Source organism: Eulemur rufifrons, chromosome 7 (genome assembly GCF_041146395.1).
Source record: "Eulemur rufifrons isolate Redbay chromosome 7, OSU_ERuf_1, whole genome shotgun sequence".
In the NCBI taxonomy this organism is placed as follows: Eukaryota; Metazoa; Chordata; class Mammalia; order Primates; family Lemuridae; genus Eulemur; species Eulemur rufifrons.
In genome coordinates this window covers 282,145,838-282,434,195 of record NC_090989.1, presented here as the reverse complement: position 1 = coordinate 282,434,195, position 288,358 = coordinate 282,145,838, and the positions used below count along the sequence as shown (strand labels likewise).

Sequence of the window (288,358 nt, the reverse complement as noted above, 5' to 3'; positions counted from 1 at the left end):
TGTGTCACATCTGTCTGGGAGACCGGAGAGGCAGGTGGACCTCATGGTTTCCTCCCTGTTCTAGAAGGTGAGGAGGCATCTGTCCACCCTATGGACAGCCCAGAACCATTCCAGACACAAACAGGTGCTTGGGAAATGCTTTTAAAGTGAGCCAAGCAACCTGTGCTTATTGAGCACATACTATGTGCAATTACTCGGATGGTAAAGTGAGGAGAGGAGCTGGTAGCAACATTTCTGGAAAAATTGAGGGCTAGTTTATTTCCAGCCACCTAGTCCCTCCACAGTTATTTGCTGAGTGCCTACTGTATGCCAAGCTCTGTGTTAGGGCCTGGAGATACAGACCAGCGTCTGCTCCAAGGAGCTTGCAGGGAGCTCCCCTGTGTGGGAGGTGGAGCAGGTGGGTCCGGATGGAGTGTGAGCTGCCACCCGCAGTGGGGGTGGTGTAGCCCTGCTGTTCCCCTGCCTGCTGGAGTGGCCCTCCCAGGACCAGCTGGGGTTATTAATGTCCTGCTGAGTCAGGGGGCTCTTGGGTTTCAGCATCACAAGACCGGACTGAGCATGGCGGATGTTCTTCACTCCCGGCTGCCCTCCCCTCCCCAGCCTCCCCCTGCCCTCCCCTCCCCAGCCTCCCCCTGCCCTCCCCTCCCCAGCTTCCACCTGCCTCCAGCTGTTGAGAAAGCAGCGGGGGCTGATGGAAGGAGGTCTGGCTTTGGAAGAAAGGGGCATGGAGGGACATGACCTTGGCAGAGAACCGGCTCCAGTCCCCGCTCTGCCAGTCGTTCCCTGCTCGGCCTGATGTGGGCAATTGCAGCTCTCTGAGCCCCTGTCTACGACAGGAGACGGGAATAGCAATTACACAGCGTTAAGTGGGCTGTCAGTGCCAGGGCCACTCCCAGTGGGTGTTTGAAAGTGATGGCTGTTCATGCCCACTGGGGCTGTCCTATGTATTGTCCCCAGGGGGAATGACAGGGAGCAAGACTGGTGCAGTTCTACTCCCATAAAGCTCAGACGGGTGGGCGATGCAGAGAGTCAGATGGGGCCACGCCCGCCTGGGGACCCAGCGCTCTGCAGCTCCCGCCCTCGCCCAGAGCCCTGCCTGCACCGGGTTGCGCTTTCCTGGTTGCTGGCGTCCCTGCCCCACAGCCCGTGGGCCGTAAGCCCCATGTGGGACGGCTTCGCCTGGCTGGTTCATAGAGACGTCCTGCCTCACCCCTCGTAGGTGCCCGACAGACGCTTGCTGGCCCAGCACACGGACAAGCCGCGGTAGGGAGGGCACTGCTGTTGACTTTAATGGTGCCTGTGTACCCAGGTGAAGCTGAGTAATCAGTGGATTAATTGGATCAGCATAGATGCTAATTGGAATATTTAAAATCAAATTTGCCTTCTAGTTCTCACTGTCACACACCCTCATGTGGCTGTGTGTCTCTCTCACCTGAATAGAATTGTCTCAGCTGTCAGCTTCCGCACGTGCACACGTAGAGTCTGACAGTCACTACTGGGAAATGCATTCTCGGTGTCCCCATGAGGAATGGCGAGGTCTCTGTGTTGCTCGGTGTCGCTGCTGAGCACAACAGTCCGTCTGAGCTCCCACCCTGCCTGGGGTTCCCACAGCGGACCGAGGGCACCAAACCTCCGGCCACGGAGCAGGCAAAGCGCTGTCCGGCACGGCCCACGGCGCTGCCCACCTGCACGCCCTGGGCTTTCTCTCATCCCACTTCCAGGTGTTCTTGGGATTTTGCCTGCCCGAGAGGAGGAGGAAGAGGAAGAGACAACAGGTGAGATTAGAGACAAGAGGGCCAGGTGATGGGGAGCAGGCGCTGTTGACACCACCAAGGGGCACCTACTCCCTGAACATGCGTGACCCAATGGCCGTGAGCACCCAGGAAATATGCTCCTCTACTCAGCGAGCTTGTATTTCAGTTGGGAGAACGTAACAGTTCAAGGACGCATCAGACGAGTGGACGTCTGGCCCACACGCGGAGCTTCAGCACAGTCAGTTCCTGACTTCCGTCTCCGATTCCGTCACCTGGTCCCCATACCCTTCTCCCCTTTTATTCCATTCCCTGGCTACGCTCAGCTTCTCATTGTCCAGAAAATGAGATTTACCAGTTACACTTAACCGACACTAGCCCAGCTCACCCCATGGTCCTTCCTAGTCCTCCCACCTGCCCCCAAGCTGCAGTCAGGGGACCAGGCTGTTTCCCAAACGTGCTTGGGATGTCCCCCGGCCAGATCTTTCTTCTTTGGGAGCAAAATAGCAGGGCCCTTAAAGGGTGGATTCCGGCCCCAAGCCCAGGCCTGCTGCCTCCATAGATCTCCAGGAAATCCTACGGGCCTCAGGGGCTGGCACCGATGCCCTCCCCTCTGAGAAGCTGTCCTCGGCCCTCCCGCCTAGAAGAACTAATGCCAGCCCTGACCCGAGGCCCCCGGATCAGTCCTTGCAGGAAGGTGGTGCAGCCTGGTGATGAAGTCATGGCTCCGCAGACGGCCTGCTTGGAATCCCAGCCCCACCCCCAGCAGGTGTGGGACTCCCTCCGAACCTCAGTCTCTGCATCTGCAAAGTGGGAATAAGAGTAGCCCCTCTCCCAAGGGATTGTTCTGAGGACCAGAGAAGATCACACACAAAGCGCTCTTGGGAGCCGTGTGCATCAGGAGTGCTCAGGACACACGAGCCGTGAGCACGTCGCGTGACACGCACTGCAGCTATCGGGACGCCTGTCTCGTGTCCTCCACTAGCCTGCAAAGCACTTGAAGGACAGGACCACTTGTGACTCATTTAGTCTTTCCCCACCTACCCCTGGATTCCTCCCCCTCACGCCCCACCCCCTTTGTCCAGGAAGAAGGAAGAAGGGGAGGAAGGAAGTGGGCAGCAGTTACAGGAAGAGCAGGGGATGCTGTCACCAACTCCCACGAGGAGCAGTGAGCCTGTGCCACGCACTGCACTCCACAGCCGTTTCCTTCATCTCCTCTCCCCTTGCCATCAGCATTTGTTCCCCTTGCTTACAAATGGGAAATTGAGGCCCAGAGTAGTTAAGTCACTGGCCCAAGGTCACCCAGCTAGTTGGAAGCTGACCCCAGGCCCACTGGCCCGGAAGGCAGGGCTCACGACCCCCGTGCACAGCGTGGCCAGAGAGGGCCATTTGTGTACGCACCACACCAAACACTGCTGGGGGTCCCAAACGCCTCTTTTTAGTAAAAGACTTTTTAAGCCAAGTTTTAGCAGGAGCCAAGGTGTCTGAGGAGCAGTTTGGGGACCCCCATCCTGTTGAAAGGGGCTGATGTGTGGCACGTTGGACCGATGCTCTTCCACTCTCCACTTGGCTGCTATTTTCACACACGGTGGGAAAATAGCTCTTCCATGCCCCTCCCTTCCCAGAAGGGCGTATAAACATATGGGGGGCGCGGAGACAAAGCACCAGCGCCTCGGCTCAAACTGTCATTCGTGCGCCAGTTTTCCGTGCAGACTGAAAAGAAAATTAGTGGCGAAACGCACGGAGGGAAATGAGCCTGGGATAAAGGAAAAAGCACAGCCAGAGCGGGTTCTCCTCTCGCAACTCCTGCTCCCTGGGTATAAGGCTGCATTCCATGGCAACAGCATTCACACCTCGCTAAAATAAAAGCTCCTACCAGCTGGACCCGCTATTAAAGCGGAGCCCCAGGATTAGCATGTTCCATGCGAGTGACAAAGTGGCACCCGCTGCCCCATATCAGCTGAACCGGCTGCCTGAGGCCCAGGGGCCCCGGCACAGAATAATGAGCAGCCTCCGGCCGACCCCAGAGCCTCTCTGGCCACTCCACCCAGCGTCTGGACAAGAATGAACAAGGACAGTGGGGCCTTTACTCCAGGATCGAGTTGAGCCTAGTGGTTAGGGACAGTGCAAGGGGGACGAAAAGAGCTGAGTTCAAATCCCAGCTCAGCTAATAACTGGCTGTTCCACCTAAATGGGTCAGTTCGCTCTGTGACTCAATTTTCACATCTATAAAATGGGTATGAAAATACATCCCACCGAAGTTTGTATACTGATCAAATGAAGAAACATACACACAGTACTTAGCACACAGTGAGCGATCGATACAGGGCTACTTTCTAGAGAATTCTTCAAGAGAACTACAGATAACTCTTGAGGAATATACCTGGTGGGTATGGCCGTAGGGAGGGATTCTTTTAACATTCAGTGTTTTGTTAAAAGTTTTTATATTGGCCGATTACTAAATATGATGAAGGAGTGCAAGCTTTGGAGCCCTAGCTCAGGGCCTGAGTCCTGCTTCTTCCACTCGGGAGCGGTGTGACCTTGGGGGAGTCACTTTGCCACCTCTTCTCTCAGTCCCCCCCCCCTTTAGAATGGGGCTGACCCTCCTTCCTCACGGGGTTGCTGAGGAAATGAAAGTGACACGTGCATTTAAAGAACCTGACGTGGCCACTGTCCTGGAAGATGAACAGCTGCAGCTCAATGCAAATTGAGGCCCCGGAACGTTAAAGGGCATCAGTGGGAAACAGACGAAATCCAACGTGTGGCATTTGGTCACTGGTGCCGGCCCAATGCTAACTTCTTAGTTTTGACAAGTGTCCCGCGTCACGCCGGGTGATAACATCAGGGGACACTGGGTGAAGGGCACAGGGACGCCTTCGAGCTGACTTTGCGACTCTGCTGTAAACCTGACCGTTCTCCCACCTGTGTGTGTGCACGGGCTAAGCAACTGGGCTGGACTGAGGGGCCTAAAGCGGCACAGCTCAGTGCAGGGTGGGGTCTCGGACTGGATCCCGGGTCAAAGGGAAAGGTAAACTTCCCAAAAGAACAGTACCAGGAATGGCAGCAAAACGTGCAGACGGACTGGAGCCCACGCAGGGTGGCGGCAGTCCGCCAGCGCTGACTCTCCGGAACCTGACCGTCGTCCCGAGGCTGCGAACCCACGTCTCGTTCCTTAGGGGCTACGAGCTGCAGGTAATTCGCGGTGCAGGGGCACGAGGCCTGCTACTTACCCTCAAAGGATTCATCGGGACAACAACGATGTAGATTATGTACGGAGACAGAAAGCCACGTGGCAAAATGTTAACAAGCGGTGAATCTAGGTGACGGGTATACAGGAATTAATTTTGTAATTCTTGTATAGGCTTGAAATTTTTCAAAATGAAAAGTAAAAAATGGCTGGGCATAGTGGCTCACACCTGTCATCCCAGCACTTTGGGAGGCCAAGGTGGGAGGATCACTTGAGGCCAGGAGTTCAAGACTAGCCTGGGCAACATAGAGAGACCCTGTTTCTACCAAAAGAAAATAATTTAAAAAATTAGCTGGGCATGGTGGCACACGCCTGTAGTCCCAGCAACTTGGGAGGCTGAGGCAGAAGGATCCCTTAAGCCCAGGCTGTGACCATGCCACTATGAGCTGTGACCATGCCTCTGTGAGCTATGACTATGCTACTGCACTCCAGCCTGGGTGACAGAGCAAGACCCTGTCTCAAAAAAAAAAAGAAACAATTACATTTAAAAGACTGTAGTGCTTGCTACATAGGAAGCGCACCCAATAAATGGAATCATTATCATATATGCACACAATATTAGAATTTTTATCTTAACAGTTATTTTTACGAATATGCCTTGAACCCTTCTCAGAGAGGGGTTCTGAGCTAGGCCCCAGAAGAGGCAGGGGTGAGGCAGCCGGTCCTCACTCCTAGTCAGGGTGGAGACCGCGTCCCGGGACTGTGGCCAGGTGACAGCGAGACTTCATCTTCCATGCCCAGCTCTTGGCAGTGTGCCCACGAGAGAGCTGCAGGATGAATACACAAAACAAATCAGCAGTTCCTGGAGCCAAACATCATAGGTGCCCCAGAGTGGCCCAGGGGCCCAGCGGGGGCAGAGGGGACTCCGGATGGGTGACCCCACCCCCCCATTCTTCGAAGCCACTCAGGAGAGCGTAAGGGCCACTGGGGGCCCAGCCTGCAGCAGCCCTAGGGTTCTGGGCTGTTCATTATTTAGGACAATGCCTGAGGTTGGATGGGGCGGGAGAGAGGGGTGGCTTGGGGGGTCACTGCCGGTTCCCATTGAGCCCTTCAGCACCTGCCAAGTCTCCAGTGTTAACGACAGCAATCAGGTTAGGAGGGCATAATTGGATAATTCAATTGCTTTCCTCGGAGAGTTGCTGTTTAATTAAAGGGGACTGAAGACAGAGCTAGACTCTGGGGAAGACTGACTGGATGGTCTAGAGAGCTTGGAGCAATCTGGCAAGATGGGGGTGCAGAGCCGCGCCACGCCAAGCTGCGGCTGCCCCCGGTGTAGACAGTACCAGCTTCCACAGCAGGGCGTGGCGCCGGTCACCTGACAGCGAATCGGAAGGAGGTCCTGTTCATTGGCCGGAGAAGATCACAGGATCCCTTGAGAGAACTTCTGGCCTCAGAATCCAAAGGTTTCGTATCAATTTGCCTTTATACAAGCCCCTATCCTGTAGTCTGCCAGTTTCTAGCTGTGTGACGCCAGGAAGTGACTTAACATCTCTGAGCCTCCGTTTCCTCGTCAAGGTCACAAGGAGAGGAATGTACCTTTGGCGAGGGATTCTTTCTAATATTTGATGCTTTGTAAAAACGTTTTATATTGGCCAGTTACTAGATACGTGTGCACATGGGTGTGCAGGCAGGAGCGTGTGCCAGGGAGGGGGTGATGGGCTCCCTGTGCTCTGCCCCCCGGAACAGGCCCGTTGCATGTCCAGCACGCAGTGAATGTCAGTTAAATTCAAAGAAAAAAGGCAATTAACACAGGTGGACCTGGAGAAGAACTGTCCTGCAAAATACCTGACATAATTACATTTATTATGAAATATAAGCTCAAGAAACCCACTCCCAAGACTAATACAGATGTTTAAATGTTCTCTTCCCCTTCTCCCGGTCATTTTTAACAACAGCTGAGAGGGGCTTATAATTAATTAGCGATAAGTAACCCAATTATCATTCAGCGAGTATTTTTTGAGCACCTGCTGTGTGCTGGGCACCCGTGAGCAAGGCGGACACCCCGGCTCTGCCTTAATGGAGCTTTCGGTCGGGTCTGTCGCGTCGCCACGGACCCCGCAGGTAGGGGACCCTTCCGATGGTGGATGGGCAGTGATGAGGCCACAGGACAGGCCAAACAATGAGCCAGACTCTCCACCTCCTCCCTCCAAACGGCCTCAAAGCACAGAGTGGCTGCTCCCGCCGTGACCAGCCCCTGGGTCTAGATCCCTGGCGTCAGGGTTAATATTTTTAATTGGAGCCTTCTCAGGGTGCGGTTGGAGGGTTCCCCAGCTGGGGCTGCCGCTGAGCTGACGGCTCCTGGGGAGCCTGCCCCGCGGGCTTTTCACTCTGCCTTCCCTCGAATGGCTTCCTTTCAGCTGCCTATTGAAGGTCCCTTCATTCTATCTGTGTCATCTCTCTGCTGCCATCTTATTAGGGAAAGCTTAGCCCTCTCCCCCGGGGTCAGACATTGTCCTCCTCTTCCCAGAAACCGCCATGGCGTCTAGCTACAAAATAAAACCATGAAAAGGCACATCCTGCTGTCTTCCTGGCTGGAAGGGAGGGGAGAGCTCTTTCCGAGCTGCCCAGCACATGTGCCCGCAAGCGGGTAAACAATGGTGACAGTCCTTGAGCACGTGAGTGTCAGAAACACTGGCCTGGTGCCCTCCAGAGGGAACAATTTTGGGGAAGAATCCAAGCTTTGGTGAGATTAAGAGCAAGGGGTGAGACCATGCTGTAGCACGTACAAGAATGAAGAGTAAGTGTCTACATGCAAAGTATTTTTAAGGGTCATTAATATTAATAGTGTTGTTCCAAGCACAACGATAAGCAGGACTCTAGTTAATCATCTTTAATGGCAGCTTTGCTCCCATTTCCATACTGCGTTTTTCATCAGGACTCCCAAGGGCCTCTGGCCACCGGGGATAATAACTGGAGGTGGCTGTTCGCAGCCCCCAGAGGAACCCCACTCCAGCCTGCAGTCTGGTGAGCGCTCCCAGGTCAGAACACCCATGAGGCTGTCGTCACAAAGCCCCAGAAACTGTCAATTCAGTCAATAAACATTTTAAAGTGCCTACTATGCACCTCGTGTTTATTGTGCTGGGCTCTGAGGATACCTTGGTGGCGGGACTGGTCACAGCCCCAATCTCCTCAGGGACAGACGCAGGAGCAATGACAAGCATGGTGGAAGGGCTTGCGTGGAGCTGGCCAGTGCTAGGGGGCCCCTCAGGAAGGGAGCACCAGCTCGTCCACGCACAGCAGAGAGGCCTCCTGGAGGCGGTGGCGCGAAGCTAAGTCCTGAAGCACGAGTAGGAGTCAATCAAGGGGGTGGCCAGGCATGTGCAGACGCCCCGAGCCAGAGGAGACGTGGCAGGCCTGAGACCTGCAAGTCTGACTGCCGTGCAAGCGCGTGCGAGTTGCACACCCGTGTTCGTAGCCACACTTTTCACGGAAGACAAAAAGGTGAAAGCAACTCCCGTCTGTCCATGGGTGGTAGATGAAATGTGGTCTGTTCATACAACAGAATATTGTTCAGCCCTAACAAGGAATGAGGTAACATTTCTGAACCTTGAGAACATTATGCCACGAGAAAGAAGCCAGGCACAAAAGGGCACGTATTGTATAATCCCATTCATATGGCGCATCCAGGAGAGGTAAATCCGCGGAGACAGAGGCAGACCGGGGCTTGCCGGGGGCTGGGGGAGGAGGGAAGCAGGGAACGACTGACTGACGCGGGTTTTACTTTGGGGGGATGGAAATATTTTGGAAGTAGAGAAAGGTGGTGGCACAACATTGTGAACGTACTAGAGCACGCTGTGCTCACCTTCGAGGGGCTCACTTTAAATTATGTAAATTTCACCTTAAGGGGAAAAAAAAGAGAAGAAAAGGAGGGAGCAAGAAGCTGGACAAGAAGACACGGCCGCATGTGGCCACGTCCTTCAGGCGCCCCCAGCAGGGAGTCCTCGACACTCACAAGGTTTGGTCACCTGCCCTGGCATTTCAAATTGTGACCCCATGGTCACCCTCTAAGGGAAATGCCTCTAAACTGGGAATGGAAATGAGCCAAATTCTCAGATCTGCAAGGAATTTTCTAGAAACTGTTGTGATGACTGGCCAGCTATCTCATTATTGAGGATTCAGTGAGCTAAGGTACAGAAAGGTGCTTAAACTGAGCCCGGCATTGAGGGAGGGCCAGGCATTGTGCACAGGAAAACAGCACGAGTTAGAAAGGATTGAGTGCCTTCTCTGGGCCAGATGCCTGGGCCAGACTCTTCCCCTGCAGCGTCCCATCCGACCTCCCACCAGCCCTCCCCACAGTCAGCCACCACTGTTACCCCCAGTCTAGGGATAAGGAAACCATGGCTCAGAAATGCCAAGTCAGCCGGGCACGGTGGTTCACACCTGTAATCCCATCACTCTGGGAGGCCGAGGCGGGTGGATCGTTTGAGCTCAGGAGTTCGAGTTCAGCCTGAGCAAGAGCGAGACCCCGTCTCTACTAAAAATAGAAAGAAATTAGCTGGACAACTAAAAATATATAGAAAAAATTAGCTGGGCATGGTGGCACATGCCTGTAGTCCCAGCTACTCGGGAGGCTGAGGCAGGGGGATTACTTGAGCCCAGGAGTTTGAGGTTGCTGTGAGCTAGGCTGACACCACGGCACTCTAGCCCGGGCAACAGAGTGAGACACTGTCTCAAAAAAAAAAAAAAAGAAAAAAGAAAAGAAAAGAAATGCTAAGTCATTTGCCAAAATCACACAGCTAAGAAGCAGAGCACAGGGGCTGCAGTTCAGGTCTATGCAGCTCCAAGCCCCCTGCTCACTAGGTTCTATTGCTTCCTAAGTTATTGAGAACAACACTGACTCCCTCCCTGACGCAGCTTCGAAAGCCTGGGCCGTCGTCCTCCTCATCCCTGTCGCAGCACCATCCTGCAGCGGGTCAGGAGGAAACGGACACAGGCTCTCAGTCTGCGAGTCTCACGTTTACGGCCGTCCCGGGTGCTGTGTGATGCGTAAGCCCAGCCTGCAGACAGTTCGCAGGGAGACGACCATCTTTACTACCGTATCGATGGCCGCAGGAGGAGCCACTGGAACATGTAACCTGGAGGGCCGTTGACACCGTAACGAGTGTATCGATTGGCCATCAAGTGTACGATGCGTCCCCGCCACAAGCACGCTGTCCTCCCAGACGGCCAGGAACAGGTGCTTCCAGCTTCCTTTGTGTGCTGTGAGTTCGCCTCTTTTTCAAAAGTGTCCCCTCGGGGCGGTCACAGAAAATGCTAGGCATGGTCCCTATTCTTTAGGGCCAGTCTCCCAGCAAAGGCTGGAGGCTGCCGTGGTGTGCCTGTGACAACAGGAGCCACTTATCAGGACACGGAGCACCAGGGCGTGGAAGCCAGTCCCCGACATCACAGGAAAGGGAGTAACAGACGCCGCGATCCTAGGAGTAAAAGATGTCGCTGTGTGTGAACAAGACTTGACTCACGTGACCAGCAACTTCCCCGGATCCACCTCAGAACCAGCCCTTTGTAGGACTGCACTTTTTTGCAACTCATCGGAGGGTAATCAGCGGGCTTCGGGACTCACATTGATCTGAAATATAAATACTAAAAAGACGAGGGTGAGGTGACACTTTTATTGACTCAACTGTAAAGGAAGTCAGAGAACCAAAGGCAGGCGGCCAGTGCAATGGTACAAAGTTGCCATGAATTTGAATTCCATAGCAACAGACCGGCCTGAATGCCACCAGGTCCCAAAGACCAGGAAACCCAGGAATGAGGCAGAACCTCCACAAGTGACATTTTGGGGGGTTCTTGGGCAACAACAAGGAGAGGGAGGCTCCGGTGCCGGGGCACGGCCACCCCCACAGAGGGGCCCACGCTTGCCTGCACCCACAGGGGAAGGGGGCCGGGCTGTAGGGCCTTCCCTCAGGGGCCGAGGCTCAGCCCAGCTTAAGAGAAGGCCCAGGGCTTGACCCCGGTGTGGACAGACGCCAAACACCCAACAGCCTCTCGGGCAGGGCGCCCAGCACTCCGCCGCCTCTGTGCCGGGCCGCGGCTCAGGCTGCCCGGCCCTCCAGGCCAGAGCAGTGGCTTGTCCGTCTCCCAGAGAGGAGGGTCGCTCTCCGCTCTTCCACTCCTCAGTGTGGTCCAGAGTCGAGGGGGCAGGCCAGAAGCAGAGGCCGGGGAGCGGGGCCTGCGGGAGAGGAGGCGGGAGGCGGCAGAGAGCACAGAAGCATCCCATTAAGGAACAAAGCCGATCAATACTCGCAGCAACCAGGAAGCTTTAAAAGCCTCTCCACAAAGCCCGCTGCCCGGGCAGGGAGGAGGGCCCGGCCTTCGGGGTGGGCTGAGGAGCTGGGTCTGGGGACGCCAGCCAGGCCAGGGAGCCTGTCCCAGGATCTTCACAGTGCAGCGCTGAAGGGCTGGAGGGCCTCGGAACCCAGGTCTCCCCTCTCACTTTACAGATGGGACACTGTGCCCGGGAGGGCAAAGGCCTGGCCTGAGGCCTAGGTCTCTGCTTGCTGGCACAGGTGACATTCCACTGCAAGGCCTTTGAACACGACTGTCCCTCTCTTTTCTTTATTGTCACTAGTGGTGCCAGTAATCTTAAAACCTACAACCGACTGATGAAAACCTACATTAACTGGTGCTTGGCCAGGCCGGGCCGTGCACCCAGTTTCATGTGAATTAATGTGAATCTCGTGAGTTGAAGTCTCAACGGAGACTGGACTGGTGACACATGACGCTGGTCCTTTCGTCCCACTTTGGGGAGGAGGAAATGGAGACTCCGAGGTTTCATGACCTGCCCAAGGTCACGCTGCCTTGGGTTCAATTCCATCCCTCACGCTGCCGTGCTCAGACGTCAGCATCCGGTTGAGACGCGGTCTGGCGGGAGGGCCAGGCCCCTCCCTGATCCTACTTGTGGCCTCAGGTTTGCTGGGTCGGTTAATTCAGCCACCCGCTAGGTGCCGGTGCCCAGGCAGCCTGCTCACCCCGAATGGGGTCCTGGAGTCGGCAGAGGAGGGGGGCCTTGCCAGCACCACCAGGTCCTACCGGGCGAAATCCCTCTGGGGACAGGGCCACAAGGAAGAGGAGGCCAGTAAGGCCTGTTGAGCAGCTGACACACAGGGCCACCTTCGCCAGGCCTTTGTGTCCCTATTGGACGAGACAGTCTCCAAAGCTCCCCCAGCTCTGTCACTCTGTTTCGGCCAGTCATCGTCATTGTCATCTGAATACCATGACTATTTAGGAAGGGCTCACCGTGGGCCTGGACTAAGACGTTGATGCGTATCCTGTCATCTCACCGAACACTCCCCACCTCCCTAAGCGGAAGTCCCACCCTTATTCCCATTTCACAGAGGAGCAGACTGAGGCTCAGAGGAGTGAAAAGAAGAGCCCAGGGTTTCACACCAGTAAGTGGCAGGACCCGGATCTGTGTGATTCCAGCCACCCACGGAATTTTCTCCTCTTCGTGTCACCAGGCAAGAACAGGTGTGCTTTGTTGCTGTTCAGGTCCTGAGAGTGGGGTGGGGCAGTGAAGCGTTGAAGGTTTAAATGAGCAGACTGAGGGAGCCAGGCCTTGGGGGGCCGTTCGACTGCACCTCTTTTCTGTTCCTCCACCTCCCAGACGTGGCTCGGTGAGGACCCCAGAGCATCCCCCGTGGGCGAGGAGGGGCCATGAACAGAAGGCGCAGGCCTGCAGCCCAGACGGTTCACCCGCCCGGAGGAACCAGTTATTACCTGTAAACAAAATGGGGAGGCGGGGCCGCCGCGGGGACGCCACGGGCCTTGGCGAGAGCAGCGTGCGCGTTCCCGCTGCCCAACGGACGCGGCACGAGTCTGGCTGGCTGTCAGCGTGGCCCCCGCCCAAGCCCGTCTCAACATCGCTCCCCCAAAATCAAAGTGGTGTGTTGGTAACGGTTTTACAACCTGCTCTCGAAAGCAAAGAAGAAGCTCTGGTTTGCAGTGCTGGCCATGTCCCACGGTGTAAATGTCCCCACCTTGGCTGGTCCCCGCCTGTGAACGTGATGTCACCGAAGGTGGGGCCGGGAAGAGCGGCAGCGGCCACCAGCATTTCCCCCACAGGGACGCGATCGATGGAAACAACGTCAAGGGCATAGGTAACAGTAAAATGTAGTAAGATAATAAGGAAGGAATGAGTTTTGATTATGAGTATTTATTACCTTTGCTTTTAATGTAATTTATGTAATCGTAAGTATATATAATTTAATTTTTAATAATGGCTGTGTTTAATAACTGTATTAGTCAGGGTTCTCCAGCGAGACAGAACCAATAAAGACATGAAACACGAGAGGGGACTATTAGGGGAACTGGCTCAGGTGATTATGGAGGCTGAGAAGGCCCACAGTGTGCCATCTGCAAGCTGGAGACCCGGGGAAGCTGGTGGCATGGCTCAGGCCAAGTCCGCAGGCCTCAGAACCAGGGGAGCCAATAGTGTAGCTTCCAGTTCAAAGCCAAAGGCTGGAGGACCCTGGCAGCGGGCCACACGTGCAAGTCCTGGAGTCCGAAGGCCAGAGAACCCGGAGTTCTGATGTCCAAGTGTCCAAGGACAAGGGAAGAGTGTGTCCCAGCTCCAAGAGAGAGTGAGAGAGTGTGAGAGTGTGCGAGAGAGTGTCTCGTGAATTCATCTTTCCTGTGTCTTTTTGTTCTCCCCAGGCCTGGTGCCCACATTGGTGAGGGCAGATCTTCCTTACTCAGTCTGCAATTCAAATGCCAGTCTCTTCTGGAAACACCACACAGACATACCTGGTAGTAATGCTCTGCCAGCTATCTGGGCATCCCTTAATCCAGTCAAGTTGGCACCTAAAATTAACCATTACAACAACTATCTCACCAAATTCTTAAAAATTTGGCAATCGGCTCTCTCAGGCCCATAGGAGCCAGCTCCAGTACGGTGCTGATCCACCCTCATCCTCTGAAATCCCTCCTCCCTGCCTGGGTACTGATGTCTCCAATCCCTTTGATGTGGAGTGAAATCTTGCCTTTCTCAGGAAGAGCCCAGCTTTAAGGCCTCAATGGCCCTGGAAGGAAAAACACACCGATTCAATGCAGATTGTGCCTCCAAGGTAGCCTTGAAGGATGAGGGGGCAAGAGCAGGACACATGGGGAGGCGGGGCTGGCGTATCAGGGAGGGAAGGAGCAGAGTGAAGATAGAGAGCTCCCAGGACGAAAATTCTCCTCTTCGCAATCCCATCTCCAGTTAGCAGTACCAGCGGAAAACCTGGAACCAAAATACCTGCCAACATACCTCTGATTTTCTTGCCAAATTTCCACTTGGAACTACCATTTTTATCCTTGACTCCAATTATCTAATGCTGCGTAACAAACTGCCCCACAGCCCCGTGAGCTAACCAGCATCCAGATTTTATTGTGAGCTCTCACAGTGCAGAGCCTGACTGGGCTCAGCTGGGTGGTTCTTGCTTGGGTTTGAGAAGGATTGTTGTAGTCCTTAAGCATCTCACAAAGTCGCTGAGTCTTCACCCAACATAGCCCTTTCTAAGACCACCTGAGGGCTGGTGATGGAGGGACTCCCAGCACCTTTGCTGCCAGATGCTTCCAAATTGCCAAACCTGAGAGCTTTGCTTAGCATTTGATCACCCCTCTTGGAAGTTCGGAGCCCAACACTACATTCCCAGACTCTGCCAGCCTCACCGGCCACTCCTCTCTCTCCTCCTCACAACACCTGGGGAGCCTCTCCGCTGCTTCCTGGCTCTGTTCCCTCCTCTGGCTCCATCCCCAACCCTTCTCTTCCACCCCTCACCTCCATCTCGGGGTCCTCTCACACCACTCTGTGCTGGAACCTCAGAGCCGTCTCCAGCCGGGCCCCTCCCTGGGGACATAGTTTCCAGCTGGTCCCTTCCATCTGGCCCCGAGCACAGCCAGCAGTCCCCCACCAAGCCCCACCCTCAACCTCACCTCCCTGCTTCCCTCGTCAGCTCCATTAGGTCTCCATCGCCGAGGTCTCCATGCTCAGACTCCGATCTGACTACTGATTCTCCCCTACAGCCTCCAGAAGGAACTCGGCCTTGCCCACAGAGACTGGTTTGGGACTTCTGACCTCAAAATTGTGAGATAGTAACTTTGTGCTGTTTTAAGCCACTAAGTGTGTGGTAGTTACAGCAGCAACAGGAAACTAGGCCCAGAGTGGTTGCTTAGTAGGAGCTGGTTTCCTTTTGCCACTCCTTCCAGAATGACCCGCCTGGAGTTCCACCTGGTTCTTGTCACTTCTTGTCTTGGCTCACTTGCCACCCCCCCGGACCCCTCCATTGGCTTCAGAATGAAGAGCAAACCCCATAGCCTAGGGCCATCTCATGCCGCTCCAGCCTGGTCCTATGGGACGAGCTTTATTGGAACACACAACCCTGCAGCGCCCTGTCTGTGCACTGGCTCCTGCTGTTCCCCACAGTGTCCCCTCCTTCCTCCTCTCCATGTGCCCCAGTTCTACCTGGAGTCACATGCCACCGCCTTCAGGAAGCCCTCTGTGCCCCTCCTGCAGCTGGGACTGTAGAGCGGCTCTATCTGTGCCTTCCTCACAACCCATCGCAGTCGGCCCAGGTAGACCTCCCAGGTGCCCTCACCTCCACGTTGAGGACTGCCTTGTGTTTGGATTCCTCAGGGTGCCAACTCAGAGCCCAGAGGGAGTGTTCAGGAAACGCCGTGGAATTGGACCGAAGTGGGGAGGTGGCAGCAGTCCCCGGGGGCGGCGTCCACTGTCATGGTGGTCACTGTTCTGCCCAGCTACTCATCTTCCCAGGAAGGAGCAGAGCCAGGAAGCGGAGAGAGGCCTCTGCCAGCGCCGAGCCCTGTGAATACTGCATAACGCAGAATTTACACAAATCAGCGGAATCCCGGGCTAACGGGAGGAGACGGAGTCCATTTGTCAGGGGAAAGGAGATCTGCTAAGTGCAGGACAGAAAATTCCAGAAGGGCTGAGGGAGCGCCAGACATGATATTTCCATGCAGAAAGTAACTGGATATCTGAGCAAACGACAAAAAAGGAGGAGCCAGCCGGCAGCCCCACGTGGCCCAGCCCTGCTCAAGAACGTGCGGCCAGAAGGGATCTAGAGAGAGCCTCTGCCGTGTCCTCAGCGTTCACCTACCACGTGCGCCTGTCATTACCGCAAGCCGGCGAAACAGCTGAGGAGGGAGGCCAGGCGTGTCGTGCGCACGGAGACCTCCCTCCCTCCCTCACCACCTGTGCCCTGGGAGAGCCCCGCCCTCCCTCTGCTGCGGTCCCAGCGCTGCCCACCCTGAGACCCCACCAACTCTCACGGCCCCCGCAGCTCAGGGCTGCAGGCCACCCTCCCCCGCTCCCCTCCCGGACCCGCGTCCCGTCCCCGAATGGCCTGTGGGTGGGGAGGCAACCCAACCCCCACCCATCCTGCTTTCCTGCTTAATTCTCCGTCCTGCGCACCAAACACCTGACACAGCGCATTTCCCTTACCCATCGTGGCTGTCCCCGAGATGAGGGTATTCTAGAGGGGTTTTTGTCTGAGATCTTCGCGGCTGTGTCCCGGGGCCTGGAACTGGGCTTAGCATATAAACACTTGCAGTGAGAGACAGAGAAGACAGGGTGGCTGCTGACCACTGAAGCACGTGCCAGAGATGTGCCGCGTCTCACATCCGTCGTGCCCGTTGACCCTCGTGGTAATCCTGCATCTCTCCCCTTCCAGGTGAGGAAACGGAGGGACTCACCTGAGGCCACCAGCTGGTGAGTGGTCCTGGTGGGACTGAAACCCAGGCAGATCACAGTCACCCAAGTGGGGGAGGATGGGGTCGGGGCTGCCCAGGTGCATCCTGGCGGCAGAGCGGGGAGCAGAGGTTCCCTCCCGCAGCCCGCGGCATCGCACCATGGGCCAGGCCAGTATCGGTCCGCCTGGGCCACCCTGACAAAGACCACGGGCCGCGGCTTCAACACCAGAAACCGATGGTCTCACGGTTCTGAGGCTGGAGTCTGAGATCAGGGTGGCGGCAGGTTGGTTCCCCCAGGCCTCTCCCCCTGGCTTGCGGGTGGCCGTCTTCCCCTGTGTGGCAGTGTCCTGATCTCTTCTTTTAAGGACATCAGTCATATTGGACTGAGGCCCACCCTAAAGACCTCATTTTAACTTAATCCCCTCTTTAAAGATCCTATCTCCAAATCCAGTCACATTTTGAGGTGCTGGGACTTAGGACTTCAACATATGAATTCAGGGGGACACAATTCAACCCCTAACAAGGCCAAGGGGCTCCTTCCACTCCTTGAAGCCTCTAGCAGGCTCTGAGGCCCCAAAGTAGGAGCTGCTGCGGGAGGGGAGTGTCCCCATCCAGGCGCAGGGCAATGCCCCCTGTGGGGTAGTCTGTGTTAGTGTCTCAGAAGTGACCAGTGTTTGCAGTTACCCCTCAAGGGCCTCCGAGCGTCCCCCACGTGACGCTTCTCTGCACGCTCCGCGGGGTGGGCCCTGGCAGGATGCTGAGCGCGTTTGAGTAGATCGCAGTGCCCTACCTGGCCTGCAATCTCCAGGTGTGGGTTGCGCTTCGCAGAGCTGTAGTGCCTGCAACACGCCTTCCCGGCAGCACTCACTTCCTTCTGGAGTGGCGGGGGCACTTTAAGGAGCTGTGCGGTGGGCACCGCAGCCTGCCCGCCTCCAGCCCTCCCTCCTCTCTCTCTGACCTTCATCCAGCTCCAGCCACAACAGTGGACACCCTGACTTCCTATAAAAGGATGGCCAGAACTAGGTCACATCAAGGTCACAGGTGGGGCAAGCACACGCTCCAATTAGCACCAGCCCGTCACATGCAGATGCCATCTGCACCCCCACGCCCAGCAGCCCCCTCAGAAATATGGGCACTTCTGGGTGAAGTTGAGAATGATTCACTAGAAACCCATCCTCACTACGCGGAAACGGAAAGAGGAGATCAGCTTCGTGCGTGGGACCGCAGGCTCGGAACTCAGAACCAGGGCGAGCTGTGCTGGCCCCAGAGCTTTGCAGAACCGCCGAGGCAGATTGCCGTCTCCTCATTGCCACTTAAAGGGCGAGTTAGCTCCCAGGGCAGGGTGTCACAACGGCCATCTGGCTCCAGGCTGAGTGAGAGAGGACCTGGAGTGGCCGAGTGTTTTCATTATGTAGGACGTCAGCAGGGCAGAGTGGGGTGGCTTAGCTGCGGCACCTAGCAGGGGGTTCCCAAGCTTCTTTTAATTCTGTGTCTCAGTTTCATCACCTATAAAATGGGGGGAATACCCACTTCGTGATCACTATAAGGATTCAATGAGGTCAGGCACATATGTACGTGTCAGACACAGAGCCTGGAACATTATAAGGGATCAAGAGATATTAGCTACTAGTTGTCATTATTATTATTTAATGAGACAGCTAGTCTATTTTTCCAAAAGCTGTTTTTTACCAGGTCGGCCACGTCAGCCTACGTGTTGACATTATGCGGGTACAGGCGGAGGGACGATCACTCCTGCTCCCTCACGTGGACACACACGGATGGTAGGTGACCACGTGAAATTCCAGTCCTGGTAGGAGTTAGGTGTAGGCCCCGGAGAGGTGAATGGTCAGTGAGTCTTCACTGGGGACTCTCACGAGATAAGTACCGCGGAGCTCAAAGGAAAAGTAGCTCCTTGACCTTGGAGAGCGTCTCCTTCCCCCCCCCCCCCCGCCCCCACAGACCCCTCACCCCAAATGCAACCACTTATTATTTCTGGTATGTGAGCTCCAAGTCCCCACCTCTGCCTTTGCCAGTGCTGTTCCCTTGCCTAGAATGCCCTTCCTTCCCTTCCTCTTTATCTGTAGATCTTTAAATTCTATGCAAAATTAAATACCTGGGTCAAAAAGATAATAGCCACCAGGTCCTATCGCCTGTAACCATGGCCTCTGGGATCCTGGAGTAACCTCCATTAAGCCAGGGACCAACAGCTGGCAGGGCCAAAGGAGATGCTCCTGCCAGCCTTGGGAGTCCGGCAATGCCCGGGACAGAGCCTAACCCAGACAAGAGCACTCACATGGATTTAATAGCTCCAAAATTATACTATTCTCCCAAACCTTCTTTTCAAACAGCACTACAACATTAATAACCATTCTATTAGTCAGGGCTCTTTTTTTTAAGAGACAGGCTCTCACTATGTTGCCCAGGCGGGTCTCCAACTTCTGGCCTCAAGCAATGCTCCCAGCTCAGCCTTCCAAGTAGCTGGGACCCCAGGTGCTCACCACCACACTTGGCTTGAGGCCCTTTTTTAAAGCAGCTTTATTGAGATATAAGTCACATACTTTACAATTCATCCATTTAAATTGTACCATTCAATGTCTTTTTGTATATTTGCAGAGCTACCTAGGAGTGGAATTGCTGGATCAAATCGCCTTCTGGGGAACCACCAGATGGCTTTCCAAAGAAGATGCCCATTGCACACTCCCACTAACAGTGTGTGAGGGCTCCAGTTTCTCTACGTCCCTGTCAACACTTGTTATTCTCTGCCTTTTTGATTCTAGCCATCCTAGTGGGTTGAAGTGGTATTTCATTGGGGTTTTGATTTACATTTCCCTGATGAGCAATAATGTTGAGCATCTTTTGATGTGCTTATTTAATCTGGGCTCTTTTATATGCCTGCGACAGAAACCTACCTCAAACCAGCCTGAGCACCAAGGGGATGTATCATTCTAGGTGGGCAGGCCACAGTAAGGGAGAGGTTGGTGGAATGGTTCCCTGGATCCAGGGACTTGAAGGGGATTAGGAATTTCTCGTCCTGCCTCTCCTTCTCTTGTCTCAACTCTTCTCTGTGTGTGGGCCCCGTTCTCTGGGCCTGAACAGCTATGGGTCCAGCCACAACCTTACACTTTCTTACCAAGGAGACAAAGAAAGCTTCCTCCTACCTTCAGTATGAAAACTCCCAGGGAAGGATTTCTACTGGCCAGGCTTGGGTCACATGCCCACTTATGGACCAATCATTACTGTTCCCTGAAGGAGAGTGCGTTTTTGATAACAAGAAATGTATACACCACATGTCCAGTGCGACCACCTGTGCCTGCGGTGAGAGGTGCGGGGAGGGGGAGGAAATAACAGCAGGAGAGAAGGGGCACGTGAGCTTGTGAGCTTCAGTTTCCCTGCATGTCCCTGACCCCCACCCCCATTCCTTCTCCTCCTGGCACCACCGCTGCGGGGGGTGGGGGCATGGCAGTTTTAGGGGCTTCGTCTCCCATGACAACTCAAACAGACTCAGGATTTCTGAGCTCCCAGCATCCGCATGTCACCTCCATATCCATTGCTCTATCCACGTACCACCCAGACTCTTCTTTAATATTTTTATTTCAAATTACCTGATGTTTAGCTTAAATATATGTGCTTTAAATAGAAACTACATCACCATAATAAATGAAAAATCAGTACAACTTGCTACCAACATCAGGTAAGTATAAAAATAAATATAATGGAAATCAAATAATGCTGTCAATGTCTAGAGAGACGTTCAGTTAGAGGCCGGGAGCCTGAGGACAGCTCTCGCTCCTTGTTAAGGAGAGATTAGCAGGCACTGGGGAGGCGTTAAAGACTCAGGAGCACCTGAAATTTCCCTTTAAGCAATGGGAAGGTTGAAAGAGAATTGGAAAAGGGAGTAAATCTGGCTGTGCGGTTTAACGTTGTTCAACACCATGCCCGCTACCACTAAAGCCCTTGCACGTACGCCGGGGCCACGCCTCCCATATGTTGGCAGATGGTGGCATAATCCATAAGGAGACTCCGCTGGGGGTCTCTGTGCCAGATTTCAAACATCCAAATCACCGGGTTTGCCGCAACTTCCATCCCCCTTTCGCCCTTGATCCCTGGAGGGTCTAACTGACTCCAAGGTCTGAGCCGCAGTCCCCTCTTCAGGGTCCCAGGACAGCCGGGCGGAGGACAAGCCAGCCTATGTTTCTTCCCGCAGAGATTCCCGTCGGCCAACATCTCCCCTGCTATTGCAGGTCCGCCTCCCCTGCAACTACCAGAAGCTTCTGACACTGCATCAGCGAGGGCTGATAAATCAGTAGCATCAGTGTGTTGATAACTTGAGGCCCCGAAGCCACTCACCAGCAGAGACAACCCCACCTGGGGCTAAATTATTAATAAAATAACAGAGTGATCAGAGAAGCTAGAATGAGTTCTCCGTGGGCCTTGCTTCAAGAAAAGAGCTTGTATACTTGCAGCTCTTCATCGAGGCCGTGGGCCAGGTTGGCTGTCACTGTTTTTTATTCACCACAAAGACATTGCTTTGTGTTACTGTTTTCTATTCTATCTTTCAGCAATGGGGGTCGCTAGCAGGGGCGGAGGAAATCCCCACGTTAAAAAAGAAACTCAAGTCAGCATCGCAAATCTCAAACGAGAAGGGGGGCTCTTAATGACCGGCTCGGTTTATTTTGGGGGCTGTGTAGAGGAGGGCGGAATGTGAGGCTGTTATTGAGGAGAAAGTATTGATCGCTGGAAATCGATGGTAGCAAAGAGCTCTGTCTGAATCGCTGGCTTTGAAGGACTCCGAGATCGCTCCGCTTCCCTCTTTCTTTCCCTGCCAGGACTTGGAGAGCTCTGTTGGCCGACAGGTGAGTTTGGAGTGGAGACAGGGCCTTGTGCAAGCAGCGATTTTGCTCTCCTGCGTCCAAACAGGAAGGCCTGGCTCTGAGGATGGCACTCGGAGTCGTTTTCTGGATACAGATGGGTTTTTTTCCCCTCAGGAAACCAAACACTGAGTTTCCTGATAAGGGAGCTTCGTGGTTGGGGTGAGGGATCTGGAAGGAAGTGGGGGCGACCACACAAACAGTGGGTTTCTAATGGACTTGGAAGAGCTTTGTTGTGTCTCTGGAAACCAAACCATGGGCAGGGGGTTGGCCGTGCAGAAGGGAAGACAGGAGGGGCCGGGATCCTGCTAATGACCAGGAGGGAGAGGAGACCCGCCCAGAGGCAGAGACAGCTGCTGCACCCACTCAGGAGACGAGCTGAACAAGAACCGAAGACTCTTGGGAGTTCGGAAAGACTTGATAAAAATGAGGAGTTAAGCAGTTATAAGCTCTGATCAATACTGAGATGATGCCAGAAACAGCTCATGTTTCTCTTGCTGTTCTCTTGCGATAGGCCCACATTGACATGTGAGCTTCGAACTTTGCCCTGGAGGTCCCCTGGGGGGGCCAAGGGGCAGGAGGGCAGGCTGAGGTCCTTCTCCCCGGAGTGAGCCCTGCTTCCGGCGGTGCCAGGAGGCAGGAGGGGGCTGAGCAGGGCCCGTGGCTCTCCCCTCACCTGGATCCCTCTGGGTAAACAAATGCACCATCAGCACATCAGGGCCATGAGCATCCAGGAGCCCTGGAGGAATCGTTTAACCTACTTAGTATTTTGGGAAAATTATAAAGGATAAAGCTGAGACCGGAAATGCAAAATGATCTGAATGTGGTACATATATCTCAGAAAAGAGAGAAGAATTGTTCTCAAATTCACTCACCCAAACTTGGAATGCCAGCAGTAAGGCCAGCTCCCTGCAGAGCGAACGGATTGACCTGCTCCTTTTCTTCTGCTTAAGTTGAATGTTTTATTCCCCCCATCAACCTGTTACGAGGGCCAATCAATGGGGTGGATTCCCCAACGCCACGACCTGCTGTTGGGCAGAGCAAACGCGCTGTCTGCCTGGCTCGTCACAGACGGCACCGAGCCCCACCACGTCCGGCAGGCGCTCTCCCGGCATTGAGCCCTGGCTGTGTGCCAGACACCGGGTGGCCTGCCCTCTCCCCATGTCATTTGGCTTCATGCACACAGTGGCCCTGGCGATAACGGTTATCATCCCAGGTCACTGAGAAGGAGACGTGGCCTTAGAAAGTTAAAGCTTTTGCTCAGAGGCAGGATCCCGCCCGGTGAGCCAATACTGAGCCGTCTGTCGTGAGCGGGTGTTACACACCTGGCCTGTTACACACCTGGCCGTGCTCCCTTCCTCCCTCGGTGAGCCATTGTGTCTGGTGAAAAGGAGCGGAAGGTGGTAGTGTCATGTTCTTGTCCAACAAACCTCAGTCGCCTTTCGCTTTTAGCCTCTACCCACCTTTGGTCTCCTAAACGTCTCTGACCCTGGCTGGAATTTTCTGGGTCTCTGGCCCTTCTTTGTTTCAGTTTTGCCTTTCCTTTCCTTTTTCTGTTTCCTCTCCTTTCTCTCCTCTTCCTTTCCTTCTCTTTCTCTCTCTAATTCCAGGGCTCTTCCCAGGTCTAGCACATTCGGGGCAATAGGTGTTTACTACAGATCTGTATGAATATATTTTGTAAATGTTGCCAAGCTGAGTAGTATTTTTTATCTGCACAGGAAAGATTTGTTACATGAAAGCGTCCCAAAGTGAGTTCCTCTGCAAAGTGACGAGGATGTACATCTGTCAGGTTATTGCTGACGAGGCTTTTGTGTTTGGGGTGAGGGTGGGAGGGGCTGGCGCTGGATTTGAGTGAAGAGCTTCAAGGCTTCCTGCCGACTCTAAGGGTCCACGTGTCAAATGTTTTGGCATTGTTAGTTTGTCTTACTTTATCTCCTAGTTAATCTTTCCACGTTTATATTTTATATAACAAACATCCTTCACAATGAACTGCATTTAGAATTCTACAGGACAAATGACTGAGTGTGTTCAACAGACAAATGGCATTCTAAAATTGTTATAGGTTAAGGGACTTAAAAAGCATGCCCACCAAATACAATACGTGGCCTTTGTTTGGGTCCTGATTCAAATGAACCAAGTGTAAAAACACATTTTTGGGCAATCAGGAAAAGTTGAACAAAGACCAGTTAATAGATGATATGTCATAAGGAATTAAATTGTGGTAGATATATTAATGGCATTGTGGTTATATTAAAAAAAGTCTGTGTCTGTTAAAGGTGCATATCTGTGATAGGTGAATTACTGGTGTAATGATATGATGTCTAGGGTTTGCGTTAAAGTCTTCCTACGACAACAAAAAAAGGAAAAGTGGGGGAGATGGATGTTGCAACTGTTCAAACTGATAATGGAGGTGTGGGGACCCATTTCATTTCGTGTATGCTTGAAATTTTCCATAATAAAAAGTTAAAGTTTCAAAACACATGCCACATTTATATATTTTATTTTATTTTATTTTATTTTATTTTATTTATTTGAGACAAGGTCTTGCTCTGTCACTCTGGATAGAGTGCTGTGGCATCACTGTAGCTCACTGCAACCTCAAACTCCTGGGCTCAAGCAACTTTTTTCTTTTTTCCTTTGTTACCTCATGAGTCACTTTAAAAATAACATTTTAAATTATCAAAGTAACAAATTTATTATGGAAATTTTGGAGACTATAGCAAAGATGAGGAAGAAGGTAACCCTACCAACTGACACTCTTAACCTCAGTGTGTCTGAGTCCTGTTTCCCCTCAGGGTTTGTCAGCAGCGGGTAGTCACACGAGAAGACAGTCTCCGTCAAGTGATCCTCCTGCCTCAGTCTCCCGAGTAGCTGGGACTACAGATGTGAGCCACTGTGCCTGGCCTTATATATTTTAAAATGTAGCCTTTACCTGATCTCATGTTGTATTTCTCGGAATCCTAATCTGCTCACCTCTCTGGCGTGGTGGGTCTGTGGGTGGGAATGTTCTCTCTGGTCAGTTGGACTATAATATGCTTGAGGACAAGGGCCAGGTTTCCCATTTTGGCATCTCTTCCCAGCACAGGTAGAAGCCTGAATCCAGTAGGTATTTAATATATGTTGTTGGCTGGCTGATCAAGGGACACAGGGATAGTCAAGAAACTCAACTGGCATCCTGAAGACTGTGGCCTCCCCAGCAATAAAAGTTTCTACTGAAAGCAAGCAGGCAGCCTAACCTCATTCATCCTTCTGCTGGGACCACACAAGCAGGGGTACTGTGGGGAGCTATAAGATTAGATTTTATTAAAACATTGGCCATGATATATTATGAAACTTTCCTTATGAAATGAATTCAAATGAGGGTGGAAAAGAACTTACTTTGCAAATGGAATGGTGCACACACACAAACCCAGGACAAATGACAGAGCAGGGCCTCCGTGAAGGTGTGTGGAACCAGTATTTGTTCTGCTCTTATTTAACATCTTTAATAATGATCTGGAAGACGAGTCAACAGCACACTAATGAAATTTGCATAAAATCCTTAATTGGAAGGTGTTGATGTCGCCAAGCAGGGCAGAGAGGTAATGCAGATGCCTCCAAGGGGGTTATAGATATCAATGGAAAATAACAAAATAAGATTTGGCTCAGAGGGAGAAAGACAAATTCAATTGGGAGGAAAGTCTAAAACAGGATATTCCCTGGAGAGAAGAACAATGCAAAAATAATGCCGAAAGAGGTTCAGGCAGAGAGCAATCTTGCTGGAGGTGTGATGTGGGGAAAACGGCCGGCATTAGGAAGGTCATTCAAAAGGAGATACCGTTCCAGTGGTGGGGTCCCTGCCCCCACGCCCCAACCCCTTGTAAACTCCAGAGACTCCATCTTGGGCCATGCAGGTCATTAGGGCCCCAGATCCTCTGCCAGGAAAAGTGTCCTTGAAGGGAATTTCCTTTGTGAGGTCATCCTGGCCCCTTGGCGGCTGGATGTCCAATGCCCAGAACCTTATCCTCCTGGAGGACATCGGACCCAGACCAGCCAGGCTGACCCAATAGGTGGACTCTTTGCAGTTTTCTGGACCAGAGAAAGAGAACTAGCAACTTCTGGAAAGACTTCCCTGAGCCTAGGAAATCAGGGATGTTTGCTGCTCTGCATAAAAAAGGCACCTTTCATTGCATGGAGATGCCAATACTGTTTCTGCTCAACAGAGATATAAAATTCATTTGCTAACAGATATTTTGTGAGCACCCACTACAGTGCTGACAGGTCCCTGTCCTCCTGGAATTTACACTCCAGTGAGCTGTGATGGCCCTCGGTGGCCACCTGCCACTGCAGGAATTGAAAACAAGATGGCGATGAGATTATAATTCTTTCTAGGAAGATAACAGCCTCCAGATGATCACACAAATCCAAACCATTGGACCCAGAAAAACAAACAAACGGAAGGTCAGCAGGGGACAGGCAGTGACAAAAGAAGTTGGGAGAGGGATCTAGAACAATGAAGATACATAACAAGAACAAGAAAGTAAGATGTGGGTCATTGTCATGTTCTAATACTCTGATGCTAGAACAACATTGTCTAAGTGGTGGCTCCCAGGCTGATGGCTGTTGGAGTCCCAAGTCCACAATTCAAGGAGAAGGACAACCAGCCAATAGCTTTGAGTTAATGGACCTTTGGAGTTAGCGGACTAGCTGTGTGACCTTGAGCAAGTCACTTAACCTCTCTGAGACTCAGTTTTCTCCTCTGCAAAATGGGAATATCAGCAGCACCTACCTCTTGGGAGTTGGCATGAGGCTTAAATGAATGATGCAGTTGGAGTATTTAGTGCTGTATCTGACCTTTGGGAAGCATTCAGTAAATGGTGACTCTTATGACCTTATTACCGTACACAAAACAATTGGCAACACCAGCATTTTCTGAATATCTTGGGGTAGAATCTCAGCCAGTCGTTAATACTTTCTTTCCACCTGGGGTGATGCCAACACATCTCATTCTCCCAGGTGTGCAACACTGGAGAGGCGTGGACCATGCTTTGCTTTCTGTGTGGTACACTTTCCCCCGGGACTTCCCTTTGGTAAGGTCATGTCCATACTCTTCATTTGTTATTTGCCAAGCATTTATTGAGCACCTTCTCCAAGCCAGGTGCTGTGGCTACAAAGATAAATAAGCCCCCTCCCTGCCCCCAGGATGCTTCCAGGGCAGAAGAAACAACAAACTGCCCCGCCCTTTATCTTCTCAGCCCGGGCTTGGTTCCTAAAGATAGCAAGTTACGTCTTCTTGCCCATCTTTGGCATTTGAGCCTCTTCACACTTTATTGCTGCTTTCCTGACTTCTGATCTCGAATGTTGTCAGGAGAGAGTGATGGTCTTTCAGTCAGGAAGACCTGGATTTGAAACCCACCTGTGCCTCTAGCTTGCTGCGTGACCACGGAGAAGTCACTTAACCCTTCCGAGCCTCAGTCTTCTCGGCTGGGAAATGGGGATGATGTGCCAACCCCCAGGACTGCTGCGAGGACTGAATGAGATAAACCACCTGCCTTGGGAAGCCCTTTTCAGACGGGTGGGGAAGTGTTCAGTAAATAGTATTAAGCTATGACTAAGCTAATAGCTCTACTCAAATGACCTTAACCATGACAATAACATGCATGATTTTAACCAATAAAATCTTGAACTTATTTCATCTTGTTAAATTTTATATTTATTTCCAAAAGGCCAAACTATCTTGAAATTGTTGACATTGTGACCATGTCGAGGTCACTCCCTCTCAGGGCCTCAGTTTCCCCACCTGTAAAATAAGAGGGCGGGATGTCACTAATCTCGAAGGTCCCCTACATCTCCAAAAGTCTGGGTGTCCATGGCTGGGCCAGGGCAGAGAATGAGAACCTTGCTTTCTGATTGTCTTTGAAGCACCAAAATAGGCGTCAGGTGGAAAAAGTAGACCACTATTAAAAAGTGTAGCACCGTGGGGAGGAGGGAAGAATGATTTAGCTGGGCCTGAGAAGGCATGATTGATGAAATCTAGGAATAGTCAGTGTAGACTAAATATCAAGGAACAGCTCTCCGACAGTGAGAGATTGGCCTTCTTAGAAATTCTCAGCGTTTTACAACCAGGGTGACCAGCCACCCTTAAGTGGGGCTCGAATGGGCCTTTGCTGGATGGGGCTCTGGCTTCTATGGGATCCAAGGTGTTGAAAGCCCTTGACGGCTTTCGGTGAGGGCAGTGTGCAGGAGGAGCCTGCGGGAGCCCTATTTCCACCAGCAGGCTCTGGGCACGGTGGGCAGAGAGCCGAGACCTTGAACATGCACCGAAAGTCATTTGCGTAACTCTGGTATGGCTGTGCTTCCAGCATCCATCCTGCTGGGCCAGGCACCCCCGAGAATCTTTACATAAGTGCTCTTTCCATACCCGCCTCTGAGGCAGGAGCAGCCGTCTCCACAGTACGGATGTGGAGACTGAGAGCAAGAGAGGTTATAACTTGCCCAGGAGGCCGGGCGCGGTGGCTCACGCCTGTAATCCTAGCACTCTGGGAGGCCGAGGCGGGTGGATCGCTCAAGGTCAGGAGTTCGAGATCAGCCTGAGCAAAAGCGAGACCCCCATCTCTACTAAAAAAAAAAAAATAGAAAGAAATTATCTGGCCAACTAAAATATATATAGAAAAAATTAGCCGGGCATGGTGGCGCATGCCTGTAATCCCAGCTACCTGGGAGGCTGAGGCAGTAGGATCGCTTAAGCCCAGGAGTTTGAGGTTGCTGTGAGCTAGACTGATGCCACGGCACTCACTCTAGCCCGGGCAACAAAGCGAGACTCTGCCTCAAAAAATAAATAAATAAATAAATAAATAAATAAAAATAACTTGCCCAGGAACACACAGTGAGCCCGGTGGTGTAGCAGGATTCAAACCCAGGTCTCTGACTCTGAAGCCAAGAACATTCCACTGCCCTCGAAGACGTCTTCATGCAGCACAGAACTGAGTGGGTGCCCTGACCTTAATCCTGTCTTGACAAATGTTTATTACATGAATTAACTAGGAATACCTCTGGATGCTATTATCTCGATATGCTTTCCTTTAACCCATTTTACAGGTGAGGAACTGAGGTCTACGGAAGTTAAGTAGCAAGGTCATCAGATAGGCTAATGGCGGAGGCAGGACTAGAATTCTATTTTCCTATTTCCTAACTTAAATGCTTTTCTTTCTTTTGGTTTTTTTCTTCTTTGATTATACTCTATGGTCATTTATTTTTTTTAATGGGAGTTTGAGGTCTGATGAGAACCACTCCGCGATAGGCAGACCGTGTGGGGTTTAGAGCTGGCTTTGCAGGAAAGGAGCCCAGGAAGTGGTTACCAGTGGGGATAAGATGGAAGGAGATGATGAGTGAAAGACAAGAGCTTTGGGGGCGAGGCCTTTACCTTCCTAAAGCTCAGCCTTGTCCTCTGTGAAATGCTGAAATACTCCGGATCATGACCTGACTCCGGCAGCCTCCCTTCTCGCCCCCAGGTTGCTGTTTGCAGGAGAGCGTGGCAGACAGAACGCAGCCCCGTTACTGTGAAGAAGAGGGTGTTGTTCTGGGGAGCTGCTGGCCCGTCCACTTTTAGGTAACAGAGACCAACTTCAAAGAAGGCTGAAGCTCCAGCTCTGCACCTTAACAATCGGCCTCAGGACACAAATGATTCTGAGCCTTTCCTGCCTCACACCTCAGGGGCTTTGCACGATGACTAAAAGCAAGTCACTCCCAGGAATGTAATGGTCACGTACTCTGGGACTCCTGGTCCAGGACTCCCTTGCAGAGCAAGGACTAGAGGAGGGGTCCCTGCCAGGGCCCCTCTCTTTGCCCACCGGCTCCTGCCCCCGCCCCTCACAGTGCCCCTCGTAGCTAGAGCCAGGTATTTGCAAACAGCCTCGGCGCACATGCACACAATCGATATCACAAAAGATAAATCTGCTGCAATTGACTCCAGGCTGTACTGTCACTAAGTGACGATGAAAAATGATCAGCACTTGAATACATTGCATTTTTATCTTTAAATCTTTCTACAGAAGCGGTGTCGATATCAGAGCACTAAATAATCTCTAGATAGCAGGAAGATGCAGAACATTTTTTTTTCTTCATGGAAGATGGATGTAGCTTTTTTGAAGGCCTTAAATACTGAAGCAAGGAATTAGCTCTCTAAATGCCCTGCAGTGACTGGCCGCCTGTCAGTCCTCGGAGGACGATTTGAGTACCTAACTCCACTCTTCCATCAGCGTTCTTTAAATAACAGTGCTTGGCTCTGAGGACTGGGGGCCCTTTCCAAGCCCTAATGAATCCATCCATCAAGGCGTACTGCATCGTCTTCCTCAGGCCAAGCTCAGGGAGCCAACGGGGGAAATCGAGGCAGGAGGAAGTTAAGCGTCTCGTCTAACCGAAGTCACATAGGAGCTCGGTTTTCTGCCAGAGTCAACACCTATCGTCCTTGAGAAGGGGACGGGGCCAGTTTCACTTGGGGCTGTAAGAAGAAAGTTACATGAGCAATCAGATAACTGGTTACCTTCATCAAATGCTTACTGTAGGCATCAGAAATGTAGAGAAATCAGCCTTTCTCTTTCGAGCTTACAAGGCATCAGGTGGAAGAACGTTCGCTTAGCCATGATAACCACCGCACACTGAGAGGGAACAGCAGCCGGCGCGGGGCTAAGAGCTCTCCATGCAGCCTCCCAGCTGAGTGGGGCTCACAGTGGTCCCACAAGGTGGACATCGTTGACCCATTTTACAAAGGCGGCAACATCACCAGTGACAGGGCCAGGGAAGAGCCGAAGACCTGGGCTCAAGTCTCAGCTCTGTGTGTCCTCAGGCAAGCTGTGACCTTCTTTGGGCAGCTTCCTCTTAAGCAAGAGAGGGAAGTCAGACTCCATGACCCCTGAGGACCCCCAGCCTTTATGGTCATCGGTCCTGTGAACGTTCACACCGCTGGGCAGCCCTGCGCCGCCCCCCCCAGCACTTGCTGAGCGCCTGCTGTGTGCCAGGGCACGTAGAGCCGGGGGGGGGCAGGTGCAGAGCCAACCCCTCCCCACCTGTGCATACACTGGTTTGCAGAGCTGCTGTGGAGCAAGACACCTTTTTTTTTTTTTTTTTTTTTTTGCTCAACAAGTGGAGAGAGAGATTATAGGTACCCCTCCTTCCCAAACAGTTATTTCAAAAACAATTAATCAGTTCTAGTGTGCCTGGCGCTGTGGGGGGTTGATAAAGAGCATGCAAAGAAGAAGAAAAACAAAGTTTCCGACTTGAAAGATTTTGCAGTTATGCTGGAGAGAGGCGACTGGTGCCCGATATGATGTCCTACACAACCGGGTGTGGGAACAGGGGCTGAGGAGGCTGCGGGGCGGGAGGGAGAGTGCTGGAGGTGGAGTCCAAAGCCCCTGGTCTATAGTGGGTCATTAGGGGGCTGGGATAGGGTGTTCCTGTTCCGACTGTGGAGCAGAAGCCCCGTTTACAGTGTGGGTCTAGTGGAAATCAGCATAGAATACGTAAACTCAGACATTTGCTCACTCTGGGTAGAGCCCATGGATGCCTTGCTCACTTGGGGGAACATTCAGATCTAATCAAGGTGGAGCAGGGTACAGCATCAGGACTAAGAAAGTGGTAACCTAGTTGTGCTCTAACCTGTCTGGAGAGGAACTATTAGCAGAAAAGTACCGGTCAGCACCAAGCACAAAGACAGGTGGGAGTTGGCCAGCAGGAACCGGTCAGTCCTTACCGAGTCCTGCCCACGGGAGAGAAGCTCGGTCGGAAGCACTTTCCCACATCTTCCACAGCACAGCACCCCTTTTCCCTGAGACGCCTGGGGAAAGGCTCCAGGGACCAACACAGGTGGGACAGGTGACAGCCCACGTGAGCGCCGGGACATGAAGTCCCTGGCAGTCCAGAGAAGTTCTGCAGTAGAGAGACCTGCTGAACCTTGTTTAACTTAACCTGGCACTTCTCAATCTTATGGGGGGCGGGGCGGGGAGAGAAATGTCTGTGAGTATAAAACACAGTTTAAAAAAGAATGGCCTAGAGATTTAGACCAAAGGCAAGAATTGGCTTCACAGAAAAAAGGAAATAAGGGGAGACCATTTTGGACAGATGAAATGCCTTAAATGCCAGACTAAGTCATACAGCCGACGTGGAAGATCCCCTCGATACGTCGCGTTAGATTATAAAAAAGCTAGGTACAGAAGAGTGTGTAAAGTAGGTATTCATTATATTTAACAAAAGCGGTAGAAAATACATAAAATATATATTACTTATAAATATATATATACACATATACACATTTGCTTACATAGCCACAAGACATCCCTGGACATCTAAATATGAAATTAATAACATTGGTTGATGATCCAGGGAAAAACAGAGGGGAAAGATACACTTTTCACTGAATCCTTTCAAATTCTAAATCATGTAAAAGCATTACGTATTAAAAAGTAAATGAAAAATATCCTATGGTCTATTGATATCATTAAATATGGATGAGCTTAAAAAGCGACTATTACCAAGAGTCACCGGTCCTCTTAAATACCTCAGTGGCTTTCCAGGTCCCGTGGGATGAAGTCCACACCCCCATAAGGCCCTGCCTGATCGGCCCCATTCCTTGCCACGTTGCCACTCGGCTTCCCACCGTAGCCACAGTGGTGTTTTCACAGGCCTTCCAACAAGCCACCGTCCCTCTCTTTTCAGAATTTGTACAAAGCTAGGTTTCACACTCGGAACATTCTCTTCCCCAGTGTTCATCTGGGAAACCTGTGCTTATGCATTAGGTTACATATGAGACGTTTGTGGCCCCACTGAGTCAGCTACTTCCTGCTGGGGGGTGGGGGGTCACCCTACATCCCTGTGCCGTTGTTGGGCGCTGTCCGTGGTGCTGACAACATCGTGGCCGGCTGGGCAAAGTCGGCCCTGGTGGGGCTTGGATGCTATAGTTAGTGACGGAAACTGAACACACGCAGGGAAGCAAATACATACACAATATTTATTAATATTCCCTTTCACTCTCACAGTGTCATTTGGATTATAAGTTACATAGTCACTCCAGTTATGAAAAAATAAGCCATGCCAAAAAAAGGATATTGTCACTGTCTTCTGTGTCAAGGTTTTTCATGACCCTTGAGTTGAATGTGTGTGAAAAACAAACAACCAGAAAAGGAAAAACAAAACCAAGAAAAGAGGTTGCTTTAAAACCACTAGAAAGAAAGAGACCTCTGAAAGCAGGGTCTTGTTCCTCTTGAGGATTACTTCTGTTCCTGGTACCTTTTCATAGATGATCTCTCTTATCTTTAATCTTTGAACAGCCACAGAAGTACTGAACTGTGATGCAGTGAAATCTTGATCCAAGCAAAGAGGAAGGGAGGTTTCCTGTGTTGGGGGTCTAGGTGCCTCACACACACATTATGTTTGTGTGTCTTTCTAAGCAACCTATTGGGGAGTGTTGCATTGGGAACCAGGACACAAAGGCAGAATTAGGGAGCTAACAGGGTGCACTGCCCTGGTGCCCCTTCCCCTCCCCACAGAGTGTCCTAGAGCAGAAGCAGTTTATTTACGAAGATGCTATAACTTGGAAATGGACGTTGTAAACCTGGATGCATAATTTTTCACCGCCCATCATTAATCCATTTGTTCTTGTTGATTGCTACTTTCTGAGTCCTGGTCTGGTTACTTCTTTAAATTTTGGGGGTGTTGCCTCAGTAGGCCAGGAAACATGCACTTTGGGGATTATAGCCGGAAGATTCAATCTTGATCAATGGAGAGATTTTATTTGTGTAGCTGAAGATCTTAATTGGAATTAGGATCCAATCCTCCAGGCATATCATTATCAACCACGTTCTTCAGGAGTATGTGCCTTCTTCATAAATACATATGGTTCCTGATCTGATGCAAGAAGAGCATTTTTGGACAGTCTTTTCTCTTCTTGTCTGTACCCAGAATCTGAATTGCCAGGCTCTATTTGAGAAGCGAGCTCAGATGCAGATTTCTAGGCTGTGTTTTGCTGCAGTCAGCTCTCATCCCAACCCCTGGCTCAACTGCCTGCAGGAAGTAAAGTTAGAATGTTTGCATCAACCTGAGTGTTGCTGACCAACATCTTTAAAGATCCCATTTGCATTACTATTGTGACTGTTTGTGTGGGGTTTAGTTTTTTTTGGTTTTGATGTATTTGTTTGTTGTTTCTCATAGTTATTCATTAAACACAGTACAGCATAGGGGTTTTTGAAACTTTTTGGGTGGCATGAAACCCCTGTTTTTTAAAAAATATATATACTCAGGTCTCAATATTAATAAGCTAAAACTGGAACTGTTTTGGTTAAAGAAGCCCTGAGGATTTACTCTCTGACCATCCCTTCCTCACCCCTACCCCCAGGGCAGAATCTTCGTGATACTTCTGAGGAACCTTGGTGCCTCAGAGAATCCAGTTTGAAAACCACCGGTACAGAAGCATTGCTCTGCTCCATGTTGGGAGATCTAGTTCTGTCTTCCTCTGTCCTGAAATGATGGACCTTGGGAAAGTCATATAACCCCCCAGGCCCAGTTTTTCCATCTATACAGTGAAGCTCTTATGCTGGTTTCTGAAATCCCCCATGACTATAAAACTTGAATTTCAAAATTTTGTGATTCTCAGATTCTGGAAGTCTGTGGTTTAAGATTGTCTGAGAATGATTGCGTACTTTAACGATAATTTCATAATAATTTCTGTGTTTAAAAAAAGCAATGAAACCAGGCTTGGGGAGTTAGCTTTTTAAAATAGGGTAGTTAGAGGACACCTATATGGAGAAAAGCCTTGAGCTATGCAAAGACTTGTGGAAAAGCATTCCTAGGAGATGGATCAGCATATGCAAAGGCCCTGTGGTGAGGAGTGAGCTTGGTGTTCTCCAGGCACAGCAAGCAGGCCAGCAGGGCCGGGTGGCATGGGCAAGGGGGAAAGTGGTAAGAGGTGAGGTGGAGGGAGGGCTGGGGGGCTGACGGGCAGAGCATAGACTTTGAATTTTACTCTAAATGCAATGAGAAGCCACAGGAGTATTTTAAGCAGGGGGATGACAACCTGATGTATGGTTTTAAAAGAGCCCTTTGGCTTTTTTGAGAAGAATGTATCACAAGGAGGCAAGAGCAGGAAGTGAGGAGACCGGAGAGAAAGCTGCAGCAGCATTCCAGATGGGAGATGAGCCTGGCACGGACCAGACAGGTGTCAGAGGAGGTGGCGAGAGGTGGTCAGATACGAAATACATTTTGATGGTGGCACAACCAGGACTGATGACTGATTGCACAACACGCCACACATACTAAGATGCAGCCAATGTGGAAAGCAAAGAGCACATTCTAATTCAAGCCTTAAAGGTCACGAGGGTGATGTTCAGAATGTAGATGTTGGTCCGCAATCGGGCTGCTTCTCACGTGGGCGACTTCCAAGAGCTTGCTCTGGTGAAGAACAGCAGGGATGTGCCTATTTCACCATTGCTCAAGATTCTTCTGAACCACGCAAGACAGACCAGCTACTACAGATGCAGATAGAAATCAACATGGGATATACAAATAGTGTATGCCGCCAAAAGTGCAATTGTGAACAATTTTCTTTTTTCTCCATGTACTTCTGTATTTTCTAAGTTGTCTTTGCTAGGTAAATAGAATTCTTATAATCAGAAAAAACCTGTTTAAGGTGAAAAATAAACTCAACCCAGTCCCAGTGAAGAGGGATGTCCGATGGATTTAGGGAGATCCCGTGTTTGTTTCTCTTGCTAACCTTTGCCGTCTTTCAGATTCCCAGTTCCTTGACTCTTAACTCCAGCTTTCGGTAATTTACCTGCTGGTCACCTGACATGTGTCCTGCCTTGGCTACCCACCCCATCCTTCCTCATAGCTCCCACTTGGGTTTGGGCTTCACTCGCCCCTGGGCCACGTCAGGCAGGTCGCGGCTTTGGCACGCTGTACTACATGTGCACGGAGCTAGGCGCATTCTGCTCAGGCAATAACTGTGACTTGGCTGCCTGATCGGTTCATTAGTCTAATGGTAACACATTGCTGGGATGCTACGTTTTCTCTATTTCCCTAAAATGTTTTGAGGTTTTTCTCCTGACAACTGTGCTCATTGCAGTCATGGTGAAAACAACAAAATGAAAAGGAACCTCATGGGCCGCACAATTCTAAACGATGTAGGGAAACATTTGGTTTCTCGTGGCTGTCAACACAATTATACCCACAGAGAAAGAAAATGAAAGGCAAGGCTGAGACAGCTCAATTTGGCTTGGAGAGTGGGGCAAAGACTTGGAAGCTTCACTCCTGGGCGGAAGGATGCCAAGACTTCCCTGGCTGGGCAGGGGCAGAGTGGCCACGAGGTGCAACCGTAGCAGCAGGTCGCAATGTTGACGACGTGCAAGTCCTTAGCCAAAGACCTGCCAACTCTACAAAGAGTGCAGCGCTAAGGCCCAGGGAAGGGTGGAAGGCTCTGTGGGACTCCCGGGCTGGGGGCCCAGAGAGGGTGACCCTTCCTCCCGGCACAGCTGACAATGGCTCCCTGGCCGCCCTTGCAGTTCTTTTCCTCTCTAGGGGCTCACATGAAACAAGAAAACTGAAGAATGTATGATTTTAGAAGAGGTAAAATTAAGTTTTCTGGAAGTTCCTTTGGACTATTGATTCCTAAATGGGAAGAAGGGATGCCCCCTCGGGGGAGGTATCAGAGTCTTAGAGAGAGCTTTTCTCATCTCTTTCTTTCTCCACCTCCCACACATTCTAATTTTGCTGCCTTAGGGAGAAGTGGGCCCCACTGCCAGCTACAGCTACTATTATTGGCGGAAGTGCATTAGTCATTCATTCAGCAACCATTTACTGAGCGCTAACCACGTGCCAGGCATAGTCACAGCCTCAGGTGGATGGGGATTAGACACAAAATGCCGTGAGCCCCTGTGGCTTAGACTCTGTGGCAAAGACCAGGTACATGTTACAACTGAGGTTTTGTTTAACTAAGTTTTCTTCTTTTTTCCGATATCTCTTTTTTTTTTTTTTTTTTTTTTGAGACAGAGTCTCACTTTGTTGCCCAGGCTAGAGTGAGTGCCGTGGCGTCAGCCCAGCTCACAGCAACCTCAAACTCCTGAGCTCAAGGGATCCTCCTGTCTCAGCCTCCCGAGTAGTTGGGACTACAGGCATGCACCACCATGCCCGGCTAATTTTTTTGATATATATATTTTTAGCTGTCCATATGATTTCTTTCTATTTTTAGTAGAGATGGGGTCTCGCTCTTGCTCAGGCTGGTCTTGAACTCCTGAGCTCAAACGATCCGCCCACCTCGGCCTCCCAGAGTGCTAGGATTACAGGCGTGAGCCACCGCGCCCGGCCCGATATCTCTTTTTTAAAAGGCAGATGAAAAATATTAATGCCCACCGCTGACTGAGCGCCTCCAATGTGCCAGAAGTCATCCTGCTTCTGGAATTGTAACAAGAATGCTCAGAGGTGGGCATTCACTTCTCTGTTTTACAGAGGCGAAAGCTAAGGTTCGAGAAAGGTCAACAACTCACTCAAGGTCACACAGTGCGTAAATGGCAGACGCGGGATCGGAACCCAGCGGTGTCTGGCTCGGAGGCATGGCGCCGGGGCTTCGCAGCGTTCAGTGGGCTGGCTACATCGACAGCACTTGGCCGTTTGCTAGAAAGGCACCTGCTGAATAGTGAACTGCATGTTAATAAGTACGGAGGTGATTCATTTACACATTAAAATTTGAGCAGCACTGAGCCAGGGAACCCACACACGATCTTACTCTCAAACACAGGACACACCTTGGAAATAAAAAGGATTCATTACATTTCTCCGTTTGTCTTCAAGGAGTTTCTCAGATGTAGACGATTCCCCCGCCCAGAGTGAGGAAGCGCTGGAGTGAAGTGGCAAGCATGAAAAAGGCCAGGTCGCCTTGATGCGATGCTGCTGTGCCCTGCGGTGCCCTGTGTGCTATTCGGGGTGGATGAGAGATTTGGGAGGGAGTCTACAGGGGGAAGCAGAAAGTTTTATTTACGAAGCTGGGTGGCGAAAGCAGAACGCTCCCTTCCGCAGAGGAAGGCTGGAGGCGATGGGCCTCAGTTTCAGGAAGAATGTGGCGGCAGTTCTAACATCATTGGCCAAACTTCACTGTCCCTTCCTCGCTCCCCAGAGGAGCTAGTGCTGACCTGCTGGCCTCCATGTGGGTCTCACAACCCCTCCGCTCTCCTTTGGGGTTCAAAGACCCCAGTAATAAACCCAGAAATCATTGACACAAGGCTACTCCCAGGTTAAGGTCCATGAGGTCCCTAAACCCTACAAATTTACAGGAACTCAGAGCCGCTGCTCACCCACGCAGCAGCACCTTGGTGCAAATCAGAAAAAGGTGCTCCCCCCCCCCCCCCCCCCCCCGGTAGATGCAGCACCAATTCGTGTTGCTTGATTTAGTGTATAGTTTAAATGTGTCCCCTCCAAAATTCAGGCATTGCCAACGTGATAGGATTAAAAAGTGAGGCCTGCAGGAGGTAATTAGGCCATGAGGGCTCCTCCCTTGTAAATGGGACTGAGACCCTTATAAAAGAGGCTTCACGCGGCGGTCAGCACCCGTGCTCTCGTGTCCTCGCCGTGCGAGAACGCAGCACTCCTCCTCCCCAGAGGATGCAGCAGTAAGGGGTCATCTTGGATGCAGAGACCAGCTCACCAGACAAGCAAACCTGCCAGCACCTCAGTCTTGGACTTCCCAGCCTCCAGAACTGTGAGAAAATACATTTCTGTTGTTTATAAATTACCCAGTCTCAGGTATTTTGTTATAGCAGCACTAACGGACTAAGACAATTGGCGAATGGACTGACTGCAGGGTGGATTTCAGTCCCTCTTGCCCCCTTGGCCTGGAGCCCTTGTGCAGTGAGTGTCCTGCACAACCACACATGGCAGCCCTGCAGGAAGCAGTCATTTAAGATCAGTTATGAAGTTGGATCGGCAGCTCCACCAGGGCAGAGGTGACATCTGTCTTGCTCACCACTGCATCTAAGCATCTAGCGCAGTGTCTCACTCAGAGTGGGCGCCTAATTAAACGTGCTGGACAGATGGATGAAGAAACGAAGATGGGTCAATGACTCGCCAGGCTCAGGCCAGAGGACGCTCATGAGATCACTTTTGTCACCTGCAACTTTCGACGCCCTTGAGGGTGCCCATACTGCATGAGAAGCCCCTGTTGCACAGGTAAAAGCCCCTTTTTGAAACTGTTGCTCTTCTTATTAAATACATAAATCACTTAAGGCGTGACGAATGGCTCTCAGAACTAAGGCACGGGCACAACTCTGATTCTCAGGATGGTGTGGCCTTAACATTCTCATAACAATGTTTTCGGGGGGTGGGGTTGAAGAGAAATCCAAGGAACCAAGAAAGAATCAGAAAAATTGGGTCACCTAAGATCCCACTTTCCAAGGCTCTTCTCTGTCTAAGAAAATCAAATAAAGAGAAAGATGCCTTGTGCAAAACCCAGAAACCACGTGACTGGCACGTGACAAAAAGCTGGGGTCTCTCCTGCAAACTCGTCAGGGCCACCTGGCTGGGTGGGGATTGGGGAACAAGGAATATCACCGTGTGTGTCCTCGCCAAGCACACTGCACACAGGTGCTAGGGACACCCGAGCCCCCGGGTGTTTCCCAAAGAGTGTTCCACAGAACTCTAATGCCAACCCCTGCTTCTTGAAAACTGTCAAAAGGTGTAAACTTCTTTGGGATATTTGCAATGAACATTAAAGCCCTGAGCATTCCTGCCCACTTCCTCTGTTTAATCCAGCATTCGCCGAGCTCATTGACCGTGGACACTTCTCCCACACGCCCACGTGTTAACAGGCACCAAGGCTAGTAGTCGCCTGGACAGCGGGTTTGGTTCTGCAGAGAATGTGGGGACAACCCTATTCCTTCTCGGGTTCAGGGCTCCACACTGATTCCCGTCTTCCTCTGAGAACGCTTGTCCCTCAAAGCCTGAACTTCTAGTGTTTTGATAGCACACCTCAAATGGATTTTTACCTGAGAGAGGCCAGGATAATTTCGTAATGACCATGACATTTTAAAAGAGGGATAGAGGAAACCACCTAGTGTCACCTGCTATTCTCCTGTCCCCAGAGCAGAAGTGACCATGTCCTCCAAACTCTTCTCCACTTTTCCTCGTGACAGCTGAGCTCCCGGGGGGTCAGAGCTGTGCAGCCAGAGTTCTGCCTGGGGTCTTGCTCAAATCCCTCCTGGCTCTAGGGACCCAGAACCCCATCTGGGGTGACCCAACCTGACTTTGGGGTGGTGGTAGGACAGGAGTCCTCTTAGGAGTCATGCATCCTGCTGTGATGGGAGGCAACATTTCCTTTTGTCGCCCAAGTCCCTCAGCCAGGGACTTGAGGTCCCCCTCTCTTGAGGTCTTCTCTGAGTTGGAGCCTGGAGCAGAGAGTTGAGGACATCAAAGGACAGGGGGTATCTCCGGCTGCTCGAGCAAGCCGAGCGGTACTAACATTCCCACTGAGTGTCACAAGGGAAGAGTACACTCGGGGCCATAAGCAAGGAAGTGTCCCCACCACCCCCCAGTCCCTGTCTCCCTCCAGCTCTCCCTCTCCCCATCTCCTGCCCAGGTCTATCCCAGGAAGCTTTATCTCACCTGAGCTGACCCCTTCACCGGGGCCAGCTGGGAGGACTCTCTCCGGCAGTGACAGGTCCCCGCAGCTCGCAGGCCCCATCCGCCGCCCCACTTGCTCTTGCTGCAGCAGCCACTGTGATGGCTGCGGAGGGCAGAGGGCAAGTGGCCTCATAGTACCTCCCACAGGTTTGATGTCCTTTGCTGAGGTCATCTCCCTCCTGTGATTTAATGAGGCTGAAGTCAGAGAAAACATGAAGAAGCCAGGGGGCTGCCTCTTTCCCCAACCCACCCACCTGCCTCTTTTTCAGGGAGCCTTAACATCCTTCCCTTCTCTCCCGTTTAAAATTTTAAAAAATTAATTAAAGTAATACATATGCAAGCTTACAAAGTCAAATAGACCTATAAGGCTGATATTTCAAAATAGCCCTGGCCAGGTGCAGTGGCTCACGCCTGTAATCCTAGCACTCTGGGAGGCCAAGGCGGGAGGATCGCTTGAGCTCAGGAGTTCGAGACCAGCCTGAGCAAAAGTGAGACCCTGTCTCTATCAAAAATAGAAAAGATTAGCCAGGCGTGATGGCACGCACCTGTAGGCCCAGCTACTCAGGAGGCTGAGGAAGGAGGATAGCTTGAGTCCAGGAGTTTGAGGTTGCTGTGAGCTAGGCTGACACCACAGCATTCTAACCTAAGCAAGAGAGCGAGACTCTGTCTCCAAAGAATAATTAATTGATTAATTTAAGTAAATAAAAATATCCCCACTCACCAACCCTGCCCCTTGTCCCGGAGGCAGCTGCTTTCAGCTCTCTTAGTTTTATCTTGATTTTTCAGCTGCGGGAGACAAGGACTTAGCTCCCTTACCCAGGCGCGTGCACACTCATCTTCCACGCTACGCATCCTCCCAGCAGCACGGACGCCAGTTAAACCAGTGTTCAGTGTTCACTGTCCTCAGACTTGGGTAAATATTGTTTGCCACTGACCACCAAGGCACTATGCTTACATTTCTCCGTCCAATTGTATTTTGCTCAGACTTAGTAATTTTGGTGGGTTCTTTAGTTTTCTGTGTAGCTATCCATCATTTTTCTCCAAACTCTGTCACAACTCTGAAGTTCTTGTTAATATAATAGAAACCTCAGGAATCTCTCAGTCCCAAGTTTTGCTTTGAGTCCCCCACCCACAGCCCAGTCAGGGCTGGCTCCTGTGTGGTGCCCAGGGCACACCTGCGGTCTGGGTCTCCTAAGATAATGTTTGCGTCTCTCTCCTTTTGCATCTCCTGTTTCCTGAATTCTCTGCTTTCCATTTTCTTGGTTTACTCTCTCATTCTGATGGAGCACATCCTCTAGTAGTTTGTTGAGAAAGGTTGCATGGAAGGAAAATTTGGTGAGACCTGGCACGTCTGAAATGTATTTAGTCCACACTTGTGCTTGATTGATAGAATTATTAAGTTTTAATTTGGAACTATTTTTCCTCAGGATTATAAAGGCCCTGTGCTGTATCTTCCAATTTCCAGTGATGATGTTTAAAAGTCCAGTCCTTAATCCCCGATCTTCTGTGGATGACATTCTGAAAGCTTTTGACATGTTTCTGTGCAGGGCACGCTGAGGGGTCTTTAAATCTGGAAACGTATGCCCTACAGTTTTGGGAAATTGCCATGTATTATTTCTTTGATAATTTCCTTCCGTTTTCTCAGTTCTTTTTGCCTGAAACTCCTCTTTTTGGATATTGAACTTCCTGGACTGTTGTAGACTGACTAATGGTCGCCTGCAGATGTCTACGACCTTAGCCCTGAAACCTGTGAGTATGTTACCCGACATAGCAGAAGGAACTTGGCGGAGGTGATTATGTTAAGGATCCTGAGATGGGGAGATCATCATGGATTATTCAGGTGGGCGTAATAAAATCACAAAGAAAGAGGAAGGCAGGAGGTAGGACAGAAAGTCAGAAAAAGGAGGTTGGCAATGGAGGCAGAGGTTGGAGTGATGTGCTTTGAAGATGAAGGAAGGGGCCACAAGCCAAGGAATGTAGGTGGCTTCTAGAAGCACGTAAAGGCAAGGAAATGGGGTCTCACTTTGAGCTTCCAAAAGGAACACAGCCCCGCCGACACCCTGCTCTTGGCCCACCGAGGCTCCCTTCAGACTTACCACCTCCAGAACTCTAAGGTAATAGAATAAATGCGTGTTTTCTTAAGTCACTAACTTTGCAGTACTTTGTGACATCAGCCGTAGGAAGTGCATACAGAAACTGACAAGCACCTCTATGTGCCAGGCACTGGTCAGCAGTTCACATCCGTTAACTTCTCTGCAGACGCTTTCCGGAGCCTGCGGGTAGGATGGGTCCCTCTGCGCAAACCCTTCCTTCATCGCACTCATCACAATTCTGATGAAACCGTCATGGTTGTGATGATTCATTCGTGTCTCTCTGCCCACTAGACCACAGGCTCCATGAGGGCTGGGATTCCAGGTCTGTTCATTTTATTCACCACTTTTTCCTGCAGATGTTAATAAATATGTTCAGGGTGAATGACTCAGTGAATCGAATGAATTATCCCCGGTGGTCCTCACAGCAACCCCGGGAAGTGGGAAGCACTGTCCGTTTCACAGGCGAGGAAATGAGACACAAATGAGGCGCGATCACTGTTCCAAGGATGCACGGATTGGAAGGGGCGGAGCCAGGATCTGCACCCACGAGCTTAGCGACTAAGCTAAAGATGTCCCTGCATGGTCTGCCTCTGCGCCAGACCCGCCCCTCCTCCTTGCTGACTTCTGCCCAGAGACCTGCTGCCCTGGAGGAAGGAGCATCTTAATTAGGCCACCCTGCAGCTGCGAAGGGAGCTGACTGGTCCCCCTTGGAGGCGGAGGTTTCCCTGACAAATCCTGCACGTAGCTGGGCTGGGGGACTCGGAGCGACAGGATTTGTCAAGTCGCTCTGGGATCCTTGGGAACGGGCCGTGTTCCAGAACCACGGTGTCATCGTTGTTATTATTGTTTTATCTAATCTGTTCTGGAGAACAACCATTTTGAAATTGGGCAAAAATATAGCCTAATATATTTAAACATATATATTTTTATTTTTATATAATTTAAAAATAAATGCATTGATGTACATTTTCCAAGTGCCTGCCTGCTGAATTCCTAATGTAATACAACATGACTCAGAGCTAAATTTAAAGAGAGAAGCACATATGTTTAAAGCAGGCACCAACTTTCAATCTGAGGAGAAACAGAGTCAAAAGTATTTTTTTTAGCGTGTGAGTGGACTGAGTGCAAAGTGAATTATCTCCAAGCCATCTGGGAAGTCTGGTGTTTTCAATGCCTTCACAACTCTAATTTTAAGCCGTTATTTGGCCTTTAAATAACAATATCTTTTCTTTCCATTGGAATTTGCACCAGCTCCGCATTTATTGCGCTATCGACTCCAAAAAGAGACCTATCTTTGGGAGCAAAAAGAGCAAAAGTTATTGAACGTATTACTCTGCAGATTGGCTCTGGAAAAAAAAACAGAAGTCTGATATTTTGCAAATGGAGTTTGACATATTCTGGGATGGCATATTGCACTCACCAAAAACAAGCTGGCTGTGCCCAGAGGGGAAAGCTTAATTAAAGCCCCCTTAACAGCACACAACTCGAGGAAAAAGACTGAGGGTGTACTGTAAATGACCTTCAAATGGTTCCATGGGGCTCTCATTCAAAAATGAGATTCACAAATTCACAAAAATGGTCTTGATTTTTACCCAGAGGAAAGACAGTACAATGATCATGGAATCTTAGCTCCGAGGGTGTTCTGGTCCAACCGACCAATCAAGCCAGGGGTCTCCTGCATAGAATCCCAGATAAATGTTCATTTAATTTCTACCTGGATACCTTCAGTGATGAAGAACTCACTGACTTCCCAGCTGTAGGAACTCCTTTGCAATATTAGGCTGAAATCGTCCTCCCTACAGCTTCCCTGCCACTGGTTCTTGTTACTGCCGCTAGATAACCCGGAGGGACTCTTCTCTCGCATTGACATGGAGGTGAGTTGAAGGTCACCATTGTGACCCACCTCCTGCTCTCATCTTCTTTGTTCCAAGCCAAGGACACCCAGCTCCTCCAAGGAGAAACCATGAGGACTTTGGCAAGTTCCCTTCCATGATGAAGATAATAAACTTTCAGAAACCTGTGCATAGTGGATGGGACAGAGAGACAAAGAAGAAAATGTCTCGGACCTCCATAAAACCATATTTGATCAATATTTTATTAGTTTGGTCTGAATCCTAAGCCTTCGCTTCCTTCCACAACCTCTATGTATCTTCTTTCAGATTCTGATTAGTAGAGAGGTTCTGATGGAATGGTCTAAGACCACACCAGCTAGTCAAATGATCCCTTGGGCCTTCTGCTCCTTCCTGTTCCTGCTCTTCTGCCAGGAGAACAGGACCAGCCAGCAAACTCGTGAGACACGGTATGAGCTGACTCCAGTGAAGACACTATAGAATGCGCAGGTGGATTATCCATGTGTGGCCCAAGGGCTGTTCTGCTCCGCAGTGGATGCTCTTGTGAAAGGCCCCAGTCTTCTCTCTTCCCTCCTGTCTTTGATCGCAGCTCCCATCTGCCTTCCTCCTTCCCTTGTGTGTCGCAGCCGCTCTGGTCTCCTTGCATTCGTCACGCACTTCTCCCTTGGGACTTTGCACTTGCTGTTCCTTCTGCCTGGAATGCCCTCGGCACAGATACCCTCGAAGCTCGCTTGATCTCCGACTTCACACAGTGACTACTCAAGTATCTCCTTATCAGAACAATCTATTAAAACGGCAGCTCCCATCACTCTGCCCATTCATCCTGCTTCATTCTCTTCTTAACATGTCTCACTACGTGACATATCATAGATACATCCATTCTTTCCTATCTCTGCTTTTCCTCACTGAAATGTCAGTTCTGTAAAGCAGGGACTTTATCTAACCATGTACCCTGCTGTGTTCCCTGGGCCTACATCGTGCCTGGCATAGAGTATTCAATCAATCAATATTTATTTTATTTGTTATGTTTGAGGATCAGTCTGCGGATCCTCAGAGTGTCCTGCAGACAGACCTGAGAATGACTGGGTTAGCTTTCATGCTGTGTCCTTCATGAGCCCTTTCTAACCCTTAGATAAAGTGGCTCTCCCATCTATATGTTCTCTTTGGACCCAGTCGTCACTTTTCAGATGGCCTTGATATTGCAGCTGCTTGAGTTTTAGTCGCTTTGCACCACATCGCTCCTGTTAGGAACAGTTCCCGGAGAGCAATTGCTCAGCCAGATGCCAGCAGGTGCTCACAAAACACAAGGTATAAAAAGGAATGACGTCCTCCTCTTCCCTCTGTTCTCTTTAATGGAAAGGTTTTGGAGATATTTAGGTTGAAATATCTTTTTTTCATGATGAAAACCTGTTATATCTAGTGTAATTTGGAGTGTGGGTTAGCAGTTGGGCTGAGGTTCAGTATGATTAATATCTCAAAGAACTTTTACTATCTGTTCAATTATGTTCACTATAATGTCAGGTGTCATTTAGAACTCATAAAAGAAGTACTCTTACAACTCAACAATAAAAAGACAAATACTCCAATTTAAAAATGGACAAAGCATTTGAACAGACGTTTCTCCAAAGAAGACAAACAAATGACCAATAAGCATGAGGAAACAGGCTCAGCATCATTAGTCATTAGGGAAATGCAAATCAAAACCACAATGAGATTCTAGTTCACACTCAGTAGGATGACTATAATCAAAAAGTCAGACAAGAAAAAGCGTTGGTGAGGATGTGGAGCGATTATAGCCCTCATACATGGCTGGTGGGAATGTGAAATGGTGCAGCCACTGTGAAAAAGAGTTTGGCAGTTTCTCAGAGATTTAAACAGTGTTAGCACATGACCTAACAATTCCATTCCTAGATAAACATCCAAGAAAGTTGAAAACATATGTCCACACAATAACTTGTACACAAATGTTCATAGCAGCATTAGTCATAGTAGCCAAAAAATTGGAAACAACTCAAATGTCCATCAACTGTTGAAGTGAAAAACAAAATGTGGTATATCCACTCCTTTTGGCCATAAAAGGAACGAAGGACTGATACATGTTAGAACGTGGCTGAAACTTAAAAACGTTATGCTAAGTAAAAGAAGCGAGACACAGAAGACCACATATTGTATGATTCCATTTATATGAAATTTGCAGAATAGGCAAATCCATAGAGACAGAAAGTAGATTAGTGGTTTCCAGGGACTGAGAGGGGCAGAAAATGTTCTGGAATTAGATGGTCATGATGGTTGCACAACTTTGTGAACATACAAAGGGTGTATAATTTAAAGGAGTGAATTTTATGGTATGTGAATTCTATCTTTATGTAGTTGTTATTTTTTAAAAAAACATTTCTCACCTTTGAGTAATTAAAGACTTAATAACAGTGATTCCCATAGTTACCTTTTACATATTTAAATCCATAATGAAAACACACACACACAAACCAGGCAGTTGAATAGAGTCACTTCCTGTTTTGACAGCTTTCAATCTCCTTCCAGTGCAAATAGCATCAACGTTTTGGGCAGAGGTAAAACAGAAGTCATTTTCTTGGGGATGTTACATAAAGAAGGTGATTGTTGGTAATACCATGCTATCTGCTTCCTTTCCATCGCAGACTGTCACGGTGGGCAGTGCGCTGGCTGCTTCTGGCGCCCAAGAGTCCACTTGGACCGTTTATTTCTACCAGGCAGACACCAGAACCAACAAATTCCCAAAATAACAACCTAGAATCTGAAAAACTTAAGGCATGTTGAATACCTACATAATATCCTCAAAAATAAAAATAAAAAGCAAAAAACCCCTAAACTTTTCATTATGGAAACTATTAAACATATAAAAGGAGAGTGAACAGTATAATGAACCCCGTTTCAACGATCATCAGCTGACAGCCAATCTCGTTTCACCTTCCCCCATCTACCTCTGCTCCTCCTATATTATTTTGAGCCCAAATGCCCATATCATATAACCTTACCTGTAGATATCTCAGGATGTACCTCTGAACGATGACTCTTTTAAAACACAACACATACAAAACATATTCAAATTTCCCCTATTGTCTTACAAACTTTTTTTTTTAAGTTTCTGTCACGTCCTTTTAAAATTATTATCTCTATTCTCCATGGAAACATGAATAGCAATTGCAACTATTTACAAAAGTAGCTACTGTGTGCCAGGCAGTTTACTGTGGGCTCCATGTATTTTCCAATATAATCCTTGCGTCAACCACAAGGAGTTGGCTCTTACGGCCCACCCATCCACCATCCCCAGCTCAGGGAGGTTGAGTGGCCCAGCCAAGATGTGACAGACAGGTCAGGCTGGCTGACCCAACCTCTGTTTCCCACTCCTGTTTGTCCCTTGCCTGCCTTTATTCCAGGGCCTCACTGTCCGATAGTGCAGCCCCTAGCCGCGTGTGGCCAGTGGGCACAGTAGCTAACAGGTAGCAAAAGTGGCTAGCCCAACAGGAGATGTGCTGTAAGATCCACAAAGAATTTCAAGGACTTAGTATTAAAAAAAGGAATGTAAACTATCTCATTAGTAATCTATATATTGATTACATATTTTGGATGTATTGGGTTAAATAAGATATATTGTTAAAATTAATTCCTTTTTCCATTTATCTTTTGAAGAGATTGTAGTAAAATGCACAAAACATAAAATTGACCACTTTTCAGCGTCCGGTTCAGCGGCATCAAGTACATGCAAACTGCTGTGCAGACATCACCACCGCCCATCTCCAGAACCCTTTTCATCTTGCAAAACTGAAACTCTGTACCTATTAAACAAAAACTCCCCATTCCTCTCTCCCCACAGCTCCTGGCCACCACCATTCTACTTTCTGTCTCTGTGAATTTGACTCCTCTAGGTACCTCTTGAACCTCTATAAAGTCAGATTTAGCCAATGTTTTGTTGGTTTTGTTTAAATCTCAAAACTTCCCTTCCTTCTACAACCTCTACGCTATGTTTGTTCTCTTTAGAGGTAGAGACTTTGCTGAAAACGAGCCCCTGGCAGTCACTATTCTATAATACCTTCTGTCTCCATGAATTTGACTTCTTTAGGTACTTCCTATAAGTGGAATCATACAGTATTTGTCCTTTTGTGACTGGCTTATTTCACTGAGCATAATGTCTTCAAGGTTCATCCATGTTGTAGCATGTGTCAGAATTTCCTTTATCCTTAAGGCTGAATACTATTCCGTTGTATGCATAGACCACATTTTGTTTGTTCACTCATTGGACACTTGAGCTGCTTCCACCTTTTGGTTGCTGGGAGTGATGCTGCTATGGACATGGGTGTACACATATCTCCTCAAGACCTTGCTTTCAATTCTTTGGGTATATATCCAGAAGTGGAATTGCTGGATCATATGGTAATTCTATTTTTAAGCTTCTGAAGAACTGCCATGCTGTTTTCCACAGCGGCGGCACCATTTTACATTCCTACCAACAGTGCACAAGCTTTCCAATTTCTCCACATTCTTGCCAACACTTGTTATCTCCTTTTGGTTTTTGTTTTTGATAGTAACCAGCCTAAGGGGTGCAAGCCTCTTTAACTTTTTAAACATGACTACTAGAAAATATGTAGCTCACATTATATTTCTTTTGGATGGTGGTGCTAATAGAGGCTGGAAAACAAAGATAAAACTCCATTTCCCAGCCTGACTTGCTGATAGAAGTAGCCATGTGACATTGTTTTGGCCAATGAGTGTGAGCAGAAGTCAGCTGGTGCCACCTCTCTGCTTCCTCCTTCCTGTCTGTACTGCAGAGTTGGGGCCCTGCCATCCTGTAGCCATGGAATGGCAGCAGTGAGGATGAGGTTAAGGGTGCTGGGGCAGACTGATGAAAGAGTTTGGTTCCCTGACAAGCCATTGCATTAGCCCTGCATTAGGTATCCCCAGACCATCTATCCTGTGAAACCAATGAGCCCTTCTCCCTTCAAACTACCTTAAGCTTTTTATCTGTTTTAGTTGTAGCCACACACTTCTATAGCGGGATCACTGCCAAAGTGGCAGAGCTGGGATCTGGGCACATGTCTGTCTGTCTCCTAACACCTGGGCTTTCTCCACCTCAACTAGACACTGCCTCCTAAGGATGAACTGGTGACACCACTAAGGTGGAAATCAGGCTCCTGGCTATCATCTGCACTGTTCTCCCACACAGGGAAAGCATTCAATAGCTAAATGGTGCACAGACATCACTTGCAGGGGATGTGTCTACTTTATACACAAAGATTTACAAGTTAGAATGTCCACAGCTGTATTGTTTAAGGTGGCATCACATCTCAGCCTTTTGGCTAAGATCAAGGGGTTTAAGATGGGAAAATCTAAGCAGTCAACAATAGGGGATTCAAGAAATTACGTAAAGCCATGGAATCTCTGATGGTCATTAAAATGATGTTTTAGAAGACTATTTTATGACAGGGAAAGCTATTTAAACTGTATTATGAAAGATGCAGGTCATTAAATAGTATGATTCCAATTTTGTAAAAGTATGTATATGTGTGAATAACCCAAATGTTGAGTGGTGGAATTATGCATAACTTAATTTTTTTATGTAGGCTTTTTCTACAGTTTCCCAGATTTCAAAATAAGCATGTATTTTGTAATTTGGAAAACACAAAGCAACACATTAAAAAAAATAAGACTCCAGCTTCAAGGTGAGTGGATTGTTTCTTTGTCAGAAATCTCATTGCTTTCTTTTGTTGTCTCACCAAGGGTTGGAGGAGGGGAAGCTGGAGGGGTGCTGGGAGGAGTAGTGGGAGCTACATGGAAGCTTCTGAGATCCTAGAGCCACTGCTGCCCCACGTGCCTTGGCCTCCCCTGGGATCCCAGAAGCCAAGCCTCTGCCTCTGCTTCCGGGTTCTGGGTGAGGGTTCCAGGTTTAGTAGCTTCTGATGCTGGCAGTCCATGGTCCCTCTTGATTAAAATGCACCACCCACATAACTCAGTAATAGAATTAGGAGGCAATTCCTCCCTCAAATGCTCTGCGGTTGAGGCTGGACAAACAACTTGCATTTTGTTCCACTTAGATTTGGCCTAATGTGTTGGTAAAAGGGTCCGTTCCTGAGATGTTTTGTACTTAATTACGCATGAACATGGCAGATAGTGGAAGCCCCTAACAACACGCTCAGTGGTTGATTAAGTGAACATCTAAATGGGCAATCAATAATTTACTAAAATATTTAAAATACCTCCTGGCTTCCTGTGCTGGGAAGAGTATGGCTCGCATGCGGTCCTTTGTCAGCTGCTCTGCAGGTAGAGGTCTCCCCTGCTTTTCTGGTCTCTCTGCTTCTAAGCTTGGACACTTCTGCCCATTTTCTCCATAGCCAGAGAGTGGACTTTCAAGAACACAGATCTGGTCACATGACACCCCCACTTAAAGCCATCTATTGCATGAGCCCCACCCCTGCCTATAGAAGAAAGCCCAGGCCATATGACAGTTGTCACATTTACTTAGGAAATGCCATCCAAGGCCTCTCTGGCTTCTTCCTGGTAGTCTCCACCAGCCCACGCAGCATGCTGCTCTCACTTTGGAGACTTTGCTCTGGCCCGCGGGTTTCACCAAACCTCTACCCCCACTGCACCTGGGTAGCCCCTATTTAGCGTGGCAGGGTTAGCTCAGGCCTCCCCTCATCAGGAGGACGCTCCGATCTTCCACTTGAGCGACTCCACAATTCTCTATGCATGTCTCTTACCTTACACTTGCACCTCATTGTGTTTCGGGTTCCATTTATGTCTGCCGCCCCTACTAAGCTGTAGACAGGTGCCATGAAAACAGGAACGTGTTCTATTTGGATCTTCTTTAATCCTTTTATAGGTGGATGTTGTTGAATAAATGAATGAACCCGAGAGTGCAGGCATCCTGGCAAGGTGGCTGTGATCAGTGTTGATGGTTAAGGAATCTCTCTTCCCTCCTCGAATTAATGAGAAGTTCCTCTTAAGCTTATCCCCTTCTGGATTGTTAGCTCCAGAAAGGAGTCACTTCCTTACTCTCTAGCAGCGAGGTTCAGAGGGTTAATTCATTTGCATAAGAGATACCTGTCAGGGGCAGAGGCCTCAGTCTAGGCTGCTTTGCTGATTTCCAGGATCCTCTTTGTCTTCAGGGGTCACACTGGTCATTGTCCTCACAGTGATCATCTTGGCATCAGCATCAGATCATGTCAAAATTTTGACAGGCAGGAAATAGCAGGAAAAGATTCAGAAGAGACAAAAAGAGGATTATTTACCACACTTGCTTTAGATTAATTATAATAAACCCAATTCTAAGCAATTTAAAAATGATTGATGCTCTGACTCTTAACCAGTTAAACACGGAGGAACAAATAATCCCCTTCAGATACTTTCAGTCATATTTATTGGGCTAGACTGGGCCTGGCTGTACCATGGGCTCCCCAGCTGTTCAGCAAAATGTCGGGCTCATTCAATATGTATTTGTCAAATGACTAACATGAATGCCGACTATGTCCCCGGAACTGAATGCTGCCTTAATTTAATCCTCAGAGCAACCTGCAAGGTCTTAAGCATTATACCACGCTGATTACGACAGGTGGCTCAGTTACGTTGTGGTTTATCCGAGGAAGATTTGGTTTTAAATCTGTCTGGTGACATTCTGCCCAACCACCCAATGCATTGTTCTGCGTCCAGTGAATCTTTAATAATTATTAATTGATGAGGGTGCTTTCTCAGTCTGAATGCTTAAACCACATGCTCTATGAATATGATGGGAGTTGCACCATATTTTAATTAAATACTGACAACTTTAATTCTGATTGCTCATTCTAATACTCCTGAGCTAATAGCACCAAGCTAATGGCTTGTTCATTTTGGAAGATATTAGCAGCAGGGTGCTGCCTTTTACCCAAACATAAGATCATAATAATTAAAATCTGATATTGCTTGAAATGAAGTCCTTTAAAGTAATTTATATCCCACAAACACACACAGATGCAGGCATGTAAGTGCCAACATTCTCAAGAATTTACAACACCTTAGAGAAACTCTGTCCATTCCTTTCCAAAATGAAAAGTTTTCTGTTGACGTGATAAAAGACTCCTTACTAGGTTCAGGGGAAATGTGTGTTTCCACTGATCAATTTCTGAGTTTCCCAGAAGAGGGGAGCCACAGAGAAATCCTGAAAACTAATGGCTGGGGGAGCAAAGTCTATTTGTACTTTATTGCGCCAATCAGAGTCTAAACCACTGAATCAGAGAATGAGACAAAGGAAAATCTCCTTGTGAGGGGAGGAGGGAGGGGAAGAGGGACTGAGCATGAGGGAGAGATGAGATCTGAATATACAAAGAGATAGAATAATTTGGAGAGAGGATCCAAGAAAGCAGATATGACATAATTCACGAACTCATTGCTTTCACAAACTTACAGTGTGCATCGATTGAGCCCCGGGCATTGGAGCCCTGATGATGTTTATGATCAAGCATGATCCTATCCAGAGGTCCATGTTTGGGCTTTAAGGGGGCTATGAACCCCCTGAAATTGTATGTAAAATCTTGTGTTTATGAGTACATATGGTTCAGGGCAGAAATAGACTGATACATTTTTCCCCCTGGTGACAAGGTACACAACATGGGTCACATGTTCTAATTCTTTAAGGACCCCCAGAAGGTGCATAAACATGATAACAGAATGTGCTGTCTCTAGTCTTTCCCTAGGAACAATGGACAAACCAAAGCCTAAACCAATGAAGACAGATATTTCCTCTACTTTTACTTTCTTCACTTTGTTAGGTTAAAAAATATTTTCTACAAAAAACTTTAAAAGACTCATATATTCCAAAAGTGATAAAAAAAAAAAGGCCACCCAAAATCATGAATTATAGGATACAGTTCATTGGCAAGCTATTAGCAACAGAGTCCTGTCATTAGAGATATTTGAACGGATAGACCCAGTGCTAATCCCTGCTCGATTCTGTGTAAAGAATCCTCAGTGCGGACAGAAGCACAAGTCACAGACACCTTCTTACAGCTGTGATTTTCTGAGTGGTGATTATATACCAAGCATTATTTCAAAAGCTTTACCTGTAAGGTGTTACTAAACCTCACAGATATTTCATGAAAGTCGGTAGGATTCCTGGTCCTGTTTTACAGATAAGGAAATAGGTTCAGGGAGGTTCAATAACTTGTTAAAAGTTCCACAGCTAGAAGTTTCCTGTTATCCTCACCCCTCCCCTTAAGAAAAGCTATAAATGGCAACACAGTAAAAGTGAGGTAGATGTCAGGAAATGCAAGCAACTATATAAACTCAAGATAACAAAACAGCTTTCTTACGCAAGATGATTTATTAATTTAAATAGTGTTTAAGAGTTGTTTGTCAGGGCCTGGTTTTAAAGTTTTATGTTAATGGATTTAGGGGGTATAAGTTGGATTCCGTTTTATTAATATGTATATATTGTGTAGTGGGGGGGTCTGGGCTTTGGGTGTATCCATCACCCGAGTAGTGTACATTGTACCCCACAGGTCATTTTTCACAGAGCGCAGATTTTGAGCAGAATTTATCTTTACGTTTGCAGAACTAGAGGACTTGAATTAAGGTGGTGCAGTCAGATGGGGGAGTGGGGAATCATTAAGGAAGTAGGATGAGGTGAACTGCACAATTTCAAAGGCCTCGTCAGCGCAGCCTGGCGTTACTGATTTTTTTTCTCACCATATACACTGTGTTGATACTTTCCCTGCCCCTTATGAATGACCGTTTTAAAACAATTTATTTCGACATAATTTCAAACTTACAGTTGCAAGAACAGTACAAAGAATTCCTGTACACTCTCCACCCAGATTCTGTGACTGGTAACATTTTGCCACATTTGCTTCACCCGTCTCTCTCTAAATAAATGTATCCATATTATTTTCTTTTTCATGCAGACATTATGATGCTCTTTGCTCCCTTCAGGGTATATTTCTCCAAAGCAAGGACATCTTCTTCCGTAACCACAATACAATAAACAAGATCATGAAATTATCACTGATAAGATACTCTTAAGTAATCCACAGACTTCACTCACATTTCACCAACTGTCCCAATCAAGTCAGCAAAAGACAATCTTAGATCACACAGTGCCTTTGGTTGTCACATCGCTTTGGTATCCTTTAATAGGGAATAGTTCCTCAGCCTTTTTTGTCTTTCACAACACATTGTTTTTAAAAAGTATGACCCAGTTATTTTGTCATATGTCTTTCAATTTGAGTCCGACTGATGTCCTGATTAGATTCAGGTTATGTGTTTTTGGCAGGAATATCACAGAAGTCATGTTGTCCTCTCTCTAGTGGATCGTATCAGGAGGCACAACTGTGTCCCATCACTGGTGATGTTTACCTTGACTTCTTGGTTAAGCTGGTGTTTGCCAGATTTCTCTACTGTTAAGTCACTATTAAGTGACTATCCACCTTCCCTTATTTTTACATTACTTAATTTTTTTAAAAAATTGTGGTAAAATAAATATAACATAAAATTTACCATTTTAATCATTTTTAAGTTTCCAGTCCTGTGGCACTAGGTACATTCACATTGTTGTGTAACCATCACCACCATCTATCCACAAAACTTTTCCAACTCTGTACCCATTAAAGTCCTTTGCAATATTAGGCTAAAATTTTACTTCCTACAGCTTCCCTGCAACTGGTTCTTGTTATTGCCACTAGATAACCCAGAAGGACTCTTCTCCCAGGTTGGCATAAGGTAAGTTGAAGGTCACCATCATGAGCCACCTCCTGCTCTCATCTTCTCTGCTCCAAGCTAAGCACACCTGGCTCCTCCAAGGAAAAACCATGAGGACTTGGGTAGGTTCCCTTCTGTAATGAAGATAATAAACCTTCAGAAACCTGTCCATAGTGGACAGGACATAGAGACAAAGGAGATGTCTCAGAACTTCCATTAAGCCAAATTTGTCCAGTATTTTGTTGGTTTTGTTTAAATCCCAAACCTGCTTTTCCTTCTACAACCTCTTTGCTATATTTGTTCTCTTTAGAGGTGTGGACTTCACTGAAAACCAGCCTCTGGCAGTCGCCATTCTATCAGGTTGGTGCAAAAGTAACTGCAGTTTTAGCATTGTTGAAATTTGCCCTTTGATAATGGAATACATTCTTAAACAAATATGGTTATGTTAACATCATTTTAATGTGCATTTCTCGCTTTATGTTTTTTGCTAATGACTTATTACTCACTGTTTATTTTATGTGTTTTAGACTATGGAAATGATTTTAGACAAAAACCAAATTCAAGCAATTTTCTTATTCGAGTTCAAAATGGGTCATAAAGCAGCAGAGACAACTCAAAACATCAACAACGCATTTGGCCCAGGAACTGCTAACGAACATAGAGTGTAGTGGTGGTTCAAGAAGTTTTGCAAAGGAGAGGAGAACCTTGAAGATGAGGAGCACAGTGGCTGGCCATTGGAAGTTGACAACTACCAATTGAGCACAATCATCGAACCTGATCCTCTTACAAGTACAGGAGAAGTTGCCGAAGAACTCAACGTGGACCATTCTACGGTCGTTCAGCATTTGAAGCAAATTGGAAAGGTGAAAAAGCTCGATGAGTGGGTGCTTCGTGAGGTGACCGAAAATCAAATAAAAAAAAATTGTCATTTTGAAGTATTATCTTCTCTTACTGTACTCAACAATGAACCATTTCTTGATTGGATTGTGACATGTAACAAAAAGTGGATTTCATAGGACAACCAATGATGACCAGCTCAGTGGTAGGACCAAGGAGAAGCCCCAAAGCACTTCCCAAAGCCAAACTTGCACCAACAAAAGGTCATGATCATGGCCACTGTTTGGTGGTCTGCTGCCAGACTGATCCACTACAGCTTTCTGAATCCCTGGGAAACCATTACATCTGAGAAGTACCCTCAGCAAATTGATGACCTGCACCAAAAACTGCAATGCCTGCAGCCAGCCCTTGGTCAACAGAAAGGGCCCAATTCTTCTCCAGGACAATGCCCGACTGCACCTCCCACAGCCAACGCTTCAAAAGTTGAACAAATTGGGCTATGAAGTTTTGCCTCATCTGCCATATTCACCTGATCTCTCCCCAACCGACTACCACTTCATCATGCATCTGGACAACTTTTTGCAGGGAAAACGCTTCCACAACCAGCAGGATGCAGAAAATGCTTTCCAAGAGTTTGTCCAATCCTGAAGCATGGATTTTTATGCTACAGGAATAAACAAACATTTCTTGTTGGCAACAATGTGTTGATTGTAATGGAAGCCCTTCTTCAGACGTGACCACACAAGCTAGCCGGGCAGCCCCGCCCTGCGTAAACTACATTTCCCAGAGGCCTTCGGGGGGCACGTCATCAGGGAGCGCGGCTTTTTGCTCGGGAAGCCGGCTGTGGAGAGCTCGCTGTGGCGGCGGCAACATGGCGGACGTGTTAAGTGTCGGAGTGAACCTGGAGGCCTTTGCCCAGGCCATCAGTGCCATCCAGGCGCTACGCTCCAGCGTGAGCAGGGTGTTCGACTGCCTGAAGGATGGCATGCGGAACAAGGAGACGCTGGAGGGCCGGGAGAAGGCCTTCATTGCGCACTTCCAGGACAACTTGCATTCGGTCAACCGGGACCTCAAGTAGGTACCGGCTGAAGGGGCCGGGGTCGTGGACCTGCCCCGCTCCGACCCTGCCCGACCCCGCTCGAGTCTTCCCATTCGGGAGCTGTTCCTTGCTCCCCGTTCGCTTTCCGTCCTCTCCAAGCTTCTGCCTGCCCCTCAGGGACACCTCATCCCCATCCCCGCTTTCTCGTCTCCCTTTCTCTTGGCCTCCTAGCCTTGGCGGTCTCCCGCCGTCCTCGACCCGCCGTGTGGTCGTCCCATTCTTGATGAGGGGGCTGGCTCTTCCCATGAACTTCCACTTCTCCTCTGAGCTTGTCAGGTTCCTCACCTGTAAGCACTCTGTGCCCCATCATGTCTGATCAGAATGTGCCGGTAGTCCGAACAGGAGCTTATCAGCGCTGCCCCAAACCCAAATAAGTGCATCCGATCAGTTTAGTTACAGTTCCTTGCCCCTTAACCTGGACTTCCATCAGTTCCACTCCCACCCACCTACACGCACGACAGAACAGGCCTCGATCTATTTTTCCCTCTTCCCCTACCCTCTCCAAAGCCACCTGATGGGTATCCGCACTCCTGCTCTCACTGCTCCGGTTCAGTTCCTTCCCCACTAGAGACCTAATCTCTGTTCTCTTAAACAGTTTAAGCACCTATGCTTAACTCCCCAGCCCACATTCTTAATTTGTGGTCCTTTAGGGTTAAGGATTGTACATTTCCTTCTCTTTCTGACAAGTTACCTTGCCTTCTTTACTTATACTTTGTGTTGTAAGAAGTAAATGAGAGGATGTTTGTAAAACGCCAGGCACATAGTAGGCACTTCTTGATTGCTTAGGTCCTGAACTTGCCTTCCCCTTCCTTCCCAGGAATGTTAGAATTTCAGGATTTTTGCCTTTTACTTCTTAGAACTGACCTTAGCAGAGGAAAGCATCTGGTGAGCTAGTCATCCTGTGATTTCTGGACTCATTTGATTTTCTTTTTTCTTTTTTTTTTAACTTGGTCTCCTTAGTAACCAGATGGAAAGAGGAGGTAGGATGGAGGAGGAAGTGGTGGCCAAACCGTGGGTGCATTTTTGTTTTTCCCCTAGTAGTTGCCATAAATCACACACCCCTCAACTCCCACATCCACTTGCTGTTCTCTGGCACAGCGCCGAGCACCAGTTAATACTTTCCCTGTTTGAGGGAATGCACTGGTGGTTCTTTCCTCGCTTCCATTTCCTCTCTAATTTGCTTCCCTTTGTAATGTTCAGGATGTTATAACCCTTCACTATTTTAGAAACTTTAAGAATCTTGACATTACTCCTTTGCCTTCTTAAATCTTTGCACAGAAGTGCCAAGAAGAGGTGGCTGAAGATTCCAAAATGAATGTGGCATGAGAAGCTGTTCCTAGATAGTCTTTTGTCGGCAGTTTAGGACTGGCCTCTCAGAACGTGCTCCTGGAATGTGTTTTTGTTGTTGGCTCACTTTCCCCAGCTTCTCCAGGGTTTTCCTGCTAGACTGAAGTGCGTTTGTTTGACACAGCCCCCTCGGTTGTGTCTTCCCATTCCATTTGTTTATTTTATCTCTTTGTTTTGTTAAGTTTTACCATCTGTGAAGCATCGTGTACAAATCTATCCCTATGTGAATGATAAATAGTCATCATTTATTCAGGTACTTGCTGTTCTGCCAAATGTAATGATCTACACGTGGGTCTGAAAACCCTTAGTGAGAGGCAGTATTACACTACAGTTCAAAATTCCAGAAAGTTCCCCTGCTCCACCTGATTCAAGTTGTTAAATTCTGATTTAAGGAGTCTTATTGATGGTAGTGCCCTTAACTTTTTTCCTCCTTTGTAGTGGTACCGCGGAGCTCTGTTTTAAATTAAGATAAGCTTCCCTTAAGGTTTTATTTTTGTGTGTGTGTGTTTTTTTAACGTCCCTAATCTTTTTTACCTTTCAAAAAGTATTTCTGCTTAAGGGACTTCGGATGGATAGTTTGAAGAGCAGCCTTTGACCATTGTGGCTGGCTTCATCATGGAGGCTAAGTGGACTCAGGTTTATTTGCTTTATCTATTTATTTTTCAGTGAGCTGGAGCGTCTGAGCAATTTGGTAGGCAAGCCATCTGAGAACCATCCTCTCCATAACAGTGGGCTCTTAAGCCTGGATCCTGTGCAGGACAAAACTCCCCTCTATAGTCAACTCCTCCAAGCGTATAAATGGTCAAATAAGGTAAGGGAGATGTCATAAATGGAGCTAATCTATGAAACGCCAAGTTTTCTTATGTTCCATAAATGCAGAAAGTGAGGATAAGTTTTTATTTCTTTTTTGTTCTTGATTCAGCATGGGGTTTTAGAGTTGGAAATTTTAGAATTTTCCTACAAGCTGTTTTTTAATCCTTTGAAGTCTTTGGGGATCAATAATGATGCTCAGGTAATTAAAAAAATTCCAAGTCAGACGTATTTAACTTGGAGACTGGGTGTAGAGAGCAACTTTTATGAACCCCTTGAAATTATATGCAATGTGTGGTATGTGCGTTTTTGTCTGGGGAAGGCTTCCTGGCTTTCATCAGATTCTCAGAGGAGTCCATAACCCCCAGAAGGTTAAGGACTGGTGGTCTGAATGTTTAGCCATTCACATTGTTCTTGTATTATCTTTTCCCCTGTCACTGATGGAAGAGTATCACTAGAATACTGTTTTGTTAGATTACTCTCTAATTACTTTAGACCCCATCTAAGGGAGGTTCTTAACCTCCATAGAATGAACCTCCATAGAATTTGATATTCATGGTTTCCTTCAGCAGACAGGCCCAAGGCATAGACCCTAGGGCAGCTGTAAAAGGAAAACTAAACTGTAGTCTAAAAATAGTAGGAACAATTAGGCTCATAAGTCTGGAAACAGTTTGTTTACCAAAGAGTTCCTTTTGTTTGGGTACTGTGTGTTGTTGTGTGTGTATATACATATATATATATTTTTAATGTTGATAGGGAACTAGAATATACTTTAGGGACAATTTTGGAAGCTTTTTTCATTATACTGTGCTATCTCGGAGATAATTGTTTGTACAGTTACTGGTCACGTAACTGTATACGGGGCTCTGCCCCCTCCAGTTATCCGTTGTTGTTTTCTTCTTTTCTGTGGCCTTTTCTCCTAGGTCTTCGATGACAGATGAGCCTTGACAGTTTTTCTGGTGTGAAGAATTTTTGTTTTTAAATTTCTGTGGGGCGGGAGTGGTATTTTAGTATTCTTTGGTTTTAAGTGGAACCCTGAAAGATGAGTCTGAAATTCAGAGCCAAGGTGATTTATCATGGGGTACTAAAGAAAGAACTTGAACCTTGAGTGCATACATTTAGCCTTTCTCCCAAACTCTGGGTTGCCACTGAAAGAAACCCAATTTGGTCTAGATTTAGCAAAAAAAAAAAAAAAAAAAAAAAAAAAAAGCATGGGGGACTTCATTGGTTTAAGGAACTAAAATGTTCAGGGGGTTTCTTGTAATGAGGCTGAGCTCATGAAGCTCAGGGTGCTCTGGTGGTGTGGCTGAAGTTTGTCACTCCCTTGCCCCCGCTAGGCCTGCTTTCCTTTGCTGGCCTGATGCTCTCCAAGTGGTAGAAAAGATGGCTCAGCAATTATAGGTGTGCATAGTTCACATACCTGGTGATCTCCTAGTGTCCATGTCGGGCCCTGAAAAAGGATCCTGGCCCTGCCTGGTAGGTATTCTCTGAGACAGTTCATTGAGTCCATGGGTCGGACTCTCAGTTTGGATCACCTGAAACGGGACTCCTTGGAGTTGGAGAGAAGCTGTTCCCAAAAAGGGGATGCAGGGAAGATATGAAAAAATTACAGATATCTGTTGCAGTTGCAAGGCCAGACATGGGACTGTCCCAGCCCTACACAGACAGCACTGCCCTCTCAGGCTGTCTTATTTAAGCTTCCTTGTTTCCCTAGGGGTGGGTACTCTTGGTCCTCTAAACCTGAGTTTTCCTGGTGATTGGATAGCATCTGATCAGTAGTGCATGGTGTGACTTAATTTCTCGTTGGACACCTTGTGGAAAGTCTTGCTTTTTGGTGTCTAGACAAGGAAGCAATGCCAATGTATTCTGTGGGTAAAGTTGTTCTAGAAATAGGCTACAGTGATGAGGACTTTTCATTGGTGGGAAGATTTAGGCTGATCCTAAGACCCTAGTGACTGGGGCTCTCCATGGGAGTGACTTGTTTTACGCTGAAGTGATGACACGTAACTTTTGAATGAAGGAAGTTTAATTATTCATTGAATTTAGTTGTTCAACTATTAAAAAAACTCCTGCCCCAACCTCCATCCTTGCCCCAAGGAAAAGAGGCTAAATGAAGGAAAAGAAATATGTATATGGAACTTCTTCCTCTGGAGATGCTATAGATTAAAAGTATATGTATAAATTTATCACAGATTATAAATCCCATATGAGCAATATGAAGAGATACAGAGGTTGTAGCCATGTCCCTGGCCTCATGAGGTTAAGCTCCTACAAAGGAACTATGTTCTTTAACTAGCTCCCTAGTGCCACCAGCACAAGTGAACAGCTAAGAGAGTTTAGCCCCTTATTTTACTACTCAGCAGACTGAGGCCCATTGAACAGACCTGTTTATAGCTCCCCAGCTAGACTGGAATTTGGGCTTCCTGACTTACTCAGTGTTCCTTCCTCTAAATCTTGATGCTTTAGTCCAGTTTTGCTTAAGGTTTTCAACTATAGAATAAACATTTTTTTCCCATTTGCCTAGTAATAATTTGTTATATTTTATTCATGAATCTGTATGCATTTTCCTAATTTTTAATGGTTTATCAAAGGGTGGAGATGACAAACTCATGGTGCATAAGTCCTTAACCTATTGCTCTTTCTAGGGCAGACATCACTAATCAACCATTGCGTTCTTTGCTGCTCAGGCTGTGTGTGTATTGGCTCAGAATCCTTGCGACTCTCTGTTCTGGGGCTAGGCAGCCACTGCCAGTTATTGAGAGCTGTAGGGAAAACATGTTTTTTATTTCTGTTATAGCAGATGATGTTCTATGTGACTATTAGTTATTTATGACTTACTTGCCTCTAGAAAGGATTTAAGGTAGATTATAAGAATATGTATAATCCTAAAAGAAAAGAGGCAGACAAGGATAAGTATGCTTATGTACATTTCTTTAATAAACTCAAGAAGTAGCCTCAAGAAATAAGCCAGTATTCTAATTTCCAGCTGGCGACATGGAAGAAGCAAACAATTAATTGTGTGTTTATCTTGCCTCTCCTACAAATGAAAAGAGCTTTTTAATTGCTAAAGCTTTCATCATTCATCATTTTACCCTCAAAAGAGTTTAAACCAGTAAGTGCATTAATATGTTAAGTGAAGTTTGGGGTAACTTGCCAATGTCAGCTTTATATACTATTGGCTAAGAATTGAAGGACGTATGGGAAAGGCTTTGATACCACCTATTACAGATGAACTTTCGGTTTTATGTGCTGTTGGCTTTAGAAAAGTCTCATTCATGCCCAATGACTAATTATTTTCTCTAGGGGATTTTGTAATTTTTGTAAAGTCAGTTGGAATATTAATTACATGGTAGCTGGCATAACTGTTAGAATAACACATTTAAAAATTAATCTAATCTAATGGAATGATGTCAAATTGCTGTGAGCAGCACTTTTCCCATGCTGAATTGGGGAAAGAATTGAGCTTTTAACTATTATGCACCTATAGATAATTGTTCTGTAGGAGGATGACAGGCTCTCTTGACTAGGGCAAAAAATAATTGGCATCAATGCTGTCCTTGTAAAATAGTCAATGTAGACTCGATATCGTTTATTATATTCGGAGATGCTGAGAGTTAGACTGAGTTTGTTCTGAAAGTCCCTTTCTGAAAGTTTCCTGGATCCTGTCAGCAGGCTTTGACTTATTCATTTCTTTGTGGCAGAAGGCTACTTGTATATTTTCCCAGAAAAGCAGGCTAAGACTTTAGCCTTTTCCTGGTGATATCTGAAGCAGCAAAGACCCCAGAAGTATCACTTTCTACTGGGCTCAGGAAATAGGCCCAGAGCAAAGTGCTGCCATCTATCTATCTATCTATCTATCTTTTTTTTTTTTTTTTTGAGTCAAAGTCTCACTCTGTTGCCCAGGCTTTCTATCTATCTGTTTATCTATCTAGCTATCTATCTATTTATTTATTTAGAGACAGGGTCTTGCTCTGTTGCCCAGGCTGAAGTGCTGAAGTGCAGTCATAGCTTACTGCAGCCTCCGAACTCCTGGGCTCTAAAGATCGTAGCTGGGACTATAGGTGCACACCACCATGACTGACTAGTTTTTAAAAAATTTTTTGTAGAGATGGAATCTTGCTATGTTGCCCAGGCTGGTCTTGAACTCCTGGCCTAAAGCCATCTTCCTGCCTCAGCCTCCCAAAGTACTGGTATTAGAGGCACTAGCCACCATGTCTGGCCTGCTTTTTACTTTTTTTAAACGTTCTTAATTTTTTATTAAAGAGCAACTTTCTATTCCAAGAATATTCCATTGGAAAGTCTAAAGACATTTATTCTACCCTACTGAATTGTTCTATCAGAATTTAATTACTTAATGGCTTTAAGTTATTGTAATGTTCATCTCTCACATTTATCTTGTAAAGGTGCTCTTTTGGTTTTCCCATCATGAAGCTAACAGGGTTGGAATTGTTTTACATTGCAACACAGAGACCCCTTTAGGGAATCTTTCCTCTTTTGAGGGTGCACTCTAAGCCCCAGAGGAGAGATGCCACATCCATCTTGTTCCTTGCTGGAAGTTCCCAGCACCTAGCAAGGCACCTGATACGTAGTAAGCGTTCAGTTGAGATTCACTGAGTGAATGAAAGAGTAAATGAATAAAAGCTTTTTCTGCTGAATTTTTAATTTACGGCCCCTTTTATGGTTCTCTTGCTTGTATTTTTGATGAAGTGTGATAAGGGCATTTCTGTTTTCAAGCATTCCAGAGAAATCTAGTTGTGCTGCTTGTAGATGAGAGGAAATTCAGAGATCTTATGAAGTCCAGGCTGGATTCCAAAAGGGTAACTTGGAAGGACAGGGTGAGGTCAGTTGGTGAACTGATGACAAGCTCTTTTAGGGCTGAGGTTAGCAGTTTCATCCACATTGTTTGTCACTTACTGTGCCTTTCTGAGGGAGCCACATTGGTAGCCAATGCTTAGGAGGGGATGAGATGTGGTAGAAGTTTTTTGGAGTTGACTGAGTCAAGCTAACCTGAGTTATTGCATCTGATGTCAGGTTTTAGGCGGCATTGTGAAAACTGTCGGGGAAGAAGAGAATCAACACCACCAGCTTCTTAGGGATAATCCCATGTTGTATATTATCTAGAACTAATTTCTATTCCCGGTGTTTTCCTCACCACCTGACCCACCCCTGATTCATTCTTCTCTCTAGCTGACTTATGTTCAGGAAATACAGATTCATTCAGAATATGATAGGAAAGAAAATCACTTAAATACTCCCCAAAGCTTAACCATCGTGACTTTAGCATTGAGCATTGTTTTGAATTGTCTTTATTATTGTTATTAGCAAAGTTACCAGGTACTGTTCTTACAGGTGTTCTTTCACCTAAAGCTAATCATAGCATCCCATCATTCAAAATGAGCTTGCTAGCCTAGTGGATTTGGCTATAGTATAGACTACCCTTGTTAGCCTTGAACGCTATACCCTTCTCCTCCCTTCCCACATCCAAACCCTGGGTACCACGGGAGCCATTGTGAAAAGAACAAAGAGTAACACAACCAAACAGAAAACAATGAAATAATACCAACCTACTGGACTTCTAGATACTGTAGAATTCAGAAGTAAAGGAAGGTATAACCAGACATGTAAAGGCTTAGATATAAGTTTTAGAGTCAGACCACCTGAGTTCTGATCCACCTCTGAACTTATACTATATGTTGAACAGTTTCCTCATTTGTAAAATGGGTATAATACTAGTATTTGTATCATAAGTATCATAGGGTTGTAGTGAAGATTAAGTGAGATAATGCATGTAAATAGGATAACTCACACATAGTAAGTGGTAGTTATAATTACCAGCATAGATAATAACAGTACATGCATGTATATTCATTTATGGAGTGACAGTGTCACTCAGTGGTTAAGAACGTAGGCTCCAGAGCTCAGCCACCTTGGTTCATATTCCAGCTCTGCTATCTAACAGCTGTGAGGCTAACCTCTTTGAGCCTCCGTTTTCTATTCTCTAAAATGGGGATGATAATTGTACTCACTTCAGGAAGATATTAGCAATAAATGAGGTGATAACAAATAAAGCACTTGCCTGGCAGAGTAAATATGCTCTGCTTATATGTATATAAGTATTATATATATATGTAAAATATATATATATAATATATACATATAATTTTAAACAATGATGAGGACAGACTCCAGGCAGTGCTGGCCTCTCTTCCAGTAACTTCCCTCCATCAGCAGGCCTCCCACACTTGACTTTTGTATATTCTTTTGAAGTTCTTCAAATCAGAGATTCCATTAGGTAATCAGCTCCTTTTCTACCTGAGGAAACCTAAGCATTGATCTCAAAAATTCACACGTTAGGCCGGGCACGGTGGCTCACGCCTGTAATCCTAGCACTCTGGGAGGCCGAGGCGAGTGGATCGCTCGAGGTCAGGAGTTTGAGACCAGCCTGAGCAAGAGCGAGACCCCGTCTCTACTAAAAATAGAGAGAAATTATCTGGCCAACTAAAATATATATATACAAAAATTAGCCGGGCATGGTGGCGCATGCCTGTAGTCCCAGCTACTCAGGAGGCTGAGGCAGTAAGATCGCTTAAGTCCAGGAGTTTGAGGTTGCTGTGAGCTAGGCTGATGCCATGGCACTCACTCTAGCCCGGGCAACAAAGCAAGACTCTGTCTCAAAAAAAAAAAAAAAAAAAAATTCACACATTAGTATGAATAAGTGTGCACATGTTGGGTTACTGGAGTGGAGGTGAGGGAGTGGGAGTTGGCTGAGGGACATGGGAATTGTGGCAGTAAAGGCAGGGTGACAGTCTGGGAAGAAGCCGCAGGAGGACTGCAGAGAAGGTGGTAAGAAGGGCATGTTCTGCCCAGCGCAGACATTTGTGCACACTGAGGAGCTTGAGTACTCGCTAGGGTGAATTCCCAGAGCCTGGAATTCAGAGCAGTTTTGTAGCCCTTACCTGGTGGGAAAAATATTGTAGGCCAGCCAGAGGGGGATTTTTAGGCTTGTTTCTTTAGGAAAATGTCTGAAGACAAAGGCCAATTTAAAAATAAAACATTTGGATTCTATCCCATTTGTAAATTGGGTGCTTGTTACTAGCCTGGCTCTGGGTCTCTTGGGTTTGAATCCCACCCCCCTTTTACCAGCTTTCTGGGGCAAACTACAGAACCTATCTGTGCCTCAGCCTCCCAGTCAGTCACATGTGGGTAATGGCAGCTTCTGCCATATGGGGTAGTTGTGAGGATTAATGAGTTTATTAACACATCTGAGGGACCCAGTGTGTAGTGAGCATGCAGTCAGTATTATTCTGATTCATTTGACTATTTATGGCAAAGCTTTCGTCAGGCAGTGTGTAGTCCAGAGGACACTGGACAGAACATTCTAGAGAGTGGTCTTCAGCCTTGGCTGTCCGCTCTAGCTGTGTGACATCCCACAGTGGCTTTACTCTTGTAGGTTCCAGCTTCCTCACTGGTAGAATGCAGGGTTGGACTGAATCTCTCCAGTCCCTTTCATCTCTGCCTTGGGAAGGTTCAGTGGAGTTATTGGTGTGTTCCTGTGGTTATGGATATGAAAGCATAATCTGAAGAATGGAGAGGACTATTTTCACCTCTTCTCCTCCTCTCTGGTAATGTTTCTTAAGTACACATAGCCTTTGTGTTGGCTCCAGAGCATCTCCAAATGTATCCAAGTACAACAGCAGCCCTTGAGGACTTCAGTGGAAAATTACCTTGCAAAGGTTTTGCAGATAGCATTAGCTTCTGGTAACAGACCACATGTAAATAAATGTTAAGGAAAATCAAGTGATGCCTCTATAATTCTAAATGGTTTCTATCTCAAAGCTTTGGTCCACTTCCACATCTTTATGTTCTACTTATTAGTTGTGGTTTCTGAAAATTGTCACTTTATTGTTGCCTGGAGTCTGGTTTGTGACTCCCTCATTCTTTTTCTATAAAAGAGCAGAAGTCTCTTTGGAAGCTTCCCTGGCCTGCCCTGGGGAGGCTGCAGAGGGTGCTGGGCATGCGCAGGGCTGCCCCCAGGAGCTACTCTCTCTGTGGGGGACTCGTCTTTGTTTCCCTTCTGGCTCTCTTCTGTTCGCCTTTTCTGGACTGATTAGGTTTGTGTGGTTTGTCCAGAGCCTTCTGCAGATTGTAACCAGAGCCTAAAATGGGTGTTTCCTCTTCCAGGAATGTTAAGTAGAAAGGAAATTGTCCCATGTCCCTTTTCTTCATGCTAAGTTGCACATTGGTGGTGGGAAGGAAGCGTATCATTGCATATATGGAAAGAATACGTCGTTTTGCCTCCCATTTCTTGTCTTCTATTCTTCGTGGCAGTTTGGGCTAGGAGAAGGTCGCTAGATTTTTAGTGCCTTTCCCACTGTACTGCGGGGCCATCTCATCCATTCTGCAGCTTCACTTGCCAGCCACACTTGGTGACACTTAACTCCATCACCAGCCCAGCTTTCTCCCCTGAGATCCAAACTCATGTGTGGAAGTGCCCACTGGACATCTGCTCTTGAAACTCACAGGCCTCTCAGACTGAAGCAGTCCGGAACTAAAATCCTGCCCCACCACTAAACCTGCTCCCTGTGGTGGGATGCCTGATCCAGCCACGTGTCCAGATCCCTGGGTGTCATCCATGGCTTCTGCCTGTCTGTTACACCTGGTGGCTGTTCTTTTGATTCCACCTCTTCACAACCTTTCAGCTCTTTCTGCTCCATCTTGACTGCCACCACCTGAGCCTAAGCCCCATTATTGCTTGGGGTGATGTTACAGCCCCCCCACTGGTTTCTGGCCTATGGTTTACCCTTTCTAATCTGTTTTCCACTCAGCAGTTTTCAAGGGATCTTCATAAAGAGATCTGATTTTGTCGCTCTTTGGTGTTCTCCTCTATATCCTGAGATTAATTCCACCTCCCTAGCTGGCATTGAAGGCATTCTAGTAATAGTGCTCAGGAAACTGAGCAGACCTTTGGCCAAATTACCTAGCCTCAGTTTCCTTATCTTTAAAATGGCACGAATAGTCCTGCCTCTTAGGTTAGTTGTGAGTGAATACATGAATACAGCAGGGGAGTGTTTTGCACAGGGTGAGTCTCTGCATGTCACCTGTCCCAGGTATAGGCCTGTTGTAATCGTTGCCGTGGTCTGGCACCAGCTTGCTTCTCTAGCTGCCTTCTCCCTCCCTTCTCTCTTCCTCCTTTTCTTCCTAGAGGAGGAAAAACCCAGAACGTTTTATTATGGAAAATTTCAAATATGCACAAAAGTAAGAGAATTGTATAACGAACCTCTGTTTACCTAGCTTCAACAGTTAAGAACGTTTTGCCAATCTTGTTTCATTTATTTCCTCATCTTGCTTGCTTTTTTGGTGGGAGGTGAGGACTAGAGAGTACAGATGTTAAAATGAATCCCAGACATCCTGTCATTGTGTCCGTGAATACTTTAGTGTTCAGCTTCCTTTCTTCCCACTTTCCCTGCCCTTCCTCTTGCCAATTCTAGTCCACAGAATTAATTGGATTTCCCCAAGGGACCATCATCTTTTTGTCTTGAGGACTTTGCATATGTTCTCCTCCCCTGTCCTTTCCTTCTGTGGAAAACTCTCGCTTAGGTCTCAGCTCGGTTGTTATCGCCTCTGGGAAGCAAGTCTTCTGACATGTACCCACATTAGGCGCCCCCTGAGTTTGCCTCTGTTGTTACTTTTATTCCACTCTGCCTGTTTACTTGTCTGTTTCCCCACAAGATGAAGCCTTGTCCTGTATTGGGACTGAGGCTTTGGGCAAATTATCCAAAACCTGCTGGACTATAAAATGAGCATAATACTGGTCTCACAGGGCTGTTCTGAGTGTCTAATTGGAAAATGTATATACGTGAAGTTTCTCGTTCAGGGTAGGACACATAGTGGCATTTAATAAATAGTAATTATTGCCATTAGCTATTCCAAGTGTGCAGTAAAACAGTATTTGAATGGAGTTCAATTGAAGCCTCTAAATCTCTTCCTCTTTCCTTTTTAGATTGTGTTTTTCCTTTCTGAATCTGCCTCTGTTTGTGTTATGTTAAATTTTTTGGATTTCTGTTGTGGTGGTTGTTAGGTGCAGGAGCACTGAAAGGAAGGAGGTATGGAAGTGAGTGCCAAGAGGCTTTCTCCTGAATTCTGACTGCTGTGTGCTAATAATCTTAGGGAAGCTCTGAGCCGGGCTCAGGATTTCTGCCCCTTGTGGGGGAGGGAGCTGGGGCTTCTGTTCTGCCTCCTGCTCACTGTGCTGTTCTTTGGCTTCCAGAGCTTGCCCTCAGCATTCCCTTTGCTGCAGTCACTTACTTGTTTGGGGAGGCACCAGCTCACCGCAGTTTCTTGGGCTTGGTGACGCTTGTTGCTGGGGCCTTGGCTTGGCTTCTCCTTTTCTTTGCTGACTTGACAAAGCGAATGGACCTCCCCAAGACCCTCACTTTGCCTTGGGCACAGTTTGCTCATCTAATAGGTGCTGGCAAGTCGAGAACTGTCGTCTTCCCCTCCCTTTGTTGCATTGCCAAACTTGTTTCAACCCTGTGAATTCGAGGCTCTTTCTGAAATCTCCCCCAGCCTCATTGGTGGCCACTCTGCTGGACACACCCCTGGTTTAGCTGTAAGGAGGCTAGAGTGGTCGACTTTGCCCTGCTGCTCGCCATCCCTCTTCCTGGAATGCCTTGCACCTTCTTGAGTGCATTCTCTCCAGCACTGATAAAGTGTCTCTTCGGTGAAGACCAAGCAGACGTGAGCTCAGCTGGTTTTGCCCCATAGCCTCTGGGCAGCTGCACTGACCACACTGCTGTGGTTGACTGTTCTTCAGGTCTGTCCCCATTCTCCAGGGTGGGGACTGTGGAATAACTGACATTGAATGCATGGTAGGCACTTAGTAATTAAGCGCCATCCCTACTGTCTTTCCAAACAAACTCCAAGGACTGTATGTACCTTCCGACTAAATGTTAGATTTCAGGGGGACCTCACTGGGCAGGTAGGTCATCACACCTGATTTGAGAGAGTGATTTGTCCAAGGCCATGCCACTAGCCCTTTCCCTGGGACCAGCAGTATTTGGCAGCTGTAAAAGGGAATGTGAACTGGATATCCAGAAAAGCAGAGAGGTTTCTTCTGCTTTTGAGGCCCATTAAGACACTGTCTTTTCCTGTGGGGTGACCCCGGTTAGTAAAGCAAGAGCATTCATTGGTCTGTCCACATGACATATCAAAGGGAATCATTTGGGACAGGTGTGATCCATTGACAGCTGTGCGGGGGGGGGGGGGGGGGGGGCAGCCATGACATGGACGTGGCTCGGGGAGATTGCCTTGACCTTCGTGAGCAAAGCAGCTGCAGGCTCCTCAGATTCTGGAGAGGCAGGCACCCTGGTTTGCTCTAAGCTCTGGGTGCCATAAGTTGGGATCTTAACAACTGGGTGTTTCATGAAACAAAAAGGTACTGCCCAGGAGCCCCCTACTGGCATGCGGGGGGCGGGGGCACCAAAGAATGGCTATGTCAACATAGGTACCCCCTCCCTTTTTTTGTTCTAAACAGGAATTGTACTGAGTCATCCATTGGGTTCATGAGCTGCCAGTTGCTCTTCTCTTTCCCCTGTTTGCATGAGTTTTAGGATTGTAGAGTTGCAGTGTACCATTTGTTATTTTCAGTCAATAGGCTTCTCTGATTATTGATCACTTGTTGGTATTTGCCACCACTAAACATTCTGGGCTTGGCTCTCTCAATGCTGCTGAACTTGTGAGATTTTGAAGGGGGAGAGTCTAGGTTTTGAGTATGTGCCTGCATTCACGTGTTAGAAAATGGTTGTACTTGTAAGATGCTCAATCTTAATCATTTCCAAACTGTGTTTTGGGGTAGTATGCGTTTTGCTAGGAAATATCCAGCTTGTCCATTCAGTACATATTTATTGAGTACCTGCTATGCTCAGGCACTCTTCTAGACACAGTGAGTGACGACAGTAAGTTTCCACCTTTCTGGTCAACAGAGGAGTAAAGGAGCACCTGGTTTTAATAATAATTCCTGGCCATACTGTTGGTCTTCCCGCCTCCGCTAATTAGTGGCCTTAAATGCCTCAGCTTACCAGTCCTTACTCTAAGAAAGGTACATAACTCACAGAGTGCTGGTTGACTTCATTGGCATATGTAACTTATCTAGACCAGTGTCTGACCATAAAGGGAATTTTGTCTTACTATTCTAATATCTTAAATATCATCCAGTTTTTGTAGCTTGGGGCATTTTAATTCTGTCACATGCTTAATGCAAATTTATTGCTAGTGATGTAGTTTTCTGGTTTATTTGCCCTTGGCCTGTCACCAGTTTGCCCTTTATCCTCTTCCAGCCTAGGGCTGTACTTGTTGTGAGGGGTTGCAAGAGAACACTATATTTGTGTCCAGTGGAAAAAAACAGTCACTGGGTCTGCTTTAGGGTACCATCAACCTTAGACCTGGCCCAGTTGATCTGTTTCTATCAAAGAGAACATTCCATGTGTTCTTTGTGATAGGGATTGGTACTCTGGAGTAAGAAAAGCTGCATATTTGTTATTCCCCGTATTGGGGACTGGGTCTGTTTCAGTTTCTTTTAGATCCCTGAAGGATGATTTTGCTCATGTGTGAGATTGGCCTTGTGCCCAACTTCAGCACCTCCCGAGGGCGAGCTGGTTGCACTGCCTTCTCTCTGACTGCCTGACCGCCCCCCTACCAGTTTGTTCAGTCATCTAGTCGTAGCGAGATTTATCTATCTTGCCATTTAAAATCACATTTTATAATTTAGTATGTTTCCCAGAATTGAACACATTGATTCAAATACTGCATCATCCATGGTGTTTGTGATGAGAATTAGAATCGCCCGAGTTCTAAGATAGACTGAATTCTTGACTTCTTAGCAGAAAATGGTAAAGTGACCATTGAAGAGTTTAGTGACAGTTGGAAGAGGATTTTCTTTTAAAAATCACCATGATAGTTTCTGTATGCCATAGATCCTCTCCAGATTTCACCCTGTTCACCTGCAAAATGGGTTTGCAGACACTTGTTTTTCCAGGGGGTGAATGCACCTAGTCCAGGGCCAGCGTGTAGCAGGCACTCGGTAGGTCTTAGTTTTTCTTTTATCACCCCAAGCTCCCATCTGCTGTGCCCCCTACCTCCAAACACTTAACCCACTCCAGCCAGTGGCGGCATTCCTGCCTAACTAGATTACCTTCAAGGTTGGTTTGGATAGCAAAAATGCCAGCTCTAAATGCCTTTAAAATGCTAAAAAAACAAAACAGATGATTAGGGAGGCCAATATTCTCCTATCCCTTGTTTTTCCCAGTCTAAAATGGAGCCGTCTGTGTTAATTTTAATTGCTTGAGCTCAAACATTGAAATTTTTAATGCATTTCACAGTAGCTCAGACAGCATAACCACACTATCCTGCTTTCAGTTTGCATGAATCCTCGGCCAAAACGGTGTACTTGGGGCCCTCAGCTCATAAAGTAGGAAGGAACGTGGTGATTTCCTAGCGCGATGTTTGGTGGGAAATGTTGCTTTTCCTGTTGACATTTCCTCCAAATAGCAAAGTGTTGTCCTTCTCAGGCATGTTGTGATGGGCACATTATTGCTTTCAAGGAAGATTTTCAAAGCTCTTGGTTAGCTGAGGGTGTCTCCAGGGGAGTTGCATTATTCTCATGAGTTGCAAAATGGAAACAGCTTCTCATAAGCCTCCCCTAAACAACCCCTTTGCTCTGGTCCTTAAGGAACATTGTCACTATCAGCAGCCTATCATGGTCTGGAGGACACTTCCCAATGACTGCGTCTCCCATCTATTCTCACTCCCCAGATGCTGATAATAAGTGTTTGTGCTAATTGAATGAGTGAATACTCCCACCCTACTTCAGGCCATCTTCTGTGGCCAGGACATTTCACCTGTCTCCTAACCTTCCTCCTTGTCTTACACCTCTAGTCTTTTCCCCATGGAGTCAGAGTGACCTTTCAAAGTGTAAGTTTGATCACATAACTCGCCTGCTTAAAAGGTATTGATGACTCCTTGGGCTCAGGATTAAGACAGACTCCATGATGTAGCTTGTGACAGCCCAGCTCTGGCTTCTAATCACTGTGAGGTGCCATACACAACCTGCTGCCCCATGCTGCTGCCCAAGCTGTTGCCCTGCTCAAACGGGCCCCAGCCCCCTTTTTGCTTGGTTAATACTTTCTCATTTTTCCATATTTGTTTATAGTCACATACTTGGGAGGGTTTTTGTAACTCGCCACGTTGGTGTGAGGTAGCCATTCTGTGTGCTTCTGCAGGCCGCCTCCCCTCCCGTATAGGCCACATCGTGGCATGATTCACAGTGGACGGCAAGTACTGACTGCCTGGGCAGGGGACCCGGCTGCATTGGCCTGTTCACCATTATGTTTCCGATGTCTAGCAAGGCCCATCAGAAGAGAACAAACTAACAAAACACTTTCAGTAAATAAGTAGCTTGTCTTTGAAGTCTAAATTGTAACTTTAATTCACCATGTTTTTGAGAGGAGGAGATACGAGGACAGGTAGGATCCTAGGCCCCATTTTTCTGCAGGTTGGGTAGGAGACGGCTCTTAACCACTGTTTTTCCTAAGCACACAGCTGCCGAGATGTCTTTATTTGGTTTATGCATTCCACTCACAGCTTGGCTTGCTGAAGGATAATGCAGATTAAGGTTTTTTTTTTTTTTTTTAAACTAGTTTGGGGATACAAACAGAAGGTAAATTATCTTGATTATTTTGAGGCAGATATGAAAAGGGCAGAGAAAGGATACAGTGAAAGTCACAGAAGCACCTTATATTTATGTTAGCTCTTTACAGTTTCTAAAGGATTGACTTGCCCATCGGCAAACAATTGTGTTGTATGGAGTTAAAAGCATGGGCTCTGGGGCCTGGGTTCCAGTCCTGCTGCTTCCCTTTACCAGCTGGTGACCTTGGGCGACTCACTCCTGTTTCCTGACCTGTAGAATGTATTTGGTGACAGTATCTACCTCAGGGTTGTCGTGAAGTTAAAAACCTTAGTATATATAAGGGTCTCAGAAGATACTGGTCTGGGTTAGCTGTTATCATCCTGAATTCTCTAATAGCCCTGAGGGCTACGAGTGATCTTAGCCTTAATTTACTGAGGAGGGAACTTGGATTCCTAAAAGCAAAGTGATCTGTCCTAGGTTACCAGGTTGTGAATGGCTGAGAAGATTCACAGAGCACCTCATTTCAGATCCTTCTATAGTTTGCCTTTGCTGTCTCAATAACAGCAGGTGCTGTGCAACTGCTTTCTGGAGAATATGGTGGTGTCCTTTTAATGAGGGCATTGTTAGAAAATGGCTCTTCTTTTAAGTAAAATCTCAGAATGTTTATGTTTATTTATGATTGCCAAACATTTATGTAAACCACAAAGATCATTGTCAATATTCTTATTAATAAATATATAAATGGGCTGATTGTATTAGACTGTAGCAAAGAAGAATCTATATGAATTATAATTCCCTAATGTACCTGGATCGTTATATCATATTTTCGGGTGGGTTTTTTTAAAAAATTTGAGTTGTTAAAGCAAAACTTAGCTCCCCAAACCTTCAGGATTATTGACCTGATCTCTAATCTTGATTTTCACAAGTCGCTCGTCCTGTGACTTTCGCTAGCACTTGACAGAGACAGTATAGAAGTAATTTAAGCATTAGATAAAAGTTCTTAATTTGGGGTCTGTAGTTAGACTTCTGTTTGGTCCATGAATATATGTATAGGTATGTCTTTCTAGGAAGATAATCTCTAGCTTTCGCCAAGATTCTTCTAGGGGTCTGTGGCCCCTACAAGTTTAGGAACCACTGCCATGGGAGAAGAAATTTTTTTTTAAATTTGTAAACAAAGCATTTTATTAAAATGTTTACACCTTTCTTAAAATACAACAAATTTTGTAGTGATTAATATTTTATGGGGCTGGGTGCAGTGGCTCATGCCTGTAATCCTAGCACTCTGGGAAGCCGAGGCGTGAGGATTGCTTTAGCTCAGGAGTTTAAAGACCAGCCTGAGCAAGAGTGAGACCCATCTCTACTAAAAATAGAAACAATTAGCCGGGCGCCATGGTGTGTGCCTGTAGCCCGGCTACTTGGGAGGCTGAGGCAGGAGGATTGCTTGAGCCCAGGAGTTTGAGGTTGCTATGAACTAGGCTGACACCAGGGCACTCGACTCAGGGCAACAGAGTGAGATTCTGTCTCAAAACATAAATAAATAAAACTATAAAAAAAAATGCTATGCTCTATAAAAACTTATTATAGAATATTCAAGCTAAAACAATATAGCTTAAAATTATGCCATCAGCTACTCAGGAGGCTGAGGTGGGAGGATCGATTGAGCCTAGGAGTTCAAATCTAGCCTGGGCAACATAGCAAGACCCTGTCTCTAAAAATAAAATATATAAAAATTTAAAATATAAATAAATAAAAGTATGCCAAATCAACTTCATTTGCAACCTGTTTACTACCAGTGTAAGTATAAAAAGAAAAATCTTACAACCAAAATCAAAAGGTCTGGAAGTGTTATCTTTACACCATAGCATCACCTTCAATTCTGGCTGTGCTGGGCTGGGCAGACCCTCCCGGGGCCACCCCAAGAGTCCCAGGGGCAGGGCCTGTAGGGCTGTGCTGTGAATGAGGTACAGCGGGTCTTGTTAGTTTTTTTCAATTGGAGAACTTATTTCCAAAGTTGAGGTTCAGCCTCCATCCTTTGATGCTTCATGCCCCTTTGTTACCCCCTTTCTTTCCTAAAGTGTTTTCTGATGTTGGAGAAATCATGAAAGAGGCAGAAAGGGTCTTATATCAGTCCTTTCATTGATGAAAGGGGGACTATATTATTGAGAGCTACTTGTGGGGTGACAGCAGACAGAAAGAAAGGTAAGATTTGTGGACACCTTCCTCTGAAAGAAAAAAGGAAGATATTTTGAAACACTTTGTTTGGAAATTGAATTTTGAAGTTAGCAACACAGTGCAGAGTATAAAGAGTTTCCTGCAGCAGCTCGGAAAGGGTGGCACTATAAGGAAGCTTCCATGGAAGTGCCACCATTGAAGGGCATTGTGCGATCGTCCCAGTCAGAGGGCGGTAATGTTCACTGTCCCCGTGTGCCCATTCTCCTGACTGATGAGAGAGAAAGACCGTTATGAGTTGGCTTATGTTGAATTTGTTTTATCATGAGTGTATCTATGTCTTACGTGTGTAGGTAGACCTGGCTGCCAGAAAGACAAAGGTTGTGTTTTACAGCTTTTTGTCAACTCATCTTCTTCCAGCTGTGTCTGTCTGCCAGTAGCAGTGCGTTCACATTTGGGCAAGACTGCGTCACTGCTAAACTTCAGGAGACCCTTGTATTCATTCTCCCACTGATCTCTACACATGGGATCATATTTATGTTAATCATTCTTTTACAGAAGAAACAGCAACTGCATTTTTGTTAATTAGTTTATATTTTGCTATCTCGAGACAAACTCCCTCCACTTCCCAGGCAGTGTTAGGTAGCTAAATAGAGTCCAGGCTCTGTGGTTATTTACTGTGTGACCTTGAGCAGGCAGCTTGGCCTCTCTTGGGCCTCAGTTTCTGCATCTTTAAATGGAGAGAATAATAGTTCTTATGTTCTAGGGTGTTTGTGAAGATTCAGTGAGCTAAAGCTGGTAAAGAAGTTAACTCAGGGCTTGATAACTGTTAGTTAGTTCTTAGGAGTGTGCTAATGAAATACATTAGTGAGTGTTGATACTACATATATTGGAAATAACCTGAGCTACTATATTAACTAATACCAAGTGAGGAGGTTGGGTGTGAGAAGTCATGTGTCCCAGTAATAACACATCTCCGACAGGGATCCTAAGCCGTGTTTTGGACAAGGCACATTAAGGGCTGCTTTCGCAAGGATTTATTTCCAGCCGGTGATGTACAAATGGCTGTGGGTGTTGAGGCTGTAATGGATCTTGTGTTTAAGGCTTCTGTTGTCACGGCTCAGCAGAGCCCTCCCTCAGCCCGCCCCTCAGATTGCTGCCTCTGGCTTGGAGCGTGACTGCATCTCTTCGGCCCCATCACCTGCCAGCTCCGATTTGGTGGCTGTGAGACACAGCCTTGGAGCTGTTAGTAGGCTGGCCTTAGGAGAAGCTAGGCACTGGAGCTTGCCAGCACAATTTGTAGTTTGATTAATTTATTTAATATAACTCCCTTGTATCAACCTGTGAGAATCATTATGCACAAATTACTGTTTAAACTTGAAGCTTGTCTCCTTTTCACCAAGGCCCATGCTGGTCTACAGCACTCTCCTGAAGTCCTTCTGAGAGTAATTCTTTTCCTCTTGTCTCCCTGAGATACTAGACTCTCTCCAGAGTGAATACTCTAGTTCAAGCTAGAAGCTTTTAGGAAAGGATGAACACTTGTTTGGATTCTGATCCTATATGTCATGTCTCACTTGTGGAGGACTGTCCCCTTTTATCTTTGCATGTGACTTAAATTTCATTTTTCTCTGAGTATTGAGGGTCTCTAGCCCACTGCTTCTGCTTTATTCTTTCAAGTCAAGTGGGATTTTCAAAATGGGGCCAGAGAGTGCTTATGAGTTCCTTTAGGGATGAGACGGTGTGAATGGTGTGTGTGTGTGGCTCACTCACCAAATTGCTTCTGTTTTATTGAACGTAAGATGCCATTGATTGTAAGATGCATCATTCTCTTTTGTACCACTGAGAAAGATAAAGCACTGTCCAAGATAATTTTCAGGCACTGTGATTGTAAGATGCATCATGATTTCAGAAGGTTTTTGAATAAGTGAAATATGAATATGACATATTGATAATAGGGCTGATTATAAAGTCCTTAGCTTTTGATACAGTTTCACTGAAGTTGTAGAGATGTGGATTTGGAGGGCCCACACATTTTTGTCACACATTGACCTTTACATGACCTTCTGAGTTGCTAAACAAAGAGTAATGCACCTGGTTCTCTGTGAGTTAGGAAGAGGGGACTAGTATCCTTATGTTATACAGGAAAAAATTGGAAAAGCGAGGCAGTGCCTACTACATCATGCTTTTTATGTGTGACTTTCAAATGATCATATTCAACATATTTTCACTCAGCGTAATATAACGTTTTTACTTTTAAAATTGGTGGCCAAATCTCATAATTCTTAATGTTTAAAAAAATAGAATTGTCACTTGACAATATTTTTCCCTTGAGGACAGAATATTCCACTGTGTTTATTACACTCAGTGGGAGCCATGGTCGTGACATCTCCACCATCATCAGGAGGGTCTGAGAAAGTTGAGGGGCACAGACAATTTGGGAGTATTGAAGAAAGATAAACTTAAGGAGTCTTTTCACTTTATGAATAATGCTTGGGACCACCTGCTGGAAAATCCCTGGTTCAGGCAGAATTTTCTAGTCACTGGCTAATTTAGTATCTGGGAAACTGAATCGCTGCTGTCCCATTGGCTTATATTTATCCTAGAGTAAATGAAGTTTAATGAAGTCACATCCCACCTAAGTTATTCCTGATTATTTCAGGCAGGAGGAAACTGACTGCAGATGCAAAAGAATATTTAAACACCATACGGGGTGTGACCCAGAGTCCAGGCAGCCCGGCTCTGTGTTCCCTCCTAAAGGCACACCAAGCGCTGTCATATCTCTGCTGGTGTTGTCCCCATGTGTAGTTTCCCCCATAGAAATAATTGCTCACAGCAGGTCACAGCCCAGACTTCTGTCCATTATCTCATTTGGTCCCTTAGTGACTTGTGAATCAAGTCAGTCAAGCATGGTGGTCCCTGTTGGTTTGCTAGATGAGGACACTAAGGCTCAGGGAAGGCAAATGCCTTGCCTGAAATCTGACAGCTTGGAGGTGGCTGAGAACCATAAATAATCCTGTTTGGTGCAGGCTAGTACTTGCTTTTACCTTTGTCTAGGCTCTTTTGATTACAAGGATTCACTTGAGTTCATGTGAGCAACATGGGGGTATTTATTGGGTGTCCTGTGGAACCAAAGTACAGGCAATATAGCCAGGCCTTCCAAGGGCCTAATACCAAGAACCAGAGCAACTCCTTTGGGCGTCTTGGTGCTTCGGGGACCCGTGGTACCTCATCTCTGCTTCTTTGTGGGTCTCCGTCAGGCTTTGCTGTCTGCAGGTGGGTGCACTTGGCAGAGCAAGATGGCCTCATGGCCTCTGAGTTTGTATCATCTCAGTTTAAGTGAGCAGTATGGGCTGAATGAAGAATCTTTTGGTTCCATTTCTTGAGAGACAATCTGGAGTCAGCTGTTTGTTCTGATTCACTGAGTGTGTCCATGGAATTGGGGTGAGCAGTTCTTAGAGAGAGGGGTTATGCTGAACTGGACCCCAAGGCTTCCTCTGCAAGGGTGTGAGTCCTCTATTGTGGTATCTATACCTTCCCTTCCCTAGTCTTTGAAAATCAGAAAGTTGCTTTTCTGAAATAGCTCATACAGGTTGAGTATCCCTTATTTGAACTGCTTGGGACCAGAAGTATTTCAGATTTTGGATTATTTTGGACTTTGAAATATTTGCATTGTACTTACCAGTTGAACATCCCAAATCCCCAAATCTGAAATGCTGTAATGAGCATTTCCTTTGAGCATCATGTTGGTGCTCAAAAAGTTTTGGATTTTGGAGCATTTTATTTCAGATTTTTGGATTTGGGATGCTCAGTTTGTACCTGCTTGGAAGTTGGTGGTATTTTCACCTAGCAATTCTCATTTTATTGGTGGGATAGGAGACTGGTTACTGTATAATTATTTGCCCAATCATCAACCTTGTGAATTTGAGGTTTGCTCCTCCTTTTCCCTGTCACTACCACACCAGCTAGACATCCGTTAAGATGTGGAAATTAATCTTTCCTCAGTACCTAATGAGTGAGATGTAAAAAAAGTCCTCATTTTTAAAATCATTTGTCCTACTTAATGAAGTTTCCATAATGAAGGCATGAAATAAACAATATGCCATAGTTATTTTGGTGGAAATGTGAGCCAGTTATTTGAGGGTAAAATTGCAAATTGAGGTGCACAGCAGCATGACATGATGATTAAGCACCCAGCTGTCTCTGCTGCCAGGTTCAAACTCTGCTTCTACTACTTCCTTCCAGGGTGCCCTGGGGGCGTATTACTTAGTCTCTTTTTGCTTCCTAATCTGAAAAATGGGCCTAACCATTACAGCTGCCTCTTTTGGTTATTGTAAGGCTTCAATGAGTTACATCACCTAAAGCTGCGGTCCCCAAGCCCCGGTTCTCAGCCTGTTAGGGACTCAGCCACAGAGCTCCAGCCTGCCCCAGCCACCACCCCCCTGCCCCCACCAGCTTGGAAAAGTTGTCTTCCATGAAACTGGTCCCTGCTGTCAAAAAGATTGGGAACCACTGACCTAAAGCACTTAAAATGGCATCTGGCATGTAATAAGGGGTCAATAAATAGCAACTTTTCTTAGCATAGTTAATCATTGTAGCTGGACTGTGCTGGTGCCTTTTGTGTTATCTGTGGATTTATGGTCTCGGCTGCTCTCTTGGCTCCAGGGAATGGATGGATAATGGGGAGTCCTCTCAATATTGATATTAGTCCAGATGCTCTCCCCATCCTAATGTTCTGTCTTGGAAGCAGCTTATCAGTGCTCTGAGTGAGTATAAGGCATCTTAATAGCAGATTTCATTTGTGGTTTGGAGTAAGAGTTGACCCACATCTAAATCTTCCTTGATCTAATCGTCTTTGCTGTCCTGTTTGATCTTGTAAATATTAATTTAGTCTGGTTGTACATGTGGTTTTCAATGGTCCCAAGGTTAATTACTGTATTTTGTTTATAAAGTACTCATAGACAGTTAGGCACATTGTGGCGGACTTACCAAATCTCCATCCGGGTTTAGCCCTGCAGACTTGCAATAAAACTTAATGAGCATTAATGAAAAAGAATTTCCAGTTTTTTATAGATTTGGCTTGTGAGATTTCTGCTTGAGTCCTTTGTTTCAAGAAATATTTGGGGCATAACTACTTTGTACTTTTTCCCATTGGTTGACGGAAGTGAGAATACCTAGTCTTGTCCCCGAGAATGCTTATGCTTAGGGGATCCCCAGCGTGGTCAATTAGGAAATGTTTCCTGAATGCACACTACGTGCGGAGCTGTTATACTCGATTTAGGGGGGGACCTTAAGGGAGATGAGGCCCTGCCTTTGCAGTGCTTCCAGGACAGGGAAAGGGAGGGGGAGGGCAAGGACACAGGTCCACGGGGTATGGGGCAGGAGGTAGCAGTGACACTGGGAAGGCCAAAGAAAGGGCTCTGCTGAGAGTCTTGAGGAGGAGACAGCACTGGTGAGTGCACCCTAAAGGCCAGCGGACAGCACTATCCTGCCCCAAAAGGGTGTCTGTGCTTCTGACAGGCAGGCGTAGAGGGTGGGGAAGAGACGGGAGAACATTCCAGGTAGAAAGGACAGTTTGAGCAAAGGTAAATAAAATGAAACAGCTAGATGCCCTAAATTTCTCAATCTAAGAAATTAGACTTGCATGCTAACTTCTTTATTTTTTTGCCATATTCCCATACAGTCTTTATTTTTGATTACTTGATATCTTTTTTAATAAAGTTTTTTTCTGAATATGTTTGCTTTAAAAAGGAAATTTTGTCACTTAATCTATTATATATGTATGTTTCCTAATAGATATTATAGTAAATATATAGCCACTAAAATGAAAGAAAGCATTCACCTGAGATCCACCCAGGAATCACCTGGTAGACACCATTGGTACATCTCACACACTTTCGTGAGCTCTGTATTCAGCTAATGGCTTGACTGTTTTGCCTGGAGCAGAAGGTACAGGAAGCAGAGCAGTAGGGTAGGAGTGTGGCCCAGAGTAACAGCCTGGGTATGGAACCATTTCCTAGTAGCCTGAGTTCAGGAGTGTTGTTTACTGTCTCTGTGCCTAAATTGTGTCACGTAAAATGGGATCAGTATTAGTGTCTACCTTACAGGGTTATTGTGAGGACTGGGGTAGTATCTATAAACTACTCGCTCCAGAATTTGAGACATAGTTTTTTTTTTTTTTTTTTTTTTTGAGACAGAGTCTCACTCTGTTGCCTGGGCTAGAGTGAGTGCCATGGCGTCAGTCTAGCTCACAGCAACCTCAAACTCCTGGGCTTAAGCGATCCTACTGCCTCAGCCTCCCGAGTAGCTGGGACTACAGGCATGCGCCACCATGCCCGGCTAATTTTTTGTATATATATATTTTAGTTGGCCAGATAATTTCTTTCTATTTTTAGTAGAGACGGGGTCTCGCTCTTGCTCAGGCTGGTCTCGAACTCCTGACCTCGAGCGATCCACCCGCCTCGGCCTCCCAGAGTGCTAGGATTACAGGCGTGAGCCACCGCGCCCGGCCATAGTTTTTCTTGATAGCCAAGCTAACTAACAGGTTTCTGAGCAGCCCTTTCTTGGAAACCTTAAGGAGAACACTCATAAAGATGGAATGGACCAGTAATTTCAGCTGACCTGCAATGTGCTGTGGAGAATTTTACTGTACCTTGTTTGGTTGAGTTTTGCTATGGAGAGATTTTTTTTTTCCTCTGTGTTTGTATTTAAGTCTAAGCTTTGAAATGTGACTTCTACAAAGAGTTATTAGGCTTTATCCTAATAGCTATTATATACTTCCAAAACCTACGTATCATGTAACTACTAGGTAGCTGCTGTGTGAAATTAATCTTTTATTATTAAACCTTAAAATAGGGACTGTTTGCAGATGAAATGCCCACTCTTCTCCAAGGTGTTATTTTGCTTCTGAAGCAGAAATTTGTAGACAAATAACTGACCCCTTTTAAAGGAAATGTAAAAGAATAAAATTGCCCTGTCAGAGCCAAGAGACCCAGGGTCCTGCTGTTTTCCTTTCTGTGTGGCCATCCATCTCTGCTTGTCGGAGCTATGCCACAGCCTGCCTGTATCATACAAAAGCTCATGCTTGGGCTGGATGAAATAAGTAAGTCGAGAATTGAATGGTAGCCATGTTATTTTCTTCTGTTGACCTTTTTCCTGGACCACAGTTTGTTTTGTTTTATTCATCTTTTGTACAGTTGATATCAATCATAAACTAAATGTTCTTGTCATAGTTAAAACAGCAAGGGAAGGGACCTGCTTTGGCACTTTTGTCTCCTCCAGTGGGATTCTTCTGGCCATATTGTGGCATGTGACAGATTCATCTTCTGGAGTCCAGAGCAGTGCTTGCCAATATAACTTTGTGTGATGATGGAAATGTTCTATATCCACATTATCCAACATGGTAGCCACTAGCCACATGTGACCATTGAGCACTTGGAAATTTTATTTGATTATAAGCAAACTTAAGTAGCCACATGTAGCCAGTGGACACTGTATTGGACAACACAGATCTGGAGGCTAGAAGGAGCCCTGAGCCATATAGACCAGTACTTAACCCCCTTTTTTACTTAACTGTGCATATTTCTGCAGTCTTTATGTCTAGCTCCCGTCAGGGCAGCGAATGGGATAGGGCTTTGGAAAGAGTTGACTGTAGCGGTAAGATGAGAAAAAAGCAGAGAGAGTCTCAGACTCGGCCAGGACAAGCCCTCTTTTTTTCCCCAACATAGATTTTAGAACAAAGTACATTTGGCATTTGAGTTAATCCTTCCAGAAATCCATGTACCAACTGGCTGTGATTCTACTCCTTTGTTTCCCACTCAACAAAGCTTATTGAAATGTTATTAGGGATAACTTTGAATCTGATCTAATTTATCAGTAAATAATTGGTAGTCTCATGTATTTTTATTATTATCTGGATTATGTTATTGGGCTGCACCCCACAATTGATTGCAAAAACTACTGTGTCTTGACACTTGACTTGAAAAACTATGGATCAGTTAGAACCTCTGCAGCAGTGGGGGGCGGGGGGGGGGGGGCCGGGCATATACGTAGCTAGATACATGTGTGTTAAGCCTGGGGTTTCCTGGAGAAGTAATGAGTGGAGAAACACTGGCAAGGCCATTGCCAAGTCTTTTCAGTCATCCAGTATTTATTGAGTGCCAACTTTATCCTCAGATGTTGGCAGTCTAATAATGAAAAAAAAAAAAAAAAGTCTCGTAACCCTTGCTCTCCCTCAAGGAGCTTACATTCTGTTGGGGTAGATGAAGTCATGCAGGATGAGAGGCTAGACAAAGCCTGGGCTGGGGCCCTTTCCATGGGGTTGGAGAGCAGGCTGTGTGAGGAGCAGAGGCTGAGCAGAGGCCTGCATGTGTTGGGGGGCGGCCAGCAGCTGTCTGGAGAGAGCCTTCCTGACAGAGCAAGAACTCCAGCCTTGGAGTTTTTTGAAGGTGTTCTACTGTAGGTGTGGCTGATGGTACCTCTTATTGTCAAAAAAGGTACTCTTTATATCTTTAATTTATATTCACTTCCTACTGTTCTTTTCCCTGTGAATAAAATAGGGAACCTGTTTCTCATAGAGTGACTTTCCTTTTTGGGCATCTTCAGCCAAAATCAGGTTGTTAATTGCCACCTGCAGCCAACTTTCTTCCCACTGGCTATGTCAGTATGTTCCGTGGGGACCCCAGTGGCTAGTACCTTTCATAGCCTGGCACCCTGCCTGCCTCTCATCTCCCATCTGAGGCCTAGACGTAGCCTCCTTTAGTCAACTGTTCCCATGTTCTGTACTTGGAACGTAGCTTGTACTTTTCAGATTTCCCTTTTCCAGATGTTGTGTCCCTTTTCCAGAACAACCTTTTCTCCTTACTTCCTCCCTGATCCTTCTCAACCTTAAAGGTCCACTGCCCTCACTTCTTCCGGGGGACACTTTCCCATATCACCTAGTTGTGACTGGAACCCATATTTCTTGATTCATAGTTAAGTATTGTTTGTATTACATCACTAATAATGCCCTGATATTTGTTAAGTTTGTAATAAATATGATCAGGCCCATTCCACAGGGTAAGAAATGTTTTATTTCTCCAGTTTCTTGGGCATAAACTCAAGGATTCTTTGTAATGTTAGGTTTGAGAAAAAAGAATAACTTTATTTTAAAAGTGTAAAACATACACATACACACTCCAATTCTGGATTCTTTAGAAGAAATTTTACCATTTTTGGTTCTCTTTGGATTTCCCCAATTTATCTTTGGCAGTGTTTTCAATTTCCCACTTTTACTGAGAACTGAATATGTGGTTAGGGTGACGTGGGGTTCTGGGAACAAGTCTTGTTGACAGTTGGTAGACCAAGAGATTAAGTATGCAGCTGCAGAGTGCTCAGATTGCTTTGTTTTTCTCAGCCCTTTCTGATGGGAAGTTCCTGTCCATGTCCAAACATTCTGCAATCCTATGTGTTGTTTTCTGGTTGGGCTGACCATACTCTGCCGGACATTCAACTAGACCTTGCCAACCTGTCCCTGAGACCTTCGAGGAGCAGTGTAGCATTGATGCTGGCAGTCTTCCTGCTCTTTGCCTGTTGCCTCCGCACTCGGGGATCTAGAATCACCACTTTGCCGTTGCTCTTCCTCTGGCTCCCAGTGTGAGCACATGCCTACAGAATCTCATCTCAGGAATATTGAAGTTTTTCCTTGATTTTTCCCACAGTCTGCAGAGCCTGATTTAGGGCCGCACCAGGATTAAGTAAGATTACCAGCTGCTTCTCTCCATCTCTCCTGTGTATCTTGTATGAATGTGTCCTAATAACTATTGATATCAAGTTCATCCCTCAAGAAGCCAAACCGACCTTTAGTGTCCTGCTGAGGTTGCAGTTTTCTGATGTGTTTTTCTTGTAAGTAAAATCAATGGAGGCAAATCTCAGTAACTTTTCCTGCACCACGAGATGGTTAGGCTCTGCAGCCACGGTAGGCTCCTCCCTGCACACTGTGCACTCTCATATCACGTGCAAGGTTGTTTCACCAAAATTGATTGGTTGATCTACTACTCTTAAAGGTCATGCTTAATCACATTTCAGGAAGGTTAAAGAAGATACCAAATTGCCCAAATTCCATAGTTGACTTTGTGCTCTCCTTTGGTGCTGTTTGCTTTTATCAGCACATTCGTAATTTACTAAGCAGTTTACCAGTGCTTAAAGGGCAAAAACCCAGTGTGCATTTTTTTATCCTGGAAATTAGTCACAGCTAGTCGTCTGTGGTTCAGAAATGGTCTGTTTTGCTCATGGAAATCCTAACATGAATGGGATGACACCCCAGCATGCTGCCAAAGCCCTGCTTGCCACCCCCATGATGCAGGTGTCGGATGAAGGACGGACTGCAGCCACAGAATTGGTCGGCTTATCCGAGCGGTTGATGAACCAAGCTGACAGGTCCAGAGGGGTTCTACTGTTGGCCTTTCATGTTAAGCATGGTGCTGTAGAACAGATGGAAGGGAAGGGGCCTCCTTGACAGTTTGGGAGGGTGGGGACCTTTAAGTTATGATGAATCAAAAGAACAGTTTAGTTATTAGTAGTGTTCTGTGTGACAGCTTGACATTCTGTAATTGTCCACAGAGACCAAACTACTTTGGAATGGTGTTCTTGCAAATGTATTATATTTTTTCCCCCTAATAAGAAGGAATGGTCTGATTTGAAAGTTCTGAACAATTTCACATTATTTATTAACCATCAGCTGTAGGAATGTTTTTCCTTTTCATAGTGGTTGTCTGGTGGGCTGGAAAGAAGAGTAATTGAGATTCTTGTATTCAAGAAACATTTTTTTCCATTCCTGGGAGAATAATTTTGGTTGGAAAATCTACAACATGACTTAGTATCCTTAGATATTACGTTGAGGGTGTTTGTAAGATAGAAAAAAAAATTATTATTTTGTGAGGGGTGATAATTACTGCTTTTAGAGTAATATGTGCTTATTATCCTAACCTGAAAAACATAGAAAAGGAGAAAGAAGGAAAATCTGTAATCTCACCATTTTGAAGTTAAACACCATTAGCATTTTTATACTCTTTCCTTGTAGTCTTTTTTCCCAAGGTAAATTTTTTGTATTTAGCTTTTTTTGTAGTCATTCTTCATATACAATGAAAACTAGCCTCACCCCATTTCCCACTATATCCTAAGAATGTTTTATGATATTAGATGGTAGTGTTGTTATATAGTATTTGGGAAACTTGCATTTTAAACACTGTGTAATACTCCATTCAGAGCATGCATCATAATTTCTCATACCATTTTCTTGTTGGAAATCTCATTTGCCGCTGTTAAAAATATTGATGGGATAAATATTTTGTTTGGGAGTATTTCCTAAAGATAGAGTCCTAGAAGAATTATTAGGTCAAAAGGTATGGATTTTTGAAAATTATTTTTTAGGTTTTGGACAAGCTTTAGTACAAAACCATAGATTCCCAGTTGATCTGTAAAGGTCTAAGTGGATTAAGACGTGTGTGTGTGTGTGTGTGTGTGTGTGTGTGTGTATTTCCAAAATATGTATAAAATGAAGCATTTTTATATTTCCAAGTAGTTCAGCCTTAAACTGTAATATTAACTGTGCATGGGTGGTTGTCTTCTGCCGTTTTGCTGATGGACACCCACCTGTATCTGGTTCTCTTCCTTTTCATAGTGGTTAAAGTCTCTTATGTGCTTTACTCTTGCTCTTCCTCCCCTCATCCCAATGGTCTGCCCCTAACTGTCTTTGTTGCTCAATATGTGTGCATATACCACCATAGTTTCTCTTCTTTTCTCTGGGAAATAGTGAAGTAAGACACAAAGCTGTAAAGGCAGAGAGATCCCTGAAGCAATTATGATCGTAAAGACACACACACACTCTCTTTGGGTCAAATCCATGCATGTGCAGCTTGCCATAAACAACTTCATGAGGTCACTTTCCCAAGTGCCTCTTTTCTGCAATCTCTCTCCTTTGGGGGCTCTCGTTTTTGGTCCCTTGGCCAGAAAACTAGGGCTTGATTTGCCTTACTCTGCTATGTACTTTTGCAATTGCATTTGAGACAAAACAATGGAAGGGCGGGGAGAAAATAAAGGCAAGGGTTTTGTATGTGTGTGTGGGGGGGGCGGGGAGCGTGGTTCCTTTACTCTCTTGGGACTGTAGCGCCTTTGATAGGAAGTTTCCCTACCTTCAAAATTTTAGGCTTTTCTGGGCTCCCATTGCAGCTGCTAATGCTGTTGTCACCACCACTACCATGATTGCATGGGGGCTGGGACATGAGAGAATGGAGAGAAGAAAAAACCTAAACAGGTGATTTCGCCCACTCTCTGAGCGAGGTGACCCTTTTCCCACTCCTTGAACCAGAACTCAAGGACTTCTCCTGATGCTCTCTCGGTCTGCATTGATATGCTCTTTTAATTTTGGACAACATTGAGTGCAGCCTGGGGGATGCAGGAATATAAATGTATAACTCATCTCTGGTTCAGTGGCACTTTGAATTCTGGTCTTCTCCCCTAATTCGCCTGCTACTGTTTACTTTTCAAAGTCCTGACATAACTGCTCTATATATTCTGTCCAGTTTTTTATAACTACATTCAGTGGAGGATACTCACTCTGTCTTACTTGGATCCAGAATGAGGTATGGATTTTTTTTTAAAGATTCTTGGTACCTATTATCAGATTGTTTTCCAAAATGACTATGCCAGTTTACATTCTATAGCAATATTAGTTGGCCCATTTCAGTGTACTTTTGTGAGCATTAGAAAAGATTGTCAAAACAAATCGAAACAAAATGAAAATACTTCCATCTTTACTTAGTTGATAAGTGAATTGATAAGTGAACCACTGCAGCTTACTGTGTTTCTTTCCTTTATTAGTAGTGTGATTGAACTTTTGCCTTTATATTTATTACCTAAATGTATCTCTTTTCTTCTCTTGATTGTCAATTTTGATCCATTCTCTATTAATTTGCTAAATTTAGTCTTCACATTTATGTCAGAATCATGTTTGGCTATACATAACATAGATCTCTTAAGATACCACAGGGCTAGTTTGGGAGCTGTATATTGCTAGGGACCAGCGTTCCATTTATCTTGTTGCTTTGCCATGTGTAGCTTTTGTTCCCAAGTTGTCTAGTGTGGCTGATGGAGCTCCAGCCATCACATTGTCATTCCTGGCAGCAACCTAGAGGAAGGAGCAAAGAAGAACAAAGAGCTCTCATCCTGAACTTTTAAGATATTTTCCAGGCCCTGCAGAGAACATTTTGTTTATATCTTATTGGTCCAAATGTAGATACTTGGCTATACCTAGCTGCAAGGGATGTTGAGAAATATAGTGTTTTAGCTGGGCAGCAAAGGATTCTATTTTTAAAATTGGAGTTCTGTTACTAAGAAAGAAAAGGAGAATGGATACTAACATGCAATTAGAAGTGGCTGCCACTGTATTACTTTCTTTGGAATTATAACATTATAATATCTATTTGTTGTGAAACAAGCAGACACAATAGAGGTTTAAAAAGTCAAAAGTGAATGGCTGGGATGGCATTTCTTCCCTCCCCTATCTCTTTACCACTCAGATATAACCATTGTTAATAGTTCTTATGCATACAGAAGGGGGGTGTGTGTGTGTGTGTGTAATTTAAGAAAACAAATGTGGGATCTTACTAGATATTATCTTATACTTTTTTCATTCAATATTTTACATACAGATCATATGTGCACATACATACAATATTCTATTATATGGATGTACTGTCATTTATTTAACTTTTCTCCTATTGATAAACAGATTGCCTAGTTATTTTATACTGAAAAATATGCTGCAGGGAACGTGCTTGAACACATATCTTGGCATACTTGGTGCAAATATTTGTCATTATTTTCTTTAAAACTATTAATATTAGGCTTTTTTTTGTTTTTGCATTGTATCTCCCCGATTTGTTGTCTTAGATTTTTTTATAGTTTCTTTTTTTAAAACATACAAGTCTTAAGTTTTTATTTAGTCAAATCCATTGGTCGTTATCTTTTCATCTTCTGTCTCCTTTAGACTTAGAAAGTAGTTGTGAGATGTTCACATCTTTTTTCCCCTCCCATATTTTTCTGTGATTTGATTTTATACTTTTAACTCTAATTGATCTAAAATTACTTTTGGTGTATGGCACGAAGGTAGCACTCCAAATTAAAACTTTTTCCTGTTTTTAATGCATTTCCACTGAATTAAGTAAATTTTATTTTTGCTTGTTAATGACTGGCTTCTCATTAAATGAAAGCTTACCAGAAATGAAACAAATGAGTGTTTTCATTTATTGGTGTCTACAGGTAATCTTCCAACCATGGAATTTGTGGGTAAAATGTACATTGCTTTTGATCTTTTAAGCAGATACAGTATTGTCCTTCAGATGTGAGGTCAGCAGATCCAACTGCAAGCAGATAATGATAAACAAAGTTAGCTTACAAACTGAAAATGTGGTGCAGTGGGCCGACTGGCTGCCAATAGAACGCCCGCCCAGGGGAGATGGGAAGTCTGCATCATCCTCGCCCTCTATTCTTGTTGTCCCTTAGGACAGACCATCTTATGAGCACCCTCTCCCTCTCCCTCCAGGAGTTCCTGATGCAAAACCACTGAAAAAGTGGTGGGAGTGAGAAGTAGTAAGAACAGTAACAATAAAAAGCATTTTTTTGTGCATTTATAAACTAGCAAACACTGTGCTATGTGCATGGTATGATTTCTAAACCTGGAAGCAACTCTATAATGTATGCATTATTGTTCTTCATTCACCAAGGAGAAAACTGAACCTTAAAGAGTTAGGTGACCTGCACTGAGTCTGACAGCTATAAAGCAGCCAGGATTTTGTCCAGTTCCAAACCTTGTGCTCAACCGTACTTCTTCCCTCCCTGCCTCCCTCCCTCCCTCCTTTTTTCTCTCCTATCCACCTTTTGTCCTTCTCTGACTTTTTTCTTTTTTCCTTTGTTACCTCATGAGTCACTTTAAAAATAACATTTTAAATTATCAAAGTAACAAGTTTACTATGGAAATTTTGGAGACCATAGCAAAGATGAGCAAGAAGGTAACCCTACCAACTGACACTCTTAACCTCAGTGTGTCTGAGTCTTGTTTCCCCTCAGGGTTTGTCAGCAGCGGCTAGTCACACGAGAAGACGGTCTTTGCCAGTCTGCTAGGGGAGGATGGGATTTGCCTTTCGCAGCTGCTAGGTCATGCCTTTCCTTTTTCAGTTTTTCCTATTGCTGTCCGTGCTCCTTCCACTTCCACTGTGCTGTAGAACTTTGGTTCTTCACCCCGAGAATTTTCTTTAAATAAATTATGTTACTAACCATTAGAATTCCCTTTTAAATCTGTTAACTGAAATTTTAATTAAAAAATCATTTCTTTCAGTTTACTCTTTTCTGATAGCACATATTTTCATTTGCTCTTCATAATAGGGGAATCAGAAGGGTTTTTTTCTCTTTTAAATTATGAAGGATTTTATATATAAAAAGATATATGTCATATATATGAGATGTGTAAATGATAATAAAGTAAACTGCCCTGTACCCTCTCCCAGCTGAAGAAACAGAGCAGGTGGCAGCCCCTGCCTGAGTCTGGGAGTCCTCCCTGTTATCTCTCTCTGCCTCCAGCTGCTCTGGTTTGTCCCACCAGACAGTATTCTGAATTTTGAGTTTATTATTTCCTCAAGACAGATATCTTTCTTCCCTTTTTTTTTTAAGATGGTAAACTTGAAGCCTTAAAGGGTTAAATGAGTTGCCTAAGGTCTGGCAGTAAAAGTAACTGTGATACTACTACCCAAATCTTGGGCTTTTAGTATGAGTGTTAGTTTTTCTTTCTTTTTAGGAACACTGAATTGCTTCCATATTTTTTTTGGTAGTATGATGTTTTCCTTGACCCCTCAGTCTCCTAATTTGAATTGTATAGATTTCTGAAGAGTAAATTTAAATTATTTGGAAGTAGTGCTTTTATTAGTCAGAGTTTTACATTTTTCGACTCCAGATATTATTAGAAAACTTACCTGCCCCTCAAAAAGTAAGCTGACCATCTGTGGAATATCTGTGTATTGACTCTCCCTAATTTGTTCCCATAGCTAGAGTTGGTAAAGGTAATGTACACATGATTAATGGGAACATGATCACCCTTTTTATACAATCAATACCGTGGTTCCAAATGAATAAAGATATCTTGAAAGATGGCTAGCCTTTCAAAAAATCAAATGCTGGGGATTTTCCATCGAATCTAGTTCAATTTTGCTAATTTTTACAGCTCACATCAACATTTGGATCACAGATGTGGATTAAAAGTGGAGCCCAGTAAAATAAGACATATCTTGCAGTGATGGTGTATGCAGCAGTGTCCACTCACGGATCTAAGATTCCCACATCAGAAATGCTTAGCGTTCATCTTGGCATTTGCTTCAGTGCTGACTCACAGTGAATGCAGATTATGGCCGCTAGCCTGTGGATACTAGAGAGGCAGGAATTGTGGGATCTTCGGTCCCAGCAGTCCCTGAACAGTACAGTACTGTGCTTATGAGTGCAGACTGGAGTCTCGTATTTTTTGGCACTCCCACCCGTAGCTGTGTGACCTGTGGCAAGTGACTTTACCTCCCTGAGCCCGTTTTTGCACCTGCTAAAGAGGGACAACAGCACACACATTCTTGAGCACAGTGAGTTTAAACAATATATAAATAGGGTATAAACGAAATCATTTATGTAAAACTCTTATCTAAGTGCCTGGCAACACAGTATGCATTAATACCCGTAGCTGCCAGTAATGATTGCCATCACCATTCCTTGTCATCATCCTTAAGCTGGCCTCATTTTGTGGAAGAAGAAACTGAGTCCCAGATTTTGTGGCGATTCAGCGGCCGAGCTGGGACAAGATTGCCAGCCCCTGGGCTTCCCATACAGTGCTCTTTCCCCCTGCCACCTACCTGTCTCCACACATCTCTAGATCATGTACTTTGTCACCTCCTCTGGTTTCTCTGCAGTGCCGGCAGATCCTAACAACAGATGGTCCTGTTTTGAATTAAAACAATTTAACTCAAGATCCATCAACTGCCAACATCAAACACCCTTAAAAGAAGGAAAGAAACTCATTATCAAGAGTATTTAAGCAAAGTAGGTATTTAATCTATCTTAATCATTTGCATTCTTGAGAAGAAGAAAGTCAATGGCAGCTGCCACCACAGGCCAGGCCCCATGAATGTGCTTGCACATAATTGCTTCACACTGAATTTTTTTCCCCTTTTCTTTATGGCTTCTTCTGTATGAGCCATACAGTACTCATTTGGGCTTTCGCCTTAGAACAAGTTTTAAAGCCACACTGAATATTTGAATACTTAAAAATGTAAAAGTAATCTCTTTTTTTTTTGTGCATGAATCCTGTGGCCATCCGTCTTTCAGTGGAGCTTTGTCAGAATGCACGTGGGCGCTGCAGGCCTGCTGACTCCACGTGGGGTTGTGCTTGCAACGTCGGACAGGCAGAGGGGAGTGGCTGAGCTCTGTGGACGCTGTACTCCAGTAGCTGGGCGGTTTCTGTCCTGCACAGTGCTCAATTCCTCTAAGTTACAGGCACATTCAGTGCTGCTCTCCTGTGTGTGCCATACCTTGTTGTTTGCAATGCTTGGTGTCCACAGAATTGCTCCTCACATCCAGATCACAACACTGGTAGTGTGAAAGGAAGTGGGTGTGAGAGCGAGGAAAATATGCAGACTCTTTGGTAGAGTTGGTGTGCTCAGTTTGGTCCACTCAGGTCTGGGCTCTCAGCATGACTGTCTCCTGTCCCGCTTTGGCTGCTGCCACAGTCCACTCTCCTGTTATTGAGCTTGTCATCTCTCTTGCAGCCCACATGAGATGCTGAGGGACACTGAGGCAGTTGTGGGCCCCTTTTTCTCTGTCTTTGTTTTCTTTTCCCTCTACCCCTCTTCTGCTTCATTTTCTCTTTCTTTCTCCTCCCTGCTGCTCTTCTTTCCTGCTGCCATGATGTGGTCCTGCCACCAGGGCCACTGCTGCTTCCAGATAAATTGTGCACAGTGCCCCTAGAGTTGTGAGACTCAGTGGCCCTGGGTCCTGGCTGGGGTGCAGCTTAACTCTTTGGAGCCAGGCTGTGGCCCTGTCCCCTCCCTTCTCCTAATCTCAATGTGGAAAACAAAACAAAACAAAACAAAAACGATGGCAGCACTCACTTATCTGAAATTAGCAAAGCAAGGGGGAAGCCAGACCATTGCCTGTGCCTTCCTAGAAAATCCCACCGTGTGTGTGTGTGTGTGTGTGTGTGTGTATGCAGTGTGCATGCCCGTGCATGGGGCGTGCTGGTGGAAAGAAACAGATGTGCTGACTGAATGTTGTACTTTGTCACCTTGAATGCTCTTTATTGGGACCTTCATGTCCTTGACCAGATTTAAGCCTGATGGGCTGAAAGGTCTGGGTGTAGTTAAGCTCTGCTGTCTGTTCCCGGCTAAAAGTAAACACGCTGCCTTAGTATTTGTTTTCTGTACCACACTTTTGCCCAATGTATAGATTTAAAGCCCTATTTATAGCTTTCTCGTGACATTTCTATGGGCAGGCTGTCATCAGGTGATGCCTTCTCGTGTGGAGCTGCCTGAGCTCAGCCATCCCTCTCCGTGGCCCCACCTCTCGCCCCGACTTAGATTTCTCTGTTTCATAAATGGCTGCTCTTAAGTAACCTGCCATGTGGTTTCTTACCTAGTTTGGTTTAAAGTATTCTCCCACAGGGAAATAAAGTAAAAAGGTGACGGCATTTGCTTTTTAATCTTTTAATAATTCATTTCCCTGCCGCAGGGAAGAGACTGAGGCTTCCAGTAGCTTGAAAGGCACCAGTTTTGTTTAGTGTTGGTTGGCCCGTGTGTGAGGACTGATGCTGAGCACGACAAGATGAAATCTCACAAGTGATCAATTTGTATCTGACAACATTTTGAAAAGTGATGTCTAAGGAGCTCATATTGGTGTGGTAGTATGAGTGAAATTTATCATATCATAAAGTGTATGTGAAGGGGAATATTGTATATATTCTCTTTATCAAAATGTTCTGCTTTTTTATTGATACTTTTCACCCTTCTGTGGTCTTATGAAACAAGACAACAAAGCAAAACATGGACTCATGAATTTACAGAGATAGAAGAGAGGCCACAGAGGTACCATCTTTTAAAAGGGAGGGACCTGCGGTCATAGGAGTGAAGGGTTTTTTCTCTCCAGCCAGTGAAAGTCCCTCCAGGCGGGCCGTGTCTGGGGCATCGTTTGCTCCCCAGGGCCAGGTCTGGGTGGGGCACACAGTGGCTGCTCAGGGACGCTTGCCTCCTGGGTCCTCTTCCAATCATCCCTGGGCCATGGTGCATTCATTCACTCTCCATGGGGACTCACTTGAAGTAAGACTCCCCTTCTTAACATGCACATTGGGTTCTTTAACATCAGACAGACTGGGGTGCATTCAGCTCAGTATCTACTAGCTGTGAGACTCGGCCTCGTTCTCTTCTCAGTGGTGTGGGTGGGGTCAATGCGAGAACTGTACTGTTACAAGTCATAATGACAATGGCTGAAAGAGTTTATTGAGTACTTGCCATGTGCTAGGGGCTTTGCATGAATTAACATGTTTAGTCCCCACAAAAGCCTGGAGGCATGTATACTGTTACTACCGTTGTTCTTATTTTAGAGGTGAGGAAACTGAAGTGCATAGAGCTTTAGCTACACAGCTGGGTCATGGTGGAGTCTGGCCCCAGAGCCTCCCTCTTCACCAGCCCCTGTGTTCTCCCTCCTCTCAGCAAAGTGCCTGCCACATAGCACTCACTCGGCAAGTAACAGATTTGAAGAAAAAGTTAATGGTACTGTTTGTGGTATTTTTGCTTTTAAGCTTGAGAAGTTCTCCATGTAGAAACCATTAACTGTTTACTCCATCAAAGGTCATTTTGGTGTATGACATTCCTTGCAATGTAGAAATCCAAGTTGAAGACCAAGAGACCAAAATAATACTGTTTAATTGCATTTGAAGCTGCGATTAAACCAGGTTGGCTTCCATGTTCTTGTCCTGGCCCTGCCATGGACTGGCTGGCTCTCCCTGCTTAATGGCCTGTTCTCAACCAGTAGTCAGAGTGTCATTTAGCAAGGATAGCCTAGTGTTGTCACTTCTCTGCTTCAAGCCCTGTAGCTCAGTGGTCTCCAGCCTTTTTGGCACCAGGAACTGGTTTCATGGAAGACAGTTTTTCCACGGACCGGGGTTGGGGTGGGATGGGGCAGGGGATGGTTTTGGGGTGATTCAAGTACATTATATTTATTGTGCTGTTAAACCTCTTTTCTAATGATAATCTGCATTTGCAGCTACTCCCCAGCGCTAGCATCATTGCCTCAGCTCCACCTCAGATCATTAGGCATTAGATTCTCCTAAGGAACCCAACCTAGATCTCTCGCATGTACAGTTTACAGTAGGGTTCACACTCCTATGAGAGTCTGATGCCACCGCTGATCTGACAGGCAGAGCTTATGCAGTGATGTGAGCGATGGGGAACGGCTGTAAATACAGATGAAGCTTTGTTTGCTTGCCTGCCGCTTGCCTGTTGTGCAGTGTGGTTCCTAACAGGCCACAGAGCTGTACCTGTCTACGGCCCAGGGTTTAGGGACTGCAGCTATAGGAGCTCCCGTATTACCCAGAGGAAAGCTTTCAGTAGCTACCCTCCCCCCTCCTTAGCACTTCTCCTCTCTCCTCCATCTCCTGCTGATTCTGAACCATTGCAGGCACGCTCTCATCTCCCCCTTAAGGCTTCTGTGCTGGCTGTTCTTCCCCCAGATATCTATGTCGTCATTTTCAAATCTTTGCACAGAAGTCATCTTCTCAGTGAGCATTGCATTTAACATTGTAGCACCTCCCATCCCCCTTCTCTGCACATTTTAGAAACCATAACATGTTCAATCTTTTAATATACCATATATTTTACTTTAAAAAATAGAGTTTGTTTGTCTGTATTCCTCTGCTAGGAAGTGTTCTTTGTTTATTTCACTGATATTTCTCAAGTGCTTAGAAGGGTGCCTGCCACATTTTAGGGAGTGGTCCACAAATATTTGTTGAATGAGTGAATGAATGAGAGTGTAGCCTTGGTGAAGCCACTTTCTCTTTGGGCATTTAGAAAAAATTTAAGTAGAATAACAGCTGTACTACTGTAGAGGAAGTCATCCCTCCCAGCCATAACTTCTGTTGAGTCTTTGCGTATTAGCTGCGTTGATGCATCACTATTCCACCCTCACCCACCCCAGGATGTGGGATTCGTGGGGCCTGCAGTATGTAGCTGGGGTTGAAGAGGTAGGTGACTTGTCCTGTGTTGCTAGATCTAGAGATCTACATTATCAACTCATTTCTGGAGAAGGAAAATGCTCTCTATGTGAGCCAAAGCTCATGCTTAAGAAACACACCATTTCTTCAACTGCTTGGTGAGAGCCTGCCTGTTTTGCCCATTTTTATTTGCAAATGGAGACTCTTTGCGATGTGTTGTCATTTTCTCCTCACCAGCAGGGTAGCTCCAGTTTTCTCTCAGTAACACCAAAGCCAGCCCGAGCCCATTGTTGCTGTGGATTTGTTTGCATGTTGCACAGCCATCTGTTCCCTTTACCATCCAAGCTTTAGATTTTGAAATATGAATTACCAACCGCTCCAAGGATTTCAGTGGCTTACTGTTTGTTTTGTATGCCAGTAACTAGTCTTTCAACTGTTAGAACCAGCGTTTTGAAATCCTAGCTTACTCTTCCGTTGTGTAGGCGCATTGGGCGGTCATTGTGGCTGAATGAGCTAGTACCTAGGCATGTAACTGAACCATGGGCTTGAAAACCTTCCCATGCAGCTATCACTCTTCATTCTTTCATCCCAACAGGGAACACTAAATGGGAAAGTTGTTTCAGAAAGTTACCAGTATATAGTTACCCCAAATATAGTAAGCTTGTAGACTAAGATTACGCTTATTTCAAATGTGCTTGTGTTATGACTTCAGCTTAATGGAGTAATATGTGAGCATGATTGTATGGGACGTGCTTCTTACCCCTAGCAGCATCTGTTGTTACCATCGTTTGCTGAGTGCTTAACCTGTGCCTGGCACTGTGTGTTAGCATTTCTTTTCTACCTACATCTTCTTTTGCTTTCCTTAACATGCCACGCTTCCCCTTGCCTCTGCTTTCACATGCTGTTCGTTCTGCCTGGAATATCATGGCACAGGCTTTTAGCACCTGTGCCTTTCCTTTGTGTTATTTGACACAAAGGTCATTAATTTTTAATTTAAGGGGTTACCTATTTAACATCTGTCTATACTTACAGGCTGGAAGCTGTATTAGCACCTACCTAGCACTGTACCTGGAAATAGAATCAATATTATTTCTGCAGTGAATGATGAGTTTTCACAAACAGCCCTATGAAGTGTGTACATAGTATAATTTCTGTTTTATACATGAGGAAACTGGGTTAAAGAGAGGTTAAATCACTTGCCCAAGATCCTCTAGGTAGTAAGTGGTAGAGCCAAACTATTTCATTATGTTCTTTCTTCAGAAGCAGGGATGCTGGAGCCGTGCATAGTGGCTCAAGCCTGTAATCCCAGCAACTTGGGAGGCTGAGGCAGGAGGATCACTTGAGGATAGGAATTTGAGACCAGCCTGGGCAAGATAGCAAGACGCTGTCTCTAAAAAAACATTAAAAAAAATTAGCCGGGCATGGTGGTTTGTGCCTGTAGTCTCAGTTACTCTGGTCTCAGCTGAGGTCGGAGGATCACTTGAGCCCAGGAGTTTGAGGCTGCAGTGAGCTCTGATCATGCCATTGCACTCCAGCATGGATGACAGAGAGAGACTCTGTCTCTAAAAAATAAGAATGGATGCTGGCATTAGTGATATACTAATGACTAAGACAGGTAAAAGACAGTAACACATAAACCAAAAGACCTGTGTTCTGAGTGCATCAGAATGCTTAGAAAAGTAAGATATTCCTGCTTATTAAATATTAGCCAGAGAATATTTTTGTTTTCTAGCTTTTTCACATTTCTCAAATGTCTGTTGCTCTGCTTTAAATAAGCCAGCACATGCATATGATTGAGTCTTTTTTTCTCTCTCTTGAAGTCTGCGGGTCCTTTAGAGTCATGGCTCAGATGTCAGCTGGCTCAGAATGGGACTGGCAGCTAGATGTGGCAGGGGTGGGCTGCATAGTGCCTGACCGGGATGCATGGCGGAAGTGGCCTTGTCTCTCTGGCTGGGTGAGTGACTGTGGCTAGTTGCATTCTGGCTAAGTGAGGCTTTGGCCTAGTTATTACCCACAAGTGAGAAGAGGTCTTCTGCTACCTTCCCTGCTTAGCCTGGTTTGGGTACTAACGTGAAGTGCTGAGGGACTCCTGATTGGGTGTTGTAGAGCTTTCCCCTCGTGACAATTTGCCATTGTCTTCACACTTTTCTTAAACTTCTTATTTTGAAATTATTTCCAGCTTTCAGAAAAGTTATAAAAATGGTACATGGAACTCTGTAAACTCTTCACCTAGGTTCATTGCCTTTGCTTCATCACGGTCATTATACATATTATTATTATTGTGATTTTTGTGAAGCCATTGGAGAGTAAATATCCTGTACCCTGACCTTTACTCCTAAGAACAGCGGTGGTCTTATCCATAGCCACAAAACAGTTAGACATGTTCTTTTTCTTTTTATTTTTTAATTATTATTTTTTTATTTCAGGATATTATGAGGATCCAAACATTTTGGTTACATTGTATGTCTTTGCCTAACCCATGTGAGGTTTAGAGGCTTGCCCTTCCTCTCTACAATGCACACCTTGACCATTAGTTGTGAGTTTGCCCCCCCAACCCCCTAATCCCTGGAGAATATTACTACCATATGAGCACCGTAGTGTTGATCAGTTAGTACCAATTTGACAGCGAGAACATGTGGAGGCTATTCCTCCGATCTTGTGATACCTCGCTGCGGATAATGGGCTCAAGCTCAATCCAGGAAAATATAAGAGGTGCTAGATCACTGTCATTTCTTAGACTTGAGTAATATTCCATTGTATACATATACCAAATTTTAATAATCCATTCACGAATTGACAGGCACTTGGGTTGTTTCTGCATCCTTGCAATAGCAGACATGTTCTCTTGGAAGGCCGGTATTTCATCCCTACTACTTGTGACTCATTCTTTTTTAACCAGCTGCTTAGAGTCCACTCTGTGGATGACCAGTTCTCCATAGAGGGAATTTAGATTGTTTCTAGTCTTTTATTATTGCAAGCAAAGCTACAGCAAATGTTGTGGTATGTAAGTCTTTGGCCAGATCTAGGATATGTTTTTAGAGGAAGAATTGCTGGCCCCAGGGTAGCTGCATTTACCATTTGGGTGGATGTTGTCCCCTTGCCCTTCAGAGTGGTTTTGCCAGCATGCGTGTCCCACTCAGAAGGACCAAGTGCCTAGTTTTCTTTATCTACCCTATGCTACATATTATCTAGTTTTTACATCTTTGCTAATCCAGTGGGTGAACAAAAATACATCACAATGCTTGTACTTTTATGTGTAACCAAATGTAGGAGGATGTGTGTGGAATGAGAAATGTCAAACAGAGCACTCCTCTTGTGGAATGGATTTGGTGAAGCTGAATTGGAGAAAGAGGTGGTCTATGCTTAGGACTAACCAGAGTCACCCAGTGTGTGGCAAGTGAGGCCAGAGACCTGCTCATCCAGCCAGCAGTGCCGGAAGGGCAAGAAGCAAAGCAGGGACAGCATGCAGCTGTCTCACACGGGAGCCCATTCTCTGGGGTCCTGGAGTTTTTACTGTTGAGGTGTGTTAGACAGAGGTCGTAACTGTCTTCTTCGCTTGCATCATCTCCTCTAGCAGAGGTTGTCTTTGGTTGCCCCTAAGATGCGTTTGCATTCTTCAGGTTTTGACTCAAGTGGCACCTTCGCAGGGATGCCTTCCTTGACCGCTCTATTTAATATTGTAGCCCTCTCCTCCACACGCCCCATCTGCTTCCCTGCTTAATTTTTCTCTGCACTCCTTATCACCTGACATCTGTCATCTTTTACTTATTCCTTTTGTTTATTGTCTGTCCCCTCCCCCTCTGGAACACACTTTCCATAAGGATGGGAGTCTATTTGGTTTGTTGCTTATTCTCAGTACTGTCCTTAGTACAGCGTCAGGCACATTGACTCATAGTATGTATTATTATTTACTATTATCATTCATTATTGAATGGATGAAATTCTATTTGGTGATTGGGCAATTTAACTTTGTTATTAAACTTGCAGGTATTGGGCTCGTTTGGACCTGGCATCAGCTGTGTGACTTTAGGCACGTGACAACTTCTCTAAGCCTCTTTGCTAATTGGTGGAGTTGTAAGCACACCTTCTTCATTGTGTCGTGAGGATTTAATGTGTGGCATGCAGTAGACACTTGGAGACTATTATTATTATTGTTTCAAAAGTTACATAGACTAGGAGTCTTAATTCATCTTTTCCGTTTATATACTACTCATTTGAAGTGTGTGTTTGTATGCACATGCACGTGGGTGCTCTGGTGAATTTGTTATGATGTGAATGAACTAGGCCACTTGCACAGATAGCTTTAGGAGCTATAGTTTCAGCACAAACAGTCCCTATGTTTTACTCATGATAATTTGATATTTTATAATAAAGAACCTGTATGTCACATCCTCCTACCTTGAGCCTCCTCCTCCTTGGCCTGTGCTCATAGCCAGATGGGAGAAGGGTGAAGGCCATGGTCGGTGCGTAGTTTGGTACTCCACGACGTGCCAAAGGAGGAACCGTCCTAAGTTAACTAGTGCATGTGATTGTGGAGGAGACAAGAAGGGTGCACCTATGTGGCATTATGGAAATATGTCAAAAATGCAAGCTATCACTTGAGAATCATTTCCTTATCACATGCTCATTTTTAGCTACCTTTCGGGCCTGAAAGCAAGGTGTACCTTGTGGTTCTTTTACAGACATCTTTTAAGAACATTTCTCAAGTTGCCTTTTGTCCACAGGAGAAAGCACTGTGATGGCATCAAAGTGAAGGGCGGGCTTTGTTAGGAAACTAGTTCTTGAAGAACCAGAGTTTGTTTTACTGTCACCATGGGTGACTTTAGTAACCTTAAATCCTTGAGTCTGATGTACTTTGGTGTATTTATAATCTTGATTTGTCCATGAACCCTTTTAAACTCCTCTTTCTTTGCTCTCTTGAATCTAATAAAGGTAATCATTTTTTTTTCTGCTTCAAATCTGTTTATATTTATGAGAGCTAATGATATGTTATACCTTTGGGGAAGAAAAGAAAAAATTCCTCCTGATTCTTGAGCTGGGGGAGGGACAGAGCAGTAAGCTGCGTTCTTTATTCCCTTATATTTAATAAAGATTGCAGTGGTACTCATGATTCCATATCTTTTCACATGGGGCCGTGTATTGGTGCTGTGTTGCTGCTTTTGAGATTGGCACTGTTATATTATTAATAGTACTGATCACACATGCCTTGCATTTAATATAGAACATAAGAGGCTCACCTAGCATGAATGAAAAATCTCAAATTGAAAGTGTAGATGCTATAAAATTTTTAAAGAAGGGAATGCATTATGGTTGAACGTTTGAAATAAAAATAGTGCATTTTAAATAACCAAGTTATGAATGTCCTTGAATTCTTGGATTGGAATGAGGGGGAAAGAGTCTTCTTACCTTTATGCCAAATAGAATTCGAAGAGTTATACAGAATACCAGGGACCTAAGTTACATTGACAAAAAGGAAAACAAAAACCAAAACCAAAAACAGAGTTGAAGAAGGCAGCCATTCCGTTATTAACTCATCTGGTTATGCCAAGGATGGCGGAGATCTCAGAACAGTTGGAGATTTATATACACAAATGTCTGTGCTGAAATACCACTCTGATGACATTCGATGGAGAGGGTAACCTTTGATGATGAATTTTCTTGCCCTTTTTAGGGGAGCGAAAGGGGAGGCGGGTGGTTCTTCACAAGACTCTAAATTTACCAAAGTTTTTCAAATTTAAATTTTCTTAGAAAAAATGTCAAATGATTGTAGATCCAAAAATGCCTTTGTCGGCATTTTAGTGGTACTTTTTGAGCCCAGTGTGGAGTGCAAGTAAAAAGAAAAGCAGTTTCTTTTTCTTGGTAATATGGTATTGAATCTGAACCTTTGGACCAAACAATGTCCCAGGAATCTTCATGATTTATATATTGTATGTGATCTTTTCTTAAACATTGTTAACCTGTGCCCTTTACAGACAATGCCAAGTTAGAAAATGTCAGGGGAACTTTGGATTGCTTTCATAATTGTGTAAAGAAAATTATTGTTCTCAAAATCCAGAGACTCTAACTGGCATTCTCAGTAGGGTGATATGTTTAGAGAGACAAACACCATGCATGAGACTGCTTTTGGCTGGTGGGGAATGGAAAATAGTTGAGTGATATTTTACTTCTGGTCCAGACCACTTTTGAAGAAGAAAAAATGTTGTCGCTACTTGTCAGTCAGGCTGTTGTAGACACCTATTTGATTTGTTGGAAAGGTGAATTCTCAAAGCAGGAAGCCTTTTGAAATGCTTATTCACATTCAGTCAATTTATTACAGATCTTGGAGTGCAGTGCCAGGCGCTGCCCATGAGGAGAGTGGCTTGACTGTAGAGCTTTGGTAGAGGGGACAGGAGAGACCAAGAGGGAGACTAGGTGAAGAAGAGCCAGTGGAAGTGTGAACATCGACCCTGGTGACCAGTGGTGTTCACCATCCCCTACTCATTAGCTTTGCCGTGTGGGACCTACCAACTCCTCAAGTAGTTAAGGTCTGTGATTGAGAACATAATCTGTTAGAAAATCAAATTTGCGTAGGTGAAAATGAAAAATTGTCTTCTTATTCCTTTTATCATTTAGGTCATTAAAAAAAAAGATTTGAGTGAAAATGAGAAAAGAGACAGTTCTTTGGCAGAGCAGAAGCAGCATAACTATTTTCAACTCCTGTGTTTTGAAACAACTTTGGTTACTTCAGTTTAGCTCTTTCAGAAAGAAGAAAAAACCCAAATGTGTGGGCTTGGTAGGTAGTTTTGCCAAATTACAGAGCAAAGTTGAATTCAGAATGCCACATCATTTTTTTTTCCAAAAAGTTTACTTTCTTGGTAAAAAATAAGAACCTATACAAAGGAGCCTAAATACCATGGTTTTATTTCATGATACAGAGTATCTCATGTCTCCAGAATTTTTCCATTGTTTGTCAGTTTTCAAGGTGGTTGTCATTATGTGCTTTACTTTTATTTGCAGCCCGGGACAGGTCTGTGGCTCGTGGGCTATTGGCAGAGCTGCTCCCTGGGCCCAGGCTCCTGGGGCCTCAGCGAGCAGCAGCCACTTTAGCACCTCGCCCACTACATCCACCTCCTGATGGCAGCGCTCACCCGGTGGAAAAAGCTCTCCACACCTCATTATTTCTACAACCTGAGTGAATTTGCAAATTAATTGATGTGTGGGAGGGAAGGCATCTGCTATTGTAAAAACCTTTAACTGTGGCAGTAAAACTTGAAATAAAATTAAGTGTTACTATAGTAAACTAATAGTCCCTAGGTGATGAAGCACATTTTGTAGTGTGCAGGGCCTTACATTTTCAGGACCTGCTTAACTTTGAGGCTCTGTTTTCCCCCCTGTATAATTTTTATTTTCATCCAAGGAATACAAGTACATAGTTTAAAAGGCAAGTAATACTACAAGATTTATAACAGAAGTGTTAGTCCCTTGCCTGTCTCATGCCACTCCTTAGAGGCAACTCCTTTTAATTCTTTTAGGTGTTTCCTTAGATACTACATTTTCCTAAATAACTTGTGTAGACTGCTATTTTAGTGTTATCTGTTGACTCTGCTGTGGAAGATAAAGATTTAACTCTCATATATCACCTTCTTCCCTTGGCTTTGTTTTAATTTGATACTCAGTTTTTACATTATTTTGACTATAGGATATTGTTTACAGCTGAGCCTCGTGGTGTACTATGATTGTTCTTCCCTTCCGTGAAGGCTAGGGGTGGAGGGGTGTGTCACTATTCAGTGTGCAGATTAATCCTCCTGTTTTCAGCTGTCCTCAAACCCTGAGTCTCTCTAGGTCAGCCTCTCCAGAGAGGACACCACCTGACTTCTGATGGGAGCAGGGATCTGTGTGTTTAAAACAGATTTAACCCATCCTCCTGTTCTGTCTTCCACGACACTGGGTGCCTCTGCGTCTTCAGTCATTGGAAATTCTGCAGTGCACTTCAGCTTGTTTTTTTTCTTTTTTAAATTGACTTCTTCCATCCTCCTAACCGCCCCCCTGCCAGCCCCCTGTTCAGGGTAGGTTTTCAGTGTACTTCTTTCTCCTACGGTAGTGCTTTTCCATTTGCTAGCTGTTCTCTAAAATTTAGTTGACCTCTTTCTGTTGTTTCCTCTCCTACTCTCTTTGTCCTTGTAGGCTTGTACACTTGTGTTTATTCATTTCTTGTCATTTCAGTGGTTTAGAGACAGTGCAGGTAAACATGACTGTTACATTCTACCATGCTCAACAGGAAGGTCTCTGGCTTCTGCTTTTACACATTTTGCTTTGTTTTGCACATAGGTGTATAGCATCTTAACTTCATATTTTAAAAAGCACATTTTGATTTAATGGGCCTACATTTTCCATGAATAGTCTCCTTTTCATCACGTGATTCTAAGAAACTTGTGCAGACACATACGCATTGCTGCTTTGAAATAGAGTCATCGTGTCTGTGGGTCCCTAGTATGCTTTCTAAGAAGTTCTGTCTGATGCTAATATTTCATTATGTAGCAGGAGGGAGAGATGATAAAATACTTGCTCCTGAGAGAAAGGACTGCTGGCCTTTTTTGTCCCCTCTTTTACCTACAGGCTGGTTTTAAAAACCTCTTTTGCAGTGGTACTCTCTTACTATTTCGGCTATCAGCAGTAAAGCTTTTTTGGAGTGGAACAGTTGAGGGCAAGAGGACCTGGTGGGTGATGGCCGTGTTAAAAGCCAAACTTCTCAAGGAAGCAGAGACTCCATTAGAATTAGACCCACTCCCCTTGGGCTGGGGCAGGGGAGAGCCAGCCAGTGCTGTTGTGAAGAGTGCTGGCTTCCTTGAGACCAGTGTGGCTCTGGCGCTGGTGCAGATGGCCCTGCATCAGTGGCAGAGCGCCCAAGCCCTGAGCACTGGCCAGGCTTGTGCCATCTCTGACAGATGGACAGGTAAGGCCTCTTAACATCCCTCCCTGTCTTTGAAGACCAGGACATAAGTCACCAATTTGTTAAGTCTTCTGCCTTTGGGAAATCCTTGCATTTTCTATGTGGGAAATGCAGCCCATTTCAATCCACCCTTCTCTACCTCTGTGGGACCATTAGCAGCAAGCAGTTCACACATAGTAGCCTGTGTACCTTGATTCGTAACTTTTGGACTGTGCTTCACCGCTGCCCCCTTTTTTTGCAAGGGTAATGCAAAATGCAGCTCACGAGCCTATTTCAGACCTTATTAAAACATCATTTCCCCTGCCTTCTTCCCAGATTTCTGTGCTTAATCATCGAAAGGCAGCTTGTTCAAATATACATTATTCTTGTTTGGAAAACTCTCTTGGCTTGTCTTCCTCTTCACCTCCCTCCATATTTTGTAACCCTGCTTCACTGAGGCCTTTCTTATTAAATATCATAATTTTCTCATTGGAGAGTTATTTGTAAACTTAATTAACTCTCTGTCAGTGTTTGAGTTAATTTGCTCCCTTTAATTTTAGCCTCCCTGGTCATGGTTTTCCATACTCTGTCCTGTGTCTGTTAAAGACTTTGTAAATAGTTTTGAAATGCCAAATGGTTGGTGATATATGGGCCTGTTTAACATTTCTTTGATTTATGTGCAGTGCTGTGGAAAAAGGCAAACAAAGCAAATTATATGGCGAAAAAATGTTGCCAATCTTCACTTTTTTACTCTTAGTTTTAAAAAGTATAGTTATCAATCAAATCTGATGGATTTTATTTTTTATAAAGATTGAAAATTTAACTATTTGAAGACTCTTGCAGTGCATGTTCTACATTTGTTTAATCAAGTGACTTAGTCCTGGAGTAGGATATCAGAACTCTAAAAGCTTTCAACCTCTACTAGTTTTGTGTCTTCTGCTCCCTCCATCACTCTTCAACAATATATGCATGAAACAGGTTTTTGATAGAAGTTGGAAAGATGGAAGCCTCTCAGTGCTGGAAGCACATTACTGAATCCTTGTGGTGGACCAATAAGAGCTGTATCCTTATATCAGTTAATTGTGACTTGTCTGAGGCTTCTCTCTGTAGCATATTTTGATGGCCTCCAGGTAGAGATTGGCCTCTTGAACCAATCAATGAGCTATCAAATATTTTTTGAGAGTGTACTATGATTGAACTCAGATTTTGGTATATCTGAGAGCCACCTGGGTGTTTTTTACAATGTTAATTCCAGGTCCCCCAGTAGAAATTCTGATCCCGCTAATTGGAGGTGGGACCTTAGACTCCGCATTTTTGGTGAGCTCTCTATAGATGATTCTGATGCAGATGCTCTCTGGTTGTGTTTTGAAAAATGATTGGAAGGTTATAATGCCCTTTGATTATACCACTCCTCTGTATCTCCAATGACATCTCTCCCCCAGTTGTCTACTCCATAAAGTCCAAAGAGGGTATTAAAAAACCTGTACCACTTGGGACTATGATGGACTTCTAATTCGAGTAGGCAGGGTGTGTGGGTCTGGCTGTGTACAGCCCCTGAAACGCCTACAGTCCTCTTTGAAGTGTTTTGTTTTTTTATTTGTTCATTCAGCAAGTATTTATTGAGCCACAGCTATATGCCAAGCACTGTTCTAGGTGTTGAAGCTACTCTGTTCTAACAGAGTGTATATTCTATTGCATGGGAGACAGGGAGAGGTAAGGTGGGGGAAGTAGACACTAAACAAAAAAATAATATGTATTAATATTAATATATAATACCTAGCTGGGTTTACTACTGTGATTAAGATAAAATAGTGGTGTGATAAAAAACACCTGCAAGTTCCTTTAGATTAGGAGGCCAGAAAAGGCTCTCTGAAAATATGAAGTTCAAGGTGAGACTTACATGACAAAAAGTCAGTATGTAAAGACCAGGGTGAAGAGTGTTCGAGGCAGAGGGAATAGCTAGTGAAAGAGGCCCCAAGACAGGAACAGAAAGGAAGATGGTCAGAGTGGCTGGAGCAGAATGGGCTGGGGTCAGAGTGGGGCCAAGGGCAGAGAGGTGGAGTGTTGGTGAGGCGGAAGGAGGAGGCAGGGCTAGATCACATAGGTTGTCATGGCCTGTGTCCTGTGACTCTGTGTGGTCTTACTGTGGCTGCTTGGATCAACGATTATCGATGCCTAAGCCAGAGGCTGCCAGCAGCTGATGAGGTGCCAGCACTCCCACCTTCCACTGCGTGGCACAGGTTCACGGCTCTTTATCCAATACTTTGGGGGTCTTGAATGTGTTTTGGATTTTAGAGTATTTTATATTACAGAAAGGTAGCATGGTTCATATACCACATATTACATTAATTTCTTCAGCAGAGTCTGAGGCAGTACCCTGTAATCAGATATTGTGCAGCAAAATGTATGACTATCCACACTAAGATAAATTAAGATTTAAATAGAGTCACATCAGTTCGTGTCAGGTTTTGCTGCCACATGATGTTTGGCGCCTACATTGAGAAAGCTTTTGACTTTCAGAACTTTTTATACGTTTTTATATTGTAAAAAGGAGTTATGGTTCTGCACTGGCAGATTCTTGGCCCATCCTCTGTTCTGGGTGTGAAACACCAGAAGGCATCGAGTGGGTGAAGAGGTGGATGCCCACAAACGTGTGCACTCACAGGGCCGCAGGCGGGGTCCTGGGAGAGAGCAAAGGCCAGTCGAGAGCAGGGGTTCTATTATAGTAGAGTTGGAAGAAGCAGCAAGTGGAGAGAGAATCTGAGGCCCAGAGCTGAGTGGGGAGAACGGCCGGGACCCGTCAAGAGCTGTTGGCTGGACTGCGGTAAGCTCTGTCCCTGTTTTACAAGACGCCCAGTTGTGGATATTTCTCCTGTGGTCTCTGCTTCCCACGGAGCCTCACAGCGAACCCTGACTAACTGGGTAACCCGAGTCCCACTGTGCTGGCTGCAACCTGAGGAGACCTCACTGGGTACCAGGGGGAGGCACTAGAATCATCATCCTCACCTCAGTGATTGAGAATTCAGATTCCTACCATACTTGACGTTTACTTCACATCGCCCCTGGCTGTCTCATTAAGTATTCACTTATTTATTTAAAAAATACTCTTTGAAAGCATGCCAAGTTCTGGAGAGGTGGTTTAGTATAGTGGCTACAGGGCAGGGACCCTGGAGCCAGGCTGTCTAGATTCCAGTCCTGACCCTGCCACTTAATGTCTATGCCTCGGTTTCCTCATCTGTGAAATAGAGACGATAATAATAGTATCTACCTCATAGGATGGTTGTGTGGATTAATTGAATTAAATGAATTAGAATAGCGCCACGTTCACAGTGAGTCCCATATATACATTAGCTAATGTTGTTATTTTTTTTATTGTTAGGCCAAGCACTGTTCTAGACACTGGGGATATAGCAATGAAGACTAGGGACATCTGCTCTTACGGAGCTTACTAAAAAGACAGATCTTGACCTTTTAAAAGCAGAGGACATTTCTGTGTATATCCACCCATGCCTGGCTCTGTGCTTTACATCCATCACGCCATCGCAGTCTCAGCAAGGTTTTATTGAACACTCATGTAGGCCCCTATGCCAGACCTGTGGGGCTTGTAAAATGGGGTACGAGACGGTTCTGGCACTCTTGTGGTGTACAGTGTAGGAAAAGAGTAAAGATAGATACACACAAAAAACCCATACAATGATGTACAGTGGTCAGCTCTATAAAAGGTGTTCAGAAAGGCTTCTGGTCTGGCTGGAGCATGATTCTGTTCTTCTCAGCTCCCTACATGCCAGGTACTTAAAGGGAAAGGCAGCCTACTTATTTGGGTATTAACGATGAAAAGGAAACATTAGATGTGGCACTAGTTGCCTGTTCTAATCTTCTCACTCTTGATCCTAAAGAGGCTACTCCCCATATCCAGGATCTTCCCCTGGATGGATGTGGTTGGTGATAGATGTATTAATATTCCTTCTTGAACATTCCCAGTTGGCTGCCACTGCTGTCATTTTGGTTTCTTGCTTTGTCTTCACAGCAGATTTTGGAAAGTTTGAGTAAGGCTGCAAGGCATCACTGGAGTCGGAGTAAGTAACCTGCTCATCAGAACAGCCCTTCTTGTATCAGGGACTCAACTCTCTTATGGTCCAGGCATCCCTGTGCATTCCCCTTCCTCAAATCAACCAGGAACAGAATTGCTTTGATTGGTCCATCTCCTCTAAAATTTTTTCCGCTGGAAGCAAGGCCTTCTTGTTATTGGCTTAATCACTCCTAAGACTCAGCCTCATTGTTAATGGTTCAACAACCTAAGGCTATTAGTAATAGCCACAGTAACATTTATTGAGTGTGTACTTTGGGCTGGCCACTTTGCTCAGTGCTTTTCAGGTACTTAACCTTCACTAACTCCAAAAACCTGAGTATGATTTTGCTCAGTGAAAGCCCAGATTGCTACTAGAGTAATCAAGTAGTATTAAGTAGCAGTGCTATCCCCAATAATGGGAGAGAATTGAGGCTTCAGAAAGTTGAATAACTCACCCAGCGCCTCTCGGTTAGTTAAGTAGAGGGCTTCTGATTTATATCCAATTAAACACAAACCCATATTCTTAATTAGATTGAGAATAGTAGAACTCTTTTTCTGCCTAGTTCATGTTGATCAGGAGAAAATTCACTCTAGTCTGTTGTTTGTTTTAAACCAAAAACATATCCACTGTTAATATGTGTGACTTTAGCTTTTTTTTCCTTCCAAGGGTGAAAAATATCGTAGTCCTGTATTTATCATGGGAGGATTCTAACACACAGGCTGACGCTTGCTTTACCTTTTCTCATACTTGCTGTGTAGACAATCAGAGTCAGAACTTAAACAGACCAGCAGAAATCCTTCAATAGTCCTGCAAAAAGGGAAACAAATGCTGTGGGAGTCTGGAGAGAGACTTTAATCTTCCAGTTCTGAGTACTTTGTTAGATGCATGAGAAATACTCCTTGATTGTTTAATGCATCAAGCTTGAGCCAATTTTCTGGGCATTTAGGTTGTGTGTAGATTAAAAAGAACAATCTCCACACTATATTAGAAGGAACTTCCCAACTGATCCTCTGGATTGCCTTTCATTTTGAGTGCTTACAGTGTTTCTGCAAGTCTCATACAATTGTCCTTTGGTTATTTTGAGGGTTTTACTCAAAATTGGCCAAGATGTATCATCTTGTGATAGATTGTCTTTCTCAGTTGTATGAGAAAAATTCTGAGTTGTTTCCTTCTCAATATAGCTACTCATTTAAAATGACCCTGTGGGTGCATTTTTTCCTTTTTCCCATTACACTTATCAATTTGTTATCTGACATGCTTTGGGTGACAGAAATTGATTAAAAGGTGATCATTCTGGCTGGACGTGGCCGCTCACACCTATAATCCCAGCACTTTGGGAGGCCAAGGTGGGAGGATCACTTGAGCCCAGAAGTTTGAGACCAGCCTGAGCAACGTAGCGAGACCCCATCTGTACAAAAAATTAAAAAATTAGCCCGGCCGTGGTCACCTGTGCTTGTAGTCCTGCCTGTAGTCCAAGCTACTTGGGAGGCTGAGGCAGGAGGATTGCTTGAGCCCAGCGGCTTGAGGTTGCAATGAACTATCGATGATGCTACTGCACTCTAGCCCTGTCAACAGAGCGAGAAAAAAAAAGTGATCATTCTTATCAATTTTGTGAAAATTCAGTTATATCTGGCATTGTTGGAGGAGGAGTTGGATTTCTGGGTATGGTCACTTCTGAAAATCACAAGAACAGCTCTTTTCTTTTTCTGATTGTAGTATGCTTAAGTCTCTGCACACATTATATCACTTAATTCTAGCAACAGCCATTCTTCATCTGTAAAAGGAGGCTGATAGTCTGATAGTACCTCCCTCCATGGGGTTGTTGTAAGACAGGGAAAAGGTGCCTTTAAAAGTCTGCCTTAAGGAATATGCTCAATAATCATAAAAATGTCTCTGTCTTCAGGTGATAAACATTGCCCAGAAGCTAAAAGAAACACCCAGAATCACTCTTGATGAGCTGGGGTTTGAACTCAGGGCCATCTGACTGCAGCGCTCTGTCTTCTTCCCATTAGGCCACACTGCCTCCAGAATTTCAATCTTTGCTGCTTCATGGAAAACTGCAAAGGAAAGCAGTTGCCTCCCCTTAGTCCTAAGCCACCAGGCCTATTCCTCAAAGGATAATGCAGTTGGTAAAATTGATGAGTTAAAAAAAAAAAATCCTTCCTAAATGCTTTCTCCTATTTCCTGATTCCTGTTCTCGCGTGTCTCCAAGCTTCCATTCCTATTATTTCCCATTTTTCTGGTGTCATTGTTGTATATCTTTTCCAGCCAGTGATTACATGGCTCCCTGTTTTCCATTGTCTTCCTTTTGAATTTGCTCTGCACTGCCTTTCCTTCTTCCCAAATTCCTATCTCCAGTAAGCAAGGAGTTAGGGGAAGGCTAATCAAACCCCTGGCTTGTAGCCTGGTGCCTCTGCAGCAGGCTGTTGGTTTGTGGAGGGAAGCAAAGGAAGCTAATGGGGCTGCGTCTGATGGTGGTGAATGTGGTGCTTAAAACAGAGCAGGCATTTCATGACACTAGAAGAAAGAAGAGCTAGATATACTCTCCAGCTAAATCTCAGCTGAGATTTACAATAATCTAATCATTTTGTTTTTTATCAGATTGATAATTTTTTTAAAATCATATTTACTGGTTTCTTGACTAGTGATAACTTGGTAAATGAATGACTAATGCTTAGAATTCAGTGTCTATAATTGAGATATAGAAATGTCCAGTGGTTCTCATTGTACTCATTTCTTAGTTGAAAAACCTCTCTTTTGGGGGAAAAAAGAAATGCCCAGGGACATATTTATTATATGGGAATACTTAGTTCTTCCCCCATGCCTCACCTATGAATGTTTGGGCAGAAGAACAAAGTACTATATGTCACTAAACATCTCAGTACATGTTTGGGCTTTAGGATTGCATTACATTTCAACTGATAGCAGGCACAAGACATTACAAGCAGCCCTTTCCCAACCTACCCTCACTAACTGCCTTAATCCAAGACTTTTGGTGACTAGTAAATGTTTGCATTTCTTAAGTATATTTAAATTTCACCAGTTTGATTTTTATATTGGGAAGTCAAGCTCTGCCTGCAACTTTCATAGAGAAGTATTTATAATATAGAATCTATAGTGTTAGAAGGGACCTTAGACATAATTCTAGCCTTTTTTTTATAGACTTTTGATTCATGCCTTAAGTGTGCATTTAAAAACTAATATTATGCATTTCTGGTGGGAGTATAAAGATAATTCTGGGATGGGTCATTCTTTCCTGCTATTTCTGTCTTTGGTCAGTAACAGAAAGATCAAATACACACTCTGTTTTTCTTGGGTACAGTAGTGTAGTATAAAAACAGATGATTATTCTGGGGTGGTTCAAGCTTAGTTGGTTACAAGAACATAACGGCCCATCTTACATGGAATTCTTCCTCCAACAGAAACATAGGCAGACAAGATAGCCTACCATGTTGTCCCTTTTCAGGGGGCTGTACTCTCACTCATTGTCATCACCCTTCAGTAATCTTCTGTGGAGTTCTCATTACTGCATTGTCAACTTTTTCTTTGATCCTATTTGTATTTTTTGCCTGCCTCTTCTTAAGTGGCCGTGTGTCTTAGTTTAGGCTATAACACAATACCATAGATTGGGTGACTTAAACAACAAACATTTATTTCTTGCACTTCAGGAGGCCCAGAAATCCAAGATCAAGATGCTGGCAGATATGGTAACTGGTGAGGGCCCTCTTCCTGGTTTGCAGATGGCCACCTTCTTGCTATATCCTTACATGGTGGAGGGAGGAAGAACTCTGGTCTTTTCCTCTTCTTTAAGGACATTAATCTCATCATGGAGGCTTCACCCTTATAACCTTATCTAAACCGAATTATCTCCCAAAGGCCCCACCTTCAAATACTGTCACACTGGGGATTAGGCCTTCAACAGAAGAATTTAGTGGGAACAGAAACATTCAGCCCATAACACCAGGTGACTCTCTTTATGACCCTGTGCTTTGCTGTCTGAGACCATGCGGGACAAATGGGCTGAGAGCCTGTTGTGAAATGAGAGGTGGCTACCTGGAGACAGGGAAACACCAATTCTTGTGTACCTTGTGTGTCTTTGATCTTCTTTTACTGGTAGCTGCTCCTCTTTCCTTTTTTCCCCCTTTTCTTTAGGGGTTTTTCTCTCTTCTTTCACAAATAGTCCCAGTGATGGTTGTTTCTCCCATTTTTAGCCACATTCACAGTTTTCTTTGTTAGTGAATCTGTCCAGATATGTGAGTGATATCTCTGCTAGCTGACTGGCATCTTTTAAGTATGATAACATGTATACAGCTGTAGTGTAAATAGGAGCAGTTGTGGAGAAAGGCCTATTAATAAAGGTGTGAATTCTGGGATGTTTCAGTTGAACAGGCCTAAAGGACCCTAAACATTACAGATATTTAAGAAAGAAAAAGGCTGCTATCATCCTCTCTGTTTACTTCTTTGATAGCTTTTGAAGTTTGGACATTTGAGGATTAGTATGAAGGAAGAAAAGAAACCCAAATGGCATTTAGCATATAAATAATGCCACAGTTGAGCAGAAAGCACAGCCCTGATTTGGTGTCCTGCTTTCATAGTAATTGAAGGACCTGAAACCTAGCTTCCCAGTAGAGAACAAATAGGCAAATAAATTGGAGGCTTCCTTCTTATGGTTTATTGATGCTGTTTTGACCAAGTAAAAAGATTATTTACCCATAAAAGCTCAAATCTAAAATCTAAAGGTTTTTTTTTTTTTTTTTTTTAAAGCTATTGGCTATTTGAAAGAAGCGTTAGGAGATAAAAGGAGGAAAGAAGCTAATATCATTATCTGATATTTAGATTAAAGTTCAAGCAAAACAATTAGATTTATGGTATTTTCCTTAGCTGTTTTCCTTGGCACAAATAGTACCAGGCAAGCTTGCTCGTCTTTGCTTAGAGTTATGTTCAAAAGAAGAACCAGAACAGTACCGTAATACATGGTCTTTCTCATTAGCTGGAGACAAAACATATCTCAATAATGAGGGGCAAAGGTCTTTGCAACTCAAAGTGGTGACAAAGTGTTCTTGGTTTTATACAAATCTTAGTTCTAGTTGAAAGTTTCATGGTTTGGAGAAATATGACTGCATAGGAATCTGAAATTAGCACCCTCCCTGCCAATGCCCCCACATATATACATCCCAACTTTATGGGGTGTGGATCAATGCAAGTGTCATATGTCTTTAGATTGTGTTTGTGGGCTTTGGCGTGTTCTGTTGTGCCTTGGTAGCATTCAGTGCATTGTGCCAGCCAGCTGTGGCCATTTGCATTAGTGATCTGCAGGAAAAGTGGCACCGGTGTCCTTGCTGGTTGTTGTTATGATGTATAACACAAATTCTGAAAGAGGATTCTTCAGCAAAAACAGATTATACATGTGGACTCTTCTGGACAAGAGAATTTATAAGAACCCATTAGGCAATAGCACAGTTGCCCCATCACAGAATAAGATCAAGCTGCTAGGAAGGTTAAATATGGTACTACTGAGTCTACAATTTAGATTTCCTGACAATACTGAAGTTTCTTTGATTTCTTGATTTCTTTTCTCTGAAGTATTTATCCCTGAACCTTAAAACAATAGGGCTTAAAACTTCCGCAAACTTACCCCCTTTCAATCAGTGGGAGGGAAAAGCAGGGAACATCTAGGTGCCTGAAGAAGATCGGAGAGAAGGGCACAGATAGGAGCCAGCAGACGCTGGTGATGGTAACATCGCCTCTTTCTTAGCAAGGTCTAGGTCCCTGTCCAGGAGGAATTGCTGTGTTTTATTGCAGAAGCAGAGATGACAAATGGCAGTTTCTCCAGTTAGAGACAGCACATTTGTCCCCACAGGAAAAAGGATATGTAAGGTGAACCCTGTATAGCCCACCACCCTCTTATGATATGTGTGACCTTGGGTCAGTGACCTCTTTAAGGCTGGAGGTGGAGATATAGGGTGGGGGTTGGCATCTCTAAGGTCCTTCTCTATTGTTAGAATTCTATGATTTGAAGTAATCTGAATGCAGTCACTGGATGCCTTTTCCTGAATTCAAGCCTGTAGATATACCCACTTTTGGGGTAATTGGAATCAGAGGGAAAAAGATTTCCTTCATGGCTCTGCCATGACAGTGAGCACTGAAAAGCAGTGTGATCGCTTTCATGGTTTCATAAGAGCATCATTGGATGGAGCCAGTCTATTCTCTAGTTTGGCTGCAATGCCAAGGCAGGCCATGGCATTCTCACAAATCTGCCAGTCTACTTGTCAGTTGACAAATTCATAACATCACCTATATGCAATGCACTATCCTGGACATTGTAGGAAATACAAAGTAATCAACAACAAGATCTGTGCCCTTGAAATTAGTGTCCCTGGGTGGCAGCTTCACTTCTGGACCAAGAAATAACACAAGGCTGCCTTTCTCGGGCGCCCCAGTCCCACTGTGGGTGAGAGCTGTGTACCTGGAGAGGAGGAAGTGGCCTAGAGTGACTGGCAGAGGCAATGGTGGGGTTCCCTCCCACCCTCCGGATCCCTTTTGACCTTACCATGGGCTCAGCTGGCCAGAATTTGTTATAACCTAGTTCTATCCCATTCTTTGTCCAAAGGATTTAGTTACTGGAAGTACCAATGTGTTTTGCTGATATTCTTAGAAACTTATATGTAATTATATGTAAAGTGATTTTTAAAATAAAGTGAATCATACCTTAAGGTCAGGAGAGCTCTCTCTCTTTTTTTTTTCCCCCTTCACCCTTAAAGAAGTCTTTGGTGAATCCTTAAGGAGGAAGTAATGATTTTCATAGTGGAAAGAATCAAATCGTGATTGATTTGGCTTATAAGTCTTGTGATTTGTGAATGTCGGTTTCTCTTAAAGTAGGGTTCAGGCCATATGGCATGGGTAGACTAATGCTGCATGTGATGAGATGCTGTATCATCGACCCCAGGGAGGGTCCTGCGTACACTCTAGCTTTTAAGTTCTAGGTCTAATTGAATGCCACTGGCTTAATTAATATATTGAACATGATTGGTTTCATGAATTTGCTTCAGTTTTCTTCTCAAACTCTAGTCTATTGCAAAACATTTCCTTTATCACATGTAGAAGCATTCAGAATGATGTGGAAGACACCAAGCAAGTAGAGAGCTAACCAGGGGGATCATTACTCTGGATTTTCTGAACCCACGATTTAAGTCAAAAACTTTCCATTTGAATTGTTTTTATCATTTCCTTTTACATCATTTCCTTCCAGTATTGCCATTATTTCTAATCTGAAACATATTAAAGCTAGTTGAATTTTCACCTCAATAGTTTGGATTTTTTTTTTTTTTTGAGACAGAGTGTTGCTCTGTTGCCCAGGCTAGAGTGCAATGGCATCATCATAGCTCACTGCCACCTCAAACTCCTGGGCTCAAGCTATCCTTCTGCCCTAGCCTCCCAAGTAGCTGGGACTATAGGCGTGCGCCACTGTGCCTGGCTAATTTTTGTATTTTTTGCAGAGATGGGGTCTTGCCATATGCCCAGGCTGGTCCTGAACTCCTGGGCTCAAGCAGTCCTCCTACCTCAGCCTCCCAAGGTGCTAGGATTACAGGCATGAGCCACCATGCCCAGCCAGTTTGGACTTTTTAAAAGAAGATTCTGTACAGAGCTAGGCTATCCAATGGATAAAGTTTTGTTAAGCCTATTGTATTAATACTGTAGGGATATTACTTTACATCAAATACCCTCCTAACTCCTTTAGAACCAGAAGGAATCAAATTTTAGAGTTTGGTGGATCCTTGGAGAAAATATAATACATGTTTTCTAGAGAGGGAAGTGAGATGTATAAGATCACACAGCTCTTATTAATAGCAAAGCCCAGGAGCACATTTCCAACAAGGATACTTATTATAGAGGCTTAGTCTCTAAATTAAAGTTTATCAGGACCCTACATGACAACACTTAGAGTTTCTTGCATGTTCAGTATTACATTTTAAGAGACAACATTGCTTTTAAAACTATTTAGTAAATCAGTGTTTTCTCAGTTTTTTATTTTATTTTATTTTATTTTTATTTTTTGTAGAGATAGGGTTCTTTCTATATTGCCCAGACTGGCCTCCAACTCTTGGCCTAGAGCAATCCTCCCACCTTGGCCTCCCAAAGTGCTGGGATTACGGGTGTGAGCCACTGTGCCCTGCTTGTTTTCTTAATTACAATTGGTCTTTTCCTCAGATCATTATGAATTGTTGAAATTTTCTCGGGTATAGAGGTAATTAGTAGATATAGTTGATTAGAGAAAAGGCTTTAGATTGAGAACTGATAGAAAAATCCTAGGTCATTTATAGAAAATAGAAGATAGAAATTAATAGATAGCAAAATTGTAACAGAGAAATATTCTCAGAAATCCAGAGAACTCTAATGCACTGAAATGGCTATTCCCATGGAGTGGTCACTTCCCCTGCACTCGCCGTGTAAACACTCCCATTACCTACACTTGTAGGATGTGGGAGTTAAAAAAATAGATTGTTTTATTTCTTCCCCTCTTTCATTTTATTCCTGCTGGTTAGTGGACAAATGATCTTGGATAGAAAAATCACATTAGAACTTTGATAAGTTGCTTTTTGAAATAGAGTTGTTTCCATGCCACAGACATTTGGAAAGAAGTATGTTTATTGAAATATATTTTTATAGAAAATATTACAGAACCTGTAATTGAAAACTTATGACAATATTTTGGGGAGTGATATGTTTTTAATGTTAATTTGTGGATTTGCTTTGAACTCCCTTCTGCTGTTTTAGAACCATTGACTGAGCGAGCATTTTCCAAGAGCCTTTTCAGATCTAAACTGTGTTTCATGGAATGGAGTATTTGGTGCTTAAATAATGTATAAATCCAGTTGGACAGGAGCTGCCTGTCAGTTTTATCAACTTTGACCTTTTCTCCCATTATAAAGGTGGTTCAGTAAATATTTAATGGGCCCCTTATAGATCTTGACAGTTAGAGCCATGTTCCTGGAAACTGGGATATGTATATATGATTAACAAATGTCGCTTACTCATTATGAGTCAGCTTTCAGGGGCAGATTTTGTGTTGAGGGAAGAGGAGTCCTTCTACCTACACATGCTCTTAGAGGTGCACTGTACATTGAGAGCATCCAAGATGGTACAGGTTTCAAAGGAAACCTTTAAAAAACAGACAGCAGTTAGCATGCATTTCTGCTGTTTCATTTTTTTGTTTGTTTGAGCAAATGATCAAAATGATACCAGGTGGATAAAATCGCCTTTCCACTCTGCATAGTTAGCAGGACTCTTCCACTCAAGAGAGTCAGCAAGGCTGGACTGGCTGAGCTTGCATGGACTCTAATAAAACCCAAAGAAGAGGAGCCAAAAGGAGAGACGATTCCTTGAGCCAGAAGGGGGCCCTTGCCAAGCTGTCTTTCCCTATAATTCCATAAAGCCCCTTGCATATTGCACTCATTGCAGATTCTGGTAGGGAAGATCGAAACCCAAGTAGCTGACATTTTGCAACATTGTCTTTCAAACTTGCACTGTCCCTTGCTTCCATTGATTTCCCATTTAAGAATCTGTAGGAAAAAAACAAATTTGAGCAAAATTTATTGGTCTAAGATAAGTTGTTAGAGCCAAATTATGCCCCCCTTTTCCATCCTGAAAACTGTTCCATTTTTATTATGAATGTGATGTATCTTTGTCTTGTGTTGGCAGCCATCAGGCTCCTGCATCAAATCGACCAAGTAAATCAAGAGCCTGTTAAAAAGCAATATGGATGCTCCAAACACAGACATTTCAGCCTTACTGGGTCACTGGATATCTTCATTTTTATAGCCATTTTCCAGGAGCAGATCATTTCAATTGGTTTTGTTTTCTTCACTATTTGTGTGCAGCCCAATGGCTTTAGGTGAGGCCATTTATTTTTCAGGACTTTATTACCCTTTGCATCCAGGACCCAGCCCCTTTTATATGGTGGTCACCAGTTTCATTACCAAGAGCTGTAATGTAGCTGACTCGGCAAAGAAAATCTATGCCTTGAAAGAGCATTTTGAGAAGAAATTGATTCAGAGCTTTAGAATGAATGACTATTTGTATGTTTAGTTGATTCTAAATAAATGTTTAAAAGACCTTGCTTAATTTGAGAAGAGAGGAAGAAACATATTGGATGTTATAAATGGTCTCAATCCAAATTCTTAGCTTGGCATTTTCACATTTGAATGTTTTATTTACATCTGTTCAAAATTGGGATACCTTTCAAGGATAATTTTATTATAGGGAGACTGATGACAGCTCTTATCTAAAAAGAAGGTGAAAGTCATTATCACATGTCAAATTGGACATAAGCTTCATTTGGCAAGGAGTGAGAATGATGAGATGTATTTTAAATCCACATTTCTTGATGGTAGGAGTTAAGGGGATTGACTGCGTTAGGGCACAAGGGTGCTTTCTGCAGTGATGGAAAATTTTTATACCTTGACTGAGGTGGTGGTTACACAGGTATATATATATTTGTCAAAATCATCAAACTGCACACTTAAAATGTGTGCATTATATTTTATGTAAATTATAGCTCAATAAAGTGGACTTTTGAAAAGTCCTGTTTGGTTTAGAACCAGACAGTATCATTTCTCTTTCCCAACAGAGAAATGGAAGTACAAAGAAGTAAAATGATCTTTCCTAAGTAACCTTGAAGCTCAGCAGTTTGTCCAGGAATAAAGCAACAGGTGCTGGCACTGAACCCCACTTAAAGCACGCTGCTTCCTTACCCCTAATACATTGTTCCAGTTGCATGGACATGGAAGTGAAATCAACTTCTTTACCCACTTCTCTTTAGTGAGCCCATATCCATTTGTATACCTGTTTATTCATGAGCTTGTTCTTATGGTTGATATTTATACCTTAGCCAATGAAAATGGTAGTCCAGTGGTTCTGAATGCTTACTCATGGTACGTGTAAATCTGTGTATGATAAGCTGTGTTGTGGTCATGCTTGCCACAGTAGATGGCGAGTTCTATGGTTTTTATTATAAGCTAGACACGACAGTAGCAGTAGTTCCCAGAACTAATTTTGTCTCTGAGGGAAACCCCTGGATCTTCTTATAAAAAATGATGAAGGCTTTACAACTATTTACACAAAGCATATGTGAATAGTAGTGAAAAATAAAGAGGAGAGTAAAAATTACCCAAATTCTGCTACTTAAAAAGACAGCATTTTAGAGAACATCTTTTTAAGTGCCTTTCTGTTTACAATGTAACCTGTATTTTTTAAATTCAACAAAATGATGTTGTGAAGTTCTTTCTATATTTTAACCAATTCCCCAGATTGTTTTGAACATTCTGATTGCTTCCGGTTTTTCATCAATATGTAATGCTGTGATGAACAATCTTATTCTTGTTTTTTCCCCTCTTTGTCCCTCATTTTCTTCTTATGGGCAGATTCCTTGAAGCAGAATGTTAGCAGCTGTATTTGAAATTACTTAAAATGTTCTAAGGGGTAAGATTATCAAGTATTGATAGCTTAATATCCTTTGTCCTGCTCCTACCAACAGCTATTTTTCTTCCCCTTTTGTTCTGTTCTTCTCCACAGTTGCAGTACCACGCAGGTCTAGCGTCTGGCCTTTTGAATCAGCAGTCACTGAAGCGCTCTGCTAATCAGATGGGAGTGTCTGCCAAACGTAGACCAAAGGCTCAACCCACGACTCTTGTCTTACCACCTCAGTAAGTGATGGGTTTGCAAATTACTTTAGTCCTGGGTGAACTTTTACTTTATTCTTGTTTTTGGCTGGTGAGAAGTTACTGTTTTTTTCAAAATTGTTTCTTACTTTTAAAAAGGTATCTATCAGGATTAGAAACAAAGCATGACAGCAATATAATTTGCCTAGATTTTTATGTAGCAGCTGTAATGCAGTTCATATTTTATGTGTTTTGTGTGTGACTTTTCCATCTAGGACTTGAAGATATCTCATAGCTTGTTTCTGCATGATATTCCCAAAGGTGGCAGAATATGAGTACGCTATCCTTATTTCACAGCTGAGACAGCTGAGGAGCACATTCTGATAAACTATAGGCCACCTAGAGAATCTGCTAGAGCTGGGATTAGAATCAGTCCTGAGCTCACTTGTTTTTTGTTAAATAGTAATATTAATATATGTGCTCTTCTTTTTCCCAGTAGGAGGGATAACAGATATAGTAAGGATCATAGAGTGTACAGCTTACTGATTTTTCACACGTGTACATCCATGTAGCCACCACTTCCGGAATCCCATAAGGGTTCCTCCTTGTGTTCCTAGTCTATACCTGTGCCGCCCTCCTCCTCAAGTTTAACACTATTCTGACTTCTTTAAACAGTTAATTTTGCCTGTCTTTAAACTTCATATAAATGGAATCACTAAATATGTCATCTTTTGTATTAGCTTTTTTTTTTTCCACTCAGCATAGTATCTGTTAGATTCATCCAGTCTGTCTGTTCCTTTTTTTGTAGTGTAGTGTTCCTTTGAATGTGCCGCAGTTGATTTTTCCATTTACCTGCTTGGTTATTTTGTATTCGAAGCCATAGCAGATGAGTGCCAAGACTCCCTCAGTGATGTGGAGTCAGAGATGTGGGCGCGTCAGTCCTTGCTGACAGCTTTTCTGTCAGAGTGTACACTCCCCTGAGAGGGGCTGTATTTCCAAGAGACTTCAAATGCATTCACCCACCTGTCCTGCTACTCCTCTTGCACCTTCTTTTGTTTACATACTCAGTTACAAACTGCAGTTTTACATTTCTAGTCCAAAAGAATGTTTGCATGTAAGAATCATTTGCCTTTGCTCAAAATCTCATTTATTTTCTGTTTGTTTAGCAAATATTTATTGTACCTACTGTGTGCCAGGCATGGTTCTAGGCCCTGGGGATATAAACATGGGCAGGACAGACATGGTCCCCTCTTCCTGAAGCTTTTCATTTAATAGGAAAAAAGACAAAGCACCCTTAAATAAATTAACAAATTAATACTATAATTTTTAACGTGATTAGTGGTAGCAAGGGAATAAAAGGGTGGCAAGTTGTGAGGGTGGAAGATACTACTTAAATAGGGTAGTCAAGGAAGACCTTTCCAAGGAGTCAACATGAGACAGAGACTTGGAGAATGAGGAAAAGAAAGACCAAAGAACTGAGGGGGGAGGAATTTATAAGGGCTGTGATTCCCCTAGGAGTCCTTTCTGTAGCCAGCGACACTCTTACACCACTGTTATACTTCTGTGATTTTCGGTCTTTCTTCAAAGTTCACATTTGCTTCCAGGAGAGGGTAAACATAACCAACCAGCCTCCGACAAGTAGCTTTTCTATGCTGCATGTACTCACAGGTGCCATATTTTCCAAAAAGAAGCTGACCACAGGACTACCTTCTTTCAGTGATGCAAGACCAGAGTTTTCACTACATGGCAGAAAGCTTCTTAAGGAAAGTTACTGTATCTATCGTTTCTCATGTGTTGATTTGGTAATTCTGCACATCTCAACTTTCAGCTCTCTAAAGTCTAATGGGCCTCGTAACTTGTCAGTTTCCCTGCATGGATTGTCTACTGAGGCAAGATATTTAGCAAGAAGTAAAAGACTTTCTAATGATCCCATAAGACTGGAGCCAGAAAGTGTTTGTTGCTAACTCTCTCTTGACAAAAGTCAGCTCTTAGTCCATCTGTTCACCATTTGTTAATTTGCATTGGCTTGAAACCTGTTTACAGGTGACATGCTATTATGAGGACACTTAGAAACTATTTTAAGCAGCAGGGCAATCAACAGACTCTGTTCTCATGCCAAAAAAAAAAAAAGAGAGAGAGAGAAGTGTTCACAACTGTCATTATAAATTTATAATAAATCACTCAAAATACTTAGTTTCAAAGAGAAAAGTGGTTACTGTGTCCTAAGAATACAACATTGAAATGATTTCCTATACTAAGTAGCCTATTTCCTGTGAAATTTAACTGCTACTTTTTCACATCATTGAGCTGTTGGGGCCTACATTGTCGTGGATCCCTACAGAATGGCTGTCTAGGAGGCGGGATCTGTGTCTAAAGATGCCCATTGCACTTTGACCACCTCCTATTCGCCACTCATTATGTTTGATGTCATCTAGAAACACAACATTGCTGCTAGCCTCAGACTTTAAGTTAAAAAATAAAACAATAGTAGTATATACATAATGTAGACTTTTAAAATACCAAAAATAACAAAAAATAATAATACTGTCACCCTAAGAAAGTTATTAAAGTTTTGATGGATGTTGTATTAGATTTTTTTCTATGCATATATATTAAATAGTATATAATTTTTAAAAACAAAAACAATCTCCAAGTATTGTATTGTAATATTATATCATATCCCAACCTTTTATTGAATATAGTTGTTAATTTTACGGTAACATAATTTGACCTATGGAATATTTGAATTTGCATATTAATAGCCATGTTATGGTTGTATTCTGTAGAAAAGTCCTAATTACAAAATTTTTATTATAAGCACAACATAACCATATACTAACTTTGTCATTAAGGAAATTCTTTGAACCCCCTTATAAAACACCCAAATCCTCCAAGGTTGCTATGCTAATTTATTGCTTTGTAACAAATTATCCCAAAACTTAGTGCTTTAGCAATAATAAGCATTATCTCTCACAATTTCTGTGGATCAGGAATCTGGGAGTGGCTTGTCTGGGTGATTATGGTGTAAAGTCTGACATAAGGTTGCAATCAGATCTTGGCCAGGGCTGCAGTCAGCTGAAGGTTCTGCTGGGGTTAGAAGCTCCACTTCTAAGGTGGCTCACTCATATGGCAAGTAGCAAGTTGGTGCTGGCTGTTGGCCAGAGACCTCAGTTCCTCTCCACAGCCTTACTTGAATATTCTCATGACATGGCATCTGGCTTCTTCTGAGCCAGCAATCTGAGAGAACAAGGACCAGGTGGAGGCTATCCTTTTAATGACCTAACCTCAGAAGACACATTGCATCAATTCCATGTCATCCTATTCATTCCTAAGTCTAACTGACATTCAAGGGAAGGGGATGAGACTCTGCCCTTTGAAGGAAGAAGTGTCAGAATTTCTGGACGTGTTTGAAAACCACCACATTTGCCAGTGGGGAGAGACATTGCTCAAAGGGAAGAATGGCTGAGCCTGTGAGCCCCATTCACTTACTTATTAAGTAAATATTTACTCAGAGTCTACAAGTGCTTGGTTCTTTGCACTGTGCTGGGGATTCAGAGATGGAGAAGATATAATCTTGGCTTTCAGGAAGCTCGGAGTAGAGACTGGGGAACAAACAAGTAGCAGAGCATCACAGCAACGTGTCCAGTTGACTGATGTGATCCTGCAGTGCCTGAGGAGGGCCTGAGCAGGGCACTGAGGAAGTCCACTTAGGGAGGCCCAGCCACACTTCACCACGTTTTCTCTGCGCGGTGAAGAATGCAAGCTTTATTCTGTTCAGAGAGCTAGATGCTTTCTTGCACAGGCTTACAGGATTCTAAGGGAAGGTTTTATTTCTAAACAGTATAGGAAACTGGTGAAGGGCCAGTGGCTGGTTCCTCACATGCCCTTCTCTGCAGCTCTGTGCATCTCTTAAAGTGGTGATGGGTGGGTTTGTGTTGGCTTTTCGGCAGTTGGATTGCACTAAGGCTACTACAGCAAAACCACTGGCTTTGCTAACTGTGCCGAGACCACAGGCATGGCAAGAATGCAGGAGATTTATACTGTGTGTTTGTTTTAAAAATGCAGTTGGCTTTAGCAGTAGTAGTCTTTGGAAACTCACATTCTCCTTTGAGTTCCCATAGGATGAATGATTTGTGGGATTAATGATTCATCTCTCTCTCCCCCTCCAAAGAAGCCTGTAAGAAGATAAAGATGTTGTTCATGATGAAAGAACTATTATCACATGTTCGCATTCAGGGGGCACTGATGCAGTGACATTACTTCCTTGATTCCCAAGTGTTCGTATTAAATCAAGGCTTTTGCCGAAGGGGCACTGTTGTCTCCAGGAAGAGCATGTGTCCGTGTTGCTGTGTGAACATTGTTGGGCTTTTCACCCTCATAGGATTGAGATCAGCCTGCAGAGTGGCTGTCTTATTTGATTTATCTATAAGTTGTATATTGAGATACCTATGTATTCATTGTCAGTAGGATGTAGCTGTGTTTACGTATGGTCTGTCTTAAATAGCAGCCTTGACTTTCTGGTGTAGTTTTTGGTATGCTTTTGTGTTAACATGTAACATTGGTTGTAATCAACTTGGCCAAACTAGATGGCCTGGGACTCCTGACTCTTAGCAGCTTAGCCTGACGAAATGTTGGCTTTTAGTGACAGCAGAGGTGAAAGACTCTTCTGTGTCCTTACCCTGCACACCTACATCTCATTTAGCTTGAGGGAAAACAAATAATTTTTCAGAAAGGTTATTTTTTAAAAATACTACCTCCATCCCCCAGGAGTTGTTGGGACAGGCAGTTTCTCTTGTATCACGTTATCTTCTGTGAAAAGATCCTGCCTGTTGAATTAAAGGCACATTTCCTTTCCTGGGCTTCCTTCTCTGTAGTCACTGGGGAGGAGCTGTTCACGTTCCCAGCTAAGAACAGCCCTCTCACTTGTCAACTGGGTCCCATCCCCTCTCACCTGCTCCGAGCCGTCTCTCCATTGATCTCTTTTTCCTCTCCTGTACCATCAATATTTCCCTTTCTCCTGGTCATTCCTATAGTAGACAAAACATGCTTATCCAGAAAACTGTCTCCTGTAAGAACACCATCTCTTCACTCCTTCCAGCTCCCACCTATGTCTTTCTTTCCTCTTTCCAGCAAAAGTTCTCCAAAGAGTTGACTGTGCTTGTTGTGTCCAGTTTCTCCACCACCCCCGGCAGCCACTCTTCTGATCTCTGTCCCTACGCCTTAGCTTTGCCTCTTCTAGAACTTCACATAAATGGAGTCATGCAGAACATAATGTTTTCTTTCTGGTTTCTTTTACTCAGCGTGATGTTTTTGAGATTCATTTATATTGCATGTATTAGTGATTCATTCCATGTTATTGCTGAGTAGTATTATCTGGTGTTCTTTGGAGCCTACTGGTGCCATTTCCTCAGAATTTTGCCTCTGTTTCAATATTGTCTAATACCTTCAAGAGTACAGAGTCTTCATGCTTTGATTCTTGGATGACCTACCTCTCAGGTTTGAGTAACAGCAACAGCATAAAAAATAGCATGCAGTGACAAGTGTTGCCGAAAAGAAGTGCCACCTATTCAGGAGGTAACAGGGATAATCACATAGCACTCACACCTAGGGGTTCCAGTGTTTGAACAACAGTTTGCCTTCTGTACGGCCGATACCTTGGTTCTGGGAGTTTAACTGCAAGAGGCTTATTTTCTGCTACTGCCTTGCATGCTAATTCCCAAGAAGATCATCAACTTGAAATTACACGTGGTGCTTATCCAGATGATTGGATTCTTTCCAAGATATGTGGTAAATGCTGCTTCTGTTCTTGCAAGGTAGAGGCTCATGTTGTCTTTTGCTTAATTTAAACCAACAGGAATCTTGGAGAGTAAAGCAGCAACATGAACCTGTCCCTGGCGATAGTGATGCATGAAGGTGGGAAGTTATCGTGGTCATTGATGTTTAAACCGAGCAAGGCAAATACTTGCCAGGATGAAGCTCACTAAACCAAAAGTCTCTTCTTGTAGCTTTCTAACCGTTACATCAGCATCTTTTCTGTTCCCGATCTGTGAGACTTTTTAAAAGAGTTTTTTTTTCCCCCTCAGCCATACAAGTAAGAAACTCCAGGTTTCTGCAGTTCGATTACAAAAACCTTGATGTAGATGCCATTTGCATAGTGACTGTGAACATGTGTGTCCTTGCAGGGGCTTGATTTTCTTCTTGATTACCTGCTTTGTTTTGCTCCTGAGACTCCTGATATCTTGTTGAGGACAGAATTTGGTTATATGGTGATTAATTGATATTAATTCTTCAACTTGGGCAGTAGGAGCCTTAAACAAGAATATCTGACATCTCTGTTTATTGGAGTTCAGTTTAGTTTTCCAATGAGCAAAGTAACAGTGAATAAACCACGAATGAGGAGCAAACTGGTTGATTATCATGATCCTTAGAGATGAAGAGTATCATCCTAAAGAGTGGCTTATTACCCAGACCGATGCTCCCTGAACTTGGACTGCTCCAGACTGTCTCACCCTGACCTTGGGCTGGTGAGCAAAGCAGGTATGTTGCTGGTACTGATTTCCCACAGAGGAAACAGAACTTCCCAGCTGTAAGTTTCCTGAGTTTTGGAAAAAGTCATCAAAACTTGGGTAGAAATTTGCTAAGTCCTTCTTTCCCCTACTGGCAAGTATTAAGTAACAATATTCATTAAATACCACAGAGAGGCTATGTAATAAAGAAATAATCCTAGGCCTAGGTGGCTATAACTCTCCAGAAGAGTTGAAATTGAGAATGTAATTAAAGATTAAAACATTGTTTGCATTCTAGAACATGGAGAAATCTTTTCTCTCCATTGCGGGACCATATTAATAAGGAAGAGATCAGTTTCCAATAACTGACACTACCGAAGCTCGTTTATTAACATCAGTCATGTTTAAGCTGTCTGACTCAGTACTTCTACTTCTTTCCTACAAGACTGGAGTTGTCTCCAGGAATAGTGAGGGATACCAGTCTTATTTCACAAAATGTATCCGTATCTATTCAGTGACCTAAGTTGAACAGGAATGTGTCAGATGGCAAGGGTTACTAGTATTGGGATCTTAAATCCTGGAATTCATTGTATTCCTCTCTTCTGGCAACAGAATAATTTTCAGTCTCTTATTTTCAGCTAGGTTTTGTGCAAAAGTTGAAAGATTGGTAGGAGCTGGCATACCTAGCTATTTTAAGGTTTTATAGTTGGGGCTGGTGAAGGGGTGGGAGCACTGTAAACTTCAGGCCATCTTAACACAGTGACAGAAAGAAATTCTTTATGGTCAAATATCTGGCATTCAGAGCTCCATGAAGCCAGCCTGCATGCTCAGCCTCAGGGTGGGAACACAAAAGCCCAGAGCCCTGCCCAATTGGATTGTAAAAGTTTAACTGCCCAAGCACCATTTCTTTGTCCTTCTGCTTTTTGTTGCCGTTCACACTTGCTTTCCATTTGCTGTGAAGTAGAATCGGACACATCTTCCTTATGTGTCCAGTTTCCAGTCTCACCTCGTCTTCATTGTTCTTTAGAGCTTCTCATTTGAGGGCTTGGAGAAGACACATTCGGCAATAATTCCTGAAATGTCCTTTTTTATGTGTTTATGTGCTCCTATTATTGGCAGGTAGAGGAAGAAAGTATCTCTCTGAGTCTGTTGTTGATGGGATAAGGAAAATGTGATTCAGTGATTGGGCAGAAAAAAACCGTCAGCTTCTCACTTGTATAAGCCTTCAGTTTTGTATCTCTTCCAGGGCATTTGCCACCTTTGGCCCAGTGTTGCGGTTAGTCAGAATCCTTGAGGACCAGGACCAGAGTGATCTGTGTCTCATTTACTGCGTGGCCTTAACTCATGCACTTAAGATTGAACGAATGAGTCCTGAAGGCTGATTCCTCTCTGTGCTGCTCCCCTGGCTGATGATGTTCTGGACATGTGTTTGTACTGTTTGTAGCTCTTAGTGAATTGGAAGTGCTGGGTGTTTAAATGGCCAGGAACCAGGTGCCATTTAGACAGACGGAAATGCCCACAGGTGAGGCTCAGGGGTTGCAGGTCTATCTCTGGTGGTGATCCTTCCTGCTGAGTAAGGGTGGATAGGATTGCATCTGGAGGTTCTGGCAGCAAGTAGGGTCCGGAATCCAGGCGGAGGCCTGGCACTGTGCAACTGCAGGGAGAGTAGGCCTCTGGGGCTGAGGAGAGGGGCTGATATGTGCAAAGTGGTATATTAGGAAGATTAAGTAAGTAGCAAGATGCAGATAAATAAGATAGTCCTTTATAGCTGTTTAAAAGATAATTGGTTAATGTTACTTATCTTTTATCCCCTCTCTTTGGGCAGTAGAAGAATCTCTGGAGAAATAAATGAGGAATCCCTCATAAATATTAATGCAGAAATCTGTCTTTGGAGAATAAATATAGGGACATTTTGTTTTAAATGCTCTATGTTGTTGTACTTCATTAGCATATATGTTGTAAAAGTTACTTTTCTTCCCTTGAGAGAACCATATTCAGTTCAACTAATAGCCACAGACTGAAATCTGTACCTTGTCGGGATTGGAACACTTTAGAAGGATAGGAGAACTGATTTGCTCCTCTGCGCTCTAGCCAGAGGGTCTCCTTGGGTCCCCCATCTTTGGAAGTGGTGTCTTGTGGCAGGAAGCCAGGAGGAAGTCCAGATCCTACCTTGCTATCTAGACTCTTTGTCTGGACCTTTGATTTCCACTGCCTGGTCCCCCACTCTGTGTGTGTGTGCGTGTGTGTGTGCGTGTGTGTGTGTGTGTTTATACTTTTCACTCTGAAAGTATTTCTTAACATACTTTCCATAGGCTAGGTGTGTTTGACCAGGCTAGGAATATAAAGGTGCAGAAAGTATGACTTCATATAAACAGATGAGAAAGATAATGAGTTGCATTTGAAGCATGTGAAGTTTGAGGTACCCTTAAGCCTTGGGTGAAATGATATGATGGACTGGATTTCCTTTAAAACACTCCAGTCCCAAAAGTGTTGAGTGGGGGAAGTGTGGTAAAAATAGTTGCTAATTGTTGAAACTGGTTGATGAGAACATTGCACTATTAATGAGCATAGGGATGGTAGGAGAAGACTTGGAAGTGGATAAATTCTGCCAGGGATTGTGGAGGGAGACCAGAGGAGGGCCGGCAGAGGAGGAGTTGGTGATAGAGCCCTGCCCCACCCCTCCACCCCACCCCACCTCGCCAGCCCACCTTCATGTGGCCCTTGCAGCCTTTCCTGTCTGGTTCTGGTCCTGGTCCTGGCCTTACTCTCAGCTGGTCTGTCTTGTGTTTGTCTCAGACCCATTGTGACATAGACTAAAATTTAAAACTCAGTATCTTCCATGGATGGTAAATCAAAGAGAAATTGTATAAAATGGAAAGCTGTAATAAAGAACCTGGCCATTAAGCACTAAGTCAAATGTGGCAGCTTGCAGAATCAGTTTAAAAATTATATTTCATTGCATCCTCTAATTGCGTTTCTCCTTTAAAGGTGATTTTATCCAGGAAGACAGCTGTCTAGTGTGGTTATTACATCACTCTGGCCATCACTGAGCAAAGGAAGAAAAGAAATGGGTGGTTGTGTAGTACAGCTTATCAGATAGAAGCTGGATCTTTTTTTTTTCTTTTAAATCTTTTTGCATAACAGAGTCAGAGCTTCAGGATTGTTAATATTTCACACCATGCCATTCCCAACTAAGCTGGTTGCAAGTGAAACTCGTTTTTATAATCTTTCTGTTCTTTCCTGGAATGACAAGTAATTTTAGTGGTCTCTTGATGTGTATTTCTTTTTCTTTTTCTCTCGCTGCCATATAGGTCATTAGTAACTCACATATTTTGGCCCAGAAAGTTCCTATTTAGGGTTATAAGTGATCAAGAAGCAGTGAGCCAGTTTCTCTGTTCACCTGTGCTGAAGATTCCGTGAGCTCTCACAGGCACAGTTACCTCAGCAACATGAGAACAACTGTGAGTAGGAAGTGGCTTTGTCTGTTAGCCTGAGTTTTTTAGGTTAGAATGGATTTTGATCTGGTGGTACCAGTCACTGTGTGAGTACTCATTTATGGCAGATAAGCAGGAATTCTTAATAAAGCATGAAAAATCTGTTTTGGGCACAGATTATATGTATTTCTTAGACACTAAATATATCATCTTTCCAATTTTGATCAGTGTAGAAAGTACTGGACATTTTGTTTGGAGGCAGTGGTGAGGGGAATGGGAATGTGCTTCTAAGACTCGACTAAGCTCTGAGCTCAGGGCCTACTTGTCCTTAGAATGAACAGTCAGGGCCAGTCCTCACCTCGGGGCCATTTGGGTAGCTGGATAATAGTGGACTAGAATAGGCTCCAAGGTCAAGGGAACAACAGCTGATGTTGGGGGCCACAGCTGTCCTCTGGAGGCAAGGGAGGCCAGTGACTCCCAGGCAACCCTGGCTGCACATTAGAACCCTATGGGGGCTGTTTGGGAAGAGAGGCCCACTCATCCATTTCCTTAAACAGCTCTCAGGATGATTCCTGTATGCAACTAAGATTCAGAGCCACTGCTCCTGAAGGAATGCAGGGAGTGCTGCAGGGATGGAGGTATCTGGGAAGATGGTTGTCAGGACATCTATAGGACGAAGGCAATGATTATTGTGGGGGAACACTTGGCAGGACTTATTTGCTCAAGGCCACAGAAGGGAACCTTCTGGAATTTAGATGAAGGTGGATCCTAACTTTTTTGCTTGCTCATCAGCTCCCAAAATGTATCTGAGGTCATCAGTACCAATCATTTCCTTAACCAGTTTTGGCTTGTGACCCTCAGAAAAGGATAAGTAGATGATATTTTATTTTTTCCTTTGAATATATTCTTATTTTATATAAGTGGTTTGGTCCTTCTAGTTATTAATAGTATCTATAACTAAGCATGTTGCGCTGTCATTATGGACACTTTAAAATACATTTATGTAAATGAGAAGTATACAGTTTAATTTATTGTGATCTGATGTGTATTTTTTCTTTCTAGCTGTATTTTTTAACAGCTTTATTAGGGGTTACAAAAAATACAGTAAGTTGCATGTGTTCAAAGTGTGGAAATTGTGACATATGTATCATGTAACTCTGAAACTATCACCCTACATAAGCAAGACAACATATTCATCACCCCAAAAGTGTCCTCTTGCCCCTTTGTTATCCCTGTCACCCTCTCCCAGGCAACCAGTGATCTGCTTTTTGTCACTATAGATTAGTTTGCATTTTCTAGAAGTTTATATAAGTGGAATTATATAGCAGGTACTCTTTTTTTTTTTTAAACTGGCTTTTTTACTCAGCATAGTCATTTTGAGATGCATCCATATTGTTGCATGTATTAATAGATCATTTCTTTTTGTTGCTGTATAGTATTCCACTGAATGGATATACTACAGTTTGTTTGTGCATTCATCTATTGATGGACAATTGAGTTGCTTTGGCTATTGCAGATAAAGCCAGTATGAACATTCTTGTATAAGTCTTTGATTGGACATGTGTTCTCATTTCTCTTGGGTAAATACTTACAGATAGATCAAGGTCATATGGTAGATGTATGTTTAACTTTTAAGAAATTGCCAAACTGTTTTTCAAAAGGTTGTATCATTTTACATTCCCACCAGCAGTATATCAGTGTTTCAGTTGCTCTACATCCTGACCAATACTTGATATGGTTAGTCTTTTTAATGGTGGACATTCTAATAGGTATGGAGTCATCTCTGCTTGTGTTTTTAACATGCATTTCCTTAATGACTAATGATGTTGAGCATCTTCTCACATGCCTGTTTGCCATCTGTGTATCTTCTTTGGTGAAGTGCAGGCAAAAAGATAGAGGCCTATTGCATGAAAAATTAATTTTTAAAAATGTAGGTTTTCAGAATTTCCTTTGATGGCTTTCAAAATGGCTGAATGTAGAGCCTGTCTTAGCTAAATTAGTATGTATTGATTGATTGGTGTGTGTGTTGAGTATCTACTGTGTGCTCATCATCCACCAGTTGCTGTGGAGAATTGAGAGGATATAGTCATGGACTGGAACACTCGGGAGTCCAAACACTCCAAGTTTTGCCTGAATGTTTCATGGTGTTTCTTAACCTTGTCATTTTCTTTCCTACACAGATGTGATAGCTGTGGGGCTGGAGTTGGTTGGTGCTGGTGACAGGCTTTCAATTCGTTCTGATTATTTTGGTAGGAGTACTCATCTTTGAAGCATTGGAGTCTAGACTCTGGCTATTCTTTATCTGTAATTGTTATTTATTTGACACTTTGCTTTTTATTCATTTTTGCAATTCATCAAATAAAATCTGATGTCCACAATGCCAGATACTAAGGGTGCTTAATGTCCTGCACCTTCCCTTAGGGTACCTTAGAGACAAGTAAAGAGGCATTGGGATCCAGAGGAAGGACATGTGTTCAATTTCAGGGTGATCTAACTTCCCCTTGCTCCTCTTTGTCCTCAGAAACCTTGTTTTTAACCCTTCAATATACTATATTCAATATACTATACTGAGAGACTTTACCAGACTTGGGTATCAGATCAGACTTACAAAAGACTCTGGTCTCTAATCTTGGTGAACACATCCTAATAGGACAGGACAGTCTCTTGGGATTTTCCTGCGTACCCAGCACAAAGATAGATTCCAGGCCGGGCGCGGTGGCTCACGCCTGTAATCCTAGCACTCTGGGAGGCCGAGGTGGGCGGATCGTTTGAGCTCAGGAGTTCGAGACCAGCCTGAGCAAGAGCGAGACCCCACCTCTACTAAAAAATAGAAAGAAATTATATGGACAGCTAAAAATATATATAGAAAAAATTAGCCGGGCATGGTGGCGCATGCCTGTAGTCCCAGCTACTCGGGAGGCTGAGGCAGTAGGATCGCTTAAGCCCAGGAGTTTGAGGTTGCTGTGAGCTAGGCTGACGCCACGGCACTCACTCTAGCCCGGGCAACAGAGCGAGACTTTGTCTCAAAAAAAAAAAAAAAAAAGATAGATTCCATTATGGATTATTGGGCTGAACCATCTCATGCTCCTCCAACTCTCTTACCCTGCTGTATTTTTGGGGCTCAAGCAAAGATAGTCCCAGGTACATCTTTTAAAGAAATGTAACTCTTGGCTCTAGGGACTTTATCTTTTTATGCAGTTTCCCTAGCTCCTCACACAGGGAGTTGGATTTGCTGAAACTTAATGTCCCCAGAGAAGAAACCTAGGGGCATCACACTGCTCCAAAGAAAATACCCTTATAAGTCTCTTACAGTCTTAAAATAAAATATAATTTCTTTTTTTTATCATATTGTTAAGCTAGCGTGAATCCTAGGCACAGTAGCTGTAGGAAGCTGTCCTTTCCCTATTTGACGTAAAACAAAATAGATTTAGATTTGATGGACTTGGGCACCTTGGAAAAAATAAAACAATTGAAGTTAATTAATTAATTAAAACTACCCGTTTCCTTTTCCTTTCCTTCCTTCTCTCCAGCACCTCTTCCTATCAGTTAACATGGACCCTGCCTCCCAAGTATGGCATGCACAGAACCAGACTTTACCCAGCAGATGTGGGGCTAGGATAGGTTCTTATTAACACAAATTAACATCTTTCTTTTTTTCAAATACATTTTTATTTTTAACAAAGTAGCACTTAGAATTTAAAGGTCTCTTATGACCAATTACTGCAATGCAGTTCATTCAGTAGACGTTTAGACAGTATGTGGCATTGTCCTCGCCCCTAAGGAACCTCTGGTATTGCTGAGTGACAGTATTTAGAGTGTCTTGAAAACCCAGACCTGGAAGAGCCAGGAGGCATCTCTTTTCTACCCTCATTTCATGATTAAGGAAACTAAGGGTGTAGGTAAGTGAAGTTTTTCTCAAAGAAGTTTGTGAGATTTTTTAGTAACAGAGCCAGAAATGGAACCTCTGGGTTGTTCTGTTCCTCTGATACTACCACTGTTTTCCGTTCTTAGAGGAAGAGAGAGGGTAATGGGGGAGGAAGAGGGAAAAAAACATGATATAAAAATGTCTTTCTTTTTAGATGATGTTTTTGGGTGGTATCATAGAATCACCACCCTGTTTTGCTGTTCTTAGGTTTCACCAAGTGTGCTACTCTCCTGCTTGCTTGCTGAGACTTGCTTGTGAATCTCGCAGAGGCCACGAGCCCATTCCTTCTGGTGCTTTGCAAATAGCGGGGATGGTTTCAGCATTTGTGTGTTAAGAATGAACACTTTCTGCTTCAGTGCTCCTGTGGCCCTGGAGCTCTGCCCTGTTAGCACCGCTTTTTGGCAGAGCAGCAATACTTTACCAGCCAGTAGGAACAGATATTCCTGTTCTACAAATGAGCCCAGATTTATAGACTCAGAGTTCAAAGAAATGAGATGAGAGATCACCAACCAAAGCAGTCCACAGTGAGGGAAGAAACACCGTCTGACTGGTAAATTATGAGAGCCCACCACACAAGGCACTCATGTAATTCTTACATTCATCCTCCAAGAGGGACCGTTACTCTCCTTGGCTTTACAGGTGATGACACTGGAGGTCATCACACCTTGTCCAGAGGCTCCCAGCTGGTAAGTGGTGGGACTAGACTTCTAACCTGGGCACAGGGACTCCAGAATCCACACATCTAAGCTGCATAAGGCAGAGGTGTGCCTCATGTTCACCTCAGTTATGCATTAGGTTCTCGAGAAGCAGATGCTGAGAGGGAGTTGGGGTGCAGTGTATGTATTAGGGAGAGGAACCAGGACTGGACAGGGGAAGATGGCAAACTGCAGTGCAGGCCCAGCAAAGCCTCGGCCAACCTAGGATATCTCTGGAGTTAATGTTACCCTGAAGTCGTCCTGTGTTGGCCAAAAGGCTGAGCCTTTGTACCCCTGCCTCACTCAGTGACTGACGCAGGTGGCTCCAGGAAGGCCATGACCTCAGTGAGATGGCTGTCTGCCACTGAGGCTGACCCTGAATGAACCGACAGCTGGAGGCTGTGTGCTGACCACTCTCCCAGAGCTGGGCAGCAAGTTCTTCCTAGAAGTGGGGATCTGTTGATGCACCTCCTTGTCTACCCTGATCCTCATCAGTTGTGATACTATTTCTATATGGCTAAGTTCCAGAATGCTGGTAATTATTTATTTTCCCGAAGTGGCATATTTGTACAACCTTTAAATGTGATAAAATAAGGGTTTGCAGGGTAAACAAGCTTGAGTTATTTTATTTATTTTTTACAATGAATACCAACTGATTTTAAACTCCACTTGACCCTTGAACAATGCAGGGGTTAGGAGCACTGATCCCCACACAGTTGAAAATCTGCATGTGACTTTTGACTCCCCCAAAGCTTAATTACTACTATTTATAATAGCCAACTTTTGACTAGAAGCCTTACCAATAACATAAATGGTCAATGAATACATATTTTGCATGTTATTTGTGTTATATATTCTTACAATAACATAAGCTAGAGAAAAAATGTTATGAAAAGAATCATAAAGAAGAGAAAACATATTTTCTATTCATTAAATGGAAGTGGATCGTCATAAAGGTTTTCATCCTTGTCATCTTCACATTGAGTAGGCTAAGGAGGAGGAAGAGAGGAGCGCTTGGTCTTGCTGTTTCAGGGGTAGCAAAGGTGGAAGAAAATCCACATATAAGTGGACCCACGCAATTCACAGTGTCTTTCACCATCAATAGATTTACGTGTCTGTTTATGTCCATGTCTCACGGTCTACCCTATGTCTCTCAGTTCTACTTCTTCATATACATTTAGGGAGCCACTCCTCCAGGGGTCCAGTAGGGCCTCCCTTCCTGAGGGAGAACTTAGAAGCTTAGTGGGATCACTTATAGCCCCTGCAGGTGGTCTTGGGGCCGCAGGTGGTATTCATTGTCTCTCTCCTTTAATATCCATTCTAGATTCTGATCACCCTCAGCTCAACCTCTGCTGGCTCCAGTGGCTCACCCAGAGGCAAGACCCAGGGCTTTATCCCTGCCAGTGGTAGCAGTTTTGTCCCAAATGAGTATTGTGGGCAACAAGTTCCTCAGGGATTCCGGCAAGGGCAGTGAGGAAGGCTACCTGGGGGAGGCGAGCTCTGGAGAGTTATCTTTTGTATGAATAGTGCATTCCCTTTCAAAAGTAGGTACCAAAAGAGAGGCAATGTCAATAGATTAGAATTTTGTAGATTTTTAATCCCTGTTTGCATGCCGGTGTTTTCCGTATCCATGTCTCATAAGAAAGATTCCTGTTAATGGTAATAGGAACAGTAACAAGCCTTTCCTTTTCTTTTTGTCTCATCAGTTCAAATTCATATAAAGTTATGTCTCCTATGTATATTTTTGACTCTATACACACGCATATTTCATATACATGGGAGGAGTTTTTTTTGTTTTTTTTTTTTTCAAATAATGGCATGGGAATTGGGCAATGAAGGATAATAAAATGTCATAACGGGTCACCAGATGAACTTATAAAAAGCTCTAACAACAGGCCTTTTAGGTAAATGTCTTGGTTAGGAATAATTAAAGACTTCAAGACACTGAAAAATCTGAGTTCCTTCCTGAACCTTCAAAGAAAAATTAAATTCTATGTTATGTATTTTGTATTGTGTTCTATTGTATTTTAATTTAAAAAATTATTCATACATATTAAATGTGGTGCCTTAAAACAGGAAATTAGATTACGAATACATCAGTTTTACGAGAAGACAGACATTTACAGATCTCAGTGAATATTTGCCTGTTATCTTAATTGAGTTTGATTCAGATCTTTGCAAGGTGTGGGCAGGGGTAATTATCACAGGTATTTTTCTTATATTAACAATAGTAAGAAAATAGACTACTTTGAATTTCTGCAGCAACTAATGAAATTAAAATGTTCCTGTTTTCCAAGGAGTTCCTCGCTAGATTAGAAAATAATGGCTCTGTTTTAAAATATAACTTCTGATTGGTTGTATCTGAGGGTATTTCTCTTTCAACAGGTGCAGACTTAGGTCTCTAGTGGCACCTGCATTTTTTGAAACAGAGCTGTACTTTAACACAGCAAGCATCTGTTGTTTGTATGGCTGCCTCAAAGATATTTGGGTACAAGTAGCAGTTATGAGAAACTGTCAAAAGTTATCTTGGAAGGGAAAACAGGCTCTTCTTTTAGTGCTCTGGGTTATGGTTTAAAAGCTTGCTATGCTTTGCTCTTTAGCATACCCCCAGATTTCTCATTGAACTCCACCCCTGTAATGCCAAGTACATGATTAATTGGCCACAAATGTTTATGGATTTCTCATTCCGTGTCTAATTAGTATACAGTGTTACATGCCCTCGACTATGGGGAACTTACAGTCCAACTGAAGGATGAAACTGTGTTTAGAGGCAGGTAAAATAATACCAGTTCCTGGTGATTTGTATAGATGATCTGTCTTGAGATTATTGTAAGCTGCAGTCCTCCAAGAGGGATGATTTGGCCAGATCTCCTGCACTAATGGAAATCCTAGATATGGTCAGAACCCAAGATCATGGGGCAAGACTGGCTTTCAGGCTGCAGAGGCATGCAGTGAAGGGTGAACTAAAAGGCTACATCCTCCTAGGGTGACACTGAAATCATTGGCCAGGTGGGCCGTGCAAGCAAGGCATAGATCTGAAAGGACTAGGTCAGTGGTTCTGAACTTTTTTTTTGAATCATAGACATTCTTACCTTTGCGAAATTTGTAGGAACCTCAGTAAATATTTGTGGAATGAGTGTGCTGGGTACTATTCCAAGCACTAGGGATCTGGGGATGCATAACAAGACAAGATTCCTGCCCTCATGGAGATTACAACTTGTGAACATATGAATAATGCATGCAATTTCAGGATCCCAAGTCAAGAACGTAAGGGTTTCTCAGAGAAAGAGAGAGAATCCAGGTAGAGGCTCGTGGACAAAACAAAAGATGCAGGAAGGTTCCAGTGGGATTGACTCCTTGGAGCACCACTGCATTGTTGGAGACGAGCTGTAGGTATTTATTACAAGGTGTCTGTGGGCTCAGCCGTGGGAAGAGAAAGCATGTTTAAGGGACTTGACCCTTTGCAGGCAAGACTGGAGCTGGACTTTTGAAGGAAGCAAACATTTTCAGTAAACAGAGATGGTATGGGGAGGAAGTGTTGAGGGTGGGCCAGGGAAGAACAATTTGAGGAAGATCCCAGACTGGGGCTAGTTCTGTGTGGATTGGACTAATAGTGAAACAGTTCAGTTTGTGTGTAAGCAGGGGTACAGGGGAGTAGTGGCTGAATTTGGAATGCCTTGGTTTGAGGCTGAAGTTAGATTTTAACTAGTAGGCAGTCAAAGTATTTTGAGCAAGGCCCTAACTGGTTCAGTTACTTTATAGGTGACTATATTAATATCGTTGGTTCCTAATGGCAGGTGTTAGAATACAACTCTACCTTACTGAAGTAGGTTATAGGCAAATTGATAATGATGTTTGGGATTTGCATTACTCTATTTTTAGTTTTTTAAAAGCATGTTTATGTGGAGGGGAGGGACAAATGAAACAGGATGGCAAAATGTGGATAATTGCTAAAGCTGGCTGGTAAGAGTTTAGTATACGGTTCTCTATTCTTGGGTATGTTTGGACATGTCCATAATAATTAGTTAAATTAAAAATAATACAGCTGATTTCATAACATTGTGAATGTACTTAATGCCACTGAACTATACATTTAACAATGGTTAAGATGGTTACCATTTTACGTAGTTTTTCACCACAATTTTTTACAATGGTTAAGATAGTAAATTTTATGTTATATATTTTATGTTAAATATATATTACCCCTTTATAGGTAAGGGCAACCTAGAACCTACTACTGTGACCGGCAACCACAAAACCTACTGCTGAGGCCTCTTAAGACACATTTTCCTGGGAAGGGTCAGGGAATTCCTAGGTTCCTGCTGTTGTCCTGCAGGGAAAGTTCTAGGCAAAATGTTATTAATAGAACCAGTCCTTGCTTCATGGTTTTCCATGAGGAAACTCAGTCTTAATTAATGAAGTCTGAATAGGGAAATCTTTTCAAAGTGTTGTAAATATGTTGTTTTCTAGTATTCACCAGCCATTATATAATGCTGTGTCCTTAGTTTCTTCATCCACAAATAGGGATAATAATATTTGCACCTTATAATAGTTACGGAGTTTAAATGAGATAGTGAGTATTTTAAAATCTAGCAACATTTTCATCTTTCCACACTGTGACTAACCTCATTCAAAACTAGGCTTGCAAAGTACAGTTGACCTTTGAACAACACAGGGGCTAGGAGTACTGACCTCTGCACAGTCAAAAATTTGTGGATAACTTTTAACTCCCCCAAAATGTAACTGCTAATAGTCCACTGTTGACTGGAAGCTTTACCTTCGACATAAACAGTTGATTAACACATATTTTGTGTATTGTGTGTATTATATACTATATTCTCACAGTAAAGTAAGCCAGAGAAAAGAAAATGTTATTAAGAAATTCATAAGGAAGAGAAAATATATTTACTGTTCATTAAGTAGAAGTGAATCAACATAAAGCTCTTCATCCTCGTCATCGTTGCATTGAGTAGGCTGAGGAGGAGGAGGAAGAGGTAGAAGAAAATCCACGTATAAGTGGACCCATGCAGTTCAAGGGTCAACTGTAAATGGTTTCCTTCCCCATTGGCAAATGGCAAGGTCCAGAATAAATGACTTCTTTAATGAACAGATAACGTTGATGCATTAATAACTCTTCCTATGTAGCTAGGCATACCCATGTAACAGAATATTTCTCAATATTTATCATATTTTCTAAAATTAAAAAGTATAAGTAACCACTATGCTAGAGCAAATTTTGAAAAAGGCAAAGAGCTCATACTTTTACCCTTTTAATATCATGATTTTAATTTAGTTTTTGAATATCATATTTATAGAAATGATTTTCCTAGCTCATATTCTAAAAAATTATAAATCTGAAAGTCACCTAACCTGGTCCTTGTTTTAATTGACACAGACTCTGACCTTTCAGACAGTTCTTTGCTATACAGGAATATTTTCAAAGTACCTTGGAGCATACTCTCATTGTGTATCTGGGAACTCTGAGGCTCAGGGAGGGAAAGTCACTTACAACTAGGACAGGAACCAGAGGTAATCCCTGATACCCTGATTCCTAGTTGACTGTTCCCCACTGCCACAGTAGAATCCAAATTAATGAGGTTTTCTTGTACCCGTTCAGCAGGGAGAGGACCAATTTCACACACAATTCTTCATGACTACCCATAGCATTTTAATTGCTTGCTATTGTGTCAAAATATTGTCCTCCTGACAGTTGGGATAATGTATACAGAAAACAAGAGGAAATAGAAAATTGAGTAAATTTGCAAGAAAATAAGAATGCCTTTGAAATACCTAAAAGACTGACTTAATATCATCAGAAAAACATTTTGATCTCTTGCAGTGTCAGGTGTGATATTTAAGGGGGGAGGTAGTGATTTCTTTAAGACAGAACCTGTTTAGAATGAAGTTTCTCTGAGTTTAACACAGCCTTGGAAAGAGCTCAAGATCCTGCCTGTCCACGTTCCTACCTCTTCTCTCCCCGTTGAGTAAATGACTCTCCTACTTTAGGGACACATCACGAGACTGCTGACTCTTGCTCATTCCCACATCCTTCTGTTCATTCTCACCCCTGTGCCTTGGCTTATTCCTTGTTTCAAAAACCTTATTAAAATGTTGGTATCTGCTCCAGGCCTCTGGTGCTCATCACTGACTGTGCAGCAGAATTGCTCTCTGGAGGCTTTGGTGTTAGATGGCAGAGTTAGCCCAGACCTTGAATCTTCCTGCTCATATACATAGTAAAAGAAACAAAAAAGAAGTTAAAATTAGCAAAAGATGCACCAGTATCAGTCAGTCAGAGGAAGGGACTTACCTTTTTGAAAACTGGTAGCCAAGAAAGTTATCACAGGAAATTACGGAAATCATCATCTCAGGTGGTTCCATAGCATGTGTTCAGTGCCAGGAGACATGGAGCAGTACAAACTTGTGGGGGAAGTTTGACCCAAGAATTTAATACTCAGCCAAGTTTTGTTACGTAAAAGACAGCGATGTTCTTAAAAAAAAAAAAAAAAAAAAAAAAAGAAATGCATGGGCCAGGCGTAGTGGCTCACGCCTGTAATCGTAGCACTCCGGGAGGCTGAGGTGGGAGGATCGCTCGAGGTCAGGAGTTCGAGACCAGCCTGAGCAAGAGCGAGACCCCGTCTCTACTAAAAAAAGGAAAGACATTAACCGGACAACTAAAAATATATGGAAAAAATTAGCCGGGCATTGTGGCGCATGCCTGTAGTCCCAGCTACTAGGGAGGCTGAGGCAGAAGGATCGCTTGAGCCCAAGAGTTTGAGGTTGCTGTTAGCTGGGCTGATGTCACGGCACTCTAGCCCGGGGAACAGAGTGACACTCTGTCTCAAAAAAAAAAAAAAAAGAAAGAAAGAAAGAAAAAATGCATGAACTCAAGGAAAAGCTTATGAGTCTTTCTTTAAAAAAATACTCATTGACAAAATGCAATGAGTGAAGAGATCAACTAGCTGCATTCATTCACTCAGCAAATATTTATTGACTGCCTGTTATGTGCCAAACCTTGTTTGAGGCACTGGGGATGTAACAGTTCATTAACTTACATTCTGATGACTAATGGTGAAGTCATTGGTCTGTTTAAATATACAGCCAAGGCCAAGTAATTGTCAGGAATAATATTTCAGAAGGTAAATACAGTTATGCCTCACTTAACAATAGGGGTATGTTCTGAGAAATGTGTCACTAGGTGATTTCGTCATTGTGCGAACATCGTAGACTATATTTACACAAACCTAGATGGTATAGCTCACTACATACCTAGGCTACATGGTATTGCCTATTGCTCCTAGGCTAAAACTATGCAGCATGTATTGAATACTATAGACAGTTGTAAGACAGTGTTAAGTATTTGTGTACCTAAACATATCTAAACATAGAAAAGGTACAGTAAATATATGGCATAACAGACAAAAAGTCGTACATCAGTATAGGGCACTTATGAATAGAGCTTGCAGGATTGGAAGTTGCTCTGAGTGAGTGAACACGAAGGCCTAGGACATTACTGTGCACTGCTGTGGACTTTATCAATACGGTACACTTTAAGCTATACTAAATTTATTAAAAGTATTTTTTTGTTAATACTTAGCTTTACCTTCCTGTGACTTTCTCACTTTATAAACTTTAATTTTTTTAACTTCTTGACTCTTTTGTAGTAACACTTAGCTTAAAACATAAACACATTGTGCAGCTGTACAAAAATATTTATGTGCTTATTCTAAAGGCTTTCTTCTATTAAATTTTTTTTTTTTACTTTTTAAACTTTTTTGTTGAAAACTGAGGCACAAATACACACGTTAATCTAGGCCTTCACAGGGTCAGGATCATCAGTATCACTGTCTTCCACCTCCACATCTTGTCCCACTGGAAGGTCTTCCAGGGCAATAACACACTTGGAGCTGTCATCTCCTGGGATAACATGCCTTCTTCTGGAAGACCTCCTGAAGGACCTGCAGTCTGTTTTACAGTTAACTTTTGGTTTTTTTGTAAGTAGATGCAGCATACGCTCATATAACAATAAAAAGTATAGTATAGTAAGTCCATCAACCAGTAACAGTGTTTTTTGTTTTGTTTTGTTTTGTTTTGTTTTTTGGCTTTTGGTTGAGTTTTTATTTATTTATTTATTTATTTATTTTTTAAGACATAGTCGCACTCTGTCACCCTGGCTATAGTGCAGTAGCATCATCATAGCTCACTGCAACCTCAAACTCCTGGGCTCAAGCGATCCTCTTGCCTCAGCTTCCCAGGTAGCTGGGACTGCAGGCATGCACCATCACACCCGGCTAATTTCTTCTATTTTTAGTAGAGATGGAATCTTGCTCTTGCTCAGGCTGGTCTCAAACTCCTGACCTCAAGCAGTCCTCCCGCTTCAGCCTCCCAGAGTGCTAGGATTACAGGCGTGAGCCACCACACCTGGCCAACGTAGTTGTTTATTATTATCATCAAGTATTATGTACTGTACATACTTGTATGTGCTAAACTTCTATACAGCTAGCAGTGTGGAAGGTATGTTTACACCAGCAGCACCACAAACACGTGAGTGCTGCAATGCCCTACAGCGTTATGATGGCTAAGTTGTCACTAGGTGATAGGAATTTTTCAGCTCTGTTATAATCTTATGGGACCAAAATGTTATGTGGCACATGTCTATATTATAAAACATGGGAATGTAAAAATATTCACAGAGCAAATGTAGTCAGGAGATTGTGTTGGTGAATTTCTCATCTTATTTGGGAGCAAGAGATATGTCTAAACATCGAGAAATAGAGGTTTTTGTATATTATGTGAAATTAGGAAGAAACTCCCTAAAATAATTAAAAAGAAAGAAGATGCAAGACAACAATAAAGACATTCTGCCTAATAAAAGGTAAAAAACCAAGCATTAAGAGCTGACACATGGCTGGGCGCGGTGGCTCACGCTTGTAATCCTAGCACTCTGGGAGGCCGAGGTGGGAGGATTGCTCAATGTCAGGAGTTCAAGACCAGCCTGAGCAAGAGCGAGATCCTATCTCTACTAAAAAAAAAAAAAAAAAAAAAAAATAGAAAGAAATTATCTGGACAACTAAAAATATATACAGAAAAAATTAGCTTGGCATGGTGGCACATGCCTGTAGTCCCAGCTACTCGGGAGGCTGAGGCAGGAGGATTGCTTAAGCCCAGGAGTTTGAGGTTGCTATGAGCTAGGCTGATGCCATGGCACTCTAGCCTGGGCAACAGAGTGAGACTCTGTCTCCAAAAAAAAAAACTGACACATAAAATAAGATGACCAAATTTAGGCCACACATCTGTGATGTCAGTAAATACAAATAGAATAAATGCCTTTTAAAGTAAAAAGACTCAAATTGCCCTCAAAATAAAGCCCTACTATGTACAACATGCAAGAGATATTAGATAAAGACAGATCCTGGGTTTGTAACTAAAAGAAAACTAGGTTTGTAATACAAATACTAGACAAAGTTGAGTTCAAGGCATAGGGTATAAATAGCTACAAAGAGAAACTTTGCAATGGTACAGTGTAAGTCCACAGTGAGGCCAGGGCAAGTCAACCCGGGGCCAAAATATTGGCTGGATAAACTGCAGAACTGCCAGGAAAAACAGACTGTGACTCACCTTAGGAACCCACAGTAGAGCAGAGAGACAGAAAATCAAAGAAGCATATGGAAGATTTAAATAATGTCTTCTAGTTTTTAGCTGAATTGTCACTTCCTCAGAGAGGCCTTCCCTGACTACCCAATCTAAAGAAGTTTCTCCAGTCACTCTTGCTCCTTTTTACTACCTCGCTAGCACTCTGGTCTGCTCTTCCCTTATTACTTTATTATCTTGTGTTTTGTTTTGTTATTTGGCCAAAATATCTGTGAAAGAGAGACCCTGTTTGTTTTGATCACTGCTGTATTCCCAGTGCCTAGAACAGTGGCTGGCAAACAAAGTCAATCTTGATTTTTACAAACATCTGCTGAGTGCCTGCTGTATGCCAGACACTGGTGTAGGAACTTCAGTGAACAAGGACCCCTGCCCTTATGGTTTTTATGTTCTAGCAGAGAGAGTATGGAAGACAAGAAACGTAATCCACAGGTCACGTACAGAATATAAAGAAGGCAGTTAGTGCTATAGGAGGAGTGGAGCAGCTGTGAAGCCAGGAGAGCTGGGCTTGGGGGAGGTGGGCTTTGATTTTAAAAAGAATATTCAGGGAGACTGCCTTGAGATGGTGACCTTTGGACAAATGTTGGTGAGGGAGTTAGCCAGGTAGGTCTCTAGGGGAAGGTGTTCCAGATAGAGGAACACACAGGATAGAGAACATTTATATAAGGGCATGAAGACAAGTTGGGGTCTTGAAGACCAAGTGTGGGGTCTTGCACTTATTCTTGAGCCTGGAGATCAGAAATTGGCCCTGATCTTGCTTGAGCCCGGGAGTTGGAGGCTGCAATGAGCTGCAATTTCTCCACTGCACTCCAGCCTGGGTGACAGAGCCAGACCCTGTCTCCAAAAACAAAAAAAGAAAGAAATTGGCCCTGATCAAATGCAATTAAATTAGTTTAAACAGCATGAGGAATTTCAGCTGATACTAGACCTTGAACCAAGCTACTGATCATGGGCAGTTTTGCCTTGGTGTATAATATAAACAACACTTCTTGTTTTATAAATTGTTTTGAGGGATACAATATGTGCTAATTTCAGTTATATTAAAATGTCCATTTAGAATGTTTATTAGCACAAATGAATTCAATGATTTCAAATATAGAAACAAAATATTGTGTGCAATGAAAGTACATGATATAATTAGACTATTAGTGAAAACACTTACATACCTCTGCATGATTGAAAATGAAAGCTTAACAGCCTCAAAAGGATGGTGCTAAATATTTACATATCTGTCTGTGATGCACATTTTTAGGTGCTAAAAATATTCATTGTTAATGACTGGAAGGGAAGTCTAGGTTTAATGTACATTTGTCTCTCACCAAAGTCAAAGCCAATTTTGTAAAGTATTATAGGCAGCCTTTGAAATAAGAACTATTGCTGAAATAAAAGGAGACTCTTCTCAAGCAATTAGCAGTACCTATTTAATGAGAGAAAAGTTTGCAAAATGACTGAGAAATGAGAAAGTTTGCTTGGCAGATAGCCTGTTATTTAAGTTTTACATAGATGTTTGAAATTTTTCTTTTTAAAGTGTGATATTCTTGAGATGTTAAGAGGACATTCTGAGTTATATCAAAGTAAAGTAACAGGAACCATGTATGAGGAACAAATCCATGCTAGCTTTTCTTCATGAAAAGATCTGGCCTAGGTAACTTCTTTAATCCTTTTCCTCATCTGCAAAGCAGTAATAAAAATAAAACTTATATAGACATAAAGTAAGAGAAGCTATAGAAAGTGATTAGTATTATGCCTGGAGCAAAATAAGTGCTCATTAATTATATGAGGCACCTCTGAGTGTCATGAGTCAAAGTGTGGTCTGTGGATCAGCTGCATGGTCTCCTGGGAACTTACCAGAAATCAGAATCTCTGACCCTCTTGAATGAGAATCTACTTTTTTTTTTTAATAAGAGTTAGGGGCCGGGCGCGGTGGCTCATGCCTGTAATCCTAGCACTCTGGGAGGCCGAGGCGGGTGGATTGCTCGAGGTCAGGAGTTCGAGACCAGCCTGAGCAAGAGTGAGACCCCGTCTCTACTAAAAATAGAAAGAAATTATATGGACAACTAAAATATATACATACAAAAAGTTAGCCGGGCATGGTGGTGCATGCCTGTAGTCCCAGCTACTCGGGAGGCTGAGGCAGGAGGATCGCTTGAGCCCAGGAGTTTGAGGTTGCTGTGAGCTAGGCTGAAGCCACGGCACTCACTCTAGCCCGGGCAACAGAGTGAGACTCTGTCTCAAAAAATAAAAAAATAAAACAAAAAAAGAGTTAGGGTCTCATTCTGTCACCCAGGTTGGAGTGCAGTGTCGTGATCATAGCTTACTGTATCCTCAAACTCCTGGGTTCAAGCGGTCCTCCCCAGTAGCTAGGACTACAGGCATGCACCACTGCCGCCTGGCTAATTTTTTCTTTTTTGTAGAGATGGGGTCTCACTATGTTGCCCAGGTTGGTCTTGAACTGGCCTCAAGCAATCCTCCCACCTTACCCTCCCAAAATGTTGGGATTACAGGTGTGAGCCACTACGCCCTGCTGAGAATCTATATTTTATAATAACAAAATCCTCGGGTGATTAATATGCACGTTAAAAATTGGGAAAACATTGACTTAGAGCAGTGGTTGGCAAACCAAGGCCCATGGCCTATTACCTGTTTCTATAAATAAAGTTTTATTTGAGGCTGGGCATGGTGGCTCATGCCTGTAATCCTAGCACTCTGGGAGGCCGAGTTGGGCGGATGGTTTGAGCTCAGTAGTTTGAGACCAGCCTGAGCAAGAGCCAGACCCCCGTCTCTACTAAAAAAAAAAAATAGAAATTAACCGGACAACTAAAAATATATAGAAAAAATTAGCCGGGCATGGTGGCGCACGCCTGTAGTCCGAGCTACTCAGGAGGCCGAGGTAGAAGGAACACTTGAGAAGTTGCTATGAGCTAGGCTGATGCCACGGCACTCTAGCCCAGGCAACAGAGTGAGACTCTGTCTCAAAAAAAAAAAACAACAACAACTTTATTTGAGTACAATCATACCCATTCATTTACATACTGTATATGGCTTCTTTACTATTACAGCTGCAACCACACAGAGGTCGGTCATTGCAACAGGTCATTTGGCCAGCAAAGCCAAAAATATTTAGTCACTGGACCTTTCAGAAAAAGTTTGTTGGTCCCTGTTTTAGAGGACAAGCCCTAGTGTCAGATCACCTGGGTTCAAATCCACCTCCCCTTCAGTATGGACCAAGATGCTTGTATCTTATTTTCCCATCTGTAAAATGGTGATAACAGTATCTGCCTCATGGGTGGTTGTGATAATAAATGAGATAGTGCATTTTGAATCACTTATCTTCACCATCATAACAAACCACTCCAAAACTTAGTGACTTTAAACAACAAAACATTATGTTTGCTCACAATTCTGTAGTCCGGTCTGGGCCCAAGTGGGTGATTCTTTTGCTGGTCTTACCAATGGTCATTAATGTCATTGCATCCAGCTGGGTGGTTGGTTGGGCGCTGAGATACTCTTCCTGTAGCCCAAGAACCCTCTTTCCATGTCTCTTCTTCTCAGCGTAGCTTCTGCACATGATCTCTTGAGGAGAGGAGCTGGACTTCGTAGGTGACAGTTCAGGGCTTCCAAGAGTGTGAAAGCAAAAGCTGCCAAGCATTCTTCGTAACCCCGCCACCCACAGGGTCTCACTCTGTTGCCTGGGCTAGAGTGCAGTGGCTTCATCATAGCTCACAGCAACGTCAAACTCCTGTGCTTAAGCAATCCTCCTGCCTCAGCCTCCTGAGTAGCTGGGACTATAGGTGCAGGCCACGATGGCTGGCTAATTTTTCTATTTTTAGTAGACACAGAGTCTCACTCTCGCTCAGGCTGGTCTCAAACTCCTGGCCTCAAGCAATCCTCCTGCCTCGGCCTCCCAAAGTACTAGGATTACAGGCATGAGCCCCGGCACCCATCCTATGAAGCATTCTTAAGGCTTAGGCTTGGAATTGGCACCATGTCAATTCTGCTACATTTTATTGGTTGAAGCAAGTTACAAGACCATTCCAGACTCAAGGGAAGGTGAATACACAAAGGCATAAATAGTGGGAAGTGTTCCATTGGGGACCACGAGTGTAGCAGACTACCACGCGTGGACCAATATAGGAAGCACACAATTAGTCACATCTGCTACCACTACTGCTACTAATATATACATATATATGGGGAATTTGGGAGAATGTATAGGTGTGATAAGTGCCTTTTCCTAGGTGCTTTCCTCCTGATTGGAATCCCTTTTCTTACCCTCTCTCCCATTTCAAAATAAGGTTGGAAGAAAATGGGGTCAGTTGCCAAATTCTGTTGGTTATCTGAAGCCCATTTTTTTTAGAGTGTGTTGATTTTTTACCCGGCAGTGTGTTTCCTCTCCCTGAGCTCCTCTTGCTGCCTTAGGGCAGTAGTATGACGAGTTAGGTAGCAGAGCTGACCGAAGCCCTCCCGACTCATTTCTTGGTTTTGCTCCGTGACTGTGTTAGTATGGTAAATTGCCTTCCTGCTGTTGTGGATGCAAACCAGCTTCAATCACCCAGGTTGTAAATTATAGGATCCCCCTGGTCCTCCTCTTTTGGACTAGCAATTCTTTCTCTTGGGAAGAGCTGATGAAGGAAAAACTGTAGCTTGCATCAGTTAGGATTGGTTCTCACAAATGGCCACATTTTAAAATAAACTGAGAGAGAAAGGAATTTTGGATCATCTGTGCATTTTCTTATATGTTTGACTTCTTCATTATCAAAGATTGTATTTTAGTTTCATTTTAGTACATGGGCCCAGATTCCATGGAGCTTTATGCATGTCTTATGCCAGTTTTGAAAGAAAACGTCTTTAGCCATCACCCTGTGCAAAAAATCAGAAGGATGTGATTTATTGTAATTTAGCCAAGACAAATAGTGGTTTTCCTTAAAGCTTGCAACAATTGCTGTGAATGAGCAAATGTTTATACAAGGTGTGAAATTAAGTTTCATATAGTTGCAAAATGTGAGTCCTAGCCAACAGCTCTGAAATTATATTTATATTTTGGGTAACAATTTCAGTGGTGTTCTTTGTTGCAATTAGGAGTCCTGCTGCTTCAAGAAATGATCACCCTCATCCAGATTTAACTCTTGATAAAGAAAGCTCTACTGATTTCTCGTAAAAACCTGGAGTTTAATCTTTGCTTTTAAAATGTGCAAATTCTGTCAAATTTGGGGTGACTGAAACTCTTCCTCTAGGGTTTTATTTCCTAATCTGCTCCATTGAACTGTTCCACTAACAAGAAATTAGATTGTGTCTGCACTGACTGCTGTCTGCTCTGAGAAGTGTCAGAATTCACTGAACTAAGAAGGCTCTCCTGAGCAGCAGTGAAGTGGTTAAAACTTGACATTTTTGTGTCTTTTTTAAAAAATGGGAGTAGGCAGGCTAATGTTTCTATACAGCTTTTCCAACAAACAGTCAGAGCCCATTTTATGAGTTTCCGAGAAGGGCAGGATTCACAAAATGATGGAATATTGTGCACTTATTTTTAAGAACTAATTGGGAAGCATAACTGTCTTCTGTCAGATTCTTCCTGATAAGTGAGGAGTGATGTATTATTTTGAACCCCTTACCTTTTTGCCCTAAGGTCCCATTTGTTTTGCGGAAAGACAAAGTGCAGACACATGAAACAGCATGCTGTGTCCGTGAGCCCGTGCCTGGCAGTCTGTTTTCGGCTCTCCTGAATACTAGAATCTCTTAATCATCGAAGCCTTCTGCTCATTGCAATAGTCTATGTTTCTGGGTCAAAATCAGGTGTGCTCTGAATGAAAGCAAAAATTTTGCCTGGTCCAGCATTTGATATTTAATGAACTTGGCGGCTGGTTTATTTCTAAAGTAGTTTAGTCTTAGAGCTACTGCTTTTTTTCTTTTTTTTGAGAGTCTTGCTCTGTTGCCTGGGCTAGAGTGCCATGGCATCAGCCTAGCTCACAGCAACCTCAAACTCCTGGGCTCAAGCGATCTTCCTGCCTCAGCCTCCTGAGTAGCCGGGACTACAGGCATGCGCCACCATGCCCGGCTAATTTTTTCTATATATTTTTAGGTGTCCAGCTAATTTCTTTCTATTTTTAGTAGAGACGGGGTCTCGCTCTTGCTCAGGCTGGTCTTGAACTCCTGACATTGAGCAATCCTCCTGCCTCGGCCTCCCAGAGTACTAAGATTACAGGCATGAGCCACCGTGCCCGGCCAGCTACTGCTCTTACTGAGGGGCAGCTTACTTTCTTTCCTCTCCCCTCCACCCACCTCCCTTTTTAAAAGCCATTTTTACATTGTGAACTTTTATACACGTTGTATGTGTGTATAGATTACCACCCCTCCCAAGAAACAGCAATTTTCTTGTTAGTGATATATTTGTACTTTTGGCAATTCTCAAACTGAAAGCCATTTAAAGAAACAGTTAAGGATTGAGCTTAAATTCTGAATTGCAGTTTTGTTATGTTTTAAATAGAAAGTTAAAGTGTTAATTTAGGCAGACCAAGTAGCCTAAAGTTTTGAGAACAAAGGAGATCCTATAGACTCCCCAGGGTGGATTCTTGCCAGCCAGCCTGCTTTCTGGTGCCAGGTGCTACTCTACAAGGAGTTAGCATGGTCTAGTGGGATGGACCATGGTAAGTAATATTCCAGGGTAAGTGGGTTTGCCGCTGAGCAGATGTCTCCATGGGGATGTCACAGGAACTCTCCATTTCTAAAACAGGGGAATTCAGCTAAGACAGTTCCCTTATTTCTTCACTTAGCAGATATTACATTGAGTACCCAGCATATTCCAGGCACTTTGCAAGGGGGATGCAGATAGCAGTAAAACCAGGATTCCCTAAGTGATCTGGTTTCAGAATTGAAATCCAGACCTTTCTTTTTTTTTTTTTTTTGAGACAGGGTCTCACTCTGTTGTTCGAGCTAGAGTGCAGTGGCATCATCATAGCTCACTGCAACCTCAGGTGATCTCTTGCCTCAGCCTCCTGAATAGCTGGGACTACACGTGTGTATCACTATGCCCAGCTAATTTTTCTGTTTGTAGAGGCAGGGTCTCACTCTGTTGCTCAGGCTGGTCTCAAACTCCTGGGCTCAAGTGATCCTCCCACCTCAGCCTCCCAAAGTGGTAGGATCACAAGCATGAGCCACCACACCTGGCCCAGATTTTTTTTGTTTGTTTTAAGAACAGCTTTTAATATTTAGTATCAAGTAAGTAATGCAACTTAGTTGCAAAAACAAAATATTTGCTCTTATTTATCATATGCTTCTAATACAGAAAGGAAGATACATAAGCATTGGTTAAACTCCCTAATCTGCTGGACAGAACATGTGAATGCAAAGATTGTATTTCAGTTCATTTAGGTTGGCCTAATGTGTCCTTTAAAATGATGAGGCAAAGAGGAAGATGCTAGAACACACATTTGACCTGGATTGGGTGTCTCCTGCCTCTGGTCCTATGCCTCGGGAGAGCCAGACAATGCCCAGGTAGCTCCTGAGGCCCAAGGTATGGGTGGGAGGGAAAAGGAAAAAGGCAAGTGACATCCATAGTTTCCAGTGCATCACTTATCTGTACAAGCATGTACACCAAATTGTCAGCAGGTATTTGTAGCTAGAGAATCCATGTATGTGAAGTTCAAGATGACAATTCTGTGCATAAAGGGCTCTTTCTTGACATAATTTTTAGGGCTTTGTGTTATAAAGGAAGGGCAAGGAATGTGGGAGAAAGGAAAGAGATGATCTAACTATATTACAGACAGCAAGAAAATTTTCTTTGCTGAAAGTTCTTTATAAAATTTAAAACTGTAAATAAAGGGCCCTCGTGCGATGGTTCATCCAGATCCAGATCTGCAGTTGTTCTGAAGAGTAGTGGGTCTCAGCCTGTTTGGATTCCAATGCAGAATGGTACAAAGTTATATGTTAGGGTAGAGTGAACCATGCATGGGACATTTTTCTAAAATGTTTTCATTTTTTAAAATTTTTAATGGAGAACTTCAAATGTCCACAAAAGTAGACAGAATTTTATAATGAATTCTTGTGTACCCCAGCAGCCAGCAGCCTCTTATATTATTTTGAAGTAAATCTAAGACAGCGTATCATTCAATCTTTAAGTATTTTGTTACGGATCTTTAAAGTATAAAGATATATAAAATATAAAGACTTTTTAAAAAGCATAACCATAATACTATTATCACACCTAAAATAAAAATAATAATAGTTCCATAACATCATCTGTCCAGTCAATTTCCAAATTTCAGATTGTTTTATAGGTGTCATAAAATATTTTTAGCAGTTTGACTTGGGATCCAAATAAAACCCATACCTTGCGATTGGTTGATATGTCTTTTGTTTCTTTTAATCTACAGTTTTCCCCTCCATTATCTCTCTCTTTACCTTTATTTTTTTTTCCCTTGAAATTTTGTTGTTGAAGAAACTAAGTTATTTCCCATAGTCTGGATTTTGCTGACGCCATCCCCATGGTTTCATTGAACATGTGTCTCTGTCCTCTGTATGTACTGTAAATTGGTAGCTGGATCAGGAAGCTCGATCAGAGTCAGGTTTGATTTGCTAGTTTGTTTTTCCAAGGCTGCTTCATCGATGATATTGTGTTCTATCGGGAGGCCCAAAATGTTTGGTCGTCTCTTTTTTTTTTTTGATGATGTTAGCAGCCATTTATGCTCAGTGTCTAGGTTCCTTAGGGTACAGAGAGCTGATACAGTAATGCTGTCTTCCCTGTTCATCTGGACTGCTTCTGTAAAGAGAAAATTCTCCATATCAACTATTTGGTTGCCCCGTGGTATGACTTATATAGGACAGGCAGAATAAATGTTTGATTCTTTCCTTTTGTGTACTAATTTTCAAAATATAGTTGGTTCTTTAGCATCCTTTATCTATTCACTCTTTTTCCAAATTATTTTTTAAATGAAATTAATTTTTTTATATTGTTAGAAACATTTATTTTTGTGATGCCTTAGGCCCTTTACATGGACCTACAGCAGCCCAGGCTACTGGAGAGTTGATGTGTGTGTTGTGTTCCAGAACCCCCTCAAGAAAGACTGGTAAACAGCTCTCAGGGAGGGGGAAAGGCTTTCTTCAGAAGCCAGCCAGCAGAGCAGAGTGGTCCACACTGCCCAGAGAGCCTGCTGGGGAGGGGAGCTGGGTTGGATAAATCAAATCAGATTGTCCTAACCTTGGTTTTGAAAGAATTGGAACACTCCTTAACAATCATCTAGACCAACTTACTTTTATAGACAAGGCAAATGCAGCCCAGAAAGATTGACTAAGGCCATAGTAGTAGTGGCAAGTGGTAACAAGAACCTACATTTTTTAACTTTCACTATAGTTCTATTTCTGGCAAACCAGGTTCTAGTGCTACCACTTCCTTATTAAGTTTATTTGGCTGCCACTTGATTACTATGTGATAGTCACCGCTGTGCTCTGAGCAGGGGCCCCAGGCAGAGAATGTATCACATGTGAAGTGTTCCTGGAGAAGAAACTTTTGAATATGGTTCCAGAAATCATGACTAGAATAACAAGTGGCGGAAGGGTTAACCTTACTGACTGGCTAGCTTGGCAGAGCCATAAAGAATTCTGCTCAAGTTCATCCTTATAACTGACATCAAAGTAGTACAGCTGCTACTAGAGTCCCAATTAGTGCTTTTCCTGTTTAAATGGGGCTCCTGCAAATTGAATCTTGAAATAACTGTGTTGTGATCATGGTTTGGGAGAGCAGAAAGGGGGAAGGCCTCTTTTAATTATAGCGTTCTTAAAGCATAATGATCTGTTTTTCATTCTTTCCTGATTAGATAATAGCACTGTGGATTAGAGACAGGACCAGCTTAGTTTATTGCTGTGTTCATTTGTTATGTGGTTGGATGTCTTTTGGTAGCTGTTTTCATAACCACTGTAAACAGTTTATATTTACAGGTTTTTTTTTTTTTAAGCAAATGATGAAGCAAATTGGTCAAAAGTTCAGTTTGTCAAGGAAGTAAAGAGACTTTGAAGATATTTCTTTGCTAACTTTCTCTAAATTGCCTATCTTTCCTGGCAGGATTGGTTTTAATTCATTGGTAAGGCCTATGTGTAATGGAAGATTAGATTAGTGATAACATTCGGTTATAGGACCACTTAGGGACCTGGGAATAACCCCATCACTCATCTCAGTAACAGGATAACCTAATATACCCACTGCCCAGTGTCTGTTGTCATTTTTTTCTTTTTTTCTGGACCTTTGATCTTAACAGCATAACTTATCAGTTGATTAAGATATTGGAGAGGATAATTGAATCTATAGCATTACAGCATTTTGCTGGAGTGTGCTTAGATTCCGGATTGAGTGAGAGACAAGAAACCAGTTCATTCTGGGCTCTCTCAATTTAGCCAGGTGACTTTGGGCTCACCTCAGTTTCTTCCCTTTTAATTATGAGGAACTGAATTAGTATAGTTCTAAGGTCTCTATCTCCTCTCTATGATATAACTCTGGTCCATACAGAACCTTTTCTCTTCTGGAGATGACAGTTTTGTTGCCGCCATCAGTTGGTTTCTCTGTGCCCTCATACCCCTTCCCAGAGAACCTGCCCACCTCATACCCCATCATCACAGAGCCTGCTGAATGGAGCACAGGTAAGTGACTCAGGATGCTCCAGAGAATCGAACAAAGCTGGCAGAGAGCGAGAGAGATGCTGCTTAGATTCCTGGCAGTCCCTCAGTTCCGGGTCCCCTGTCCCTTGGAGGGCTGGCAGCTTTCCTGTTGTTTGAGTCTGTGAGGGACATCTGGTTGTCTTGCCAATGAACTCCCTGTTTTGCTCAACTTAATTTTAGTAGGCTCCTGTTCTTTACAGCCAGTTGATCCCAAAGGCATCTTCTGCATCCTCATAATGCCCATGTGTTTCTCTATCTTTGTCATTCCTTACCTTGTTGGTTATTACATGTTTATATTTCCCTTTGCCTCACTAAGCTGGGAACTCTTTGAGGGCAAGGATTGTGTCTTGTTCATCTTTGCTTCCCCAGCACTTATGGCAGTATAAGGATGTGGTAAATGGTCAAAAGAGTGAATAACTAGACCACTGCTGCTTTTTTAAAAAAATTATTTAAAATGAGGAAACTGAAACCCAGAGGGATGATGTTTGCTCCTACTTTATGAAGCTTGTTTATTTAGAAGCACAAACTGGATGAGAACTTATGACTTCATCAAACTGTGCTTCTGTAGCCATTGATTTTAATTCTTCTCTATCAGTTCTTTCCTTGGTTTTCTAACATGTGGCAAAACCACTGTATTCTGCCCATGTCTGTTGGAGGTGTTAATAAGCAATCAATTGCTCAATGAGAGTAAAAGCATAGTAACATGATCTGGATGGCCCACTAACCAAATTCCTACATATTCTTTGTAACACAGAGAGCTAACTGTTTATAATATTTAAAAATTAGGTGAGGTATGATGTTGAACTGCCATTTTTTTTTTTTTTTTGCGATTTAATGTTGGAGATACATTCCTTTTCGAAAAGATTGGATCCAAGATATAACTTGAGTATTCAGTTAACCACCTCCAACTCACAGATGTAAAGGAAAAATAAATAAATAGCAGTAACTAAAACAAGTTTTACAAATGACTGCAAAGTAATTTTCTTTTCATGGCTTTTTACCTTGACTTAAAGGTCAGTGTGAAAATAGATGAGAGTTAAACTTAGAACCAAGAATATCAGATAGAAAATCACTTAGGTTTCATTGAACACCTACTGCCACCCAATTTTTTACACCTGAAAAACTTCTCCCCAACATCATTTGGGTTTGCTGGTCTTAAAAAAGGCACATGTTCTTCTGAACTGATGGGAGATGAGGGAGAGATCTGGAAAAACACTGAGGAAGTGATTGCAAATGCAGTAGCTAGTGAAGGGGACAAATAGAGAGTGTTCATGGAAACACAGCGCAGGTGACAAGGAAGGATTCAGTGTAAAATACTGGCTGAGAGGTGAACTAGGAGAATTTAACAGTAAAATTCTGGTCAGGTGTAACCCTCAACCACATTCTTCTTTCCCATGCTACACTTTTCAGGTGGATGTGCAGAGGAGGCCCCAGTGAGTGTGATGACAGCGCAGATCTTGAAGCCAAGACTCCTCAATTCTGTTCCTAGCTCTGTCGCCAACCCACTCTTCATCTTTCGACAGGTCACTTCTCTCTGGGCCTGAGTTCCTCATTATTTTGAATGAGAGAATTAAACTTTTATAGTGAGACCTTTCTCACTATAAAAATCCTGTCTACATGGTTAGATATAATCACACATCCTGAATATCCTGGGGTTGTTAAAAGCTTATCCTAGTAATAGTACAGCATCGTAGGAGTGGTAATCGGGGTGCTGGGTCTGTACGACACAGGAGCCTCGGCTTATTCCTGCTTGATCTGAGTATCCGTTAAGCCTGGCACCTTCTTCCACAAGTATCAAAAACCATGTAACTAACTTTAACTTAACAATAGGACTGACAACCAACTTAAACAGTAGGACGGTTTATTTATAACAAGAAAATTTGTTTTAACAAGAAGTTCCAAAGGTGGGGCAGCTCTGGAGAATATACTATATTTAATCAACTCTGAGATGTTACCAACTAGAAGATGTACCCTTATTGTACATTCCACTAAGGAATAAAAATCTCTGCCAATTAAACGACGGCATACTGCTGATTACAAAACACATCTGACCTCAGAGAATTTGGTGGAAAATATATCTTTAAATTAGTGAAATGTAGTAATTCAGGAGCTCAAGAATGTCATCTTTCCAAACTGCCATTCTACCTTAGGATAGCTCCCTTCATCACCACAGCCCATCCAGCCATAAAGCCGAGACCTAGGTGACTTTTTGCCTCTTCTGGTGCCCCCTGTTAAGAAAAAGGAAACCTTTTCCAGAAGCCCTGCAGCCGCTTACTCCACATCTCATTGGCCAGAATGGTCACATACACACACATGCCTGTTGCCATCCCAGTCATTGCCAAGGGACCCAGAATTACCCCGGTGGGGTTAGTGTCACACTCCTCAGTATGCACCCTCTAGCTGAGGACAGGGCCACCTTCCTTGAAGGAGGATACCTGTCACAGGCAGGGTTTTGTTCACAAGGAGGAAAGAGGAAATGGACAGATAACTATTAAAGCAAGAAAGTCCTGCGGTCATTACAAGTTCATCCTAGTCACAGTACAGCATGTAAGAGTTTATAATTTTTTTCCAGGTGGGAATTGGTGACAGGAAGATGGTTTGTGATTAATGTTGGTTGTCTTCCTGCTCTGAGCATTTGAGTGTTTGAGACTTTATTGCTATATTAAATTGTTTCCCTTGTTTATAAATTCTGTAATAGTAATTACTCCTACACATTTCAATGTAGAAAGGTACACATTCAATTTTGAAAAAAAAAAAAATCTCAATATTTTTAGCCATGTAGCATTTCCAAATGCTTGCTGATTGGTTATATTATGTTATGATCTTAAAATTCCTTTGAAAGTAGATACTAGATTAGTGGTGTTTGAACAGTCTTTATATTCCTCCCTGTATACATGTAGGCTTAATTTTACAATTTTTTAATGCTTCTCAAAGGAAATAGATGTTCTCAATGTTCCCGATTATTCTTTGGAATAATGCAGCTGCTACCCTTTTCCTGATAAAGAGCTGGACAAATTTAGACAGCATAGCGCACTTGCTAGTTGACGGTGAGGCTCTTAGCTGGCTCACTCTCCTAGCCTTAACCTTCATTCCCACAGCACCTGCTCTTCCTCAGTGGAAGGGAGGCAACCCATTTCCTCCACCTTTCTCCTGACAAAGTTACTGTGATTTAGTGCTGCACTTCCTGGTTCTCCCCTTTGAAGGTTGGTGCCTAATTTGTTTTTGATTTTCTGAACAGGACTGATGGAGCAAACTCTGTAGACTGCTCTGTGGTCAGACTAGCTTTTGTGGTACAACAGTTCTTTTCAAGGATGTCACCAGGGGTCTTGTTACCCTTCCTTACTTGAAGCTCTCTTCATTCAGCCCAGGGACTTGAGTTCAAGGAAGAAGCAGGACAATTGGGGTCAAAGACTTAACACTCATTCATTCGTTCGATGTATGTTTACTAAGCCCATGTATACAGGGCTGGGTGCTAGATGCTGGGGTGCCCGGGACATACCACCTCAGACGTTAGTGTGTTTTCCAGTAATGTGTTGCTGGAGGTGACATTTGCTCTTTACTGCCTTAGGATATTTCTTTGCTTTGTCCACCAACTATATAAGTGTCTCTTCTTGACTATATTTACAGTGCAGCACCTCTGAAAATCAACATTTGGTATAGGAATAATTCGATAACTGAGCAAAATCTACCTGCTAAAGCTATCTTTTTTCTTCTTCTTTCTTTTCTTTTTTCTTTCTTTCTTTTTATTTATTTATTTGGTAAATCTAAAAGACACTATTTTATATTGAGGACTTGCTCCAATTGTAAATTGGAATTTATTTTATTTATTTATTTTTTGAGACAGGATCTTGCTCTGTTGCCCAGGCTGGAATGCAGTGGCATGATCATAGTTCACTGCAACCTTCCAACTCCTGGGCTCAAGCGATCCTCCTGCCTCAGCAGGAGGCAAGTTGGAATATGAAATTTAATCTCACTTTCCATGTAGGGAAGAGGGAGAGATCATTTTAGTACTCATTCTTCCAGAAGTATCTGAAATAAATATTCATTGGCTCAAACCTCCCGTATTTGAAATCTTTATGTTCCATAATAATTGGAACAAATCCGATTAGAAGATATCTGTACTAGGATTAAGACGGTTGGAGGGAAGGAGACAGAAATTGCCAACATAGATTTTTTTTTTTTTTTTTTTTTTGTGAAAGAGAGTAGTCAGCCTTGCCATAAAACCTCTTCTGTCAGTTACCTTCGAAGTCGGCATATTTATTGCTTTATTATCTGTGTGTGAGGAGTGGCTTCAGCCAGGGCATGTGTAAATCAGACTTCTGATGGAGATTTAAATCTGATAGTGCTTTTGAAATTTCCTTTTAGAGATGCATGCCCCTTTGCATAGAGATTAACCATAGAGAGCTGCAAAATTTTCCTCTCATTTCTGGGAAAAGGGTTAAAATCAGACAGGTATTTATGACAAGACTGAAATCCAAAAGTGAGGATATCTCTTCTTCACACCACCCCGTCCCCATCTTATCCATTAGCAACCTCTCTAGATTACATCTCAAGTCCTGCCCTGCTCTCTGTCACCACTAATGTTGCCCGAGTCCAAGCCACCCTTATCTCAAAACTGGGGTTGTGCAAACCCCTCCTCAGTAGTCCCTCTGCTTCCACTTTTGCCACTACATAAAGCAGCCAAAGTAACAGTTCACAGCATAGATTTAATTTTGTCCATGGTAATTAAACCCTCTAGTGGCTTCCCATCATATTCAGAATAAATTCCAAATTCCTCTTACTGGTCTACAAAGGGTTCATGATCTGGCACCTTCTGCTTCTACAGCTTCATCTTGTTCCACCTCCCCCCTTACCCACCCTGTTCTAGGTAGGCTTTTTCTCTGTTCCTAGAAATCTCCCAATTTATTTCTACATTATGCCTTCGCACTGTCTGTTCCTTCTTCCTGCTGTGCTCTCCCCTGATCTCCATGTGGTGGGTGCCCCTGCCCCCAACAATACTATTATTACAATTTTAAATATACATAAAAGTAGAATAGTAAAATGAACTCCTGTGGGGCAGTCCCCCAAATCACCAACATTTGGCCATGTTTTTTTTTTTTTTTTTGAGACAGAGTCTCACTCTGTTGCCCAGGCTAGAGTGAGTGCCGTGGCTTCAGCCTAGCTCACAGCAACCTCAAACTCCTGAGCTGAAGCGATCCTCCTGTCTCAGCCTCCCGAGTAGCTGGGACTACAGGCATGCGCCACCATGCCCGGCTAATTTTTTCTATATATATTTTTAGCTGTCCATATAATTTCTTTCTATTTTTTTTAGTAGAGATGGGGTCTCGCTCTTGCTCAGGCTGGTCTCGAACTCCTGAGCTCAAACGATCCGCCCACCTCGGCCTCCCAGAGTGCTAGGATTACAGGCGTGAGCCACCGCGCCCGGCCTGGCCATGTTTTCTTTATCATTTGTTTCTTTCTTTTTTGCTTTTGCCTTTTTGTTGTTGCCGCTGTAATGTTTTAAAGCCAGTTCCTAGTGTCATATCATTTTACTCATGAATACTTGTTTCTACAAACTAAGGATATTCCCTTTTATAATCACAGTGCCATTATCACATGTAACAAAATTAACAATGATTCCTTCATGTCGTCTAATACTGTCTGTATTCATATTTCCCTATTTGTCTTTAAAATGCAAAGTTTGTTTTTATCAAGATCTAAACAAACTCCACATGATGTATTTCATTTTTATATTCTCCACCATTCTCCCTCTGTTCTCCATTTCTTATTGTGCTTTCCGTGATGTTTCTTTGCTCTTATGTTTCTTTTAATTTGGTCTTTATTTATAACATTTTTGCTCACATTTTTACTTCGTTTTGTTAGTTCTCATTTCATATGTTCTTCTTGTCCAGCCACCTCTCTTCTGAGAACTTTTTTTTCTGATTTGTGCTGTTTTTTCAAAGCATCAGTTAGTTGTTTCCTTAATTTCATTCAGCTTAGTTTGAAATAATTGGTTACAGTTTTTGCCTGCTTGTGGTCACTTTTTCACGATACTATAGACTGTCACTCTGTTCAGTTTCACCTTGTTTTCTCTTGTAGTATCGGGTAGGGTGGGATCACATTTCCACGTTGTCCCTGTGTGTGAGATGGACTTCCCTGTTCTGTGTAGGGCCATATTCTGGGGCGGGAGCATGGTAGCCAGGGGCACCTTCCCAGCCTCAGGAGGGACCGAGGCGCTGGCTGCCTCTCAGTGCTCCCTGGCTGTCCAGGCCTTCAGATGCTGTGCTTGCTACTCTGACTTGCTCTGGGTGGCCTGGCCTACCTTTCTGGGTTTCCTGCCCCGTTCATTCACTTTGGGTTCTGCCTCCAGCCACATGCCCTCAGAGGAGGATCTGCCTTTCGGAGTGAAATGTTTGCTGGACAGTTCTGTGGCCCTCAGTGACCCCCCCCCCCCACTGGTGTTTGGGGTCATCTGCACTCAGACCCTGAGAAGACCTTGCCTGTTTTGCCGGCTGTTCCCAGACCCACTTGTCTGGGAACAGTGGGGCCCTTTTTCTAGAGACGGGTATTTCCTGAAGGTCTTGGAATCTTGTGGTACTAGGGCCAGTCATTTGTCCCCTTTTACCCCCTCCCACCCATCCTCATAGCCACTGACCTGGGGCGGTCCTGCCCACTTGTATTCTGTGATTCCCGGGGAATTTTTTAAATTTAGTTACTGAAGAATTCATTTCTCTCTCATTGTTTATAGTTGCTCTGTGTTGTTTCCAGGAGATTTAGAGAGATTCCAAAATTATGCTGACTCCATCAAGTTAAATGTTGCCTCAGCAGCCTTTCTGACCACCCTTGAAGTAGCCACCCCTCACGTGCTATCATCTCCCCGTCATTGAACTCTGTGTGTGGTGTGCGTCACCACCTGAACTTGACGTTCGTCCTCTAGTCGTTTGTCAGGCCATTTTGCTCGCTCTGAATCCCCCTTGGGCTAGAATAGCGACAGCCCAGTGATAAGGACAGTAAGTGAATCATGGTTGCAACAGGCATATCCTCCCTTGCCTCATAGAAATTGTGAAACGTTCCTCAAAAGCTCTAAACTTCTTTACTATGATTATATTACCCTAAAAAAATAAGTAAAAGAAAATTCTTTTTCTAAAATGTTAGGATGGCATTTAAACTACAAGCTACAAGAAAACTCCATTTAAGATACTAAAATAATAAGAAATATACACTTAAATATCCCCAAAAATTGAAAATCCAGGTTTACCTTGTCCCAGCACAGAGGACTGATGTCTTCATCTCTGTCTCTCTGTTATGAAGTCCCTCATCTCTGCATATGTGTATGTGTATGTGTACACATATACTCTGGTTTAAGACAGAACAGTAACTGATAGGGTCCAGACTCTGGATTCACAAATACAATGTTTCCATTAGGGGGCCCTGTAAAATAATGGGAAGAAAGATGGACTTGGAACCAGAAACAAAGCAAGATCCTTGCCCCATCTCTGCCCCTTAGTAATGATGTGACTTTGGGCCTGCCATTTAATGTACTAGGTTTCCTGGCATCAGTAAAATAATGGTTTGGGTCCCTTTTGGTTCTTATTAATAGTACTAGGATTCTTGTAAGCATAAATATCTGTTAGTTTAAGGCCAGTTCTAATCTCTGAGTATTAAGTGTTATGAGACCAAAATGTTTTCTGACCTGGAGTCTGCTATAAATGCAACCTAATAATGAAAGCAGAAGTAATATCTTTAAAAAATCATATACTTCAGTTTAATTCTACAATTATCCATTTTTAAGTAGCCATTGAGCATTTTTGTTGATTCACAGTGGTGGCATTATAGGGGAAACATTTAAGAGAGATTTCTTAGGGAAGTGCAGTTCTGAAAATAGTACCATGCATTTCTAAAAATCTTAAATTAACACCCACAAATCAGAATGGCCCAGGGTTTGTATTTTGAATAAGCTTATGGCATATTGTTTATTCAAGCACAAAGATTCTTGCACAGAGCAAAGAACAATATAAAAAAAGTGTTTAATTACTGACATAATATTGATGATAGCTACTGCATATCAAGCACATATTATGTGCTGGACTCCATGCCAAACACATTACATACATGGTCATTTAACCTCACTGTGAAGAAAATATTATTATTCCTGTTTTACAGATAAACTGAGATGCAAGAAAGTTAAACAATGCCACATAGCTAGTGAAGAGTGAAGGTGATCATACCTCTTGTGAGAGTTTATATAGTACCTACTGGGTAGTGGAGTCTGTTCTAAGTACTGTACATTTTTTCAGTCATTTAATCCTTACAAAATCCCTGTGAGGTTGGTACTGTTAGGTACCTTTTACAAATGGGGAAACTGAAGCACAGAGAGGTTAAGTGACTTGGCCAAGGTCACATAGCTAGTTCAGATCCTGTCAGAGAGAGGATTTGAACTTGAACAGTCAGTGTCCAGAGTCTAGGTTCTTATCCACTAGATCAGTGGTCCCCAACCTTTTTGGCACCAGGGATTGGTTTCATGGAAGACAGTTTTTCCGTGGTGGTGGTGGTGGTGGTGGTGGTGGTTTCGGGATGATTCAAGTGTATTACATTTATTGTGCAGTCAAACCTCTCTACTAATGATACTCTGTATTTGTGGCTGCTCCCCAGCGCTAGCATCACTGCCTCAGCTCCACCTCATATCATCAGGCATTAGATTCTCCTGAGGAGCATGCAACCTAGATCCCTCGCATGCCCAGTTTATAGCAGGGTTTGCGCTCCTATGAGAATCTGATGTTGATCTGACAGGAGGCGGAGCTTATGCAGTGATGCCAGCCGTGGGGAGCAGCTATAAATATCGATGAAACTTCACTGGCTCACTCCTCCCTGCTCACCTCCTGCTGTGCAGCCTAGTTCCTAACAGGCCACGAACCGTTCTGGTTCATGGCCCAGGTGTTGGGGACCACAGCACTAGATCATCTTGCCTAGCTGCAGTTGAGTGACTAACAAATAGACTCCAAAGTTATCACTTTCAGCCATTTCATTAGAAGTGATACTAGAAGAGTACACAGGATACTAAGGAAATTTTAACTTACTCTTCTTTATATTAGGGATAACATTGAGTTTTTAGCCATACTGCATGTAATCTGAAACTCAGCAAAAATAAAACTTCCTCTTACCTGGTTCCAGAAATCTTGATTTGGGGGACCATAGCAGAAATGCACTCTTAATAGTAGGTGTCAGACCATATTGCATAGTGGACATCGTCTCTGGGATACCCATGGTTACCAAGGAGCATTAAAGACTTCTGATCTCTGATGACTATCTCCTATCTTGCTGATGTTTGATTACTTTGCACTGGTGCCTTATTGTTTGCAAAACTATATTTGAAAAGGTGTTAATTTAAAAAGAGAATTCTCTGTGGGTGGTAGTGGTGTTAGTATAGATCTAAAATTAGTGACATGTTTTCTGAGAAATTTGAAGTAATATGTATCAAAAAATGGGAGTTGCCTGCGGTTTGTCACTTAAGTGGAATCCTTTTTGTTACTCATTTCTTAGCTTCAGATTTTTGTTTAAGAAAAAGTGAGGCAATGCCTTTGCACATAAAGTAGCCCAAGACACATAGACTCCTAAGAGACAAAGTCAGGCTCTGTGTTTTACTTGGCTTTGCTACTCTGCCACTGGTGAGCCAGCAGCACTGACACAGGAACCATAAATGACAGAGAAGGGCCAAGATCGACAGAGCCAGCATCACTGCCTCACCTAGTTGTTACTGAGCTGAGTGCTTGGAAAGTCTTTAGTGGTTTTTCAACTTGAAAACAACAGATTTGAAATAAATAAATTGATCCATTAACCTGTTACAGGAGGGTTCCCACTGTGCTTAGTACCCCCAAATAATCTCAGATAAGGTTGACTAAGCCACACTCTAATAGATTTTCAGGGTACTATGTGGACCATAAAATGGCCATTAACCAACCTGCTTTGTTTATGAGAGGCAGGCACTTAATGCCACTGGCCTCACGTTAGCAGCACATTACACTGTGGTATGTTTCAATGCTGTGAAGTCATTGATCAGATGAAAATACCAGTTAGCAACTAAGTGTTTCCTGGGCTGTAGCTTTATGAATAATGTGTTCTTCAGTTAAAAACAGCACTTTAAGCAATTGTTTAAACCTAGCCATTTGGGAATGAGGGATAGAGCTTCATGAATAATTTATTTTCAAAAGAAAAGATTAAGGGATCTGAACTTTTTCACCTTTCCAAACCTTTTTGGCTTAAGTGAAAATACCTACAAATGCTATGGACCCAGATAAATAAAAGTCATAATGCATACACGATGTATATAAGTTTATATACTTTCACCTTTAAAAAACCTTTATTGAGAAAGGTGTAGGCATGTAAATACAATGAGTTTAAAATAAGAACTGGGTATGGAATTGCTGGAAGGGTTGTGGGATTTTTAGATGTAACATTGAATGTGCATTAGCATAGTGCTATGGGAAAGCTTAAAATATGGGTAATATGTCCTTGTATCAAAAAGGACTCCATCAAAGCAGACCAGTTTGATTCCTTGTGCTTAAACATTATGCTTTCCACTTTCTAAAACAGACCGCCATCTTATAAGAATTGCAAGTCTTTGGTTCAAGGTTTAAAGAACAGAGTTCGGTATAGGGATTAGGTATCAATATCACAACACCTAAATTCTCCTCCCACCTTCTTCCTCTTGTTCTTATGTCATTGAAAAATGCCCATGGTTTTGTATTTGTGGTCCTGTCTGATATTTGGCCAGCAGTTTGCCTCAGTGGATGAAATTTTCATTGACCATTTGGCATTGAAAAAATTTCCAAAGGCACAGAGCAGGCTGGATGCTGCTTCACAATCATACCACCACCACCGCCACTGCTGGCAGCTGTTATTTGTTTATTAAGCCATTGCTCTATGTCAGGCACTGTTCTAAGCAGTTAATACTGATTTCCATATTTAATCTTAACAACTTTCTGAACTAGGGGCAACTATAACCTTCATTTTATAGATAAGGAAACTGAGGCTTAGAATGTTTAATTACTTGCCCAAGTTCACCAGAGCCCATGTTTTTAACCCTTTCAGCATCTGTACCACCTCCTCCATTATCGTCACAAGCAGATCAGAAGCACTTATGCGGGGAAGGTAATCAGCATCATATAAGGGCACGCTCACTTATTCACTATCCACTTCTTAACCCCCATAACAAATTGGAATGCAGTCAAGAGCCAAGCAGTGTGAGAGCAGGCCTAACCGAAATTGCTGTTGTCAGTTTCCCAGACTGTCAAAGACCCTCTCACAAAGCCCATTTTCTCTGAGTTGTCAGGGTAACGAATTTGGAGACATGCAGCACACATACTAACAACAGCAAGGAGCCAATGCTTATATAACAAGAGAGGAGATGGGGGGAAAAACTATAAATATAAAGCACAAAGGCTTGAGTTGATGCTCATAACATTAACAGAAAACTAAATTGTTTTCTTGTTAGGAATAAATTTAAATATACCTTTGTTTTAAGAAGACATTTACAAAAATAGGTAAAATTAAGCATGGGCATCCAAAGAGATAGGCATGAAGGATCTGAAACCTTTGCTAATGAGCAAGAGCACAGTCTCCAGTGGTGGTGGACTGTGGGGGGCGGCTGTGGGGATCGAGTGCTGCTCCGTACAGCTGTTGGTATCATAAATACTTCTGCCGTGATGGAGGAATCTTGATTGTTCCCATCTTTTTCTGCTTGCTGCTTCTGGGGGCTTTAAAAAATTTCATGTTTAAGATAGCAGGCCTCCCATTTTGAGCTAGTCACACTTGAAAAATATCCCTTGAAATTATCTAAACTTAATTTCTGGCCATTTTGTTTCAGAAATACTAACCTCAGGGGGTCTCTGTTCTCTACACTAAAAGTTAATCTATTTGGAAAAATTCCATTTACTCTTTGTAGAAATTGACTGGCCATGGCTCCTGTGAATGATACGGTTGCTATTATCCCAGAACACTATAAAAATGAACTTTGAAACAGTGGGTAGGACCCAAACAGAAAATGATGTATAGCTTGGAAATGGTTTAGTTGAACATTATGCTTTAATATTTTACTGGTCATTGCAGCACGGGTTTTAGAAATACATGTTCAGCTTTTTAAAGTTTTATTTTTGGATTGGAAACTTTCTTGCAAACCAAAATAGATGAATCAAGTGTGTTTGAATCAATGCTAAAATGTCATCCACATCTGCAGAATGAAAATCATTAGCCAGTTATTTGAAATCCAGATAAAATGAAACCATCTTACTATGAACTTCGTCCAGCTTTTTCTCTTCACTGAAGGAAAGAATGCTAAGGATCTTTACAAAAATTCATTTAACAGGATTACTATTTTATTCCAAAAGTTTTTTAGAAAATACCATAACACATTAATTGAGCATGGAGTAGCACCCAGCCTGGATTGATTTGAGTATGTCTGAGCATACACTTTAAATACAAACTCATTATTTCTCCAGAATCTTTGCTTGAAAATAGAAGAGGATTTCTCAAAACCTTGTGGCATAATTTCAATTACATTTAAACTATGACCAGAATTTACTGTTGGAAAAGCAAGAGTGGGTAAGGATACAATAGTCTTATCAAAAACATTGCAGGCTGACACGGTGGTTCATGCCTGTAATCCAAACACTCTGGGAGGCTGAGGGCAGGAGGATGGCTTGAGGCTGGGAGTTTGAGACCAGCCTGAGCAAGAGCAAGACCCCGTCTCTAGTAAAAATAGAAAAAAATCAGCCAGGTGTGGTGGCAAGCCTGTAGTCCCAGCTACTCGGGAGGCTGAGGAGGAGGATTGCTTGAGCCCAAGAATTGGAGGTTGCAGTGAGCTATGATGATGCCACTGCACTCTAGCTGGGGCAACAGAGCAACTCTGTCTAAAAAAAAAAAAAAAAAAATTCAATGGAAACTTTTTTACATGTGGCTGGAAGAATATCTTAAATTTGTCTTTTGGAAGAGTTTATTGGTTCACAATGCTTATTGGTGGCCACATTTTAAAAATCTATATCTTGGACTGGTGTATAAGAAAAAAACATTCAGAACGATCTGAGTTCTAATCCCAGCTTTGCCTACAACTAACCAGAAGGCTTTAAACAAGTCAGCCAGCCTCTCTGTAGAGTAAAACACTTGAACTAGATGCCCTCCCAGTTGTCTTCCAGCTTCAGAATTATATTATTCCTTTGGGGACTATTATTATAATTCTTAAATCTGTCAACTCTTGGAACGTATTTCCAAACATGAATTGATTCACTAAAGTGCCTTCCACCTCATGGAGAAGATTGTGCTAAAGGTGGCACACCACGGGCTCTCATCTTTCAGAGAAAGAACAGAAGGCATTTAAGCCTTAGTGTGTTTAGGGTCCCAGTGAACATGAATTGTGCTCTGCTATCTTAGGTGCGAGGGAATTGGAGAAAGCAGAGCTTCCTCAGCACAAGATTCCCTGGCTAGTTAATGAAAGCAAAAGTTCTGTCATGTACCCTGCTGCCTTCATTAGGCCTTAAAACACGGAGGCCAATGGTCAATCATTATTTACAGTGAAAATATAGAAAAAGGCCATTTCCCAGAGCTGTCAGCAAGCCCTTAGAACCTTCATGAAAATGATGAAAAGTTTCTGAGTCATGTTAATCAAGCTTAAGTGCTTTACATTGTTTAATAACAAATAATAGGCTATACTGTTTTGAACTCAACAAAGAAAGAAACACTTCAATTAAGGCTGAAAAATATCAGCATTCCAGGCAGGGAAGAAATACTGTTCTGTGGTTGTGTGTGTATTACCCATCCCAGAGCCACCACCCAGACAGCTTGTGTTTCTATTCTCTGAAACGAGTCGCCATTGTTGACTTCTTGCCTGCTGCAGCATAGTGGGCCATTTTAACAGGCATGTCATGGGTTTAAATGTCAAGAGTTTTGCCCAGTGGGCAAAACCCTCACTTATTCTGGAGGGTTAAAAATGTTGATAAGCAGGTGTTCAGCCTCCTTGTTTTTGTACTGATTTAGATCGGCAGAGACCTCTCTAATGGCACTTTCTCTCATTCCCCTGAACTGTGGCAGGAATAATTCCATTCGTAATTAGGCAGGTGTCTAGTTTTAACCCTGAATGCCTCTATAGGCGGTCATTTCCTTTCCTCTCCCGGCAGCCTCTCTATGTTGCTAGCATTCTTCCAGTTGTAAAGTTTTGCCTAATATTCTAATATTTAACCTCAGTGTTCCCTGCTGTCATTCTCTCTTATTATTCTCATCGACCAGGAATAATTGATCTGTCTTCACTCGGCAACTTACCTTTGCATGTTTTAGGAATAACTGTGTCATCTCTCTTATTTTTGTTGTAGACAGAGTCTCTCCCTTGTTAAGGCTTTGTACACCTTATGTTCAAAAGGATTACTGGTTCTGTTCATCTTCTGTACATACCCTCCAATTTATCACCTCTGTATTAATTATTCACATTGGTACTGCAACTGTTTTTGCCAAAATGGAATAATTTTCTCCCATTTTCCATATAATCTCCCATATTAACACAATTCTAAGCCGTTGACTTTAACACTGTTGCATTGTTGACTCATGCACAGTGTGATTCACTACAGGCCTCCATGTCAGGACAATGGTGGGATCTGAGCAAGAGAGAGACTGTCTTTGCTCCATCATCATGCACAAACTAACTCTTGAACAATCTGCTCTGCCCACTGAAATATTTCGTATTTCATGTGTACACGTGCACACACACACTGTACACCCCACTTCACAAGTCATAGCTCAAGCTACAGCCTCCATGGGGTACCTGCATATGGTGATATTTGAAGCACTAAATGGAGTGATTGATATGACACAACTGAATCTGAATTACGTTAATTGTAGCAGATCTTCTGTTAATTGTAGCAGATCTGTTAATTGTAGCAGATCTTCTGTTTACAGGAGTGGGTGTCTCAAATTTAGGAATTTAAGGACCTGGATGCTTATACTCCTGGTTGACATTTAAGTAAATATGATTGTTTTTATCTATACTATTCTGAGATCCTCAAGTAAAAGACGTATTAGGTATGTGCCCTTTAATTACACATGCTCTCTGAACATCCCACTCAGCCACATTAGGGCAACCTACTCAGCTACAGTAAATATTCATTTGTGAACTCTAGTGGGCAGAGTCCTTCCTGTAAATTTCCTTGATTACAAAATTTGTTTCCTGGGATTCTTGTTAAGATACTCAACTTTAGTCCTCTGACTTGGTTGCAGTATATTTCTTTGTAGTTTCTTCAGAAATTTCTAGTAATGGGCCCTCTTAGTGGCAAAGGCAATGTGTTTTATGTCAGAACTATACTTGGAATAGTTGTGCTATTATACTGATAGATTTTACTAAAGTTCATTAATATAATACATCCCAGTTATTCCTAAAGGTTAAGGAATGGGGAGTTCTGATTAATTGAGTTTTCTAGGATAATTCTTACTACCACATGTGCCATTCAGATGGACAGTCTTTAGAACTGCATAATTGCTTCTTTGTCCATATAGTAAGCTCTTAGGAAATGTGTATCAAATTGACTAGAGCTAGAAGGACCCTCGTCCAAAGAAGAGGAAACCTAAGGCAGAGGGCTAGATGGCTTGCTCACTGCAGCCCTGTGCTTGAGTAGGAGAGCCAGAATGGAATCCAGATCTTCCTACAGCAACGTCAGAATTTTCTCAGCTAATTACACTGTCCTGCATGCTTTAGGTTAAGGTGAGGTGGTAGAGAAAGCAGTGGCAAAAGGATGCAGTTACTTGGATTCTGCGTCAGAGTTTAAGGTACTGTCTTATGATCATCACATAATCTAAGTGTATGTACATGTGTGTATTATAGTAGGAAAAGTGCTAAGTTCCTTACTATGCATTATCCCATTTAGTCTTCAGAACCACCCTCTGAAAGAAGATACTATTGTCCTCATTTCAAGATGAGAGTTGAAGCCCAATAACTTGTCTCACTTAGTAGAGCTGGGACTTGGACCCAGGCGGTTGGACATCTGATCTCATATCTAAAACTACAGCGCTGCCTTCCTGATTTATTAATTGTCCCCTTTCAACATGAAAAGAATTCTATCCAAAAATTATTTTGAGGGAAGTATCTTCAGTCATAACGTATAGGTCTAAATACGTCAAAAATTTCTATATTCAAATGCGTGTGAAGCTCGTAATAATCTAGATGGGCAAATAATGAAGCCAAAAGGGCTTCATGGGGTGAGGTCGCCCTGCTGAAATTCTGCTCAGCATGTGGAGTCTGCATCTCCTTGCAAGCCATGTCTGAACAGATTCATGTCCATTTTCACCAGAGGTGTAAAGACTGGTCACAGGATCACATGGGAAGGCAGTAATGACTATAAAACCAAGCTTTGTGCCTTGCGCCCTTCAAGGACCATAGTTCACAAGCACATGTGGTGACACTGCTTGCAGCTGCCCCTCATCCACTTTAGCACTGCAGTGGAGCTAATCATCTCCCTGATGATGAGGGTATTAAGAATAACACTGAAGAGCAAAGCAGAGTGAGCTGTCACTACCTGAGTCCCCAAGGTGATCCTGTCTCTTGCCTAGTGTCACCAGGACTTATTAAAAACCACTTAATTTGACTCTCATCCTATTGCTGTTTGAGATTAGTGCAGAGAATTCAACACATGGTCCAAGAATTTTTAAAAATTGAACTTGATTGGGGTATGATTTACATAAAATAAAATACACCCGCTTTATGTATTTTATGTTTACGAACATATGGTTCAATGAGTTTTGACAAATGTATGCATCTGTGTAAGCATCACCCCAACAAGATAAAATTTATCCCCCTAGAAATTTCTTCATGCCCCTTCTCAGTCACCGACCCCCACCTCCCAACCCAGTTCTTACTCCAGGCAGGTTCTAGTCTGCTCTCTGTTACTCTAGATTAGATGTGTCTTTTTGAGACTTTACATACTGTGCACAGAACCAGGTTTTGTGCCTAGGTGCTTTTTTGCTCAACATAGGTTTTTGAGATTCATCCAAGTTGTTCATGAGTTGTTTATTCTTTTTATTATGGAGTAGTCCGTTGTATGGATATACCACAATGTGTTTTATCTGTTCACCTGTTTATAGACCTGTGGGTTGTTTCTGGTTTGAGGGTATTAAAAATAAAACTGCTAGGGCTGGGCGCCGTGGCTCACGCCTGTAATCCTAGCACTCTGGGAGGCCGACACGGGCAGATCCTTTGAGCTCAGGAGTTCGAGACTAGCCTGAGCAAGAGCGAGACCCCATCTCTACTAAAAATAGAAAGAAATTATATGGACAACTAAAAAATATATATAGAAAAAAATTAGCCGGGCATGGTGGTGCATGCCTGTAGTCGCAGCTACTCGGGAGACTGAGGCAGTAGGATTGCCTGAGCCCAGGAGTTTGAGGTTGCTGTGAGCTAGGCTGACGCCACGGCACTCACTCTAGCCCGGGCAACAGAGCGAGACTCTGTATCAAAAAAAAAAAAAAAAGAATAAAACTGCTGTGAACATTTTTGTGCAAGTGTTTGTGTAGGCATAATATTTTATTTTTCTTAGGCAAATACCTAGGAGTGGAATTGCTAAATGTGTATATTTACCTTTATAAGAAACTGCCAAACAGCTTTCCAAAGTGGTCTTGCTGTTTTGTACTTCACCAGCAGCATATTGCGATGCCTACTTGCTCTACATCCTCGCCAACATTTGAGATTGTCAGTCTTTTTTATTTTAGCCATTCTGGTGGATGTATGGTGCTTTTTACATTTTCCTTTGACTATTGCTGTTCAGCCTCTTTCAAATACTTATTGGCTTACAGACTGGCATGTCCTTGTTAATGAGTTATCTGTTCAGGTCTTTTGCCCCCTTCCTAGTCTGTCGAAAGTCCCCCCCCCCATCATAAATTGGGTGTTGAATTTTGTCACAGTTTTTTCTGCGTTTATTGAGGTTATCATATGACTTCTCTCCTTTGTTTTGTATGGTGAGTTACATGGGTTGATTTAAAAAACTTTTTGTGTAAAATACACGTGAAATTTTCCATCTTAACAATTTTTAAGTGTATAGTTCAATGGCATTAAGTATATTCACATTTTTGTGCAATCGCCACCACCCATCTTCAGAACTCTTCATCTTGCAAAATTGAAACTCCGTACTCATTAAACTGTAACTCCTCATTCTCCCCCTCGCTGCTCCTGACAAACCACTATTCTACTTTGTCTCTATGAATTTGATTACTCTAGGTACCTCCTAAAAGTGAAATTGTACAGTATTTATCTTTCTGTAACTGACTTATTTCACATAGCAAAATGTCTCCAAGGTTCATCCAGGTTATAGTATGTATCAGAATATTTTCCCTTTTGTTTCTGGTTTCTTTTTTTTTTTTTTTTTTTTTTTAGAAACAAGATCTTGCTCCATTGCCCAGGCTGGAGTACAGTGGCATGATGATAGCTAACTGAAGCCTTGAACTCCTGAGCTCAAGCGATCCTCCTGCCTTAGCCTCCCAAGTAGCTAGGACTACAGGCACTCACCACCACACCTGGCTAAATCTTTTTTCACTATTTTAGAGACAGGGTCTTGCTGTAATACCCAAGCTGGGCTTGAACTCCCGGGCTCAAATGACCCTCCTGCCTCAGCCTCCCAAGTAGCTGGGATTACAGACACAAGCCACTACACCCAGCAGAATTTTCTTCCTTTGTAAGGTTGAATAATATTCCATTGTATACATAGACCACAACATAGGTTGATTTTTTTTTAATGTTAATCCAACTTTGCATTTCTGAAATACACTTGATCATGATGGAATACACTTGATCTTTTTTATATATTGCTGGATTCTATTTGCTAATATTTTGTTAAGGAATTTTATATCTTTGTTCATGAAGAATATGGTCTGTAGTTTTTTTTATTTGTAATGACTTTGTCTAGTTTCATTATCAGGGTAATGCTTGCCCCATTAAATTAGTTGAGAAATGTTTTATCTTCCTCTGTTTTCCATATGTTTAATATTGTGTCTTCCCTAAATGCTTGATAGAATTACCTGATGAATCCATGTAGGCCTGGAGTTTTCTTCATGGGAAGGTTTTTGATAACAAATTTACTTTTTTAAAAAAAGACATAAGCTCACTTAGATTTTTATTTCTTGTTGTATCAGTTATATGATTTATATCTTTCAAAGACATTTATTTCATTTTTGTATTCAAATTTATTGGCATAAAGTGGTTCATAATCTCTTCTTACCCTTTTAATGTCTATAGACTCTGAATGATGTCTGCTTATTCATTCCTGATAACTGGTAAATTATGTCTTCCCTCTTTTCTTTTCCCTTGATCTCTATCTAGCTAGTGATTTCTCAATCTTACTGATTTTCTTTTTGTCATCTGTTTTTGGTTTCAATGATTTTTCTCTATTTTTCTGTGTTTTCTATTTCATTGATTTACACACATTATTATTTCCTTCTGTGTACCTTGGGTTTAATTTTCTTTTCTTTTTCTAATTTCTTAAAATGGAAGCTTACATATCTAATCTTTAAATCTGTTTTCTTTTCTTATATAAGCTTTTTAAAACTATACATTTTCCTCTAAGCATAGTTTTAGCTGCATCCCACAAATTTTGATACATTCCTATTATCATTCAGCTCAAGACATTTTCCAATTTCCCTTGTGTTTCTTCTTTGACCCATGAGTTATTTAAAAGTATGTTGCTTAATTTCCAAATATCTAGGGACATTTTCAGTTATATTTTTGTTATTTATTTTTAACTTCAGTTTTGGTCAAAGAACATATTCTTTATGATTTTGAGACTTGTTTTAAGACCCAGATTTTGGTCTATCTTGGTGAATGTGGCATGTGCACTTAAAATGGATGTATATTCTACTGTTTTGAGGTGTAGAATACATACGTCATTTAGGTCAATACTGATTTTCTATCTACTTGTTCTATCAATTACTGAGAGAGGCGTCTTGACTATTTTTAGGAGCATACACATTTAGGATTATTATATCTTCTGGATGAATTCACCCTTCCAATATATATTTTTTTAATCATTCTTAAGACCTGCCTTCTTATAAATAATGGGCTTTGTTCCCACTGAAGTTTTCCCCTTTCCCTGGATGAGGAGTTTCTTTGGCTGTCATGCCATGGGGGAAGAACAGGTAGGTAGGGCTCAGAGGAGCAGTGGTGGCAGTGGTGAGCACAGGGTCAAATTGATTTCTACTCTGATATACAATATAGAAGAGTTTGTGCAAGAATTTGAAAGATTGCCACAAGATTTCTCAGTCTTATTAAGGAGAGATGATAAATGTCGAGTCTAGTTTATGGTTCATTGAGGCCACCTTAAACCTGTAGAGGGCACCCTCTAAGAGTTTGCTCTGTCACAGGTTTTAACTCTCTCGAAAGTAGCAACAGGGATTTTGGAGCCACTGGCTGTGCATGTGGAAAGCCATTTGGTCATCTATTAGGGAGGCCCTCCTGCACTCACCTTGCACGTTCCCAGACACGCATTCCAGGGCAGTCGGCTCCCAGTGTGATTGATTGATCATCACAGCCTTGCCTCGTGATGTTGCTGACCTAAACACCTCAGTCCCTTGGAGGCTGATCCATTTTTCCTCCTTCAGAATCTCCAAATGTATGCATGAAAGCCTTTTTTTTTTTTTTTTTTTTGAGACAGAGTCTCACTTTGTTGCCCAGGCTAGAGTGAGTGCCGTGGCGTCAGTTTAGCTCACAGCAACCTCAGACTCCTGGGCTTAAGCGATCCTACTGCCTCAGCCTCCCGAGTAGCTGGGACTACAGGCATGCGCCACTATGCCCGGCTAATTTTTCTATATATATTTTTAGTTGTCCATATAATTTCTTTCTATTTTTAGTAGAGACGGGGTCTCGCTCTTGCTCAGGCTGGTCTCGAACTCCTGACCTTGAGCGATCCACCCGCCTCGGCCTCCCAGGGTGCTAGGATTACAGGCGTGAGCCACCACGCCCGGCCTACCTTTTTTTTTTTTTTTAAGGTATGAAAGCAAAGATTTATTTAGAATGAAAAAATAAAGCCCACAATTTATAGGGAGAAGCAAAACCCTTTTGAAACTAAGCTGTTTAATTACCTGCCTTACTATAAGAGAGAGTTTCTAAACTCATTCACTTGCAAGCCACCTATAGGATTTTTGCTATAACCTATGTCAGCTGTTCTATTGATATAATATTTTTCTTTAAATAAACTCATTCTTAAAGCTTAGCCTCTATGGTACCATGTCTGAGCAGTGATACAGATGAAATCATGGATTTGTTTGTTAGTTATCTTAGACATTGTTCTATGTACATATAGGTTGAAATGAAAAATGTTCATATATCACCTAAAAATCACTTCACATACCACTTGGTGGGTATTCATATCACATTTTAGAAACTGTTAGCTTGAGGAAAATGTGAATTTGACAGTGAACTTGGAAAAGCAAACTAGTACTTGGCAGTGGTCTGAGAAGGAATACTTAGTGCCTGAAATTTGGAGGTGCCAGGACACTTTAAGAAGAAAAGGGAAGTAAGAGAGGCAGCAGAAAGGCAGACTGGGGTGCCTGCTTCACAGCGAGGCAGGTCCTTTCATTATGATTCTGTTACTCTGTTTAAATGACATCAATTTTGAAACTAGCCAAATCCATAGTTAAAATACTCCAGGAAAAATGTATTAAATGTTGTTCAATTAAGTAAGCAGAGTGTATGTAAAGTCTTATTTTGTTACCAATCTAGAATACTCATTATCACTTTTACTCTCAATTAGTTTAAATATTCAGTTTACCATGTTTCTTAATCTAGCATGTGGAATTACAGGGTTGGTTTTAATGTCATGTGTTTTATTTGGGAAGAACCTTTTATTGTTCTGGGAAGAGATTTGACCAAGGTGACTATTTCCAGATTGAGGAGACTTTAATAAAGGTACTATCTCCCAAGGTGTGGGCAGGGTGTAGGTAAACCAGAAGGGACTAGGGCAATACCCCAGGCTAGCACCAGTGTGTGGAACTGTTCCCCTCCTTCCCCCAGGGTTAGAGGAAGGCATGGTTATTGGAACCCAGAGTGAGAGAGAGAGCTGTGTGGAGAGGGATCCCAGCAGAGCTGTGATAAGGGATACAGACGGCTCCTGGGGACTTTGCTGGCAGAATGAATACCCTGAGCTCACTCTCCTTCCACCTTCCACATCTCCTGTCAGTGCCTCCCTTTGGCCAAACCCAGCCAGAAGCCAGAGGGCAAAGGAGCCGATCGCTGCAGTCCACACTGCTCAGGCTGTTGCAGCACAGAACACTGCGGGGAGAGGGTTGATCTGGAGAGGGTGATGTCTCTGGTCCTACCCCCACCCAGTGCTCTTTATGTGAGGTAGTAGGGACGGGTGTGTGGAGAGAAAGTGAACGTAAAACTTAGCTGCTCCTGCTGTCCTGCAGCTGGTAACAGAGCCTGTGATGTTAATAGTCACAGCCGACGTCTGCTTTCACCTGGTCTGTGTCCCCCTTATCCTCTGCTGCTGGGAACCCCTCCTGGATAGTGGGAGGAACCAAACCTTCATTGTTGTAGGATTGGAGTCCTTGGTGTTTGTGATTGTTGAGTTGTCACAGCCAGTCCTCAGTGACCCTTGACATCATGCTTCTCCTGCCTTCTGAATCCCTGGCCAGTGCCTAGTATTGGCCGTAACAAAGGTGGAAGGAAGCCAGAGGGCGGAAGGGCTTGTTGCTGGCTGTACTCCGTGGCAGCCAGCCTCCTGGGCACAGTGCAGGACGGAGGGGGAACAAATGCAAGATACCCAACATAGATCCTATTCTAGGAGCCAGATCTATTTACTCCAGCCCACTTCCATACTATTAATAATCGTGTTTCAGGATGATGCCAAATGCGAACCATCTTCCCGCTCTCCTGTCGGCCTTCTTACAAAAATAATGAAAAGAACTTTCTCTATTAATTGAAATGCACTAATGTGTTAAAAACATGCAGGAAACCTTAAAGAACATTCCCTGCTTTTAATGCTCATTCTTCAAGCAGTTCAATGCTGTGATTGACTTATTGAGGCTTTGTATTCCTCTAGACTCAAACAAAAGGTCATAACCTTTTTATGCATAAAAAGGTAATATTTGCATACGTAAAAAGAGCAGCTAACATGATTTGCTTATTTTGTGCTAAGCACTTTATGTGCTGTATTCTTTCCTTTCATTCTCAAAATGAACATATGAAGAAGCTGTCATTGATATCCATATTGTACAGGTAAGAACACCAAAGATTAAGAGGTTAAAATAACTTGTCCAAGATGAGAGCAGAGCAAGAACTTAAGCATCCGGGTCCTCATGATTCCCAAGTCCACCCTCAGACTCTGTTACGCTGAATACAATTGTAAGGGGTCCACATGCAAGATTCATTTATCAGCTGTCTTCCGAGAGCCTGCTGTGTGCTGGACAGCATGCTGGGGGTTGACAGCAGGGAGCAAGATGGACTGTACTTTCCCCTCATGGGGTTCCCACGTCTAGTGGGAAAGGTAAACATTAAAAACGTTAAACAGTCAGTGCTCCAGAAGTATGGGACAGACTGTGGTGCCGACTGTGAAAGGCAAGCGAAGGATGCCATGAGTGAGGGCACTGGAGCAGTTTTCATAGGGGGGCCTTGGAGAAGGCTTCTCTACTGAAGGTTCTGTTCAGCAGAGCCCTGGAGGGGATTAATTTAGGAAGGAATAGTAGGGAAATGAGCCCAGAGGTAGGAAAGATCCCTGAAGCTCCAGCCAAGAAAACGCACCCAGGAATGTCTGGTTTTGTTTTGAGTTACTTTCATTTTTCATCATCTCGATCCTGCCGTATAACCTAGCGGCCCTGTGCTAATGCTCTCAGGAAGGGGAGAGAAGGGGAACAACTTCATTGTGTCTGTACCCTCTGTTGGATGACATTTTCTAGTTTAGAATTTTTTACTTTTTGTAGAAGAAACAATTACAAAATAATGTTCTATTTACTTTGGGACCTTCATTTCTCCTTGATTCGATCTGCTTAAATCAATCCAGGTCACCAAATGTTTATTGAGTGTGTGTTATGTGCAAAATTATTGTAAGAATTAGAGACAGGTGCCTCCGACTCTCCCCTCAAGGAGCTGATTGTCTGGTAAGTGAAAATAAAACTTGAAATTACTGCCATACAAACTACATGTTTATCCAAGGAGGGGCTTTGCATTTCCGAACATGAGTATGCACTTACTTTAATGTATCATTATGACTAGACCAAGTTTTGTGTTCAATGATTGGGATCATTCTCTTCAGCATTTCTCTTTGTGAAATCTACTGTGTACACTCTCAGGGACAATTAAAACAAAAATCAAATAGAAATGAAATCTTGTTCTACACGTGTGTCACAAACTCCATTTCTGGAACCAGTCGCCACATTTGAGCATTGCCAAGAAGTGCCACGTATGAACAAGCCAGTCTGCACATGAGAACCAGTCCTCAGCTGTACCTGGGGGTGGAGAGGAGAGCAGCTGGAATTTGGGAAGGTATGCATCGTCTGCCCTTGCCAGCTCCCTGGTTGAATGTCAGAAGCCCAGGGGTTGCTTTCTCCTGGTGTGAATTGTGGCATCTAGTGTCATTTCACCAGATCTGACAGAGATGACTGATTTAATAACTGTTGTTAATTGGCGTTGCTGGAAAGCTCAACCTGACTGTTTTTGTTGTTTGAGGGTTCCCCCCCCCCCAAACATGTAAGGGCTTGAAGAGGAGGTAGATGTTGAGTGAAATTATAATTCTTTTCCAAGCTTAATTACATTGCTTAAATGTTTTAGGGGGAACTGGGACCCACAAGATACATGAATACATTGTAGTATGATAACAGAAATTTAGAAATTAATAATAATAATTTTAGTAATACCTTTTAGTTATTAATATAGAATAAAATGCAAAGCAAGTATTCACTATTTCACCCCTTCCTGTTGCCTACCAACTTTGCACATTAATTGAAAATCACAAAAATCAAAAACCCAACAGGAGAACGTAAGGAAATTTAACGTGGTTTTCCTGTTTCTCTGGAGATAAGCCTTTTGTCTTAAAGGGGCTGTAAGCCCCATAAAGACAGAGACCCCTTAATCATCACTGGACTCACTTAGACACTGAATGGATATTTACTGAATGACTGGGAAGAGAGAAAATCACCGATTGATTTCATTTTGTTACTATGCTACTAAAAAATTTCTCAGTTGTTTTAGGAGAAGTCTGAAGAATGACAAAAATGAAATCTGCTTTTTCCGTGGAATCCGCACAGACCTAATAAAAGCACTATGGTGTGTAACAAAGCTCTGGAATGGGGAATCCAGAGACGTGGATTCTAGACTCAGTTCCACCACTCAGCTGTGCCGTCTCATTGGGCCAAGTCACTTAACCTCCTTTTTTCTGTCCTTCATAAAACAAGAATTTTACATTTGCCCTGCATACTTCCCAGAGGTGGTGAGATACTGAATGACGTAAAGGGTGCAGAAGTGCTTTGAAAATGGGAAAGCAATGCCTGCCCTCTCGCCCACTCTCCTCTAGCAGAAAGGCCAGGCTAGCGCCCCCGCTGTCCGCTTTTCAGAGGAGGCCTGCTGTGGGCCAGCCGCTTCCGCTGCCTTCTGTCCTTAGCACGTAATATCGTTCCTTGAGCATAGTAATTGTTGAGGATTGTAGGCACCCAATGAATATTAATAGATATCATAGGAGTAGTTTATAAGCCATGTGTAAGAGGAATTCTATTTTATGCTGATGTTTGCTGTGTGTTCTAGTCCATGGCATACCTATGAACTCACTGGGTTGCTTAACACCCTGTAACGGGAAACAGGCAGGTCTGTTTATACATTTCAGTGTGTACTGGGTCCTTGTGCTTTGCTTTCAACTTTTCAAAATGGAGGGATAGCTTTTGTTTGCTTGCCCAGGTGGTTTTCCTAAATTTATTCAGGTAATATAGTCACATGGCTCAAAATTCATGAGGTGCTAAGGAGAGAACAGGCTCAAGTTCCCTCCCACTTACGCTGCCTGGCCACCATTTCACCTCCAGGAAGCAGCTTTTCCTATCCTTGCCAGCCCTGCCTGCGTAGGTGTTGAGTTTCAATAAAGAAATTTTGAAGTTTTTGAGTGCCTCTCAATTGGAAGAGAACACAGTAGGTAGGTAGCCAGTTGTGTCAGAATGGGAAGGGAGTGTGGCGAGAGATGGGGTAGACGTCTAAGCAAGTGCACTTATTTCTGTCAGCATCACATCTAACCTTGCTTTTTGATGTTCAGTTTAGAAAGTACTTTTGATTTTCTTGAGCATATAACCAGAAATCTTTCACAGCCATGAGACAGACATTTTACAAATCCAAAATATGAGCAAATTTGGCCGAAGTTTCCGATCACTTTCTTCAGCCTCTTAGATCGATAGCTGTAGTTTCAGTCAATCTCATTCTCACGAAGTAATTAAACAAGCCCCTGTCTGTTTCCACTCACTGTCAAAGGCCTCTCATTCACATCATTGTGGACAAGCGTGGAGGGAAATCTTAAATCATTTTCAGATCATGCAAATGAATCCCTTCTTGATATCTACTGGGCATTACCCTTTCCAAAAAAAGGTGGTTTATTAATATATGTATTCCTAACTTTTACATTTTATATGGGTGGAGAAAATGAACAGCATGTATTTTACACACTGTGTGGTGTAAATGCTATTTAAATCCGGCTTGAACTGCTAAGCATTGCATTAACATTGCTGGGATCACTGGCTGGGGGCCAGATTTGTTGTGTTGGGTTTTTTTCTTTAGAGAAGGGGTCAGACTTCAGAGAACCAAGCCATCTGTCCAGTAAATTATTTTAAGGTTTTAATAACAAATAGTTTGCAATGTATTTGAGTGTGCAGAGTAGAAAATTAATGTTTTGCAAAAGTGATATCTTTAGAAATGTCTTCCACATTCTGTTTTTGTTATCATTTTGGTATTGTAATCCCAATTTGGTAGCACACATCTTTGTACTAATGTTTTGCAGAATTAATTAGTTCATTAAAAGCAACATTTTAAAACTGGCATGTCAATAATGGTGCACTTCTTCAGAAGGCTTTTGCTTCTGAGAGGCATTGAGCTTCCACTAAAACAGATGCAGGGATTCTGTAGATGCATATTAAGCTGTAAGACTTTAAAGGATCTCTGCTGCTTTCTTTGAGGTTTGTTTTGTGGTAGCTGTTGTTAGTGACTTTTGATGGCTAATGGAATGAACTCTTCAACACCTCAAATCTTCATCTGCTAAACAGAACTTTGCGTTTTAGTTGTTTCATAATGGCCTTACTTGGGTTGACGTGGCTTACTTTTAATGTACTGTCACTCCATCAGCAAATGTTTAAGGCATGCCTAGTGGGTGCCAGGCACTGTGGCAAGGTACTGGGATTCAGCATCGAAGAAGACAGTCGTACGATCCCATGGAATCCTGTAGGGGAAACAGACATTAAACAAAATAATCACTTGAAAAATTGTTCAATGACACATAGGACAGGAGCAACAAAGAGAATTCAAAAGTACCATAAAAGGTAGAATGGGGTACACTGACTGATGGGGGGGAGTGTCAGAGAAGGCTTCCCTGAGGAAGTATCATTTAAGCTGAAACTCAAAGACTTGAAGCATGATGAGGAATGACCTGGGCATGGGGGTGGGAAAAGTTGTAAGAAGAATCTTCCAGACAGAGTGTGCACAGTGTGCAAGGTAGGGTGAGCCTGCTCAGGGACATGGAATTAGAAGGCCAGATGCGGCTGAACTGTAGCTCCAGCTAGACTGAATGATCTCCTCAGCCCTTGTAGGACTTCAGTTCACCACCAAGCTGTGCTTTAACAGTGATGCAGAAAGCAGAGAGCTCTTTTCTTATGCAAGCAGGGAGGTTCTGTAAAGTGTGGGTGATGTGGCTTTGGAAGACAAAGGTGGTTACCCACAATCAGATGACCTCTAAGGTCATGGAAGGAGGTGCTTGACTTTATTGGAAGGATTAGTTAACAGTGAGAAGCAGTTGTTTAAAAACAAACACAAAAGAAGTGTTGGCAAGAATGAGGAGAAAAGGGAACCCTTGCACAGTGTTAGTGGGAATGTAAATTAATGCAGTCCTTATGGAAGGGGAGGTTCATCAAAAAATTAAAAATAGAACTACCATATAATCTAGCAATCCATCTACTCGGTATATATCCATAGGAAATGAAATCAGTAAGTCAAAGAGGTATCTGCACTCCCATGTTTATTGCAGCAGTATACATAATAGCCAAGATGTGGAATCAACCTGAGTGTCCATCAGTGGATGAATGGATAGAGAAAATGGATGTGGCATATATACACAATGAAAACATTCAGCCTTAAAAAAGAAGGGAATCCTGTCATTTGCAACAACATGGATGGACCTGGAGGACGTTATGTTAAGTGAAATAAGCCAAGGCACAGAACGACAAATACTGCACAATCTCACTAATATATGCAATCTAAAAAACTTGAATAGTGTAGAGTAGAATGGTGGTTACCAAGGGCTGGGGGGTGGGAGGGAGGGTACGAAAATGTTGGGTCAAAGGATACAATATTTCAGTTAGATAGGAGGAATAAGTTTAAAAGATCTGTTGTAAAATGTGTGACTGTAGTTAATAACAGTGTATTCTCTAAAATTGCTGTGAGTGTTCTTACCACAAAAAAGAAGGTAAGTCCATGAGGTAATACATGTGTTAATTAGCTTGACTTAGCAATTCCACAATATATGCATATATCAAAACCTGTTGTACATGATAAATATATATAATCTTTTGTCAGTTAAAAAATAAAAAACTAACCTAGAGCTTCATCACGGAAGCATGATTTAAAGATTATCAGAACTATTAGATCCATTGTACCCATTGTACCCCTTGTACCATTTCAGTTATGTTCACTTCTAGGCTGTAACAAATGTATATACTTTTTTCCTAAGATGAAAATAGCTTTATTGAAAAAATAAAATTTACCAATTAGAAAGGAACAAAAAGAAAACCAGAGACCTTGGTTCTAGAACAAGTCTAGACCAAGGAGACCAAGGATTCTTAACTTGTCCATGAATGGACTTTAAAGTCCTATGAATTGCAGAAAATTGTATGTAAAATGTGCAGCCATGTGTTTTAATTTTCAGTACCTCAAGGGATCTGCAACCCAAGAAAGATTGAAAACCACTGATGAAAGAAATTGGGAAATATATTTGCAAAAAGCCTTCTTTAGGTTTTGGAGGAAATATTTGTGTCATTCCACAAGGCCAAATGAAGTCGGGCGATTGGGTAGAGATACTGCAAGTGGATCTGAAACAACCTGACCATCAACCTGTAGTACCAGAGGCTGCCTTGTGAGGTGGTGCCACAGAGTATTTATGCAGCCCACCTGTTGGAGATACTATCAAAGTCCTAGTTTGACAGGACATTGGCTGAGAGGACCCCTGAGGTCCCGGTGTTCTTTAATTCTCTGATTAAGGCCATTTAAAGGAGCAGGTTGAGCTACTTGAAGAAAATCAGAAGAGAATAAGGTTTATAGGGCTCCAGAAACTCATGTTAGAAATTTGAGAATGGTGTGATTGTTTCTGATGCAGTAGAGATATGGAGGTAGTTGAGACTGAAGCTCAATCCTAAAGGAAGCCATTAGAAACTTCAGGAAGAGTCAGTTGGGTTGCACTGGAAAAACAAGTGAGTTGGAAACCACTGAAAGCCTGACTGTAACTAGGGAGCAGGATAGGAAAACAGGATTCTCTGGTTGCTTAAAACTTAATTTTCTGCTTGAAAATACTGTAGTTATGAATCATACCTTGATTTAAACCTGTAATTTCTAGAAGTTTATATTTCTAGCGGGGTTCTTGGACCATCAAGGCAGCTCATCGACCAAGTGCTTCAAGGAGGAGAGCTAAGCAGCTCTCCATTTTCGAAAGGCTTCTGTAATGTAAATAGGAACAGCAGTCTTTCCAAGTTATTACCCTGTTAACAGGTTGACAGATATGTGCAAATTGTGACTCACTGCTCAATTTGGCACTAAATTAATGTCTTTCCTCCCCGCGTCTGCTCAAGTGTAAACTAGTCACCACTGCTGTGTTACTGCTTGTTTGCCTATATTCCAAAGGTAAAAATTAAAGTAATTTGATTCTGCTGCAGAACAGAGTGTAGCATATGGTGGAAGTGTGGGAGGAGAGCACGCTGTTCCTACCTGTCCTTAGCCCTGCTCTCAGAGCGGGGCGCTGCGAGCGTTGCAGAGCTCTGCGCAGACACTAGCCGAGCCCGCCGGCTTGGGAGGCAGCACTTTGAGAAGTACTGCCAAAGACTGCCTCCCATGCTAACTCCTCACCCTTGACAAAAAGAGAGTGTCATTTTTGTCTCCCGGTTTTTAATTTGAGCTTCCAGGCTTTCCTTATTTCTGTCAAGTCACCAGTGTTTGATTGTGTTTCAAAGGTTGGGTCTATTTGAAAATGAAGTGTTTTGATTTTTGCTTCTAGAATTCAGACATTGTTTTTTCCGGCTAAAGATGCAGCTGACTTTCTCTCACTTTTTTTTGGCAAATACATAATGTCACCTGTAAAAAAGAAATTTGCATCTCCTTTGTGTTATGCATGTGAATGAAAAACAGTCTCCTTAAAATTTGTTCTTGCTTAATAAAATCTTTACATTGAGTTTGCTGAGCTTTATCTGAGGTCATGCATTGGGGAAGAAACAACAACAAAAAACCACCCCAGATCTCTCTACTTTGCTATGCCAACAGCAGATATTTTTCCTAGGAACTATGTTTCTTCTGCTGTTACAAGTAAAAATCACATAAATAAGGGAATCCAGAAATGGCAAAGAGCATTTGTTGTTTGCCCATTTAGAATTCTACCCCTTACTAAAATTAGCAAGCAAATTCAGGTAATTGGTGTGGAATTCTAGCATTCTACACACTGAGCTTGGTTAAATGCTGATCCCAGGTCTTGGCTTTTTGTGTGACCTGGGATCAGCATTTAACCTACCCATTCCTTTATTTTCCTAGCCTACTAAAAAAGACTAGTTTTCCAGAACATATTTTGAAGACTTCAAGGTGAAAGGTACAAGGGAGAGCAAATTATGATGTTACCTTTGTGCTGCAGTTCTGCATATTCATCTGCTTTCTCCTGTCCAGAGCTATGATGGCTATTGATTGAGGATCAGTTCAGAAGACATTGCCTACCCCCTCCCCATTAGCATGTACTTAACAGTGACCTCCAGTCACTGCTAAGGACATGTGGATTTTTGCTCCCTGCTGAGTCAGAAGAAACTGGGTTTAAACCACACATACAGATTTAGAAAAGAAGTATGTAAATGTAGACATGTTTCCAGTGACCTGGTGTAAACTTTTGGCATGAAGTTTTTGTCATGTGTCTTCTGCCATTTCCAGAAACATCAGTAGTGATGAAAAATGAGTTAATTTCCTCCTTTCTTCACTTTTTCACCTCTTTTGTAGCATTTAAGTTTAGATCCAAGATTGTGTGTCATGAAGCTGTAAATCTAGAAGGAATCTCAGGAGATGATGTGTGGTCAGTCTGTTTCTTAGCCATCTAGGAAAGATTGTTTTCTAAACCATTAAAAAAAAATTCAACAAAATGGGGTCTTACCTTTAAGAAATGCCTCTTGTTCTTTCTGAGCAAGTTTGCCTGTTGGTGCCGTATCCTCATAGTATGGTCCTTTTGAGAGATGGAGATGTTGTTTGGTACTGAGTTCATAAAAGCTGTTTGTGTACTTGAAGAATGTATGAAAGTCTCCCTTGGGCCTTCTTATCCCCAGGAGCAAATACCCTTTATCACACCTCCACCTCTTCTCACGCATCTCTGCTATCTATGTCTTCTTACTGTCGTCATTATACACCACTGGGTCTTCTGTAGTGTTTCTCCTTCCTTCTTCAACTCAGAAGTTCAAAACTCTCTATAACCGTCTCTAAGGACAACCTGATAGATTTACCAGTAGGATCACTTTCTGACTTTCATAGCTGATATGTTGATGTTCACTTTTTAACAAATGGCATTATGTTGCCTGCTGTCTCTCATGAGCCCCAGAAGTTCAAACCAAAATCTTTTCATGTTGTGAATAGAGAACTAATCTTCCTCTTCCCCCAAGAGAGTATACCTTTTATATGTCCCTGACATAATGGACATGTAATTTAATTTGTCATATCCAATGGATATGAAATCCGATGCAGAATCTTTAATAGATAGTTTTGCATCTCAGCTATTATACATCTCTCTTGTGTCCAGTGTGATTGGATGGTGAGCACAAATACTTGTATGATTTTATTCTCAGAGGACCTACGCCAGACCCGGCTCTGTTTTGCATGGGCTGATGTCTTCACAGTGAACCTCCATTGCGGAGAAGAATTCATCCCAATAGAGAGCATTTTTGCAAAATAGGCTCTCTATTTTGAGAACTACCAATGTAGATGTGTAGAACTACCAGTAAGAGCACTTATAATTTTTGAGTCCTTTATATGTGCCAGACCCCATGGTAAGTGCTTAATGTCAATGATCTCGATTATTGTTAAACCTCGAGAGACATAGGTTTCATTTGGTCTAGAAGAACAGAGGACCCCCTTTTGGTGGGATATCTCCAAGGAAAAAATGGAGCTGATAGCTTACCCGATAAGTTTGTAGTAAGAGAAGTTTTAGAGTCAGGTAGAGAGTTTAGGAATAAAACTGTAATAGGTACATAGAAAACTAATCAAAGGAAAATCAAGGCAAAGCAGAAATCCAGGAAAATAGAAAGCTGTGTAAGTAAAAGTACTCATGAGCCACTATGTGGCTCAGCTATTAAAAATATATGCAGAGATTTTATAATTTAAACAGAATACTGACTTAAGCAAAAATTGTGATATAATTTGAGTAAGAGTCCAACCAGGAAAACAGGAATGATGTCAGATATTTAAAACAGAAGGAATTTAATCCAGGGAATTGATTATTCAGGTGACTGAAATGAGAAGTCAAACAGAAGTCAGTGAGACAGCCCAGAGGTGAGGACCTGCAGCCAGCCCTGGACTGGAAGGAGGAGGGAGGAGGCTGTGTTGTTAGAGCCAGTGGCCAGAAGGGTGACAGAGCTCGATTCTGACCTCTGACAGAAGAAAGTTAATAGATCATGCCTTGAAATGAGAAATCAAAAGCTGGCATTAAAAACACATGATTTAGAAATACGGAGTAAATACCAAAAGAAATCACCAAAAAAATGTTGGCTCTACGAAGGTAAGGGGAGGAACGGGGGAATAGTGTTTTTTGTAGAAAGCCTTATAATCCTATTTGCCTTCTTAAAAATGTATCATAATGATAAAAACTTAAATTTAAAAGCAAAGTCTTTAGTATACTGTAAATTTTTAGTTCTTTGATTGAGGCTCTAGTTCATACATGTGTATTTTTCTCCCACTTAGATATGTTGATGATGTGATCAGCCGCATTGACAGGATGTTTCCTGAAATGTCCATCCACTTATCCAGACCCAATGGAACATCAGCAATGCTCCTGGTAAGATCTGCTTGACTTTTGCGTAGGGACGTGTGGGAGAAAATTGACTTAAAAATTAACTCTCTACTTCTGTGTTGTGGAATCTGTAGAATGGAGATTAAATCTCAGTTCTATGGTAAATAATATATTTTCTTTACTGGCATTCTGTAGGTTAAAAATTCTGTACCCTGAAACCTTACTATTGAACAGACCCATATCAGAGTTCACCAGAAAAGAAAGATACTATAAGACCATTTCACCTTAAGTCAGTTCATGGTGTAAACATCCCATTGTTTTGGTGAATCCGTTTTCTATTTGCCCAAAGAGGTACATGAGGCAATAGTGATGCTCAACTATTGGATCCTGCTAAAGAAAACACTCTCTTAAAACAGAACCCAGTTCTGTGGAAATTATTTACAAAATCCACCATGTGTTTGAAGAAAGTGTTCTGAGGCCTCCTTACCTAGAACTTCTGATTTTGTTGATTCTGGGTTTGGTTTGCTCTGAATAAAATTAGTCTCATAATTTCACCATTGAAGTTTGTATTTGCATGAATTCACCAAAGATAGGTGTGTTTTGGAAATACAGTGTGATAGAAATCCTAGATATTATTAGTTCAAAAGACAGAGGAGACCTCAACAATAAAGAAGCCTTTCTAATGGCCTGTATGATAATATGCACTTGAGGAACATTTCCCTGAACACAGATTTTGAGGAACCACCACCTTTTATAGAAAGCGGAGTTTATTGAATAAGAGTGATGGTTTGATGGGTATCTGGAAGGTAAAGTTTGTTTTTTACATCTAGTCAGTTGCTCCTGCTTTGGGACCTAGTTAGTGTGACTTCCTCATATTTTAGCATTTTACTTGTGTAAAAGGTTATAAATAGCCAGTCACCCAGGATGAGTTACTATTCACCCAAGCCATTCATCTTAAGAGAACAGGCTTATTCTGAGTGTATATGTGTTTTTCTCTTAAGAAAAGATGTGGGCTTGTTAAATGTGTGGTATTTCATTTGTGGGGGAAAAATTAATGAAGTTCATCTGGGTAACATGCCACTTTAAAAAAAAAATTCTTTTAGTTAAAATTTAAAGCATATCAGATAGTACAGTGGTTTTTAATAGAAAAGGAAAATAATTTTCTTTATATAAAAATATATCTCCAAAACATGAAATATTTTATGCCTCAGTTAAATGTACGAATTGTTTAGATTTTTAAGATCCTCCAGACCCAGCAGCCAAAACGTAAATCCTGTTTTGAGCATACTTGACAGGGACTAAAGAGTTAATGAAGATAAAAATGAAAGTGTCCTCAGTGAAATAGGTTTGTTCAAATTGTTTCTGGGTCATTGAGCTTCCATCTCCTGATGAAGGTAGGAATTTGGCATTGAAGGGAATGAGTGGAGTGAACAGGATTCTAGGCAAACCAGCCTAAGACGGTAGAGTTACTTCCGCCTGACAAAGCAGGCTTTTATTTCACAATGACTCGTCAGCCTCATCTGCTTTCTCATGGCGCTCTGTCCTAGTAGACTGATGAGAGAGTTTAGGGGCTCAGTTCAAGGCAAGAATCCCATTTTACATACACCATTTTTTTAAATCCCCACCCTGCCTTGTAAGCAGCTAATTCAGATATGCGTCTAGGTGGCTAGTTGGTGCCCTTCTGTAGTGGCACAGGAGCTCGCAGAAGGAGGTGCTTATTCGTAGGAATAGTAGTGGCTGATCTGATTCAGAATCAGATTGCCAGGTGGGGTAATCATACTTTTAACATAATTACGTTATTTGGCTTTTAAAAGATGATGTTTTATTGGATGGCAAGCCTCCAGGCCGTTTGCTGCCACCACACTCATCTTCTCTGACATTGAAGAGACTCCTCACCTGAGAGGGGGAGCAGGACCAATAACAGCTGCCACTTCCACCTTCGCTAGTCACCTGTTCCCTAGACTTGGGTGGAAAAGGTTTGTGGCCTAGACTGTAGGCAAGAGTTGAAAGTGTTTTTTGGAGATTAATCTGGAATAAATTGTTTTAGTCTGGAATGCAGTATATTCTGGAACCATTTGGGAGATGAGTGAGACTGATGGGGAAAGACCAGTTGGGAGGCTATTGAAGGAGGACACACTTGAGCAGTCTCTGCTAACATCTCTTTTTACCTCTGTTGGCCAAACCTGAACTGTGCCTGTGCTTTTTTTTTTTACCCCCCTCCAAGGAATTATGCAGAGTGAAGTGTCTGTGCTTTTGAAATAAAATGGCATTTCCTCCTGAACCAGCAAGGCTTGTTGAATGCAGTCAACAGAAGCCTGCTCTGATTAACTTAATCAAGGAAAGGGGTTGTTTTGGTTTTGCTATTTGATGACACTGAGCGCTCACAGACTCGGAGATTGAGCTGACCTGCCAGGAGGAACAAAAACCAGGCTAGCAGGCCGGAGTGCCCCTGGCTCACACTTGTAATCCCAGCACTTTGGAAGGCTAAAGCAGGAGGATCACTTGAGGCCAGGAGTTCAAGAGCCAGCCTGGGTAACATAGACCCCATCTCTTTAAAAAAAAAAAAAAAAAAGGGTAGCTCCAGACATGTCAGGACCAACATCAGGACAATGTCCTTTTGGGACCCTGTGGCCCAAATGATTCCATGTCAACTGCCTTCCACCCCTGTATCACACAACCTGGGAGGAATACTCCTACTGGCCTAGCCTGAGGTTGATTCTCGCCCTGTGGTTTAGGGGGAAGTCAGGCCTTCCCCACTCCCATGGAAGTGGAGGGGTAGTAATTCCCCAGAGGAAGCACCAATCTGCATGGTACAGTGACTGTCTGAGTGCACAGAGCCTCATGGCTTACACAGTGCTCATCTCATTTGATCCAGTGGCTCTTGAAATAGGGAGCACCAACGGCGTTCATTTGACAAGTAGAAACCTGAGGCCGTTGCTCTTCTGCCTTGTGCAGCTGGGACACCCACCCCATTACCCCCCAGTCACCAGGATGCTGTCCTCATATCTCTGAGGGATAGCTTGTGCTAGTGGCAAGTAAGATTTGGACTACCAGGCACCAGGCTGATAATTTTTTACTATGTAATTTGATATATACAAAAGAATATATGTACTATCTGTGTAAATTACAAAGCATAGATAAACCCACGAGCTCAGCACTCAATTTGAGAAGCAGAACGTCACCAATGTATGCTGCTTCCCAATCACTGCCTCTCCACCTGCGGTCACCTCCACCCTGAGAATCACCCCTTCTCCTTTTTTAAATGCAGCATGTCACATGTGCCAGTATTCCTAAATGATGCATCATCGAGTTTTGAACTTTATGAAGATACAGCATACTATGTGTACTGTTCCCGAGATGTATCTCTATTCGTGGTTGTATCTGCAGTTTAATCATCTTCGTTGTCATCTATTGTCCCTTCTGTGACTATCCACACTTTTTCTTTCTCTTTTCAACTCATGTTGGGGTTGTTTCCAGTTTTCCTTTTTAAATAATGTTGGTCTGAGCATTCTCACACATACATCAGGATGAATTTTTAAGCCTCAGCTCAAGCCATGGAGCCAGTGCAAGCCCGTGTCTGAGGGAGGAGGGGAGTGTTGGGATCAGCGGGAGTAGATGGCTTTTTCCTCAGTCACCTGAGTTATGAAACAATGGTGTGGTGCCCACACAGTGTGCAGGGGTCCCACAAGTGGCTCCTATTAAATGGCCTTGGTTCTGCATTCCAGAAATTTTGTTGCTGTTCTAAATCTCTTCTGCTTTTGGTACATGGGGAAAACAGCATAAAGTCACTGGACTCCAAGGCAGTTTGTGGACAAAAGGCAGGTTTTGGTATTCCAGTTTTCAGCGAGGAATCACTGCCAAGAAGCAGTAGAGTTGTACAATGCTCTGTAGTTGGGAGCCCCAGTCCCTCATCAGCGGTTCCTTCACAGTATAAAAGGGGAGAAAGGAGGGAGGGAATACCAGATGGATACTTTTTGAGGCTTCTATTTTAGATAGTTGAAGTCAGTTTGGCTCATCTAAAGCCAAATCAAGCTTTTTGATGTTGGCCTGGAAGCACCAGGGCTTCAGGACATATCAGAAACTTAGGAGCTGTCACCTTCTGTCCTGGGACTGTTTGACTTTTGGAAGCACATGCTTGAATCCTCTTAACAATTGTGAATCCACAGATAGTGCTCGTTTAGGAGATGAGCTGGCGTGAGAGGAGGAAGGAAGGGAGGACAAACAGGTGCTCAGTATTTGCTGAATGAATATGTGAATGGCAGAAATAAAAGCATCTGTGACTTTCATGTATGTCAGTTTCTCCGTATTGGCTGGCATGGGGATCTGCTCTGTGGTGACTCACGGGAGAAGGAATAAGGCACTTGTACTAATTTGATTCTGAAACTGACAGGACAGTTACTGGCTTAACGTCTGGTGTCTTTGTGAGCCTTAGGTAAGACTGTAGCCTATACATTCTGAATCCTACCTAATGTGAAATCTAAACGTTCAGCCTCTTATTAATCTTTAAATACATTGTGTCTCTCTGCTTTGTTCGGGGGCTGTTTTGGTGATGTATAAGTTAATAACTCATGATATAAGTCCCACTTCCTTTCTTTGAAGAGATGAGCTCAGTCATCCAAAAATAAATCTAGCTATGTTGATATTTAGTTTTAGTTAATCTACCACCTAACATCCCATTATTAATTTCTTCAAACAGTCAAAATATTGTAAGCGCTTAACTGAGTCAGAGGCTGGAACAAGCTGCTGGCTTCTCTCAGCATTTAAAATATTAATCTATAATTTTTAACTAATCCACTGGGTATAAAAATGTTAGAATAGAAGAAAAAGACGTTCAACCATGATATTTGAAATATACCTTGATATTTTATAAATTCTTATTTAGAAGTTATTTGATTTACAAAAGATAAAACTCTATCAGTCTTTCTAAATCCACATTTTAACTAACCTTTAATTTCCTTAACATATTCATGCCTTGCTTTTGAATGACACGTCTTTTTTTCAGACATATAGACACTGTCTCATTTTACTCTACCCCAAATTCTTTGAGATAGGAAAGACTGTTGAAGAACTAAACTGCTTAATTATTTTGGGCCTTGATATCTCCACTGGGTTTAGTAGTTCTCAGACCTGGGTAGGCCTAAGAATCACCAGTGTAGTTTGTGGAAAATGCATATTCCTGGCAGATAGCGCAGGAATTTCAGTTCAGTGGCTGGGGTGGAGCCCAAGAGTGCTACCTTGTCTGCTGCTGCATATCACAGGTGCCCCAGCTGAGTCTCAGGTAATCTGTGGAGCACATTTTGCAAAGAATGTTAAACCCACTGTCTCCTTGGAGTTCCGGTGAAGGCTGACCTCTTTGGTAAATTCCAGCTCTGATGTCAAACTGGTTTATGAGACAGGCTGCTAAGGCATTCATATTTGCACTGAGCACCCAGAGAGAAGGGCCTAGTTTTGAGCACCATTCAGCGTGCACCACGTGAAGTCCCTGCACTCACGGAGCATGCATGTAGTGTGGAAAACGGACAAGACCAGCAAATTGTTGCATAATGTGATGTCAGACGGTGCTGAGGCTAAGGAGATGGAAGCAGGGTACAGGGCAGGAGAGTGGCAGAGGGTATGGTGGGGCCAGGGCAGCCCTTTGGGAGGCAAGACCTGCATGAAGTGAAGCATGGTGGGGGCCCATCTGCAGGGCAGGGTCCAGAAGAGGCCACAGCAGGTAGGGAGGAGTCTCACCGCAGAGCAGCATGCATCTTCAGGGAAAACCAGGGAGGCCAGGACGGCCGGAGCTCAGGGAGGAGACACCACCACCCAGGCAGGTATAGACCAGACTCTAGGCCTCATGGGCAGGGAGTAGGGCTCCGTGTTTTGTGGAGGTTTTTGTAATCTTAACTTCAGATGTACAGATTGGGATAAATAGTAATCCTTGATTGGTGACATTCTGTCATCACTGATCCAGGCATGACCCTTTCATATTTTATGTATTTATTTATTAATATAATGAACATTGATGACCTTACCACTGAGCATAAGAGCTGGAACATTATCTACAACCCGTGTCTATCCCCTCTCCCGTGCTCCCCACAGAGAACGATTATCCTTCCCTCTGTCATTCTCTTTCCTGCCCCACCAGACAGAGCCTCGCTCTCTGTCACCCAGGCTAGAGCTCACTACCATCCTTCTGACTCAGCCTCTCAAGCAGCTGGGACAACAAGCACATGCTGCCACGCCGCGCTAATTTTTCTATTTTTCATAGAGAGGGTGTCTCGCTATGTTGCTCAGGCTGGTCTTGAACTCCTGGCCTCAAGCAATCCTCCCGCCTTGGCCTCCCAAAGTGCTGGGATTACAGGTGTAAGCCACTCTTTCCTTTTTTTTTTTTTTTTTTTTTTTTGAGAGGGGTGCTTTATCACATATATGAGTATTCCTAAATATATTCCTTAATTTTTCCTGTTTTTTAATTTAGTTTGAAGGCATTAGATATTGTCTTCAAGGACTTAATTTTTCACTTATTTTTTTTTTTTTTACACTACATTTCATTCAAATTTTTGGGTTAGCTATAGCTTCTTTTTGATAATATGAAATATTTCGTTATCTGAATATATTCTAATTTAGTTATCCATTTTTCTATCATTGGTTACTTGTTTTGTTTCTGGGTTTTTATTTTTGTATTATAAACAATCCTGCTCAGAACGTCCTTGCTCGAATTCTTTGGTACCCATGGGCTAAAGTATTTCTTAGATCTACTCCTAGGAGTGGACTTGCTTGCTTTAGGGCAGTGATTCTTAAGTGAGTGGGATTTTTGTCTTCCAAGGGACATTTGGCAATGCCTAGAGACATTTTTAATTGTGACAACTTGGGGAGGGTTGCTATTAGCATCTAGTGGATAAGAATAAGAACAAAAATATAGACCTAAATAAAAAAGCAAGCAAAGAAAACATCCTTTAAAGAAGGAAACACTGAAAACATAATATACATAACCATAAAATTATGTGACCAAGTTGAGACCATACATATCAGTCATACCAATAAATGTGAATTAATTCAATACACTTATTAAAATGCTTTTTAAAAGGTGATGTTCATGTGGAAAAAGAAGTATGCCTGAAAGGATAGGGAAACACCAAAAAAGAAAAGCTGCCAGGGGAACTAGCCCTGTCAGGCATTAATACATACTCTGAAGCCTCTATAATTGGAACAGTGATCCTGGCTCATAAGTAGACAGACAGGCTAGTAGGATAAAATGGACTAGAAATAGACCCAAGTACATACGGAAATTTAATATATGATAGAGATAGCATCTCAAGTCAATAGGACCTCAGTCATAAAAAGGAAAAATCTTTTGTGTAGCCAAAAACATTATTAGAAAATCAAAAGACAGCCAACAAAATGGGAAAAAATATTTGCAACATATATTACAGATAGGGCTAATATCCCTAAAATCTTTTTTTTTTTTTTTGAGACAAGATCTTGCTCTGTCACCCTGGCTACAATGCAGTGGCGTCATTGTAGCTCACTTCAACCTCAAACTCCTGGGCTCAAGTGATTCTCCTGCCTGAGCCTCCCAAGTAGCTGGGACTACAGGCACGTGCCACCATGCCCATCTAATTTTTTTCCTATTTTTTATGGAGCCAGGGGTCTTGTTCTTACTCAGGCTGGTCTTGAACTCCTGACCTTATTAAGCAGTCCTCCTCCCTCGGCCTCCCAGAGTGCTTGGATGACAGGCGTGAGCCACCATGCCTGTCCCCTAAAATCATTTTTGAAATCTTAAAAATAAAAGGAAAAAGACCAAAAATGGGATAGAAAATGAGAGGAAGAAACAGACAGTTCACCAAATGATATATATGGTACTGAAACAGATGAAAAGATGTGCAACCTTACCCTTGATTGGGGAAATGCAAATTAAAACTGCACTAAGGTACCATTTCTCACCTACCAGATTGGCAAAAATTTAAAAATATAACAACACATTCTGTTGGTGAGTCTGTGAGGAAACACCCTGTCATACATTGCTAATGGGAATGCAAATTGGTACAGCTGTTTTGATGGACTTTGGCGATGTCTAAGAAAACTATGTGTATGTTTATCTTTTAACCCAGTGGTACTTCTAGGAATTTACCCTGAAGATGCTCCTCCAACAGTATGAAAATATGCACCTTTATTAATTGCAGCTTGTTTGTACTTGTATAATATTGGAAATAACATAAATGCCTGTGTGACTGGATAAATTATGGTGCAGCTGCACAATTGGACTTACCACTTTTTTTGTATCTTTAAAAAAGAATGAGAAAGACCTCTATGACTCATAAGAAGTGATTTCCAGAATAGATTGTTAAAAGAAAAAAGCAAAATGCAAGAATATCCTTAATATGCTTCCCTTTTTTAAATAAGAAAGGAGATACAGAATATCTATTACCTATTCATTTGTGGGGGAAAACACAGGAAAGATAAGCCTGAAGCAGAGAAATTGGTTTCGGGGGTGGGGTGTGGTGGGTAGGTGGGAAAGGCAGGTCCGTGGTGAGGGTGGGGGACTGGAGATGGAAGGCCAGTGTGTGCTGGCGAGGGGTGACTCCAAGTATACCTGTTAGTGTCGTTCTGACTTTTAGAACTATGTTAATGTTTCGTATACTCAAAAAGTAAGTAAAATTGACATGGGTTTTTTTAGAAAAAAGAAGAAGAAGAATGCAAACGAAAATAAGCCTAACTGTATTTCAGAGGAATAATGTGACCACGCCTTGTGGAAGGGAGAGGGGTGGGGAACTAACCCTAGTAACCTTTGAACATGCCATATTTGACCCTAAGCCCTTAGGCTAAGGACTATAATAACTGTGGACTAATATTAAATTCTAATTGGTTGACTGAGTTTTCACAGTAATGTGGGTTAATGATTCTGAAATTACTTTATGTGTATTCTAGGATTGAGCAAATATGGAAATAAATTGTGGATAATGGGAGCCAGGTTTCTTCCCTTTGGAGAAGGAAATTATTAATATGGAAAAGACAGTGCTAAAATAAACCCTTGGTGTTGAATTGCAATTGGAAATATCAGTATGAATTAATTGTTTTTAGTATGTATATAGAAACATACATAGGTGTGTGTTTGTATACACACACTTGCACATGTGTCCCAGTTCTGTCTGCTGAGGTCTGGAAGCAATGAGATACCAAGAACAATGAGCACATCTTACCATCTACATCTTAGTTTCTAAATATCATTCTCACTAACAGGAACTCCTTGGAGAAGTGGCTGATTCCAGAACTGGGGCAGGGAAAATACAAAATGAGCCTGGGTCATCTTCCTGTGTCAGAAAGTAAGGAAGTGCCCAAAGAATGATGGGAATGTGTCAAAGGACACAGAAGCCAGTTTGAATGGGCTCCCACTGGCCAAATCCAGAGCCATGGAGCACCACAATAAATAATGATAGTAATGGATTATAACCCACAGAGTACAATAATAATCCATGAGTCCATACTAATTTAAACAAATGAATAAAGAATTGGGCGGTATCAGTATAACATAACAGTAGCTTTGGGAAAGCTATTCCTTACAGTAGAATGTGAAATAGTAAATGTAGAAGAAATTAGAAAATTAGGCAAACACCATAATAATTGTTTCAGAGGAGAATTAAGAATCATCAGTTGATGCTAAAATTTATGGGGAAAAGTCTGATGATGGACTATGTGTACATGTGGAGAGAGGGTGCAAGTGTGAGCACACAGCCACAAGCAGGTGCAGTGTAATGCTAACAGGGCACCTAGGTGAAGGGTGTGCAGGAATTCTTTGTACTGTTGTTGGAACTTAAGTCTGAAATTGTTTCAAATTATTTCAAAATAAGAAGTTATCACTTGTAAGCATGCATATTTAGATAATACACATTAGGTGAAGGATGTGTGTGATCCAGGATCTGACCGATGCTCCCACCTCCTTCACTGCCACCACCCGAGTCCAAGCTGTTACCTCTTGCCAGATCATTACAACAGCCTCCTGTCTGGCCTGCGTGCTTCCACCCTGCTTCTCGTCCGTTCTCCACATGCAGCCAAAGAGTCTTTTAAAAACAAAGTCAAGTCACATATCTTCTCTCCTCAGAACCTACAGTGTCTCCCCATTTCCCCCCAGGAAGAGCCCATGACCTTATGGGAGCTCCTCATCTGCCCCTTGACTCCACCCACACACCCCAGACCCACTATGCCTTAAGGCTTTGCCCTGAGCTTGCCCCTGGCCCCCTTGTTCTGGTCTTCAGGGTTTGCTTCTCTGTCCCTACCTAGTGAGAACTACCCTGACCACCATGTACAACTACCCTCACTCCTTTTCTCCTTGACAGCCTTTATTTTCCTTTAATTGTACTTATCACTTTCTAGTATGGTATATGATTTCCTTATCTGTTAGGCTTGTTGCTTTTTGTCTGTTTCCTCTAGGAAGACTGTAAGTTCCGCAAGGGAAAGGTCTTTGTTTTGTTCATTGCTGTGTCCCAAGCCCCTAGAACAGTGCCTTGCACATACTAGGTGTTCAGTAATGGTCTGTTGATTAAGTATTGATTCATATTCATGCATATATGTATAAAGAAACCAAAATTAAAAATTTTTTTTAAATGCTGAGATGAGCTATTAGGGAATGATGTATTATTAAGTGAGCCTGGAATACAGAGTGTGCAATTCTGGTTTTGAGGGAAATAGATATATACCTATTGGTAAGTGCTTTCGTAAACAGTCTAGAAGGGCCTGAGCACAGTGGCTCATGCCTGTAATCCTAGCACTCTGGGAGGTCAAGGTGGGAGGATTGCTTGAGGCTAGGAGTTCAAGACCAGCCTGAGCAAGAGCAAGACCCCATTTCTACTAAAAATAGAAAAAAATTAGCCAGGCATAGTGGCACACGCCTGTAGTCCCAGCTACTCAGGTGGCTGAGGCAGAAGAACTGCTTGAGCCTAGGAGTTGGAGGTTGCAGTGAGCTGTGATGACGCCACTGCACTCTAGCCGGGGTGACAGAGGGAGACTCTGTCTCAAAAAAAAAAAAAAAAAAAAAAACCAGTCTAGAAAGTATATCTGTATATCCTACTGTTAGAGAGGAGTGGCTGTCTCATGCGGGGTGTGCCAGGGGGTTAGTTCTTCTACTATAGCTTAAAACACTTTTACTTCTGCTTAAAGTATTATTTGATCTCTTATTAGAATTATGCATTATTCTTAGAATTAAAATTTATAAAGGAGAAACTTGCAAATATAAAATTCAGTGAGTACATAAATACTGGCCTGATGCTAGAGAGATGCTAGAGACTTGTTCAGTGAGTGTCTGTGTTTAGCAGTAGCATTTTCTGTGCCAGGCACTGTGCTCAGTTCTCTATATGCACCGTCTCACTCAGTCCTACTCCAGACCCCAGGAGGTACGTGGCATTATCTCCATTTTCCAAGAGAAAAAACTGAGGCTTAAAGAGGCCACAGTACTGACAGTGACAATTTAGGCTCTGACTCAAGAGCTCAAATGTTCATCCTTTTAAAAAAATCGTTTGAAGCTGCCCAGATGTTTAGCTCTTCTCCAGCCATGCAGTATGCTGTTCTGCCTGCTCAGGGCACTGCCTGCTGGCCTCACCGCCCTCAGAGTACCCAACTTCCCTGTTGCCAGAGGTACACTCAGGACCAAGCACACCAAGAATCGGAAGCTGTACCAGGGACGCAGGAAGTGGGTCATGGCCTCAGGAATTTTTCTGGACACACGCAGTTCTGAGGTTTCTTAGGCAAAATATGCTTAGTGCTTCTGTCTCGATATGTACGCCAATACCATACTTCACTTTATTTTTTGAAGGCAGGTGATTTCAAGTTCTGTGTGCGTATGGTGTTCTGTTAAAATATATAAATGTCATTTTGAGGGAATTCCCTATCCCATTCCTATCTAATCTTTTAAAATTGCTATTGTCCTAATCTCAGGGCTCTTAACCTTGGGTACATGAACTCCTGGACGGTAATCTCTCTGAACCCCACAGTTTTCCGTGTGTGGGTGTCCTTATGTGTCTTTTTCTGAGGGGGAGGGTCTGTGGCTTTCATTGGAAAGGGTGGTTAATTCCCAAAGGTTAAGAACACTGGTCTCAGACCGTACCCAGAGCTTGGAGTCCTTTCTGTTTAGGCTTTCTGGTTACCTGCTGATGCATCTTCTGTTCTCTGAACTCTTGTTTTATATTCAGCATATTTGAACATGTGTACTTTGTTTCTGTTTCTGGTAGCGCACAGGTTAAAGCACAGGGTGAGAGACACTACTCTTAAAGATAATGGCCATGTAAAGGAAGCAGAAGGAATTGATGCTTTCAGGCACCAGAGTAGAGCAGCTTGAAAAAAATGCTTGGGCATTAAATCTGTGTTTTAGTTTTCTGGCAGCTAAAGCATAAAGAAAGCATTTTGAGTTACGTAGTTTTTATTTTCTAACAAAAACATACCAAGTCAAATTTAGGGAAAATTTTTTTTTCTTAGAACTAATTTCAAGGTATAATTTATACTCCTTTCTCTTTTTTTCTTTCCTTTTTTTTTTTTTTTAAAAAAAACAAATACTACTTACTAGGGATATTTGTTCCATTAGTTGTTAGTGCGACACAGTCATTCCCAGAGGCAGTTGTGCATTTATATCTGTCCAGTGAATATATATTTAGGACTCAAGGGTGACTAAGAGTTTCCCTAAGATTCCACAAAAATATTTAGTCTAACTTAGTGATACCCTAATACCCTAAATTGTCCCCCTTTCCAAAAATGCTAGTATGCCACTAATCATCAGACTCTTACCATTTCTAATGATAACTTGGAAAGCCCATAGTTTCCTTTCACATATTTCAATTGCATTTGTCCAAAAAAGTTGGAAAACATATTCCGCCAGCCCTAACAGGTATATTTCAATGGCCAGCATTTACAATAGTGAATTTAAATGCTGGAGGAGGCAGTTCCAACTCCAAGTGAGTTTTATTGGGTTTTACTTTTTAAATGTTGTGAATACATTATATGAAGCTAATGTCTAGTGGAAACAGGTGACATTTGCCTTTTTAAGGCAGGGTGAAACTGTTGTGTTCAAAATTCAGAAAAATGGGTTGAATGAATGCATAGTACCACCATTACATTAACTTTTTTTTTTTTTTTAAGTTATGTAATTCAGAAGGCCAGACTACTTGTCACCCAGCTCCCAATTTGGCATTTTTCTGTCCTAATACTTATCTTCATTCTTGTGATAAATGCTTATTAATCAAATACTATGTGAAAGATAACCCCAAATTATAATCTCTAGCAGTGATGGCATCCACATCGCCGTCCACAACGCCACACATACTCTTCCTGGTGTGCTGTCACCCTACCTCGTGCCTGTGTGTCAGCCCCTCTGCCTGATTTCCTGTCCTCTGAACTTGCACCACAGCCTTCTCACTGGTCTCCTGGTCTCCTTGACTCTAGACACTCAGCCTCCCCTCCACCTTCCATACTAGAGTGATCTTCCAAAGATGCCGGTCTGCTACTCTGTTGGCTCTTTGTTGCTTGCAGGATAAAGCCTCCTCCTTAGGGTAGCTTACGTGGTCTTTATAACCTGGCCTCAGTTTACCTTTCCAACCATATCTCCTCCTCCCTCTCTCCTCCCCTGCCTGGGTCTCCTCGGTATTCTCTCATGTTTCTCAGTGGAGGCACTATTGGATTTTTGGATGGCTCAATTCCTCCTTATATGGAACTAGCCAATGTATTGCAAAAGGTTTATCATCCCTGGCTCCAACCTGCTAAATGCCAGTGGCTCTCCTCACTATGACAAGCAAAAATACCCCCTCATTTCCAGAGGCCCCTTAGGAACCACAAGATTCCCCACACACTCTGTACCCATTTGCGTTTGTGCTTTGTACCTGCTGTTCTCTCTGCCTGTGGCACCTTCTCCACCTGCTGCTTTCATTCTTTGTGCATTCTTTGGGCTTGGGCTCTAGTGTCATCTTTCAAATGCCTACCCTTTCTTCCCCAGGCCGAGATAGCCCTCCTTCCTTTATCCTACTAAAGCCCTCTTTCTGCCTGTATTAAAGGGGTATACCGTGTAGAAAGCAGTCATGGATTGATCTTAACTGGATTGCTTTGCTTTAAAATGCCGTTTGACAATACTTGCAGTATCATAGACTGCTGTGCATAAAGCCTTTATGAAGATCCTAACAGGGAAGTGCTGGGATCTGGCCAGTCACCTATTAATAGCTATCGTGTTCCACCCCGGTGCATAGCATTGCATAGCTCTTGGTACTAGACACACAGAACTTCACAAAGAAGAAGGGTTCTCTTGGGACTTCACAATTTCCATAGGACAAAGAGACAATGTAAATTATTGCTATTGGTCTTGTTATTAGAAGAACAACAGTATTGATCAATAGACTCTTTGGATCCCTTGCAACTTGTCTCAGAGTTTGTATTTTACCAAATGGAGCCATTTCTTTCAACACGCACTGCAATCAATAATGTGCAGCAAAAATGACATTACTCTTCCTGACTCATAATCTTTGTTTTGGAGAGTTATTAACAGAGGAGCCCAAGCTGCTATTTTCTTTAGACAATCAGGTTGTCCTGATTCAAATTTATACACAGCAATTGAATCTCATTAGCCCAGATTTATACTATATAGACCAAGCATGTAAATAATTGAAACCTTCCAAAGATATATTAAATTTTCAACTGATTTTAAAAGCAGTTTATCTTGGTATTCTACTTTATTCCTTAATCCCAATCCACACAGTTGATTTTTTTTCTTCCAGTTAATCTTTTCATTGTGTCTATGCGTTGAGATAAAACAGTTGCTTGATTTTAATGAAGTGACATGTACAATCCCTTTCTGTTGGCAAGTGAATTAAAAGATGAATATGAGTTTACACTAATACAGTCTATGGTATTAGTATATGCATTATATCAAATTTAATTAAAATGAATTGTTCTATATGTAGTTATGGGAATAGTAGTTGTCATCATTCTCATTATCATAATTAACCCAAATCATAAGCAAATTCCAATAAGAATGTAGGCTCTGGAGCCAGACAGCTTGAGTTCAAATCCTTGCTTGGTCATTTCTAGCTGTGTGACCTTGAGTAGTCCATCTCTGTGCCATCATTTCCTCCTCTATAAGATGGAGCTGGCCACGGTCCTTCCTTGTGGAGTGGGTGTGAAGATATCCTGGTTGATTCAGACAGCATGCTTACAGCGTGCCAGCCACTGGTGAGCTCAGGAATGCGATTGAGTAGTTCCTACTAGGTACTTGCTGAAGATCATGAAATTTTGTAGGCCTTGTTCGTGCAGTTAATTACTGTGACAACTGCTGATCCTAAACATTATAAATGTAAGAAAATTCTATTGTTTCTGTTCAAAAATCCTTTGTAAATAATGTGGGGCCTTTAAACACACAGTGAAAATACTCGTCTTTTCCCCCCCATTCTTGAGTTATATTTTTAGTTAAGATTACATGGTGGCAGTTCTGATGTCTGGTTTTAAGGTGACTCATTGTTGATGGTGCTTATTTTATGTGCATCCATCTCTCTCCAGTTCTTTCAGTTACAGAGATGTGTGAGGCTTGCCAAACAGAATTTTGGAGTAGGGGCTTTCTTAGATTTTGCCTTAAAATTAACTATCATAATATTAGCCACACTTTATTCAGGATCTCCTCCCCTTCACTGGTCATTCTTTCTCAGTTTCCTTTATAGATTCCTCTTCATCCCCCAAAGTGTTGACATGTCCAGAGGCTCAGTTTTTGGTCTAGTCCCTTCTCTGCCTATTCTGACTACGTAGATGATCTCATATATCCCGTGGTTTTAAATATGTTCTATTTGCCAGTGACATCCAAGTCTACATCCTTAGTCCAGGCCTGAGCCTCAAATCCATCTGCCTGTTGACACTGCCACTTCATTTCCATACTTGCTGCGTGAGCATTCTTCCTAGTGCCCAGACCAGAATTTTTGGAGTTGCCCTTGCCTCTTCTCTGTCTCCTACTTCACAATTGATCCACTGGAAAATTGTCTGGGTTCTTCCTTAGAAATAAATCCAGAACCCGTTCACCTCTCACCAGCTCCATCCCACACTCCAGTTGAGGCTGCCATCCTTTCTCATCTGGGCTACTACAGCCTCCTCCCAACTGGCCTCTCTGCCTCTTTGCTTCTACACTGCAGCTACAGTGCTACTTCCAAGCCTTAGAACTGTGCCTGGCACAAAAGAAGTACTGTGTTAAGAGCTGTTGAATGAATGAAGACAAGTGGTACAAACAAGTACTACAAGAATTAAAATCCTTGTTTTTGGTTGGTTAATTCAACAAAGACTGACTGAGTGCTGCCCCAAGTTAGGTACCATGCCAGTGTCTCAGAGAATCATGACTGCCCTGGGTGCTTGTTAGAATATCAGTTTCACCCCAGAGCCAATGGCATAAAGAGGGGAGATGGGCTTGGGTGTCTGTTTCAGATGGGGTTGGGCTGGAGTCCACACCTTGAGAAACCCACTGTAGCCTAGTGACAATACAGACTCCTGGGGAGACTTCACAAATGGACCAACAAGGAAGGGGTGAGATTTCGGCAAGCCAAATAAAGGACCTTCCAAGCAGGGGGAAATAAAAGTGAACAGTTAGATCTGCCTTTTGATCCTAGAAGAGTGTTCCCCTGCCACCATGAATATTATTTCAATAACTGCTACTACTTGATAGGCCTACTATGTGCTCAGAACTCTATTTGGCACTTTAAAATATGCTTATTTATTTGATTTTCACACCAACCCTCAATGGAAAATATCACCATTTTATAGATGAGAACACTGAGACTTGGAAGGTTCAATAACTTGTTCAAGGTCACATGAGTGGTGGAGCTGGGATTGGAAGTAAGATCCACAAAATGCCAAAGTCCTGATCTTGTCTTTCACCTTCTGCGGCTATCCGTGAAAAGGTCACAAGCATTCAAAGAAATACAAGAAGTTCCTAGTACATGTAGGTGAATAGGGGAAATGTATTGAAATAAGTTTTTTTTTTTTTTTGAAAGCTTTTTTAAAAAATAATGGTTTTGATAAGATTTAATTTTGGTAGGAAATGCTTTCTGAAAATACTTTTGACTTTCCCAGTTCTATTTTCTTCCTCCACACACCGGCTTTATCAAATGATTGTTTTGTTGATAAATTTAGTGTGCAGTTGGGACTTATATGTAGATTGTACCTACCCTCAAAGGGAGAGAGGATTTTATAGTTTCCATTCATTCTCATTAAAATCAGAACATTTGCATCTTAACTTTTACATCTTGTTCCAGGAATTTTAAGCAGTCTGATTGTATGGAAGTGGGTCATATTAATTGCAAATGGGCTAGACATCTGTTCGCTAACATGGAATGATTTTTTTTTTTAGTTCTGTTTTGTTATTATATGTGATCTACCAGAGTGATTAAGTGAGAGTTGTTGGTTATGCTGTTACAAGACTAGGTTTTCAAAGACTTATGATGTAACTGTAAAAATGAATTTAAAAGTGAATCTTTAAAAGTTCTTGAACTGGGAGCAATTAAACACCTTACAGTTGATAGATTTTTATCCACAGTCTGTCAGGGAGCCATTTTCTATCCTTGGAGTCTCTGTTGGTTTTTTGCACAGTGAACCAGGTTTGGTGGGTTCCATACTCTGGGGTAAGGGACTGGGGGGCAGCATTGCTCTCATGCTTCTACCTGCAGGGTGTGAAGTGGGGAGTGAATGAGAGCAGGTGTAGTCTCAAACTGAGAAAATAGGATCCAGGCTGGTGGTGACTGGTTGTATAGGCAAGATAGTTTCTTTCCTGATACTAATGTAACGGTGTTTCCCAAAGTGGTTTTCTTGGAGCACTAATTCTTAAGGAAGTTAATATTAATATGCACAGTAAGTTTAGGAAGCACTCCCAGGTTAAACACAGCTGAGCAAGTTCCTTAATTGCAGTCTTTTTCAGAGCCTTTGCCATGCCTCCATACACTGTGAAGAGGAAAATGTTGTGTACATGGTTCCCCAGATATATTTGACCTCTTTTCATGGAATACGCTTTGGGAAATGTTGTCATGGAGAACTTCCCAAATCCTTATTTTGAAATTAGGAATTCAAGAATCTAATGGCTTTCTTGGCCATATAGTTTGTTTGTTTGTTTTTTGTTTTTTTTTTTTTGAGACGGAGTCTTGCTCTATCACCTAGGCTAGAGTGCCATAGCATCAGCCTAGCTTACAACCTCCTCAGCATCCTAGGCTCAAGCAATTCTCCTGCCTCAGCCTCCCAAGTAGCTGGGATTACAGGTACACGCCACCACGCCTGGCTAATTTTTCTATTTTTAGTAGAGACAGGGTCTCACTCTCGCTCAGGCTGGTCTCAAACTCCTGACTTCGAGTGATCCTCCTGCCTTGGCCTCCCAGAGTGCTAGGATTACGAGCGTGAGCCACCACGCCTGGCCTTTCAGTCATATCATTTAATGCAGAGTCTTGGTTCCTCAGGGTGGTCGGCTCAGCCATCTTACCCTGCTGAACTTTGCAGGACCTGGCTTTTTTCAGAGTGGCCAGTTCCACGCCAGTGGTGCCACTGGCTCAGCCTGGGGTGCAGAAGGGAAGTGGGGACCTCTGCATAGCCCTGCATGTCCGTGTTTGACAAAAAGAGGAAGATGATAGATGATTAGCAGCAGTGATTAGGGAAGGGCAAGTAAAATATGTCAAAGATGGAAAGTGTTCTGGAGTTAGTGACATTTTTCCTGCAGTAGTTTCCTGACTCTGTGCTACGCCTGCTACCTAGGATGGGCTTAGTCAGCATTTGTTGAATGAATAAATTATTAGGTGCTCTAAGATCTTTGCTAAAAGATTATATCTAATGTTGATGTACCGTCATATTCTGCTTGAAGTTAGTTGCCAAGTGTATATAATCTTTCACACCTTCTAGAATCAAAGGTTAAAACATGAGAACTTTTCTTTTCCTGCAAATAACAGATGTCCTTTTCCTACAGAAATATCTACTGCCTTGCCACAAAGCAGATGTTACTGGGCATTATTATTCCAGGAGTGGGAATGGATTTGAACCAATTGATCCAAACCCTTGCTCCCGTCTCTCTTAGAACCAGTGACAGAAAGCTGACACATGTAAGGGGTGATGTGATATCTGCTACCATGGGACCAAGCAAAGCTTGTTGGCTCACAAGAGGGGTGAGGCTACAATTTGAACCTGTGACCCTGACCTCATTAACTTCAGGCATCTGAAGCACTGGCATTCCGTATCTTACTGCTGAAATCCTTCTCCTAGTGCTTAGTGGCACTCATTTCTCATTTAGTCCTCTCCTGCAGCCTACGGCTTGTTACCCAAAGGAAGGATCACTTGCTCACCCTTAATATGGGGAAATCATTTAGAGCACTTAATTCGTGTTGACTCTTTATTGGTGCACTATTGCAATTAAGTTAGATTAATGAAAGGTAAATTCCAGTCTATACATGAAAAAAAATCTCTTGTAAAGATCCTAATTAGTATGTGTGTTTATTTAGCCTCTCATGGTTTAATTGCATCCCATCTTGCTATTTACAAACAGGCATCATTAAAGAATAATGAGTGTGTGAAGAGCATTAATACTAGCAGCAGATGAGGTAACTGGAGGTTGGGGGAGGAGGGCAGATGGGAAGTCTGCTGGTTTCTATTATTTTCGAATGGAGGAGAATGCAAAATGATCCTCCGAACCAGTCCAGGAGACAGGACAGAGCAGACATTATGCAAGGCAGAACCCTGTCCTTTGGCTGCAAAGAGTTGGGCTGCTTTTAATTTGTTGCTGCAGTGTAATCTGTAAAGGTGAGCAAACACTCACACAGTTGTCTGTGACCTTAGCTGTAACTGTTTAGGTGGAAGCTCCTCTTCTCAGCACTGCATTACAGGACATCTGCATTTTAAATCAATGAGGATTCCCTGGGAATACTGAAAAAGCCGTGCAAAGTTTGGGGCTTCCCTTGTACAACTCAGCTGTGGGCTCTTCAGCAGCCTTTTTAAAAAATACACAATGTAAATACATTGAGAAGTAGGTTTATGATATTTCACTGGCACCCCAATATCACATTCAAATTTTACATAATTTGCAGTCATTCCTTGAAGTTATGAAGCAATTTTATCTTTTTTAGGTGGATGTTTAATCATTTGTATTCTCTTCTAATGTGGTTTAGAGGTAGAAAAGCTGAGATTCCAAATGGGATAGCAATGAAACAGAAGGAAAAGAGAATGATACAGAAGAGTCCAGTAATAATAATACATTTCTATCCTTTGTTGCATAATTCTCTAATTCTTGGTGTAAACTAAAATTTTCTCATTAATCGGGAGTAAGGTATAGGGGTAGAAGTGGTAAATTTAAGAAGAAAGTGTTGCAGAGTCCTGGTCATATAATGCTTATAGGAATAAGCAAGACTCTTAAATACCAGCACCTCAGTTTCCCCATATGTTATGGTTATCATTGCAAAGAGTTTTGTAAATGCATTCTATTTAAATGCAAATTGCTACTGTTCAAACCATATTAAAGCCTTAGATTTCTCCAGGGGTTGCTAGGTGAGTTGAAGTCCAGGGTTTAATTTATTTAAAATCAGGTTATAGGAATTCACAGTTTTCAGTACATTTTATGTTTTTCTTCAAACACACTACAGTTTAATTTTAAGCTACCCTAAATAGAAGCAAATAAAAAGAAAAATTTTTCAGTATTCCAATTCCTGCATGTATGTAAGGACACAGATAGCTGCATTATCAAACACAGAAGAGCCCAAACAGGGTTGTGTGGATGTCTCTTGTTGTTGTTAACTTGCAACTGTTCCATTTTCAGCTCACAGAACTGTGGGGCATATTTTTCCATTCATATTAATTGGATTTTAAAGTGACCTTGTCCATGTATTGATTTGAATTAAAATTTTCTACATCAAGGTCAAGTTGGCATACATCCTACAGACGAAATATTAAAAAGCCAAGTGCTGCCTAACAGGGTATCGACAGAAGAAGTGAAGAATTAACAGAGCCAGCTTTGCCACAGAGGGCACTATGTACCATTCTAACAAAAGTGGCAAGTGGCAGATCTGTGTGGGGACCACCTTCACCTGGACTTGAATCTGCCTTGTCAGAGGACAGTTCCTATATAAGTTCATGGGCCCATCTTCTTTGGGGAAGAACATCCCTGAGCACCTATGTGAGTTTAGGATGCGCCTTCATCTCACCTGAGATTCACACAGGCCACCTTGAAAAAGAGAGCCCATTAAGATCACTCATAAACCTGAACTGTCCGTAGCCCAGCCCTCAGCTGTGAGAGCCAGTCACTGAATTGCCCTTTACCATCTCTTCACTTAGATATTTCAAAAGTATCTTAAACTTAGTAAAAAGGAAGGGAATTTTTTCCCTCCCTGATTTTTCCCTCCTCCCTCCTCATCTCAATAAATAGCAAAACCATTTACCTGGTGCTCAAGCCAAAAACCTAGAAGCTTCCTTAGTTTCCTCACCTCTCTTACCCAGTCCATCAGCAAATCATGTCAGTTCCTAAGCCCAGTGGCTTCTCACTGTCTCTACTACTACTGCCCTAGTTGACGCTGCCATCATCCCCTCTCACGGTCTCTCCATTCCTTCTCCTGATCCCTCCACAAAGCAGCCAGAGGGGTGTTCTTTTAAAAGCACACATCAGACATATTATTCATCTGCTGAAAGCCCTGTGGTGGCTTCCATTTCACCCTGACAAAACTAAGCTCCTTATCAGGGCCTCAAAGGCTCTTCATGGTCAGCTTGGCCTGCCTGTGCCCAGTGCAGGCCTCTCTCGCCTTCCAGCCAGCCTCCTTCTGTGCCCAGGACGCCCACATGCTTCTCCCTCAGCCCAGGAGGCTGTGCCCCAGCACTAGACATGAACGACCTTGGTCTGACCAGTAGGTTTCAACCAAACTTGAACCAATGCCTTTGTCCAGCTTTATTGTCTTCACAGTCCCATGTCGATCAAATATTGTTTGTTTATTGTCTACCCACAGTCCCCTCCCCTCCAACAATGTACAAGCATAAGAGCACACGTCGTTTCATTCGCTGCTCCATCTCTAGCCCTTAGGACAGCACTTGGCTTGTGGTGGGTGCTTAATAAGTATTTGAGTGAATGAGTGAACAAATGAATAATTGAATGATCTGATCTAAATGTCATTTTTTCACTCAGAAGTATTACCTAAATAATCTCTCTTTAAGCTGGCCCCCTTTTGTTCATTTCCTTTATAACTCTTCGTAATTTATATTTCTATATTTATGTACTTCTTTGTTGCCTATCTTCTCCTCTAAACTGTTAGCTCTTTGAATGTCTATTTCATTTATCTCTCAGAGTGCCTGATGCCTCGCCTGTACACAGCATGTATTTAACAAATATCTGCTGGATAAATGGAAGGAAAGAAGGAACTGGAAGGGCAAGCCTTACAATCCAAGGTAGCTCTAGGTTCTGGTGTGCACCTGTGTGTCTCCCCCTTCCTCCTCTCCCCCATCCCTTCTCTCCTCCCCACCCTGCCTCTTCCTAGATAGCCTCTTTCTCGTGTTGGTGCTATGTTTTATTCCCAGTCTTCTCCATGTTCTCCAGTCCAAATTCTGGAAGGAGGCAGTTTAACTGGCCTAACCAGTATGAGGCAGAGCCTTCTCTACCAGGCCATTATGTGGGGCTCGTGTACCAGGTACCTAGCTCTGGCCCGCTGGTTCTGCCCCAGCACAGAAAACAGCTGCTTCCCTGGGTGGCAGGTGGTTTCCATGCGACTGGCACATTGTGTGGGGTGGGCTTCATTACTGTCGTGTTCAGTATAAGGTACAGGTGAAGGATGTGTGCTGTCAAGGATTCCTCCTCAAATCTGTTAGGAGCAATTTGACATTGACATTTTCCGTATGTTCAAGAAAACAGCAGCTTCCCATTTTGCCAGTTAACCTGTATCCCCCTTTATTCACATAAGATCTTTTTGGAATCAGAGGCCCTATATTTGTACAGGCATTGGCATTAGTTCTGTATTCTTGTTCCTTGGAAGGGCTATATTTTATATATTTGAATATACGTTTTATAAATTAAATGAACTAATTTTATTTTGACAACGTAGAGGGATTTTCCATAACACTGCAAGGGGAAGCCCAGAGGTAGCATGAAACCAAGATTAGGAAGCACAATTCTCTGTTCTGTCTTTATTTCTCTGTATTATGTGTGAACTTTTGTTATTGTTGAGGGAGAGACAGAGAGATGAGATAGAAAGATTGTGAAGAATTTTATGTTTATAATATAAAATAGAAAATTGTTTCACAACCCTTCCTAGTCATGAAACCTTCTAATGACACTTGGCAAATGGATTTGTCCTCTGTGATGAAATTCCCCTCCAACCAGGGCAGTTTGGAATTTAGAAGAGAGGAAGGAGTTAAGGAAAGTCAGAAGTGCCCAAATTGTTAACACTGAGGGTTCGTTAGCAAGTGATTCTAATTCACTCATCAATGGAATAAGCCACCTCACAAAAAATAAACCCTGACCTGGGCACAGGCATTACTCATGCCTGTAATCCCAGTGACTGACGAGGCTGAGGTGGGAGGATTACTTCAGGCCAGGAGTTCAAGACCAGGCTGGGCAACATATCGAGACCCTCATCTCTGAAAAGAAAAGAAACCTTGTCTTGTTAGGCAGGGTGTTTTATAATTATTAAAAATAAAGACAACAGTGCTAATAAATTGCTACCATACCATGAGTGCCCACTGAGTGCCAATAGTGACTCTCCTGGGTACTTAAAAGCACTAGCTGACCAGTCCCTAAGAGGGTTCCAGTTAGGAGATGAGAAAGCGAAAGCTCATGTGGGTTGCTTTTCCCAGGGCCACACTGCTCAATACATGGCAGAGGCAGAATCTAAACCTGGGTCCCCGGCCCTTGTCCTATGCTGCCTTTCCCCCGTGACCAGAGGAAAGGTGGGAGTAGGCCAGCATGACCACTGACAGAGCCCTCACCTTGTTTCGGTCACAGTGCTAACTAAGCATCTCATGTGTACAGTGTCATTCCCTCCTGGGTTGATGGGCAAGAAAACTGGGGTTTCAAGAGGGTAATTTACATGCCCAAGGTCACAGCCAGGAAGGAACAGTGCTGAGATCTAAACTCAGGTCTGTTTTTCCTCCCTGAGTCCGTACTCCCGTGCTCTCTTGCCTAGCTGTCAAAGTAGGTTTTCTGACTTACTGGTTAACAGACCATAAAGTCAGCTTACCTGCCTCATTTTTCCTGGGTCCTTGTAAAAAGGATAAATATAATTCACCTCTTAGGGCTATGACGATTTTGTATCTCGAGTCTAGTCTATACATGGGAGTCACTCTTCAGTTTCATTTTTCCTTCCATATATTGCATTATGTTATGCTACTTTTTATCATCAGAGGCACAACTGGATCCGTTCCGTTGAGCAAAATGAGTGACCTTCAGCTTGGAAGAACATCAGTTTTATCTTGGACAGTCCCTCAAGTTGCCCTCTTGGTTTCCAAGTCACATAGCCCCATTTTGTTTTTATGATCTGGTTACTGTCCTCATTGCATACCAGTGGCCTCCTCTTCCAAGACACTGCAGACAGTTTATCTTCTCAGCCCCAGCTCTGCCAGAGTTTCAGCTTTTCAGAATTGGTCTGTCTCAGTTTTCTCTTGGCTATATCCAGTTTTACAATTTTCCTAGAAAGAAGCAACAGCCAGTTTCCCTCATCCACTTGCTGTTGCAGCTTCTCGAGGCCTGCTATTAAGAGAACGATTCCACCCAGCACGAATCTGTCAGGGCTACCCATACCTAGCAGCTGTGCAGAATGCAGAGGGCTAACTTTTTTTTTAAATGCTAAAATTAAATGAAGCAAGTACTGTATTAGCATCTTAGAGATTGGGTCAGGAGTATGTACATAAAGTTATTTATAGGGAAGCTTGGAGTCTTGTGAAGCAAGGTTTATGAGCAGAGTCCAAGAGAGGATTGCGGGGTGGTTGGAGGATTCAGTGACTCAAGGCTCTTTGGTCACTGTTACTTGTGATTTAGAGATACAGGGGTAGGGTGATGGGCCAGGCATGAGATGAGGAATCAGCAAGAAGCAGCTTCTGGACCTGCACAGAAAAGCAATGACCTTGGACTCAAATCTTTCAAAACTTCAGCTTCCTTCTATTAAGAATGGAGATAAGACACTCCCTGGGCTACATCCTGGGATTCTTAGAGGAATAAGCTGCAGCCCCATGAGCATGGACCTGTCCTTGTCGTAGAGCAAAGGAGTAAGTAAGTCTGCATTATTTGGAGAGGAAAACTCCCAGGAGTCAATGAAAAGTCTGGGTGGCACTGAGCATTTTTTTCAGACCATACCCAAGAACATCTCTTGGAGAAGAATCCCACAGAACACCATTTGGGGACTTCTTTGTGTGCAACCAACTCCACCCTTTCAAAACGGGCAGTAAGTGGGCAGGCACTGAACCAAGCGTTTTCTGATTGTGCCAGACAGTTCAGTGATGCAGTGTCCTCCTCCCTCAAAATTCCTCAATTACACCAGAAGCTCCACATGACGTAGCACTTAGGTACCCTCCAGTTGTTTCAGGCCGTATGTTGGTTTTATCACCCTTAAGGTAGGAGCCATATTTGATACTTCTTAACCCTCCTAGGCCACTGTTTACCCCTTGAAAATGGGAGAGTTGGAGAAAATGATTTTTTAAATCCTCTCTAGCTCTACAGTTATATGATTCTTTGAATCAGTGGCCTTGCCCAGTGTTGCACACAGCACAAAAACACTTACTCGACAAAGAAATGCTTATTGGGATGATTCGCCTTAATCTGGTTTTTTCTTTGGAATTAGTACAAAGAAGGATCTTAGTACTGTACTGAAGGAAAGCAGTTCCTAAACTTCCTTTAGGTGTGCCTGTCTTTCCTTCCCCCCACCACCACCTCTCCCTCCTTCCCTTGTCTTCCCTCCCTTCCTTCTACACTTTGAAAAACATCATTTAACCTACAGCAAGACCCCTCAAGTGTACCTACGTATCAGACTTTTACCTTGTTTGTACGTGGAAAAGAACATTCATGGATGGCTTTATATGAATAGTTGGCTTCTTTTTTTTTTTTTTTTTTTTAATAACATACCCCTTCTGCAAAGCAGGGCTCAGACATACAGTAGTTTGTCTAAGTGACAAATCCTGTGCTGTCCCCCTTCACCTCCCACACACGTGCTTTCTGCCAGGTCAGGGGTGCCATCTGGTCCTGAGTTCCTCATGCAGGTAAGCTTTTGGTCAGCTGACCTCCCCTGAATCCTAGACATAGATACTGCTCAGTCTCAAAGTGCTTTCCCCCCTGCACATGCTCTGGAGGAATGGGGTTTTAAGTGATCAGCTTCTCTCACCTTCTGAGCTTACATGGTCAACACTGCAACCAGCAGACTTGTTAGGTTTTTGTTAGACATCAGTTGTTGGCAGAGTTGAACTAAATACTTCTTCTATTAACCTTTAACATTCTTCCACTTTTCCTTCCCTGTCTTGTACCTTGCCTTGCCACACTGTACTGGAAATTCTTTTAATGGAATTCAGCTTGGCAGGCAACTGCTGGAAGACCAGATAGAGAAGACTGCCAATTTCAGCCCTGGCTGCCCAGAAGGCTGCTGACCCTGACAAGGGGCTAGGCAGTGGCAGCATTTCTAAATGCACTTCTGAAAGGGTTACGACCAGCACAGGAGGCCAGCTCAGCTTCCTTTTCAAGTGCATGTTCATTCCTACTCAGGAAGCATAGTGCCTCCTCTGATTCTCTTTACAATAAGTAGTGAGTGAGCTCTTTGGAAATGTGCTGCTCGGTATAGAAAAGTGTTACCTTGGCAACAGCAAGCCCACTTCATTACCAGATGGCATTAGCTTTTATTTGGGTATCTCATAGCATTTGCCAAGAACCAACCTGTAGCCCCTGTCAGTGGGCATTTTGCTTCTGACAGTGACCAGCATTGGCTAGTTTGTGGAATTATGTCCATTGGCCTGTATGTGATGCATTGCCATATCAGTCGATCAAAAGTCCAAGGTCACTACGACCTGGTGCATTCCGATACGGTAGAAACCCGCACATTCCAGATATGTGAGAATCTGAATCATCGTAGCGCGACGTTAGGGCTGGACGGAACATTAGAGAACATGTATTAACCTCCTTCTTGATGGCAGGGCTGGAAGGGCTCAGTGTTACCCTTTCTACTACACCAAACTCTGAAGAAAAAGGAGAGCTAACCAGCTGTTGAGCTTTGTTGTGCGCCACACTGCTAGCCACTAGTTTTATGTGGATCATCCTCTTAAATTTCCTCAACAGGCCCCTCCACATTTCAAAGCTCAGTAAACAGGCACGAGCAGTTTTCTGAGTTGTCCTGGGTCACACTACTTGGAAGTGACATGGTTAGGACTGAAGCCCAGTGCAAGAGTACAAGCACTTGACCTTCACACTGGATGGCCATCACTGGGGTTGGCGAGGTCAGGCTAGATCAGGCACGTGGCACCTAAACTGCCTGACTGTGCTCAGCGGTCACTCATCGGACCCCACAGTTTTGTTCATTCTGCAGGGCCCAGCACAACTGTCTTTCACTCTCAGCAGCTTGTCTTAACCTGGGATATGACAACAGGAGGGAAGATTAACATAAGTGGCAAGTTCACCAACCTGGAGTTCACAGTCTTTCAGGTTCCAGCTTTTATGTTAACTGGCTTCAAATCATTTCACTGCAGCAAAAGTCCAAACAAGGGTTTGGGCCGAGTAACAATAGCTGCCACTAAGAACTGAGCCTGTGCCAAGCCCCACCCCCCATGCCCTCCCCTGTTGATGCGTTGTCCCGTTGGCTCCTTACCGTCATTTTGAGTGGAGGATCATTGTCTCCATTTAGATGGGAGGATGCTGATGTTCAGAGAAGGTAAATAAGTGGGCCAAGTTTTCCAGTAGCAGAGCCAAGACCTGAGTCCAAAGCCCTAAAAGGTTAGGCTTTAAAATATGTGTATTAGGACCATGGTAACAATTCAAAAAGCCACATATCTATACCTGTTCAACTTAGATGAGCTCCAGGATCCTTTCTGGCTCTGTAAAAAATAAGAATTGACAAACTTCATAGAGCTTTATGAATTTGAAATATACTAAAAGTAAACCAGCACAAGACTTCACAACACTTCATAAACCACTACAGCTCCAGAAGCAGTCTTGCCAAAGAAAATCAAACCTGAATCTCACCTAATTACCAATGTGCAGAAAATACAGAGTACGGAAGAACATGTTAAAGTATACCACGGGGACCCCGTCAGCAAAATCCAGACCGTGGGAAACTCTGTAGCAAATAACCCAGTTTCTTCAACAAATAAGATGGGGGAGGGGGTAGAGAGGGAGATACCTGGAGTTTGGGGGAGACCTATGAGACGTGTCTGTCAGTCAGATTGTGTGGACCTTATTTGGCGCCTGATATAAGCAAACTTTTTTAAAGTGGTGTTTATGAGACTACTGGGAATTTGAATACTGACTGAACTGGATGTTTGAAGATGTTAGAGAATTATTGTTTTAGATGTAGGATGGTGTCAGAATTATGCTTTTTTGCTTTCAGAGTCCTTTCTTTTTAGATATATGTAATGAAATAGTTACAGATGAAATGATATCATGGCTGTTACTTGTTTCACAATAACGCAGGGAGGGGAAAAAGGAAGTGGTGACATAACACTGGCCATGAGTTGGTCATCATTGAAGGTGGGATGGGCCTGTGGGGGTTCTTTATCCTCTTTAATTTACTTTTGTATGTTTTTAAATCTTCCATAATAAAGGTTTTTAAAAATCAAACTGGTATTTCAGGGGGAGGATTACTAGATTTGATTTTGTTTTGATTTTATAGCTCCCATTGCTGACAAGAACAAAGTAAAATAAGTGTGTTCATACCTTTCTGGTCGGCATAACCCTGTGGTTAGCAGCTGGGTGGATTGTATCAAAAGCCTTAAGATATTAGTACTGTTACCCCGGTAATGACAATTCTGCTAATCTATCCTAAGGAAATGATCCCAAATATAGTGAAGGTTTTATGAATAAAAGTGCACATTGCAGCCATATTTATATTAGGAGAATCCTGGAAGCAACTTAAATGTCCAAAATAGGAGAACGGTTAAAGAAACTATAGTATATCCACTCAATAGAATGCCATGCTGCATTTAACACTATTTTGTAAGACTGCATAGCAATGTGGAACAATGCTTGTCATCATTATAAGTAAAAATTTGATTTGAAATTTTACGTATATAGCTGCAATTATAGCCATGTTAAAAATTCAAAAGCCATAAATCTTTGGTAATAAAAAGATTAAAAGAAAATACCCTAAGTGTTATGGTGATTATCTATCTTTGTATGGGAAGACTGAACAATTATCTTCTTTTTTCCTCTAATTTTAGATTTTTCCATAGTAAACATTTATTTTTTAACTTTTTTAATATTAACTTTAAAATATCAAAATTAACTTTTAAAACAAAATATAAAAGTTTTAAATATTTTAAATATAAAAGTTTTAGTGTGTTTTTCTGAAATCCATCTTTTCTATGGCCATACCACCCCAAGCCTGCCCAATCTCATCTGAACTCCATTTTAAGAAACTTAAGAAATTACTAAGGCAATTTTTCAGTTAAAGTCAGCTAGAGTTGATGATTTTAGGAAACAATTAGCTAGTTATCTACACTTATTAGCAAAGAGAATTAAAATGTGCAGTTGAAAATGGTGGCCCTTAGAGAAGGTGTGTGAGAAGCCATTGATTTCAGTACATGTAATTAAAAAACTATAACTCGATTGCTCTCCTTCCCTCCCTTCCTTCCAATAGGCTGCTTGTTGACAAAACACAGAGTTGCTGATCCTGCTTTTGTGGTTTACTGGCCTCCTTAGATAGTGCTTTTCAGTTACACAAAAAATGACCCATCGAATATTACTTAGTGTGACAATATTTTAAAATACTATACAGAAATAAGGTATTTTTTACTAGTATTCCCTTAAATGTAAATAAATGTATCATATCTTTTTCTTACTCTGTTTATATTCTTTACCATTTTACATACACAAAAATAGTGACATCAACCCAGCACTTAAAATTATTGAAGGAACCACATGTTGAGGGTGTTCATTGATCCCCCCAGCACTAATCAAGGAAAGAGAAAGGTTGTTCTTGGGACAATGAGCTGAAAAGCTGCAAGGGATGGAGAAATAAGAAAGGATGGTTGAAGGTAGCATCCCAGAAACTGACAGTGGGTGAGATTGGAAGGACCAGGATTGCCACTGGCGGCTGAGGCTCTTGTCACATGCAGACTAGCAGGGCTTTCTTTCAGCTAATTCTGTAATGTCAAAGCCCCATCGGAACAACCCAGACCATGGGCCTTGGGTGGGTCTTGGGCAGGGTGTGCCTCAAGTGTCTCATGTATGAAGTGAAAGGAAAAGGCTTAGCAAAGTATCAGAAAAGTTACAGGAGCCCTTTCTTTGTCTTAGCCCATTTAGTGTTGCTATGACAGAATACCTGAGGCTGGGTAATTTATAAAGAAAAGAGGCTTATTTAGTTCACAGTTCTGCGGGTTGGAAAGTACAAGAAGCATGGTTCTGGCACCTGCTCGGCTGCTGGTGAGAGCTTTCATGCTGTACTGCGTCACAGCGTGGTAGAAGATCAAAAGGGAAATGGACGTGTGCGAAAGAGCAAAGCCCGAGGGGCATCCTGGCCTTATAACAACCCACTATCCAGGGAACTGGCCCGTTCCCGCCAGACCAAGAACTCACTAGCTGGAGAAGGGCACCAAGCCATTCGTGAGAGATCCACCCTCATGGCCCAGACACCTCCCACCAGGCCCCACCTCTTAACACCACCACATTGGGGGTCAAATTTCAACGTGAGTTTTGTTGGGGACAAACAAACCATATCCAAACCATAGCACCCCTAAAGGAAAGGAAGGTGTCGTTTCTATTCTTGGTGCTGAGCCTATTCCAGCAAGCACAGCAGGTTCTTTTTTCCCTGGCATATATGAAACTGCACTTTTTTTAGGTTTTGTTTTTTTTTTTTTTTTTTTACCATAATACATGCTCAAGTTCTAAGAGAGTAAAGGCACTTAAATGTATTTCCAAGATCATGTTTCTTTTTTGGAGATAAAATTCAGCTACTTTCCTTTTACCCTCAGACTTCATTTGGTATTGTTTCTCCACTTTTTATCAGCTATTATAAATAGATCGTTCAACCAAGGGGCATTTGGGTCCTGCCTTTACTCTCTACAGTGTACTCTCCGCATACTCCGTAGGTTTACACAGGGCCATGACATCATATGAAAGTAAATGTGCTCACTAAATCTGAGAATGCCGAATTATAGGATCCTAGCCTTTGAAGAAGATAATCTTAAGATGGGGGGTTACTTTATTCAGTAAAAGTAAACATATGAAACTCATCCTAAGAGTTTATAAGCCAAAAATATAGATAAATTCAGGGTAGTTAGATGTGTCGGAGCCTGCAACATCTTTAAGTGATTATAGAAGAACTTGCTGTGGTTGAGAGTTTGCCCTCCAATGTACAGGGGCAAGCACTGTGACTTTCCTCAGAATGTCCCCTGTGCATTTTCAGAAACAGGATAAGTAGGTGATAGTTTATTCTTATAGTCCTGCCCAACTTCGTGTGATTTGCATGTTCAAGTGTAAGCTTTCATGTTTGTATGCACTTATTTTGACAGGTGACCTTGGGAAAGGTTTTGAAAGTGATTGTCGTCATGCGGAGCTTGTTCATTGATCGAACAATAGTAAAGGGGTATAATGAAAATGTCTACACAGAAGATGGCAAGGTAAGCATTCTGGAGTCTTATTTTTCCCTTTGTTTTCTGTATCCTAGAGCAAATGTTGTAGAGTCCCGGATGAATGACATTAAAAACTAGCAATCATAGCTGAAATGATCAACAAATGTAGATTTGTCAGATGAACACTTTACAAAAAAACATTCCATTCTCTGTGCTTGCATTTTTCATCAAGCCTCTGCTCTTTCCTCTAAGCCTGATGCCTTAGTTGAATTTCTAATTTATCACCTTAGACCCCAGTTGCCTCATTAAACGTGTCTTCTGAGGAAATGGATTTTTTTTTTCCAAGTCAAGCAGCTCATCAATAGCCCAGGGTTCAGCGTTTTGCTTTTCCTAGAACCATGAGGAAAATTCGAGTTAGTTTGATACCACCTGATGACACTCTTTTTCCATGAAACTAACAAGTAGCCCTCAGGAAGTTGCCTGTAAACAGCAGCACATACTGAATACTGCTGTTGAAAGAAGATGAGTTATTTCCATGGGTGATTTGTTTCATGGAAAGTTCACCCGTGTGAACCCCTAATTCTTCTGACTGCACACTCTCCATATGGCTCTACAGAGCATCAGAGGATGCTAATAGGAGCTGACAGCCTTCATTTGTGTTTGTGATGAGCACCCAGCCCAGGATACCCACCCTGACTCCTCACTCCCTAGCACTGAGCCCCGGCACCCCCTCCCCCATCAGGAGCCTTCCATTCCCTTCAGGAATCTCTTTAAAATTTAAGAGTTTGTTGGTACTAGCACTCACCACCCAACAGCCACTTTATAATGAGAATATAATGTTTTTCAAAAAAAGGTGATAAATGTGGCTTAACACATAGCAGTGTGTTGTATAAGAAGAGCGGCCCATGACATAATGAGATTTGTGTTTTGAACAAGTAACCCAGCATTTCCGCGTTGCACATGAGTGTTGTCTATGTGGGAAGCTACTGTTCCTCCAAGGACTATGCCAACTTCTTGTAAGTCTCCCCATTGAGAGCCAATCGTTCATTGAGGGGAAGTTTCCCTTTTTTTTTTGTTTGGAAAAACCAAATGTCTTTGGAGCAAGTATGTAAAGTGGGTAATCCTGTGAGCACGGTGGCTTTGCAGGGGGTTCCACACTGTCAGCCACAGAAGCAGCACTTGGGTAGCGTATACCCTCAGAGACATTTATACAGTGGTGTTTACACATGCCATTTTTGTTGGGTTTTTTCAAGGTTGACAACCTTACAGCCATACCTGGTATGAAACGTGGCCTTGCTCGCCAAGGACTTACAAGTGAATTAGAAAGATAAAGAACATAAAAACTAAGTAGTAATCAGGACCATGCTGCTAGAATTATCAAACTCAGGGTGCAAAAGAAGCATAATCTGCATTTAGATTATAAAGAGTGGAGATTTTACCTACTTTACATGATACCTTTAACGTTCTATTTATTTAATTGCCCCATACTGAAAGTGTCCAAAATAATACGCATAAAGCACTTAGCTACCTGGTAAATACTCACTAAATGGTGAGTATTATTTCTATTCTGCACTTACAACTGGGACTTGGAGAATAGTCTCATGTGTATAGTAATTCTAAAGCTTCCTTCTGGTGACGCCTCCTTTCCCCCTTCCCCCGACTTCCTGGCTTCCCAGAGTTTTCTTCTCCCTCTGCCCATTCCTTTTGGCCACTCTCACCCATGTCACCCCACCGTGATTTGTTTCTAGATCAGACTTCTTCCCAGATATCCCGCAAGTTCAGCCCATGCAAAACTAAACTCATCTTTCTCCCTAAACTCATTTTCCCTCTTCTCTTCTTTATCTTGGTTAACGTACCACCACTTAATTGCTTAAACCTTTCTTCCCTTCATCCCTCATGTCTAGTCTGTCAGTGGGTGCTGGCAGTTCTCCCTCTTAAATGTTTCTCACACTGGCCCCTGCTGTCCACCCCCACTCCGCCGGCTCTCATTATCTCTGAAGAACTGCACAAGCGCCTCACTTTGAGTCTCCAGCTCTGCTTCCCTCCACAGTCTGTCCTTCTCTTGGCTTCCAGAGCTGTCTTCCTAAAATACACGTGCAAGTGTATGATTCTCTTGCTTTTCACTGTCTCCCCATTGCCCAAAGCAGCCCTCCCCCAAGTAGGAAAGTAGGATATTAATAGACGTTAGGCACAAAGCAGTTCATGGTCAAACAAGTTAGAGAAACTCTGGGTTAGAGAAAGTTCAGTAGGTTTCTTTACTGTAATTTGCTTTGTGCTTATGAATCTTTCTAGAGGAATATATAATAGGCAGTATTTTCCTAACTTATTTGGCCACCAAATTCTTTCTTTTTTTCTTTATTCTTGGCGTATATTGTGACATTGGTATTTCACAGAACACTTCTGAAAACTTTGGCTTGCAGAATAAAATACAGAATCCTCTGCAAGGCATATAAATGCCTAATGATTGGGCCCCACCTTCCTTTCTGACCTCATCTGCCATCATTCTCATACACATCTTGTCTTACTTTCCAGCCTCTCGCTCCCAGGACATGCCAGATTCTCACAGATTTGTACATTCTGTGCCCTTTGCTATGGGCCAATTACCCCTCCTAGTCCACCTGGCAAACTTTTACTCTTCCCTTTATACTAGCGCTTCCTTCCCCTCCTGTCCCATCTTCCCAGAAGCCTCCTGTAGGTGCACCATGCTGGTGAGCATGGGCTCTGGAGTGGCAGACCCAGGTTTCATTATTGCTATACACATAGAATTTTGAACAGCCTTTTGCCAGTACTGGTATTAATACATCATGACTATTGGTTTACATGTCTACCTTGCAATTAATACAAATTGCAAATACTAACAATATTAGCATATTTTGGTCTCGTAGGCACTACACGAAGCAAACTTAGCTTTAGTGGTTATCAAATCCTCCTAACAGTATCCTGACATAGTACTGCCATTAGACTCATTTTTTACGTAAGGAAACTGAACCCTAGAGTGGTAAAGTAATTTGCCCACAGCCATACAGAGCCAGGTCTCACACCTGCATCTAGCAGGAGCTTTTTGAGGGCATAAGCTCATCCTGACCCTTTGTCCCTGGGGTGTGCCTCAGTGCCTGGAAGACAGTAGAAGCGCAGTCATAGGGGAGGGGTAATGAAGGCCTACCGGGATGTGAAAGTGTTTTAGTGGAATGGCAAAGTAGAGAATCAAAAATGAGAAATGGGGACTAAAAGAAGCAACAGGAGTTGAAGTCATGAGTAAGTCAGAGGATAGAGGAGACACACGTGTTCTCCCGGTGAGAGATTAGCCTGGCTTTTCTGTTCATCAGAAAGAAAATGGGTATGTGTGTAGGAACCGGATCTCAGCTGTGGTTGGCATCAGAAACGTGGTGCAACATTTCTGGAAGCCTCAGGCCTCTTTTACAACTGCATACAGTGGAGCAGTAAGCAGAGACCCTAAAACTGGAAATAGCAAGATGGGAGGAACAGGCCCCTTTGTTAAAGGGTGCATTGACTACATTTTGTAGAGAAGCTCTCAAATGACTATTCTGCCCAGAACCTAATCCTAACCAATTTGATTAGCCCCTTCTTTTTTTCAGAGCACTTTTCAAATGATAAAAATAAAATCATGCAGACATTATTAGTGTTCTATTTTGAGTACCGACACTGGTATGTGTGTACTTATATACATACAGGCATTAGTGCAATTAATATGTTGAAATGTCTGGCACATCCCAAATAAAATGGAATGTTTGGAAGGAGCCATTGGAGCTTGAGGTGTGGTCTGCAAGAACAAATTATTGATTGCAATTTTGCTGTTCTGAGTTGGTGCCTAAGTGGTTGCAGCGAGTGTTTTGCTGCAGTCTCCTGGAGCACAGCCACAGATGCATGGGGCGTGGCTGAGAAAGCCTCCTATGGGCTTAACTTCTGCTTATGCAGTTGTCTGTGTCCTCCAAGCCCAAAGCAACCAGCACATTCTAAAAGGTTTAGTTACCCCTATTGCTATAGTAGTGATCCAGCCCCACCCCCAGTTTCCAGATCCGGCAGGTTTTTCCCCCATCGGAATCCATCCTAGCAAGGCTACTGCTTTGTGCTTTGCAGTAACAACCACCACCACTACCCTAATGTCCTGTCTCTTTACCTGAGGTGCATATTTTTGATACCAAGCACCAGTAGCCTGATTCCTCTAATAAAAAATAAAAACGCTTTTAAAACTTACTGCTATTGGTTGTAATCAGGGAGTAGCAAGAGCCATGACTCAGCATGTTAAAAGGCAAGATTTAAGGTGAGTACCTGGCCATTGTCCTGATTTTATACCAGTCAGACTTAACTGAAAAAATATAAGTGTCTTGGTTGAATTTATCTTATTAGGGGATTTAGGTTATGTTAATGCTATAGCTTCATTAATTACCCCATATCAATAAAAAAGGCAGCTTTTAGCCTCTGAGCGCAAGAGAGGAAAAGAAATGGTGGTATCAAAGGAATCCTTCAAAGACAGCCAGAGCTGTCTCCAGGGTAATTTCTGATCCCTGCATTCTTCCCACTTCAAAGTTGGATGTGTGTGTGTGTGTGTGTGTGTGTTGGGTCGAGGGGGTTGGGGGAAGTTTGAATCTGATTTCTCTAATAAGTGTTGGCATCAGCCCCGTTTGATATTAGATGCAGGGAACATTTTGATTTGTTATAGCCTTTGAAATTGTTCAGACGACCTTCAGAAAAATGGCCTCTTGTTACTTCTAGGGGGAAGGGTGAAAGCCAGGGAAAGGGGAATCCAGTTTAATTCATATGCAGAGGATGCCCTGAAATTGTGCTTTCAGCAGTTTTTTAGTAACAAATGCATGTCCTGATTGAAAGTGAAAAGTTGAAGAATAATAGACCTATAACACTGTGTTCTTAGGTGAGACTTGCTTGCTCTTTATTCTCTGGGAAGGATGGGAGGCTTAAGATGACCACATAGAAGTTTATGGTTTTGAAAGCTTGGGTAACCATGGACAAATCCATCACCTTCGCTGGTTTGTAGTAGTCTACCCAAACTAACATGTCTATCACCTGTTGACCTTGCAAGATGAAGCTACTAAATAAAAGCTTTAAAATTTGAAACTCTTGTGCAGCTTATGAATTTTATTTGAAAGTGTCTGTTCATTTTAGATAATTTAAAATTGATTGTACTGTTTTTTGAAATGAAGTGGAGAATTGATAACTTTCTGATAAGCCGCCACAGTTTTCACTTGCTGGTGAATGAATTTTAGCAGTGGTTGTCACAGCAGTAGGCCTTAAACAGAACCGTGTGAGAGTCCCCCCACGCCCAGAAGAACTGTGCAGGCGATGGCTTAGGAGACGCGCTCAAGTGAGTACTCCACTGAGGCCAGCTGAAAGGCGGGGTAAGGGCTGGGCCTCTGGACACAGACCTAGTTTCAGATTCACCACAAATTAACTATGTGACGTTGGACAAGTTGTTTAACTTTTCTGAGCCTTAGTGTCCTCCTCTGTGAAGTAGAAATTATTTTATCCTCATGCCATTGCTGAGAGGATTTTAAAAGATAATTTAATATAACTTAGATAAGTGCAGGCCAAATGCATCATCACCAGTAAATGGCATCTGCCCTCACTGGTTGTGACGGGAGGTCCTGGTGGTGGTCAGCATCACAGTCAGAATTACCATGCCTGCTGATGTTGACTCCTTCTGATTGTTCTTTTCAGTGAATAAATGTGGTTTCTCGCTATCTTCACTAGTTCTTCTTGTGCATCGAGAGGTCTTTTACCATCTTGGTGTTTTTTGTGAGAGCCGATGTGTCTGTGCTAAAGCAGTTGGTCATCTGTAGGCTTTGTTTTCATTACACTTGAGAATAGACCACATTTCTGCCCCTGAAATACTTACTGCAATCCCTGGAGTCCAGGAAGCTGCTCCCAAGACTGCAGATTCAGCCACCAATTACCACAAGGATGACTCTCCCATTTTCAGATCATTCTGATGCTTGCCCAGAATACTGAGGGGGTGCTTCACGTTCTTCTTTCTGACACTGTAATTCAGAATAATTTCTTGTTCATCAGGCTTAAGGTTTGCAGTTTCCAGAATATTGCAGCCGGCAAAAAAAATTGGTAGCCATGCCTGCCTTTGCCATGAACAAGCTGAAGCTAACAAATACTCACTGAGACCAGTCCTGGCTCCCTGAGATGAATTTCTGAAATCTTCCTGGCCCTGAGGAGAGGCAGGGCATTGATTCCAGAATGCTCATTTAAATGGCTTTCTTTGGCATAAATCTAGCAGAAAATCAAGTACAAACCACCTGCTGTGTGTTCCCAGCAAAAAGGGAACCCATTGTTATTGGATCCCTTTCTTACCATGTGCACCAGGTAAATAGACCATATTATCTAAGGTCCTTCTGTCCCAGATGGTAGGAACTGTTCCCGAGGGTCCTGAATAATATATTTAAACCTCATTTCAAAAAAGAGCAACATCCTCACTTTGAATAAGTGTGGTGGTTTTGAGAATCCACAATAAGGCTAGAGAGTCAACCTTTTAATTAAACCTATGCATATTTCTCCCTAGTTCTTTTTATTATTACTAAAATATTTTACAGACCCTGGAAGGTTTTCAAAATAATTTTCTCTTTTAAATAAAAACTATAAATTTTTAGTCTACACAGATTCTTCCTTTTCTGTTTTTTCGTGACTCTGTGTTTATGTCTTGGTCTGCTTATGTATGATGTGAGCAGGCAGGAAGGATGAACAGTGGAGAACTTCAGAAGAAACAGCTGTGGGCTTAAAATGGAAGAAGAAGTTCGAAATATTAGTTCGAAGTTCAGACATTGATGTTACTCTTCCTCAAATTGAGATTGAGAATCTTTGCTGTCACCCTGTCATCTTGGCAGTGATTTGGGTACAACTAAAAGATGCAAAAAGTTATTCTTATTCATCCTGCAATCCCTGAATAATCTTAAAATGCTGCATTTGTTAAGCCCTGGTCTAAACTGCTGCACTGAGAAAGTAATATGAACCTGATTTATCCTCCCAAATATGTCCAGTTGCCCAACAGTACTTTTCTTCAACAGGATTGATAGGGTAGGGAATTAATTTCATATGTTTCTTTTGAGGTTTCCTTCGGAGTTATCTGGAGGTAACATGTCACTTTCCCCCCTACAAATTGTTAGCCTGTCAAATTAAAATTCTAATGCCTGAAGATTTTTAAGATTCTTACTTCCATCCAGTGGTTTAAGTCCGGGGGTGAGGGAGTGACTGGCAGTCGACAGCATCTTTCTGAAGGGCAGTTCAGAGCGGAAGGCGGCTTTTGTGGAAATCCAGGAAGAAGATGGTGCGAGCAGTCGGGATAGGGAGAAGTGGGTAGACTGGAGGTATGTTTTCCAGGTTGGGTGAATGAATGTTTGATCAGTGAGATCTCTCCCGTTATCGATCCTGGAGCTGGATTAACTAAACCTCCACCCTCTCCAGCAGGAGCCCTGCATCATCTTAACCTTCTCTGCTGTCCTAAAAGTTTTCAAAGACGGTGAAATTTACATGAAACTAATTGTGAACAGGAAGCAGCCAGGAGAACTCAATGTGTGCGTGTTCACAGCCCAACTTTTAATTTCCAAGCACTGTTTTCAGAAAGCCAAATTTTGGTGTTTTCCTCAGAATGGAAACAGCTCTGAAGTGTCCAGGTCAAAGCAGTGCTTCACGTCCTGTCTTCTTAAAGGAGTCTTCCTATCCAATTGCTTCGCATGCTTTCTGGTGCTCAAAAATCAATAACACAACATACAGGCTTAAACAGCTATGTCCCAGGTTTCTACCTTGACCACTGGTTAACCCCAAAGGTAGGTTCCAAGAGGCCCATTGACCAGGTGTTTCAATTTACTCAGCTCTTGAACTTGTATATTAAAGTTGACTTTTTTGCACTGATGGCTTCCTCACTTAATCACTGAGCTGTCTCCCATCACTATATTGGGGGGAATTCTATTTTTGCCATACTCAGTTTGTTCTAAACTCTTGAAACAGAAAGCATTGATTTAGTTTATCATGCAAACCAGTGAAACCAAAAAGGTACCCTGTGTGTGACCAAGTGTGGCCAGAGGAGGACTGGACTGGGTTTACTCTGAGCTTTACCCCCATTTTATCTTGGACCTCTAGTGTCCTCATTTGTTAAGTTGGGCCGCCCTAGATTAGGAGTTCCTGACCAACCAGGCATCACAGTTAACCTGGGGAGCATTGTTAAAAACAGACAAAAAAGGAACAGACTCTTAGGCTCACTTTGGACCTGCTAATTCAGACACTCCACAGGAGGGACCAAGGAATCTGTATATTAAAAATAAAAAAATTACCCCAGGGGCTTCTGATGCCCAGCCAGGTTTAAACACCACCAGGTGAGACCACCTGTGAGATGCCAGATAACCTTGGGCTGATGAAGGGCTCTGAACCCTTGTCTCATCGTCTGGAATGTAGGTGGCCTATGGGGCCAGCCGCGCGGGCTCGTTCTGGGATTCCATGGAGAGTGCGTGGAGGGACGAGTGTGGTGCCCGGCAGGGAACAGGTGCTCAGCAGCAAAGACCTGCTGGTGCCCACGGTGTGCTAGGCCCCGTCTCAGGACCTGGGGAGGCAGTGGGGAGGAAGACAAGCCTCCTGCCCTCAACAAGCTTACGTTCCCATGGGCAAGTCAGACCATAAGCAAGTAAACACAAATAATAGAGCTTCAGGATGTTTTAAGTGTTAGAAAAATTAAGTTTTGAAAGGGTAAAGAGAATCAAGATAACAAGTACTGGGAAGAATATTTTGATAGGGTAACTGGAAAATGCCTCTCTGACGAGGTGACATTTGAGCTAAAGGAAGTACAAAAAGAGCCACATGAGGGCTGTGGGGAAAACAGTCCAGGCAAAGAGCACAGCCAGTGCAAAGGTCCTGAGGCAGGACCTTTGTTGGCACGTCATGTAATGCGCGAGAGCTGCGGCACAAGTCGAGGTTAGGGAAGTGAGCAAGGGGCTCTGCTCGCGTGAGCCTTGGGAGCAACAAGTGCCTCAGGTTGACTTCCCTGCATTCCTTCACTTGGTTTTCTTAAATCACCTGCAGACTGATAAAGAGGAAATTGAAGTAGGATGTTTAAGATCCTTTTCTACACTAAGTTCCTGTTGTTCTATAACCAGGATTTTTTTTTTTTTCGAGTTTAATAAATGTAATAGCAGCTACAATCTCATTCCTTGGGGTCCCAAATCCTAATGTTGATACTGATGATTTTTATCTCTTGTCCCCCTAGCTTGATATATGGTCCAAATCCAACTATCAAGTATTCCAGAAGGTAAGTTTTACTGTTTGCTTCTTACTCAAGAGGTGTTAGGAAAACATGATCAGAGGCCTTTTTTAAAAGTGAAAAAAGCCAGACATAAAAGACTGCTCACTGTCTGATTCCATTTATGTGACAATCAGGAAAAAACAAAACCTTAGGGACGAAAATCAGATTAGTGGGAGCACGAGGGAAATTGGGGCGATGGAAATACTCTGTCTTAAGTGTAGTAATTACTCAACTGTACATGTATGTCAAAACTCAGAACTATATTACTACAAAAGGGTGAGTTTTACTGTATGGAAATTATACCTTACAAAGTCAGAGGCTTTGAGTTGTTCCAAGCTCAACCCCAGTTTGAAACTCAGGTTCCCAGAGCCCCAGTGGTCTACGCAGGTGCCCTCGGGCTGGGCTGAGGGAGGCAGGCCGACCTCACCCCCATTTTATGCTCTGGATCTTTTCCAGATGTTGGTCTTCCTTATGAAACACCGGTAGGGGAAATGTTAGAAAAAGTGAAAAGTGACTAGAGAAAATCCTTTTCCCCAATTCCCAGTGGTAAAGGGTCCCTGCCTTGGACCAACTCGATCCCTAAGGCTTAAGAGGATTCCCCCCTGACCCCCGTCCCCACAGCACTCAGGGCCAACTCCCTGCAGGGCAACAGCCAGTTTCTTCCCTCCTCGTCCATCTTCTCTCTCTGTCTCTCGTCCAGAAGGGCAAGTAGAGAGAGTTGATTATCGTCCCACTCGTTCCCTCATCAGGTTCAACAGTGGTTATTTACCGAGCCCCTTTGCCGTGTGCCAGCCCCTGTGCTCAGTGCTAGGAATACAGGTGAAAATCAGGCAGACGAGGGACTTAATAAATCCAATTTGTTAACTAGGGGGCTGTGACCAAGAACAGTGTGGGGGGGGGTGGTCTCCTTCAGATTGGCGTAGTCTGAGGAGGCCGTTAGGGGGAAACTTGAACTTGCAGGCAGTGTGAGGAGGAGCCAGCCCTGTGAAAAGCCACAGAAAGGGATTCCCAGGCGACGGCAGCAGCAACCCAGAAAGCTTGTGTTGAGGAAGGCTTGGCATAGTCTGAGGACTGGTGGAAGCCCGTGTGATGGAGCACGCCGTGCGCAGTGAGGGGACGGGGCGGGGCTGGAAGGTAGGGCGCAGGTCAGGGAGGTGCCTCTGGGCCCTGGTACAGCATTTGGATTTTATTCTCAATTCAGTGAGAAACCACTGAGGCGACTGACACAGGGAAGGGGCATAATTTTGAGTGCTTGGCCCAAGTTATTCCTATGTTGAGTAATAGGTTGTGTCCAAAGTGTGCCAGGAAGCATAGCCTTTTTTTAAAATTGAGAATTGAAATTCACATAACAGAAAATTAACCATTTTAAAGTGAACAATTCCTTGGCTTTTAGTGCATTCACAGTGTTGTACAACCACTACCTCTGTTGAGTTCCAAATCATTTGATCACTCCAAAAGAAAATGTCATGCCCATTAAGCAGTGAGCAGGGGCTTTTGTATCAGAGGGGCATAATGGACCACCCGCTAATGGTACTTACTGTTATGTCAATTCGTGTTGTTCCCTGGACCCCTTTACAATGGTAAGAGGCAGGTGCCCAGGATTAGGGGAGTAGTCCGAGGCTGAAAACCGCACATTTAGGGAGCCTGTATCAGCATGAAAAAATCCATGAACTTATCACTACTAAATGTAACGTGCCCCTGGTATTTATCCAACCCTGGATTGGATCCTTAAACAGACAGAGGTCACTAATGGAAAAACTAGTGAAATCCAAATAAAGGCTGGAGTTTAATTATTAGTGAGTAACCGATGTTGGTTTCTTAGTTCTAACAAATGTACCCTGGTAATGGAAGATACTAACAATGGAGAAACTGGGAGGGTTATGGGAACTCTCTGTACCATCTCTGCAACTTTTCTGTAAATCTAACACTGTTCCAAAATAAAAGTTTATTTAACAAAGAAAATCATAGTCTTCCTCTTTCAATACTTCTTTACCCATCTGAGCTTTCTAAAAACGTAATGAAGAAAATAGCCTCCCTCCCTGGGTCTGGATCCTAAAGGAAAGAAGGATGTGGTCAGGTGTAGGCTTTAGTGCAGGGACCTGCATGTTTAATCTTAGCATTCTAATAAGTTACCACACCTGCAGTATTTACTTGTTAGGCATGCATTAAGTCTCAGCCTTAAATGCTAACGTTTTCCATGCTGACTGTTCTTGTAATTTTTCCCCCAGCGGCTGGTTGAAACACATTCTAAGGAAAAGGAACACTGCTCATTATCTGTATCTTGTTTTGGTTTAATAGTGAGGAACATTAAAACAATTGTTTTTCCGTTTAACCTAGTTCTTATCTTGGTGCCCCTGTGGCATTGCAGTGAGTCACCCGCTCCTGGCTCCACACACGGCTGATGGCGACGTCAGCGGGGCCGTGAGCATCGTAGCCCACTACCTGGTATTTAACAACCGTCCCGTTTCTAGTCCATTACCTTTTATGAGGGAGGGGCTTGCACATGCTTGCCTTTGCATATTTTTTTAATATTCTTGTAGTATTAAGTATTTTTTAATGCAAACAGAAAGTTTATTGGGAAGTTGTAAACTGTGTGAAACACGGATTTGGTGAAGCATAGATTTAGAGAGATGGTGCTATATTTCTACTCTGCCTCCCCTGAAAATAACCTGCCAACCATTCTTTGTATTTTCTTAAAACTGCAAACACACACTGAAACAGTGTTTAAATTTGATATTAGTCTAGTTGGAGAGATTTAAGAGCACCTGCCAATTCCTTCCTTATAGTTTATATAACATGTGTCGAGCAGTAAACATTGATGAATTGTAAGGGATGAGAATTTTATTTCAACTGTTGAGTGGCATATCATCTGTGTTTGTGCAGAACCCTCTCTGAGTTCCTTTACCATCTCTACCTTTACCTGTTTTTAACTAAACGGACTTGACCTCTGATATTGACCTGTACTCGATTAAAGAACCACAAATGGGGAGAGGTGCTAGTGCTCTCTGATTAGAACCAAAGGCAGATAACGTTGAAGTCCTTTTCTTTCAGGGACAGGTAAGAATTAGTAGATTAAGGAGTCTTCTGTTCTTTCTACTAAAACATCTTCTACTTGGTATCAAATGAAGGAATGTATTGAAAAATAATGTAGTATAAAATTAAGCTTAATCCTTTCTCAGTAAAGCTTTCAACTTTACTGAGTTGTAGAGTAGAGCATCATGGTCATGTGGAATGGGTTTGGGATCTTGTAAAAGTGTCTTGTCTTCTCATTGTGTTTGTGGAAGATGGTGGTAGAGCACATGAAGAACGTGTGGTCTGGCGTCCCAGAGCAGTGGCTGCGCTGTGCTTATTTCATCACATTCCCCTCGAGTTGGATGGTGGCCAGTGGGTGGACCTTCCTGTGCCACAGCCAGGCCCTGCGCTAAACACAGAGCTGGGACTACTTTGTCCACGCAGATTCAGAAGGTCTGTCGTAGTTTGCGGGGTGATGTTTAGCATGTCAAACCCAAATCACCAAAGGAAAAGGATGAGGTAGCAACATCTCTAATATTTCCACATTAAAGAAGGAGTGGAAGAACAAACGAATATAGGAAAGAAGCAGCAGGGGCACCCTGCCCAGACATTATCCACTGTCCACAGCTGAGTGCTGAAAGGGTTACTCGTCCCTTTGTTCCCCAGGGAACGACGACTGGGGACTGAGAGCTGCACATCCGCGGGCTGCGACTTTTGTGCTTTGTCCTTTAGCTCCAAGTGAAAAAGTTTTCGCTTTTTAGGATCAGCTGTTTTTCAGAACTTACTTTCTTCCTGTTCACCCACTTAAATTTTGTGGTATCCCATTTGATGTTGCTGGTAGCATTTCCCAGACAGACACTGTTTGGGAGCACCGTGGCAAGCATCCCCTCCACCTTGCCCTGCCTGCTTACACCCACCCAAGTTGACCATCCAGGTCAACCTTTAGTTACCAGCATGGTCTGGAAAAGCTCAACCGGAAACGGTAGAATAGAGTGCATTAGTAGAGTAGCACAACATGGAAAAAGGGGTTCCTTGGTCATCAATCAGAGGAGATTTCTCAGGCTGAAAATGCTTCCAAGTGTCCTAAGGATGGTGGTATCTAGTAGATACCATAACTGTGCCCCACCCCTGAGATGGGAATTCTTGGCTACTGGCAGCAGCTCACAGCTTCGTTGGAGGAACTCTCTCCCTGCATTGCTCTGGTGCAGAAGCCCAAGGACTCCCTTTCTTTGGCGCTCGTTATGTGGTCGCAGTGACTGTGTATTGGGTGTGTTTTCCTGCCCACAAGTAGCAGCAGTGGCCACCACAGAATGAGGGCTTGCTGGGAAGGCGGGAAGCCCTCTGAGGTCTCCCCCTTCAATGTGACAAGGGAGGGGTTGGGGAGGGACTGCCTCGCAGAGCCAATCCACGGTTACACTCACCTTTTTATTTCTGGAGGGCAATGTCAGGAGCTGGGAGAAGGGAACATACCCCTGTCAAATTCTCTTCCGGCCCGTTCCTAACCCCCAGGTGAAAGCCAGAGCCCCTGAGCTTCTGTAGCAGATCCTGTCACAGGAAGCAAAACTTGGCCTTCCCTTTGCCTGCAGATGCTAACTCTGTTGGCAAGCCCTTTCCTCTCTTCCTCATCAGACGCCTTTTCCGAGTGTGGGAGTGGCGGAGGGCTGAGGGCCGCTTGCTGTGGGTCCGTGGCTGCTGACAGGCTCCCGTCATTTACTGGGGTCCCCCAGAGGTGCCTTGCACTTGGTCCTAGGGCGAAGAAGCTTTTTATAGCCAGCACGTCTCCAGCAGAGTAGATTCAGAGAATGGGACTTAGAAATGGGGGGACCGTCTGAAAGGGCAGAATCACAAAGAGCCAGGAAAGGTTTCAAGCATGTTCATAGTTTTCTGACATTTAAACTCTGCAGGGGCAGCCAGTGTTTTGATCTTTAACCTCCTCATTTCAAAACAGTGTGCATTTTCATCCAGTAACTTAGGAAGAGGGAGAGCAAATCTACAGCTACTTACTGCGTTAAATCCTGGCAGGGCGGCTGAAGAAAGAGGTGGAGTGTGTGTGTCCAGCCCCAGGCAGGCGGATGAGAAATGAGAGGCAGCTCCTGAGGGACTGGCACATGCTTCGCAGCTTTTTCACTCGGAGCTAAAGGACAAAGCACAAAAGTCGCAGCCCGGGGATGTCCAGCTCTCAGTCCCCGGTCATTGTTCTCTGGGCAACAAAGGGACGAGTAACCCTTTCAGCACTCAGCTGTGGCTGGTGGATAATGTCTGGGCAGGGTGCCCCTGCTCCTTCCTTCCTATATTCATTCGTTCTTTCATTCTTTCTTTAATATGGAAAACTGGTCCCTAACTGGGGACAGACTGTCAAGGTGTTTACTGAGTGGCCACCAGGCATTTTTTGGTGAAAGAGATTGAGTCAGCTCTAAAAATCTCAATTCTCTGAAACTTTGGCGAATACCTGATAATAGATTTGTGGATACATTGAGTTCCTAGCACAACTGACTACCTACCCAAATAGCATCGCTCATTCCAAGGCTGTCCCAGCCTGGGGTGGTTCTCAGAGGCTGGGAGCTGTCACCCTCCTTGGAGTCAGGCTGTGCTGCACATGTACCTTCATGTCACCAGAGAGGCTCAATAAATAGTCATTAAGTTATTTTAAATCTCTAAAATTTCTTCCTCCCAGCCTCATTTACATTTCCTTTCAAAAATCTCTTCACATGCCACAGAGGAAGGCCTTGAAGAGGCGAAGTTGTGGGGAACGTTCGGAGGCCTTGGGCCGAGCCTCGGTCCTTCCCTCGTTCGGTGCCTGTGTAGGTGAGGCCCCCACACCTGGAGGGACTCTGCAGCCTCCGAAAGCCCCCGTTCCTCTGACCACCCATGCCCCTTAAATGCTGATTAACTTTTTCCAATGAAGAGAACTTACGTTTTGAAGACTGAACAGAGTGTCATTTTCATTCTGCTTTTGTGCATTGTGTCGCGGCTTCACAAGTGTGTCCCAAACAGAACTGAGGGACAGCTTTCCCCGGGGCAAGGGCAGATGGCCAGCTTAATGTAGGACGCTAGACTCCTGTCCATGGCTCTGACCTGGGGCGGCAGGAGGAATGTGGGTGAGCCCACTACCAGGCTCCTAAAGAGCTTCAGGGGAGGAGAGGCGGCAGGCAGTCCCTGGGCGTCCCGGAGGACAGCCCTGTCCTCGGCTGGCAGCTGGGCTGCATTGGCCGGGTCGGATAAGCAGACCTTACCTGCTAAGAAGGTTCAGGGGCCCTGAGAGCTGAGAATGGCAGGGAGGGCTCGTTAGGCTCAACCTGGCAGCCGAAAAGCCTTTGTCACCACCTTCTCTCTTAATGGTCATGTTTGAATAGCCATAAGCATCTAAACCTAGAACGGATTTGATAATTTTTTCCTCTTATGAAGACAAGTATCTTCCCCAATATCTTCCCTCCACAAGTCTCCCTCAGCCACTGCTGAGGGTGGTGATGGCTGAGTCGCTCAGAGGTACCCAGCTTTATGGTTAAAATCTAACCGGGAAAGCCTGGCCCATCCTGCTGACTTTCTTAGGGCATCCTGAGTTGCCCTGAAAGTGGTTGTGGTTTTCTGCCATTAGAGCAGTCACAGAGTAGTCGTTTGTCACCTCTGTAGCTCCTTTCTTCCTAAAGGGTTGCACGGGATGCTGTCTACTCCATGTCTGCATCTGGCAGCTGTTCTGGGAAGACCGTCCACCTCACTGTTCCCAGGCATCCGTGCTATGGCCCGGCAGTCTGGGAACTGCACGCGCAGCACCGCGGACGGCGTCCCGGACTACTCCCTTCCACTCCGAGCCCTCGCTGACGTCCTGTCGTGGTCCCCACAGAGAGGCCAGTAAGGTGGCTAAGAGCCACCTGCCATGTGATCAGGTCCCAGCTCCACCACTGACTCCCTGTGTGGCCTAACTTACCTCAGTTTCCTCATATGTAAAACAGAGAGCCTAAGAGTACCTGCCTCATAGGATTGGCATGAGGTCAACTGAGTTCATAAGTATGAAGTGTAAGGTGAATTTCTAGTCCATGTCTTGGTCAGCTTCTCCGATGTGCCTGTCTCCAACGACCCTTGTCCTCTCCGGAGAAATTTCTCCTCTTTCCTCTTTGGCCAGGCTTCCTCCTACAGGCTTTTTGCTTCGTTGATCACGCCTCATGACTTTGCTGCCCCCACATCCAGTCTTCACATGGACACTGTGGTTTAGAGCACAGGCTCTGGAATCAGGGGCCTGGATTTATATCCAGTGCTGGCATGTGTCAAGTAAGCCAAAGACCCAGCTGCCCGGACAAACCCACCCACTCCCACCAGAGCACCGTCCACCTTCCCTTTTTCTCCAGATCAGAAAGTGAGCTAAAGAGGACAGAGGACATCCAGAATTATAGCCCCAGCAGTGCCCTTTGGGCAGCCCCAAATGCTGGTGAATCAGGGGCCCAAGACCTACATCAGTCCCTAGTGTTCTGAAAGGGCTAGTGGCACCTCCAGTGATCCCTGGAAGGAAGGTACCTGAGACCGAGAGGTTGGGCCTCAACGTCCTGTTTTCCCTGCAGAGCGGGGGTTGGGGGGGGCTGCCTGGCTCTGGCAGCAGAGCTGCCTCTTGTGCGGGGCTCGTTCCCCACTCTGCAGCTTTCCGTCCTTCTCCTGTCGCTGCCTCAGTTTGACGGAGAAGTAGGTGCTATTGTCTGTATTTTCTTGGGAGCCCAGATGTCTTTGGATGTTTCTCTGACTGCAAGGCTGTTCCTACAGAAAATAACATCACACCAAGTGGGTGCAGAACAATTCAGGTGTCTTTGGGCTTGGACTTTCCTGGCAGCCAGCAACAGAATCTGGCATTTTACCATCTGGAAAGCATTGAACTTTTTTTCTTTTCATCTAAATGAAGAGTATTAATTCCTTAATCCTGAGAAATGTCAAGGGCCCTTCGTGTGCGACTCCTCTCAGCCCTGCACAAGGCCTTTGGCACAAGAGGAAGGCTGGTCAGCACCCCGGAGAGTTCCCTCACATCTACCCCGGGGTTCCCTGCCCACCCAGCTCCCTCCTCCCGGGCAGTGCTCAGGGCCTCTGCTTCTCCAGCCCCTCCCTCCCCTCTCACTTGGCTCCCCTTCCCCCACGGGCCAAAAATAACTAGACTCCTGCCCACTTTCTCGTTCACTCAGGGCCCTGCTAGGTGAGAGGCATCCAGTGCTGGGCCACACTCCTCAGAGGCCCCGAGCTAGGCCCAGGGAGGACAGGAGTGAGGTGTGGCCTCATCCTCGAGATGCACGGCCTAGGACATGGGGGCATCTGGTCGCAGGTCTGGCAAGTGTCCGAAGGGGGTGCTGCTGGGAGGACAGGCAGGGCACCTTCCACCCGGCCCAGACGACAGGCTGGGACAGGGAGGACCCCTGAGCTGAGTCCTGAAGGGTGAGAAGGGCTTAGCCAGGGAAGAGCATTGCAGGCAGAGGGACCCCTTGAGCACGGGGCCAGGAAGGCATGGTGGGAAGGGGTAGATTCCTGCAGCAGCCGGGATTGCTGCAGTGTAAAGTGGGGGCCAAAGGGAAACACGGCTGGGAGCCAGATCCACAAGGGCCTCAGGAGGATCATGTGGTTGGCTGTGGAGTGGCGGGGGAGGCGCAACTGCCTCTGGAGGCCTTCTGCAACCAGTCCGTGCTCAGGGGTCCTGGGAGCTGGGGACTTGCCTTCTGGACATCAGTGGCATCTTTGCTTTAAAGAGGGTGGGGTTGGAACTCCCAAACCAAACAAAAACTCATTTATAGAGGGCCCTGGTACTTTCAGAGACCATATTAAGTACTTTACATATGTAGACTCAGCCTTCACAGACACAGAGCTTGATCTTAAAGGTGTGAGCAGGGATTTTGGGCAAGATGGGGCAGCTGTGTGTGCTTTCACCTCCCCCTTTCCAAGCCAGTTGGCTGCCTGTGGTCCCAGCACAGAGCAGCACTGCCCGGCTCCGGCGGACAGTGATAAGCCCTTCAGAGCCCATTCGCATTGCTCCTTCATCAAGCAGAGAAGGAAATATTGATCTCATCTAAGTAATCCCTAGTCCCCATGGGCTTCGATGCCGCCTCTTCAGGCCTATAGGCCTTGCTGAACCTGTGGTGTACAAATCCAAGGTGCAGATTAGAGAGCGGAGCTGCATAATAAAAACTAAATCCCCTGCTTCCACTCTACTGTACTTTCATCCCCATTTTAGAAGCCCGTCTCTGTGGCACTCCATGTCACCGCACCCCCCCCACACCGCCCGCCGCCGAATATCACTTTCAGGACTGTCTTCATAGCATTCCAATTTTGAAATAATGATGGCTCTTCTTCATGGAGTGAGTACTTCTGGGACTGTTTTAAATATTCTTCATAAAACCAGTGCACATCCTTGGAGCAACATTGCTGGCAGGGATTGCCGTCTCTTTAAACATTTAACACTAGGTTCACATCTTTGCCTGCAGAACCCACAAAGAGTTTTCTTCCTCCAAGAGATTGCTACTGTCCCTCTGCTTAAGGGTGGGGTTGTCCTTGGCAAAACTCCTGGTAGAGACCCAAACTCTCCTTGTGTAACATTAAAGTACATCCACCCAATGGAAGTTCATTTTTATTCCTTTGTGTTGTGGGAACAGCCTGGGCACCAGCAAGCAGCACATGTTTGGCTTTGTCGCCTATTAGCTTGTGCTCCAGAGTATCACTGAAACCCGCTGAGCTGGGAGGCATCTCCAGCGCAGAGAACAGTGCTGTGCTCATGGTCTCCCTGCTCCTGAACCGAATTCCCAGACTCTCTTTAACCAGCCCAGAAACTGAGGCTTGCACGAGGTCGACATCACATCAGGGCAGCAGGTGAATTCCTGGAATGAGACAGGAACCCGGCACCCCTGCTGCCTCCTGGGATCTGCTTGTCCTTGTTACAAAGAGGCTGGGCACAGTAGCTCACGCCTGTAGTGGCATCGGGGAGGATGGCTTGAGCCCAGGAGTTCAAGGCTGCAGTGAACTCTTGACGGCACCACTGTACTCTAGCTTGGGTGCCAGAGACCCTGTCTCCAAAAAAAAAATAACAGAAGGTACAAAGGGCTTTAATTTAGCCCCTGGCAGGGCTGAGGGTAGAGCGGCACAGGTTTGCCTTCAGGGCATGGAAGATGAATGCAGCCAAGTGCAGGGCGGGAGCTTGCAGGCAGCTCTCCCTGCTGCGGCAGCGTCCAGTGAAGCCTAGGCCTGAGGGGTCTGCAGGACCCCCGGCCCCGACCCCAGCCTCACTCTTTTTTGCCAGCAAGGGAGGGATGCAGCCCAGGTCACCCAGCCCATGCGTGACAAATCCGGGATTGAACCTCCATCTCCTGACGGTTCCTCTCTGTCCCACCCCGCTGCCTTTTGTTCACTTCACCCCAGTCTGCGGGAGTCTCCTCTTCATTGTGTGAAGCAGGTATCGGCTTTAGGGAAGCCACAGCCTGGGTCTCTACCAGGCTTCTCTTTTAAATAAGCAGCTTTTAAACATGAAAGTACTTAACTTTTCCTATCTATTAATGTTGGGGGGGGGGAATACTTTTAATTGTTGGAGGCCACAGCTCAGCAGGGGAAGGCCTTGGCCTTCATGGGCTTGTGCTGACGGATAAGGCAGCCCCGTGCCATTAGTCCGTTGCATCAGGAGGAGCACCCTGTTACTGCTGAGCCCTTGTGGGAGCTCAGCTTGCACCCAGCGCTGCTCGGCGACAGTCCTGCCCCCTGGTGGCGGGAAGCAGCCCGTGGCCGCAGAATCACCGCGGGGAGCTTTTTAACCATGCCGGTCCTCGTCCCCAGCCTAGGCAAGCTGGGGGACGGTTCTGGTAGTTGTCTCCGGAGTCCGCTCCTTGCGGGTGTGCTGCACTGCCAGCGCTCCACCCTGCCCCCGCTCCAGAACCCCTAAGGACAGTCCCTGGATCCCTGAGGAATACAAGGACCACTGTTGAAGACCTCCCAGCAGAAATTGTACATTTTTGTTTAAATCAAATTAGATACCCCAAGTTGAAGGTATGCAGAAAATTGTTAGGGAAAAAAGTGGGGAAGAAAGTACCAGGTCATCCCTGAAACAGAGGCAGGAGTCTTCCTGCAGGTGATGCCACTGTTACCGTCCTGGCTGGGGACTGGCATTGTCATCTCAACGTCACCCTTCAAGAAGCTCAGCGTACCCTTGCTTTTTAAAAGAGGAAACTTCTGGGGAAGGCGAGTATGTTAAAAGCGTTTTTCTCGCCACCCTCTGCCTCTCTGATCCTTCTGTGTCACCACTGTGTCCTTTGTTCTTTCCCTCCTGATACACAAGAACAACGCTCTGACTGGCTACCATAAAACCTGGGTTCTGAGGATTGACCTTAAGCAGAAAAGTCTTGCTGGACCTAAACCTATTCTCTCTGCCCCCGCAGCAGGGACGGTCCTGGGTGGGAAGTTCACAGGCACTGTCTGCCATATCTGTTGTTGTGTAACAGGATTGATAGAATCACCCCACTCCCCCACCACCCCCTTTATAGTACTGTATTTTTTAGGCTCCCGCCCACCTTTTTTTTATTTTAGAAGCAGGGTCTCACTATATTGTCCAGGCTGATCTCGAACTCCTGGTGCTAAGCCATCCTCCCACCTCAGCCTCCCAAGTGGCTGGGACTACAGGGTGAGCCACCACGCCTGGCGAGTTCCCCTAATGACCAGGTGTGCATGCCTGGCTGGTGGTGCTGCCTGTATTTGCCCTGTTTTCCCCTTCCTTGTGCATGGCAGGGAGACACATTGAATCCGGAGGTCTTAAGGACCCACCGATGTCTGTGTCAGCCCTGTTTGGGAGGGGGGTGCTGCCTGGCACCTGGCAGGGAACAAGACAGGTTGAAGCTTCTGGCAGGGAAGTGGAGGGAACATTGTATAGGGAACAAGAATTGGGGTGTAAGTCAGGAGACTTGGGATCCAGTCCCAGCTCCATCCTGGGAGTGCTGGGTTCCGGTTCCTCCTGGGGAGGAGATGGCTGGACATGGCACATTTCCATATCCCTGCAGCCTCTTTTCACCCTGAAGCGTCTTGAGTGGGGAGCCCACCAGTCTTGGGGCTTAGAGCTGGGCACTCAAGCTGGGGTTCAAGTGGTCTGAATAAATCCTGGGTCTGCTATTTAGTAGCTCCTTGGCCTGGGCAAATCACTTGACCTTGTTCTGACCTCCTTGTGACTTAGTTCCCTGACTTATAAATGGCAGTTATAATAGAGCCTCTGCCTTAAGGTGGCTGTGGGGATTGAGTGAGATGAAACCATGGTGGCGCACAGTCGGCGTTGCTTGCTGTGTGTCAGACACTGTTCTGTTTGTCAGTGTCCCTGCATTGGCCCATTTAATCCTCACCCAAGGTCACCCAGCTCATACATGATGGGCGGATCCAGAGCCCAGGCTCCTGTGAGAGGAGCCCACACCCCAGGCTGTGCAGTGTAGACCAACTCTCGCCCAGGGTTGATGCTCAGCAAATGCCGATGTGAATCACTGCTGTTATTGCAGGCAGTGCCACTTTGGGTTTAGCTAAAATAACTTGTGCTCTCTGAAGCACCCTCCAGCTCTCAGATGCTAGGAGGGAAGGCTGTCAGGAGCTCCTTGCACACAATATGGCAGAGGAACTTTGGGAAACTGTTTTGACTGGCATCTCCTCTTCCAGTGTGTTGACTGGCAGCTGTTTCAAGGTCTCTTGAAAGAGTCCTTTCTCCTCCCTGAGCTTAGTTCTCTTGTAGGTTTGGGTATGCAAAGCCCTTAGTCTCTCTGAGCTGAGGGAGAGGATTTTGGTAAGCCCTGGTTGGTGGAGAAGGAAAAAACTGCAAGCAAAGTTAATAAAGCAGGGTGGATCTGTTGACAGGCAATGGATGTGTCACCCTCCTCAAAGCACATCACCTGCAGGCCGGCGTTGAGATGGGGGACACACCCCAAACTAGGCTGGAGCACCTGCAGTTTTTCTCTACCGTGAGGAGTATGACAGTATCTCCCGGCAAAGCCCCCCCCCCACCCACCCCGTGTCAGTCTCTGCCCCTCTTTCTGAGAAGTCTGTCTCCCTGTGCCTGCAGTTTCTCCTGCCCTTGCCAGGTGCATCAGCGTCCCATCCAGTCTTGCTGGCTTATTGTTAACTGTCCTGTCTTCTCTTCCCTCCCTCTCCTTGGGTTCGCAGCCACTTTGATCTTTTCACAAGCCTTTTTTCAAACCAGCACTCGTGAGCAGGATGAGCCGCCTCCCTCTTGTCGGAGCATTAGTGCCCTTCCCGGCCTCCTCCCGGAGGGAGGGTGGCTTTGATCTCCCAGCTGAATCTCATTAGCTTTACAGCACAAGGGGACCAAACCTCCACTGCCACCTAGTCGATTTAAATTAGTTAATAGCAAAAGTTTTTTTGGCCCCAGGCCTGTTTTTTCCACATCTTGGATGCTGAGCAAAAAAACAACTTTGTTGTTGAAAAATGTAAAACAAAAAAATATTGAAGGTGGAGCGCTTTGACAAAAAGGAAGATGATTGTAGGTGAAGTTCTCTAGTGTTCTACAACCGCGTCTTACCTGGTGCCTGGGGGTTCAGCCACAGGAATCTGAAAACCAGCAGGGGAGGGAAGGGGAGGGGAGGAAGGGAGGGAGAACAGCAGATCAGTCAGCTTTGTTTCCTTCTATTAAAATATTTCTGTAATTGGTGGTGGGAAGTTGAAGAAATTAAATGACCACATCAGCACTAGGGGAAAACTGCTGCCATTTGGCAATTAAAGGGTATAGTTTATACTGGACCTTTTTAAAGAGAGGCTGCGTTTGGCCAGATTGCCAAGCAGTAATGGAAAAGCTAATTAGATGCCCTGCGTATGAGCCAGACGCCAAACAGCTTTGGTACACAGCTCCAGACGTATCTGGAGAGGACATTTCCTAGTTAATGCAGTTTGCTCTACTCTCGAGCAGCCTGTTGTATAGCAGCCACGTTCGCAGATCTCCTGACCCGTGCCTGGCACCAGGACTTGGGCTTTGCAAAGACTTCGCTGTGCTGGGAGACGGTGGGCAGAGCTGCCTGAGGCCCCTGTGCCTGCGCCTTTATCTGCGAAGTGGGAGAGCCAGCTGGGGGGCTGTTGGCAGGGAGGGCTCAAACACCAGTCACCCCGCCACCAGCTGTGTGACTTTGGGCATCTTCCCAGCCTCTGTGCCTCTCTATTTCCTCTTCTGTAAAGTGTAAATAAGGATAGCACCCACCTCAGAGTTACTGTGGGAATGAAATGAGAGGGTATAATAAGCTCTCCTTAACAGTAGCTATTACAGGTTAATAAACTATCTCATGGTCCTAAAAAAGGCACCTTTTGGCAAAGGAAGTACCCACCTATTGTGAAACTATTTCCCTACCTCCCCAGGCACCCACTGTGAAACTTGGGTGAGGCCATGCACTTCGATTTGTGAAAAAGACAAACTGTCCTAATTTGTACTCCTTTGTTTGGTGTCCAGAATCAAACGCCCAACCCTTTGGGGGCCCTTTTCCTGTAGTGCCTGGAGTCTGCTGCAGCCTCGCTGCCCAGAGTCTGGTCCCTTGCCAGCAGCTGCTAGACACGCAGCAGCCCAGCCCAGAGCTGCTCCATCAGAATCTGCTTGTTAACAGGACCCCCTGGTGATGTGTGTGCTCGTTAGCATTTGCATTCCTACACGTTTTGGCATCCCTAAAAAGAGCCTGGAGAGGCTAACTTCATTTCTGGGCCCCACCCTGGCCATTCTGAATCTAAGTCTAGAATGGGGCCGAAGAGCACAAATTTCTACCAAATTCTTAGGTGATACCAACACTGCTGGTCTGTGAACCATCTCTTGAGTGCACCATTCTGGAGAATAAATTTCCTTGGCCGCAGCTTGGACTTGGTGTGCCATCGGTTACAGAAATTGTAGTCCTGGCAAACACAGTGGCTCGTTTTCTGGATGCAAAATGAATATCCAAGGAGAGCATGTTAGCCTGGAGAGAGGCGAGAGCGTGCTGCAGTAACAAACTTCCCGTCTTGTAGTTCAGCACAACAGCAGTTTATTTGTTGCTCACTTTGCACATCCATCCTGAGCTGTCACGGGGCTGTGCTCCATGTAATCACTCAGGGACCCAGGGTAACAGGGAGTCCCCATCTGGTGACTCCACCATCTTAGTGTGCGGCTTCCAAAATCTTGGGAAGAGAGCGAGCATGGAGGATCTACGCTTGCATTTCACAGCCTCCAAGTGGAAGGAACGCACAGCTCTTCCGCCCTCTGATGCACTGGCTGGAACTATGCACGTGGCCCAGCCTAACTGGAACTACAAGGGAAGTCAGAGGGTCTTCCCATGTGCCCAGGAAGGGAAGAACTGGACTGAGTGACCACTAGTGACTTCTCCCACAGGGGGAAAGTCCAGGATTCCCTAGCAATGGGGTGGGCCAAGGCCCAGAGTCCTCAGTCCCACCCCCGTCCCCCCCTTTCAGGCCTCTTGGTCCACCTATCAGTGCCGCTCTCCCTGGAGGTCTCAAGGACAGAAGGGATCATTCGCTCCATCGGCACGTGTGTATTGAGAGCCTCTGTGTCAGGCACTGGGCCGACATGGTCTTCGTCCTCTCAGAGTTCACAGTCAAGTCAGGGAAACTGACACTAACCAAAAATTGCAAAAAATAATTGTATGAGTTCAGACATGCAGGGTGCTGTGGAAGAAAAGAGCTGAGCAAGGGAACTCAACCCTGGCAGGGAAGCCAGGAGGAGGGGAGGGAGAAGAGGGGCCGAGCAGAGGGGAGGCCTGTGACAGGGAAGAAGAGAGGAAAGGAGGAACTGAGAGGTGAGAGGAGGGAACACCAGGATCAGGCCCCGCAGGGTTTCGAATGTCACGTTCTGGCTTTTGCATTCTGTCCTAAGCCTGTTCAGACGCTCTAGGGGGTTTTAAGCAAGGGAGTGACATGGTTAGATTTGTAGTTGAATGAGATGATCACTGATATTTACTAAACGGCACTCACTTCCACGTTATTGCATTTAATCCTCACAGTCATCTTGTGTGATAGGGACTATTTCTTACTAACCCATTTTCCAGATGGGAAAACTGCAGCTAATAAAGATGAAGTAACTTGCCCCAAGGTTGCATTGCTGGAAAAGGTCGAGTTGGGATCCAAACGTCGAGCCCACACCCTTATCCTCTTCGCTGCAGAATGTTCCCTCTGAGTGCCCTGTTGACGCAGGACCAGAGGGAACGAGAGCGGACGGGGAGCCGGTCACGCCACTTCCCTGGTAGGAAGAGACAGTAGCTTAGGCCGTGGAGCAGCGGGAGAGGCGGGAAGAAGTAGGAATCAAGATAAATAATTTGGAACTCCAAGGCTGCTAGAGTATGAGGTGTGGGGGGAAGAGAGATGACAGGGATGAGCCCAGATTTCTGGCTCAGGTGTCTGGGTGTCTGGGCACTTTTGCAGGAATGCTGGCGGAAGAGGGGTCTGGAAGATGCTTTAGATGTTCCTGTACCAGCACTGTGCCTTGCCTGGAGGTAGCGCCTCGCAGCTGTCACAACTAGGTTCGTCTCTCACGATGCTTGGAGAACCCAAGTTCAGCCAGAAGAGGTCAAGTCCAGAGGTCAGCTAAGGCAGGGAAGATGAGATGGGCACAGGTCTGTCAGGCCAGGGAAGGTGAGCTCAGATACGTGTCGGGAAGCCAGGCCAGCCGCCCAGGGAACAGTGGGACATCCGGGGGCACAGAGTCTTGTCAGCAATTGGGTGGAAGCCTTGAATTCCAAAGGCCACCAGGGCCAGGCAGGTACTATGATGAGCAAAGCCGGCTGGGTGTAAGACTGTAGGGTGCTCAGGCAAACGCCAACGCATGCCTGTCCAAAGGCACTGCCCTTCCTGGGCCCCTGCTGGCAGTGGCCACTTGGACATGGGGGTGGGGCCAGGTCACAGTCACGGTGATAAGGAGGAACTGGGCCTTGTGCTGAGCACTTCACGTGTTAGACTTGTTTAATCCTCACGACCTGTGTGACTAGTCCCACACCTTCTGATGCTTCAGGAGAAGCTAAGGGTCCCAGTTAGGTAAAGTAGCGGTCCCCAACCTTTCTGGCACCAGGGACTGGTTTCATGGAAGACAGTTTTTCCACGGACATGGGAACGGGGGTGAGGGTGCGGAGCTCAGGCGGTGATGCACGGCCCGTTTCCCAGCAGGCCATGGACTGGTACTGGGCCGCAGTCCCGGGATTGGGGACCACAGAGGTAGTTTTCCAAATTTTAAATGTTAGTCATTCGTGTTTTAAAAACGTGAGAAGAAACAAACAAATACAAAAGTACAGCCGAACCAAGCATCCCTGCCTTGGATGTGGCCTCTGGGTCGACAGCCTTATTAGGGACCAAGCAGGCCCCAGGCCAGCTCAAGCCACTGAGGTACATAATCCCAGGGGTGTGCAGGTGGACAGTCCCCATCTTGGGAAAGGGGTCGTGCCCAGAACTAGGGCACAGAGCACACAAAGCCAGCCTGTCTTCCTCTGCTATTAGGGGCTTCGTTAGAAGCATTTTAAAAATAAACGGTAGGAGACCAGGCACAGCGGCTCACACCTGTAATCCCAGCAGTTTGGGAGGCCAAGGTGGGAGGATCACTGGAGCCCAGGAGTTCAAGACCAACCTGGGGAACATCTCTACAAAGAGGCCTCATCTCTTCCAAAAAAAAAAAAAAAATTTAGCCAGTGGTATGCGCCTATAGTCCCAGCTACTCAGGAGGCTGAGGCAAGAGGATCGCTTGAGCCTAGGAGTTTCAGACTACAGTGAGCTATAATGGTGCCACTGCACTCCAGCCTGGGTGACAGAGCAAGACCCTGTCTCCAAAAATAAATGAATGAATGAATGAATGGTAAGGTCAGGAGAAATAACTCCAAAAACTTTGTTTCTTTTGTAATGGCAAATGTAATTGTAAGGGAAGTCTTGTCAGCTGACAAAGTGGCACTTTTGTGGGTTTTCTTAGGAAAGGAGCTGGGTGGGCAAGAACCCAGCTTTCAAGTTCAGGTACCATCTGAGCCCAGTTTGCTTTGCTGGGTTTTGCGGCGGTTAATTTCTCCCCACCAATCGCCACCAGCCATTTTGCAAAGTTATCATTACTACTGGGTCGTTTTTTGTTTTTTTTTTTTTTTCCTTAAAAAAAAGGCATTGCTCATTTTAGAAAGCTGTCTGTCAAAAATGCTTAAAATAAAAGCAGACTTGGCACTTGAAGGAGTAAGTACCATTTATCTTGAAAGTCACTTGGGTAGGAATTTCTCAGCAAGGTTGGGTGCATGAACTGTTGATCTGTCTGTAAGGAAGCCAGTGCAGGTGTTTATGATACGGTGGGTGGGCCGTGCATTTTTTGATTCCACAAATATGCATTGAGCACCTGCTGTATGTGGGTGATATCCTGGGCCCTGAGGGTGCAGCAAGAAGCAGATGGACATGATCCCTAGCCCACAGAGCTAATCGTACAGGGAGCTTCACCAGCCACCAGGCAGGCCTCAGAAGTCCACTGGGAGAGAGGGCAAGTCCAGGCACCAGGCAGGGCAGAAGAGGAAAGCAGGTGGCAGGTCTGGTGCCATTGGTGGAAAGTGAGAGTGTCACGTGCCTGGCCTCACTTTGTCCTCTCACTGGCCTTAGGAAGTGTGCATTATTACAACCTCCATTTTATCCAGGGAGAAACTGAGACTTAGAGATGTTCCACACTGAGCTGAAGATCGCCTCTCTAAGCCAGGGCCCAGCCTGCGTGGCTGCAGAGTCTGTGTCCTCACGCTGTGGCACAGCCCCTCTGTCTGCAGGTGTGGACGGACAGCTGGACTAATTCCTGGATCATTTGCAACTCCGCATGTGGGGCCTGGACCAGCGCCTCCGGTCTCCACCTGACTTGTTTGCTCAACTGCTGCTTAGGTCTGTTGGCACTTCACAGTGTCCTGGTGGGGGCTACAGCGCTGACCGTCTTCACAGGTTACATCTGTGTTTATTCTTGTTCTCAAAGTTAATGATTTTATCTGGAGCTTGTTTTGTTTCTTTAACCACAACATTTGTAATGTCAAGAATCCCTAATGAGGACAATCAAATAAACCATTAGTTTAAACACAACTATCAAATTAGGTATAATCTATTAATTTGCTGATTGATAGCTGGCGTTAGCAAGTCATGGTGCCATCAGATTTCAGAACTACCAGGCATCTTAGACCAGCCCCTTTGTTTCTGAGAAGGGACATTGAGTGCAGAGAGGATAAGTGGCTGGATCAAGGTCAGGGGATGGTGCCAGGGCTTAAAGCCTGTGCTCTGTCCGTCTGGTCACCTGATGCGGCCAGTGGACCTCAGCCTTGCCCTTGGCCTTGCTGATAAACCTGGAGTCAGGAAACTATGGGTGTGGCCCCCTAGGGCGCTGAAAATAGACCACCGCCTTTCCGGAGCTGGTTTGAGGACCACACTTGAGTGGCGGAGCTCCTCGGGTCATACAGCAACTGTAGCCCCAGGGAGGGAGCCCCAGGATTCCAGATTCCTGATCGTAGAGCCTGCGTGGCTACAGATTACGAGACAGAATGGGAAAGAAAGGAAACAGACCAATTAAACTGTCAGGAAAATTGTTCCCATATAGAGACAAAGAGGAACATGGACACTTGGTGATGCTGCTCTGCATATGTGCCGTGTTGCGTGCAGCAGAGAAGCCTGTAAGCCCCTCGGTGATCTGCCCTCGCTGGCCACTTCCTCTCCCAGTGCTCCAGCCCGTCCAGGTTTTCAGTTGCTGGAATGTTCCACACTCCACTTGCCTCCAGGCCTGTGTCCTTTCCGCCCTCTCTGTCCCCAACTCTGCTAAGTAGTTTTCCTACTTGAGATTTTATTTTAGATATCCTTTCCTCCAAGGGATGTTCAAAAACAGTTCCGGTTTCTTACAAAAGGAGTGTACTTGCCCTGCATGTTTTCCCCAGGCCAGTGTGGAGCGGCTACTGACCCCAGCCATTGTCCTTCATTCTCAGGTGACAGACCATGCCACCACTGCCCTGCTCCACTATCAGCTGCCGCAGATGCCAGATGTCGTGGTCAGATCTTTCATGGTAAGTGGCCTCAAGAGTCAGGTCTCCTGTCTTCCCCTTGGCTCCCTTCGGGTGTGAATGGGCAGCTCAGAAAGTAGCTGTTGCGTCTTCAGATTTGAGTGCCTCCCAGTGGGAGATGGGGCTGCCAGTTGAAAACTGAGACTTTCTTGAGACTGGGAAGGAGTCTGGGAGAAACCACTTCCAGCATAATTAACTGGTGTTTTCTATCATTGCTGAGCACGTGGTGGTTTCAGCAGTGATCTTCCAAAATAGTTTCCAACACTGATATAGTCAACAGACACTTTACTGAGCCCCGATTCTGTGCCAGGCCCTGTGCTTGGCACTGAGCATGTCGCAGTGAATAAGACAAATCTCGCAGTTCCCTGAGACATTTAATCCTCACGTCTGCGGAGTCGGAGCTCGAGATGGGAGCAACTCCAGAACAGCTGTCCCAGCGGCACGCTGCAGCCAGCTCCTGCCAGTTCTTAATAAATGTTCAGAATTTTGTGAGCTGGTTGTTCAACCACTGGTAGTTTGAAATCAAGCCGGGTGGGAGTATTTACACCATGAAAATCAGCAAACGCTACGAGTCAGGACTTCTCCCCACCCCCGGAGCCAGTTTACCAGCCCTGAGTCGGCTGACAGCATGGACGTGGCCCTGACAGACGCGGCCAGCTGTGCGGCATCGTGCCGGCCCGGCTGCGCGCTCGCCCATCGGCTCTCTCCGTCCTTCACTGCCGTCAAAACTCCCTTTTTTTTCCTGCTAGAAAGGCTGCCAGTTAGAGAACATACTCAAAAGACTTGCCTGTTAGCAAGTCCCAATGGGTGTGGACGGCTAGCCGGGCTAGTGGGGCACTGCTCGCCCAGTTCATTCTGTCACGTGGGCACCAGCAGTTAAGCGTCTTCGAGAGCCTGTGGTTTGTTTCTCGAGGACACAGCCCAGCTCATTCAGTGGCTTCGTGGTGTTGGGAGGTTGAACAAAGCAGAACCAGGTGCTCAGCAGAGCTGTCCACAGAGTGGTTCTTCCGTGTGTTGGGAGAACAATTCCCTTGACAGTTGTCAGCGAGATCTTCAATTTCAGATAGATGTAAAGACACACTTTTTAACCCAACATGTTGTAATGCCCACGGCCCATGAGATTTGGGGAGCATTTGAATTTGCTGAGCACCAAAGAATAAATAGTTTAACTGAATGATCCGTTGACGTCATGTTCATTGCCAAAACCCTAAACACTCAACCTCTGGAAGGGGCCGCTGTTGATGGGCCGTGCTCGGCCGCCGTGAAGGCAGCTGTGATGAGGAGAGAAGGATTTGTATCAATAAACACTGCCAGTCTCGTCAAATAACAATTTTCTCGTATCGACGTGATTCAGAAGGACATGAAATGACTAGATTGACGGACCCCTTTCACAGTGAGAACTTTCTTGCCTATTGTCATGAGATTTGGGGTGGGTTTTTTTATTGTTTTTAAGTAGTGAATCTCCTTGAGTTTGAGAATTGAGTTATGTGAGTCTCATCCTTATGTATGATGCCTGAGAAAACTGCACTCTGAACTACTCAAGTGTGTATTTGCCACTTATTATGTTACTCGGTGGCACCAGGGCTGTCCCCACCCACCCCCCAGGTGTGTTAGGTCACACTGTGACAGTGAGTGGTGACCTCTGAAATCAGATTAGCTAGAAGGCATGTTGATCTCCGTGGAGAATTCTAAAGTCGCCGTCTATTCCAAGTCCTCTTAGTCACGTCCACGGCCACTCCCTGGTAGCGAGCAAGGAGAAGAGGATCAATACTGATACTCGGATGACGAAATTCGGTCTGCTCAGCCCCCAGGCCTCCAGGCTGCGTGGTGGTTCCTGGGGACTCCTCTGAGAGCAGGAATTTCCATTTAAAAAACCCCCCTGGTTGGGAGGGGTAAGAGGAGCCTCAGAACTAAGAATGAGCAGTGAGATGAGGTTGTGGAATCTGTGCGTTCGTTCCCCTCTGTGAAATCACAGGGCATCTTTTGGGATCAAAGCCAGCTTAAGTTTTCTACCCTCGGGTCATTAGGCTTGATGGGAAGGGTGACTTTGGAAGCACCTGGATCCTATTCTTTCATTTCTCTCCTCACTTCTCTTTTTAGACTTGGTTAAGAAGTTACATAAAGCTGTTCCAGGCCCCATGCCAGCGCTGCGGGAAGTTCCTGCAAGACGGCCTTCCCCCCACGTGGAGGGACTTCCGGACCCTCGAAGCCTTCCACGACACCTGCCGGCAGTAGACCCCCCTGGCCCCAGCCCCACTTCTGGCCCCAGACCGGGCTGTAGACCCCCACCCAGCACCATCCTAGACAAGCGCCAAGTGTGTTGGTGGCTCAGGCCGTTCCTCACAGCCCAAGTATCGACACAGCCACTCTCCCCCTTTCAGAAGCTGTGTCGTGTGTGCTAGGGCTGAGCCTCTTGAAGAGCAGGCTCCGTTTTTGTGGTTGATGGTACGAATTTAACCCAATAGCCAGTGGAACGAAGGCTAAGACAACCTTTCTAGAACCTACTATGAGGAGGTTATGCAGCATGTTCTGTGTGCGCGTGTGTTGGCAGTACTGGAGCGCTGACCCTCCTGGGTCTGTGTCTGAAGTCATTTCCATGAGCCATTATTGGAATGAGCCCAGTGTCCGTCTGTATCTTCATGCAGGGTGTTTTTTGTAACTTATTTTTGTAAGCAATAAACCGTTTATACCCTGGACAAGGCTTTGTCTCCCGTTTCTTACAGCACTTTGTACATGCAGTTCATGGCCACGTGAGTGGATCTGGACCTTTTGAAGAAAAAAAATTCAGCGATATCTGCGTTTACATCATGGTTCTTTTTGAGGACGCACTTCCCTATTCTTGCTTTCAGGAGAGGGCGTGCTGCACGTACTCCGTTTCAAAGATGTTTTGATGGTTTGGAAAATGGATTGTTCTTTTTGAGGAAAAGAGTATACAGAAGTTTCTTTTTACTAAACCAGCAACACCACACGCACACCATAGGGAAAGGCATCTGCCCAGCTTAACCAGCTGGACACACGTGAGTGGGACTCACGGGGGTGTCGGCTTGCTTGGCCCGTGTTCTGTTCTAAATATTACTATGAATCAGTTCCAGCCCAGTCTGCCAAGTTCATTCAGTGCCTCAGCACCGAACTTTAAAGCCATAACCTGTTTCTTTGAAGATCATTGACCTGGTGGAGGGCTTAAGAAGGGTGGGCCATTGCCCAGAGCTTTCCCAGCCCAGCCCACGCTAGAAGTGATGTTCTCTTCACAACAAACCATGTCAGGAGAGATGCCGCCTCCTGAGATGTCCGAAAGAACTGAGTGTTTCCTACCTGGGTTCTGGTACGACCCAGACCTTCCCTCTGCCTCCTCCCTGCGCTGAAGGAGCCCGAGGACAGAGAGGACTCACCCATGAGGACCGCAGGACAGGGCTGTGTCACGTGCGGTCCTCAGACCAGCAGCACTGCCATGGCGGGAGCCTCAGGCCCACCCAGCCCCACAGGATCAGATGCTGCAGAGGGCTCACGTCTGAGCACCTCTGCCCGGGAGGAACGGCGCTGCGTGCGCTGCCCGCCTGGGGCACGTGCCGTTTCCTACAGGGGTGGCTTAGACTGGACACCTTAGTTAATCAAATTCGAGATGCCAGTGCTCATAAGAGGCACCATTATTTTATGAACCACTAAGAAAGAAAAACACACCACCAATTAAGCCCAGGCCTTAATGACAATCCATGTTACACGTGAGTCAGTCACACCAGCCTCCTATTGCTTTGAAATTTCTTTCGTCTCTTCCAAAGGGGTGGCAGTTTCTCCTGCCTTAAGTCTTATTGTTTAGCCTGTGACAGGTGACCCCTCAGCTCCCAGTAACAGACCATAACTCCCCCTCATTGACTTCCTGTGTGCTCCTTCCTTTGGTCTTGTGAGACACCTGTTTGTTGCTTTGCAAGAAAATACGGGTATGTAATAACGTTTCGTCTCAGTGCGGCACGTCTTTTTGAAGACATTTAAATGGCAAGTAAACTGACCCCGTGCAGTACTAACGGTGCACACAGCTCATGCAAAGTGACGACAGTATGACCAGCTATGACCGCACTGGAGCATGTGCAGACAGTGACGAGTCCACGGCGACTGCCAGCTGGCAGGCAGCACGCATCAGGATGTTCAGATGTGGAAAAGTATCCATTTGAGGGTTGATGAAATTATGGTCATGGTAGATCCCGTTGTGAGAAAGCTGTTTGTATTTTTAACTGTTTGAGTGCTCCCGGGTGTCGCGAGTCCGAGAACGTTCCCGCTGGCACGGAAGGTCTCTGATTCCTGCAACCTCCACTGTCGAGAGAGAGGGAGGGTGGCCTCGAGCTCAGAGCTTCAGCAGGCAGTGTTTCCTCTTGGAATTTCATGGCGTTTGTCTTCTCTGTGTCATCTTTAGAGACACTTTCTATTTTTTGGCAAATGATGCCTGTTTCCCATTTACAGGAGTGATATAAAGTGTCCATTTAAAATTTATATAGGTGAAAAAGTGTGACTGTTACAGAAAACCATTAAATGAATAGTAGCACGGGAAGAGAATGGCTCTGGCAGAAAGTGTGCGAGTGGGCAGGTGGCAAGGGGTGGGGGCAGGGACCAGGGCCTGGAGAAGCGACCTCCTCTGCAGAGCCCCCATGCCCTCCGCTGTGAAACGCCAGGCCGAGGAGCCAGCCGTGGTGCAGCGGGGTGCTGGGCAGTGGGACGCCTGCGATGCCTGCTGTTCTACTTTTCCATTTTTTAACATTCCCGAATTTAAAAGGGGGGTGGGAGAGATGCAAGGGTCGGACCAGTTGAGCGTTAAGGCCTTTCCATCCCTGACGTTCCCGTTCTTCAGTCCTGAGAGGGAGAGACTGACAGGGACTGTATTCGCAGTCCAGGGGGGTGGGGGCTCGTTTGCCAGACCCCAGAACGATTGCTGCTTCAGGGGGCGAGCGCACCAGAGACCGGCTTTGTGTGTCACCCACAGAAGTAGAATGTATTGACCTGAAGTTGGCACAATAGAGGCCCAAGGTGGATCGGGATCAGTTCCAAGATCATGGGTTATGAGGGACACTGGGAGACCTGCTGCTGCTGTGAGGACAGTCACCAGGTCCCGGGACCACTCTTTGGTATCTCTCGCCGAAAGGAAGGTGGCCATCCACGGGTGCTGCGTCGATGGGTCACGGCGTGACTCGGACTGTCCAGAGGGGACCTCTAGGCCAAGCCTGCAGGTTCTGTCTGTGACTTAGCTGGTGCTCCTACAGCAAAGCACCCGCGCTGTCTAGTTTAATCCCCGGCGGGCATGTGCTGTTTTCCCTGTTTTAGAGAAGGGACCAAGCGGATGGTCTCGCGTAGCAGCCGGCAGAGGGGCTCCAGCAGCAGAGCTTCCTCCCGCCAGAGACTAGCCCTGCCCTGCCCAAGCGTGCCGCGTGGAGCCGGCCCAAGCCGCAGCTCTCAGCCAGAGCCGGGACACTCTGTCTTGCAGATGCTTCCCTTGGCCGTGACTGGCAGGGACGCCTTTGCCCCCTCTGCCCCATGCTTCCTGCCGGCCGGGTTACTGCGAGTCACCCAGTAGGGACTGACAGAACGGAGCAAGGAGGTCTATGAAAGGTGGTCCAGATTTTTTTTTCTGAACTAAATTGGGAATTGGCCTTTTGGTATCGAGTGATGTTTTTACACTTCACACCACTGACTGCATGAAATGGTGATCTTTCAGTGTTAACGCGCAAACTCGCCATTGCATTTAGAGTGTCAGAGTGTGGGCCTGATGCTAAATCGAGAGCCTTTTAAGGTCACCCCAGTTGGGAGGAGAAGGGACGACAGCTTCAGCCACCAGGATTCTCACAAGATCTGGAACCCCTGCAAACCTGACGGGAGGCACCATGCGGCCACCAGGACTACGGGGAGAGGGAGAAAAGAACAGCTCGCCCTTTCAGTCTGTGCCCCAAGCTCCGCTTCTCCAGCGGAGCACTGAGCCGGTCAGGGAGCTTCCACTCCGGGCCTGACAGGAAGGGGCAGCGGTTCCCTTGCCTGCCCGGTGAGCTCACTCAGGGCCACGCGATGTGCACGTCGGAGATGAGCCCAGCAGAGCGATTTTGAAGGGGCCTCACTGAGTAATTAGGCTTCACTCTCTAGGACAGGCAGGCTCTGTCCCCAGGCTCTGCCATCCCTCCCCCTCCCTCATCCCCACCCAGCTCTTAAATTAGGGGGAAGGAACCTCAGAAACTCGCTTTCAAGTCGAATTTTAAATTGCAGGTTGGGGGCTCCCTGTTACTAGTACTTGAAGAGCCAAACCTTAAAGTTCACGAGCATATCCCAGGTAAAGCACCGTCTTGGCAGCTTGGAGGTGATTAGTTTGCTCAAGAACAACTCCAGCCTGTCTCTGTGCTAATTGAGTTTGAAATTTCAGCTGGAGATTGACTGTCCTCGGGGACAGTGCGAGCTGCAGTTTGGCGCGAAGGGAACAGGCAGGTCCTGCTGGCAGCAGGCTTCATCTGCATCGTGCTTCTCCCAGCCTCGATAGAGACAGTGACCTGTCCCTCTAGGAGAGAAGGCACAGGGGAGCAGGGGCGTCGAGGCAAGGTGGGGGACAGGGAGAGCGCAGGAAGAGGCTGCAAGCTTGAGAGCCAGCCCAGGGAGCAGCAAGCATCCGTCAGCACCCAGCGTGCTCACACCCTGCACTCCGGGGTGGGATGGACTGTTACTTAATGCATTACTCATCTCAGTCTTGGCTCTCAGCTCAATCATGGGCTTGCTTTCTTAATTACAGAAGGAATCCATATGTTCCTTTTGTAGAAAATGAGGTAATGTGAATAAGCAAAGCAAAGAAAATCAAACCCGTGATGCTCACCAGCAAGCGATACTGGCGCGCTTCGATGTGTACCTTTCCAGACCCTTATATGGACATGTACACTTTCTGCAAAAAATGAGATCATCCCGTGTACTGTTTTGAAACCTGTTTTTTTCCATTTAGCAAAGGATAAGCTTCTATAATACAGAGGCCCAAAAATACAGTGGCTTAAAGACTGTAGATACCTCCCCTTCACTTAAGAGCTCCAACGGGAGTGGACAGGTCTGCTCCAGGCAGTCACTTGGAGATCCTGTCCCTCTCATCTTAGGACATGGTCACAGGCCCCTTTGCAGTTTGCAGAAAGGGGAAAGCACACGGGGAACACGTGCCAGTGTTTAAGACCCAGACCCAGCATGGCCCACGTCAGTTCCTCTTGAATTTCATTAGCAGGAACACCCAGCTGCAAGGGCTACTGGGAAATGCAGTCTCTAACTGGGCAGCCATGGTCCCGCTGAAACTCTCACCCCGGCCAAGGGGAGAACCTTTTCTGATGGACGACCAGCAGCCCCCACCATTCGACTTGTCCCCAGCCTCCACCTGTCCCAGGAGTGTGCATCAGTGACGCTGTCCTTAGGGGTTTGTTTTGGCCATACTTCAGTTTTATGCTACGATGGCGTTCCACTCTTTGGTGACCATAATGAATCTCCTTTTGGATTTTTTTTTATTTTGTGATAATTATAGCTTCACAGGAAGTTGCAAGGAAATGTATAGGGAGTCCTCATGTACCCCTTATCCAGCCCCCTCCAGAGTTACCACCTTGCACAACTACAGCACAACATCAAAGCCAGGAAATGGACATCGGTACAGTGCAGGCTATTCAGATTTCACCCGCTATGCATGCACGCCTTTGTGTGTGTGCGTGGCTCTGTGCAGTTTTATCATGTGTAGCTTTGTGGAACCACCACCACAATCAAGACCCTTAACTGCATCATCGCTGCAAAACCCACCACCCCTCTCTGGCCACACACGTCTGCTCGCCCTGTCCCCAACCCCTAACAACCACTCGCCGGTTCTATGTCTCTACAATTATTTTATTTCATAAATGTTATGTATATGGAATCATGTAATATGTATCCTTCTGAGATTGGCTTTTCTTACTCAGCATAATTTCCTTGAGATTCATCCACATTGTTTCATGTATCAGTAGTCCTTTCCTTTTTATTTATTTATTTTTTTAAGAGACAGGGTCTCTGTCACCCAGACTGGAGTACAGTGGTGTCATCATAGCTCACTGTAACTTCGAAGTCCTGGGCTCAAAATGTCTTCCTGCCTCAGCCTCCCAAGTAGCTGGGACTGCAGGTATATGCCACCACACCCAGCTAATTTTCCTATTTTTTTGTAGGGATGGGGTCTCACTATGCTGCCCAGGCTGGTCTGTAACTCCTAGCCTCAAGTGATCCTCCCCCCTCGGCCTCCAAAAGTGCTGGGATTACAGGCGTGAGCCACTGCACCGGGCCCTATTCATATTAATTTCTGAGTAGTGGTCCGTGGTATGCATGTATCACACTTTGTTTAACCATTTATCTGTGGGAAGACATTTGGATAGTTTCTAGTTTGGGGCTATTACAAATAAATCTGTTATGAGCATTTGTGTATAAGTTCTGGCATGAAAATAAGTTTTCTCTTCTGTGGGGTATGTGCCTATTAATGTAATTGCTTGGTCATATGATAAGTCCATTTTTAGTTTTAAAAGGAGCAAACTGTTTTCCAGAGTGGTTATATTTGTTCACATTTCTGCCAGCAATGTGTGAGTGATCCAGTTTCTCCACATCTTCACCAGCATTTGGTATTGTCACTATTTCTTATTTTAGCCATTCCGATAGGTGTGTAGTAATAGCTCATTGTATTTTTTATTTGTATTTTCTATCTGCTAATAACGTTGAAGATGTTTTCATGTGCTTATTTACCATCTATTTATTTGTCTTATGTAAAATGTGCATATCTTTTGCGTGTTTTCTAATTTTCTTTCATGTTGAATTTTGAGAGCTCTTTATATATTCTAGATACAAGTCCTTTGTCGGGTATGTGATTTGCAAATATTTTCTTCCAGTCTGTGGCTTGTCTTTTCATCCTCTTAATAAGGTCTTTAAAACAGAGCTGATGTGTTCAATTTTGATGCCGTCCGATCTATCAGTTTTTTATTTTATGGCTCAAGCTTTGGTATTGAGTCTAACGTGCTGGGGTTTAGGTGAATGGTGTTCTACTGTAAGGACGTTGCTCTCTCTCCTCTCTCTCTCTAGTTCAGCCATGCATTTGATGGCCATAGTGTCCAAGGCCTGGAGACCCCAGCTCACCCAGCCTGAGGGCCAGAGCGAAGGCCCCTCAGTCAATGTGACTTCTACGTCACCAGACTTGTCTTAGGGTAACGTCTGACCTACAGTGTCAACAGGAAATCGACCCCACCACCGCGCAGATACGTAAAAGAAAACATTTCGGCAGCCTGGCCTGGGGCCCCGGTAGCTCTGGGCAGCAGTGAGGGACTGTCAGGGAAGCTCTTGCCGGCCCTGTCACACGCAGTCAGGGCAGCTGCCGCGGTCAGATCTACCTTGGGAAAGGCAAGGAGAGGGAACCTGCTGGGTGTGACGACCGGGCCCTTTGTCACACATTCCACCTCCCAGCCTCTGGGCTGCTGTTCCCTGCCTGGAACAGTCTTCCTCCAGAAGCGACGTGGCTTGCTCTCTCACTTCCTCCAGGAAGCGTGGCCTTACCGTGTGGGCCTCCCCGACCGTTCCGTATAAACGCGTGCACGTCCCCAGTCCCTCCGTCCCCCGACTCTGCTGTGTCCTGCAGAGCACCCGTCACATTGCTCATCTTGTCATCCGTCCCCCACACGAGAGTGTCAGCTTCGGGAGGGCAGAGACGGTGCCTGCCTTGAGCCCTGCCCTGTGCCCTCACACACACTAGGTGCTCAGTAAATTATCTGCCGACTGTGGGACGGACTGAGAGAGCTGGGCTCGGGTTTCTGCGCTGCTGCTAAATTGGTGACCTTGGGCCAGTCAGCCAGTCACTTGATTCCTCTGAGCGTGGATTCTTCATCTGTGAATTGGGCCAGAGAGTCTGGCCCTCCAGTGCGGAAGCTCAGAGTGGCCACATCCCATGTGTACACACCAGACATTTATTGCACACCTGTTATATGCAGGTACATGTGCCAGGGAGACGGTTCATGTGTCGGCTGAGCAGAAGGCCAGAGAGCGAAGCCCACCTTGTGTGGCCACTGACATCCCGTCGCAGGCATGAGTGTGGATGCTATGGGGACATGGTTATCCGTGTGGGACCTGTTCTGTCTCCACAGTGGCCCGTGACACCCCTCAGCGTCTCCTTGCTCACTCGGGGGAAGAGATTCCGAGAGCGGAGTCCAGGAGGGCGGTGGCAGTCCCGCGGAGGGCGGTGGCAGTCCCAAGAGGGCGGTGGCAGTCCCGTGGAGGGCGGTGGCAGTCCCGCGGAGGGCGGTGGCAGTCCCACGGAGGGCGGTGGCTGTCCCATGGAGGGCGGTGGCAGTCCCGCGGAGGGCGGTGGCAGTCCCAAGAGGGCGGTGGCAGTCCCAAGAGGGCGGTGGCAGTCCCGTGGAGGGCGGTGGCAGTCCCGTGGAGGGCGGTGGCTGTCCCTCGGAGGGCGGTGGCAGTCCCGCGGAGGGCGATGGCTGTCCCATGGAGGGCGGTGGCTGTCCCGCGGAGGGCGGTGGCAGTCCCTCGGAGGGCGGTGGCAGTCCTGTGGAGGGCGATGGCTGTCCCACGGAGGCCTCCCCTCTGCAGACGCGGAACAGCCTCGGCTGGCGGTCGAGTGCGTCTTCAGCACAGGGACTTACCACACCGCTTGGAAAGCCCAGGCGTCCTGAGAGCGTGTCGGAACCGCGGGCACTGCCCCGCTTCCGTGGCCTGCCTGCATTTTATCAACGTGTCGCATCTTCCCACCTTGATTAGAACGTAGTCCCTTTTTTGCCGTGGCCTTTTGATATTTGACTTTGCCCCTAAAGCTAATAGGCACTGGCCTTTCGTTTCCAAAGGGTACTTGGTCAAATTAATGATTGCCAAAAGGCCACAGTTAATTTGCTGTCCTTTCTGTTTCTTTCCATTAGTTTGCAAACCAGCAGAGTTCAAGAAAACTTCCAAGCATAAAAGAGTAGGGATCTAATTAGGGAGCAGGCAGGTGGTTCTAAACTTTTTCAGAAACTTGGGCTGTAGCCAAGGGACGATTGTGAGACTGTACCGGCGGAGGAGCCAGCCCACTGGGTAGCAGCTTTGTGCTGGCTGCGGGCCTGACACACAGTAGGTCTGGGTGAATGTCACACTCTCACCTGTCCTCAGCCCTCCTGGAGGCAGCTTCCCCATGTCATGACAAGCTCAGAGAGGTTCTGGGCAGAGCGGGGTTTGAACTCGGGTCTGACTGGCTCCGCAGCCTGGACCATTGTGCCTCCGCTGGGCGGCATCTCCGAGGGGCAGAAGGTGGTAAAGAAGCGGGGCTCTCTTCCAGGAAGCAACAGGGGCTCGCTGGCGGTGTGTGGAAATCTTTTGGCAGCATTCACCATGGCCGTGGTGGCAAAGGCCTGTGACCCCAGAGGTGTTAAATTCCGCCAGCACATTTGCCACGTGCTTCGCAAATGTCCGTTCTGTCCGTGCTCAGCTGGGCCAGCCTGATGTGACTGTCTCTGCAACACACTGACAGCCACACTAGGAAAAACTTTTTTACTTGGGGCCACGGTGTTTTATTATGAAATACAGAATCAAATTATGAAAATAGCATAAAAACTTCAAAAACAAAATGATCCTTTCTAATTTAATGAAAAATTTGTTATTTTGTATTGTTTTCTGTGAGTTACATGCAACTTGAAAAATAGTTTTCTCAGCTCCCAAGGTAAGAGACCTGTGAGTTACATATGCTTCATGAGGCCCCAGGCTCAAAACTAGCCTGAGTTAAATACAACTCACGTGGCAGTTTATGCGTTAACCATAAATTGGGAGGTTCCCACAAACGCTTTCTGCACAGCTGTGCCTGGCACCACGCTAGAGCCAGAACCCCCAAGGACCCCTCGATGAGGAGGCGCAGGAGATGTGCGGTCGGATGTTGGCCACCCGGGTGACAAGTATTGGGCTTGCCTGGGCCAGGCACTCTGAGCAGTCCACTCTGAGCAGAGGTGAGGGTGTCTAGAAGGGTGTTTACTCTCAGACGCACAAGGAAGAAAGTGGACAGAAGCCAGAAGCTGTCACACAGCCAGTACCTTTGGGGAACTGGCCGTGGCTCGGTGTGGCTCAGGCGTGGGGTGGAAAGTGGGCTGGGCGCCTCCGTGGCCGCTGTAACAAATCCCCACCAGCTCGCTGGTGTAAACAATCCGGACGTATCCACGGTCCGGAGGTCAGAGTACAACACGAGTCTCGCTGGCTAACGTGGGGCCGCAGGGCCGTGCTCGTTCGGGGGCTCTGGGCAGTCCGTTTCTGTGCCTCCCCGGCTTTAGAGGCCCCGCATTTCTCGGTTCGTGGCCCCTCCTGTGCCTTAAAACAGCACTTGTGGGCGAGTCCCCCTCATGCCTTGGTCACTCTGACTCCCTTTGCCTCCCTCTTACCCCCTGGAGGACACGGGGCCCCTGGGTAATTCAAGGCTAATCTCCCTGAGAGATTTAAGAGTCAGCTGACCAGCAACCGTCATTCCCCTGTGCCATGTGACCTAACACAGTCACAGGTGCCAGGGAGGCCATTCAAGGCTGCCGAGCCGTCAAGGGCGCTGTTCTGCCGTGAGCCGTGTTTGTGACTGCCCCGTGGGAGCACGTGATCAGAAGAATCCAGACACCCTCTCAGGATAAAACAGGACCTTGAATTGCTTTTGGGGAACACCTCAACCCCTGGACCGCTCGTCAATCGTGTGCTTTGGTTCGATTGGCGCCAATCGGTCTGCCCCCTCCCCTCTGCACGCCAGAGTCAGGAAGTCGTGGCCAATCTCAGCGTCAGCCCCACCCGGACACACAGGCACCACACGTGCACACTTACCGTGGCTCGGGGACAGGCGTGTGATCTAACCCAGCCAAAGGGACACAGTTACACCTTGCTGGGGTGCTGGGAGAAAAGGAGCCACTAGTTTCCACTGAACTTGGTCAGAGAGAACTACCGTGTGCGGCTTGGCCGGGGCGGGAAAGGAAATCTCTTCCCGCAGCGCCGGCCGCAGTGTTTCACATCGCGAGGCAGGCAGAGGAGGCGATGTCGAAAGGGCCCAGATCTGTGTTATAGATCCGGCAGTTAAAGGTGAATTTGGAGCTAGAGGGCGGTGGAGTGACGGCCGGCACAAGAGGCAGCGCTTTCGGTCTCTCTGAGCTGTCACAGACGATCTCGTCCTGTCCCGCAGTTGATCTTTGCCCAGAGGCCATTTTTTAATTTAAGACTTTTGTTCCCTCTGAGGAGGCTGGGAATAAAAAACAGTTTTATTTTCAAACCCTTCAAGTTAGGGATCCTTTAAGTTTGCTTAGAAGCTGGCAGGTTTTGTTCTGGCCGCCTCTGTCCTGAGCGTGGCACCAGAGGGCCTGGGACAAGTGAGGCGGCTCGTGGACGCTCCGCACTGGAGGCTCCGCAGGACGAGCGCTGAGTGCACCGGGGAGATTCCTGTTTCCCACGTCACCGCACAGGTGACGGATCACCTGACGTCCTTCCGCTACAAACAAGGGTCCCCCTTCCTCCTCCCAGTGCCGTTTCCCTCTCCTTTAAGCCTTCTCCAGTGGCTCTGCAGGACCCTCTGGCTTCTGCCATCTGGCCCCACGGCCCACACTGGCTTCCAGGGGACGCCGCTTTAAGGCACCAGAATCTGTGTCAGTTGTCTACGGCTGGGTGAGAAGCCCCGTCGCTTTGGTGGCCTGTCCCTGCCCTGTGAGTGTGAGCTGGACTGAGTGACCTTCTCCTAATGAAGAGAAAGAAAAGGGGAAATGGCATTAACAACAGTAGAGACAGCTGGCAGCCACCACCTAAGGCAAGAGCTCAAGGTTGTCACCAGGGATATCGTGGGCCCTCCCCCTCTGTGGGACTCGCCCTGAAATACATAACCCTCGTCTCATCTTGAGAAAACGTTAGACAAACTCGAATTGAGGGACATTCCACAAAACCAGTGCCCTTCCCAAAGTGTCACGGTCATGACAGACAAAGGAAGGACTGAGATGCTGCTACAGGTCACAGGGGACGAAGGACACAACCAAGTGCAACACCATGTCCCAGGTGGGATCCTGGAATGGAAAGCAGACATTGGTAGAAAAAGTGGAGAAATTCAAATAAAGCCTGGGGTTTCATTAGTAGCAACGCACCGCTGTTGACGTCTTACTGTCTTACTGTTGACAAATGCACCGCGGTCGTTGCAAGATGTAAGTATATTGGGGGCAGCTGGGTGAGGCGTGTGTGGGAACTCTCTGTACTGTCTCGGCAACTCTTCTGTAAGTCTAGTAAGATTTCAAATGAAAAGATTGTTTTGTTTTTTTATTTACTTGCTCAAAATCACAACCACTGTATGTATGTCTCACTACCTCCAGCTGGGGCAGGGCTAGCGGGAGGGGCTGGGGCTGTCGCCGGGAGCTCTGGCGACGCCGTGGGACGAGGCCTTGGTTCTTCCACGTGGGCCTCTCCACGAGCTGCTCGGGCTCCCCACGGCGTGGAGCTGGGTGCCGAGTGAGCACCCAGAGAGCTACGTGCTGTATCACCTTTTCTGTCCCAGCCTCGGAAACCACACAGCATCACCTCCACCGTGCTCTGCCAGCCAACCAGTGTCTGCGGTTGGCCCAGATTCAAGGGAGGGGGACACAGACGCCCACCGCTAGATAAGACGAGCGTCAAGAATAGGTGGACATGTTATCAAACCAGAACCGAGGCTGCCCTTCTCTTTTCTTCTTCCCGCTGTGGGACGCGGGGCAGCTGTCTTGGACGCGGGGCCCAAGATGGGGTAGACTGGGGGCTCTGAAGGCATCACGGGTCCCCAGCCGCCCTCCTGGCATGGACAGATGAGAGAGAAATAAGCCTCAAATTTGTTTGGGCCACTGTTATTTGGGGCCTTCCGTCCCTCACAGACTTGCATGTTTGTTCCTGCAAGTGTCTGGTCAGTGCGTGTTACACGCTGGTGGGCTCCAAGCACGTAGTAGGTACACACTGGGAACCCAGGAATTTCTAACGGTGTGTCTCGTGACCGAGGGTAAGAGGATGGCTCTGCACGTCCTTCCCGAGCGGCGGAGCGAGGCCTCGCCGTGCCTTGGGCACCGTAGCAGGCCAGGCAGGGGAGTGGTTACTCGGATGTGGTCGGAGTAAGTTTTTGTTTCCTGTCTGGGTAAAGTTTGCTGTTTTTACACTGTATAGCATCACGACTTAAATGTCACAATTTACATGACTAATCCCACGTACTTCTAACATTCTGTCATGTGACATTTTCCCCCTTCAAGGGGGGGCTCCTGCTTCCTCACCGTCACCCTCCCCTCCCCAGGGCTGCGCTCAAAGGCAGTGTCTCATTGACCCAAGATGTCATTTTGGTTTGGGCTGAATGTGTTTTAACTTTAGGCCGTGGTAGAATCTGCTGCTGCCCCTCCTGACATTCACACTCCACTCTTCCTTCCTGATGGCGCTCCTGGTTTTAGTCTGGGGTAAAACTTCATCTGCCAGCTCCTTTACCATCAGGAGTGGCTGTCGAGGTGTGACTCAAGCGATGCAGAGCTGGGAGGTGTCCTTGGCAGGTGGTGGGAGGAGGGAGGTCTTTCCTGCCCCTTCCTCCTTGCTGGCTGCAGTGTGGAAATGGCTGGCGCTCAAGCAGCCATCCTGGCCCATGAGGTAGACTCCATATGCTAAGCATGGCAGAGCAGCAAGATAGAAGGAGCCTGGCGCTCTGGCGATTTTGATGCCCATCCCTGGTCTTGTGTGGGAGAGAACTAAGTTATCTTGTTTAAGCTACCATTGTTCTGAGGTTTCTGTGGCCCATGGCTGAATTTGATCCTAACTAACAAGGATTTCTGATAGAAGTTGGCTTTTTAGACTAATCTGCAATATGAGCTTGTTTTCTCCTTTCTCACCGTATACAGGAGCTCATCCAGAGTTCCAGTGAATTGCCGCTTTTTGTTCTTGAATCTGGTGTTTTACACCCAAGGCCCAGCCAGTGTGGGGGCCCCTTCCCCACGATCATTAACACCCCAGTTCCGCCGGCCTCTTTTGAGACCCAAATGATTTCAGTTTCTGCTGGTGTTCAATGTTATTAAAGGTTATTGAATCCATCTTTAATCAAGAACAGCGACTTAATTAGTGTGTTTCTGCCTCGTGAGGGGAAAGTGGCTGCTCACGTGCATTCCGAGTTCAGCAGCCCGTGGCTCCCGTGTCCTCGCCGATTTCATTTCTCTCCCGTGTTGGACAAGCAGGACAGGCTGGCCTTCTCCTTGCCTGCCTGGCCCCCAACCCTCATGCATTTTTCATCCTGACTCTCCAGTCCCGCAACTTCTCTGCCTGTGAACAGTATTGATTGGCTGATTAAGCCATCAAGTCACAGCAAACTACTTTAATTTCCTAACCAGGCTCTCAGTCCCCTTCCTTCCCCACACTGTCCCTCCCGCGCAGATTTTCCCACATCCTGCCCACCTCGAAACTCTCCCTCCCGCCCTTACTGTGTGGGTGTGTTTGAACAATCAGAAGATGAACTTTTAAGGAACCAGGTCCTTGGTTTAGATGACACTTCACCTGTCATCTAAATAGAATACCTCAGGACTTTGCTATTGTTATTAATCACACCTCTAGAGAGTCCCCTCTTTCAAGGACCTGTTTAAAACCAGACTCTGTGTTAGTCATCTGTCGCTGCAGAAAACAGTACCCCGGTACTTAGCGGCTTAAAGCAACAAACCTAGGCCGGGTGTAGTGGCTCACGCCGGTAGTGCCAGCACGTTGGGAAGCCAAGGTAGGAGGATCGCTTGAGGCCAGAAGTTCAAGACCAGCCTATGCAACGTAACAAGACCCTGTCTCTACATAAATAATAAATAAAAATTTTAAATTTTTTTAAAGAGCAACAAACTTAATATCTCCGAGTTCCCGTGGGTCAGGGATTCTGAGTGTCTTGGCCACATGGCCCTTCCCCAGTGTCTCCTACGAAGTTGCAGTCACAGTGTCTGAGGCACTGTTGCCTCAGACAGAGGCACTGATGCCACTGGCTCAGCAGCTCCACTTCCACGATGGCTCCCATGTGGCTGTGGGCAGGAGGCCTCTGCTCCTCACCAAGCAGCGTCTCCACCGGGCCTCCCGTGTCCTCCCCGTGGCAGCTCGCCTCCCCCACACGAGGGCCCAAGAGACAGCAGCGGGAAGCGCAGAGCCTCTTGTCACCAGTCTCATCCGCCATCACTGCTCTTTTCTGTCGTCAGCAGCGAGTCATGGGGTCTGGCTCACATCCGGGGGAAGGGGAATTCGGCTCCGCTGTGAAGGGCGAGCCCGCGAACCAGTGGACACATTTCAAATGGTCACACTCCGCCCTCTGTGTTCTTCATTTCTCCCCGTGCAAAGTACACTCGGCCCTCCCAACAGACCCCAAAAGTCTCAACCTGTCACAGCATCAGCTCGCAGTCCAGGATGCTGTCACCCAGGCGAGGCTGAGCCTCCGAAGACCTGCAGGCTAAGAGCCGGGCATCTGCCCCACAGGTGCCACCTGAACAGCGAGTGTGAGCAAGGGGACAGTCTGGGCCCCAGACGCAAAGAAGCACAACCAGCAAGTCCCAACTCAAGTGTGACCTCCGTGTCTGTCACCCTCCGGAACCTGACTCAGTTTATCTTCGTCATGCCCTTGGCACGCTCCAAAATCCCTCCACCTACTCCTGTTGACCCCCTCTCCCCTCTTACGGCGTGTGCCATGGAGCAGGGCCTGGCGAGTCTTGTTCACTGTGTCCCGTGTGCCTAGAACAGGGCATGGCAAACAGTAAGCGCTCAGTAAATGTTGGTAGACTGAGGAATGGAGAAATGGGCTCACCAATAATCAGAGCTGCCAGGCATGGAGAGACTGGAACAGGGACCGAGTGGTCGACCGTCCGGTGTCCTGGGGGGGACGGGGTGCTGTTCCGCGGGCCCCGGCCTGGTTCTTGGGAGCCACGGGCTGCCGTACTGGGGAGGGGAAGTGCTGGGATGTCTCCAACTTACCTGCAAGTGTTTGGCGGGTGAGGGGTGTGGGGAAAGCACAAATGTGGCAAAATGTGAACAGGTGGTGACACTGGGTGAGGGGCATGTGAGTCATCGGGCTTGTTTTTAAACTTTTCCATAGGTTAAATGTTTCTCAAAATATTAGGTCATTAAGTATGGAATGTCCAATTTTCTTAAGCACTGAGTTTGACAGTTACTATCTCTGATATTTCACTTTGACACTTGTTTTTTTGTTTTGTGTGAAGGGATATTCTCATTCTTTCAAATGCACATTTGCCTTGTGATTATCTTTCTAATTTTTCTGAGCAATTTTTGTGAAACCACAGGTAAGCCAAAAATTCATATTATTTTCGAATACGAGTTCCATCGTGGAACCAATGCTGCGCAGACAGCTCAAATATCAGTGAATGTTGGGGAGGACGTGGCTAATGAACGCACAGCACATCGATGGCTTGAGAAGTTCTGTTCTGGAGATTTTAATCTTCAAAATGAGCCACATGGGCGACCTGAGACCAAGGTGGATAATGATGAGCTGAAAGCTGTAGTGGAAACGAATCCATCTCAAACTACGTGTGAATTAGCAGCAAGGTTTGACGTTACCGTTCCAACAGTATTGGACCATTTGAAATAAATGGGCAAGGTAAAGAGGCTGGAGAGATGGTTCCGCATGAATTAAAGGAGCATCAGAGGAGAAATCTGGAAGCTTGCCTTTCTTTGCTGTCACGACATAAAGGCGAACCATTTCTACACCATATTGTTATATGTGATGAAACATGAATTTTTTTTTTTTGACAATTGCCAGCGTTCGGCACAATGGTTGAAGTGCCAAAACAGTCCAAACTGAACATTAATCAAAGAAAAGTTAATGGTATGTGTTTGGTGGTCCAGTGCTGGTATTATCCACTACAGCTTCATGAAACCTGGTCAGTCGATGACAGCAGATGGCTACTGCACCCAGTTGGACGAAATGAGGACGCTTGTGATGAAGCAGCCGAGATTGGTCAATAGAAACAGGCCAATCCTCTTGCGAGACCACATGTTGCACAAATAACGCTGCTCAAACTACAGAACCTGGACTTGGAAACTCTCTGTCATCCACTGTATTCACCAGACCTTGCACCAACTGACCAGCACTTCTTCCAGGCTTTGGACCACTTCTTGCAAGGAAAAATATTCAATTCCCAACGAGCTGTAGAAAATGCCTTTCTCGATTTCATCACCACTGGCTCTCCAGGCTTCTTCGCTGCTGGCACAAGCAAGCTACCGTTAAGATGGCAAAACTGTGTCAATAGTTTAGGCGCATACTTTGATTAATTGCACTGCTTCTTGTTTGAGATATAAACTAGACTTTTGGTTCGAAATCAGACATTTCATATTTAGTGACCTAATAGAAAGGTGGGGAGAACACTCTCATGAAATCTGGCGTCCTCTTGGAGACAGAAGAGGGCAAGCCAGCGTGTGGCAGGAGAACAGGATTAGTCAGGGGCCTCGGGGCGCTGAAGGAGGGAAAAGGTGCATAAAGCTACCTGGAGGCAGCGCAGAAGGACGAGGAGCAAGTTGCAGGCCCGGGGCAGGAACAGTCTCTCCCAGCCTGTCGGGGGAGCAGGGGCAAGGGGCCTGGTGCGCGGGGCAGGCGGCTCCCTCGCCCGGGCCCCTTCCTGACCCCCCCACGCTTCTGCCCTCCTGCCCTGTCCTCTCCCAGCCACACGGCCACTCGCCATCGATGGCAGAGACCAAGTCGCCTCGCTGGGGCCAGGCTCGTGGGGGGCGCCAGCACCTACCGACTAGATGAGGGGGCTCGGCTTCACCTCTGCACTCCAGCCCCCGCGTCCACCCTGCACAACTCGCCCCCTCGGTCCGTCTGCTCAGTAGGAAAGGGAGATTGGTGCCAGATGTCAGGGGATTTGGACACAAGGACAGGAGCTTGTTCCTAAGTCTGCCCCTGGAGTGACATGGTTGTCTCTGTCATTTAGGAAGGTCCCAAAAAGGGGGCTCAAATGTCCCCACTCCTGTTGCCAACATCTCGACCTGGACACCTCTGTGGCCAGCCCAGCAGCGTTGGTCTCTGGGGGGTCCATGGCTCCCTAGTGAGGTTCTTACTGGAACCATGTCACCACCCCCCCCAGCTGATTCCCCCCAAACCCGCATTGACAACCCCCCACGACCGGAGAACATTCACCCAGAGAGGCAGCCTAGAGCCTGTCCCGCCCCCAGCTCCTGAGGAACCTGCCCATCGCCAGGCGAGATCTTTCGTGGCCGATCTCAAGGGGCTCACGGGCTGGCTGAGTGGAATTTACTTAACACATCGGCTCCCCTTTAAATAGCTCCCGCTAGGCATTTAGCGGCAAAGTTCTCTCATTTCCCGTCCGCGTCCTTTCTTATGTTACTAAATACCAAGATATTCTGGTCCGAGCTGCCACTCCCCCACCCTGATTCATGCGGGCGTGCGTGTTAGGGAGCGTGAGACGCCGTCACCCTGCCCCCGTGAACTGGGATGGGCGGTGACATTGCGAGTGTGCCAGGCAAGAAGCTGGCATTTGAGCTCAGGAACGACTTGGTTCTGCAAATATCTCCAGGGCCTGAGTTAAACCACCAGAAACCACGCGTGTAACCGATGACATCACCTCCCATTCAAACTGCTGCTTCCCTGGTTTTGTTCTCTTACCTTCATGTGTGTACTCACTGCTCACCTGGCTCCTGGGCCGTGAGGGTCCCAGTCATCCTGAGGGCAAATGCCCCACACCCCTCCTGACAGGCTTTGTACCCAGACCTTGGGCATCTCACCTTGTTGTGGCCTCTGGGTTTTCGCTTCCTCCCGAGTTTGAATTCATCTACTCGTCTTCCAGTCTGATATTTGAGTGGGGACAGGCTTAGGAACAGGAATGCAGTGTTAGGACACGGACGGGGCCTTGTGTGTGCCCGCTGTGCAGGCTGGCTCTTCGGGAAGCCGGTGCTGAGACGGGCTGCAGGCCGCTTGCCACGGTGCACACCTGTGGGGGCGGGGGGCAGGAGCGAGACCGGGCAGAGGATGGAGCTGACCCAGACGCAGGCCCCAGCCGGAGATCGGGGCCACCGCTGCCCTCCAAGGGCGTGGCCTGGGCAAGGCCGGTCACCGCAGCTGCGGCCCACCCCGCAGGAGCCCAGAGCCAAATCTGTCCGACCACACACCCGCAGGTCCGAAGATGATCCAGACAGGCATCTCCGCGTCCACCACAAGCCTTTCGTCTGTGCGACCCAACTTCACCCTCATAACGATGCCCAAGGCTGTTTTGCAGTGAGATGACAGGCTCAGAGAGGTTACATCACTCACCCAAGGTCACACAGCTGGAGTTCTGCTCCAGGTCTTTTGGGGTCCACGTTCATAACCACCACTGTGCTGCCTCCCCGGCTGTGCGCTCCCTGACCCTAAAGGACAGACTCGGTGCTCTGATGGCCTCCGCCTCCTTGGGAAGGGTCCCCATGCTCTGTGCTTCCCTTTCCGCAGCTCAGGCCAGCCTGGTACCCCACCTTGCTTCCTGTTCCCTTCCTCATTCCACAGGGAATCTGGAAGTGACTTCCGGAATGGATGCCATTTGGGCGTCGTCTGGTCTTTTGCCGCCGGGCCTGGGGAAGGAGGAGGGACACAGTTGTTCAGCACCACCCTTGGTGCCAGGGTGCTGGGAGACACTGACGGGGAGGCTGCTGTCCTGCAGGGCGAAATCCACAGGAAATGACCCTACGGTGACACCCCCAAGGGCAACTTCCTGCCTCTCCAGATAACCCAGTGCTTGTTATGGGGTGTGCGTTGTGGCGGAGGGCGGAGGCTCTGCCTGGGGAGAAGGTGCCACACAGGACTTGGTCCACCTTGACGTCCGGCCTGGGCTGCAGTGGGCTCAGTAAATGGGGAGGAGCTGGCCCTGCTGGGGGAATCCCAGCCTGGGAGTCCTGGGAGGCCCCGGCCCTGCCTTGGCCCCTTCCTCCTCCTCCCACCTCCGGGGTCCTTAGCAGCCCGGGCGGGGCATGTGCCTGGCTCAGCCAATCAGATGCTTCCACCTGGCTTTCGCATTTTGGGCACATGGAAACAGTTGAGAGCGCCCATCTGGTGGTGACAGCCGTCCCAGGGGACCGGGCTGTGGTCCCAGCTGCCTGCTGGCCTTGGCTCCTGCCACCCTCTGCTTCCCCATCCATTCCAGGAGCTTCCGCTATCGCTCTAGTTCCCCCTCTTGCTGTGGCGATGCCAAAGCCAGTTTAGGCGGTTGCAACCAGGAGCCCTGGCTGTCTGGAGGCCAGGGAGGTGCAGCGCAGGCCGGCGCCCCCACAGACACGCTGGCCACACTCCTGGAGCCAGCTGTTCGAGGGGGTAGGGCCCTGTCAGGAGCAAACAAGGCTCCGTGCCGGGCGTCAGCTGGTGTCACCCCACGAGTCTCACTCAGGGTGGCTCGCAGGCCGGGGGGCCATTTATAAGACAGTGATCACCAGTAATCCCCACTCACAGTCCTAATAATTACGAGGGCCTGCCTTGTTTGTCACATTTAATCTGCACAGGAGCCCTCCCGGGCAGGGACTGCTATTTGACCCATTTTATAGGTGTGAAAACTAACATGTCCGGGGCAGACTGAGGCCACAGAATGAAGCAGCAAATCCCGAGCCCTCAAAGCAACATGACATATGCAGAGAATGTCAGGGGAGTGAATGACCTAAGGAGCCTGGGGGACACCGGAGCTGGGGACAGAGCAGAGGGCTGTGTGTTTGGAGGACATCGGAGCTGGGGATGGAGTGGAGGGCTGTGTGTTTGGGGGACACTGGATCTGGGGACAGAGTGGAGGGTTGTGTGTTTGGGGGACACCGGAGCTGGGGACAGCAGAGGGCTGTGTGTTTGGGGGACACCGGAGGTGGGGACAGAGTGGAGAGCTATGTGTTTGGGGGACACCGGAGCTGGGGACGGAGTGGAGGGCTGTGTGTTTGGGGGACACCGGATCTGGGGACAGAGTGGAGGACTGTGTGTTTGGGGGACACCGGAGCTGGGGATGGAGCGGAGGGCTACGTGTTTGGGGGACACCAGAGCTGGGGACAGCAGAGGGCTGTGTGTTTGGGGGACACTGGAGCTAGGGACAGAGCGGAGGGCTATGTGTTTGGGGGACACTGGAGCTGGGAACCCTGTGATGAGCCCGGCAGTCACAGGCCCTGCCCTGGGAGTTCATTGTCTGGAGGTGGGGTGCAGATGAGCAGGCAGAATTTTTTTTTCCAGAGACAGGGTCTTGCCCTGTTGCCCAGGCTGGAGTGCAGTGGTGCTGTTGTAGCTCACTGCATCCTCGAACTCCTGGGCTCGAGCAATCCTCCTGTCTCAGCCTCCTGAGTAGTTGGGACTATAGACACAGGCCACCATGCCCCACTAATTTTTTTATTTTTTGTAGAAACAGGGTCTTGATATGTTTCCCAGGCTGGTCTTGAACTCCTGGCCTCGAGCGATCCTCCTGCCTTGGCCTCCCAAAGTGCTGGGACTATAGGCGTGTGCCGCCGTGTCTTGCCTGAGCAGGCAGAAATTCTAACACCGGGGGAGATGTGGGTTCCGATGGCCGTGGGGGTGTCTGACCATGGCACGCTCCCTGGAGGAGGGTGCGTGTGAGTCCTGACCCGCGTGTGGAGTTGGTGGGAAAGGGCAGCAGGCCAGAGGGTCTGAGCACTGGCAGGAAGCAGCAGGAGCCAGAGCCACCTGGCGTCTTCGCGCATCTGGGGTCCAGCTCGGGGCCTGTCAGGGAGGTGCCCTGGTCTGAGCTGAGGCTGCCACAGGCCTGTGACGGGAAGAGGCAGCGCAGGGAGTGCCGGGGAAAGGCCGCAGCTCAGTGTGAGCGCGGGAGCCGCACCAGACCCGTGTGCAAGTCAGGACCTAACCAGAGTCCGGGGCACGGGGGTGGGGGGAGAGAGACGGGTCTGAGAAGCGCCAGTTCTCACCTGCTGTGTCCCGGGTCCTCAGAAACATCATCCGGCTCCAGGCAGGCGTGGCTGATCCTCAGCACACGTGTGCAGGTGTCACCATTACACAAGCAGCTACTCTGCGGTTCCTCAGGGTCACTTCCAAAAGGAATCCCATGCCGCATCTCGGAGCAGCTGGTGGAGCAGGCCAAGCCGGTGCGGTCACGTCGGCTTTGCAGGCAATGTCTGAATCCAGAGGAAAGACGTTGGGGTCTTGTGGGGGGCCAGGGCAGAGCCAGGTGCCCGGGTGTCAGCCCCCACGGCCTCACCGGCTGCGCTGGGGAGGACAGGCGCCGCGCTAGCAAGGACCGGCTGGGGCTTCTCTGTCGCCCACGTGGCCCGCGCACGAACCCAGTGTTCTTGTTTCCTTGTACTGATGGGGAAACAGAGGCTTGGAGCAGATAAGGGACTTGCCGGTCACAGGCTAAGAAGCAGAGGCGGCGGGATTCCACCCGGGCTGCGCGCTTCCCACGGGCGTCCTCGTTCAGCACGTGTCCAGTCAGGTGGGGCGGAGGGGACCCAGGGAGGAACAGACAAAAGGCCGCAGGGAGTTCAGACAAGGGAGAGGGTGCCCCTTGCCTGGGCATCGAGGATGGCTTCCCACAGATGGTGGCATCTGACACGAGCCTGGAAGGACAGGTGGGTTTGAGCAGCAGGAGCCGGCGTGAAGCGCACCCGGCAGGTGGGGCCGCCGCCCCCCGCTGCCCCCCCCCATCCGCCTCCCCAGCAGAGGACCTGGAGCTCCAGCGCGGGGTCCCTGCTCCCCCCAGCCCTGCCGCCTTTCCCAGGAGGCCGGCGCATACTGGGAGGAGAGGACACAGGAAAGCCACCTGACCCTGGGCCCATGGGGTCCATGGTCTCTCCCGGTTCCCAGCACGGTAGGCAAACATCGTAGCTATGGAGGGCGGGTCCAGAACCACGGTCAAAGGGCCCAGGACCCAGAAGGTTCCACACCCCTGCGGAGGGCTAATGCTGGGGTCGGTGGCGAGGGGGCAAGAGGAGGCCCGACATCCTCCGAACTTTGCGTGGGCTCCGACTAAAGGGAAAACACAGCTGTTCCAGGCGGAAAGGCTCCGTTTACACTTTCAGGAGCTGAAGGTGGGAACTGCAAATCCTTGAGCCACGATGCACTTTCGCACGTCCCAGCAGCTCGGGAGGAGGAGCCGCCCACGTGGGCGGGTGGCTTTTCAGCTTCTCAAGCCTTTCCGGGCTTCCTCCCCTCCTTCCAACGAACCTCTGCCCGTGAGGGATGACGGGTCCCCTCAGGCCTGACGCAGCCTTTCTTCTGGTAAAGTTTCCAACTAAAAATACCGGAGCCGGATTTTCTCTCCAAAGCTTCCTCTGGCAAGTCTGCCAGCTGCGTGGATAGAAACCTTTTCATCGATGCTCCTAGGTGATCAAGGGCTGCAAGGAACGAGCCGGGAGGAGAAGAGGCCCGCCAGCCCATGGACGTGGGGCGAAAGCCAACCCACCGCCCACAGCCCAGCCCAGCCCTCAGTCGCAATGCTCTGGGGGTCCAAGGCCCCCTGGGACCCCGCAAAGGACCACAGCTCAGCTCCCCCAGTAGAAGGACTCAGCCTTGTCCAAAGAATGGACGAGGGACCAAGTACCCAAGGTGGGCATGTGACCATCACACAAGAACTGCAGTGTTAATAAGGGAAGGCCTCACGGGAGCTCCCCAAGGAGAGCCCCTCAGCCTGCAGCGGCTTCCCGGGGAGCGTCGGCTGGGCCTCCCGTGAGGCGGCTCCTCCCTGCCCAAAAGGTCGCCAGACTTCTCACGGGGCAGCTCAGAGCTCCCAGAGTGTGTGCTCAAGAGACAGGAAGCTGAAGTAGGCCCAGAAATGGACAGTGTCACTTCCACCATAGCCTGTGGGTGGAAGCAGTAACAAGTCCACCTAGATTTAAGGGAAGGGGATATACATGTCGTCCCTTCAGTGGGAGAAGTCACAGTATTTGTGACCATCTTTAATCTACGATACTCATGAAAAATACAGTCAGCAGCCAGGAGGGCTCTGCTCACACAGGGACTCAGAGACCCAGGCCAGGTGGGCTCCGCTCACACAGGGACTCAGAGACCCAGGCCAGGGGGGCTCCGCTCACACAGGGACTCAGAGACCCAGGCCAGGGGGGCTCCGCTCACACAGGGACTCAGAGACCCAGGCCAGGGGGGCTCCGCTCACACAGGGACTCAGAGACCAGGGGTCTGGGACTCTGCCATTTCCACATGGTATTTCCAAGGTGGCCCTGGTGCCACCATCCAGCTGGCAGACGCTGGAGATGAGAGAGCAGAGAGGATCACGGTTTCTACGGGCCAGCCCTGGAAGTGGCACGTGTCACTGCCATCCATGCCCGTCTCATGGCCAGAATTCGGCACTGGACTGCAAGGGCGGCCAGGAATGTCATCAGGCACACCGCTGGCAGCTCTGAGTGGCCTCTTCCCCTCCTCTGAGTGCCACTGAGCATGTTGGGGGCAGGCTTCGCTGGTTTGCGTCACCATGTGCTTGGGCATAGTGGCACCTGCCAGTCCCTTAGCATCTTCAAAGGGAAACATCCCCCATGAGTGGGTGGCCTTAGGTGTCCATGCCATGCATCTCCCAGCTGCCCCCGGCCATAGCTGAGGGGACAAAGAGTGGCCAGGCCCCTGCTGGTCACTGGCCCACACAGGGACCTGGCATGAGAAGCTTTGCTTGGCTAGGCCGCCGCAACCAGAGTCTAAACCAACGAGAGAGATGAGCTGAGAAGATGCGGGGGGTGGGGGCGGTCAGGAGCTGCAGGAAGGCAGAGCTGGGGGCTGGCGCAGAGAGCCTAGAGGAGGCAGGCAGGAGCAGGCGGGGCCTGGATCGGATAAGGTGCAGAAGGAGAAGCAGAAACCAAGGGACCCCTCTGAGACGTGCTCACAGCAGCTCAAGAACACCCCGGCCTTGCTCTGGCCTCTGAGAAGCCACCATACGCCCTGTAGGGAAGGACAAGGTCCTTTCCTTCTGCCCTTCTAAGTTCTTGGCTGGGGCCCCATCACAAAAGACAGATTAACAAGAGACAAACATGCATATTTAATACATGTCTTACGGGACACAGGTGCCCTTGTAAGGAAGTGAAGACCCAAAGAAGCGGCTAGAGTTGAGCAGTACATACTGAATTGGACGAAGAGCGGTACATTATGAAAACGCAACAGGGCACAGGGGCTTGGGGGAGAGCAGTTCACGGTGGAAAAGTCAGCAGGAAACAAGGGTGAGTTTAACCAGGTTTGTTTGTGCAGATGTTTTTCTGCCTTGACCCCCATCTCTGGTGCTAAGAATGTTCCTTTCTTCTGCTGTAAGGAGGACACCTTCCATATGAGGGTTTTCTGTCCTGCTTTTAGGAAGAAGGGGAGCTCCAAATACCCTCCCTGCGCCTGCTTTTTTTTAAATGCGCAAAGTAGTCCTTACGCCAAAGAGACATATTTTGGGGTGGCATGTTCTACCACTGTTAATGCAGGGGTCCCATGAGACCCCCTGGGTCCTTACAAACCAAGAGCAGTGGATAGGGCATGCATGCGGCCAGGGAGAATCATCAGTCCTGATCATGGGTCAGCAAACTTTCTGCGAAGAGCCTGACAGTTGATGCTTCTGCTTTGTGGGTCTCTGCTGCAGTTGTTGAACTTGGCCATCGTCACGCAAAAGCAACCCTAGACGGTATGCAAACCAGTGAACACGTGTGCCAATAAACTTTATGGACGCTGAGATTTACTTACATAAAGTTTTCACATGTCCAGAAATAGTATCTTTCTTTTGATTGTATTTTAAAATGTAGAACTCACTCTCAGCTCAAGGCTGTACACTAGTGGGCCTGGCCCACACTCCACAGTTTGCCAAGCCTGCTCTTGGTCTGGAAGGACCAAGGGTGTCGTGTCCTTTGGTCACCAAGATCCTGGCCCCACTTCCGGGGCCTGCGGAGGCCTCCCCCTTCTGAGGCAGAGCCCCTCCACTGCCAAAGCCAAGCGTGGCAAATGTGTACATGTGCCCAGACGCTGGCCATTGGCAGCCACCACCCTCACCTCAGCCAGAGGTGAGTGTGGGAACCAGACTGTGGGGGTCTGTCCTGGTGATGGGTGATGACACTCAACACAAAGGCAGGTGTGACCATGTCCTGGGTGGTGGTGCTGGCCTGGTGGCAGTGACAGGCAAGGACACCCACAGCATCTCATGCCCAGCGGCGGTGGCGGTGACAACTCCACTAAACCACTTCTGTTGGATTCTGCCCTTCCCATCTCGCTTCCCGGGCTCCTAGCTGGGTTCTCCAGCCTGCGACCGAGCTCCGGGACCCTGTGAGCCTCAGCGCCTCTAGCGAACTCATTTCCTGCTTCAGTCCGCAGGTGGGTCACGTTCCCACTGCTTCCAAACAGGAACCCTGTCCACTGTTGGAATTTCTCTTCATGGCTGTCTCTATTCCCAGGGCAGTAAGATCTGCTATAAAGTTCTTCTTTTAGTAAGATTCTTTACAAATTATTACATAAATAATGCATGCTCACTTATTTTTGTTTGTTTTGAAACAGAGTCTTGCTCTGTTGCCCAGGCTAGAGTGAGAGTGCCATGGTGTCTGCGTAGCTCACAGCAACCTCAAACTCCTGGGCTCAAGCGATCCTCCTGCCTCAGCTTCCCGAGTAGCTGGGACTATAGGCGTGTGCCACTACCACACCTGGCTAATTTTTTCTATTTTTATTAGAGACGGAGTCTCACTCTTGCTCAGGCTAGTCTCAAACTCCTGACCTCAAGCAATTCTCCCGCCTTGGCCTCCCAGAGTGCTGGGATTACAGGCATGAGCTACCACGCCCGGCCCATGCTCACTATTTTAAAAAGCAAGAAATAAAGGATAACACAAAGAAGAAATAAAAATCATTCATAATCACAACATGCAGAGATAAGCAAAATTGCTATTTTGATGCAAACTCTTCCAGATATAGATACAACAGACTTTTTTTTTTTCCCTAAAAAATGGGTTATCCTGGCCGGGCGCGGTGGCTCACGCCTGTAATCCCAGCACTCTGGGAGGCCGAGGTGGGCGGATCGTTTGAGCTCAGGAGTTCGAGACCAGCCTGAGCAAGAGCGAGACCCCATCTCTACTAAAAATAGAAAGAAATTATATGGACAGCTAAAAATATATATAGAAAAAATTAGCCGGGCATGGTGGTGCATGCCTGTAGTCCCAGCTACTCGGGAGGCTGAGACAGGAGGATCCCTTGAGCCCAGGAGTTTGAGGTTGCTGTGAGCTAGGCTGACGCCACGGCACTCACTCTAGCCTGGGCAACAGAGTGAGACTCTGTCTCAAAAAAAAAAAAAAAAAAAAAAAAATGGGTTATCCTATTAAATGCCATCTTGTAACCCGCTGCTTTACTTGCCGGCATATTGTGAGCATCTTGTCACGTTATTAAGTGTATGTTTACATCTTTTCAAGTAACCGCCTGGCATGTGGGTACACCCAGGTCACTTCAATCCCCATTAGTGCCCATGTAGGTGGTTTTGGATTTCTCATTATTAGAAACAGTGCTTGGATAAATATCCGTATGGGCTGAATTGTGTTCTCCCAAAATTCACGTGCTAAAGTCCTAACCCCCAGGACCTCAGACTGTATTTGGAGACATGGCCTTTAAATAAGTATATAAGGTAAAATAGTGTCATTAGGGTGGGCCCAAATCCAATTGAACTGGTGTCTTCATAAGAGAAGACGAGGACACAGACCACACAGACTGAAGGGCAAGCACGTGAGGACCGCAAGAAGGTGGCCGTCTGCAGTCACGCAGAGAGGCCTCGGAGGAAACCAGCCCTGCCGACACCTGGATCTTGGACTTCCAGCCTCCAGGCTGAGAAAATAAATTTCTCTTGTTTAAGCCATCCTGTCTGTTATTAATGTTTTTGTCATGGCAGCCTGAGCAAACTAATACGGCATCCTTTTAGCTAACCCTTTGAGTACAGTTTTTATTTTTCCTTAGGCAAAAATCACAAAAATGGGATTAATGAATCAAAGGGTACGCATTTTTTTAAAAATGTTCTATTTTGAGGCTGGGCACAATGGCTCATGCCTGTAATCCTAGCATTTTGGGAAGCCAAGGCGGGAGGATCACTTGAGCCCATGAGTTTGAGACCTGCCTGGGCAATAGGGAGACTCCGTCTCTACAAAAAAAAAAAAAAATAGAAAAATTAACTGGGCATTGTGGTGAGAGCCTGCAAGTCCCAGCTACTCAGGAGGCTGAGGCAGGAGGATCGCTTGAGCCCAGGAGTCTGAGGCTGCAGTGAGCTATGATGATACCACTGCACTCTAGCCTGGGCAACAGAGTGGAGACCCTGTCTCAAAAAATAAATAAATAAATAAATTTTTAAAGTTTAAAAAAAACATTCTATTTTGAAATAATTATAGGATCACAGGGAGTTGCAGAAATAGTACAGAGGGTCCTGTGTTCCCCTCACCTATCTCCCCCATGGTAACATCTCACATCATGATGGTACAAGACTGTTTATAGACTACAGGCTGTGTTCAGTGTATAGGTCTTGTATATCTTCCAGTAGAGTAATTCCTCAGTATTTGATTTTTTTATACTATTGCAAAAGTTATTTTCTATTTCATTTCCTTTTGCTTTGTCTCTGGAATAGGGAGACTGGGCATGCTGACCTTGTGTCCAGCAATCTTCCTAAATTCACTTCTTAATTCTGACAACCTGTGATTCTGTTGGATTTTCAATGCATACAACTTTATTGTCTATGAAAAATGACAGTTTTATTTTTTCTTTTAAAATTTATACTTTTTCCCCCTTACTGCATTGGCTAGGAAAGACAGCACAATGCAGAATGAAAGCAATGATCGTGGGAGTCCTTGTTTCACTTCCAGATTCTACATTGAGAGGAGGGGAGTTTTCTGTAATTTACCATTAAATGTGATGTTTGCTGTAGATTTTTAGTTAATATTGTTTATCAAATTAAGGAAATTCACTTCCATTTTTGTTTTCAAAGAGCTTTTTTCATGAATGGTATAGAAGTCCATCAAACATCTTTCTGCATCTGTGAAGATGATTGTATGAATTTTCTTTTTTATTACAATAGATTTTTGACTATTAAACCAACCTTGCATTCCTGAAATGAATCCCACTTGGTTGTGATATTGCTTTATTTGATTTGCTAATATTTTGTTAAGGATTTTTGCATCGATTTTCATGGGACCCGTAACTTCCTTGGCTGTAGTGTCCTCATCAGTACTTAGCATTAAGGTTATGCTACCCTCATAAAATGACTTGGGAAGTGTCCCTTCTTTCTGTATTCTCTGGGAGATTTGGTGTAAGATTAGGATTATTTCTTCCTTAAATGTTTGGCAGAATTCTGCAGTGAAGCCATCTGGGCCTAAAGTTTTATTTGTCAGATAGTTTCTAATTTTGGACTCAATTTCTTTAATAGATATTTTTTTTTCTTGTGACAGTTTTGGTAAGTTGTGTTTTTAAGATACTTTTGCCTATTTCATTTCAGTGTTCAAATGTATCAGCATAAAGCTGCTCCTGCTGTCTTCTTCCACTCAGTGTAAACATCAGACCTCTGCCTGGTTACAGGAGCCCTCTGTATGATCAGAGGCATGCACTCTGTATGTACCCGTGTCGTAGCACTCGCCAAGTCATATCTGCGTGTCCTGTGTATGTGTCTGCCTTTGTCCCACCCACCATCCCCCAGGAGAAGGGACCAGACGGAACTCACTGCCCAGACAGGACACATCTAGGCACTGCTGAACTGGGGCCAACGTGAATGGTTGCACGTCAGGGTTTGGGGGGCAGCCTGTCACCGGCTGCTGGCTGCCTTGAATGAGTCTCAGGTCACTTCGAAATGGAGCTTTCAAATGCTGTTTGCACTGAAACATCTGAGAGCTCCCCAGGTCCACCAGGCCAGAGAAAGTCATTGATAGATTAGTATGAATGAAGATTAATCAATAATTTATGCTGATGTTTTTCCTCATGCAGCAGAGAGGCCTGTTTTGATATGATTTGACAGGGTCAAGCACACCTTGGTTTAATTAAACCTGATACAGAAAATTAAAAGAAAAAAATACCCACAGCCCACCAGCGATTGGTTACCGAGGGTGGGCTCTATCTGCAATCGATGAAGAGGGATGGAGCGGCCGGGATGCTGAGTGAAAGTGTGCACTCAGCGGTACCACTGCGAGCCCGCCCTGATGGGCACAGCAAACGAACATACATTATTGGCATCTTCTCATAATGTGGCCTTTAGGAGCCAGCCGTTCGCACGCGATGATGGATGGTTTTGCTGGCGGGAGCCCGCGTCAGGGAGCCAACATTGCCCAGGCCTCCCTTGGAGGAGCTGGTACGCAGCAACTGGCATCCTCAGGGCAGACATCAGAAGAAATGAGTGAAAATGAGTGATCGTCGTCTTCCCAGCTTCCGGAGGCGACCTCGGAAGCAGGTGGAGAATCTTATCAAGGCAGGCTTCTCGGGCACTTTCTAAGTCTTCCACCCTCCAGGCCACGGCAGGACCTTCTGCCCATCAGCCCCCGGCTGGGCCACCCAGCCACGTGCCCCATCCCAGGACCCACCTCTTTGCCCCTCTAGACCCTCGTGGTGCCCAGGGGTGTCCCCCTCTCGCTGTCTACCTGAGAAATCAGTGACTCCCACACTCCACGTCCAGCCCCTCCACTGTTTCACACGTGCGAAGCTCGTCGCCATAGCGACCACATGCTGTAAACCTTGCCCTGACTTGGACAGATGTTGAAGTCAGGTCACAGGTGAGACTAAAGCTGGACTCTGAAGCCCTAGAGGCAAGACCCGAGGTCACAGACCAGCCCCGGTTGAAATCCTGCCTCTGTACCTCCTAGTCCCGCCCCCAGGTTACTCGGCCCAGGAAGGGGCCTTCCCCAGGCTGAGCAGCCAGGGCGACCAGTGGGGCCTGGAGCCAGCCCACCTTCGTTTTCCAGGCTCCTGCCACCGGTGTAGAGCCCCAACTCGCTGCAGAGCCTCCCCAACCCCTGGGCCTCCGGAGAGCCTCGGGGGAAAGACGCTGATCTTGGCCCCGCCAGCCAGTCCCTGGTATGTGACCCTGGGAAGGTCACTTCCCTTCTGTGTTTCATTTTGCTAAATGGGGACCACACCCTCCTGTCCAACCCAGAGCAGCTGGAATGTAGAGACACTGGCTGCGCTAGGGGGCCAAGCGGGGAGCAGTTCTCAGAGGTGCTCTTTTGGGGGGTCCTTGCCTCTGTCCTGGGTGGGGGTTTGGGCCCAGCCATGCCTTGCGATGTGAAGGTCACAGCAGCCACCAGGCCTGGGCACCCCTGTCTCTACTGTGCCTCGTGCTGCTGTGTCTCCCACTCTAGGGGGTCAGGAGGTGGCCCCAAAAGGTGGGTCCTCCCAGACTCTGAGAATTGACCTCATTTGAAAGAAAGGTCTTCACAGATGTAATCAAGATAAGACTCTCGAGATGAGATCATCCTGGATTAGGGTGGGATGACAGGGACAGGTGTCCTATGAAGTGAGGACACAGATACATGGAGGAGAAGGCCACGTGGGAGCAGAGGCAGAGATTGGAGCCGAGGACAGTGGGATCCCCAGCAGCCACTAGAAGCCTGGAGAGAGGCCAAGGACAGATTGTCCCCCAGAGCTCCAGGAGGAGCCATCTCTGCCGGCACCCTGATCTCAGACTTGCAGCCTCCAGAGCTGTGCGACAACACGTCCCTGTTGTGTGAAGCCACCCGGTGTGTGCCCTCACTGTCGGCACGAGGTCCGGACACAGCAGAGCAGCACAGCCCTCTGCAGGAGCGAGGCCACGGCCCCCTCGTGGCCAGCTTGCCTGGCACCAGGATGGTGGCCTGGCCGAGGAGGGGCCATCTCATCAGCACCACGGGAGGCTTGTGATGTTGTGGCAGAGACCATCCCGCACCCAAGGTGACCTTCTCATGACAGACGCGGCGCTGGCATCAATTGCTCACACAGAGCATCTTGGAACAAGCTCTAAACACGCGGGCCGGGCTTTCTGTTGTTACGCCCTACCCTGCCTTTAAAGACATTTGTCAAATCCACGCCTGGCAGAGAAACAGAGAGACGGGACATTTGGGAGGGGTGGGGAGCAGGGCACACAGGGCCCCCCCAACTCGCCGGCCCCGCGCAGAAAGCTGCGGCTGCCGGGGCCTTTGATTCCTCCCTGACAGGGCGCTGACGGATTGATCCAACGCCGGTACATAATTCATGAGCCCCTGAGCAGCTGTGCATTCTGAGCAGGACTTTTCCACCGCACACAGGAAGCTGGGCTGGAGAGAAGGGTTTGGGGAGCAGGGTGACCCGGGGATGGCAGATGCCCCACCCCTCCCCCATTCCTTTGCTGCTCCCCAGCCCCTGCTGCCCTGGGAGACGCTTCTTCAGGGTGCAGAGAAGAGTTCAAGGTCCTCTTTGAGGTGATGACCACCAGCCACGGTCCGTTGTCTTGGAGATAGGGCTTCAGGGGCCCTGTCCCATCCGCCCCGCTCCAAGCTTCCAGATGGCCTGCCAAGAGGGGCTGCAGCCCCAGGGGACCTCCTCAGGCCATAGTCCACACACATGATTAGCTGGTGACCTTGGGCAGGTCACTCAGCCAGCCTGAGCCACGCTCTTTCCCTGCGCAAGCACACAAACAACAACAATACACCGTAAGGGGAAGGCGCGTCCACCTGCAGTCGGGCTGGGCTGTCGCTGTTAGAGGTGATGGCCGCTTGGAATTCTGCTAGCACATCGCACCCATGCCCGTCTCTTCCACTTGCTCCCTGGGGGTGGTGGCTCCATTTCCTGGGTGTGTCCACAACCAGGGTCTGGGGACCTGGTTCACACTCAGATTTTGAAGCACAGACCGTGATCCCAACCAGAGCTGCTGTTGGGTAGAGAAAGCCTTTCACATTCTGTCTCCTGGAGCCCCAGGATGTGGTTCCCAAGCCCGACGGACCATCAGGACCTAGAGCTTTGGAAGGACAGCATCCGGGCCTCCACGGGGATTGGGATTCGGGTCTGGGTGGGCCGGGCATCCCCAAAGTCCTCCTGATGTGCCCCAGGGGGCCACTGCCTGGCCAGAAACAGGTGCCTGGGAAGGGCCCCGGACCCAGCTCCACCATGTTGCCCAACCGGAGTGTGGCCGGAGGTGTCTTTGCAAAACGATTAGGTTGTCCTTTTTGTCCTTTTTGCCCAATGTTTCTGTTTGGTTGAGGACATTGTTTTTTTTTTTTTTTTCTCATAGTATTTATTGTTGATAGTTTTTTTTAATTGCAAAAGTAATACATATATAAATGTTTTATTCTCCATGCTTTTCTGTATTTAAATATTTCCAGCATTAAAAAAATATAGGTATTTCATGCCAAAAAGTGTGGAGAACATAATAGAAAATCAGAAAGAAAAGCACCATCTCCCATGATCCCTCTGCCCAGAGATGACCATGAGCACATTGGTCTGTGTCCTCCCAGGACTGTGGTGACGTGAACAGAGACACCCTATCTTAGTTTATTGGTATATATTGTGGTAAAATACATACAACATAAAATTTATCATTTTAACCATTTTTAACTGCACAATTCAGTGGCATTAAGGACATTCCAATTGTGCAGCCATCAAGACCATCCATTTCCAGAACTTTTCCGTCTTCCCAAACTGACACTCTGTCCCCATGAAACACTGACTCCCATCCCTCTCCCCAGCCCCTGGCAACCTCCATTCTACTTCCTGTGTATGAATTTGACAACTCTGGGGACCTCCTATGAGTGGAATCACACGGCATTTGTCCTTTTGTGTCTGCTTCGTTTCACTTAGCACGATGTCTTCAAGGCTCATCCAGGTTGTAGCAAGTGTCAGAATGTCCTTCTCTGTAAGGCCGAGAGAGATGTCCTAGTTATGAAATAATGTTACGTTGCATGCTGTAGACTGCTCTGTGCCACCTTCTCTTTTCACACAACATAAGATTGGAACATTCTCCATCAGAAACTGAGGTATGACTTCCTTCCACTGTTTCACCCACCAGGTACCCCCTCCTGAGAGCAGCCCCTGCTTGGGAGTCAAATTCCGGACCCTCTTTCCAGTTCAGCCCCCTGAGAAAGTCCCTCCTTAGGCCTGGCTTGAGTGTCCAACACGGGGCTCAGGCTCTGAAGCCCCAAACGGGCTGCCCGGGGCCCATGTCTGGCCAGTAAGTACGATTCAGCAGAGCTTTACAAGTTTTGCATTTAAAACCAACATTAAAAATCTGAAGCTCTCACACTGTGTTGGGGTCCCTGACACCACCCCCAACCTGGTTCAGCGAGTCACTGGGGGGACTCTCAGGACTTAGCATATTGCTGTATTAACATCATGGCTATGATCTATTACAGCAAAAGGATACAAAACCGAATCAGCAAAGGGCGAGGCGCACGGGGCTGAAGCCAGGGGAATCCGGGCACCAGCTCCAAGGGTTCTCCCAGTGGAGTCTCACGGGAGGTTCCTCCGGCAACGTGTTGTGACAGCACATTTGAAGTGTTTTCTACCAGGAGAGCTCATTAGAGCCTCAGTGCCCAGGGTCTTCACTGGGGCTGGCCACGTAGGCACCCCACGTAGGCATGCACCAATGTTCCAGACTCCCAGCAGGACAGCACGCACTCTGCGGCACCCACGTTGTGTGTGCAACAGTTTAGGCACAGTGAGCCGGTCTTACTAGTTAGGGAATGGTGGTAACCTTCCTGAAGTCCAGGTTCCCAGAGGCCAGGCAGACGCCACCCTTGCAAGCAGGCCTTTCAGTGGAAGGCAATCTCAGGCATGCTGTGTTAGCTCTTTTCCACACACACACCAAAGTCCAGGATTTTAAAAGTCTAAGACTTAAAACAAAAATGCAGACCATCTGTCCACCTTGGGCCCTTCTCCCATAGGCCTAGTCAGCCAGGGGAGAACAGCTGTATCTTTAAGCTAGGTGAGTAGGTCTAGGAACATTCATTATTCCATTCTTACAAATTAGCTGTAGGTTTGAAAGTAGAAAGAAGTCCAATGAAAACATGCAAACTACACTGAAAACTACAAAATGTCATTAAGAGAAATTTACAAAGACCTGAACAAATAGAGGAGTATACCATGTTCATGGATTAGAAAACTACAATACTATAAATATATTGCTTTCCCCTAATTAATATCTAAATTCAATGCAATTCTAACCAAAATCCCAGTAGGTTTCTTTTTCGTAGAAATTGACAAGCTGAGTCTAAAACTCATGGAAAGGCACACGACCAAGAATAGCTAAGGAGATCTTGAGAATACAGAGCAAGGCCGGAGGACTGGCACTATCAGATATCAGACCTAAAAACAAGACAGAGTAATTGGGACCATGTGGGATTGGCACGGGAATAGACAAACTGACTGGCGGAGCAGAGAGAGAATCCAGAAGTAGACCCTCCTCCCCACAGCACAGTCAACAGGGTGAACCCTGTAGTAAAGGAAGGAGCATCTTCACAAATGACAAAAAATCCATTCCAGATGGATTGCAGATCTAAATGTGAAAGGAAGACAATAAAGCAATTAGAGGAAGCAGCTTTGTGACCTTGGACTAGGCAAAGATGTCTTAAATAGGACACAAAAAGTACTGACCATAAAAGAAAAAAATTAATAAATTAGGCTATAGTGA

General features: G+C 45.0%; 1 protein-coding gene across 3 annotated transcripts; it reads left to right on the top strand.

The window, feature by feature from the left end:
• The first annotated feature begins 56,515 nt into the window (after positions 1-56,515).
• On the top strand, positions 56,516-253,548 carry MED27 (mediator complex subunit 27). Of its 3 annotated transcripts, XM_069474770.1 has the most exons (8): positions 56,516-56,742; positions 58,781-58,925; positions 121,591-121,721; positions 189,872-189,965; positions 221,535-221,642; positions 230,830-230,871; positions 250,785-250,862; positions 252,960-253,548. In XM_069474770.1, exons 1-8 carry the CDS (start codon positions 56,540-56,542, stop codon positions 253,092-253,094), a joined length of 936 nt encoding a protein of 311 aa, XP_069330871.1. In that variant the 5' UTR covers positions 56,516-56,539; the 3' UTR covers positions 253,095-253,548. The 3 variants fall into 3 exon arrangements, with proteins under 3 accessions (XP_069330871.1, XP_069330872.1, XP_069330873.1); XM_069474771.1 differs by lacking the exon at positions 221,535-221,642; XM_069474772.1 differs by lacking the exons at positions 121,591-121,721; positions 189,872-189,965; positions 221,535-221,642; ... (1 more) ...; positions 250,785-250,862; positions 252,960-253,548 and adding an exon at positions 63,184-63,228 and having other exon boundaries at positions 56,539-56,742.
• The last annotated feature ends 34,810 nt before the right edge of the window (positions 253,549-288,358 follow it).

Coding starts and splice junctions, on each gene's coding strand:
- MED27 (XM_069474770.1), top strand. CDS start 56,540: ATGGCGGACGTGTTAAGTGTCGGAGTGAACCTGGAGGCCTTTGCCCAG. Junction 189,966..221,534: donor GAACATCAGCAATGCTCCTG/GTAAGATCTGCT, acceptor TTATTTTGACAG/GTGACCTTGGGAAAGGTTTT. Junction 221,643..230,829: donor TCTACACAGAAGATGGCAAG/GTAAGCATTCTG, acceptor TTGTCCCCCTAG/CTTGATATATGGTCCAAATC.